General features: G+C 42.6%; 23 protein-coding genes and 1 long non-coding RNA gene across 47 annotated transcripts in view; 10 read left to right on the plus strand and 14 right to left on the minus strand.

Annotated features, from left to right (window-relative positions):
* Positions 1-2442: 2442 nt before the first annotated feature.
* NRL (neural retina leucine zipper) lies at positions 2443-4253 on the minus strand. The gene is made up of 2 exons (XM_051973786.1): positions 3873-4253; positions 2443-2814 (listed from the first exon to the last, which is right to left on the minus strand). The coding sequence occupies exons 1-2, from the start codon at positions 4251-4253 to the stop codon at positions 2443-2445; spliced, it is 753 nt and encodes a 250-aa protein (XP_051829746.1).
* Positions 4254-22140: 17887 nt separating this feature from the next.
* Positions 22141-24102, minus strand: LOC127551079 (uncharacterized). 2 transcript variants are annotated; one of them, XR_007951009.1, is made up of 3 exons: positions 24006-24102; positions 22694-22790; positions 22141-22464 (listed from the first exon to the last, which is right to left on the minus strand). It is a non-coding gene; the product is annotated as an uncharacterized LOC127551079 (long non-coding RNA). The 2 variants fall into 2 exon arrangements; XR_007951010.1 differs by lacking the exon at positions 24006-24102 and adding an exon at positions 23735-23999.
* Positions 24103-24579: 477 nt separating this feature from the next.
* PCK2 (phosphoenolpyruvate carboxykinase 2, mitochondrial) lies at positions 24580-37431 on the plus strand. The gene is made up of 10 exons (XM_051980508.1): positions 24580-24669; positions 29816-30061; positions 30656-30840; positions 30926-31129; positions 31366-31553; positions 31902-32064; positions 32581-32799; positions 34458-34595; positions 34876-34971; positions 35233-37431. The coding sequence occupies exons 1-10, from the start codon at positions 24641-24643 to the stop codon at positions 35685-35687; spliced, it is 1923 nt and encodes a 640-aa protein (XP_051836468.1). The 5' UTR covers positions 24580-24640; the 3' UTR covers positions 35688-37431.
* Positions 37432-41850: 4419 nt separating this feature from the next.
* On the plus strand, positions 41851-50234 carry DCAF11 (DDB1 and CUL4 associated factor 11). Of its 4 annotated transcripts, none has more exons than XM_051980509.1 (15): positions 41851-41999; positions 42431-42736; positions 43427-43566; positions 43818-43945; positions 44305-44369; positions 44712-44812; positions 45070-45216; positions 45707-45761; positions 46133-46201; positions 46536-46593; positions 46673-46858; positions 47323-47476; positions 48004-48156; positions 49117-49223; positions 49347-50234. In XM_051980509.1, the coding sequence occupies exons 2-15, from the start codon at positions 42627-42629 to the stop codon at positions 49476-49478; spliced, it is 1605 nt and encodes a 534-aa protein (XP_051836469.1). In that variant the 5' UTR covers positions 41851-41999; positions 42431-42626; the 3' UTR covers positions 49479-50234. The 4 variants fall into 4 exon arrangements, with proteins under 4 accessions (XP_051836469.1, XP_051836470.1, XP_051836471.1 ...); XM_051980510.1 differs by having other exon boundaries at positions 41852-41999; positions 43439-43566; XM_051980511.1 differs by having other exon boundaries at positions 41854-41999; positions 43510-43566.
* Positions 50235-51887: 1653 nt separating this feature from the next.
* On the plus strand, positions 51888-53257 carry FITM1 (fat storage inducing transmembrane protein 1). Its single transcript, XM_051980513.1, has 2 exons — positions 51888-52168; positions 52611-53257. The coding sequence occupies exons 1-2, from the start codon at positions 51903-51905 to the stop codon at positions 53230-53232; spliced, it is 888 nt and encodes a 295-aa protein (XP_051836473.1). The 5' UTR covers positions 51888-51902; the 3' UTR covers positions 53233-53257.
* A 93-nt stretch (positions 53258-53350) lies between these two features.
* On the plus strand, positions 53351-57241 carry PSME1 (proteasome activator subunit 1). Its single transcript, XM_051980514.1, has 11 exons — positions 53351-54060; positions 54890-54922; positions 55122-55184; positions 55317-55427; positions 55520-55565; positions 55683-55780; positions 56079-56147; positions 56250-56317; positions 56519-56573; positions 56707-56793; positions 57023-57241. Exons 1-11 carry the CDS (start codon positions 54022-54024, stop codon positions 57101-57103), a joined length of 750 nt encoding a protein of 249 aa, XP_051836474.1. The 5' UTR covers positions 53351-54021; the 3' UTR covers positions 57104-57241.
* Positions 57239-58955, minus strand: EMC9 (ER membrane protein complex subunit 9). The gene is made up of 5 exons (XM_051980515.1): positions 58570-58955; positions 58350-58426; positions 57891-57960; positions 57709-57803; positions 57239-57470 (listed from the first exon to the last, which is right to left on the minus strand). The coding sequence occupies exons 1-5, from the start codon at positions 58765-58767 to the stop codon at positions 57290-57292; spliced, it is 621 nt and encodes a 206-aa protein (XP_051836475.1). The 5' UTR covers positions 58768-58955; the 3' UTR covers positions 57239-57289.
* A 14376-nt stretch (positions 58956-73331) lies between these two features.
* Positions 73332-76593, minus strand: PSME2 (proteasome activator subunit 2). Its single transcript, XM_051980541.1, has 11 exons — positions 76314-76593; positions 75950-75982; positions 75450-75512; positions 75131-75217; positions 74997-75027; positions 74808-74905; positions 74463-74531; positions 74222-74289; positions 73984-74038; positions 73591-73677; positions 73332-73459 (listed from the first exon to the last, which is right to left on the minus strand). The coding sequence occupies exons 1-11, from the start codon at positions 76359-76361 to the stop codon at positions 73379-73381; spliced, it is 720 nt and encodes a 239-aa protein (XP_051836501.1). The 5' UTR covers positions 76362-76593; the 3' UTR covers positions 73332-73378.
* Positions 76594-76897: 304 nt separating this feature from the next.
* On the plus strand, positions 76898-84957 carry RNF31 (ring finger protein 31). Its single transcript, XM_051980518.1, has 22 exons — positions 76898-77044; positions 77503-77704; positions 77935-78081; positions 78379-78534; positions 78765-78824; positions 78939-79014; positions 79269-79446; positions 79597-79993; positions 80217-80489; positions 80671-80919; positions 81145-81327; positions 81445-81651; positions 81961-82134; positions 82233-82331; positions 82430-82519; positions 82651-82765; positions 82969-83087; positions 83374-83487; positions 83664-83721; positions 84288-84384; positions 84579-84747; positions 84859-84957. The coding sequence occupies exons 2-22, from the start codon at positions 77504-77506 to the stop codon at positions 84910-84912; spliced, it is 3216 nt and encodes a 1071-aa protein (XP_051836478.1). The 5' UTR covers positions 76898-77044; position 77503; the 3' UTR covers positions 84913-84957.
* A 433-nt stretch (positions 84958-85390) lies between these two features.
* IRF9 (interferon regulatory factor 9) lies at positions 85391-94055 on the plus strand. Of its 5 annotated transcripts, none has more exons than XM_051980528.1 (9): positions 85391-86244; positions 87108-87297; positions 87598-87835; positions 88077-88258; positions 88373-88460; positions 88779-88820; positions 92743-93102; positions 93526-93641; positions 93746-94055. In XM_051980528.1, the coding sequence occupies exons 2-9, from the start codon at positions 87118-87120 to the stop codon at positions 93791-93793; spliced, it is 1254 nt and encodes a 417-aa protein (XP_051836488.1). In that variant the 5' UTR covers positions 85391-86244; positions 87108-87117; the 3' UTR covers positions 93794-94055. The 5 variants fall into 5 exon arrangements, with proteins under 5 accessions (XP_051836488.1, XP_051836491.1, XP_051836492.1 ...); XM_051980531.1 differs by having other exon boundaries at positions 88101-88258; XM_051980532.1 differs by having other exon boundaries at positions 87598-87781.
* A 2983-nt stretch (positions 94056-97038) lies between these two features.
* REC8 (REC8 meiotic recombination protein) lies at positions 97039-103403 on the plus strand. Its single transcript, XM_051980519.1, has 19 exons — positions 97039-98008; positions 98477-98545; positions 98924-99066; positions 99257-99332; positions 99509-99629; positions 99909-99993; positions 100135-100214; positions 100459-100603; positions 100742-100817; positions 100908-100999; positions 101218-101300; positions 101429-101572; positions 101937-102000; positions 102149-102300; positions 102475-102523; positions 102600-102666; positions 102770-102895; positions 102984-103090; positions 103184-103403. Exons 1-19 carry the CDS (start codon positions 97953-97955, stop codon positions 103273-103275), a joined length of 1827 nt encoding a protein of 608 aa, XP_051836479.1. The 5' UTR covers positions 97039-97952; the 3' UTR covers positions 103276-103403.
* Positions 103372-119569, minus strand: IPO4 (importin 4). The gene is made up of 30 exons (XM_051980517.1): positions 119395-119569; positions 119216-119302; positions 118489-118568; positions 118347-118388; positions 117505-117634; positions 117198-117377; positions 116707-116772; positions 116500-116601; positions 116332-116415; positions 115611-115775; positions 115358-115411; positions 114880-114989; positions 114561-114669; positions 114217-114346; positions 113708-113821; positions 113446-113559; positions 113013-113133; positions 112674-112785; positions 112447-112568; positions 106689-106766; positions 106552-106609; positions 106347-106452; positions 106049-106242; positions 105876-105923; positions 105205-105330; positions 104845-105053; positions 104270-104402; positions 104039-104143; positions 103836-103905; positions 103372-103717 (listed from the first exon to the last, which is right to left on the minus strand). Exons 1-30 carry the CDS (start codon positions 119461-119463, stop codon positions 103587-103589), a joined length of 3249 nt encoding a protein of 1082 aa, XP_051836477.1. The 5' UTR covers positions 119464-119569; the 3' UTR covers positions 103372-103586.
* Positions 119570-119833: 264 nt separating this feature from the next.
* On the minus strand, positions 119834-125436 carry TM9SF1 (transmembrane 9 superfamily member 1). Of its 3 annotated transcripts, none has more exons than XM_051980521.1 (6): positions 125419-125436; positions 124322-124680; positions 122856-123477; positions 122305-122490; positions 120945-121218; positions 119834-120560 (listed from the first exon to the last, which is right to left on the minus strand). In XM_051980521.1, exons 2-6 carry the CDS (start codon positions 124661-124663, stop codon positions 120167-120169), a joined length of 1818 nt encoding a protein of 605 aa, XP_051836481.1. In that variant the 5' UTR covers positions 124664-124680; positions 125419-125436; the 3' UTR covers positions 119834-120166. The 3 variants fall into 3 exon arrangements, with proteins under 3 accessions (XP_051836481.1, XP_051836480.1, XP_051836482.1); XM_051980520.1 differs by lacking the exon at positions 125419-125436 and adding an exon at positions 125194-125302; XM_051980522.1 differs by lacking the exon at positions 125419-125436 and adding an exon at positions 125194-125285 and having other exon boundaries at positions 124322-124675.
* A 2442-nt stretch (positions 125437-127878) lies between these two features.
* Positions 127879-132507, plus strand: TSSK4 (testis specific serine kinase 4). Of its 3 annotated transcripts, none has more exons than XM_051980537.1 (4): positions 127879-128255; positions 130644-130858; positions 131223-131622; positions 132099-132507. In XM_051980537.1, exons 1-4 carry the CDS (start codon positions 128088-128090, stop codon positions 132282-132284), a joined length of 969 nt encoding a protein of 322 aa, XP_051836497.1. In that variant the 5' UTR covers positions 127879-128087; the 3' UTR covers positions 132285-132507. The 3 variants fall into 3 exon arrangements, with proteins under 3 accessions (XP_051836497.1, XP_051836498.1, XP_051836496.1); XM_051980538.1 differs by having other exon boundaries at positions 131259-131622; XM_051980536.1 differs by having other exon boundaries at positions 128006-128117.
* Positions 132508-133182: 675 nt separating this feature from the next.
* Positions 133183-136090, minus strand: CHMP4A (charged multivesicular body protein 4A). 2 transcript variants are annotated; one of them, XM_051980540.1, is made up of 6 exons: positions 135490-136090; positions 134830-134979; positions 134560-134737; positions 134043-134157; positions 133747-133882; positions 133183-133536 (listed from the first exon to the last, which is right to left on the minus strand). In XM_051980540.1, the coding sequence occupies exons 1-6, from the start codon at positions 135662-135664 to the stop codon at positions 133481-133483; spliced, it is 810 nt and encodes a 269-aa protein (XP_051836500.1). In that variant the 5' UTR covers positions 135665-136090; the 3' UTR covers positions 133183-133480. The 2 variants fall into 2 exon arrangements, with proteins under 2 accessions (XP_051836500.1, XP_051836499.1); XM_051980539.1 differs by having other exon boundaries at positions 134830-134982.
* Positions 136091-136184: 94 nt separating this feature from the next.
* MDP1 (magnesium dependent phosphatase 1) lies at positions 136185-139510 on the minus strand. Its single transcript, XM_051980542.1, has 6 exons — positions 138820-139510; positions 138562-138622; positions 138363-138473; positions 136876-136983; positions 136683-136768; positions 136185-136540 (listed from the first exon to the last, which is right to left on the minus strand). Exons 1-6 carry the CDS (start codon positions 138854-138856, stop codon positions 136461-136463), a joined length of 483 nt encoding a protein of 160 aa, XP_051836502.1. The 5' UTR covers positions 138857-139510; the 3' UTR covers positions 136185-136460.
* An 89-nt stretch (positions 139511-139599) lies between these two features.
* On the minus strand, positions 139600-146880 carry NEDD8 (NEDD8 ubiquitin like modifier). The gene is made up of 4 exons (XM_051980544.1): positions 146677-146880; positions 140390-140437; positions 140155-140237; positions 139600-139968 (listed from the first exon to the last, which is right to left on the minus strand). Exons 1-4 carry the CDS (start codon positions 146692-146694, stop codon positions 139872-139874), a joined length of 246 nt encoding a protein of 81 aa, XP_051836504.1. The 5' UTR covers positions 146695-146880; the 3' UTR covers positions 139600-139871.
* Positions 146881-147117: 237 nt separating this feature from the next.
* GMPR2 (guanosine monophosphate reductase 2) lies at positions 147118-154269 on the plus strand. 2 transcript variants are annotated; one of them, XM_051980534.1, is made up of 10 exons: positions 147118-147229; positions 147582-147693; positions 147944-148063; positions 150487-150570; positions 150961-151134; positions 152199-152280; positions 152383-152489; positions 152678-152720; positions 153408-153567; positions 153820-154269. In XM_051980534.1, exons 2-10 carry the CDS (start codon positions 147607-147609, stop codon positions 154007-154009), a joined length of 1047 nt encoding a protein of 348 aa, XP_051836494.1. In that variant the 5' UTR covers positions 147118-147229; positions 147582-147606; the 3' UTR covers positions 154010-154269. The 2 variants fall into 2 exon arrangements, with proteins under 2 accessions (XP_051836494.1, XP_051836495.1); XM_051980535.1 differs by lacking the exon at positions 147118-147229 and adding an exon at positions 147282-147379.
* On the minus strand, positions 148202-158258 carry TINF2 (TERF1 interacting nuclear factor 2). Of its 5 annotated transcripts, XM_051980526.1 has the most exons (10): positions 157628-158251; positions 157374-157478; positions 157117-157215; positions 156930-157037; positions 156726-156816; positions 156085-156556; positions 155910-155977; positions 155677-155768; positions 155182-155228; positions 154377-154765 (listed from the first exon to the last, which is right to left on the minus strand). In XM_051980526.1, the coding sequence occupies exons 1-9, from the start codon at positions 157829-157831 to the stop codon at positions 155211-155213; spliced, it is 1257 nt and encodes a 418-aa protein (XP_051836486.1). In that variant the 5' UTR covers positions 157832-158251; the 3' UTR covers positions 154377-154765; positions 155182-155210. The 5 variants fall into 5 exon arrangements, with proteins under 5 accessions (XP_051836485.1, XP_051836486.1, XP_051836484.1 ...); XM_051980525.1 differs by lacking the exons at positions 154377-154765; positions 155182-155228 and adding an exon at positions 148202-150267 and having other exon boundaries at positions 157628-158256; XM_051980524.1 differs by lacking the exon at positions 155182-155228 and having other exon boundaries at positions 157628-158253.
* Positions 158259-186656: 28398 nt separating this feature from the next.
* On the minus strand, positions 186657-204554 carry TGM1 (transglutaminase 1). The gene is made up of 14 exons (XM_051980545.1): positions 202695-204554; positions 201970-202158; positions 200948-201196; positions 200117-200235; positions 199663-199770; positions 199071-199245; positions 198635-198773; positions 198360-198463; positions 195857-195945; positions 193796-193949; positions 193038-193319; positions 192074-192234; positions 191281-191417; positions 186657-187068 (listed from the first exon to the last, which is right to left on the minus strand). Exons 1-14 carry the CDS (start codon positions 202990-202992, stop codon positions 186843-186845), a joined length of 2430 nt encoding a protein of 809 aa, XP_051836505.1. The 5' UTR covers positions 202993-204554; the 3' UTR covers positions 186657-186842.
* A 2326-nt stretch (positions 204555-206880) lies between these two features.
* Positions 206881-215105, minus strand: RABGGTA (Rab geranylgeranyltransferase subunit alpha). 3 transcript variants are annotated; one of them, XM_051980547.1, is made up of 17 exons: positions 214988-215105; positions 214542-214599; positions 214154-214264; positions 213921-214045; positions 213519-213706; positions 213137-213340; positions 212416-212499; positions 212224-212306; positions 212018-212119; positions 211790-211889; positions 211355-211406; positions 211081-211169; positions 210817-210905; positions 210566-210682; positions 207771-207884; positions 207475-207562; positions 206881-207116 (listed from the first exon to the last, which is right to left on the minus strand). In XM_051980547.1, exons 2-17 carry the CDS (start codon positions 214542-214544, stop codon positions 206968-206970), a joined length of 1698 nt encoding a protein of 565 aa, XP_051836507.1. In that variant the 5' UTR covers positions 214545-214599; positions 214988-215105; the 3' UTR covers positions 206881-206967. The 3 variants fall into 3 exon arrangements, with proteins under 3 accessions (XP_051836507.1, XP_051836506.1, XP_051836508.1); XM_051980546.1 differs by lacking the exons at positions 214542-214599; positions 214988-215105 and having other exon boundaries at positions 214154-214378; XM_051980548.1 differs by lacking the exons at positions 206881-207116; positions 207475-207562; positions 214542-214599; positions 214988-215105 and having other exon boundaries at positions 207798-207902; positions 214154-214408.
* A 35889-nt stretch (positions 215106-250994) lies between these two features.
* DHRS1 (dehydrogenase/reductase 1) lies at positions 250995-263305 on the minus strand. 4 transcript variants are annotated; one of them, XM_051980553.1, is made up of 9 exons: positions 263133-263305; positions 262442-262607; positions 256251-256394; positions 255928-256007; positions 254377-254509; positions 253820-253963; positions 252969-253038; positions 252545-252625; positions 250995-252143 (listed from the first exon to the last, which is right to left on the minus strand). In XM_051980553.1, exons 2-9 carry the CDS (start codon positions 262589-262591, stop codon positions 252007-252009), a joined length of 939 nt encoding a protein of 312 aa, XP_051836513.1. In that variant the 5' UTR covers positions 262592-262607; positions 263133-263305; the 3' UTR covers positions 250995-252006. The 4 variants fall into 4 exon arrangements, with proteins under 4 accessions (XP_051836513.1, XP_051836511.1, XP_051836510.1 ...); XM_051980551.1 differs by having other exon boundaries at positions 262841-263305; XM_051980550.1 differs by having other exon boundaries at positions 262817-263305.
* A 149-nt stretch (positions 263306-263454) lies between these two features.
* Positions 263455-273345, plus strand: NOP9 (NOP9 nucleolar protein). Its single transcript, XM_051980555.1, has 10 exons — positions 263455-263774; positions 264052-264496; positions 264740-264846; positions 265065-265206; positions 265310-265502; positions 265637-265777; positions 271939-272058; positions 272249-272485; positions 272674-272779; positions 273085-273345. Exons 1-10 carry the CDS (start codon positions 263549-263551, stop codon positions 273240-273242), a joined length of 1875 nt encoding a protein of 624 aa, XP_051836515.1. The 5' UTR covers positions 263455-263548; the 3' UTR covers positions 273243-273345.
* The window catches only part of CIDEB (cell death inducing DFFA like effector b), a 5000-nt gene continuing 2224 nt past the window's right edge, over positions 273320-276095 (minus strand). The window contains exons 3-5 of the mRNA XM_051980554.1: positions 274429-274578; positions 273947-274137; positions 273320-273840 (exon numbers count right to left, since the gene is read on the minus strand). Of these exons, the coding sequence (XP_051836514.1) occupies positions 273708-273840; positions 273947-274137; positions 274429-274578 (474 nt within the window). The 3' untranslated portion in view covers positions 273320-273707. The remainder of the gene's footprint in view (positions 273841-273946; positions 274138-274428; positions 274579-276095) is intronic.

Here is a 276095-nt window from a genome sequence, read left to right on the forward strand (position 1 = left end):
ATCCCCAGCCCCCTCACAGCTGTGGAGCAGGGTAGTAGGGAAAGAGAAAGGAGGAAGGGGCTTAGGGAAAGCTTACAAAGGAGAATTAAAGTGTCTTAGAATGAAAATAGCAGTGAAATGACATCCAAAGCCTAGTTTCTATACTGTGTCCAAGCTGAAGTAGATGTATCTCCAGATCAGTTTATTTTGAGTCATTAAATAGGGATATGTGCATGAATGAACTTGCCTTTGTATGGATGAGTTGCACAAGGAAGTCCTTTTGTGTCTATCCTTCCCAAAGGTATACTGGAAACAAGAGTTGTGTTTATATATGTAGCTCTTCTTGGAAAAAAAATTATAGATATCATTACCTAGGTATAGGTGTGTGTTCAGTGGTATGCTTCAGGCAGTGTTAAGAGAGACTAGGGTGGGAGTAGACCTTGGTTCTGTTCTCAACTCAAGACTATATGACCCCAGAGATAAGGTGACAAAACAAAAAAGCAGAAAGAAGGAAGAGACTGAAGCAGGAAGGGGTGGCAGAAATCTTTGCCCCTCAATATCAGAATATAGTTTCTATACTATGGCTGAAAGTAGAGCTGGAAGTAATTAGCCCTTCTGAATATACATTAGCTAGAAAAGATGGAGTGCAACAGATGTGGCTGAGAAAGCAGGGGAGAAAGCAATACAGATGAACTTGAAAGAGAAAAACATGGGGAGACAAAGATAGAGAAAGCCATAGAGAGAGAAATATAAGAGAGGAGAAACAAAGAGAGGAAGGGGTATGAGGAGGAAAGCACAGGGATAGAGAAAGGGACAGATGGAGAGGGGGAGAAAGGAAAAGAGACATATGTGAGCCTCTTCTTGCCTCTCCCTGTTCTGTCCCTAAAGCAAACACTGGTGAGGTAACAAGCTCTCTGGGGTATGCACTGATCCATTCTGTCCTCTCATATTCCTCATTTTTTCTGGATGTTACAGTAGTGATCCAGATTCCTGGGACACTTAAAAAAATATTCAAAATAAAGACAAATATAAGTAAGTCCCCACTCCATCCCAGTGCCCAAAACTATAGCCCAGCTTAGGGATGCTCAGACTCAGATGTGATTCAGATCATTGTCACATCTGGTGATCAGATTGGACTAAATGTCTCTCCTGCCCCTCAACAGACAAGGGTTGTTCCTAACCAGAAGCTGAGATCTACTATATGGACTTGAGAGTGGGGATCATCCTAGCAGTTACTCCAATTCCTCAGCACAAATAACACACACACACACACACACACACACCACATGAGCTATTCCCCAACATAGACAGAAGGTAGACTGGATGCAGGTGCAAAGAATAGAAATATCTTTCATTGTATTGACTTTTGATCAACAGTATTAAAATCCTCAATCCCAACGTTCATTTAAAATTTATTTCCCATTCCTCCCTAACCCCAGAGAAGACTCATCTAAAAAATGCTGGAGGATGAGAGCTGGGTAACCTGAGGATGTTTGAGTCACATGACAGATTGGGATTTAAAAGAGGGACTCTGGAAAGTACACTCTCAAAATTTCCAAGAGCCCCTCACTAATGTAAGCCCTCCCTTACTCACCTAAGTATATTTAAGGGTCAGATCTGCCCAACTTGCTTTCTGGGTTTTGAATCAGAATGCTAGAGGTGAGGGAACTGTCCTCTGTGAATTTCTCTTGGCCCATCTTTTGAGCTTAAAAATTGCCTGATCCCAACCTCTTGATCTCCTGAGCCTCTCTGGTGTGTGCCAGTTTCAAGAGGTGGGGAGGGAAGCATCTTCCATAAGGATTTTTGTTGAACTTTGTATGGGAGATTCCTGGGAGAGAAACCATTCAATCTAGTGTTCTAGTTGGGAAATTTTTTTAAGTGACAGCTGAGCTATAGTCCCTCAGATTTGATCTAAAAAAAATTCCAGAAATCAGAAGCAAAATGGAACCCCAGATAAATGAAATAGAGGAAAGAGAAGATCTCTAAATATCTCCCAAATGAAGGAGCATACTCTCTCTGTCACATGCTACATACAGCATTGATGCTTAGAAATCCTATCCTATGCTCTCCTCCAAGAAGTCCATCAGTTTTGCCTCTTGTCCATGCAGACCCAAGCAAGGATTCCATGTTCTAGGATCCCGTCTATATGTATGGTCTAGAAACCGGAGAGGGCGTAGGTAAGGGAGGAAGAATCTGGGGAACATTGACTCCCAGAGAATAGGGTGGAGACTCATCCTTGCAGTTCCCCCACTTCTCTTTTGGGAGAGATCAGGAATCCTAAATGGAAGACTTCTAAAGAAAACTTTCTGAATCAAACAAAAACGAGCGAAGCCTCCTCTTATGTGATGCATCTAGGGGTTCTCGTCTGGCCAGGGGAGGTACCAGATTGTTAGGGTAAGGAAACCACTCAGGCCATGGAGCCTCGTGCGCTTTTCCCGTGTGTGGTCCCGGAAGGGACCGACTTCAGAGAAAGAATTGACTGTGGTCCCCCGGGCGTGGGGATCGGTCCGGGCCAAGGCCAAGGCTGGAGCCAGAGGCGCCGACTGACAGCTTGTCACAGCGGGCTTTGTAGAGGTCACGCTCCCGGGATAGGCGCACTAACTCTGCCCGCAAGGCGTCCAGCTGGGCGGCCAGGCGAGCCCGCTCCGCCTCCAGCCCGCGCCTCTGCTGCAGCCGCTTGGAGCGGCAGGCCTGGGCGTAGCCGCGGTTCTTCAGGGTGCGGCGTCTCTGCTTGAGCCGCAGAGCCTCATCCCGCCCGCAGCCCCGCAGCTGCCGGTTTAGCTCACGCACCGACATGGACACCAATGCAGCATCCGAAAACCGCTCTGCCAGCCCCTGGAGCTGGAGAGGGAAAGAAGAGGAGTCAGGCTCCTGGGTCCGCCCCGCCTCTCCAAGGACAAGTTCTCTACTCTTCACTATAAGCCCGAGGGCTATACTATCATAAACCGCTCCCGAAGCTATGGAGCAGAAGCCACCAATCCAACCCAGCCCTCCCCCCGCCCCATATTGGACACGTCTTTAATCCCTCTCCACTCACAATAGGAGGACCTGTCCCCTAATTCCGTGCCAACCCTTCTTGCAGCGTATACTCCCAAATTCCATTCACCCCTGCCCCTCTTTCCCTCCCCATTCCTACTTAGGTAGTCTTCCCGAGAACTGAGTCCGTCCCATATTTCTTACCCTGAGCAACCGGGACAACACCCACCTACGCACCTCACACCCTCTCCAATCCCCATCCTCCCTTAAAGTCATAATCCTATGGAAATGAGGGAGAAAGACCAGATCAATTTAGATCCTCCATACTGTCCATGGAAAAAGAACTACCTTCTGATGACCCCTGAAGGATTTAGATTACATTTTAATCCCCTTGACACCCCCATTTGTGTCTATAACTAATAGGATGAGCCCCAATCCTTCTAGAGAAGATTGGGAAAGGTGTAGGGAGGAGGGAAGCAAAGTCTTAGGTCAACCTCGTGCCTCCTCCTCAAGCCATTACCTTTTAGCCTCCACACATGAATCTTTGTTTTTTCCCCATCTCTTGGATATATTTTTCTTTCCGGATTTTCCCTCTCCCTCCCTCCCCCCTTAATTCTATGCTCACCTTTGAGCCCCTTCTCATTCCTAATTCCTCAATCCTCTCTCTACACCCCACCCCACCCCCTTAATCTAGAATATTCATGTTTCTCCCTTTCTGTATACCTTGAGAGACAGAAAGCTCTCTTTCTTTTTTTAAAGTTTAGTTCCTTTTTCTTCCCTTCTCTCCCGTGCCTTTACTCAATCTTTCTCACCCTCTCCATTCAACCTCCACTTTCTTCTCTTTCTGCCCTACTCTCCTTTTTCTTACCTCAGCAATGACCCACCCACCCTGTCACCGACATCCTGTCCCATCTCACCTGGGGATTCAGGCCACCCATCTCTTCTGTACTTCCTGGGTAGTGGGAGAGAGGTCCCTCAGCAGGGACTGGTCCCTGTCCCTGCAGAAACTCCACAGCCTCATCAGGACTCAACCCCAGTCCCTCCCCAGTACCCAGTTGCTGTTGCAGTGCAGCCAGCCAGAATAGCTCTTCCAGACCCTGCCTGACCCCCTCAGTGGTTCCCACCACACCTGGATCACTGAAGGTGGGTGAAGGTGGCACTGAACTGTAGGGAGTGGAGCCCAGTGAGGCTGCGGGAGGCCCAGATCGGCCCTCGGGGGGCTCCCTTTTTACCTCAAACTTCATCAGATCAAAATCATTGACATACTCCATAGCCAAGGGACTAGGGGGCAATGCCATTGCTGGAGGCAGGTGAGAAGGATCCACCTGGAAAAGAGGAGATAAAGTGAGGTGAGGTGAGACAAGGAGGGTCAAGGAGGAGGCTTGAAGACTGTCGGCCTGAGGCTTATTAGCAGAATAGAAAGAAGCGTGACAGGCTGGATTCCAGTCCTATCGCTATCACCAATAAGCTTTTTGACAAATTGGGCAAGATCCTCAACTTTTCCAAGCCTTAGTTTCCTGAGAGTATTGACCTAAATAATCCCTAAAATTCTTTCTAGTTTTAAAACTCATTCTACAATAATATAAATGGAAAGAAAAGCCACACTTCAAAATATAATTTTTTTTAAAAAATTATAAAGGTCAAGCAGTACTTAGTATTAAGATATAGGAAAGAAACCTACCCATCTTTCACAGAAGTAAAAGATCCACAAGTGTTACACTGTACACGTTTTTGGATTTTTTTTCCAGTATATTGATCAGATTTTTTTTCTTCCCCTCTAAAAATACTATTTGTTATAGGGGGAGGGCTGTCTGGGAGAGGGAAAATAAGAGGGGAGTGATATTTGGAAGAACTCTTATGATGTAAGAAACAGAAGACATCAATGAAACTTTTTTTTTAAGTTGATGATTCTCAGCCCAATCTTTCAAGCAGCTTAGAGATTAGAATCCTGTGCAGATAAAAAAAAATAAAAAGAAAAAAGAAACATGCTGATGGAATACATATTCCAGCAGGGCCCAAAAAGAAGAGGACAAGGCTAGAATTTCAGCCCATAGCCAGCTCTCCTCCTGCTCCTGGGCTCTTAAATAACCTACTTTAGGAAGAAACAAATTTTTTCCTATGGCAGTAGTGCACAATCCTGAGTTTGTGACATGCTAGAGTTTTTAGTTATCCCAAGAATCCCATTCTGAAATTCTCAACCAATTCTCAAAGTCAAATAAAGCATAATTTGCTCTTAATATATATGTATGCATTTATGTGTACATAACACACTTAGGTTGGAGATGGTGGCTGTATGTATGTTTTACAATCAAGAAAATGTCTCAACTTTGAGTTGAGAAACTTTCTGAATGAAGACGTCATCCAAGAAGAAAACTGTTCCAGTTCTAGAGAAGATCATGGCTCATTATGGACCAGCCTTTCATTTCATTCAACCTTTTGGAGGGGATTCCACAACTTGCCCAGATTGTATGGATTGCCAAATGAATCCTTCCTCCAAAACATTTCATTCCCCGATTTCCTCATTTGCAAAATGAAGTCAAAAGAAATTCTAAAGATCTTTCCAGTCCTAAAGTGCTATGATTTTATGATGTTTGGGCTGAATTGTTTTAACTAGCCCTTTTTAAGGATATCCACTGTTCTCCCACATGCTCCAGAAAAGGCAGATGGCACAGAACCTCATATCTAGGGATTTATTAGAATCTAGTACTTAGTCTGGCTCTACCTTACTGCTCCAGGCTTAAGTAGCCCCTTTCTACAGCTCAGTCTCACCAAATACTAAAAACCTGAGTTGTTGGGAGAAATAAAAAAGGGAAGTAGGAGGAGAAAAGTAAGGTCTCTCACTCTCCTTGTCCTACAGGTGGATCACAGACCATTTCTTGAGCTCTTCAGACAATCTTCTCTGGGAGACACTGAGATAGATGCAAAGTAGACTTAAGGAATAGGCCCCAGAAATGAAATAAGAGGAAGAGAAGGAGATTCAGAGGCAAGAAGGAAGAAGAAAGAAAGAAAGGAAAGAAGAAAAGCCCAGAAAAAGGATCAAAGCAGGGAAAGGGGGAGAGAGAGTCATGTCTAAATCAGCCCCAGAAAACACTTACTTTGGGAATTGTTGGAGAATGTGCAGTCAAGGTTATAGATAGGCAGTCACCACTTTCCTAGAGACAAATGGCCCCATTGAACAAAAGTAGGGGACACAAGTCTTCAGCATAGATGGGGCTGTGGACACAGAACTTGTTGAGTGAGGGCTCTTAAAGAATCAGCCTAGTGAGGTCATCCCCTCCTTGCCTACTTCCAACCAATGATGCACCACAGTCATTTGCATATCCCCCTTGTCTGAGAGGATGAAGAGTGAATTGTCATCTAGAGAAGATTTTTAGGGAATATCATCCTCCCCCACGATAAAGTCCGTCACATCTAGCCAGCAAGTCCCTAGCTCTCTAACACTAGAATTTTCACCTTCCCTTGACTATCACCCAATTAATTCTGCAGGCACTGGGGGCTATTAGAATCCTTAAAACAAGAAAGTTTAGCCCAGCACTCTCTCTTCCTCATCTTTTTCTCTCTTTTTTCATGATTTTTTCCGGCTTTCTGGGTGCCGCCCTCTCATCTGACAAACCCACACCTGCTCTAACCTCAGTAACTTAGTTTAGGACAAATTTTGCCTGACCAGCACCCACCAAGCTCATTGGCTTTGCTTCCTGTTTTCAGGAATCCTCATCTTTCTTCTTTTTAATTGACTGATCCACCTATAGCTGAACAGTGAAGATAATTTTTACAACAAATCCTTAAAGCACATCAGAAAAGTAACCACTGCCTTCTATGAAGAAAAAGGGAGAATCTATTTCCTCCATGCTCAGTGCTCCCTCATGACCTGACTGCAGGTGAAAAAGCCTGTTTATTTTGAGGCAGTAAATAAAATAGAGAAGTCCTTTTAGTGAGCTAAGGGACCTAGAGATCTACTATCAATCAAGATGAAAAATTGGAACTTCTGTTTCCTTGTCACCTTCTCTTCTTTATCTATCTACCTATCTATTCCCCTCTCCTCATTCCCAGATGGTCACATTCCTCCTTTCCTATTCAGGGGCTAGATAGGATTGGAGGAAGGGGGGAGGTGACCTACATTCTTTGACTAATCCTATAACACCTCTTAGGGCTATCATCCCAAAGTAAAAGATTGGCAAGGGGGCACCAGGAATTAGCCAGGAAATTGTTTAAACTTGTCAGGCACCGTTTAAATGAATCTGTGCTAATTCGAAATACCAGGCTTAATGTTTTCTTACTACAACCAAATGACCCCTGGATACCTCTTCCCTGCCACCCCCAGTTCTACCCCATCCCCAGACTAAGGTATACTATTCTATTTCTAATCCCAGAGAAATGTCTGGGCTCCACATAGTGCGTGGGGTTCATCAGCCTACCTAAGGCATATTAAGCATTGGAAGCCTGTAGGCATAGGTACTTTGTATACCATCCAACACATGTTTTTGGTGAAGGTAAGAAAGAGGAGATTGTGTCCCTTCACTTTGATTTCTGCTGTATAGGGCTCAGTTTTGTGTTTGCCTATAATTTGTGTTGCTTTTCCTAATTCTTCTCTCTCTTTGAGCCTGTTTCCATCACTCTCTTTAACTGCTCCTCTCTATCTCTAATTCTAATGGTATCATTCAGAATATACAAGTGAATTCAAATTCAAATTCAACAAAGATTTAAATCTTTAAGACACCATGCTAGGCACACATGATCAATGAGGTTGCTGGGATTAAGAACATGAATGAGCCAATTAACTACAAATCATGGAGCCCAAGAACATGTCTCTATACACCATAGGTCATTGATTTAGACCTGGAAGGGATAGAGGTCATTTAGTTCACCCCCTTGTTTTACAGATGAGAAAATGAAGGCTCAGAGAGTAAGATGATTAATACAATCCCATAGGTTGTTATTGTTCATTTGTTTCAGTCATGTCTGCCTCTTCTTGACCTCATTTGGGGGATTTTTCACAAAGATACTAGAATGATTTGCCATTTCCTTCCAAGTCATTTTAGAGATGAGGAAACAGGCAAACAGGATTAAATGATTTGCCCAGAGTCATACAGCTAATAAGTGTCTGAGGCCAAATTTGAACTCAGGAAGATGAGTCTTCCTCTCTCCACGCCCTGTACTCTAACCACTCGTGCCATTTAGCTTCCCAAAATTATAGAGAGTAAAGGCCAAAATCAAGATTTTAATCCAGATCTTCTGATTCCAAATCCATTTCTCTTTTTACTCTGCTGTGAAGACTTTAAATGAACATTCTACATGAGGCATGGAACCAGGAAACAGAAAACATACTTGTGAATACCTCTTTATTGGGCATACTCAATAAAAAAAAAAAAGAAAAGAAAAGAAAGCTCTCTAATCAATCAAACCCATTTTCCTGGCCTAAGGAGACATTGCTCTAACACCAGCATCTGTCAGGTCGACCCTGATCCTGTTGTTTACTGTGGAGTATGAAAGGGGATGTAGAAGGTTGATGGGGGAAGTGATAAGCTGCTAATGGACTGAAAGAGCCATACTAAATAAGCTCAGAAGGATTGAGCAGCTCAGGGTCTCATACCAGTTACCTTTAACAAGGGAAAGGAGAGTACAGGGTAAGTATGAGGTGAACCAGGCGTGGGGAAAGGAAATGGAGCTGAAGATGCAGAAAGGAGACATGATTAGGGGAGCAGGAACATGATATAGGAAAGTTATAAAAGTGGTGTTCCAACAGCCGAATGTACAGTTGTCAGTAACTCACTGACTTTTTGATTGAGCCTTACTACTCTAAGAACTGGAAAGAGAAGTGGGAGAAAAGGATATTAAGGTCAAGTCTAGGGATAATGAGACAAAGAAAAAAAAAAAAGAAAAGATATAAAATGTTTAAGGAAGCTAAGTAGTGCTAAATCAGAATGGAGATGAATCTACTATGAACACAAAGGAATCTAAATTAAAAGAGACAGAGAAAGAGGAGATTGAATGAAAAGAAGACAAGAGTTAAGGTAATAGGAGAAGAAAGGAGAGTGAAATAGAGAGAGAGGGGCAGAGTTAAAAAAAAGAATGAGGTAGTTATCCAGGCTGGGCAGAAGAGCACAGGAATTATATTACCAGGATGGAAAATAAAGACTAGAAAGTGATAATAAACTAGACTTGAGGTCTAGTCCTGCTTCTGCCATTAACTAACTGTAGAATCTTGACCAAGTCATGGAAGCCCAGAATCAGAATTTTAGAACTAGAATTTCAGCAACTCTCAAAGGCATTCAAGGTCATAAGGCATCTCCACTATAATATACATAACAAGCCCCTCCTTGAAGACCACCAAGACAAAGATTGTCTCCCAAGGCAACTTCTTGCATTGAGGGGGGTGAAGGGGAGGTGGAGAGAGAGCTGTAATTGGGAGGAAGTTTTTCCTCTGGCATTGAAGCCTAAAGTGGTCCTCTAGTTATTCTAGTATTCTAGTAATTCTTGAGCATTGATATAGAGACATCTGAGGCTGTAAATTTTATTACAGGCTCTTTTCTTGAATGTTACCTCCTATTAACCTGTGGATAGCTACATAGCTCTTTTACTTCCTTTACTACTTTCTAGAAGAGGTGTTGAGGGAGAACTAGCAGCTCTAGTATGAGGGTTTGCAGAGCCTTTTTCAGGGCTCCGTTTTTGGTGCCTACCTGTCATCCAGCTCCCACCTGTGGCCATACCCTGGTAAAATCTTCTCAGCAGACAGGCTAAGCCAGAATGAGGGTAAGGGGTAGCCCTCAAACTCATCGGTGAGTCTAATCCAAGCATGTGAAGACTTTCCCCAGTTAGAATGGGCAGATGAGAACAAATTGGACCAATAGCCATGCAGCTGTTGAAACAGGCCCTGTAGAGCCTTTAGAGCTTGGTAGGGCATCCAAGACAAGGTTATCCACTGCAACCAGGGTCATCAATAGTTATCCTGACTTTCACTTGCCATTGAACTTGGATGACTCTGAGAGAGTGAGGTTGACAACTTTGAGCAACTCTGCCTCACTTAAGCCAATCCATGCACAAGTCAAGACATCACCCAAGACATCACTGGTCTTCTTTGAAAAGAAAGGATATACAACACAGCATATACATAAAATATGATTTTCTCCCTACTTTTTACTTTAAAGTATTTTTTGACTCAATTTGCAAGACGCTAAGAAAAATCATTTTTATCAGGAAATTCATTTTTACTATCCCTGGCCAGGAAACTATCATCCCTACATTTCGAGCCATGATCCCTTCCTCAGACATCATCTTTTTAGCCAACTATTCACTGCCCCAAATCAATTTTTTTCTTCTGCATCTCTTTTCTTAAATGGGCAATGGGTGCTTAAAAAAAAAAAACTTTGTCTTTGGTTTCTTGCCCAAGACTTCATAATCTTTAGCAATAATTTTTAATCCCTTCTGGTTATATAATTTGTGTTCATGTGAATCACTAGACTCAAGTCGTAATCATTTGTTTTGATAAGTCTTGGGAGAGTCTCTCTTGTGGCTTGGATACAATTTCATCCTTTGCTCTTCATTTTTTATCTTCCTTTTGAATGTTGCCATCTTCCATTAGATTGGAAGATTCTTAAGGACAGGGACTATCTCATTTTCATATTTGTATTCCCAAAATTTAGCCCAATGCCTAGCCCACAATAATCACTTAATAAATGTAGAGAAAATAGCATAGTGTCTTATGGTTGTTATTAGGTCAACAAACGACTGACTCTATACTACTGAACAAGGAGTCACCAATCACCACAGTTCCTCTCATCTTCCTCCAATGTTTATTGATAGCTCTTGTGACTCTATTTTATAATTCCTTAGAAGACAAATATCTAGCACTTTACTCTTCATAAAGAGTCTGAATTTTTTTACTTCCAAATGTACAATTGTTTTTTTTTTTCCTTTTCATTCTTCCTCTTCATTACGTCTTCCCACTCTCTTCTTCATTTCTCACCAGATTGCACTCCTAGGACTGGATTTTGCCATGCCCCTAAGAAACATTGTCATCTAGACACTCATCAACCTACAAGAATGTATTAATTTTAATACTCACACCCCATCAGTTCTCCCAGTACCATCTTATTGGAGGACTGTTGGACAGAAGGAAGAACTTCTCCCAAAGCCTCCATTTAAAGAGGCCAGCCATCTCTTCATTTCCCACCAATTTATACTCCTTAGATTAGACTCCCACCAAACTCTTCTTCCTCAGTGCTATCCTTTATCTTTCAATTTTCTTTGTCCTTTGCATGTTGTCCTCCCCCATTAGATTGTAAACTTATTAAGGACAGGGACGATCTCTTTCATTTGGCCTAGGTCCTAATGCACAGTAGGCATTTAATAAATATTTATCGCCTGAGTGGGGCAACTAGGTGGCAAAGTAGATAGAGCACCAGTTCTGAAGTCAGGAGGACATGTGTTCAAATCAGCTTTACACATGCTATGTGACCCTATTATTTAACCCTGACTTCATGGAAGGAAAAAAAGAAAGAAAACCTTGACTGACTTTCTAACCTTGTGACAAAGGACAAATGTCATTTCGATCAAACCAGATTCTTTTAATCCACTTCCTTTTTTTTAGGAACATGTTTCTCCTATCACAACTTCACATTCCATTCCCAGTAATCCTTCTTTTACATAGAGTGCTCCTGAAAGGGAAATCTAAATACTTCTCCCCACCCTCAGACCCCTCCCATCACATTCAGACTCTTCTTTTTGCCTTCTTCTTCACACAGCAACTTTTCTTTTTTGGAAGTACAATGAATCAAAATGTGCCCAATCAAAATTCTGCTATGGCCTCCAGGTCACTTCCCCTTCTTCCTCAAAGAAAGCTCACCATCTTCCTCTCCTCTCCAATTGCTACCTTTTTATTAGGGAACTTTTATATCTATGCAAGGGCTCTCTCAAGCTCTCTCATTTCTTAATTATCACAATCTACTCCTTTCAATCTAGGCTGCTAAGTGATGCAATAGATAGAATTCTGAATCTGAAGTCAAGAAAACTCATTTTCCTGAGTTCAAATCTGGTCTCAGATACTGACTAACTGTGGGACCCTGGGAAAATCACTTATCCCTGTTTGCCTCAATTTCTCATCTGTAAAATGAGCTGGAGAAGAAAATGATAAACTGTTCCACTACCTTTGCCAAGAAAACCTTAAATGGGGTTATGAGGAGTTGGAGATGACTGAACAACTTCTTTACTCTACTTTGGGCACACATACAGATAGACACACACTAGATTCATCATAATTTTCCCTTGTTAGAAACTTTCACACAAGCCTATTTGAACATAATTTTCTCCCCATGTTTCATCATCCTCCTATACCTGTTCTTGGCCTTCATATGCTCCATCTTAAGTATTTTCTCTGGTCCTTACCCTTGCCCTGAATTCACTTTCCTTCCTCTCCAGGTTCCACCCAATGATTAACCATTTGAACTTTATACTGGCCTCTGCCCTTGAATATCTTGTCCCTTTGCCTTATTGCTTATATTTTCTTGCCAAACCTCAGTCTTGCTAATTCCCACCATTCATCTGCTCAGTTCCTACTCACAAACCATTGAAAAAAAGTTGAATACGTTTCACAAGTGTGTTGACTGTGCACACAATAAAATTGTATCATAAAACCTCAAGTGGGTCCTCACTGCAGCAAAGCAGTCATTCTTGATTCCCTTTCTCAGAACTCATTGAAACTACTCTTACCAACTCTTAAGCAGTTTGTTAAGGTAGCTTTTTATTATCTCTTAATAACTTGACAACCATAATATTTCCTTTCCTTTGTCTCACCAACAACTTCATAGTCAAAGCCCACCTCCTTTCTCTTTTCAAATTTTTGGAGGAAAAAATTTTGGAGGAAAAAAAATTGATAAAGATATCAATAACCACATAAAAAGCCTCCTCTAAATTACTAATAATTAGAGAAATGTAAACTAAAACAGCCTTGAGGTACTATCTCATACACATCAGAGTAGCTAAAATGATACAAAAGGAAAATGACAAATACTGGAGAAGTTATGGGAAAACAGATGCATTAATGCACGTTTGGTAGAGCTGTGTGTATAGTTCAATCATTTTGCAATTTGGAACTATGCCCAAAAAGCTATTAAACAGTACTTACTCTTTGACCCAGAAATACTACAACTGCATCTATATCCCAAAGAGATCAAAAAATAGGAAAAAAAAATCCATATGCCACATTTGTGGCAGCTCTTTCGTGGTAGTGAAAAATTGGAAATTGAGGAGATGCACATCAACTGTAGAATGGCTGGATAAGCTATGATATATGACTGTGACAGAATACTATTGTGCTGTAACAAAGGATAAACAGGATGGTTTCAGAAAAACCTGTATGAACTGATGCAAAGTGAATTGAGCAGAACTATGAGAACAATCTACACAGTAATCACAATATTGTAAAAATAATCTTTGAAAGATTTAGTAACTCTGATCAACACACTGTTCCACCATAATTCCAAAGGACTCAAAATTAAACAAGTCAATTGGGTGGTATAGTGGATAAAGTGCTCAGGCCTGAAGTAAAAAAGACTATTCTTCCTGAGTTCAAATCCAGCCTCAAGCATTTACTCAGTGACATATCATTCTTTACTTCAGTTTCTTCATCCTCATCATGAGCTGAAGAAATAGCAAACTATTCCAATATCTTTACCAAGAAAACTACAAATGAGGTCATGAAGAATGAGATGAGAAGAGGATGGATTAGAACACAAGGTTTCACAAGGGTCAGTGGTGAAAATTATCCTTGCATATATTTTGAAAATAAACAGCTTCAGTAAAAAAATTTTTTTTAAATGAGACAAATGAAAAACAAATTAACAATATAATGAAACATGCTATTTACCTCCAGATAGAGAACAGATGGACTCAGAATGCATATTGAAGCATATTTTTTTTCTCTTTCTTGCTTTTTCCTCCTTGCTTCCTTACTGCTTTTCTGGCTAATGGGGAATTTTGTTTTGTATGACTAAATATTTTAATGGGTTGTGTTTTTCTTGCCTTCTTGATAAATGGGGAGACGGGGGAAAAAGGAAAGAATTTAGAACTGAAAAAAAAGAATTGAAAAAAATCTCTGTGCTTAAAAAAAAAAAGAATTAACCTATTCATTGTTTCACCAATTTATTTTATTTATCAATTTGTTTTACTTACCTTTTCTTATATACATTGTCAACTATCTTCTCCTCCTTTTGTCCTTCTCTTCAGGTGCTTACTCTCCTTAATTCTATTCCTTCTACAAATTTCTCTCACCAAAGCTACAAGTAGAGCTTCTTTAGGTGAGCTTTAAGGTCAATTGAGTATTGGCCCTGTAGTCAAGAGGACTTGAGTTCAAATTTTACCTCAGATATTTACTAGCTTTGTGACCCCAGGCAAGCCACTTAACTCCAATTGCCTTCCTCAACCCTCCAAAAGGAAGAGACCCTCATATTTTTCACCTGAAAAAAGAGGGAGTTAGACTCTAATCCTCTGAGATCCTTTCCAGCCCTAAAATTCTATGACCCTAGAAAAGTAGGTTAGACTTCTGGGCCAGAGATATAGGTAGCAGTGAGACAATTCAAAACAATCCAAAAAATGAAAAATTAGATGTCTTATGCAAGGCACCATGATAAGCACTAGGGATATAAAGATCGTTTTTTCCCTGCCTACAAGAGCTTATATTTTACTGTAGGTATAAAACATATTCACAGCAAAAGAAATACAGAGGAATGTAAGGAGGGAGCACACAAGAATAACTCAGGATATTAAGAAAAATTTCTAATAAATGGCACTTGAGAGAGACTTGAGGAGAAAGAGTATTCCAGGCCTGAGATCAAAGCGTGTGGGGAGATCAGGGAGTCAAGAGATTGGAAGTCATGTTTAGGAACTTAAAAAGTAAACCTATTTTTCTGGAATATATAGTACATGTATGCTGGGAACATAAAAAAAATCTCTGGAAAGGTAAATTGGAGGAAGATCATGGAAGATCTTAGATGTCAGATTGAGTTTATATTTTATCCTGGAGCTGCAAAAGTTTTGGGGGGCAGGGAAGACTTGTGACTCGTGCTTCAGAAAGATTATTTTAGCACCTGTGTGGAGAATGGGCTGGAGAAGGAAGAAACTGGAAAAAAGGAGATGAATTAGAAGGCTATTACAATAATCTCCCTGATAGATGATAAGGACATATATTAAAGTGAAGAACAGAGGCTGTGTGCATGGAGGGAAGAGGATGGAAATAAAAGATATCGTAAAAGTAGAATCTAAAAGACTTGTCAGCAAGTTGGTTATAGGCTGGGAGAGAAAACAGAGAATCAAGATTGTCCCTCTGAGTGACAAGAAGAATAGTCATGCTCTCAATAAGATGAGAGAAATTTAGAAAAGGAGCATGTTTGGAGGAAGGGGGTAATAATGAGTTATATATTAGGCATATTAAGTTTGAGATTCTAGTAAATAGTGGCTGGCATGTAGAATCCATGGAAGGAAGTAATATCATTATCAGAACATAAATATGAGGATAATTATCATTGTTGTTCAGTTATTTTTCCGTAGTGTCCAACTCTTTGTGATGCCATTGGAGGTTTTCTTGGCAAAGATATCGGAGTGGTTTGCCATTTCCTTTTACAGCTCATTTTACAGATGAGGAAAATGAGGCAGACAGAGTTCAATGACTTGCCCAGGGTCACACTTGTCTAAGGACAGGTTTGAACTCAGAAAGATGAGTCTTCCAGATTTCAATCCCAGTGCTCTATTCTCGTCCCCCTATAACAATACTTTGATTTATGAATAATAATTTGTAAGTAATAATACTTTGATTTATATAAAACATTAAAATTTTTAAAAAATGTTTTGCATTCCATTTAACATGAAATAAAGCTGAAAAGATAGGGAGACTAGGTTGTAGAGGGCCTTGAAATCTAAGTAATTACAGCTCTGTCTATGAAATTGGAAGGAAGTTCAGAGTCAGGATTTCAACATAGGAGTTCTCATTCTTGGCTCTTCAGTCCCAAGTTCCAGATTTTGAAGTCAAACTGAGCCCAAGACCAACCTCTGGCCATTCACCCTAGGTCAATAGTGAGACAGAGGCTCCCAAACTCCAAACTTCTTGCTAACTGGTCCTAATATCGTCCAGAGATCTAAGACGCTGAGATAAAGGATGAGGGCTCTTTAGCCCAATAGCATCCTGCCCTCTGGTGGCCATTTTCCTTCTGACTTATTTAATGTACTTTGAGTCCTGAGTAGCAGCTGATGAACAGAGCCAGGGGAAGAGGAGGAGTCTAAAAAACGAGGGAGTCCGTGTTTTGATTCCTTTTGTTTCTTTACTCAACATGTTTGTTATAAGGGAGTGTTCTGTTTTATGGTGAGGCTAGAGTGAAGGAGAAGGAAGAGATTGTGATGGGAAAAAATAATATTAAAATAAGATATTTTTTAAGGGGGGAGGAAGGAGAATAGTGGGAGGCAAAGCTCAGAGAAACCGGTAGAACTAGAAGGTAACTCCCCGTTCTGTCTGAACCTCACCCAGTGTACGCAGGGGACGTGACTGACGTTTATGGATAGTCAGAGTTGAGAGAAGTTAAGCCACATAAACTATACTTCAATGAATCTATGAGTTCACTCACAGAAATCTTGCTAATATCAAATTATCTATTACCTGTTATTTTTCTTAATAATCCTAGTAATGTCAGAATTCTAATAATGTTCTTGCATTCCTCCTCTTAAGACAGTTATTCTCAGGGGCAGCTAAGTGGCACGGGGATAGAGCATTGGCCCTGAATTCAAGACCTTAATACTTACTTACTGTGTGACCCTGATTGCTTCGCCAAAAAAAAAAGTGTGTGTGTGTGTGTGTGTGTGTGTGTGTGTGTGTGTGTGTGTGTGTATTAAAGTCAAGGAGGTAAAAATATTTACTCTCAATTAGACTAAGCTGAACCATAGCCTAAGCCCCTACCCTGAGATCTTATCTTTAATAGGAATCTAGCTAGAGCTGGATCTCAGACACTAATGTCCTCGTCTTTTTCCTTGAGATTTGTAGTTAATTAGATCACAAAGGGTAAATTAAGCAGACTAAGTGGGTTTCCCTTGCTCAGACTGTCCAGGGCAACCTACATTTCTGGACCAGGACTTGATTATCTAATGTGACCCCCTCCCTCCCACTTTTCTCTTAAAACTATCAAGACTATTATTTCCTGGGAGTCTCCTAGTGGAACATCCCCTATGTGCCTGATTTGCTACTCTGTTATCCTGATTAAAGACAATCCACTCATAAGTCATTTAATTTATTCACTTATGCAAATTTCAGCTCATCTCTACCTCCTTATTCTGTGTGATTCTTATTTATCTCCTTTTATAAATCCTGAAGAGAATATACCTATGTATTCAAAGGATTTCTGTATTGACATTCCATGTTTACTTCCCCTGTTGATAAAAGGTCAAAGGATATGAACAGGCAGTCTTCAAAGCAAGAAATCCAAACTATCAAAAACCTTATGAAAAATACAAATCACAATAATTAGAAAGATGCAAATAAAATGTGTCTGAGGTTCTACTTCAAACCCATTAAATTAGCAAAGTTGGCAAAAGGAGGAAATGACAAATGTTGGAGGAACTTGGGGAAAACAGTTTATTAATGTCCTATTGGTGGAGCAGTGATCTAGCCATTCTGAAAAACAAGTTGGAACTATGCCCCCAGTTACTAATTTATGCATACTGTGACCCAGAAACATTACTATTAAATTCATACCCCCAAAGATGAAAGAAAGAAGAAAAATATCTATATATGCAAAAATGTTTATAGAATCTCTTTTTGTGATGACAAACAACTATAAACTAAGGGAGTGACCTTCCACTGGAGAATAGCCAAATAAATTATAGGATATAAATATAATGGAAAACTACTATTAAAAAAAATACAAAAGGGGCAATTTCAAAGAAACATGGAAAGACCAGTATGAACTAATATAGAGTGAAACAAGTAAAATTAGAAGAACAATGTGTTTAATAACAAAAATATTATAAAACAACTTTAATTATTATGGTTTAATGACAAACCAAGATTCCAAAGGACTAATAATAAAACATGGTATCTACCTCCTGCTAACTAGAAATACATTTTAATTGTATTTAGAAATATAAGAAATGTTTTTTTTAATATAGCTTTTCAAAGGGGGAAATGGTAAAGACAATAAACAACAACATAATTAGAAAAATAATTGTTAAAAGAAAAATTCCTTTATTACCACACAGCACCTTCACTGTGGGTTTCTTAATTCATACCTTCCTTATAGGATCAATTTTTCTTCATTTCTGATCATATATTGTTGGAATCTTTACAAATTGTTGAGTCATTAGAGTTGAGATGTTTTGGGCCAGAACCTGAAACAAGGTACTAAGTAGAACTAATTGATACAATGCTTGTGTTTACACCTTTACTCATTGGAGTTCACAAGTATGGGAGATTCACAAAGTTAATTGTGTAACTTTGTGAATTCACACCTCCCTTGAAGCTCTTAGGGCCAGAGAGCACTCTGAGAGAAAACCCATAATCCTATTTTCTGATATATAAGAAGAAAGCAGAGGCCCAATTGGGGAGAGATTCATTCCATTTTCCACTTGGCTGGCTGGTAGCAGAAGAGAGTTCAGCTGAATTACATTGGAGAGGAGCACTCTGGGCCAGACACAGAGCACTCTGGGAGAGCCAGAAGCCCTCACTCGGAGGCAAGAAAGATTCATTACAACTTTTACCTTGGTGCTGGCTGGAGGCAGAGGCAAAAGCAAAGAACAAAGCTGCAAGAGCTCTTCAGAGGCAAGACAGATTCAACTTGGTGCTGGCTGGAGGCTGAAGGGAGCAGAGGCAAAGGACAAAGCTGCAAGAGCTCTTAGAACCAAGCAGAGAGATAGGCCTCTAAGCTTACCGGGCTATATTGGAGGCAATAAAAGAGCTGAACTTTTATCACTTGGCTGCATTTTGGGTCATTATTTACTCTTAACTGAAACTAAGGCTACCTCTAGAAAACCTCCCTGAGAAACCTGCTTTCTCCCAGAGAGAACCATCATCTTATATTATATTAAAGAAGAAAAACACCACAATACATCTTCTATCTATTTGAAATCATAAAGGGCATATCTTGTTATTAAGCCCTTAGTAACAAGTTATAGACTTCTTATTCTTATCATGCACCTCCTCATTATGCTTTGGATCACATAGAAGTTTGTTGCTTCAGATTTTGATTCTTCTTTGGATATAATAGAGAATACTATAATAATTATTTTTTGGAAATTACTGGAGAATCCTGGATATTAGTGTGATAATAATAATGTGACTTTTTTGCTGATTTAAGGTCTATAAATTATTTTATATACATGATTTAATCCTCACAACAACTTTATGAGTGAAAGAATATAGATATTACTATCCTAAATTTACAGAAAATGAAACTGAGGTCCAAAAAGTTCAAATGTCTTTTTCTAAAAAGCTAGTAAAGAGTCAGGATTCTAATCCAGCTTCTCCTAAAGCTAAGTCCAATGTTCTTTCCACTACAATTCAATTCAATAAGCATGTATTGAATGCTTACTAAGTGCCAGGCTTTGTGATACATTCAAAGGAACTTACATTCTATTGGGAAAAAACAAGATGTGTCTAGAGAAATGTGAATGTGTATATATAAATATATATAGGAACACTCATATATACCCCAAAATAAAAATGAAATAAGCACTGTCTTCAAGGTACTAACATTCTATCAGACAATACACACACACACATTTAACATGAAAAAGAAAATTTAAGAGAGGGAAAGTGCTAGCAGCAGCTAGAGAGATAAGAAAATGTCTCCTGTAGAAGGTGACTTTTGAGGTGAGTAGTATGAAACTAAGGATTCTAAGAGATAGAAGTGGGAAGGGAATGAATTACAGGCATAAGGACTAGCCAGTGCAAAAAACCTAGTTATTGTAAATGGATTAATGTGCATAAGAAACAACAAGGGCAGTAGTGTCTAATAAGGATAGAAAGATAGATTGGGGTCCGGTAGGAGAAATGTCAAAGTTTGTTTTTAATTCAAAAGATAATAGGGACTCACATTTATGGAGCAGGAAAGTGATGCTATCAGACTTCTGTTTAAGAAAATCACTTTGGCAGCTGTGTGAATTAGAATGGAGACTTGAAGCAGAGAAGTTAATTAGGGGGCTATAATCCAGGCAATAGATAGCTAGCTGGCATGGTAGTGCACAGAGTGCCAGACTTGGAGTCAGGAAGACTCATTTTTCTAAGTTCAAATCTGGCCTCAGACATTTCTTAGCTATGTGACCCTAGCCAATCCTTAACTATATTGCCCGGTTTCCTCATCTGTAAAATAAGCTGTAAAAGAAAATGGCAAATTGCTCTAGTACTTTCAAAAAGAAAATCTCAAATGGGGTCACAAAGAGTAGGACACACTTAAATGACTCAACAACCACCACCACCCAGGGAACAGACAATAAAGGTCTGAACCAGAGTAGGAGCTATGTGAGAAGGTAGCAGACAAAATGGAATAAATGTGAGAGATTTTATGAAGGAGGAAATGAAAAGATTTGCTAACAATTCTATATAACTGGTAAATACCTATGAGGATTCAAGAAAGACACTAAAGATGCAAATATAGGCAACTAGAAGTATAGTAGTATCCTTAAAATAACTAGGGAAATTTGAAGATTGAACTTTGGGAGAAAGATAATGAGTTCTAGTTGGAGAAACAAGATCCAGACTCTACCATCTAGACCAAGTTAGTTTAATTGCTGTCTATGATAAAGTACATTCCAGCCAGACTTCAAAGCCTGATCACAGGCCAAGATGTTCTACCACCACTAGTGGCCTTTTGAATCCCAGGCTTTTCCCAAGATCAGATTATGTTACTTCCTACAAAAGATACTTTCTAATCTCCCCAGTTCCAATGATCTTCCTGATTTTTCTAATTAATTTCCTATGTAGTTAATATGTTGGCATATTGTTTCCCCTCTAAATAGTAAGCTTCTTGAGGACAGTAAATATTTAATGTTTTAATCTTTAGATTTTCAACACTTAGCCTGGCATATATCATGTTCTCAATAAATGCTAATTGGTTGAAAAAAAAAGATAATGAGTTCTCTCTAAGACATGTTAAATTTGAGATGCCCATAGGATATCCAATTTGAAATGCTCAAGAGACAGTTAATGATGTGGGTTTAGAACTGAGGAGAGAGACAAAGGTTGAATGTATGGATGTGGGGTTCACTAGCATAAAAATAATAAAATCTAAGAAGATTGATATAGTCACCAAGTGTATGTAAAGAGAAAAATAAGAGGGGACCCAGGTCAAAGCTTTGGGGGATACCCACAATATGGGGCCATGATATGGGTGATGAATGATAAACAACAATAAAGGCAGAAAGGAGAAAGTCAAATAAAAATGAGAAAAATCAAGGAGAAAAGAATAAGATCCCAGGAAAGAGCATTTACCAAGTATTATCAAGAAGATAATTTGCAACTGAGGAGAGCAGAGAAATTCTCAAGAAGAGTTATCACTTAAGTAAAGTTTTAAAAGGCAGCTAGGGTCCTTAAAAATCCACGAGGGGAAAAGGCTATCCACACCTGTCCAAAGACAGAGACACAGGAGATAGAAGGAAGATTAGCAAATGGGTCATTTTTGCCTGGAATATAGAGCTGGGTAAAAAACTGTAATGTACAATAATCCTGTAAAGCTAGGTAATCAGATTGGGAAGGGAATGAAAGTGAGCACTAGCACCCTAAAAATCTTAGCAGTCAGATGCTCAAAGAATCAGGTCTCCTAAGGAAAAGAATGTGGTGATGAGATCCTGAGTAACTAGATGGGGATGGCAGAGAAAGATTGAAATATTGATAAAATTACCATCTGAGGCAAGTAGGGGAAAGTCATTGATGGGAATCAGTTCAACTTTATAGCCCCCCCTTTCTGTGGAAGTCGTGATTGATCCCACCTTGCTGTGTTCTGTTGGAAATCTATGTCAAACCCCTGAAGTTAAATTTCCTCTATAAATTGGCCTGTCTCTTAGTCATTGCTGTCGAGAAGATCCTTGCCAGAATCCTTTTTAGTAGGCTGATTTTACACCCAGAAAAAGGTCAGAACCAATGTGACTTCAGAAGGGGCCAAAGAAAATCCCTATGGTGTTTACTATCCAAACAACTCCAAGAAAAATTCCAACAGCATAGAGATTTGTATATAAGATTTATAAATTTGACCAAGGCCTTTGATACTCTCAGTCACAAAGGATTATGGAAAATTAAGTCAAAATTCAGTCGCCCAGAGAAGTTCATCAGTATAGGACATCAATTTCATGATGGCATGCAGGCCGGGTTCTGGACAATGGGCAATGCTCTTGAGTTTTCCCAGTCACTAATGGAGTGAAACGAGGCTGTGTGTTTGCTCCCATGCTTTTTAGCACGATGTTTTCAGCCATGTTGTCAAATGCCTTCAATGAGGACGAACATGGAATCAAAAAGGCAGCTGCCACACTGATGGTAAATTCTTCAACCTGAAAAAGCCAAAATTAAAGTAGAGTAAGTGTTACAGGTGAATGATTTTTTGTTTCCAGGCGATTGTGTACTCAATGCAGCCTCCAAAGCTGAGATACAACAAAGCATAAGTCAATTCTCTGCTGCTTATGCTAATTCTGGCCTGTTAAGAAAACACAGGTCTTCCATCAGCCAGCATTGTATCATCCATATGTGGTAACAGCAAATGCTGTGGGGAGGTTCACTTACTTGCCTTGGCAGTATACTTTCCAGGACTCCACGTTGAAATTGGGATTGCACATGCATAGCTAGAATTAACTCGGTGTTTGGAAGGCTCCGAAGGAAACTGTGGGAAAGGAGAGGTATTAGACTGACTGACTACCAAAGTCTACAGAGCCGTTGTGCTAACCTCATTGTTGTATGCCAGGAAACTGAATGACTTCCATTTATATTGTCTTAGGAAGACTCTGAAGATCACCTGACAAGACACTGAGGTCCTTTCTGGAACTAAACTGCCAAGCATTCCAACTCTACTGCAAAAAGCACAACTCCGTTGGGCTGGCCACATTATTCCAATGCCAAATGTACACTTACCAAAAAAATGATTTTATGAAGAACTCACACAGGGTAAGAGATCACATGGTGGTCAGAAAAAGCAATACAAGGACACTCTCAACTTTTCTCCTAAGAACTTTGGAATCAATTGTATGACAGGAGAGACACCTGACACAGGACTGACCTGCACGGCATGCGCTCAGGAAAGATGCTATGCTCTATGTGCAGAACAGAATTGAATTAGCCCAGAGGAAACTGGAGATGCACAAAAATTAAAGAAGCTAATCCCAAATGATCATAGGGACTTTTTGTTCTGAGCTGTGGTAGAGTATCCTAAACTCGTAGTGGTCTGATCAGCCACAGTCTGGCTCACGGTAACTCGACCTAACAGTGACGTCCTTTTGGTCCTTTTAGAGAACCAAGAACAGACAATCAATATGGCCCATGCCATCCTTGCTCAACCCCTTTGGTTAAGGCTCATGTGATATCTTTCTCATTCCCCTCCCCCATACCTCAGGGTGTCCTTCACCTTCTTATAGCTAACTAACTCTTTTAGGGTGCTAAGCATCCTCTATGGATCTTCCAGTAAAGGGTATAATCCCACCTCATAAAATATTATTCTTTTTTCTCCTGGTTGTGAGTTCCACTAAGGAACTTGACTTTTCCATTGTTAATTGTTAAAAAACCACTTCTCTTTGTAACCCTCTTGTTCTCCCAACACTATTTCATATTTACCATTCTTGGTGTCAAATGCATCTCTTCCTCTTGTCTGTAACCTCTTCTCATAAATAAGCCTATCTTTTGCCAAAAAGAAAGGCCATTGTGAATTCTTCACATGACCGAACCCCAACATTTGGTGCCTACATAAACCTTATTATTTGGTGCTATACCCCAACCACCTCAGCGTTGAAGAGCAGAGAACACTGAATCTGAAGTCAGAGGACCGAGGCCAGAACCCTGGCCAAGAACCAAATAAGGAAAACCTATATGATGGTGGGCCAGTTACCGAACTGCTCCGTGCCTCAGTTTCGTCGACGTAAAATAAAGGGAATTGGATAAAATCATCTTCAGAGTTGCTTTCAGCTCTGAATCTTTGAAGAGACGTTTTCTTTGAGCACCGGAAGTGTTCCTAGGGATCGCAACGCTCATTTTGGAAGACTTTTCCACCAATCTCATAGATCTTCTTCCGTAGCTGTCTCCCCGGAGCAAGAGGTCCTCCGAATTACATCATGCCGAGAGAGGCGGGGTTTGGAATCAGGGGGTGGGTCCAGGCAGAGGAACCGGAGCTGGAATCGACCATCCAATGGGAAAGATCCGAGACCGGGAGAGATGGGGACGCCCCGGCCAGAAGGGCGCTACTGGGGGTGGGGATGGGGTGGACCTAGGGGGATGAAACTGGGTGCCAGCCAGGTAACGGGGTATAATGGTTCCCGCTGTCCCTCCCAGGTTCCGTCCCCAGCTCCGCCTTCCCTGTCTCCTTCTTAAGCAGCTCCCGCCCTAGTCCCGGCTCCCGCCACCGCTGACAGCCGTCGGTCGCTTCCCCCGTGCCCCCCGCCCCCCTTCAACTTTGCTCCCGGGCTCGGGCCCCCCATCCCCCAGCAGCCCCGGCCTAGTGTTCTGCGCGAGCTCCGGTCAGGTCCCATGGCCTCTCTGTATCGCCCCTGTTTGCGGTGAGTGAAGCTTAACCAGGGGTCGCCACCTCCCTCTCCCCAGTTTACCTCTTCCCCACACACACACTCCCCGCGGCTGTACTGGGACTTGAGCCTCTCCCCTGCCACTCTCCCACCCCCATCTTGTCTCCCGGGCATCTCACTGCGCTTTCAGCTCCCCCATCCTTGACCCCGAACTATTTGTGCATCCGTGTCTCTGGGGTCTCCGAACCAACTTGTCTCTCCTCTTTCTTCCCTTTGGTCAGTCTATCTTCTTGCTGACTACCGCGTCCCATTCAATGAACTTCCTTTCCCCTCCTTGCCCTGCCTGACATGCTGGCTTTTTCTTCCCTCTCGGGGAGCGCGGACTGTTCTAACTTCCTTCCCTTTCTCTCCACGCTCTTCACGTGTTTGCCTTTGCTCTTCTCGCCTACTCGGGTTTAATTCTTTCATAAGCTTGGAAGAAAGAGTCTCTAGGCAGCAAGGGAGAAGGACCAATAGTGGGAGCTCTGGGGGGTGAAAGGGGAAAATAATAAGAAAAATTCCTTGTGGAGGTGAGGAGCAGAGCTCCTTTGAAGGAAGTAGGAGGTAAACATCTATTTCCCCGGATTCGCTGGGAACGGAGCCTGGCAAGGAGCCCGGCACAACGTAGGGACCTCTGGGAGTAGGGCACGGAAAGCAAGGGTGACGCGGGGGAGGGAAACAAAGACCGTTGCATTTCTAGGGCCTGCTTCCTCCCCTTAACCCAAGTAGATCTCTTGTGGTTCATCCACCCTGTCTCCCTCGTCCCAGATGCCAACACCCTACTCTCTACTAGCCTGTCCCTGATCCCTATCCCAGGAAGACCTATCCTGGTCCCTTCTCTCTTCACACACTGCTTCAGCCATCGCCTGTGAGCAAAGAGAAAAGAATCCTCTTAAGGAAGTTGGGGGGGAAGAGAGTGGGGGAGCTTCATCATAAACTTCCTAAGATAAAGCTACAATCCACAAGAAAGTTTTTAATTCAATTGATTTCAGCAGTATTTAGGCTACCTCTATCCAGACTTCTATCCAGAAAAAAAAAAAAAAAAAAAAAAAAGACGCCTTCCAAAGAAGGTAGCAGAAGCCTAGAGTCTCCTTATTTTATTACTATGTTTCTCTAGGTTTGATGCAGTTTTGGCGGCACTGGCCAACCTACCTCCTCACCCCAACCTGCTCTTACTTCTGAAACCCTTTTCAGAGAGGAGGGGGAGGGGAACCAGGAAGCCCGGTGCTTTCCTAGAATCTTTTTGTTAGCTGTCTCCACATGGTCACTCCAGGTGTCATTTGCAGAAGCCCTGTAAATGGGTCCCTCTTCCAGATAGATAAGGGGGAGGAAGTGGATTCATATAAGCCAGTTATGTGTGTTTGGAAGTTCTGCTAGGTGACTCCTTTCTAGGTCTGGGTCATAGCTCCATTCTCTCGGTCTTTGCTCTCTCTTAGTTGCCCCTCCCTGGGTTCAGGCCAATCAAAGCCACCCCCTCTTCCCTCCCCCCCCCAAATCCCTCAGAATCTGGAAGGACAGGGTCAGGTCAAAAGAGGTGGTGTCTGTCAACATAGGGCTGAGACACCCTCTCACCCCAGTCCTCCTTGTAAATAGTTCTTTCAGGTCTGCCAGATGGCAGAACTTCTTTCCTCTTTGTTAAAGCTAGTAGCAGTGACTGGAATGGCCAATGTCATCTTCCTGTTGTAAAAACAGCTTTCAGAAGCCCCCAGCTTGTCAGAAGCAGTTTATTGAGTTGCTGAGAGCCATTCTAGAAACACTATTCTACAGAAACTGAGAATTCTATCTCTACTAGCAGAAGTTACAGTTTAGCTTTGAAAGCAGAATAAAGGTACATGGAAAAATATATATAACATTTAGAAAGAAACAAATTCATTAATGTTAGGTAATTGCCAACATAAGGATAAATCTTAAGTATCATTCTGGCTAGTGACATAAAGTTGTCAAGCAGCTTGGCCTAGTGAGAAGCTGAAAAGCAGTTAGGTGGGGTAGTGGATAGGGTGCTGGATTTGGAATCAGGAAATATTGTTGCTATTTCAGGTGTACCCACTCATCCTGATCCCATTTAGGATTTTCTTGTCAAAAGTACTGAGTGGTTTGCCATTTCCTTCCCTGGATAATTTTTCTGGTGAGGAAACTGAGGCAAACAGGATTTAGTGATATACCCAGGGTCACACAGCTAGGAAGGTTGGATATGAATTCAGATTTTTCTGACTTCAGGCCTTGCACTTTTTCCACTGAATCATCTAAGTTTAAATTCAGCCTCAGATGGTAGCTGTGTGAGTCTAGGCAATTCACTTAACTTCTGTCTGATTCAGTTTCCTCATCTATAAAATGGGGATAATAAAAGTACCTATCTCCCAAACTATGAAGATAAAATGAGATATTTGTAAAGGACTCCAAATCTGACACTAAATAGTTATGTGACCTCCATCAATTTCTGTCTTCATTTTAAAGTATAAAAGATTAAGTGATCCTTAAACTTCCTTACAGTTTCTGATATTCTATGATTGTGCTAGTAATAATAGTAATAATAATAATAGTTTACATTTATATATCACAGGCCAGATATGACTCATTTTTTTAACAAATACATATTAAACACACATGATTACATTCAAGGCACTTTAATATGTACTATGAAATATACAGATAAAAGTTAGTCTCCTCCCTCAGTGTGCTGTAATGATAAGGAATAGATAAATATGAGGGGAAATATGAGGGAAAAGAAGATTAAGAAAAAGAAAAGAAAAATCGAGGAAGAAGAGATTCCTTTTCATCTGGGGACTTTGAGAAGGGAGAGAAGGACCCTAAAAGGTAGAGACAAATAAGCTGTATATTTCCAGCATGTAGGACTATTTGGGCAAATCAAGGGGACGTGTGGAAATGTCTGGAGATGGCCAGGCAATTGCAGATAACAGCTAGTAATCCACTGTGGCTTCAACATGGAGAATGATGTGAAATAAAGCTAGAATCATAGGTTGGAATCTTATGGGGAGGGTAATAATGCCAATTTAAAGAGTTTGTTTTTTTCTAATGTTGGCAGTGGTTCCAGCTTAAGTGCCAGGAAGACACTTAACCCTCTCATTGTCTCATCTCTGAGACTATATATAAATTTCAAAGAAGGTGCAGCCCTTCATGGGTAAAAAAAAAAATCTTTACAAGAATTCTCTGTGCCAGTGAAATTGGAAGTCCAGGCCCAGGTCCAGACCCAAGCAAAAGGGAAGTTCTAGAGGTTTCTGAATAGGGAGAGGAATGATATGGTCAGACCTATATCTTAGGAATGATATTTTGGCAGCTAGCTGTAATATGGACTGGAATCAAAAGGGAGAGAAACTGGAGTTAGAGAGACCTGTGAGAAAGCTCTTAGACAAGAAGTAATGAAGGTCTACTTAGTGATTGGAAAGAAGAGGACATGCTCTTAAATATTCTCATACAACCAACAACATTGTCCCCAACAGCAAATATACTCAGATAATCACATGACTATTTTCACATGATATTTGCACATGACTTCCTTATTATACAAATTGATTATCCCTATATGTTTCCAGTTCCATTAAAAATGCATTTGTTACATGTTGGAGATATGAAGATGAAACAATACACCAGTCCCCTCATCTCAGGGAGCACACAATATAGTAGTAAAAATAGATTTACATAGTATTTCAGATGTTTCACGATACTTTTATGAATCATATTATTTAATTTTTTTGGTGGGGAGGAAAGAACTTGTAATTTTACTGGGTTAAGGAACTTTTAAAACAATCTACTATTTTAAAATAAAGGTAGAGGCACACAGACTTAATAACTCATAATTTTTTACAAATCATTATCAAAAATGATAGCACTATGGAAAAAATTGAATTTAAAGTAAAAATTAACAAAACAGTAGAAAAAAAGGCCTTCTCTATCATTTCTTTTAAATTAGAAAATAAATTTTAAAACCCATCCAGCTTATTTCAACATTTTAAACTTATTACCTTAAAAGTCCTTTAGTAGTTTATATAGATTTAACATTTGGGGAGTGTTATAGGACTAAAGTTTACTGCTTTAAGGAATCATTCTTGATTATGCAAAAAAGAATATTCAACACCAATGGACCCCGGTCAATTTGGGATTTTTTTTCCATTTTTAATAGCATTTTATTTTTTCAAATATATGTAAAGATAATTTTCAACATTCATGTTTGTAAAACTTTGTAGGAACTTTTCTCAACCAGTGTGGATGGGCAGCTACTCTCTAACTTATAGTCTGAGAGAGTTACCTGGGAAAGAGAGATTAAAGACTTGCTCAAAGTCACATGACCAATGTTTCAAAGATCTTCCTGACTCCATTGGCTGTCCATTATGACAAATTGTCTCTCATCAAATTTGATTCTTACAACAATCTTATCGATAGGTAGTTCAAGTAGCATCTCCATTTTATAGCTAAAGGTTCAAAATCACATTATCACAAAGTCAGGAGCAGAATAAAAACTCAAACCTAGTCTTTTGCTTTATGATGGTGAAAATCCAGGGCTACTTTCATTACATGTAGCACACAGCTCCCATACAGCCTACCCTCATTCCAAATCATCCTCTGGGTGTCACAAATACATTATTGGCAGTCCAACGTGTATAGATATGCTACAATGCACTCTCATTTCTTTTTTCAGAACAACGCTCTTTTATTATTTCAAAACTTGTTTCACTTTTTAATTTTCTGTTCTATCTTCTGACTTTTTATTTTTTTTATTTTTTATTATAGCTTTTTATTGACAAAACATATGCATGGGTAGTTTTTCAACACTGACCCTTGCAAAAACCTCTGTTCCAACTTTTCCCCTCCTTCCCTCCACACCCTCCCCTAAATGGCAGGTAGTCCCATTCATGTTAAATATGTTAAAGTATATGTTAAATACAATATATGTATACATATTTATATAGTTGTCTTGCTACACAAGAAAAAACAGATTTAGAAAAAAGGTAAAAATAACCTGGGAAGAAAAACAAAAATGCAAGCAGAAAGAGTGTAAATGCTATGAGTGGTCCACGTTCATTTCCCAGTGTTCTTTCATACAATGCACTCTCATGTGCTTGTTTCCACCCCCCATCTCCCACCAAGTGTCCACCCTGGTCATCACTCTTCTTTCCTTCTCTCCTAGGCTGGGTTGGCATGGTTTGTGCCCCTGGGGCTACGCTCCAAGCCGTGGCAACCATGCATTGCGGATAACCAGTGGAGATTTGGGTCAGCTTCCAGCTAAGGTGAGGGACTTTGTGGAACGAAGTGCCCGCCTGTGTCAACCAGAAGGCATCCACATCTGTGATGGCAGTGAGACAGAGAATGATTCCATACTGGCCCTGCTGGAACGTGAAGGCCTTGTTCGAAAGCTTTCCAAGTATGACAACTGGTGAGTGCTGGTAACAGATAGGCCCAGAGGCTAAACTTCTGAGGTGCTGAGACAAGCCAAGGACTTACACAGGTCTGTCTTAGTGAACCAACCCAATGAGAATAACAGGTGAGGAATCCTGGAAGGAAAACTATCATGGGCTGGAAGAATATCTTCATTTTTATGTTGAAATGGAGAAGATGCAGATCAACACCTTTGAATTTTAGATTACCAAGCCTGCACACTTTTTGCTTAGGATAAAAGCAGTCACAGTCCTGGGAACATAGTCTAACCTTAATTTGGAGTCTGTAAATCTGATAGATTTCAGGGGCTTTGAGAACTTAGTTGAGAAGTTTCTTTTGTAATTCTGTATATTTTATACATTTAAAAAGATTAGATTGAGAATGGGTCCATAGGCTTCACCAGATTGCCAGAGGAGTCTAGCACACAGAAAAAAGGCTGAGGACCCCTGGTCTGAGTGATTAAAATCCTATGGGAAGAGGAAAAACAGGGTCTGTGACATACACTGTAGACCCTGAGTAAATGGGAGGAGGAGGAAAGGGATGCCTTCTCAGGTCTTAAGTGACCACTATTTTCCTGGTACCCCCTTCCCAGTTGGCTGGCTCGAACTGATCCCAAGGATGTGGCCCGAGTAGAAAGCAAGACGGTGATTGTGACGGAGTCTCAGAAGGACACAGTGCCCATCCCAGCTGATGGAGTCCATGGACAGTTGGGCAACTGGATGTCACCAGCCCAGTTTCAGAAAGCTCTAGATGAGAGGTTTCCTGGCTGCATGCGGGGTAACTCTGGGCAAGGGACATAGACATGAATTGGGAGATGGGAAAGGTTGAAGCGAGGATTTCTGACCTGGCTTTTCTTCCTCAGGCCGCACTATGTATGTGCTTCCATTCAGCATGGGCCCCGTGGGGTCCCCCCTATCTCGTGTGGGTATTCAACTGACTGATTCCCCCTATGTGGTAGCCAGCATGCGAATAATGACCCGACTTGGGAAGCCTGTGCTTCAGGCCCTAGGGGATAAGGACTTTGTCAAATGTCTGCACTCAGTGGGCCGACCTTTGCCCCTGGAAGGTGAGAATCAAGCCCTAGAAATCCACCCCAACTCCCATCCTGAAAGAAGAGCCTAAGACACTATCTACTGAAAGAGGAAACTGAAATTCTGTCCCCAAATGCCCACCCTCCTGAGAACCTCCCCCTTAAGCTTCCCTCCTCTGCCTAAGAGAGAATGCCCCTCAAGAAAGACCTCTCCCCAAACCCCTTGAAGTTGTATGTCCTTGCCAGAGGCCTCCATAAACAATTGTCCTCAGGGGAGCTGGTGAACCAGTGGCCGTGCAACCCTGAGAAAACCCTGATTGGCCATGTGCCTGACAAACGGGAGATCATCTCCTTCGGCAGTGGCTACGGAGGCAATTCCCTGCTGGGCAAGAAGTGCTTCGCCCTTCGCATCGCTTCCCGCCTGGCCAGAGATGAGGGCTGGCTGGCTGAGCACATGCTGGTGAGGGAGGGCCCAGGGATGAGGAGGACTGGCTGCTGAGGGTGGGAAAAAAAAGTACCCGTCCCGTCCCCACCAAAGCTACCCCAGCCCTCTTCCCATTGCTCACACTGCTTTGTTGGAGGATCCTTGGACTCTTGGCTGTCCCCAGACCAGGTTTCCCTGCCTGTCCAGAATTCAGGTGGCAGGGAAGGGCAGCTATTTAATCAACAGACCCTCTTCTTCCCTATTAACTCATAAGGGACCACTTCTAGTTCTACAGACGGCTATACACAGAGCCCTTTCTTGCTTCTGCAGAACTTCTATAACTTTAGCAGTGTGCATATGATTATTTCCCCTGTTCTCCTTCAGATCCTGGGTATCACCAACCCTGCTGGGAAGAAACGCTACATATCAGCTGCTTTCCCTAGCGCCTGTGGCAAGACTAATCTCGCTATGATGCGGCCCACTCTGCCTGGTTGGAAAGTGGAATGTGTAGGTGATGACATTGCCTGGATGAAGTTTGACAGTGATGGTGAGAAGCCTTACACACTCACACACACACACTCTCTCACACACACACTCTCAAACCCAGATATACACATACATACACGGATACACACACACACACACACACACACACACAAGCACTCACACAGATACACACATACTTTCACACAGATACACACTCATACACACATACTCACACACACACACAGATAGATACACACTCACACAATCTCACACCCAGATACACACATACATGCTTTCTTTCCCATTCATCCAGTTAGCCATTCCTTAGCTGTTGTGGAACTAGAACAGCCCTCCCTCCTGTCCCAGTAGGGATCACCCCTGCCCTACATACAGCACGGTGCCCAGCATTGCCCAGGAGCAATTGCTCCTTGTTCAGGAGCCCTTTCTCCTGCAGTTACCATTGGCTTTGGGCCAAGAAGGGCAGCAGGGTATAGAGTTATGAAGTTACTTGTCTTGCCTCATCTCCCACCTTTTCTCTCCCCACCCTCCTACCTACTCTCCTGACTTTCTTCCTCAGGCCGCCTTCGAGCTATCAACCCTGAAAATGGCTTTTTTGGTGTGGCACCTGGAACATCAGCAATGACAAATCCCAATGCTATGGCCACAATCCAAAGCAATACCCTCTTCACCAACGTGGCAGAGACTAGTGATGGTGGCGTGTACTGGGAAGGCATTGACCAGACCCTTCCCCCTGGGGTCACTGTCACTTCCTGGTTGGGCAAGACTTGGAAACCTGGTAAGTAAAGAGGACCCAGTTAAAGGGCAAAGGTTCAGAGTATGGTGAATAGAGGGAAATGTTTTCCCTACTTCAGACTCTACTTTGTTGTTCATTCTTTAATTGTTTTGGTCTTACTTGATTCTGTGATCCCATCTGGGGTTTTCTTGGCAAAGATCCTGAAGTGGGTGGCCATTTCTTACTACAACTCATTTTACAGATGAGGAAATAAGGCAAACAGGTTTAAGTGACTTGCCCAGGGTCACACAGATACTTTTTCCTGACTCCAGGCCTGGGCACTCTATCCACTGCACCACTTACCTGCCCCCACTAGATCCTTGGAATTCCAACCTCCTCCAAAACCACAGTATTACAAAAGCCTTTTCCTCTAAAACACCTACCCCAACAGTCCTTACAACCCAGCAAGAACTTTTTTCCCCCTTATTCCTTAAAGTCTCCTTGTGGAAGAAGGGAATATTCATCTTACTTAGTGCTCAGTTCCCCCTTTCTACAGCCTAACCCTGGCATCATCCTTCATTATATAAATACTGTTATTAAGCTTAGTCTACCTCCCCTCACCTTTTTCCTCAGGCTAAGTAATCTCAGTATTACCCCATAAACTAGTTTTTCAATCCTTTCATCATCTTTGGGTCCTTCTTCTGCCTCCTCCCTCAACTGTTTCTGTCTCTCTGAAGTTAATAAGTACGAACTCTTGTGGGGGTCAAAGGAGAGAGGAACATAATGGAAGAGAGGTCTCTTTGTGGTTTCTACAGACTGTATTCATACTTTAAGGGTCCATTATCACAGTCACCCTCCTCTATGTAATCACCCTTCATCTTCTTAAAGACCATCATTAAGTTCCATACTACACTCCCAATCCTTCCCATTCAGTAGAGGAAACCCAGAAAATTAAATCTTTCCCTGTAGGTCAGTTTCCCAAACCTTTCATCATATTTGGATCTAGCGATATAACTAAGAAGTCTTGTGGCTAATGCCAGTTGCCAAATACATACTCTATCACAGGGTACTGAGGTAGAAGAGGATGAGAGAGGGTAGAATGGCAGATCACCTGCTCCCTGAATGAGCAGTCAGAATCAGAGGAGATAATGTTAACCAGGTGTCTCCCAGCCCAGAAATCTGACCTGTAATTCGCAAGTTAAAAAGAACAGTGTTTCTACACTTAGGTGGTTTTCCATTGGAGCATCTCCCCACCTTTAGTCCCTACACATTTTTCTGAGGTGTGCCTAAGTGCTGCATATTGTCTGCATAATAATCTGCATATTATATATTCGACAAGTTAAGCTAAGCACTGACTTTTATACTCCAGTCAGATCTAAGAAGAGAAGATCAAAAGAATCTCCTAATGACACACCAGGGATAAACTTCTGCTTACTCTAAACCAAGTAGTTTGTTTATAAGGGGAACTGTCACATCACAAACCTCAAATCTTTGATGGATCCTAGGTACTCTCACATTTCCTTATCATGCAAACAATAAACCCAAGCACCAAAGGAGAAAGCTCAACACACTCTTTCTGGGGTATGGCACTAACTCCAGAGTTGGAGAAAGCATCCATCACCCTGTCCTGAGTTGCAGGAAGACTACCCAAAGAGTCATGGACAAACAGCCAGATACCTACAGGGTTGGATTCAAAGTAAAAGTGTCTGTCTCTGTGTCAGGTGACAAGGAGCCCTGTGCACATCCCAACTCACGATTCTGTGCCCCGGCTCGCCAGTGCCCCATCATAGACCCCGCATGGGAGGCCTCTGAAGGTGTACCCATAGATGCCATCATCTTTGGAGGACGACGACCCAAAGGTATGGTCTGTGCAGGCTCAGTGTTTGAATTATCTGCCTTCTGGGTCAGTGATCTAGTTCTACATAGGGAGCCTTTTCCCTCCTTCTATACAGGAGTTAAGCTTTCAACTGAAGGAAGGAGCCCTTCTTCAGAGTTCCCATCTCCCCTACTCCAGAGACTAAGAGGAAGATGGGGGTCCAAGTTGATCCATAGAGCACTGGAAGGAACATGATAGGCAGAGGGGATCAGTTGAAGGCTGGGAAAAGGGCTGTCTATAATTCTGCTTAATTGGCTTCCCAGGAGTACCCCTAGTATATGAAGCCTTCAATTGGCGCCATGGTGTCTTTGTGGGCAGTGCCATGCGCTCTGAGTCCACTGCTGCAGCTGAACACAAAGGTAAATCCCATTGCCCATCACTATTCACACACCCTCCCCTTCCTGGCTTTGCTTCTTTAGGCAGACCCCGATCACTAACCATTCCTTAAGCCTCTTCTTATTCCCTGACCCTATCCAACTTCACATCAAGCCAATGACCCTAAAGGAAAGCTGTCTCCATTCTGCTCCTTCATCATGCATTGAGGGAATCTATTACATAGCTCTCCCAACCCTTTCCCCTTCCAAGCAAAGACAGCCTATACCTCTATTCCACTTTCCCAGGGAAGATCATTATGCACGATCCATTTGCTATGCGGCCCTTCTTTGGCTACAACTTTGGGCGATATTTGGAGCACTGGCTGAGCATGGAGGGGAGGCCGGGAGTTCAGCTTCCCCGGATCTTCCATGTCAACTGGTTCCGGCGGGATGCAGCAGGTCGATTCTTATGGCCAGGCTTTGGGGAGAATTCTCGGGTGCTGGACTGGATCTGCCGTAGGCTGGAGGGCGAGGAGAGTGCTCAAACAACACCAGTGGGGCTGGTGCCAAAGGAAGGGGCACTGAATCTGAGTGGCTTGGGGTCTGTGGACTTCTCTGAGCTATTTTCATTGCCTAAAGAGTTCTGGCAACAGGAGGTCCGTGAAATACAAAGCTACCTGAGGGAACAGGTCAATCAAGACCTACCCCGGGAGGTATTGGCTGAGTTAGAGGCACTGGAGGGGAGAATACGAAAAATGTGATCTTTAAACAATCTGCAAAGATAGAGATGGGGGGCAAGATACATACACAGAATAAGAGAGAATGTACTAGCTACCTCCTTTTAACAGGGGAACTACAGACAGAAAGTTGCAAAAACTAAAAGCATCTTTGATTAGATTAACACCTTTTATAGAAGCCACAAAACAGGCCATAGGCCATTAAACCTATTTTCTAGGCTGTTGTTTCAACAATAATTACCATTTATTTTGCATAACATTTGTAGAACTTTCATTAACTATCAATATGCATAGGTAGTATTCACTATTTTCAACATTCCTGGACTAGTTCTATGCTCATCCTCCCCCCAACTCCTTAATCTATTCCCATTGAAATCTTTCCTAATCACACTTGCAAAAAGCTCCTATCTAGTTGCATGAATCACTTCTACTGCTACCAATATACTTGTAGTGTTCCATACTACTATTGAGGAGCCCAAGTAGGAAGGAGGTGAGGGGGAAATGTGCAATCTTCATTCTCCCAACATAGAGGGTATACAGCAAGAGAGCTGGATTTAGAATTTGAATCCTACTCTGCTGTGCTATCTGTGTGACCTTAAATAAGTTCCTTAACTTGTCTCTGGGTATCTCAGTAAAATGAGGGGTTCCCAAATCTCCAAGGTCTCTTCTAACTATAACTCTATGATCCTGAGTTGTAGAATCCACAGTCAGCCCAAACTTGGGGCTATGAACTTTAAATTTTTGGCTTCAACGACTAGCAACATAAAGTTGGGGCAGCTAGATGGCACAGTGGATAGAGCACCAGCGCTGAAGTCAGGAAGACCTGAGTTCAAATCCTGCCTCAGACACTTAATACTTCCTAGCTATATATATTCCTAGGATTTCTTCCTCTTTTATCAACCTTCTTACCCAATATCCTACCTTTCTCCAATTTACCAATCTCAAATTATTCTCTACCACAAGACAGAAAAAAGTGTTCAAAACCTCACACCCAACAAAGTCTTGGTTCTCCTTGCAATAAATCAATCCTCTTCCATGTGCTATGGAGAAATCCTAGAGTCAATGAAAAAAGTAAAAGATTTGGAGTCATAAGAGCTGAATTCAAATCACAGTTCCAACACTCCCCATATATGTCATAACCTCTCTGGGTTTCACTTTTCTTGACTATTTGAAGCAAGGGAGTTGGACAAGATAACCAACAAGGTACCTTCAAGCTCTAAATCTATGATTCAAGTGACCGCTTCTTGTTTATATGTCTGGTCTCTTCTCTCTTGCATAAATATCTCTAACATCTTCATCCATTAACTTCCTAGAAATAAGTTTAGTAAATTTACAAATGATGCTGAGGTGGGTGTCATTGGTGATTTCTACCCAGATAATATGACCAGATCTGATTAATAAAATGGAATTCGCAGAGAACCCTTCAGGGGAGAGTTTGGGAGGGAAAGGATGTGGTGAAAAGAATAATCCTGAATCAGATAAGAGATCACTGGCTGAATTAATAAAACAAAAAGCTCTATGAGTCATGCTGAAACCAAGTCCACAATACAATATATAGTTGTTTTTTAAAGTGAACACAATCCCACTCCCAATAATCCAATGGTTCTCTGATTTTATCAATGTCCAGTATTATAAATGAAGGTATATATGTTCTGGCCCATCCTTTGTAAATCTGTGGCCTTCTAATATAGGAGTCCACTCAATGTACAGAGAATTGTTTTTTGTTCTTTTGACATTGTAAAAATTCCAGTAAAACACAATAGCTGACCATCTGTTACTTTTGCATACTTAGAAAACTACCAAAAAGACCTCCTAATTAAATTAACATGTACTGAAAGTACATGAAAGTGCATGAGCATTGCACAATGGTAGAAAAAAATGTTAGAAAATGTTTCAAGAATAAGAAATGCAAAAAGTTTGTTGAATGTACAGAAGTCACATGTTTATATATATATGAATACTTCAAGAAGATTTGGGGGGTAATAGACATGTGAAAAAAGACAACAAAAATGAAATTAATTATATTTTAACATACAGGGAATACATCATTACTATGGGAGGAGATATTCCTGAATCAGCTGTCTGTATCACAGACCACTTACTTGAAAGAACAAAGTTCAAAATTAATAGAAAACCATCAAGAATAAAAACGAGGGAGTGGGGTGAGAAATATAGCATTCCAGTGCAAAAACTTCAACTACCATAGCTGTTTACTATTAAAAAATCACAAGGGACAACTAGGTGATGCTGGATAGAGCACCAGCCCTAAAGTCAGGAGAACTGAGTTTAAATCTGGCTTCAAACACTTAACACCTCCTAGCTTGTGTGATCCTGGGCAAGTCACTTAAACCCAATTGCCTCAGGGGGAAAAAAAAAAGAAAAAAATCACAAACATGTGGGCTTCATAAATAGTACATCTTAACTGCAGGTTACTCTCTTCCATCCTTGTCCCACTGCAGTCCTGTGTCCTGTTCTAGAATGCACAGTTAAAGATGGCATGATTAAAGATTTAGAAACACATTATCTGAGCAGAGAAAAGGAACAGGCATTTTCATACTTTGTAGCCATTCCGTGACAGAGCAGCACCTGAAAGATAAGATACTCCCTCACAGTTTATACAGTAACATGCGCAGTGAAGCCTCAGATAAATTAATGAAGACAGTGAGATCGGTCTAGAACACTTCAAGCCATAGATAATTAGAAGAAAATATATTTCTTCTTTGAGCCAGGACTGGGTCTGTATTAAGCCAGATAAACAGCTGCACTGGTGTTACTTTTACCATGGAAACTCCTCAGGTTGCTGCAAACCACAAAGATCTGCACTTGCTCAGTAAGTCAGTGCAATAGCTAGGCGGATAGCTGGTGGGGAGCCACCAATCTTTAAATGGAAGAAGAGCCGGTCCTGGCTTGCTCCCATCCGCCCTCTGGTGGAGATGCTAGTGAACACGCAGTCAACAACACTATTGAGAAGCTATTCAGTGGAGGGTGGGGAAAGCGCTGGGAAGAAGGTGGGGAGAAATAAAAGACAAAGGGCCCTTTCCCTTTTATATAGCTGAGTACAGATAGTTCGCAAGCACGTTAAAAGAACATTTCCCAGACCACAAAAGGCAAAGGATTATAGAGAGCCTCCCTGATTCAGTGAGAGAGAGGAGAAATGTAATTTAAAAATCTGAATTATAAAATGTTTTTCAAAAATACTGTTTTATTATTTTGAGTAATAACACCTTACTGTAACTATTTCTTTCCGGCTACTTCACAAAAGGACTTTCACATAAGTATCTTGCTGGCACTTTCCTACAATTCCATGAAGTAGGTAAGGAAAGTATTCAACTCATTTTACAGATAAGGGAACTAGGGCCTCAAAAGTAAAGGTGACTGGCCCAGGGTTATTCAGTTAAAAAATAGTAGGGTGCCAGGATTCCAGTCCAGTGATGTGAATGAAGGAAACATAACACATAAAAAAAAAGCAGAAGTGTCATGATATGCCCTCTGGTGAGGCTACTTTAGGAATACTTTTTTCATATCTGGGCATGGCATTTTAGGGAGGATACTGAAAGCCAGCATTGCCTTGAGTCAAGTAACAGGATGATGAGGTTATCTGAAGCTATTTCATACCAGAATCAGTAAGGATTTTAGCCTGGGGAAGACAAAATTTGGGAGAATGCATTGCAAAAGTGAATTGTTTTTTGGCCTCACAGAGCAAAACTGGGAGCAAACATGGGAAATGCAGAGAGTAAATTTCATTTAAGGGAAAGCTTCTTCCATGGGAACTGCCAACACAGTAAGTCTTCCAGTGAAAGCTACAGAAAAGTTCTTTCTCAGGAACATCATAACAGAATAGGTAGATTTCAATAAGGTTTAGGCCTCTGAAGTCCTTCCTTGTTCTGAGACTCTGTGATTATGTCTCCTTATTCCTACATCACATTGTTTTAGTTCATATTTAAGGGCAGCTAGGTAGGGAAATGGCTAGGGCACTGTACTTGGAGTCAGGAAGACCCAAGTTCAAATACAGCTTCAGTCACTTTCTAGCTGAGTAACCCTGAGCTGGTCCCTTAGCCTATTTGCCTCAGTTTCCCCAACAGTGAAATGGGGATAATTACAGCACCTAACTCTCAAAAGTTGTGAGGATCAAATAAGATATTTATAAAGAAAGCATGTAGCATAATGCCTGGCCCATAGTCCTATGTCAGATATGTTGTGTGCCTTCTATAGTATACAAAGGTTATATATTATATAATCTAAATAGCTAAATTAGGTTATAAATGGGTACAAAACAATACCAATTAAAAATTATAGGGGTCTGTGGTTTGAATAAAAGCTGCCTTTCCTACAGATCTGCACACACATATTGTATCTAAGATATACTTTAACATGTTTAACATGTATGAGACTGCCTGCCATCTAGGGGAGGGCATGGAGGGAGGAAAGGGAAAAGTTGGAACAGAAGTGAGTCCAAGGGACAATGTTGAAAAATTACCCATGCATATGTTCTGTCAATAAAAAGCTATAATTAAAAAAGAAAGAAAGAAAATTGGATGCAACTAAAAAAATGTAATGGGGAATATTTAACAAAGTAAATTAAAAGGCAATAAAACATGAAAAAAAAAAAGCTGCCTTTAAAGAATTTGGAAAGTTATCTTGTGGAAGAGGTAGATTATACTTTACTTTTAGCTCCAGAAGACAAAATTAGGAGCAACTGGTGGTAGTTTTATAAGGAGGCAAATAGAGACTTAATGTTCAGGAAGAACAAAAAACTCACGGAAAAAAATCAGAGCTGTTCAGCAATAAGCTGCATCAAGAAGTAGTGAGTTGTACTTGGAGGTCTTTGGACAGAGACTGCATTTGCCTAATAGACAATGATGGGGGATCCTGTTTGTTTACTCTCCTGTGACTCTGTGAAATATGCATCGCATCCTAACGTGTTAAACATGTGGCAGAGGAACAGAGATCACCCAAAAAGCAGACAGAGTCCCTGGTATATAGCCCCAGGCAGACAAGTAGGATGGAGAGTAGGGGGTGAGGGGCCTTAAAGCTGCTCTCTAGTGCAGAGGGAGGACTCTGCTACTTCAGCACATTAGAAGGACTTTGCCTCCACACACCTCCAGCTTGGAGGGGGCGCCCCAGTCATGGCAGTTCTCGGCCTTGGACCCAGCTCTAGTTACATATCAACCTGGAGGAACCGGTGGGAGCTGGGGTCCCTGGTCAGGAGGTGGGAGGAAGATGGGCGGCAAAGGGCACGACCTTGGACCCTGCATTCATCCCTGGGGGGAGGAGTTATGAGGGGGAGGGTGGGCACTGTTCAGAGATTTGCAAGTCCCAGGGCGGCGCAGAGAGAAGGTCCACAAACACCGGGGGAGAGGGAAGGAGAGCTTGTCCACAGCGAAAGGCCAAGGTCAAGTGCGTTCCAAAGAGCCCGGAGTGGTGGGGGGAGAAGCGGAGTGCACACCTTTAGGGATTGTGAGTCTGGGCGCCTCTCCTGGGAGTGAGGTAGGGGCAGTCGGACAAAGGGGGACGCGGGTTATCTGAGGAACAAGCCTAGCTAGACGTGTGTCCCTCACCCCAGAGTGGGCCTGGGGCAGTGGCTGGGCTTCAGCCCAAGCGGCAGTCTGGTTGGGTTCCAATTCCTCCCAGCTTACAGTTTCCCCACGAGCACAGGTCGCAAGCTGCTAAAGCCATAAAAGCTCTCGGGCGCCCAGCGAGGTCCGGGACTGCCAAGTGAAAGAAGAGAGACTCTGGGACTGTCTGAAAAGTGTGGATCCCGGGGAACTAGCAACTTTAGGGACTGACTTCAAATGATGCCGCTGTTCCCAAATGAAAGCCAACCCCAAGGCGCCTAACTGGCAAATCCACGACTAGTTATTAGCATATCCCTCCTCTCCCTTTCTCCCCCAATCAGCACCACCCCGGAAGACTCCGCGGCCGCGCCTACCCCCTGGGTTCCCTACCTATCCCTACCCTCAGAAACAAATGTCAACAACAATCTCCTTCTTCCCTTCCACTCTCGCCCCGCCCTTCCACTCGCGCTTCGAACACACTCGCACACGCGCTCCTCCCCCAATAACTGCTTTCCCTGCCTCCCTGCCTCCTCTCCTCCACAACACTCATTTGGTCCCTCCCACTTGTCAATCACTAGGACCCGCCATCCAGTGATCGGACTCAAGGTGGGCGGGGCCAGGTGGTCGCACGCGTGACGCAAGCGGGAGACGAGCCCGGGAATCGGAGAGGTGCGTGACGAAGCCGCGCGAAGCTGTTAGAGCCGTTGGGGGACACACTGTGGATAAATGTAGACCAGGCTTCACGTGCCGCCCCCTTGCCGTGTTTTATGTGCTGCCCTTGGTGAGTGGGGAGTTTGGGGCTGGGCATTAATCGCTCTCTTAGGTGGGAGGAATCCTAACATTCCTCTCCCCCCCCCTCCGCGTACACACCCCGGACATACCACGTGGCCGCGAGTCGGGGAGGTGGAGAGGAGGGCTGTTAAGCCGGATTCTAATTTCATTGGCTTTCGCCTCTGCCGGCTGTGGCAGCAGAGCCCTCTGATTGGTGGGCAGGATTCTTTCCTCCAGGAGAGTTCTGATTGGTGGTCTCCTGGGGATCTCTCCCTTCTCCCTTCCCTTCCCCCTAGAGCTCTATTAGGTGAGCTCGGAGGTGAAGCTAAGGAATCTCTCCACGGAGGGCTGCGATTGGTGGACGAGGGGGTCACCTGGCGGTACGAGATTGATCCTCGACCGTCCTTACCCCCTCCCTCCCGGCCTGTTTGGGCTTCTCAGGCTGCAGGTCTGTTGGTGTTCCTGGAGTCCTGGGAGCTGTCATTGGCAAAGGGGAAGAGACCCCTTTTCCTGAAGAGGAACAATTGCCTTTCTCCCATACATAACATTCCATCCGAGAGGCTCTGGGGTAGGACCCTGCCAGCCCCAGGACGGGGATAGGCTCCAGCACGGATCTGGAGGATGCTGTGACCAGAAGATGGACTCACCAGGCAACAGCAGTGCCTCTGAGGCCTCGCCGTACGGGAGATATGAGCCTCGGTACAGTGAGGAAGATGATGATGTGGACCTGGCCTATTTCCTTCCCAGGTAACTCACTTTATTGTGTGCCCCCCTCTCCCACTCAGCATAGGGAAACTGACTACACAAGATAAGGAACAGTATGTCAGCACCTGAGCTCCTATTCTCTAAGGAGAGAAGATAGGAAATAGTCCTGGTGTGAGAACTCCCCTCTCTCCAAGTTTGCTGGTCTCCGGTATCTGCTCAGTGGGGTGGCAGTACTATGCTTGGGAGAAGGTGGCACAGTGATAGTCTTAGCCTTTGCCATGCCCAGCTCCGTAGGTAAAGGAGCCATTTTTTAGTAACATTTACTTTGTTGCACAAATATGACTGAGTTCCCAAGTAAACAAAAGATAAAGGAAAAGGAAGCAGGCTTGAATGAAGTGGTAGTGGTCTTCAGTAGTTTGTATGTGATTGTGGAATTTAGGGTGATGAGATCTGGAAGTTCTTTTTAGAACTCTTCATGTAGCATAGAACTCTTCTGGTAGTCAGAAATCAGGCTTCCACAACTTTTGGCTCTAGAATCTAATCTAAACATTTCCAGAAGTTTCCTGAGATACCTTACTATTCCCTAGCCCTGCTCCCAAGAGTGGGTTTCAACAACCTGATAATGACCAAAGCATAGTCATCTGGGGGCCCCTAGTAAAAGAGATTGGTATGTGAGACTCTCTCTAGGAGTTTTAAGTTGTTTAGTATTGAAGGATCATCCCCTGCCATGAGGTCTCTCCACAGGGGCCAGGTGAGACTGGTACAGGGAGGTGGTGCAACCAGCCTGCAGCTCATCCATACGCTCTCTGACTCAGATGATGACAATGACAGCCCTTGGGAGGGTCGTCTTGGTGACAGATACAATCCACCTGGTAAGAGGAAAGGGTATTTGACCCAGAATTGTAGAGTATCAATCTGCAAAAATTTGTTTAGATTCAAAAGACTGGAGTCAAAAGGAGGTGGGGAGGAAGATGAATGAAGAGAATCTTTTGAACCTTGTTATCTCCTTTCATGATTGGGCCCCATCCTCCTTGACACTGGTCACCTTCTTAGCCATTCATCCATTGATACCTGACTTTTATGAGTTAAAGAACTGAGACAGAGCTGCTGCTGCTTCTTTTAGTGGACTCAAACCCTGACACTCGAGAGCTGGAATGCAATGAGATCAAGACCCAGGTGGAGTTGGCCACAGGACAATTGGGATCGAGTAGGATAGTGCAAGAGCACAGCTTTCCTCGGATGCTGCACCAGGTAAGCTCTCTTACCTGTCCTGAACCAGAGACTCTATGAGTAGAGCTCAATTACCTGGGCTGGAATCCTGTCTCAAAATTTGCTGTTTGACTCCGAGCAAATCATTTAATCTTTCTCATTCTCATGGAAAATGTGAGTAGCATCTGCCTCACGAATTTGTGAGACTTGATCAAGTCATACATGGAGTATACTGTAAATCTCAGTGCTGTGTAAAATGTTAGCTATTGTTGGGGGAAGGGGAGTTCAGAAGTTTTGCAAATTACTTCCCAAATGAGGTGAATTCTAGAGAAAAGCTTTTGAAGCTGTCAGTAACAGTATCTTGCTTATGGTGTTCTTGCTTTCTTGTTTCTTCCCTACAGAGAGAACGAGGCCTCTGCCATCATGGCAGCTTTTCTCCTGGAGAGCGATCCCGTGTAGTGTCTCAGTAAGTTTGGGATGAGGTATTATTGTTTTGAATTTAGATTTGAATTAGATTTGAGGAGGATCCAGGGGGACGATACATATTGTCCATAAAATTAGAAGTAGAGGTATTAATAGGGAAAGTTATTTATATTGGCATGATGGATGAGTTTTTCCTGTTGGAGGAAATGAGTTACAGCTGTTGAATAAGGAATGTAAATTAAAACAAAAAACCTTGGTGGCATGGATAAAGAAGAAAAGAATTTTGAGCAAAGGCGAGTGGGAACCTCATGTACTGGTCTGAATGGGGTGTTATTGACACTGATACCTTCTTACCTTGATGTTCTTTTACTGCTATTTTTCTCAGTTTCTTGCCCAACTACTTGAGCTTCACTGACTCCTATTTTCATAAGGCTTTCTGTGGTGTCTACAGCAAGGATGGTCAGATCTTCATGTCTGCTTGCCAAGGTACCTAGAGCCAATGAGTACTAAAGAGTCTTCTTGAATAGGGAACTGTGAACCCCTCCTCAGGATGGAAAACAATTTCTTGCCGGTACATAAATTGGAGAAGTTTCTGTTCCAGGCTGCATTGTAATTCTAAGGTTGGGAGATGTTAGCAGTATAATTCTGAATATTCTGCAGCAGAAGGAAGATCCCGTAGCTACACTAGGTAGCCAACATGGAAGGAGAAAGTTTGCTGACACTTACTTATTCCCAATTCCTAGACCAGACAATTCGCCTGTATGACTGCCGCTTTGGCTGCTTCCATAAATTCAAGAGCATCAAGGCCCGGGATGTAGGTTGGAGTGTTCTAGATGTAGCCTTTACTCCTGATGGCAACCACTTTCTCTATTCCAGCTGGTCCGATTATAGTGAGTATACTTACCAGCCTTATCATCTCTCCATTTTGGATCCTATAGCCTCCATTTTCAGTCCCTCTTCTCTGAGCTAGATTCTTAGGCTATATTACAGAAAGACCATGCTCTTAGAATCATGACACTCTGCTGTTTGCATAGTTTGGCTTTTTGTTTCTTTTTTCTCCCTTGTTCTTTTAAGTTCATGTATGAAATCTTAGAATTGAAAGAGACTAAATATCACACAGGCTTTTTCACCCTATGATGAAATCTACTTCATAATATCCCTAACAGACACATCTGTCTGAATGTGTCTAATGAGGAGAACTCATTATTCTTATGAAGAATTCTCTTTCATTTTTGGATCACCAGAATTTATTAGAAAGCCCTTTTTTATATTGAACTAAGATTACTTTTCTAAAATCTGTTGGGTCTTTTTCTGCCCTCTGAAGCTACAGAAGACCCTATTCCCAAACTTTGAGTGACTTTTGTCTCTCTTGCTTTTTAGTTCATATCTGCAACATCTACGGGGAGGGAGACACACACACTGCCCTGGATCTGAGGTACTGGCTTCCCTCTTCAGCTAGACTCACCAGAAATTTAGGGAAAGCCTTCTGCAGTGAATTTCTCTGAAACTTGAGGCACACACTGAGAGGGCAGAATGCAGGGACTATCTGCTTCTCTGAATGGAAGATCCCCTGGGTGGGAGCTACATATCACTTCTCATTGAGAGGAATAGAGTGTAATAGATGGATGCAGCAGAACTTCAGATTTCTCTCTGGGATAACCCTTCATTCTGACATATGTAAGAGGATCCTGTTCAGTTTCCCTCCAGAAGTGGGGTGCATGGCTTTCTTTGGATCTGAAGTGAATTAATTAATAAAGGCTAAAAGGGAAGTCTTCCTATCTTAACAAATTCTTCCTTTTCTTTTAGGCCAGATCAACATAGTTTCATTGTCTTCTCCATTGCAGTCTCTTCAGATGGACGAGAGGTGCTAGGAGGGTGAGTATTTCAGTATTTCTTCACAGTTAATCAGATTTGGTGGTTGAAGATGATTTTGAGGAGACCTATATCCTGATGGCCCTATTCAGTTGTTTAGGCTAATTCTTAGGTAGACTTTCCTCCCCTCTTTTCTAATTCCCTTCCAATATGGGATTTGAGGCCTTAAATTTCTTCTCAGAAACAACATTTCTGTGTGGTATAGGAGTTGAGTTCTATGGAATTAGGGACTTGACCCTAAATATGGAATCTTAACAGATTCTCCCCGGAACCTTCAAAGAAGCCATTTCTTGAATTCTGACTCCGTTGTTATCTAGCCCAAATGTTTTTCTTTCAGTGCCAATAATGGATGTCTCTACATCTTTGATCGAGAACAGAACCGCCGTGTATTGCAGGTACAATTGCTGGGAGCTACATATCATGCTTTCCATCTCCTTTTGGCTGCAATATTCAGATGTCTTCTTTCTGCTCTAGATGGAATCCCATGACAATGATGTAAATGCAGTGGCTTTTGCTGATACAAGCTCCCATATCCTGTTCTCCGGGGGAGATGATGCCATTTGCAAAGTTTGGGACCGGCGCACCATGCGTGAAGATGATCCCAAGCCTGTGGGCGCACTGGCTGGGCATCGAGATGGCATCACTTTCATTGACAGCAAGGTGAACAGAAGAGGGTGGATTACACAGCTGGAGATGCCCAGACTCTAGCCTCCAGGAGGGCCTGAAAACAAGGCTGGCCTAGGAAGGCATCTCTCAGACTGTAGCCAAGGTGGGCTACAAGGTTGTCATAAAAGAAAGAACTCGAGACCTACTTCTCACTAGTCCTCAAGGATTCAAGGATTAGGATTTCCTGCACTCAATCAGGTCCTAAGCCCACAATCAATTGGTTGAGAAAGTAGAAATATCTGACTAGTAGATCAGTAAGTAAACACTAGAAAATAAATTTGACTCAGTAAGAACAGGTAGCAGTCTCAGAGCTACATAGCTTTTATCAATCAACCAGAAAAAAAGGCAAGACCCAAGAATGATAGTGACAGGTTCACCTTTGAGAAATCAGATTTGTTGTCATTATGTATTCTGCTATCTTGAATATTGTGTTTCACTTTGTGGCCATGGGTTCACAGGGTGATGCCCGGTACCTCATCACCAACTCCAAAGACCAGACCATAAAACTCTGGGATATACGGCGCTTTTCAGGTCGAGAAGGCATGGAAGCTTCACGACAGGCAGCCATCCAAGAATACTGGGACTACCGTTGGCAGCAGGTGCCTAAGAAAGGTCAGAATCAAGAATCCTTGTATTAGTTTTTTAAAGGATATTACTGATGCTTTTTTACATTGCTTCCCAATAACATTCAACATCTTGCTCCTCAAGGCCAAACCTTACTCCCCACCCCCTTGTTTTGGTCAAGGTAAAAATTGTTTTTCTGACTATACTTATTTTTTATTAGTCCATATAAGTCTTCCTTATTTTCTCATATTCATAATTTCTTGTAGCACAGTAATTTTCCATTAGTTTCATATACCATATATTGTTCAAATATTCCATATTCACTAAGTACACATTTTGCTTCCAATTATTTGGTTTTGTAAAAAAGTACTCATGTTTTTGTATATGTGTGTCCTTTCGCTTTGTTATTGACCACTCAGCAATTTATGTCCAGTAGTGATATTACTGGATCAAAGAATATAGTGCTCCATTATTCTGTTCTATATCTTCTTCCAGAAATCATTCAAGAGCTTGGCTATACTACAGAAGAACTAATAGTGTCTGATATGTTTTCCCTACCCTTTGTCCTCATATAGCCTGGCAGAAACTGAAGCTCCCTGGGGACAGCTCTGTGATGACATATCGGGGTCATGGTGTGCTCCATACCCTCATTCGCTGCCGCTTCTCCCCTGCCCACAGTACTGGCCAACGTTATATCTACAGTGGTTGCTCTACTGGCAAGGTCGTCAGTAAGTATCATCCCAAGACAGAAGGTCACCACAGAGCAAGAGACCCTTTTTCTCAATGCAGATCAAGTTCCAAGAGAAAAAAAAAAATTGGATCACATAACAAGTAACTTTATGTAATTAGGTTGTTGGATTTGAGGGGACAGAAAGTGGGAGATGAAGAGAAAACATCTGAGTAGACAAGAAATTATGAAAACTGTTCTTCATTTGCACATTTTGGCTAGGTAAACAGTACAGACAGAAGTTGGAGGGAAAGGAGAAAAGGAAATGTGTCCTTTTCCCTGGTTTATAGAAAGAAAAGATATGGGCAGAAATAGAGTAAGTCAGAGGGTAAGACAGATCCATAACATAGTTACAGAGACACAGAAATGTCTCAAAGTGAAACACGCACTGAAACACTGAAAAGGGAAGATAAGGAACTGAATTAGATATGGACATACAAAGGGAAGTATGCTGGTATTCAAAACTTCTCCACCTTACAGCTTTTTAAGATATTGCCTCTAAAAGCATGTGAAATTTTCTGGATTATAGGCCAGGTGAAATTGACCTACGATTTAAACTTTCCCATCCTGTCACTAGGAACATCTTTTCAGAATAGGGTATATATAATCAAGGTAATAATAGGAAAGACATTTAAAAAGAACTCTAATATTAAAAGGTTTTGCTTCATAAGGAAAATAAGTCTAGAACAAGTGACTATAGAGGCTGAACTGGGGAGGGGTTCTCATAAAGCAGGGATTCTTAACCTAGATCTGTAAACTTGTTTGCTTGTTTGTTTTAATAACTTTTTCAGTATAATTGATTTCTTTGTAATTCTAATTGTAATTTATTTAATGCATTTAAAAACATTCTGGGATAGGGTCTACAAGTTTCACCAACTACCACAGAGGACTCATGATACTAAAGATGTTCACATGGATTGACTCTACTTTAGTGGTCTTTCTCATTCTTTTCTTTCTATAGTATATGACCTCCTCACTGGCCAAATTGTGAAGAAGCTGGCCAGCCACAAGGCCTGTGTACGGGACGTCAGTTGGCATCCCTTTGAGCAGAAGATTGTCAGCAGTTCGGTGAGATTGGCAGGGGCAGGGAAGGGAATAGAAACTAAAGAATTCTGTGAAGGTTTAAGTGATTGGTTTAGAATCGAGGCTTAAAAGGGTTCTCCTCTAACAATCTCTTCTTTGCCCTTGTAGTGGGATGGCAACTTGCGCCTGTGGCAATACCGTCCAATTGAATACTTCAGGGAAGACTTGCTGAATTCTGATGACTGTCCCACCACCACTCCACCATATGCCACCTTTGGAGCCTATTCTACTTCCCAGTAATTCTTGCCTGTCAGTATGGACTGATCTGTGCAGCCCCAAGGGGAATCACCTCCTCTTTCTTCTCTCTCCTCAGGGAGATCTGTGGAGGAGCCAAGAAGGTTAGAGGATGAAGAGCAGAAACCCTAGCTTTTCCACCCTGACTGCACTCTGGGCGAGGGCATCCTGTCCTTTTAGGCTGAGTTGTGTGGCCAGGCCTCCATCCCACCCCAGGGCAGGCAGGATGGACAACTCTAGAAAATTAAAGAGAGGTCATCCTCTGGTAGTTATTTAGGTATGGTTCTAGCCGGGCAAGGAATGCTTATTTTTTATAATCATGTTTGGATTCTGAGACGTGGTCAGTAGACTAGTGTTCCTGGGCTAGGTCTAAACGGGTTGGCCAATCAGAGTCTGATTACCCTTGCCTGGCCCAGTAGCGTGGACCTTCAAGTTGAAGGCCAGACTAGCCATTTCAGAAGGTGGCTTTGCCCACCACTGCTCTCCTTTTTTCATAATGACCAGAATGTCATTCCTTCTTAGGCAAGGAGTAAAGCTGTTCCCTCAGGCTGGGAATCTGCTCTCCCTCATTGTGTCTTTGAAGTAGGAGGTGCTACAGTGTAGGAAGTCTTAAGGCCCCCATCTTAATCCTAATGGAACTGACTCTCTTCAGTTTGTATCCCCTCAGGACTGTTGGGTAGGGGAACTAGGCAGGTTAAAGTGGGGGTTCTTCTGTCTTACACTTACTTTAGCTCCCTCAATAAAGTTTCCTCAGAAATTTGACTCAGGCTGTTTCCTTGTATACAAAAGTTTTACATAAACGTCTCTAAATTTGTGACTAGGGCTAAAATGCATACCACAATGTGAAGAGACATAATAGTTAGGACTTGTTTCTTTGGGTTGAAAATATCCTATTATTATTATTATTATTATACAGATACTTATATATTATTAGATGCCTTAAGGCAGTGGTCCTCAAACTATAGCCCTCAGGTTAGATGTAGCAGCTGAGGACATTTATCCCCCTCACCCAGGGCTATGAAGTTTATTTATTTAAAGGCCCATAAAACAAAGTTTTTGTTTTTACTATAGTCCAGCCCTCCAACAGTCTGAGGGACAGTGAACTGGCCCCCTATTTTAAAAGTTTGAGGACCCCTGCCTTAAGGTATCTGCTTTCTCTTTAAATCTTACAACCAAAAATTCCCCACTAAAAATTGGAAATTAGCTTTGAGTTGAGTTGCTTACCCACTCAGGAACCCAAAACATTTTCTCCAGAAAGTAAAGATAGAATTTGCAAGGGAGTAAACACAAGTCCCTTGTATAAAACAAATTTAGGCCCTTGATATAGTAGTATCAGGGTTCCCTTCCAAGGAAAAAGTTTACTATGATGACTACTCTACAGACCAACCACAATGCATCTTGGTTAAATGTGTAAAACCTGAAAGCTGGAAAGGATATTAGAGTACCAGCCAATCCAAAATCACTGAGAAAGCTTTTCTATCACATCCAGAAGAGATTAGTTGACTTATCTAAAGTCATACAATTGTTAATGGCATTAATGGCAAAAGGGTTTTTTGACTGCTATGCCACGCTATATAAGCTATATATGTATATAAGCTAAAATTATATAAGATACTTAGGCAGAGAGGGGAAAAGGACAAAAACTGTCCAAAAATGAATAAAATAACAAAACATAAAAAGACTATATTTCTGTCATTTCTTAAGACCAGTGTAATGAAGTAAGGGGGAGCATTGCCAAGGATTCCACTCCAATTTTTGTGATCTGTTCCAATCCAATTATTAGTACAGTATGCAAGTTTGAGGTTTAAATGTGATCTCCAGAACTATTCTGCTTCCCCATTCCAACTTCCAAGGATTCCAGCCTAGCTCTGACTCTGGACCAGGACAGGCCTACAACTTTGAAGCAAGGCAGACCCCCAAAAGCCACTCTCCCAGGTCCAAACCCAGAGTAGATGGGAATGGGTACTTGCCTTGTTCGATAGCTTTGGAAAATTCCTGTACCAAATTGGCAGAAGTTAAATGTGAAGGTGAAGATGGATATACTTCTTTAAACTCTCAAAAAACTGATGAGCTATTTCTTCTGATCACCCTTCTTCCTTTTAAAAGTGAATAGTGAAGTTATTTTGGCTGAAAAGCTAAGACAGTGAAGACAGTGACAACCATGTAGCAACAGTTTACAAATTGAAAGAAGGATATGGGTAAGGAAAACTGAGGACACAAGGACATGTTATGGAAGGACATACAGACCGCTAGTGCTGACGCAGGAGCGTCAGCCACAGCCCCCAGCTGCCCCCCGCCCCTCTCCTCCCCAGCTGCCAGTCTAGCTCTGCCCCGTATCTCCAGCACCTGTCACTGCCTGTCCTTGCCTAGGGGGCCCTACAAGCCCCTCCTCAGCTGCCCAGCAGAGCAAGCAGTCAGAGGGGAGGGAACATGGAGCGGGGGTTAGGGGTGGGGGCAGGGACAGGCCTGGGGGGCCGGCTCCGAGTGGTGCTGGGCTGGTTGCTGAGGGTACTGCTCTGGCTAGCATCAGCCCTCCTGTACTTTGGAAGTGAGCAGGCTGCCCGACTCCTGGGGAGCCCCTGCCTCCGGCGCCTTTACCATGCCTGGCTAGCTGCTGTGGTCATCTTCGGACCCCTGCTACAGTTCCACGTCAACCCCCGCACCATCTTCGCCAGCCATGGCAACTTCTTCAACATGTAAGTCTCTCTCGGCAGGCCCTTTAATGCTAGTTCCATCCACTCTGGGTTTTAAGCTCCCTCCTCTTTTGGGCTCTTGTCCTACTGCCAGTGTGAGCACTAAAAATAGGCTAAGAGGTGGAGGAGAAGGTCAAGGGTAGTGGGAACTATGGGGACGCATGGGGAGGATTTAGAAGGCCGGCCAGAGGATTAGGGGGTGAGGAGTTGGAGGGCTGGGGAGGTGAGAGAGAGGAACAAAAAACATGGGGAAACGGAGAGAGTGATTTGACCCAGGGTAGCATGAAAGGGGGCAGAAGGTAGAGGAAGATAGCAAAGATCCATGGGGAAGTGACAATGGGACTCCTGGAAGATGAGGCTGGGAAACCCAGAAGAATCTGGGATCTAAAGAGGCCTATTTCTCTACAAGCCTCTCCTCCCCTCTCCCCTCTTTCTAACCCCACAGCAAGTTTGTGAACTCTGCCTGGGGCTGGACCTGCACCTTCCTGGGAGGCTTCGTGCTGCTGGTGGTGTTCCTGGCCACTCGCAGAGTGGCGGTGACCGCTCGGCACTTGAGCCGGCTGGTGGTGGGGGCCGCCGTGTGGCGCGGGGCTGGCCGGGCTTTCCTGCTCATTGAGGATCTGACCGGCTCCTGTTTCGAGCCTCTGCCCCAGGGGCTGCTGCTCCATGAGCTGCCTGACCGTCGCAGCTGCTTGGCAGCTGGCCACCAGTGGAGGGGCTACACGGTCTCCTCTCACACCTTCCTGCTTACCTTCTGCTGTTTGCTCATGGCTGAGGAAACCGCCGTCTTTGCTCGGTACCTGGCCCACGGGCTGCCTGCCGGCACTCCTCTTCGACTGGTCTTCCTTCTTAACGTCCTCCTCCTGGGCCTCTGGAACTTCCTCCTGCTCTGCACCGTCATCTACTTCCACCAATATACCCACAAGGTGGTAGGCGCGGCTGTGGGCACCTTCGCCTGGTACCTCACCTATGGCAGCTGGTACCATCAACCCTGGTCCCCAGGGAGTCCCGGCCACGGGCTCTTTACCCACTCCCAACGCCCCCAGGCCAGACTTAAGCGTGATTGAGGGGAATAAAGGCAAATCAAATCCAGGTGCTGACTCTTCTCTTTATTTGGGTGCTAGGTCGTTTGAATTAAAGGTTAGAGCACTACAGAAAAGGAAGGACCCGCCAACATTGTTGCTACATTCCAGGTTGATCCCTAACACACCCTAGGGTGGGAGGTGGTGAATTGCTATCATTCCTTAAAAGGCATCTCCAAAACAAGCCTACCATCCCATGACCCCCCAGCCCTACTCACAGCCTTCCGCAGATCTCCTGCGATGTCTTTTACTTCCAGCATCTTCCATGAACAATTCCACCAAGGACAAAAACAGATATACACATGTGGACAAATGGAAACACTGGCTGCATACATGAAGTTTGTGAAAGCCTACATGTCTGTTGCCTTCACTCTGTGACTGAGACACTACAGAGAGGAAGACACAGGTTGAGTAGGGCTGGAAGAGAGAAGGGCAAGAGGAGGGAAGGATGGCCTGGGGGTGTTGGGAGGAAAAGGGGCGCATCCCTTTGGGTCAAGAGGTCCTTGGAGACAACGGCTGAGCAGATCACAAGGGGCAGGAACCAGACAAAACAGTTTGGATGAGAGCTTTCTGTCCCTGCTCTCTGGCACAGCACTTTGGTGCCCAGCCCTGTCTCCTCCTGGCCCCTCTCCTTTCCCCTCCCTCTTCTAACCTGACCCCGCCTCCGGCTCAGTTCCTCCCTCCCAGGGAAGTCCCTACTGGCAAAGCTGCTTTCACTTTCCCTTCCCCCTAGCTCCTGTCTCGCTGCTCGTTCTAGTCCTTAACCCCCCTGCAATGGCCAACCTCAGTGTTAAACCTGAAGCCCAAGCCAAGGTGAGTTACTATCAAGGGGAAAGGGTGAAGTCATGGGAATGGGGTGAAAGGGAGGAGTAGTGTTGGGGGACCGTCTATCCAGTTTTATCTCATTCTCCCTTTGCTTCCCCTTGCCCACTCCCCTCCCCCTATCCTGGGCCTCTCAATAAGAAGGGGCTGAAGAATACTTGAGACTCAGCAGTTGTCTGGAGAGCCAAAGTGCTCTCCCCCCACAAATCTTCAGCATGAAGTGAGGATCAGTAGACTTGTAGGGTCTAGAGCATCCCCAATGAATGTGAAAGGGTGCTGGGACCTGTAAAAGAACACTAGCAGGTGGTGCTGGGAGGGGGTGGTTAATGTTGGATTTCAGCCATAGGAAAAGGAGAGGTGAAATGGCTTTGGTTTGATGAGGTGAAATGAAGCAGGGAGAGGAGGAAAAGACGAGTGATGGTTCAGGGCACCTGGCCAGTACATGTGTGGAGCAAGGAAAGTCTGCATTCGTGTATCTCTTCTGAGCTCAGAATCTTGTTCCACTGGGATCTGTTCCCACCCTTTTCGAGTATCATTGAAAACTGTTCCCATACCTCCCACAGATGTAGCCCCACTGGAATCAGTTCCCATATCTCCACCAAAACCCAGTCCTACGGCAATTTTTGTTCCATACCTCCCCCACATCTAAGCTTCCTGGGACCTGTTCCCATGTTTTACCTGAACTCAGCTCCAGTGGGCCCTGTTCCATACCTTTAAATGCAATCTCATTGACATCTGGGTCCAAAATGCTAAGGAGATGTGTTTCTCCTTAGATCTCAACCTATTAGTCTTAAATGACAACTTTCTTCTATCTCTATAGGTGGATTTTTTCAGGACGGAGTTATGTACTCAGGTAAGACCTCCCTACTTCACACTACCCTCACTGTTCCTGGATCTTTCACCTTAGTTCTAACAAATCCTTACTCTATTCTCAATTGTTACAAACTTTGGCTTCCTTTTCTTTGGCTGAATATTTGTCCTAATCAGCTGTTGAATCAAATCAATCAATAAGCATGACATCCACTCCTCACTCACCCTTACCTCATATACAGGCAGAGATCCTACTTGCAACCTATTTCCCTGCGAAGATTTCAGAGCTGGATGAGTTCTTGAAGGTACTGGGGCTGGGAAGGAGGCAGAGGAAAGGCCAGGGAAAGGGAGACAATGATCATGGAATAGGAGGAAAATTTGAAAGGAATATTGAGAAAATAATTACTGCTACCTTTTTTCCCCCTGCCATGTTTTAGGACCCATCTCTGAATGAAGCTGATTTGAGTCTCCTAAAGGCTCCCTTGGACATCCCAGTCCCTGACCCAGCCAAAGAAAAAGAGAAGGAAGAACGTCGGAAACAAGAAGAGGTAAGGGTAAGGGTGGAAGGGGGTTAGAAACATCTGAGTGTCAGGGGGTTCAGCAACCTTGGACCTTGATTTCTGTGACTTTTCTTCTATAGAAGGATGATAAGGATGGAAAGAAAAAAGAGGAAGATGAAGATAAAGGTAATAGGGAATTGGTTGGGGGCCTGGTTTCCTAGTTAATGTATTAGCCCATGAGAGCCTCCTCAGAGAGAGCTGCCTTCACTCTCTCAAGTTTTAGGTTTATGGTATATTCCCTAGGTCCTCCTTGTGGGCCTGTAAACTGCAATGAGAAGATTGTGTCCCTTATATCTCGGTTGAAGCCTGAGATCAAAGATGTGAAAGAACAGCTCAACCTGGTAAGCCCCACCCCTCACCCCCACTCTCTGGCAGGACCTGGAGGAGGCCTGCCCTTTAGAGAAACAATTTATCCAGAGCAACTGCCCTTTGCCTTACCAGTTGGTTAGGTATCCTGTCAGTCAGAACACAGTGTCTTATCAGAGTAGAAAAAGGGAGCTAGGATTGTAGCAAATCATATAACGAGATATGGCTGAGGATTACATAGTAGGGGGTGGGGTGATAAGGGAGGCTGAAGATCTGGAAAAGGAAACAGTGTTGGGAAAGAGTTGAATGGTCTCTACCAATTGTTTTTCTCAGGTTTCCATGTGGCTGCAGCTACAAGTGCCCCGTATTGAGGATGGAAACAACTTTGGAGTAGCTGTCCAGGTGATGACCCTGCCTTACAATGCTCCACCCCAAATTCCTTACTTTGATCTTGCTTTGCAATCATGCTTTATTAAATCTTTTTCCTAACTTTCTCTTCTTTAGGAGAAGGTATTTGAGCTGATGACTACACTACGAACTAAGTTGGATGGCTTCCACACCCAGATTTCAAAGTAAGTGATCTAGTCTCACATGCCCACCTTGCCCATGTCTTTATGATTATTGACTTGAATTTCAGCTCTTGCCCTCAAATCCCACATTTGTTCTATTTTGGCTTCTTTCTCTTTTTTTTTTTTTTAAACTCTTCCTTGTTTACCCTTCACAAGGAGCATTACTTTCTCAAACACCCCATAATTTTTCTTATTTCTTTCTAGATACTTCTCTGAAAGGGGTGATGCAGTGGCTAAAGCAGCAAAGCAGCCACATGTGGTGAGTGAGGAAGCAGGTCCAGAGTGGGTATAGAGGTATTATTCAGGAGGAAGCCCCTAGGATTGACACTGGGAAGAGCAGGAGGGGCATTAGATAAAGCCAGTATGAAGAACTAACTTTGAAGTCTTCACAGGGTGACTACCGACAGCTGGTTCATGAACTGGATGAAGCACAGTATGGAGAGACAAGACTGATGGTCATGGAGATCCGAAATACTTATGTAAGGAACTAGACTCTGGAATTTGTTTGGTGGAAGAATAGAGACAAAATAGGGAAGATTGATGTGGAGGCAGACAACAGTAGTTTCAGGACAAATGTTTTATGAGGTGTACCCAGGAAGGCATGGGAGAGGAAATGAAAATAAACTCCTAGTTAGATTAGAAAGCCATTAAAAAGCCTCTGCTAAGGGTTCCAAATAACTCCCACCCTCTTCCTCCTTGGATATGCAGGCTGTATTATATGACATCATCCTGAAGAACTTTGAGAAGATCAAGAAGCCCAGGGGAGACACAAAAGGAATGATCTACTGAAAAACAGAGCCAGCCTGCCTGCCTTCTCCATTGCTCCTTAACTAGGATTATCTGTCTTGCCACAGACCAGTTTCCATTTAGAACTACCCTTCTTATCCATACCTTGCCTTCTGGGCACCAATAAATTTTGTCACATCACTCCCCAGTGTTTTTATTTAAGGTTCTAGCCCAGCCTTGTGGCCCAGTTCAGGCACTTCCATTGGCAGCAGCAACCCACTGGGAAATTTCAGTATTAAGCTGTTGATTGGTCCAGTCACGCCGGATGTCATCAAGGTGGGCATCAAAGTCAACGAGAAGTCGGTGGGCCCGGTCTTCCAGTAATGCTCGAAGGAGCTGCCTTGACTCTTCCCAATCCCGCCACATCACCCTGAAGTAATAGCAACCAAAGGAAACATTCAGTTCAGCAGAAGACCTGGGACAACAGCAGAGTTTAGATTTAGAACATCCCCAGGAGATAGGGTAGGTTCAGGAGCCTAAATTGAAATTATTTACTCTATTATCTTGGGACTCCAGGAAGAGGGGATTTGGAGGGAAGGAGTCCAGACTCAAAAGCAAAGAATATGGTGAGAAGTGCTGAGGCAAAGGAACAGAAGTTCTCTACTCACAGGTTCTTGTCTTTGGGGACCCAGCGTCGATCACGAGTCTCCAAGACAATGATAGGGGGCACTCGAGGCTGGGGTACCAGTTTCCGATTATCTAACTGAGAAGTTGAAGTAAGTATTGTTGAGGATTCCAGGATTTCTTTCTACCTCCTTTTCTCCCCAACTCCCTCAATCCTCAATCTTACCATGATGAGTACTGCACCAGGGAAAAATTCAGCAATTCGTCCAGCAATTTTCAGGGCAAGGGGACCAGGGCTAGGAAAAAGACAGGTACAGAGGATCTTGAGCAGCAGAACATTAGATTTGCATGTCATTTTAGGGCTAACAGGGTGTCGTTCAACCCCTGTAGAGGTAAGGTGAGACTAGCCCACTCAGGGGGAAATTATTGAATGGATTTAACCCTGACAAACGTTTACCTTAGAGCAGAGCTTCTTAACCTGGGGTCCATGCACCCCCCTGTGAACTTGGAAGGAAAAAAAAATCTTTATTTTCACTAACCTCTACCTGAAATTTAACATTTCCTTAAATTATGAAAGCAAAAAGCCATTATTCTGAGAAGGGGTCCCTGACATCAAGAAAAGTTCAGAACCTCCACTTTAGAGCAAAGCCCTGCCCCCTCTTCCACTGCCAGCTCCCTTGCTCACCTCTGGTCATTCAGCGACGCATTGGCATGGTAGTACCCTGCTACCACCAAACTGCCCTGGGCACCCCACACATCTACCTGCCATGAGAAAGAGCCCGTTAGTTCTTTACTGGCAGCGCTGCAATGAACAGCTGCAAAAGGGGACGGGGCCTGCCAGGCCAAGGCCTGGAGGCAGTGAGTGGGCAGCCCCAAGACGGGGAAAGGAGGGGGTGAACTCGTACCTGGTTAAGGGCAACCTCCAGCATAACGGAGAGGGCCAGGTGGCTGTGGAAGAGAGGCACACAGTCACTGAGGCACAGGCAGCCCCCGGCCTGGGGCGCCGGAGCCAGCAGCAGCCCGTTGACAGCTGCGTGCGGGTAGCGGGCAGCGTGGAGGCACATCTTCACGTAGGCCCGGGCCGAGATCTCCACCTCTCCCATTGTCCGCGGGCTAGGGCTGGGGTCGAAATGGGGTCTCGGGAAGCAGGAGTCAGCCCGGCCTCGGCCTGCCTGCCGGCCCCTTCCCTTCCTCCCTTGCCCCGCACGCACGCCGTCGGCCAGGGCCTCGGAGGCTCCCTCCTCCCTCAGCCACCCTTCACCCCACCGGTGTCCCGTTAGCGTCACCGCCCGCCCTCCCTACTGGGTCTTGGCCCGGCTCGGCCCGAATCTCCGCCAGGCCCCCTACTTCAGGTGGAGCTGTCACTCTGATTTCCTCCGTCCCGTCCCGCTCCGCCCCCTCAAGCAGTCCCCAATGACAGCTCCCGAAGCGTAAAACACACTCCTCCCGCCCCTAAGGGGCAGCAGCTACCGCCCACAGACTACAATCCAGCCCAAACTGAGCTCCAGCTCCTCCCGATTCTCCGACCCCGTGACCTGCTTCTCGGGTCCCGCCCAACACTGACACATGATTGGTCGAATGGACTTTGATTTGTCCTATCATCGGTCGCATCTTCCTGAACCAAGTTCTGATTGGAAAACTTTTGTCTTCGCTTTTCCATTGGTCGGCTAACTTACGGGAGCCGCTAGAACAACACGTTTCACTGGAGAGGCGTGATTGATTCTACCTTCTTGAGGTCGAATTAGGCGTTCTTTTCTGTCAAAGAGCCGAGGCTTCCCTCCAGCCCCAATCGGTGAGAACAATTGGAGATGGGAACCCGGAGCAACCCGGACTCAGCGAAGATAGATCTCGCTAACTCACTCTCTCCACGCCCCTTAAAACCACAGGGGCAGCATTGTGACTTAGAATAACCGTCCTAGAAAGCAATTTGAAATTATTCAAATAAAATGACCAAAATGCCAATAGCATTTGATCCGAAGATTCCACTGCTAAGCTTGTATCCAACGAGTTTATTTATCCTAAAATAAAATAACTACACCAGCACTTTTTTTGTGGCATAAAACAAACAAACAAAACCAAAGTGGATACCTGTCCAGGGCAGACACTAAATCATTTCCGATCTGGATCCACCTTGTCAGCTTCGTTTTATGTCTTACCTTTCTCCATTAGATTGTGGACTCCTTGAAGTCAAGGACTTCCTATCCTAAGTGGCTTAGCTCAGTGTCAGACAGAAAGGCACTTACTGTTATGGACTGACTAAGGAAAAGGATAAACAAATTGTGGTTCATGAATGTGATGAAATGTTATATTGTAAACGTGTTCCCGCGCGGACACACACACACAGAGGAATGATGAAATCTTAACTCCTGCCCCAGTCTCAATATCCTGACTCTCTCTTTAGAACAAAAGGATCTTTTCCTTGCATATCCTACCTGTAATCTATCTAATCAGAGGGATTTTTCCTCTTGCCCATCGTATCTGAGATTGTCCAAAACCTTTCTGAAATTGCCCAGCTCTATTCTTTCTTACTCTTCCTTCTCTATATAATTCCTTGCCTTACTCTGCTAGATTGCCTCTCTCCCTTAAGGAGAAGACCGAAATTAACTCCAATAAAAATAAATATTGACCCCAACAAATGCCTATGCTTGATTTGAGATGGTTTGAAACTGAATTCTTTCAGAATCACATCGTGATACAGGATCTAATACTCTAATATTGTTGGCATATTCCAATATTTCTGACACCCAACATAAGGCACAGTCTTCAACTCTGACCTTCTTTCTCCAACTCAAAGTAAATTCAGTCCCTTACAGTTGGCACCCCAGCAGCTGGCTGAAAGGTTAGGGAGTTCTTTCCAGGCCCTAGCCACTAAAAAGTTCTTTCTAGATGGGTCACAATCCATATGAGAACCTCTCCTTTCCTCCCCACACATAGTCTATGTGGAGGTGAATGATTTAAGGGAGAATATGATTTTCCTGGATTTTTGGCATAGTGGAATAGTTCCCTTCCATATCATGGTACTCACCAATAGACTGCCTTTTACAGAACTGGGAAATATTTGGTCTACAGGATCTAAAAAAACTGCATCTTAAATTTTTTTTTTGCCATATTTCATGGGCTCAGCAGGGTGAATACAGAGAGGACTGGCGAGACTTACATGAACTGATGCTGAGTGAAATGAGCAGAACCAGGAGATCATTATATACCTCAACAACGATACTGTTTGAGGACGTATTTTGATGGAAGTGGATCTCTTCGATAAAGAGAGCCTTAATTGATCAAAGAGGGACAGAAGCAGCTACATCCTAAGAAAGAACACTGGAAATGAATATAAACTGCTTGCATTTTTGTTTTTCTTCCCGGGTTATTTATACCTTCTGAATTCAATTCTCCCTGTGCAACAAGAGAACTGTTCGGTTCTGCACACGTATATTGTATCCAGGATATACTGTAACCCATTCAACATGTAAAGGACTCTTGCCATCTGGGGGAGGGGGTGGAGGGAGGGAGGGGAAAAATCGGAACAGAAGTGAATGCAAGGGATAATGCTGTAAAAAATTACCCTGGCATGCGTTCTATCAATAAAAAGTTATTTTAAAAATATATATATTTCATGGGCTCAAAATAACCTAAAGGACTGAGAAAAGCAGTCTGTTTTGGGATCCCTCAACTATAATACCTTTGTACAACTTGATCTCTTTTGCCCCTATGAAGGAAAATGAATTGTAAAGTCCCATATATTCAGGCTTTCGTAGCTCTTTTGAGGGGGGGGGGGACTGCATTCTTTGGCAGCAAAGCAGAATGCTTTTGACTGCATTTAAAGTAGGAAGGAGAAAAGTGAAAAAAACAGACCTCCTAGACTGTCTGGTCTGTAGCTCCAGAGGCTCCACCTCTTATCCCTAGGAGCAAGTTCTATCAGGAAATCTGTGGACTCCAGCAAACCTCACCCCTATGGAGAACCCCAACTCACTTCCTCTTTTCTTCCTCCCCACGATCCTCCAATTCTCAGCTCTTCAAATATGGACCCTTTTCCTTTCCTTCCATCCCACTTTACCCCAAAGGAATGACTGCTCTTTTGAAACATTGTCCATTGAGGGAGTTATCAATCGTCTAGGGGGAACTACAAGGGTTTATGTCTCTATATCCTATCTTTCTTAGGTCAAAGAAAAACTTGGCTGTTACTCTGAGGATCCCATCAAATTCACTGAGAACTTTTAAGCCATAGCTCTCCAATTTGAACTAAGAAGGGGGAGGATATTGTGATTGTAAAGGAAAAGAACAGAAAACAGCCTCAAATTTTAGCTGCCATGATATCCAATGACAAAGAGTCCTGCCCTCAGAACTGTGCCCTATGTATGGCCTAGAGGGACATTGGACCAGAGAAATCAAGCTGCCTCTCCCTAGTGCTTGTCCTAGGACTTGGCCAGGCTCTTGCCTTCTCCCTCCCTATGCACAAACTCCGGATAATTATGGACATGGAGGTAAGACAGGAGCCACCTGCTTTCCTAGCACTCCAGCCCCACCCATTGTATCCTACTCCAAATTTCCCAATCGTATCTCAGACTCCTGCCTATTCCCTGCAGTGCACATTCTTCTCTCACCTGACTTTGGGGGTGAAGTAGGAGCATCTCCACCCCTGGTTTGCCCTACTCCTACTGCCTTCCCGACATCTACCCGTCCCTACCCTTGCCCTACACGTCCTACTAGCCTTCCCGGCATAATACCCTCTGCCCCTCCCCTATTAGCTCTAGTACTGATAACAGTTGTTCCACTCTATAGAAACCCAGATCCTCATCTACCCCACCCCTTTGTTCCTCAGATACTTATATAATTGAATGTAATTGTTCCATACCTGATAGGTCAAAGTTATAAAAATGTCAAAGGTAGTAAGAGCAATAGTTTTTATATGCCATCATTTGAAAATGCAATTGGTGTCATCTGAAGTTTATTGTTGATGCTAATATTGTATTTCTAAATTATATTGTATTTCTAAATCGATACTATGAAATTTGAGAGACAATTGTTAAACAAAAGTTCTGGGTGATTTTTTTTAAATTAACATATTTATTTTTTCCCTCTCACCTATTTCTCTCAAAGAGATGAAGAAAGGAAGGAAGAAAGACAGGGGAGAGGGAAGGAAGAAAAAAAGAAAAGAAAAAAGTAAATAAGGAAGAAAAGAAAGAGAATTCTTAAAACAAATATGCATAATTAAGCAAAACAAATTCTCACATTGGTCAGGATGATAAACAAGACATATGTTTATCTATTACCTCTCTAGCAGAAGATGATTAATATGTTCCATCATGAATCTTCTCCAACTAAAGACACTGCATAAGTCAGATTTCTTATGTTTTTCAAGTTGCACATTTTTTTTGCAGTATTTAATTTCTATATAAATTCTTCTCCTGTTTGTGAAGTGATCCAACTATTAACAGAAAAACTTTAGTCAAAAATTCACTTTTAATTTGGATGTGTGAATTAGGTTTTTTAAAGTATGTAGAGATGCTTTGGGTTGCTTTTCAGGCATGTGAGGTTCCATCAACTCTAAGCTAATGTTAACAATGTTTTGTACATCCTAAACATTGGCAAGAGTATACAATATTGAACTACAACCTTTCCACTGCTAGAACAAAATTTCGAAGATGCAAAAGTTGCAAAATTGTGAAGGATTTTTTTAATTTAAATTTTATTTTATTTAATAATAACTTTGTATTGACAGAATCCATGCCAGGGTAATTTTTTACAACATTATCCCTTATATTTCACTCGCTTATGTTTCATTTTTTCCCCTCCCTCCCTCCAACCCCCCCCCAAGATGGCAAGCAGTCCTATATATGTTAAATATGTTGCAGTATATCCTAGATACAATGCATATTTGCAGAACCGAACAGTTCTCCTGTTGCACAGGGAGAATTGGATTCAGAAGGTATAAATAACTCGGGAAGAGAATCAAAAATGCAAATAGTAATTGTGAAGGATTTTTACATTGATCTTTTGCTAATGCAATTAGCAGTATGTTTTGCATGTATGATTCAATAGATCCTTGAACCAAGTTTAAAAAAAAAAGTATATAGAAAGATTGAGCCCAGATATTAGAGTAAAAGCAGAAACTCATACAAGCTCTCCCCCAAATTTTTCCAAATAACTTTAAATAATGAATCTAAACAAATTCTAGAGTGTGGAAATCCACCAAAAAATGGCATGAAATAATTTTACAACCCAGGACAACTTGGAAGGTTGCAGGAAAGTTCTGTCACACCAGGGTGAGAGCTGGGTAGTCCAATTCCAGGCCTAGTCAACATCAGCATTGGCCCCAGAAAACTAGGAGCAGGCCTCAAAAGCCCCCGAATCAGCAATAGCAGTGGTGGCTTCCCGAGCTCCCAGCCCACAGATGGCAAGTCACAAGGAAATACAGGGGGTCTCTTTGCCAGCACTGAGGCAGGACTCTGCTTGTCTATACTTAGATGTTGGTTGCAGTCGTGGATGGCAGCTCCAGGTTGAGGAGGAGCATTAGCATACCAGAACTTGCAGGTACAGTGGAGCAGGGACCCTCCTAGTTCCAAGATAGAAAAGAGTGTTAGAAATAAATCATAGCGGGCTGCTAGGTGGCGCAGTGGATAGAGTACCAGCCCTGAAATCAGGAGGACCTGAGTTCAAATTTGATCTCAGACACTTAACACTTCCTAGCTGTGTGATCTTGGGCAAGTCACTTAACCCCAATTGCCTCAGGAAAAAAAATTCACACACCAGAGTACAGGATAGGAGAGCAGTAAACATACTTCTCCTTAGATCATACAACTTCGGAAGAACTGAAAACTTCGAGGTCCCTAAAAGTATGTCTGAAAATGGCTGCAACAAAACCCCTGAAACTTGAGACAATGCACCCTCCATCTGGAAGCAGAGACCTACTTTAACAAAGAGTTAAAAGTCAAGTAATAGGCTAGGAAAATGAGCAAATAAAAAAATTTTGAGCATAAAAAGTTTCTATAGTGACAAGGAAGATCAAAATACATACTCAGAAGATAACAAAGTCCAAAGCTTCCAAGAAAATATGAATTGTTCTGTAGAGCAATTTGTAACTGTGCCCAAAGGGCTATAAAACTCAGCAGGGGTATTACTGGATCTGTATCTCAAGGAAATCATAAAGGAGGGAAAAGGACCCACGTGTGCTAAAATGTTTGTGGCAGCTCTTTTTGTGTTAACAAAAATTAATTGGAAAATGAGCAGATGCCCATCAATTTGGGAATGGGTGAATAAGTTAAAGCATATGTAAGTAATGGAATATTATTATTCTATAAAAAATGATGAGCAAGCTGATTTTAGAAAGGCCTAGAAAAGTTTATACAAACTGATGCTGAGCCAAACAAATAGAATCAGGAATACATTATACACAGTAACAGCAAGATTGTGTGATGATCAACTATGAAAGATTTAATTCTTCTCAGTAATTCAATGACCCAAGGCAATCCCAATAAACTTTGGATAAAAAACACCACTGGCATTCAGAAAGAGAACTCTGAAGATTAAATGTAAATCAACTCATGCTATGTTCATTTTTTTTCTTGTAGTTTTTCCCTTTTATTCTAAATTTTCACTTTTGACATTATTCATAAAGAAATGTATATTTTAAAAGTTAATATATGTGTATAACCAGAAAAAAATTAATTTAATTAAAAAAAGAAAAATATGAATTGGTTTTAAGCCATGGAAGAGTTCAAAAAGGACTTTAAAAATCAAGTGAGAGGTACAAGAAAAATTGGGAAGAGAAATGAGACTGATGAAAGAAAATCATGAAAAACAAGTCAACATCTTGGTAAAGGAAACACACAAAATAATACTAAAGAAAATAACAACTTAAAAAAAAACAGATCATGCCAAATGGCAAAAACAGTACAAAAAGCCAATGAGGAAAAAGCATGCCCTTAAAAGAATTGGTCAAAATGGGTTGAAGGGGGAAAAAAATCCATTGAAGAAAATCAATGCTTTAAAAATAGAATTTAATAAATGGAAAGGGAGATATAAAAGCTCACTAAAAAAAAGAATCCCTTAAAAATTAGAATTGAGCAAATGGAAGTTAATGACTTTTTGAGAAATCAAGAAACATTAAAACATTAAGCCAAACAATGAAATATGGACTTTTGAACATGTCCGATATGAGGGATTGTTTTGCCTTAAAACTATGTGCTTTTGCTACTAGGGTTTTTCTTTAGCTTTTCTCTGTTTTTCTTTGTAAAAATGAGAAGTTGGGAAAGGGAAAAATAAATTCCTCTTAATTAAAAAAATAAAATGTTAAATTAAAAAAAAATTAAGCCAAAAGAATGAAAAAATAGAAGACAATGTCAAATGTCTCATTGGAAAAACAATTGACCTAGAAAATAGATCCAGGAGAAATAATTTTAAAATTATTGGACTACTTGAAAGCCTTGACAACAACAAAAAGAGCCCAGGCATCTCTACATTAAAATGTAATGTAAAATGTAATCTCTACATTAAAAGGATCAAAGGACTTGGAATATGATATTCAGGAGGGTGAAAGAGCTAGATTTACAACTAAGTAAGAACCACCTGCCCACCAAAAACTGAGGGAAAATAAAGAATTCTTCATGAAAAGATCAGAGTTGAATAGAAAATAGAATAGACTTTCAAGAAATTATCAAGGAAAACTGCCTTTATATTTTAGAACCAGAATGTAAAATAAAAATGGAAAGAATCCACCAATCTCCTAAAAGAGATCCCAGGAATATTATAGCCAAGTGCCAGGACTCCCAGGTAAAAAGAAAATTTTGCAAGCAACCAAAAATAAATAATTCAAATGTCATGAAGCCCCAGACAAGATAAAACAAGATTTAGTAATCTCTACATTAAAAGGATCAAAGGACTTGGAATATGATATTCAGGAGGGTGAAAGAGCTAGGATTACAACTAAGTAAGAACCACCTACCCACCAAAACTGGGGGAAAATAAAGAATTCTTCATGAAAAGATCAGAGTTGAATAGAAAATTTGACTTTCAAATACAAGACTCAAAAGAAGCATAAAACAATAGGGAGAATGAATCAACCTTAACCTCATCAGACACTTCATTTGGGTAGGAAGGAGATGGAGGAGAGGAGTGATAAAAGGGAAAACAAATTGGGGGAGGGGGTACTCAATAGCAAAACACTTTTGAGAGTGAAAAGAGAGAAAATATACTAAACAAGGGGGAAATACAGTTGTAAGAATAATTGTGAAAAAAAATTTTGAAGCAAGTGTCTCAATTAAAGACATCTTTCACAAGCGAATAGAGAATGGAGTCAAACTTACAAAAAATAAGTCATTCCCCAATTGATAAAAAAATCAAAAGATAAGAACAGTTTTCAGATGATGTAAACATAGCTATCTATAGCCATATGATAAAAAATGTTCTCACTCATTTTGATTGGGAAAATGCAAATTAAAACAGTTCTAAAGTGTTATACCATTATCTGTTATATTGAGTGATGATACTCAGAAAATCCTAGCTGAAACATGGAAAAGGAAAAAACTTGATAAGTAATGGGTTCTTTCTAAGATTGTAGAACTCAGATTTGGCTTGTCATCTAGTAACTTGAATATTACCAAACAACTAAAAGAAGGTAGAAAATTTATTTAAAACCTGGTAATGTTATTTTATCAGCCCTACTGACTCTTAATCTGATATGAGATGGAATTGTTACTTAATGATTGCTTATCAATTGTTAACTCTTACCTAAAGTCAAACAGAATTAAGGAAGCTTTATCCTGCCATTATTGTGCCTTTTGGCTTAAGTCAGGTGGGATTGATGCTGTTATAATTATGTCCCTGTTTTGTTTTGTTTTGTAGAAAATGTCTATAATCAGAGCAAATGGTCAATAGAAGATAGTAGCACAAGTATGTAAGATCTTGCTATTTTCAATATGAAAATATATAGTCATTATATTTTAAACAATCAGGAAAATGAGTATTTGGCCTAGTCATCTGCCTATTACTAGATAGATAGATATAGCTATGTCTATTTGAAATAAGATGCTTAATATTTCCAAATGATGTAAGAATAATTGGGTATTGATACAACTGTCTGTGGGACCTAGCTTTTATTCTACTGATTATTGAAACTAAATCAAAAACATGTTTAGTGTGGTGTGGAGATGAAAATGAGTATTTTAGTGCAATCAGTTTTCTTAGAGGATGTGTCTCAAAGGTGACCACTTATCCTTCGGACACTGCTTCACTCCCATTTTTCGTGATTCCCCTTTGGAACTGTTCCTTCAATCACACTCCTTGCTTCAGTGCTGGCAAGGATTTTGTAAATCTTGCTACATATAATGCTATCGTGAAAACTGACCATATTTTTCTTATTATGAATGGAATGGTGTTTTGTTTTTGGTTTTTCTACCTAACTGTAATGCTATTATAATCTCAACTTTTAATTCCACTTATAAGCTGGATGTATGTACTTCTTATACATACATATATTGCCACAAACATTTTTGTACATGGGGGTCTTTTCCCCTCATTTATGATCTTTTGGGATACAGACCCAGTACTGACTGGCTACTTTCAAAAGGTTTGGGGGCAAACTTCTGGGGATTCTAGTTTCTTTTTCTTCTGTTCCTTGTACTGACACCTTTTCTAATTGTTATTCTGCTTTTGACATTTGGGCCATGTCTTTTAAATCTTTTAATAAGATTTGTGTTTTCCAGACTAGCTTCTATCAGATTTCAGATGGCCTTACAGGAGGGATATAGATCCATATCTCAGCTTCTGGGTTTCACCCCCTGGAGATTATTTGCTTGATATTCACATCCATCTCCACTCTCTCACCACTGGGCCTTTAGGCAGGGTTAGCCCCTTATCAACCTGAAGCAGTTATGGAAGATGAAACCTTCATCTAGCTCTAAAAAAATTTTGAGTTCCAGCTCATTGAAGGGCAAATGATGGAATCTTAACTGGTTCCTATTCTCACTCTGACTCACTCTTTCTCTGTCTCTCTGTCTGTGTCTCTGTCTCTCTTTCACAAAAGCACATTTACTTTTTTCCATGTATATCTCTCATGAACCTCATCAGAACAAAAGTATCTTTTCCATTTATATCCTAAGATACTTCTAATCTCATCGGAGGTTGTCTGAATGTATTTGAGATTGCCCAATTATCCTGTTTTGCTCAATTCTCCCATTCTTTCTTTCTTTTCCTTCTCTCTATAATTCCTTGCATAAATTTTTCCAGAAATCCCATCACAACACAAACCCCATTCCTCTTTTTTTTTTTTTGCTGAGGCAATTGAGGCTAAGTGACTTGTCCAGGATCACATAGCCAGGAAGTATTAAGTGTTTGAGGACAGATTTGAACTCAGGTCCTCCTAACTTCAGGGCTGGTGCTCTATTCACTGCCCCAAGCCCCATTCCTCTTAACATTTTTGATGAATCCAAACACACTCACCCTCACTTTCCTAAAAAACAAACATGTTATTATATACCTCAACAATGATACTGTTTGAGGATGTATTCTGATGGAAGTGGACCTCTTTGATAAAGAGAGCCTTAATTGATCAAAGATGGGCAGAAGCAGCTACACCCAGAGAAAGAACACTGGAAATGAATATAAACTGCTTGCATTTATGTTTTTCCTCCCGGGTTATTTATACCTTCTGAATTCAATTCTCCCTGTGCAACAAGAAAACTGTTTGGTTCTGCACACATATATTGTATCTAGGATATACTGCAACCCATTCAACATGTAAAGGACTCTTGCCATCTGGGGGAAGGGGTGGAGGGAGGGAGGGGAAAAATCGGAACAGAAATGAATGCAAGGGATAATGCTGTAAAAAATTACCCTGGCATGCGTTCTATCAATAAAAAATTATTTAAAAAAACATGTTAAAAACAGAAAAGCAAAGAAAGATTTATGTGAATTGATATAAGGTGAAATAAATAGTATCAGGAAAGCAACACACACAGCTATTGCAATGGGGTAAATGGAAGAGACTATAATTACAAAACAATAGAAAGTACACAAGGTTTTGCAAGGATGAATGTTGAAAATTATCTATGTATGTATTTTGAAAATAAAAAGCTTTATAGCTGTGTGATCCTGAGCAAGTCACTTAACCCCTATTGCCTCAGCAAAACAAATAAACAAATAAAAATAAAAAGCTTTAATAAAAAAATTCAAAAAAATAAAAATAAAATAAAACAATAGAAAGTGAATGTTGCAGAAAACTGGTTCTGCACACATATATTGTATCTAGGACATACTGTAACCTATTTAACATGTAAAGGACTGCTTGCCATCTGGGGGAGGGGTAGAGGGAAGGGAGGGGAAAAATAGGAACAGAAGTGAGTGTAAGGGATAATGCTGTAAAAAATTACCCTGGCATGGGTTCTGTCAATAAAGTTATTTAAAAAAAAAAAAGAAAGAAAGAAAGTGAATCTTGCAAAAGTACAAAGAATATGCTTGACCCCAAAGAAGCCATATGAAAAGTTATCTCCTTCCAAACTCTGCTGTAGAAGTAAGAGGGTGGGACTGGTCAAACATAATAATAGATTTTTTCAAGCCCATGGTAAATTTACAGATTTTTTTTCTTCCTCTTTAAAAAAAAATTCTTTGTTATAAAGAATAGTTTTTGGGAAGGAAAGAAGGAATACAGAGGGAAATTGAGGTGATATAAAAAAAAATTATATTCATTTTTTTAAAAGAGAAAGAAATGAGTCCCCTTCACCCAAAACCAAAAACCTATAAAAGACCCTCCAAAAAACACATTAGTAACATAAAAGAACACTATCAATAGCCCAGATTCTAAGGCATGATTTTCAGAAGTGACTTTTGGGAATGTAGCTTAAAAGAATTCATCTAGAAGTTATACTCCATTTGGACATGAACCTGGTAGGCCCGAGACTGTGTAGTAATTGGGCTAAGCTTCAAGCTGATTTTCCTGAAGAATGAAGGTACTGTAGGAGAGAATATTCCTCAGAGGTGCTGGGAAAAAATGTTATGTTTGTTGTTAATACATTTTTGAAGTATTCCTATGAAAATGGGATCCTATTGTTGAAAATGTTTCCTGTTGTTAAGTGGTTAAATGGAACTGAGGATGCTAATCATGGGTTGCTATTAATAAGAAAAAATAGTCTTGGGGTTCCAGCTAGCAGTAGAGAAAAAACTACCTCAATTCACTGAGATATAGCCAGTCTAAGACTGAAAGACTAAAGTATACATGTTTCTTTTTCACTCACTATTATAAGGAATGACCCTATGGGGAAAGAGAGAGATACTGAAAAATTTAAAGTGATATGAAGATGAAAGATATCAATATAGTCAAATACATACACATTAACTTATCCCCTGAGAGGAGACAAAAAAATCCAGTTTCTTTCTTTCATTAGCAAGGTAGGAGATAATGAATATATAATGTTGCAAATGCTCTTAGACTCTGCTGGTATAACCCTTGGTTTTACTGAACTGGTTTTTTTTTTTCTCCTAATTTTTGTTAGAAGAAAAGTGTCCTCATTGCATAGGAGAGTGGAGGAGAATATATTTGTAAATATATAAAAACAAAAAGCCATCAATGAAAGTAACACAATCTTTACTCCCTCATGTTAGAATTGTTCGCCCCAAGACTTGCCATAGCTAGTAGTAACCTGGAAGACTAACAAAAAAACCCAACCCAAACATGGTTTGGAATTAGAGCATGTATAAAGTCGAAAGAACCTTGGACTTGGAGTGTGAATTCTGGCCATGCTACTTAAGGACTTGTATGACTTTCAGCAAGTCACTTAATGTCGCTGAGTTTCAGTTCTTCATCTATAAAGGAGATGTTTGGAGCAGATGACCTTTACTCATCTCCTCTGTCATCTTGAAATTCTATGTTCTCATTTTTCTCCTCTCTAAAGCAATAGGTTTGGAGTACATCCTTTTCACTTATGTTTTTCTTCTAATTGCTACAGTCTGCTGACGGTTATACACTTGGGGGAGCAATAAAGAAAAGGCTGTTCAAAGAGATGCTTGAACATTATTCAAAAATAGCAACTTGCCCAGAAAATACTCTTTTGTGCTACCAAGGTAGCCATTTCTTTTTAGGAGACAGAGCAGCAGTAGAGAGGAGAGGCAAATGGAATTGACTTCCCCAAGGTCACACAGCTAAATTTGAACTCAAGTGCTCTTGACTTCAGACCCAGTCTTCTTTCCAGAAAGTCCATGAAATAAAGGGGCTGCCAAAAAGTTACCAAATTGTGCATACCCTTTGATCCAGCAGTGTTTCTATTGGGCTTATATCCCAAAGAGATACTAAAGAAGGGAAAGGGACCTGTATGCGCTAAAATGTTTGTGGCAGCCCTGTTTGTAGTGGCTAGAAACTGGAAATTGAATGGATGCCCATCAATTGGAGAATGGCTGGGTAAATTGTGGTATATGAATGCAATGGAATATTATTGTTCTGTAAGAAATGACCAGCAGGATGAATACAGAGAGGACTGGCGAGACTTACATGAACTGATGGTAAGTGAAATGAGCAGAACCAGGAGATCACTTTACACTTCGACACCGATATTGTATGAGGATGTATTCTGATGGAAGTGGATTTCTTTGACAAAGAGACCTGAGTTTCAATTGATAAATGATGGACAGAAGCAGCTACACCCAAAGAAAGAACACTGGGAAACGAATGTGAACTATTTGCATTTTTGTTTTTCTTTCCGAGTTGTTTTTTACCTTCTGAATCCAATTCTCCCTGTGCAACAAGAGAACTGCTCGGTTCTGCACACATATATTGTATCTAGGATATACTGCAACATATTTAACATCTATAGGACTGCTTGCCATCTAGGGGAGGGGGTGGAGGGAGGGAGGGGGAAAATCGGAACAGAAGCAAGTGCAAGGGATAATGTTGTAAAAAAAAAAAAAATTACCCTGGCATGGATTCTGTCACTATAAAGTTATTATAAAATAAAATAAAATATTTTTTTAAAAAAAGAAAGAAATAAAGGGGCTGCTCTAGAAATAATTATGCTATGGTTCATGCTATGATTTATTGTGATATTGTTATATTTTAGCTTTTGACCTGATGGTCCATGTTAAAAGTTATTGATTTAATAATAATTACAATGAAAGCTACAGGTAGTATATAAAAAAGCTTAAATAGAAGACAACCACCTATCTCAACACATGTTTTAAAAAATAGCAAGGAAAGACCCTGAAATACAAGACATGCTTCCTAACACTTAAAGCTATCCAAAATAGAATGGACTGCCTCAGAAAGTCTCACTGGAGAATTTAAGTACAGGCTGGAGAAATTTTTATATTTTTTGGATGACTTTTTAAGTATGTGGTGTAGAGAGTTCCTACTCAGCCATGGAAACATACAGCCTTTAAGATCTCTTCCAACCTGTACTCTAAGACACATAATCTCTAATATGTAGGATGTCTAGGATGTGGACATCCATGATCTTGGTAGAGACAGTTCACTCCTATGACTTTCATGCTGGACTTGGAGTTCTGAATATGGGATGTGGGTAAAGCACCCACTTGGGTTTCTCAGAACTGTCTGTGTTTCAAAGTAAAAAAAAATCCCTTGACAATACAGAAATGCACAGTCATATTGCCCTTGAGGCAGTATCTGATTCTTCTCCTCCCACAGTTCCCCAGAACAGATATAATAAGCACAAAGTAACCAGCACAGTTTGTTAGAAGAGTTAAGATTATTTATTTCCCTTATGGCCTTGGGGCTCAGTACATAGATGGCTTCTCTTCACCCTTTGGGTTGGTGATCTTCTCTAGGTTGTTGCTGATGATGTGATAGAGCTCAGCCTGAATAAATGAGTCAAAGTAGTAGCTAGAACTTCTTCCCTGGCCCTCTTTTCAACTCCCCCCTTCCTTGCCATCCTTTCCCTTCAAACCATCATCATTCTATATTTCTTCTAGTCTTCACCCTTACTCACGTAGAAAGAACGGAGATCCATCACTATGGTCCGAAGTTCTCTATAGACTGCCTCATCCCGTTCATGCACCAAGGTCCGATAATCCATCTGGGAGAGGGAAAGGTAAAGTTGGGTCATGTCTCTGGAAGAGCATGGGATGTGCCTGGTTTGCTCATAGAAGGGAATGAACAAACTGAAGGCATGCCATCTGTCTCAGCCACAGGAAACAGAATTCCATAGGATCAGGTAGACTGGCTAGGATCCAGGAATCCTTCCTCTAGGGAATCTAGGGGTTCTTTTTGTTTTGGTCTTCCCCAGCACTTCTTTTTTATCCATTCCCAGTATCATATGTCTCAACCAAGAGCTGGAGGGACTTTCCATGATGTTCTGAGATGGGTAGGAATGCCAACTCACCACATGAGTCTCCTTGGAGGCCTTGGCCACGGCATCTCCGCGTTCAGAGAAGTACCTTACAGGAAGAGAGAGAGTTGACTATAGGTATGGGAGCTCTTCAGGAAACACACTCCTCTAGGGTATTTCCCCAAAGCCTCATCTCTTCGTGGGAAATGCCCAGTGCAGGAGAGATAGACCAGCCTCTGAATTCTAAAGTAATTTCTCCCACTTCCCATGCCTATTCTCAAGCCTAGTTTACTTGGAAATGGTTGTCTGAAAGCTTTCCACTTTGGTTTTCACTGCTGCCACTCGTTCTAGAACCTTTTCCTGTGAAGATAAACAGAGTGAGAAGACTGAGAACAACATAACCTCCTCCTCATTCCATCCCATGTTCCTGACATTTCTCTTTCCCTTTTATTCTTGTTCCAGCCATACCCTTTTACCTCCCAAACATTTCTGTACTCTAATAGTTTTTGCTTCTTCACTTTTCCTTTCCTTACCTGGATGGCCACCCCAAAGTCATTGCCATCTTCAATCTTGGGGATCAGGTGTTGGATCCAGGTGATCACCTATGTCAGAGAAGTTTCTATGATTGATTGCCTAGTGCTTTCATGAAAAAGACATTACATTCTATACTATTACACACAGAAAGAATAAGGAACAGTTCCTGTCCTCAAAGAGCTTAACTTATCATCAGCAGGACTACAGCCCATAAAAGCAACCCATTTAATGAGAAGGAAAGGGACTTAGAGAAGACAAATCTTAAAAGAAAAAAAGGTTTACAGGAGAGCCCCAAGTCTTAGAAACAGGTATCTGAGGAAAAAAAGAGAAGTCCTCTGTCTTACCAGAATACATTTTTCTTTGAGAGTTCGAATCTCTGGCTTAACTTGATCAATTAGTGCCAAGATTTTCTCATTCCCAGGGAGGAAGCCACACTTGGGAACTAAGGGAGAAATGAAGTATCAGTCACAGAATTCAAACATCTTCTTATATCCTTCAATCAAGTGCTTTCTTCCTAAGGTTTCTTTCCTTACCTTCTTTCTTTTCTTGTTTGTCTGTCTCCATCTGAAGAAAAAAAATCATTGGAATTGAGAAATTTGAGGGAGACTGAGGAGGAAATATTGTTGTGGAGTTTGCAGTTTCAATTTGTCAGCTCCTGGGGCCTCACCTCATCATCCTTGGGTGGAGGATCTGGAATAGGAATGTCCAGTGGTGCCCGAAGAGAGGTTAGGTCAATCACATTGAAAGATTCCTCCTGCCCAAAAGTAACTGTTAGGTTCTTGTCCGGCTTTTTCTCTCTTAAGCCAGCCTAAAGCCCCAATTCCATACATCTTCTTCTCCCTCAATTAATCTTTCCAAAATTCAGATTACACCACTTCCTTTGACCCATGTAAGCAATTGCCACAGTCGCATAGGGAAAGTCTTGGATGTAAGTTAAGAGTACAAGATCGGTAAAGGTAGGAACAGGAAGGGCCGCCACTGCTTACCTTCAAAAGCTGATGCAGTTGAATGATTTTCCGAGGTAGGAAGACTGAGAGGAACTCCTCAGCCTGCAGCAAAGAAAGAATATGATCCCAAAAGGAAGTGGGGGTGCAGGAAGGGCTCGAAGAATAGAAACCAAAGGGCTTCGTCAGAAAATTGTAGAGTGAGAAGTTTTAGGGAGTGGGAAGGACCTTGGAGATCATCTGATATAATGTTTTCCAAGATGAAGAAATGAAAACCCAGTGAATTAGGAGCTTGTTCGAGGCCACCCAGATCTGGTTCCCAGACCAGTGCTTTTTCTGCTACGCTGTGCTGGAGGCAGAGTGAAGGAGGCACAAGAGTATGCAATCAGATTGGAGGGGAGAGGTTAAGACTGAGGACCCAACTTGAGTCTTGGGCCTGAACTCGGGTCAGAGTCAAGGCCAGAGTCCCGAGGGAAGGTGGTTAATTCGTTCTCAGGTCAGAGTTTAAGAAGCAAGTTTACACTGAATCCAAATCGACTCACCTCCTGGAAGAGATTTTGCCGGAACACATCCACCTGTGGAGATTTGGTGGGTCATAGGGGGAAAAGGCGGGGGGTGTAAAATGGGGGTAAAGGCTCTGGGGCTTTCCTCCCACCCACCCCCGACCTAGCTAGCTACTAGCTCCCCCTTGGCTCGGCCCTTTCCCACCTCCATGAAGTTGCCCCTTGCCTAAGCCCGGATCTGGGGCTGACCCTGGACTGCATGCCCAAAGCAGAAGCGAAAGCACTGAAGAGACTGACTAGAAAGGCTCCCCAGCCCCCAGCCCAACGCTCCGGTCCTGGCACAGGTGCAGCCGCATCCCGCCGCACGACAACCAGCCCGCAGGGCAACCCCCAGCCGCCTTACTTGTTTGCGGGCCACCCCGCTCAGCCTCAGCTCACACGCCTTGGCCATGCTGTCGAGGGGCCGAAGAAGATCAGAGGTCTCCCAGCTCCTCACCCGGAGCTCCGGCTTTCGCTTTCACTCCCCTTTGGCAGCTCCGCCCCCGCCTGGGCCGGGCCCCGCTTTATCTCCCGGGAGCCCCCTGCTGGTCCTCCGGAGGTGCAGCGTCCCAGGAGGAGGGAATCCCTCGCCAGAAAGGAGGCCGGGCCCCAGGCATCCCCGGCTAGAGGGAGAGGCGGGAGAGAAGGACCGTGCCTTTTTCCCAGCCCACAGGTTACTAGTCCCGAGCACTGTACTCGCTTCGACCACGCCCCTCTAAGGCCCCGCCTCCTCGAAGACCAGCCTCGCCTTCTTTATAATCGCTCCTCTTTCGTTAGCCTGACCCCACCCCGGTCCGTGGCGTCCTTTTGCCACCCCCATTTCCTAGCCGAGTCCCGCCTCCCTCAGGGCCACGCCCCCCAGCCACTCAGCCGCTTTCCCTCTCCGGGGGCCTCCTTCCCACCTCCTCCTATTTAGCCTCGCCCGCTTCCGTCGGAGCAGTCGAGGTCCCTCCCTTTTCCCGAGAACTTCCTGTTCCTTGCCCGGAGAGAGGGAGGCCCGGGAAGCAGCCTCCGGTTGAGAACTGAGCCGGCCAGGGTGTTGTGCGGCCGTCCCGCTGCTGCAGCGTGAGCCGGGGAGCCGGAGGAGGCTAGCCGGTGGGCGCGGGAAGGAAGGCATCGCCTCCCGGAGGGTGGGGGGTGGGGACAAGCTGGGCGGATGATCCTCTAGCGGCTCGGGGATTGAGGGACGGAGGGAGGTCAGGGCATGCTAGGTGTCCGGTCACAGGTCATCCCAGACTCAGCAGTTTTGAATCTCTCCGTCTCCTTCCTCGGGAGCTGCCCGGGGCCGCAGCCCCGATCGGGCACACAGGCAGAAAGCCCAGGGCAAGACAAGGGGAAGAGGGTCCCCACCTGTCTGCGTTGGCTGAGGAGGAAGGACCGGCCGACGGGCTGGGCCGGGCCGGGCCAGGACTGCGCGCCCGGAGCCCCCACAGAGCCGCCAGAGGCCGGTGGTTCCGAGATGGGCAGGCTAACTCTGTGAAGTTTGGCGACTCAGGGGAGCGCCCCCGTCTAATTGACCCAGCCCCCTTGTGCCTTCCCCTTCCCTCCCTCAGGATGTCAGGGGAGGGGCTGCAGGAAGAGGAGCGGGTCTTCCTGGCTGCCCGTGAAGAGCTGGTGGAAGCCCTGACCAAGGATCCCGGACAGACGTTTTCCCCAGAGAAGTTGCTTGGACTGCTGGACAACTCCCTGCCCCTTTCCACCCGCTACCCGCGGCTGGATGCCTCCCGTCTGGTCTGTAGCAATGCCCAAGGAGAGGTGAGTGAGCATAAAGACCAGCGATGTGTTTAGAGGAGAGAACTGGAGGGGGACTGACTGATGGAGAGAGTTTTTGGAAGATGGACAGAAACACGTGCAAGACCAGAAGAAGGAAAGGAAAGAATTAAGGGTTGGAGTAGGGAACTAGTCTACAGGGATGGAGACTTGGGAACTGTAACATGTGACATTCGTATTTTGCCAAATCAAGTCCTTTCACTATGCTTTTGCAGCCCAGTCAGTACTTGCGCAGGCTGTCCACTGCATTGAACATCCTAGAGAAATATGGCCGAAATCTGCTTAGTCCACAAAGACCACGCTATTGGCGTGGGGTCAAGTTCAATAACCCGGTCTTCAGAAGCACTGTGGATGCCGTGCAGGTGAGATTCTAATGTTGAGACCAGGGAGGGTGCGACTGGGAAATTAAGTGCCAAGGTTACCCGGAATTGGGCTGGAAGTTTTGGGCGGCCCAGAAGCGACACCTGTGCTAGGGATAGCCTGTTCTGTGAAAAGTGTGATAGTTTAAAAAAAGGGTTTTCATGGGATCGGAATGAGATTGTCCAGTTACGATGGGATCTCTAAACAGTAATGAGGTACAACATGCGGGTCTGTGTCAGAGGAAAGAGATGCAAGAGTGGGCAATTCACAGACAGGCAATGACTGGGGGTTCATGACAGGGGGGCCGGGAAGTTCTTCGCCTATATGGGTACACAGAACAGCAGCCAGATGGCTTAAGCTTCCCTGAGGGGCAACAGGAGCCGGATGGTCATCGTGTGGCTACAGTTACTGTGGACGTCTTATTACTTCGAACTGAGCTCACCCTTCTCCTGGAGGTAAGATATTTTCCTCATAAATAGGGATTTAGCCTAATCTTAAGCCACTTTATAGATACCAACTCAGCTGAATCCCAAGCATGGAGCACTTCCTTCCCCCTCCTTCCTCAAACCATACAGAGAGATCATCTGCTCTATTCGTTCCCTTTCCCTGTGAATGGATAGAGACCAGGTTCCTAGGGATAGTATGGCTGGAGGTTCTGATCGTGCTCCATTTATTCTGCCCACAGAAATCTCACCCACGGCCAAAGGCACTAGAACAACTGCTAAAAGAGGGATCTGGCGGTGAGGTAAGGAGGAAGGGGTTCCTTGGTATCATGGGGAGATTGATGAGAAAAGGAAGCTAGGGAAATGAGGACTGTGAGTTTCACTGAACCCTCTAAACATTACCCTTCCTTCCTCAGATGCTGCTCTTGTCTGAATTAGTTTCTCCACTAAGAGAGACCACTTCAAATTCTCTTCCTGCTCCCCAAACTCAAGGTACTGCTACATTTTTGGAGGAGGGAGACAGTCAAATATAGTATCAAGATGATGAAGATTTGTGAAATTTCACTATATGCAAATATAATTCTTTCAGTCCTTGTTTCTTTTTCATTAAAGAGATGAAACTGACTCCTTGAATCTAGTCATATTAAGGAACGTATACTAGTTCATAGCTTATGTAAATTATATACACATAATCCAGAGGAAATGGTGTTCTTAAGGTAATTTGTAATTATTCTTCTCTTGTCCAGGTACCATACCAGGTTCTTGCTTTCTGTGTGGCTCTGTCCCAGGCACACTGCATTGCCCAACCTGTGGTCATGCTCTTTGCCCAGCCTGTGACTGCCTTTTCCATCGACACCCATCCCGTGCCCATCATATTCGACAGCCCCTGCTTGGGAATCGCCCAGCCTCCAACCTTAGCTCTAGGTAAGAGCTCCCTCCCTTCTTGATTGATTTTTCTTGATTGATCCTCTGAGGGAAGGATGAGTGGGAAGACAAGCTAAGAAAATTAAAAATGCTCAGCAGTACAGAATTTAACTATCTGTTATTTAAGATAGCTCTATGTTTTTGTTACAGTTTGTCAAACCTAGCCCCACCTCGGGCCCTGCTCACATCTCCACCCACCTTTGGGGACTGCTCTCTTCCTTCTTGGTCAAGTCCAGCCCCAGAGCCACCTAGCACTCGCCCGCCTTGGCACTGTGCTGCCTGCGCCATGCTGAATGAAGCTCGAGCGGTGTTGTGTGTAGCCTGTGACCGGCCCCGAGGGTGCAAGGGGGTAGGGCAAGGGACGGAGAGCCCTCGGCCCGGAGGATTGGGGGGTGGACCCCAGCGGGGCCGCTGGGCCTGTCAGAGCTGCACCTATGAGAACGAGGCTGCTACGGTGCTCTGTGCCATCTGTGAGCGACCTCGGCTTGCCCAGCCCCCCAGCCTCGGGGACGTCCGAGACACTGGGGCCCGCCTGCCTGCGATGGAGGTAATGTGAATCCTAGCCTCCCCTCAAGTGAGACTGCCCGGAGCTCTCTCAGAGCTTTGCTTTCCTCGATGCTCTCTCCAACCCCCTTTTTCTGCCTGCACCCTCTTGTGTTCCCAGGATTTTTTCTTCTCTGTCCGCCCAGCTTTAGGTCTTTTTTCTTGGGAAGTAGCTCCAAAGGGTGAACCTTTCAGGGGTAATGACTATCCCAGTCTACTTCCTCTAGGCTGGTGACTGGCACTGTGTTCACTGTACCTTCCGAAACTCTGGCCCAGGCTGGGTGTGTTCCATGTGTAACCGGACCAGTAGCCCCACGCCACCACTCCCCTCCTGGCTCCCTGCTAGCTCGCTGGGAGAGGGAGCCCGAGCCAGTGCCTGCCTCAAGCCAGTGTCCGCACACCGCCTGGGCACCCCTCTGCCCACCCTCCGGGGAGAGCCTGAGCAGCATCGCCAGGACAAGATGCGGGAGGACGGGCTGCGATTGGTGGCCATGATCCGAGTAAGTCTGAGGAGGGGACCACCTCTTAGGGAAGAGGAGCAGAGCGTGGAGTGGGGAATGGGTCGGGTTCTAGAATTCCCTACAGTCAGAACTCTTTTCTGGGGGGAGGGTGAAGAATGCCTTTCCTTACCTTTGTCTTAAAGAAGCCCCCCCACCACTGGGGGGCGGGGGGTGTCCCCAGGCAGGAGAAGCCGAAGGTGCGTGCCCAGAGGAGATCTTCTCAGCGCTACAATACTCGGGCACAGAGGTGCCTCTGCAGTGGCTGCGCTCAGAGCTGCCCTATGTGCTGGAGATGGTGGCAGAGATGGCAGGGCGGCAGGACCCCAGTCTGGGTGCATTCTCCTGCCAAGAAGCCAAGCGGGCCTGGCTAGATCGTCATGGCAACCTGGATGAGGCTGTGGAGGAGTGTGTTCGAGCCAGGCGCAGGAAGGTGGGGCAGGGTTGGAGGGTGAGGAACTGGGGCCAGGGGGGTAACTTGGTACCAGGAAATATTAATAAATGAATGGGGGTGGGATTGGAGTGGAGGGTGGGGTTAGGATGTCAGAACAAGTATTTGACTGAACTGGATATGCAAAATAAGATGAAATATCAAGGTGGCCCTTAGAATTTAGAGCTTTGGTTTTTTGGTTTTCTTCTTTATTACTGTAAATACTAGGTTCGGGAGTTAGAAGTCCTAGGCTTTGGGCGAGAGGAGGGAGCCTTGCAAGCGCTCTATCAACACGGTGGAGATGTGGGACGAGCCCTCACGGAGCTGCAGCGGCAGCGCCTAGAGCCCTTCCACCAGCGCCTGTGGGAGGCCCCCGAGTCTAACCCTTCCTGGGATGGGCCCGATAAGCAGGTACTCGATGAGACAATCCATGACAAAGCAGAAAAAGCAATAAAGTTGTAATCCTGGAAAAGGCCTGGCCAGGAGGGAGTATCCTGACAGATATTCTACTGTGCCTTCACATCCCAGAGTCTGATACGGCGGCTCTTGGCAGTCTACTCTTTACCAAGCTGGGGCCGGGCAGAGCTGGCCCTTTCCCTGCTTCAGGAGACCCCTAGGAACTATGAGCTGCTGGACGTGGTGGAGGCAGTTCGACATAGTCCTGACCGGGCCTTCCTGCGCCGACTGCTCGCCCAAGAATGTGCTGTCTGTGGCTGGGCCCTTCCGCGAAACCGGGTAACTTCCTTTCCTCAGTCTTGGCTGAGGGATGGCCCCTCGCTGCCAGCTGGTATACCTTTTCCCATGAAATGAGACCCTCAAACTCCCTCCAGCCCAGCTCATGACTCCTAAAAGACCATCAAGTGGACTTTTTGTATTTGTTGGTTCAGGGGAGCCTTTGCTGTGCCCTCCCGTTCCCTCAGATGCAGTGAGCGGGTGTCTTCCTAGCCAGGGTACAGAGGCTAGTCTTCACCCGATCCTAGCAGCCTCGCTCTCTCTCCTGTGGCTTATTTTCTCCTGACACGACTCCCCCTCCTCATGGCCCAGATGCAGGCGCTGACCTCCTGTGAATGCACCATCTGCCCAGACTGCTTCCGGCAGCACTTCACCATTGCCCTGAAGGAGAAGCACATCACAGATATGGTGTGTCCGGCCTGTGGACGTCCTGACCTGACTGATGAGACCCAGCTGGTCAGCTACTTCTCTACCCTGGACATCCAGGTACCAAGCGACCCCAAAGTGAAGCCCATGCAGCGCAGGGGGTCCGGGGTTCCCGCTGGTTGGGGACCCCTTCCACCTGCCTCTTTGTGTTCTCCTAGTTGCGAGAGAGCCTGGATCCTGATGCTTATGCGCTGTTCCACAAGAAACTGACGGAGCGTGTGCTCATGCGTGACCCCAAATTCTTGTGGTGCACTCAGGTGAGATGGTGAGGAAATGGCCAAAGAGCACAGGGAAACCAGGAAAAGACTGGTTGACAGGATGGAAAAGGGCTAATGATGCCTTCTGTCCCAACCAGTGTTCCTTTGGCTTCATCTACGAACGAGAGCAGCTGGAAGCCACATGTCCCCAGTGTCACCAGACTTTCTGTGTTCGTTGCAAGCGTCAGGTAAAGGGAAACAAGTCAAAGAGGGGCTGAAACAGTGGGGGGGATTTGAAAGATTGGGGAGCAAGAACTGGATCATAGTTTTATTTGGGATTGCAAGTCTCTAGCTAAAGTGGTTGGTTTTCCTCCTATAGTGGGAAGAACAGCATCGGGGCCGGAGCTGTGAAGATTTTCAGAGCTGGAAACGTGCCAATGACCCTGAGTACCAGGCCCAGGGCTTGGCCATGTACCTGCAGGAGAATGGCATCGGTAAGGCCTCCTCTGTCCCTCCTCTCCAAGATACAGGCCTCTTCCTTCCTCAAACCACTCACCATTCTCTGCCATCATTTACCCACAAGCCTTTCATCTACCTTTGCCATTCTTACCCTTGTCAAAAAAGGTCAAAATGGAGAAATTCCTTGCTGTGAGCCAGCTTTGCTAGCTTGCATTCCTGATGCTGTTTGTTCCCATAGATTGTCCCAAGTGTAAGTTCTCCTATGCTCTGGCCCGGGGTGGATGTATGCACTTCCACTGCACCCAGTGCCGCCATCAGTTCTGCAGTGGCTGCTACAGTGCCTTCTACGCCAAGAACGTACGTGTGAGGTGGGAGGGGGAGGAGGATGGGGAATGGGATCAGACCACACTTGGGTTTGAGGGATATGTCATTAGGAGGAAGTGATGGAGGATATGGAGAGAGTGGGGTTGGAGGGGTAGAGGAGTTATTATGCTGTTGAACTTCTCTCCCCATTGCCCCCACTCCTGACTTTAGGTCCTCTGGTTTCCCATCACCACCCTACCCCTCATGAAGGGAGTTACTGACTGCCAGAACCCAATACCTTCTCCAGTTTACTTTCTTTTCCTCCTTGGGTTCCTATCAGAAATGTCCAGATCCTAATTGCCGGGTTAAGAAATCACTGCATGGCCATCATCCTCGAGACTGTCTCTTCTACCTTCGAGACTGGGATGCTCTTCGTCTCCAGAAGTTGTTACAGGTCAGAAGCTTCTAAGACTAGGAGGAGAGGACCTCATCAGGAAAAATTTCAGGGTGTCGGGTGTCGGGGTTCCATTGTCTCAAAAATTCCCTTCATGAATCACTTTGAAGGCTAGGGGAGATAGTTTAAAGAAAGAAATGGAAGCTAGCTCAACTCACTTGTCTTTCCCTTCCCAGGACAATGGCATTACTTTCAATACAGAACCTCCAGCCGGAACCCGGGCAGTCCCTGGAGGTGAGTGAGGTTGTCATCTTGGAACTCCTGCCAATCTCCAGTTGTAGTTGCTCACTGAGAGGGGAAAGCCTTCTCTGTGGTGAAGGAACAGAGATAGGGGTTATTCTACTATGCTTATAGGGTGAGGGTAGGGAGGGAAATGGCTCCATAAACCCCTTAACTTTCTTGTTCATTAGTTCATTCTTTGATATTAGTTCTCTATTATTTAAAAGGCATTGTCCTAGGCACTGTGGTCACTACAAAGAAGTATTCAAACAAAACCCCTGTCCTTTGGGAGTTTTTATTTTAAAAGAATAAAACATGCACGATTTGAAATTTAATTAACAGTCAAGATCTCACAAAACAACATGCAATTAAATGCAAAATTAATGGCACAAAGTTTACTCTAAAGGTTGAAGATTTGAGATGTTAATGGGGCTCCTTCTGTGACAGAGTTGATAATTCTGGATATTAATGCATTCCCATCACCCATGTTGGGAGCTACTCTTCCTCTGGATTTGGGTGAATAATATACCCATTATGCTTTGAGGGCAACCACCTTCCTGACAGACCTTCTGTCCCCTCAGGTGGCTGCCGTGTGATGGAACAGAAGGAGGTTCCTGGTGGGCTCAAAGATGAAGCCTGTGGAAAAGAGACCCCAACTGGGTATGCTGGACTCTGCCAGTAAGTACCAGGCTGGGAAGAAGCTCCTTTTAGGAAGGTACTGAGACTTGTGCACCGATTCCTTAAAGAATGGGAGCTGAAATGTGCTTACTGGGGACAGAGTCTGGGCAGAACACATAAGGTCTGATGATTTCTGGATGGTGAGGAGTTCCAGAAGTAGGCCCAATACCTTTCCTGCTTCTCCCACCCCTCAGGGCACACTATAAGGAGTACCTAGTGAGCCTCATCAATGCCCACTCACTGGACCCAGCAATGCTGTACGAGGTGGAGGAGCTGGAGACAGCCACTGAGCGCTATCTGCATGTCCGGCCTCAGCCGGCAGCAGGGGAGGAAGCCTCCAGCTACCAGGCTCGATTGCTACAGGTGAAGAGATGGTGGAGGGCTCTCAGCTATTTTGACTTCCAAAGATCCTCTTGGCCAGCCTAGAATCCCTTAATATCTGGTTTTAACCCACTTTCCCATTTCTTCTTGCAGAAGCTGCTAGAAGAGGTGCCACTGGGCCAGAACATCCCTCGCAGGAAGAAGTAGCTGAGGCTGGGGCCCTCAGGAAAGTCCCTGTACCCCCTTCTCCAGGGGCTGGGGCCCTCAGGAAAGTCCCTGTACCCCCCTCTCCAGGGGCTGGGGCTCTCAGGAAGGCCTCTGTCTCTCTCTCCAGGGGCTGGGGCCCTCAGGAAGGCCTCTGTGTCCCTCCTCCAGGGGCTGGGGCCCTCAGGAAAGCCTCTGTGTCTCTCTCCAGGGGCTGGGGCCCTCAGGAAGGCCTCTGTATCCCTCTCCAGGGGCTGGGGCCCTCAGGAAAGCCTCTGTCTCCCTCCTTCAGGGGCTGGGGCCCTCAGGAAGGCCTCTGTCTCCCACCTCCAGGGGCTGGGGCCCTCAGGAAGGCCTCTGTCTCCCACCTCCAGGGGCTGGGGCCCTCAGGAAGGCCTCTGTCTCCCACCTCTTGGGGCTGGGGCCCTCAGGAAGGCCTCTGTGTCTCTCTCCAGGGGCTGGGGCCCTCAGGAAGGCCTCTGTATCCCATCTCTTGGGGCTGGGGCCCTCAGGAAGGCCTCTGTATCCCTCCTTCAGGGGCTGGGGCCCTCAGGAAGGCCTCTGTATCCCATCTCCAGGGGCTGGGGCCCTCAGGAAGGCCCCTATGTACCCCACCAGTTCCCATGTCCTGCAGACTCCCACCGAAACTCCAGCACCAATAAAGGTGTCTCCTCTCCCAGCCTCCTTGGTGGTCCTTCTTATTAGTCTCCTCCAGCCAAGGGCATCTGGGGACCGAGGGTTAGAGGAAGGGTGGGCCAGAGAACCTGGAGGAGCTTTGCTGTGACCTCTCTCCGGACCCCCCACTGACGCTCAGGGCTTAGAACGTTCGAAGATGCCTGATGGCCCCCCCCTTCCCCACCACCTGCTTTCCCAAACCCCGAGGGTTTGCTGCGTGCCTGGCACTGTGCTAGATCCCCAGGTGGGAGGGAAGGACACAGGAAAAGCCGAAGACACATCCTCCCGTCTCATTCAGAACAATTCAGGCTCCTGTGGGAGCAAACTGCCCAGATCTCCGTGGAAGCGCCCGCGCCTGGCAGTGCCTGGCAGCTGGGCTCTGCTCTGCCCACGAACTCCCGCCCACGCCCAGAGCCTGTCCCTGCGCCGCTCGGCCTCCACCAGCCTTAGACACTTTTCCCAGGTCGTTGCCCCCCCCTGCTGGCGGCCGGGTGCCCTGCAGCTTCAGCCCATGTGATTTCAAGGAAAAGGAGGTGCCCAAAGGAAACGAAACTGGGGGACAGTAGGAAGGGGAGGAGAGAGAGAGCGACACCGTCGGGCAGCCGAGCTGTGCCTGTTTTCCTTGCTGTACCCAAACAAGGCATCTAGCTGCCAGCACAGGTAAGGCCGGACTCCCGGCTCTCCCTAGGACACCCGGGCTCTGCAGGAGAGGTCCGGTCAGTGGGCAGATAACTTTGATTCTGGAGGAAGGGAGGCCAGAGAAAATCCCGGTGGGAAGAGTGGGCCTGGCAGATGGGCCCGGAGAGAGGCAAAGCCGGACTCTGTCTGAGGGAGGTCCCTCCAGGGAGGGCCATCCCAGTGGGTAGCTCGCCCTCAGACTAGAGGACACCCTCAGCCTTTGTTTTTCTTGCCTCTAATGGTCCCCAGTCCTAGTGTAACCCCGCCTCCTTTCTCCTCTTCCTCTTTTCACTCTCCCTTATCCCTCCCCACCCTTCCCTGCCCTAGTCTCTGAGGGACTGCCAGGCCCTGGTTTGAACTAAGGGGAGAGAATGAGGGGCCCGAGTGTGATTTGAGAATGAGAAACAGGCTATGTGAAGGCAGAGGTCCAACCCAGGAAATGCTCTCATGAAAAACGCAAGAAGGGACCTCAGAAGCCGGCTCCTCCGTTTTACAAATGGAGAAACTGAGGCCTCCGGGGAATAAGACCTTGCCCACAGCCTCGGAGCCAGGCTTCTCTACACTGTGCCAAGTTAGTCCTTCTGGCTTACAAATGGTGATTCAAGAAAAGGAAAATTATTTGATTCTTCCCTATGAATAGTGAAAAGACCCTGATTCTAAATACAGATATGAATTTTGTCCCAAATAGAATTGCCTAGTTTGGGACAACAGATTAAAAACCATTTCCCATAATTTCTATTGATGAAATACAAACGATTAAACTTTGAATAGTTCAGAGGCTTTTGTCCCAGAGTCTTCTGTGTGCCCTGTGTGCTCGTCTTATTTCTACTGATGTTTCCACTTAGTCCCTCCAGGATGGCATCTGGCCGGGCTAGATATACGCGAAAACTTCGGAACTGGATCGTGGAGCAGGTGGAAAGTGGGAAGTTCTCAGGAGTCTGCTGGGAAGATGCAGACAAGACCATGTTCCGCATCCCCTGGAAGCACGCAGGCAAGCAGGATTTCAGAGAAGAACAGGATGCTGCCCTCTTCAAGGTACAAGACCCCTTTCCAAGCCCCACACAACTGAGGGTCCTGACCTGGGCACGGAGACCTTCCTTTCCAAAGACCTGAAAGACTTAGACATTCTCTTTTCTGAAGAATCTGGAAACAGGCTTTTCTGAGTGTTAGGGACACCTGGAAATTGCCTTTTTTGACAATTGGGTGGTGGGAAGCCTGAGTATTTTCCATATTGATTATGTTCTACTTAAGGGGGTGGATCTGTTAAATGGTTAAATGTTATCAAGTTGATGGGGACCGCGGTGATCATACCCATTCCCTCCCTCCCTTCTAAAGGCATGGGCAATATTCAAAGGGAAATATCGAGAAGGAGACCAAGCAGACCCTGCAGCTTGGAAGACCCGCCTTCGATGTGCCCTCAACAAGAGCCCTGAGTTCGAGGAGGTCCCAGAGCAAGGCCACATGGAGGGGTCTGAGCCCTACAAGGTGTACCGGCTCCTGCCTCCTGGCACTCTTCCTGGTGACTACTGCCCTCCATGCTCCCTAGCTCCCATTCTTGGAAGCAGTATAAGAGGTGGGTGGGTGGGAAGCATCTGGGGAGGGTTCCTTTTTCCCAGCACAGAGCTTTCAGGAAATTATGAGAGTTACATTTTTTATAGCAGTTAGGTTTACAAAGTACTTTACTCCCTGTGAGGTGAGTAATGTAAATAGCCTTTGTTCATCTTATAGGGGAGGAAACCGAATCTCAGAAAGGTGGAAGGGGCCTGCAGAGCCACTCCCAGACCTCCCATCTTGGTATTTTTTGCTCTTTGCAGATCCATCCTTAACCCTCTCTCCAGGTCCTGACTCCTTCGGGGCTTCCACAGCCCCACAAAGGACCCAGAAACTTCAGCGAAAGCGAAACCACAGTTTATTGTCCTCAGAGGAAGATAATGTAGAGAATAAACAGAGTTGTATTCTTATCGAGCCCTCTCTGAAGAACTCCCCTGGGATCATGGTGAGTCCTAAGGGGTGGCTATAAGGGAGGGCATGAGCTTGGCAGCCCAGGTTTGAATCATAGGTTTTGGGGGAAGGAATATTCGTTACTGATTGAGCCATTCTTTGACCTTAGGTACCAAGTGAGGGACCCAGCAGCAGCTTTCAGCACATGGACGATTCTGGTATTGGGAGCAACAGCAACAGTCCTGAATCCTGTGAAGGTAGTTTCCCTGCCCCTTTCCTCCTTCCAACCAAGACAGACCTTCTAGGGCCATACCACCCTGAACTCACCTGATCTCCTCTGATACACTTTGTCCTGACAGCCTGAGAGATCTTTGGAAAGTCATTAATCTCTATGATCTGTAAAATGAGAGTCCTAGGTTATGTGACCTCTGAATGTCCTTCTAGCCCTAAATCTTGATCCCATCACCTTAATGAAATTTCCACTTGGCCCTTAGGTTGATTTTTCCTGCCTTCTTACTGGAACTTTCTCTCCTTTTCTTATATATTTGCTGATTCTACTGATGTCACTTTATAAGATGATCCAGAAATTCTCCAGTTTCTTCCCCTTTCAGATGCAGGTAAGTAGACTCTAGATCCATGGCCTTTCTTTTCTATGATCCATCCCTACTCTCCTTGTTTTGATCTGTTGTGTTTTTTTTTTTTAGAGCTCTTTTGTGTTCTACCTTCTAACCTTTCCTTTGGGACATCTCTGAAGCCAGAAGCAAGTGATTCCCTGAGTGATTTTGATTGAGGTTTCTGAGAAGGTCTTTCTGCTTTATTGAACAATTTCTGAGTGATAAACAATGCCCAGGGAAGGAGTGTTGAGAAAAAGAAGGAAAATTTCTTGAGAAACATTAAGGGATCTGAAAGAGATAATCAACAAAGAAGACTAGCTAGTATTTATTAAGGACCTTCTGTGTTCAGATACTGTGCTAAAACATTCCCTGCTCTCAAGGAATTCACAATTTTCTGTGGGAGATAATATGCAAAGAACTATGTGCAAACAAGATATATTCAGGATATGTTGGGGGTGGTTTCATGAAAGGTGCTAAGAGTAAGGAAAATGGGGAAAGATGTCACTCAGAAGTTGGAACATAAACTAAGACTTGAAAAAAGCCAGGCAAGCCACAAGGTAGAGAAAGGAGAGAAGAATGTTCCTGCCATGGAGAACAAGCAGTGAAAATACTTGGAGTTTGGATATGGAGTACCTTCTGCATGGAATAGTAAAGTGGCTAGTCATACTAGATAGAGAGTAGTTGGAGGAGAATAACATATAAGGAGACCAGAGAGATAAGAAGGATTTCCAAAGCCAAACAAGTTTAAATTTGGTATTCAACCAATAGACAACTATGAAAGTTGAATAGGAGGATCACATGGGCAAATCTTTCCTTCAAGAAGATCAATTTGACAATTGAGTGGGAGATTGATTGGATTGGAGAGAGAGTTGAGACAAGAAGACCAACTAGCAGGTACTGAAATAGTCCAGGAACGAGATAATGAGAGGCTGGACTAGCATAGGGGTGGTGCCAGAGGAAAGAAAGGGTATATGGGATATGACAAATGTTATGAAAGTCAAATTGACAGGGCCTGGCAACTGATGAGATATGGGATGTAAAAGGGTGAAATGTTAAGGATGTCACATAGGTTGTAAGTCTGGTGACTGGGAGGATGGTGGTACCCCTACCCTACTTCCTAATAAGTTAGGAAGACAGGAGGGTTTTGGAGAAAAGATAACAAGTTCAGTTTTAACTATGTTGTCTACATATCTACAGCATGTCCAGTTTGAGTTGTTGAAGGTTAGAAATGTTGAGCATAGGAGACTGGAGGTTGTGAGAGAGGTTAATTCTAGACATGTAAATCTGAGAGTTATCTGCAGAGAAATAATTGAATACTTGGAGTAACACCCAGTTAAGGAAACAGGAATGGTCAGATGGTGGAAGAACCAGATAAGAGTGATGTATCGAGTAGGAGAGAGTGCCTTCTCCTACCAAGACTGCCAAGACTTCCAAGAAGGAAGAGGACAGAAAAAAGACCATTGGATTTGGCAGCTAAGAGGTCATTAGTAGCTTTGGAGAGAGCAGTTTTGGGTGGAATGATAAGGTCATAAGCCAGAGTGGAAAATTAAGAAGAATCATAAAAAAAGAAGTGGCGACACCTCTTGTAGACATCCTTCTCAATAAGTTTAGCCATAAAAGGGAAGAGGAAATATTGCACAATAACTAATGAAAATGGATGGATCAGGTGAGGGTTTTTTGAGAATGAGGGAGATGTGGGAATGTTTGTAGGCAGTAAGGAAGCAGATAGGAAGAGACTGAAGGCAAATGAGAGTAGGCATGAAAAAGGGGGGCACATATTACAGAAGATGGGAACAATAAGATCATTTGTACAAGTTTGCTTTCATAAGGAGAAGTCCCATTTCTTTAGATGAGATAGGAATGAAAGAGTAGCAGAAGACATCTATGTGATGCAAGAAAAGGAATTGGGAGAAGAGAAAGCTTTCTGTAAATAGCCTCAATATTTTACTGATATGTAAGGCAAGGTTGTCAGCTGAACTGAGAGAACTGGTGGAGGGGCTTCCATAGGAGGTAGGTCTCTTAAGAGAAGACTAGGTAAAAGGAGGTAAGTGTTCTGGTTGCTCCTTGGAATTGGACATTTTAGAAATGAAAGGGAACATTACTCCCTAATTTGATAGAGCAGAAAAGCAAAGATAAGAAAAGTGAGTTGATTTGTCCTAGGTCATATAGCTATCAGGGTTAGGACTGGAAACACAGATTACCTAACTTCCATTTGGTTCACTTTCATTACTCCCTTATCCCAGGAGCCACCTGCTAGTGACTGCTGAGATCTAATTCTGACTAGCAGAATAGATCATATCATGTGAGAGGATGATGATACAAGGAGACTGAGAAGCAGTTGCAGTGAAGGTCTCTTGACCTCTTACCTCTGATTTATATCTTTTCTAAGCACAGCAAGGTTATTGTTGTTTAAAGAAAAGCATATATTCTTTCTCAAGCAATATCTGCATCAGTAAATTTGTTTTATGACCTTCAGACAGATATTTCTGACTCTGGGTTATGTTGGTCATTCCTTGGGCTTGTTAGCTTTACTTCAAAGAGTAAGATAAATATATGTATTAACAAAACATTCCTTTAGTCTCTCCAGTGTGCTGTGTTTCCCAGCTGTGGGGGCTGGAGAACTGCCCCGCTCCAATGGTGCAGTCCCCTTTGACATATTTACAGGCTTTGTGGGTTCCACACTTAAGTGTAGTCCTCAACTCATCCTTGTCTTCAGCTAAGCTCTCAGTGCAGATAATACAGCCATCTGTTTTGGCCCATTCACTTTCCTGAATTCCAGTTTCCAGATCCTTCTGCCTGTTGGACTTCTCCCCCTTAATATCCCACTGGTGTTTTAAATTCCACACTCAGCATGTCTAAAACTAAAGTTTTCTTTATTCTGCACACACTCATTTTCTATCTCAACTACTCTATTTTGGTATCACTTTATTGGGATTATTTTTTACTTTCCTCTCCCTCTCAGCTTCTATATCTAATCATTTGCCAAGTGCTGTTGACTCCACTTTGACGGCCTCTCTCACATCTGTTATCTTCTTATTCCAACTGCTACTATTCCTCATTACCATCCATATGAACATATGCAATAGGCTTCTGATAAGTTTCCCTGACTCTGCCTCCTTCTTCCAACCCTTTTCTTCATATCTTGACCAGAACAGGCATTCTTGAGATCTTCAATCGTTCTTTGCTGAACTAAGTAAAGTTTACATTTCAGGGCTGGGTATTCATCTCACTCCTTCCACAGTCTGACACACCCCACTTCCAGACTTACTAAACATCTCTCTCTCTTCCTTGTAGTCTATTCTCTGGCCAACAGGGAATATTCTGCCTCATGCTCTACCAACTTGGTTCTTTGTTTGTGGTATTTCCTCCTAAGTCCCACTATCTCTTAGCCCCTGTGCTAAGAGTTCCTGCCTATCTATTAAAACCCAATTCAGATGCCATATCTTCAAGGAAATCCTTCTTCCTTCCCCAGTAGGTAAAGTTTTTCCCCTTCTGACCACTTAGCATTTTGCATCTTTCTAATGCACTTATAACCCAGAACTATATATTATACTTTTATATATTTGTGTCTCATCTCCCCAAAGACTATGAGAGCAAAGAACATGTCCTAGCTAAGCTTTTTCCACCCAAAGTTTCTAATGCACTATTCTGCACAAGGTATGTGTTTGAGGATAGCTGAGTACTTATCCAACTCCAAAATGCTGTAGAATTTGAAGTTATTATTGGTATTTTATCCAAAATGCTGTAGAATTTGAAGTTATTATTGGCATTTTATAAGTTTCTTGAATGAACAAATGGTCAAATTACTGAACCTCTTCAGCCTTCCTTACTATAAAATGAGGAGGTTAGACTAGGTAATCTTTTTCAATTTTAGTGCCCTAGTGTGTTGTTTAGTGTGATGTATCTTTTTTTCCCCTCTCTCTAGATTACTCCCTTTTGCTCACCTTTCACTACGGTGGACATTTGGTCGGAAAGACTGAGGTGAATAGTCCTGACTTCCGACTTGTAGCCAAATCTTCAGGATCCCAGAGTACCATGGAGCAAGTGGTGCTCCCTTCTGCCAGTGTACTTTCTGATTCAACCCTCCAGGTGTCCACAGAGCACCTCCTGAACCTCTTTGATCGTGGAATCTTAGTAGCTAGCAATGCCCGTGGTCTCTTCGTGCAGCGCCTCTGTACCATCCCCATTTCCTGGACTGGGCCCTGCACTCCATCTGGGCCTGGACCCCATCTGCTACAGGACAAAATATGCGTAGAAGTGTTTAATCCTGCCAAATTCTTCCAAGGTGAGGACTGTTCCACTCCAACCCAGCCTTACCTCAAGGACCCTAACCACTACCTCCTCATCTTGGGAGTGTCCCAATTTTTAGAATCCTGCTCTTTCCCTGTTATCAATGCTGCGGTTGTCCTGAGCCCCTGGGTCTGTGACTCCTGCCATCCTGAGTTCCTTCGTTCCCCTGCTTCTTCCCCAGTCTAGACATCATTCCTGTGAGACTCTGGGTGAATAGGGGGTCATGTTGCCTCTTGTTCTGTGTATTTTCCTTCCTCTGATTCCTGCCCATCATCTCCTCTCTTTTCCTTCCTTATTTTCTTTCCTTTTGTCTTTATCTCCTTTTTCTCCTTGCATGATTTTACTCTTCTCCCACACCTTCTCACCCTCTTGTTCTCCACTGCTTCCTCTCCCAAATTTCTTTCTCTCTCTCCTTTAGACTTATCTCGATACCACAAGGGCCTGGCCCCACCCCCTGAGTTCCAGGTGACCCTGAATTTTTTGGATGAGCACTCTGGTTCTGGATATACTCATAAGAATCTCATCACAGTCCAGGTAGAATCATTATCTGGGATTGGCTGGAGTCTCTGGGATGAGGGGGGGATTCTTCCAGAATGAATGAAGAATTGACTCACTGATGTCTGCTCTTCCTGGCACAGATGGAGCAGGCCTTTGTCCGAAACCTACAGAAAATTGGACTTGTATAAGGGGAAGTGTTCTGTCCCCTTGGCATCTGTTACACTGGTCTTCGTCTTCCTTTCCTTTAACTTTTGAGGGGCATGCTGTTCATTGTATGTCCTTCTAGTTCATGTTGGTGCCTTCTGTGAGTTGTATCACTATGCTTGGGTCAAAGAGGGAAAGTGCCTGAAAAATCCTAACAGCTTAAATTCAGAGCACCCTTCAATTCTAAGCCCTAAAAATAACTTTAGATTCACTAAATTTTTGAATAAAGTTTTGTTGAAAATGAAATTATCTGAATTATTGGGAGACTGATATATCAGTATGGTCATTGCAGAGTCATTAAAGAAAGCATCTTATCACTTAAACCAGGGGTTTTTAACCTGGATCCCAAGGAGGAGAGATATCAGATGTTTAATTAACTTGAAACTTTTAAAATATTTTGATCATTGTATTTTAATAGAAGTGGGTTCCTTTGTAGTTCTATTTTATTTTTGTGCATTTAAAAACATTAGGAAAAAAAAATTAGAGAAGGGCCTATAGGCTTCAGTGGACACCAAAAGAGACACATACAAAAGGGTTAGGAACCCTTGATCTTGTTTTGGGGGTATTAGAAAACATGGATTCTCTTCCTGGTCACACCTTCCCCTCACCCCAATCACTTCTCATGTTTCTATTCCCAGAAGCCCTTGACCTGTACAGTCCAATAAAGACCAAGGTGGGAAGGTCTACTTAGATGAGCAAGATAAGTTTTAGAAGCAAAGATGGGTATGCAGGTCTTCTGTAAGAGGCAATTAGTCAATAAAGTTTCTGTTCTGTGTAAATTGCTAGGGGTTTTTTAAAAAGGCAAGAGACAGTTCTTGTTCTAAAGGAGCTCACAACCAAATAGGGGAGTCAGTATGCAAACAGCTGTGAATTAAGAAGCTACATATGGGATAAATTAAATATAATCAGAATAAGGAAGGATTAGAGTGAAGGAGAATCAAGAAAGGCTTCTTGTTGAAGGGATTTTAGCCCGACATGAGGGAAGCCAGAAAGCAGAGATGGAGGAAGGTAATTGCAGGAATGGGCAGACAGCCGGTGAAAATGTCTAAGTTAGGAAATAAAACATCTTGTGCAAGAAATAAGAACAAGGAGGTCAGTATCACTGGCTCACAGAGTATATAGAAAAATGTAATGTACAAGAGAACTGGAAAGGTAGAAAGGGCTTTCAATATCAAATGGAATTTTATATTTGCTCCTCGAGGTGATAGGGAGCCCACTGGAGTGTACTAATGGGTGGGGAGGAGTGACGCGGCCAGGATCGCTTTTTAGGAAGGCAGCCGGGTGGAGAGGGGATGGGAACGGTGGAAGACTTGGGGCCAGGAGGAGCATCAGCAGGCTATGGCTATGGTCCGTGTCTTACCCCAGCAAGGTGCCCAGGACCGGCACCAGGGGATGGCAGGGTCTGAGATGGGAAGAGATGGCAGAATCAACAGGTCTTGGGTAAGGGCGAGGAGACAAGGAGGACACCTACACTTTGAGCCTGTGTGACTGGGAGGATAGTGGGTAGAAGTTAGGAAGAACAGGGAGTTTGGAGGAAAAGATAATAATTTAGGAAGCTGAATGTAAGATGTCTCCGGAGCATCAAGGCAAGCTATCCGACAGGCGGTGGGAGATGCAAGACTGGAGGTCCCGAGGGAGCTGGGGCTGGGGATGAAATCACAAAGATGGGCCGCCCGTGAAGGGCGAGGAAGGGCGGGCTGTGTGCCGGAGCTGGTTGTCACGGGTTGGTAATGCTGAATAGCTTTTTGCTCGTTCTGTTACAGAACTCATTCTGTGGAGGTGGGAGGAATGTTTGGAAATGAAAGTGATGTAGCCATAAAAGATCGATTAAAACTTAAGAGGGGAGGAGAAAAAGGTGGAGCGTCTCGCGTGGAGAGAGAGAGAAAGGCATCGATGATGCGACAGCTCACGCGCTATCTTCTCTAAGTCTCGAGAATACGAGACCTAGTGCAGAATTATTCCCGCCCCGGCGCAGGGAGTCATTCCGCACGCCTATTGGCCAGGCAGGACTCTTCCCAAAAGACTGTCTCTAGGCGTTGGGAGCGGAGGGGAAAGGGGGAAAGGAGGAATGCCGGGGCAGAAGCTGATTGGTTAGCCCACATAATTCGGTCCTCTCGAGGTCCTCTCCAGGGCTACCGAACGCAGGCGACACAAATTTTGTGCAGAGATTGCAGGCGAAGATAGGGTTTAATATATATCACTGGAGAGAACACCCACGAGGATGAAGTCACAGATAAATTGGAAGATGAGAGTACAGATAGATTTTTTTAAGGCAATTGGGATTAAGTGAGTTGCCCAGGGTGACACAGCTAGTAAGCCTTAAGTGTTTGAGGTTTGAATTCAGATCCTCCTGTACTCCAGCGCCAGTACTCTATACATTACACTATCTAGTTATCCCTCAGATAGATGTTACATAAATTGGCATACCTATTTTCACACGGCAGGAATGAGGTGAAATTCTGTGTGAGTTTCTCTCTCTTTTCTGACCCATCCCATTGACCTTGCAATCATCCTCATGTCAGTCACATTCTTTACTCCTATTAGCATATTCATTTGGCTCTTTATTATTACTTTGTTTCATTTCTACCTCAATTTAAGAAAGTTATCAACCACTTGACAGCACAAAAGGATTATTCAAAGGTCAAGATTTATTGTGACTAGGATGAGTAGAACACCCACCGTGGTGGGTTACATTATGCTAGATTCTACAGAGTCTCTACTGGAGAAGCTTTTCGGGGCCTGATCTCTTAATTTTTAAAATCCCGAGTAGATACCGGCATTGTCCATTTATATAGATAGGACTTTGTGGTCATGTTTGCAGAAAATATGCTTTTCTGCCCCCAACTAGATTGTAAGTTTCTTGAGGACAGGCCAAGGTATTGTATCTCTGGAACCTAATAAATTTAGCTCTTTATAAATGCTTTTTTTGATGGGTGAATGGACGACTATTCTCAGTGCCCCACATGGATTACTGAACACTGCGCGGGATTCTCAGTAATTATTTTAAAAATTTCTGGCGTGAGGGAATGGAAGGGCACAAAGGTGAGTCTCAGGGGCCAACCAAGGATGTCATCCAATAGTCGTTCGTTTCTCTATTGGCTGAGGTCATTGCGCACGCTTATTGGTCAGTTGTGCCCCCCCCCCCAAGACTGGAACGTACTGTCACTAGGCGTTGGGAATGAGACGGGGGCGGGGGCCAAGAGAGGGGAGGGGGGCGAAGGAAGGGAGGATGAATGCAAAAACAAAAGATGATTGGTCAACCCACTTAATTCCGTCGTCCCGAGAAGCATTTCTGATTTGTCACCACGCTGCACCCAGGGCAGCCGACCCCGGACAGCTGCCGGGAGGCTGAGGTTCAGATCTAGAAGCTCCAGGAGAAGCGAACGCTGCCTCTTGGCATCTGTACCTGATTGGCCGTTCCCAGGAGGGCCATCATCCAATCAGAAAGGGTCGAAGAAGGAGCGAGCTCCCCGCTGCAGTCGGCATCTATCTATAGGGGACAAGCGGTCCAAGGGACTCTCGCTGCGAAAGTCTCCCTACGCCGTGCCCTCGCCCCCGCCCCCGGACACCCAAACCCCACAGCTCGGAGACCCGGAGAAGAGTTGGTGATTAGGGGTAGGGGATCAGCCTTCCTCTTGAGCCTGGGTAGCAACAGGTGGCACACAGGACTTTCCGATTCCCATCTTGGGGCTGTCCTGCCCCACGCAGAATCCCCCCACGGGGCAGCATTTCCCAGCCAAAGTCCCCTTGGGGGTCCGGAGTGACCGGCCGGAAGCTGGGTTGGGGCACTGCCACTCCTGACTTCCTCTCCCAGGGGTGTGGGGAGCCACCTCCCGGACCTCTGGAAGACAGCCGCTTCTCAGTAAATTATCCATCTCACCTTTCTCCCTACAGTTATGTCTATGGGTCTGTAGACAGATTATCCATCTATTCGCAGTTCTGTTTCTCTAGTTAAATCTGTCTCTTGATAAATCTCTCTCTGTTCACATACCCATTTGTCTACTTGTAAGCCCAAACCTTTACTGACTTAGTGGAGAGAGCCTCCCTTACGACTCATCGCTACTGAGGATCCAGCGAACAGCCCCTTAAAGGGTTTAGATTACAGGTTCAGAAAGGTGGGGCACGGAAGACTGGAAAGTGAAGATGTTCTACTACCCGAACGTGCTTCAGCGCCACACTGGCTGCTTTGCCACTATCTGGTGAGGGGTTTGTGGGGGAGGAGGCTGGGAGAGGGGTGGAGGTGGGAAAGAAAGCGGGGACAGACAAGGGAGCAAGACTCTGCCGGCTCTGCCTCTAACCCGCTGCGGCACCCAGGAAGGTCACTAGTTCTTGAGACCAGTTTCTTCATGTGTTAAGGGAGGCAGCTAGGTGGCGCGGTGGGTAGAGCCCCAGCCCCGAAGTCAGGAGGACTTGAGTTCAAATCTGCCCTCAGACACTTAACACTTACTGGGACCCTGGGGAAGTCACAACCCCAATCCCCTCAGGGGGAAAAAGAGAAGGGAGCTAGACTAAATCCCTTAAGAGGCCTCTCCATCTTGGATACTTTCTGAGCCCTCTCTTCTCCAACCTCCCCACTAGGTTAGTTCATCTGCTTATGCTCTTGGAGTGACATGTTAGGAGTTAGTAAAGGTGACTGATCTTTCTCTTGTAATCCTGCCAACTCCTAGGCTGGCCGCAACAGGCGGCATGAGGCTAGTGAAACGGGAGTACCTGAAGGTGGACGTGGTGGAGACATGGTAAGAGCCCCTGAAGTTTAGGAGGTTGGGGGCAGGGGAGAACAGTAGATTAGAGATAAGAACTGTCACTACTTGGGGACCAACCGACATTTACCCGAGAACATATACTAATGGCACTGCATCTTCTACCCCTTATCATTATCTCCATTAGTCCCAAATTTATCCTCGGACCAACATACTGCAAATATAGTTTAATCAAAACATTAGATTGTGAATCTAAATATAGGAGTTCAAACCCCCTTATATGCCCGAGAAAGTTACAAGAACTGAAAGGTGGGGGAGGAAAAATAAGGTTTCTTGTTTGGGAACAGAGCGTTAAGGGCTGCAGGCAGGGACACGGCCATTTGGAGATTAACCTGGGAAGATTTGCCCCCACAGTGAGAAGATCCTGCAGTATATTCTGGTGCAAGTGCAGTCGTCTTTGCCAGGTGTCCCCAGGCCCCGCTTCTCCCTTTACCTCTCTGCCCAGCTGCAGTTCGGTGTTATTCGTGTCTATTTCCGCCAATGCCAGTATCTTGTGGGTAAGGTGGTGACGGAGGATGGGCACTGATAGTGGACTCAGATCACCGCAGAGGGTTTGGGGCCGGCTGGGTGGGCTGAGAAAGCTGAAAGGCAAAGGTGCCATGGGAGGAGGACACAGGTGGCCCGGGGAAGGCGAAGTACAGCTTGTCCAATTCCTTCTCACTTTCTCTGACCCTGACAATTCCACAGAGGATATCCAACATATCCTGGAGCGCCTACACCGAGCCCAGCAGCAGATCCGTATTGACATGGTGGATCCCGAGGTGTGAGTACCTGATCCCCATTAAATATTATCACTCCAGGGCTGGATATGTGGAACTCCTCCCATCCCAACTCTTAGCCCTGATTCCTTTCATCTCTCTGCCATCCTCACCTCCGCTAACCACCGTTTTGGTCTTACCCTGGTCCATCCTTTCCCTCCTTATCAACTACTTCTCACAGACCCGCTCTCCTACTGCCCGACCCCCTGACCACAATGGAGACCTTGGAAGATGCTCCTGACCCCTTCTTTGGAGTGATGGCCATTGACCCTAACCTTCCTAGTCCCCTGGATATTCCCCAGGTGTGTACAAGACGCCTAGCGCCCCCCAACTAACCTCCTCAATGTCGGTGCTATAGGGTCCTCCTGGTCCTCCTTGGTATAGCCTCTATCCTGGATTGCCTCACCTAGCGACTAGTTTTCTATGTGGAACAGATAAGAATCGGTTATTTGGTAGCACACGAAGGTTTGGGATTGGGAGAAAAGGCGCATAGGTCAGGGGGCTTTAGTACTTTGTTAAGTACCATGTGGAAAACAGAGCAGGAAGCCCATGACTAACCCGGGTTTGGGCTTTGTCTCAAGGTTCGACAACTCTTGGAAGCCCCAACTCCTGAGAGGGTTTCTAAAGAGACCCCTCCTCAGATCTACCGCCAACCTAGGAAGTCAGGTGAGCAGTTCCCTGGTTCCCATGGAGCCAGTTAGGTGGCAGAGAATCACCTTTCTGGGAAGGGACATAAGGAAGGCACAGAGGGCTGGGAGACTTATGTTTAGAACCATGAACTCAAGCGACATGGTCTCCTTCTCTCAGACAAATCCCCTGTCACTGTCCTGCTTCCTGAAACCATCACCCTTCAGGAGGCAGAGCCGATCCGTGTGCTGCACATTGAGGTGAGCAGGATTCTGGAACTGGGGACTAGAAATGGAGGGCAGGCATCTCCCTTCCCTGGACTTGAGCGGATAGGCACAGGCTCCTGAATTCCAGGCACTCTTCCTCCCCGTTCTCCTTTTCCCCACATCTTCCCACCCAGGAATGGGCCGTTTGTAGTTCTAACTTGGACCTAGTCCCGCTTGTCTGCTTGGCTCTCCTTTTCCTGCAAATGAGAAAGCGGGCATTCATTCTCTATCTCCACAGGGTGAACAGGACCTACCAGAAATCTCCCATCATGACCTGGATCTGCTGATGGCTGCAGAGGACGAAGCTATTTTGTCTGAGGAAAAGGCCAAGATCTACCCTCCTCAGGAGCAGCTTGAGACGCGAATATCTCATGTCCCAGATGGTCAGCCCTCCGGCAGGGATAGGCTTGGAGCAGGACAGTCTTAATTGACTTTAGGAGGGAGGAAACAGCACTTAGGAATCCTTCCTTAGCTGATGCAAAGGAAATCATCCCCTCCCCTCCCCTTCTTGTCTCTCTCAGCTGGAGAGTCGATGGAAGTTTCCCGGGTCCCCGAGCAGGAAATCACTCCTAGGGTATCACCCCCACCTCAGTCAAGGTAAGCAGACCAGCCACTTCAAGAGCTGAGTGAAGGTGGGGATGGGTGGAGTTCAGAGCTGCAGGGTCCACTTCTAAGCCTTGCCTCCAGGATCCAGGAGGTGGCAGAGCCCCTCTTAGAGAAGGAACTAATCCCTGAAGAATCTGAGTCACTGATTCCAGAAGCTGGTCCTCCACACTTGGGTGAGGAACCCTCCCTGTCTTTTCACTACCTCTCAGTTCCCCCCCAAATTTAATATTTTACTGCCTTACCTCTTTGGGGAAGTCCATTTTTCCAGATGCTTAGAACACTTAATAGTTCCAGCTCTATCTACATATCAGGGAGTTGGGATGGAGCTTAGTATTCTAGGAGTGGGCAAGGTTTGGGGGCAAAACCACAACTCCTATGTTGCTCTTGGCAGAAGAGATCCCAACTACAGAACTACTTCTGCCTGGGATGCCCAGCCCTTTGAGACCTCCAGTTCATGTCCCCAGCAGCCCTGAAGTAAGTATTACCTATGCCCCTCTCTTTCCCCACTGGTTCAGCCTCCTTTAACTTTTCGAGCTTTTAAGTCTTGGATGAATCTGGATCAGGCTAGTAGGTAAACTACAAGGCCCCGTTTTCTGAAACAGCTGATTCTCCCTGAGCTGTCCCCACCTCAGCCTCCACCCTCCCGCCGCCCTCACCGGTTGCAGCTGTATGATGAGGAGACCCAGATTACTCGAGAGGAATTCCAAAAACAAGTCCTACAAACCCAGGCCCACACCAGAGCTTGTGTGAGTACAGGGAAAAACTACTGTTGGACTATAAGAGTGGGCAGTCATGGGACTGCAGGGCTTTAATGTGACAAAAGAAGGGGGCAATAATTTATGATCCAAGAGAGGAGACAACACAGAGCTACTTCCAGTTCCTAGCCAAATGATACAGTGCAGCTGGCAACACGAAGACTCTCTCTGTGATAAACCTAAACACCCAAAGACAGTGTGGGCAGACAAGATTTGAACCAGAGAATGGGGGTACAGATGACATCTCTGGCACTTAACAACCAGTCTGGGCTTAAATTTTCAATAAGGAGATTAGATCAGATGATGCAGGCCCTTTCAGCTTTAAAGCTATGACCTTCCTTTCTCTTCAATGTAGCCAATGGTCCAGCCTTCCAGTCAGATGAAGAGTCCATCAGAGCTGCTAAGAACTCCAGTTTACCGTAAGAGGGGTGGAATAGGGTTGGGGGATGCTAGAAGTAGCGAATGAATGTAGAGTTCTAACTCCACCTTACACATATGTGCAACCTAGACCTTAATCCTTTTGCTCCCAGGATGCAATTTTCTACCCAACCTCTCCTTTGTCCCCAGCTGGATGGCTACACCCAGAACTACTTAGTCTCTGGACTCGCTGTGCCCGGGTCCCCCCAAAGGAGCTCCGATATCGGCGACCCCAAGAACCAGAGTCTGTAATTGAGCAATTAGAGGAAAGGCGAAAGGCTGAGACTATCAGTGAAATCGAGGTGCCTGGTCAATTCCACTCAATGAATCGATCCCTCCAAATCCTAGTTTACCTTAATTCAAATCTTTGGGGTTTGAATTACAGCAAAGGCCCAGCGCACTACACCAAAGTAGAGACTCCAACTTAGCAAACCTCTTGGAAATATTCATCACTGCCCCTTCTCCCTCTCCCTTAGATTCTTCGAGATATACAAGAGCCCAGCGGTCCCCTATTACAGTCTTCAGGTAAATCTTGGGAGAATATGAGTAGAAATGATAACATGAAGGGTTAGACCCTCTCAGACCATTTTCTCCACAACAGAACTCTCCTTGGAGACTACTGAGGAAGAGCGATCCCGTCTCAGTTTCATTCCTCCTGAAGAGAGGTGGTAAGGGACAAAGATATTAAGGGAAGAAAGCTTGGTGAGAGGGAAGTGTTTTTCTGTTGCCACTATGACCACCACCTCACGGGTGACATCTGTGTCCTCCAAGGGGCTTAGGTGAGGTTGAAGTGGAGGTGCCTGTGCTGCCTGTGGTCCCTGAACTACCAGAAGTGCCTGAACTCCCCTTGCAGCTGGTCCCAGATGAGCAACTTCTCTCCCCAGAGGCCTTGCAAAGGTATTGATGGGAACAGGGAGAAGAGAGGACGATGGGGTCTAGAGGTAGCCCAAAGTACACTGAACTTGGCATTTCTTGGCCTGGGCAGGGCTATCACAGTGGAGTTACAGGCTTCCGGACAAATAGACTTCAACAACCTCATTCCTCCCTTTGCCCCTCGTTTGGCGGCTGCTCGGGCCTTCTACTTGCTTCTTGGTAAGCCAAGGATAGTGGATGGGTGGGCAGACGGAGCACAGTGCTTGGCCCAGACTTCCCTTACCACAGTCTATCCACTCTATCCCCTTTCAGTGCTGTCTACACAGCAGGTTGTGTATGTGGAGCAAGAAGAACCCTATGGCAGTCTCCTCATCCGGCCAGGGCCTGGGAACCACCGCCATTAGAGACCCTTCTCTTTGAATGTGGCAGAAGACAACATATTTACCTGCTGTATGATAAATCCTATGTTTCCCTGTTACCCACCCACAAGCTACAGTTCATCCAAAATAAATGGACTTTATTCAAATCAGAAGTTAAACCCTTGTCCGTAAAGTCCAATACAGTAACAGAACCAGCCCCAGGGATGGCTCCCACAAGGCCACTGTCCTGGGGATGGGGATCTTTGGCAGGCACCCAGATGGAGCCAAGGCAGTAAACAGTTCCCCCTGGGAAGGACAGCTTTCCCTTTTTGATCCAGGAGGTCACTTTCCAGGCCCTAGGTAGGGCTGAGCGCAGCCTGAAGTTCCTGGGCTTTGTCAGGGGACAGAGAGCACAGTGCTTCCTGGAATTTGTCTCTGTGCTGCTGGGCCAAATGAGTCAGGAGCAGCAGCAAGGCAGCCTTGGTTTCTGGGAGTGGACAAGGAGAGTGCAGGTCACTAAGAAGGACAATAGGCATGATTCACCATAATCATTTTCCCACCTAACCAACCTACAGTCCCCCCTCCTCCAAGTTAACTCTACTCACCCTGTGGGACTTTGCTGGCACTTAGAGTAATACTGCATAGTTTAAGGATCTCAGGAGCAACTTCAACCACCTGAAAGGAAATTGGGGGAGGAATTAGGTTACAGTAACTCCTATAACTCCTGCCTCCCTGCCCTTCCCCCCAGTATACAAAGAGACCAAGAATGGGGTGAGAGAACCAGAACTAAGGTTCCAAGGCTGGGTACCTGCTCAGGGAAGGTCTGATAAAGGAAATTGAAAAATTTCCCCATAGTAACCCATTCTTCCAAGTCCTCCTTCAGTGGTAATGCATGGAACAGGGTGGTCAGCACCTAAACAAAGAGTCAGTTGAGTGGAGAACCCTTCTTCTCTGCTTGAAGCCCCCCTTGCATTCTCTTCTCCTGGATCCCTTTCCTTTCTACTTTGTATACTTAGCATTCCCTCCTTTCTCCTCTTACCTGTTTCTGGGGCTTTCCTGTGGGGTTAGCCATCATTAAGCGTGCAAAGGCCCCACAAATATTGTCACGAACACGGTTCTGGCATTCCCGGGTAATGAGTGATGACAGAAACTCCAGAATCTTATGGCATTGCCTAGGCTGTAGTCAAGGAACAGGGCCTACAGGCAGGCCTCTCTCCACAGATCCTGGCCCAATACCCCAAACCCCCACCCACAATGGTGGGATGTAGCACAAAGAGCACCGGACTAGGAATCAGAAGGTTTGGGCTATAGTCCAGCTCTGCCACTAGATCATGAGCAAATGACTTCACTTTTCTGAGTTTCGGTTTCCTCATCTGTAAAATGAGGGGGTTGAGCATTGGTTCCAGAGGAGTGATGATAAAACAGACCTCCCCCCTCAGGAGAGAGGTGGGGGCTATGGCCATGGAATGCCGGCCACCCTCTCTGGTTTTGCTTTATATGTAGAGGGAGATATATTAGAAAAAACACATCAGCAAATGTCCAAGGGAATGGACAAGACACTATTCTCTTAGGCCCCTCCCATGGCCCCACCAGCTGCCCCAGCAATGAGGATACTCGAGGGCAGGGCGGCCCCCATGCTCCATCAGCACGCCCAGCCCAAAGACTGCATTGCTCCGAACCTCAGCATCTGAGTCTCGGCCAGCACCCAGCAGTACCGGTAGCAGCCGTGACACAAACTGGGCTGAAGAGGGCCCCAGGCCTTGCATGGCCTCTGCCAGGGTTCCCACTGCAAACGACTTCTCAGCCACGGAGCAGCTTGGCTTCTGTTGAGGGTAGAAGGAAACAGTCAGGCCAGGGGAAGTATGGGGTGCACAAGTGGGGTCAGAGCTGGGAACTGGAATTCGGACATGTGGAGAGGGAAAACAGGGAAGCCAGGTTGCAGGGGTCAGCAGTTAAAGGAGGGGAATCACTCACTGCCTTCCGGAGCAGCAGAGGTAAGAAACCAGCAAAGAAGGGGGCGAAGGTCTCTCCTCCCGAGGCGCTTGCCAAAGTTGGAATGATTTCCCCTGCATGCTCCAGCAGCATGGCGTCGTACTCCGCCTGTGGGGCCGATCTAGTCAGGGTAGCACCTGGAACACCAGGATCCCATCCATCCCAGACAACCCTCCCAACTCCTGAGAGGAATTAAGGTACAGGGATCTCATGAAGGATCTCCCCATTTCTGAAACCTTTCTCTCCAACCATTTTACTCATCAAACCTTTTTGCCCCCATTCTTTCAAACACGCCCACTCCAATAGAACCACACTTTGAATAACAACCTCCTCCTAATCTCCCTCCAACCTGTGAATCTTTCTCTAACCATCCAAGCCCTCAGTGATCTCTCTGCTTTCTCTTCTATCACTCTCCATCACCATCACACATTTTACAATTAATTTTCTCATATATTTTGGTTTGCTCTATAATTAGTTGTTAAAACTACAGCTATACAATCCATATAAATCATGTCTTTTTAATCTCTCTTTTAAGGCTTAGCTTAGTGCTGGACAAATAACAGACACTCAGTAATACTGATTAACCAACCATGGCTTCCAGACTGTCCCCACTTCCATATACACACATGGTTTTCTCAGCCCCTGTCTCTTACCTGTTCTATCTCATCTTCTTCTTCCTCTTCCGGGTCCTGACAGGCTATCTGGAAAATCAGGTAAATTGGTCAGTAAGGTCAGAGGTGGATGTTAAGGGCCGTACAGCAAGACCAGGCTCAAGACTTCCAGTGTGGGGCATTCCAGCCCTGCTGCCTGACGGGAGCTTTCTCACCTTCTTCTGCAGCACAGCTTTGATGACAGTACAGATCTCTGACAATCGGCTGGGAGGCTGGAGCACAGATGATCCACAGTTCCGGAGAACGTTGTTCAGAGCCTCCAGCACGGCCATGACCACCAGTCGCTCACGTTCCATGTTCACCGCCTGCAGATAAGCCGGGATCATCCGGCCCAGGGCTGTCTGTAGTACTGGAAAAGCAAAGTTGCCCTGACACACCTGGTCCCACTCAGGACCCTGCTGCGGCTCTGCCCTTGGTGCCAGACCCCTTGTGGAGCTGGGCCTGCCTCCTTACCAAAGCTGTTCTGCTCTGAGGGGATGAGCTGGGAAACCTTGTACAGAGAATGGCAAAACCGGCCCAAGTTTTCATAAGCTGACTTCCGGACGTTTATGTGGGGACACTGGTGAGGAGGAAAGGGAGAGACCAAGCACAGCTTAAAACCTGCCTGCTGTATGGCAAAGCTGGCTGTCTTCCCAGATCCCCCGGCCAAGACCCTCACCTCCAAGAGTTTGAACACTTCCTCAAAGGCAGTTTCCATGTATGGAAGGAAGGCTATGCTAAGAACAAAAATACCAGTGTCAGGGAAGGGCTTCATCAGAGAAGGAGATGAGATCAGGAGGACAGTGCAGGGATTACCTGGCATTTACAGAAATCTCTCCCAGGGCAGCGCAGGTGTCTTCCTTCTCATCGAAGAAAGCATTCTCTACATTATACCTTGAAAAAAAGAGAGAAATTCAAAAATTGAATAAACATATACTAAGTGGAACAATAGAAAGCATGGAGTGGAGAAGAGAGGAGGATCGGGCACATGACTGCCCATACCTGGTCCTGATCAGGACATGAGTAGGGAAGTCTCTCTCTCCTCAACAGGAATCTCTCAACCCCATCTACCTGTCATCTCAGGGCTTACTGTTACTATACCCTGGCTCCCTACAAGAAGGCATTGCGTGGAGGCAACAGAGGGCTCCCTTAATGAATCCCAATACCTACTTCCTACTCTGGAACCTCGAAATGGACCCTAGAATATTTCTGTTTGAAGACAGTACTTACAAGCTATACTGACTAGTTGCCATAAAGTCACAGCCCTTTATTTATCACTAAAGTCCAGCTTCGTGACTTCTTGTTTCTTTATCAATGGTTCTAGGAGAATGAAGCTAGAATCCATTATTATGGGGGTTAGGGAGTTTGAAGGACTCCTTGATCCACTACTGGATGGAAATGACCATCTGTTATGTCCAGTATAACCACCAAAACATCAAAAAGTCCTTCCTAACAATGAGAAACTAAGTAGACTGCCCAGTTCCCTCATATTTACTCTAGTAAAAAACAACAACAACCAAAACAACCTTGATATTCACAACAGGCTGAATAAAGATAAAAAAATTCAATGAGAAACCACAGTAAATGACTTCTGTCCTACAACTGCACAAAACATCAGCCAGAAGCCCATAAGCAATAGGAATTGGGGCTACTTGTGATCCTAGTGTCAACGCAGGCAAATATTTTAGTCAAATGTTTCCTAGCTGGACCACTGATAGGCCAGAGAAATATGGAACCTGCAATGATCTGTGTCTGGAGGCAAATGAATAAAAAAGAAAGCCAGGAGAAAAACAGACCCGGGCAACTGCAGAGTAACAGCCTTGGTACAAAGCCCAAATATAGGAATTACAAAGTTGGAGAGGTGAATAAACCAAAGCTGTAATGTTCTTTGATTCAGTTTTCTTGGAGTCTCTGGGAGCAGCCTTCTTTTCAGTTTAGTAATCACCATAAGAGTAGCCAGGTGTTAGAAAGTCCAGATCCTTTATTTTCTCCTTCCTAGGGGTGGGGCAGCTTTCTAGAGAGTCTTTCAGAGTCTTGGTTTCAGTGAAGAAAATGCAGGAGGAGAGGAAGCTGACCAAAGATCAAATGAATCTTTCTCCTTGGTCCTAAGAGCTTGAGCTCCACCCCCAGTCCTTTGTCTTCTCTGATCTCTCCATGAATGACTCTAGCTGAGGCTCCTAGCTTATATGCTCTACACTGAGTATAAACCAATCATTATATCACTAAGAAACCATTATTTGTTGTAAGATTAAATCAATCATACTGAACTTGGAGGACTATTAAGTACCATGCTAAACTAGATAACCATTGTCTCATCAATTCTACTTAGTACCTTGTAAGGATTCTTTGTTTCAAGTTCAGAGTTCTGGCCTATAACACAAAGTCACTAACCAGTACAAAAAAATTACTTAGAGATGACTCCAAATCCAGGAAATACTAACTATAAGAGAAGCGATTCAAAGGGAAAAATGGACTATATAAATTCCTAGAAGAAATTATGCAAGATAAAAAATGAGATAAAAGCTCTAAAGGAAAGATGAGTAAGGAAAATATCGTTTGGAAAAGAGAGTGATAAATTTTACCCTTTCTGAAAACGAGACCAAACCTATATCAGTGATCTTGAGATAAGAAACATCAGCACAAAACCAAGAATGGGGGGGGGGGGGGGGAGGAACCAACAGAACATTAAGACATCAAATAACACTTCACCTGGAAAATAGGTCAGGGACAGTCCCTGAAAACTGTGATTTTTAAAAATCTGAGTACTTTATTACTTATTTCAAGAAATTAGATCCAAAGGATAATGTGAAGAGTAGACAAATCCATTGATTATTTCCTGAAAGGAATCCAAAAAGGAAAAATCCCAGGAAGGTCAGGGCCAAAATCCAGAGCTTCCACACTGAAGGACTCAAGAATTCCAAGAAACCAGAATCAGGATCACATAATATCTGGCAGCTCATATTACAGCTTGGAAGACAAGATTCCAAAAGACAAGTTTTACAATTGAGAATAATGAACCCTGCAAAACTGAATATTATTCCACAGCAAGGAGATGGGGAGGAGGAATGGACCTTTAAAAGAACAAGAGAACTTTCAAGCATTTCCAATGAAAATAGTAGAGATGAACAGGAACTTCAAAAAACGAATACAAGAATCAAGAAACTTATAAAGGTAAATTTAAGCAACTGAAAGGTATGGCATGATGACAGAGTGCTAATGATAAACAGTGTCTTCAAATCTTCAAAGACTAATGAGAGAATTAAATGGGAAAAAGAGGAACTGTGGTAAAGAGGGTTAAATTGATTTTGTTCTGATGGGATTTATAATTGCAGAGAAAAAAGAAGGTAAAAGGAATATAACATACTAATGTAGAAAGGAGGAAAATGGGGATAGAATTGGGGTTCCTAAGATTATGAAAACATGAAGAAAGAGGGAGGAGAATACTAGCACCAGATGAACATTACTCAATAAAAAGTTGAACCTATACATAGTTTGACATAGAAATATAGCAAATTCAACAGAAAAACAGGAGATAAGAAGAGGAAGTTTAAAAAGGAGAGGATAGTCATGAGCAAAACAAACTTTCTGATCCTAATGGGGAGATAAAAAGGAGGGAAAGAGAATCAGAATCTAAGAGTATAGTCTTAATTTACCTCTTAAGTTTTAGCTAGGAACAGATGTCTATGAATGTAATAGAATATTATTGCAAGATAAAGTAAGCACAACCAAGAGAATGATTTACAGAACGGCAGCAATACTGTAGAAAAATAAGTGAAAGATACAAGAACTCTCAATCAATGTAGAATTTGCTTTGATTTGATTGATTGAATCAACGAACAATCCTATTTTCAAAGGACCTATGATAAAGTATGATACTTACCTCCTGAGTGTAGTTATGGACTCATGGGTCATAAAGAAGTCCATGTTTCCAGACCCGGCCACTACAATCATTTTGTTTGGCTATACTTATTTGTTACAATGTGCTGGGTTTTTTCTTGTCTTTAAGGGGAAAGGGGAAGAGTTGGGGGAAGGGAAGGAATTAATGATAATGATGGCAAAAAGAGAGACCATTAAAATGTTTTTTGAAAAATGTAGATGACAATGCAAGAAACTTCAGAAGGAAGCAGAGAAAAATAAGACAACTTTAAAATTAACATGTGGAATTTATAATATATATATATAAAGCAAGTGGTATTAAATGGACATTCAGTTTCATATGCAATCTTTTTATGTTCTGTATGTTTATGGAAAAATTAATTTTCTGGTGTTCAAAAACATTTAGTTCAAAAAAAAAAAAGGCTTACTATTTAGATTAAAAAAAAAACAAACCAAACACTTGTTTTAAAACAGGAAGACAAGCACAATATTAGAACAAAACAGCACATACGTTGTTAGACAAAGTGTCTGTATTTACTGTTTTTGCTTATTGTTTTTGTCACAGGAAAGGGTTTGATCTGGGGTGGAAAATGTCTGTGATATAAAACCAAGACATCAATAATATGTATTTAAAATACCACTACCACCACCACCACCACCTAACAACAAAAGCACAGTTATGAACTGGATTTGAAAGTCTAATATCATCACATATAGGTAGTGATCTACTTTATCCTGTTTCATTGAAATCATATGAGAAAAGCAACAATGCTTCAGTTTTCCATGATTACTGAGTATTTAATACCAAAACTTAGGCTTTAGGACACCATGTCCAACTAGGAACCAAAGCCATGATACAAATGCAGAATAATACTTAACTATGCACCATCCCTCTCTACTTTGAGATCAGGCAAAGAAATAAGTATTGTATATGACTTCAGTGAAACCCCTGTGAATACAAATCATCTAGGTGATTTACCTAATCACCTGTCTTCCCACTGCCCTCCATCATCATAGGACTTTTGGGAGTGTAACCTCTAGTCATAGGACTCTCCCCAACCCCAACAATTCCCACTCTAGTAACAAGTAAGCAGTCTTTGTTACAAGGGTAACTTTCTGAGTGCTGAGTAGGAATATATCCAGAAATGAAGGAAGTGTAAAAACAAAACATCATTCTATTTACCATGTCTGAAATAAGTACTCACTCTCAGGATCATGAGACCTTTCCATCTGATTATAGCTGAAATTTCACAAGTGTGAAATCTCTACCATCAAAATGTGAACAAGACTAAAAGCACTGTCTCTGTCTCTATTCTTCTATTTAAATCCCTAGCACTTAACACAGGACTTTGCATGTAACAAACAAGACAAATATCTATCCATTCATTCATCTTGGACCTACAATCCCATCCATGAAAATGACTCCCCAGTTTACTTCTCTAGTCCCTAATTCCTCTTCTGAGCTTCAATCCCATATTACCAGCCACCTGTGATTATCTGCACTTGAAAGTTTCATTGACAATTCAAACTCAACACATGCTAAAAAGAACTGGCTTTCTCTAAATCTTTTCTTCCTACTGAGATCACCAATATCCTAGTCTATGCAGGTTCACAACTTTGATGTCATTCTTGACTCTTTCCTCTCCTTCCCATAGCCAGACAAAACAATTAAGTGTCTATTCCACTTCTATTCTAGTTCTTGTCTCCCCCTTTTCTCCATTCCAGTCATTCACCATCCTGGTTTCCCTGGGACAACATCAGCACCTTTGTAGTTGCTTTCCCTATTTCCAAGCTTACCCTCTAATCCATCCTCCTACACAGCTGATAAAATAATCCTTCTACAGCAGAAATCTGACCACATCACCTCCCCAGTTCAGAAATTCAGTAGCTCCCTATCATCTTCAGAGTTAAAATGCAAACTCATCAGTTAAGTACTTTTAGCCCTTCATAATCCAGTTCCAACACCAGCATTCTTTTTCTAGGCTCAGGTCAAGTCTCTCCTTCAAGAATTCTAAGATCACATCAAATTTACATACCTGCTATTCCTCATAGTTAACATTCCCTCTCCCCCAAATCAATATCTTGGTGTAGATTATCCTTCATGGCTAGAAAGCAGACACCTCTAAGTATTCTAAGTTTTCTTAATGACTCAGATTAAGGACTCCATTCTATAGAAGACTTTTTTGATTCCAATAGAAGTTAAGGCTTTCAACTTCCTTATTTCCTGATATTTCTCTCAATAGAATATAAGCTCCTTGAGGGCAGGGACAACTCCTCTTCCCTCCCCCTCTTTGTCCTCCCTTTTATCTCCAGTGCCTAACATAGCATCTGACCTGTGGTAAATCAATAAGCAATAAATGCTGATTGAATTGTTAAACTGAGGTGGCTAAATACGTTCCAAGTACTGGTGTTACAGAAACACAAATAGGCTCTGTTTCCAAGAAACTTAATTTCAACCAAAGATAATACAGTATGTACAGAGGTAAATATAACACAAGGCAAATTTAGGAGACAAAGAACATTAGTAACTGGATAAAATCAACCTCAGCTTCAGAGAGGAAAGAGGTGGCAGCTGTGGAGGCCAGCCACAGCTTCCGATTAATGAGGCATCTCTATGACTTCCACTTCGATCCCAGAACATGGCTGACACTCCCTGCTCCACCAGCCATCTTTGCCTCCCCCACATTTGGTTTCATACCCTGAAATATCAGAGTCCTCCTCTTCTTCCTCAGTATCTTCATCCATCAGCTCTTCCTCATCTTCCTCTTCTTCCTCAGACTCATCAAAAAGCAGGAAGGGAGTGCTTGTGTCATAGAGAGGCTGCAAGAGGAGTTGTCAGGGTTAACAGGATCTTGTTCCAGCTTCCTACCCGTGAGATACTGGCCAGCTCATCTTCTTCTCCACTGTTCCCAGTCCCATCCTTACCACAATGCCCTCAGTTGAGCGCAGTGATGACATCATAAGTGTGGTGATTTTTGGTAAATGGGGAGCCAGTCCCTCACCAATCAGTCCTGACAATGCTGCAAACAGACTATACCTTTTAAGGGAAGCAGATCAAGAGAAAGAGGTAAAGTACAGCCCTATCAGAAAAGGGACGAGCAGAACAGGAAATCAGACCAAAGGTAGGGGAGAAAGGGGAGATAACAAGGAACAGCAACAAATTAAGGATACGGACAAGAGATCCTGAATTAGTCAGATATGAGAATTTGGGCGAGTGAGATAGTTGGTTTCCCTAACCCCCATTCCTTATTTCAGATTGCTCACGTGCATCGACGCATGTCAGGATCATCCACTTGGTCACAGAGGCGCAGTCCCAGGTTGAAACACTCCTCAGCCAATGGCTTCATGGGTTCCCCCACTGCTCGAGCCAGAGTTCCGAGAGTTTCTAAGAAAAGTCAAGAAGAATAGGGAGAAAGTACAGCATTCAAAACTGGATAGGCTAACATAGATAAAATGGGCTAAATGAGGGGAAGCATATGAGATCAGTCAGGAATCAAGATGCCAAAAACGAGGTGAATAAACTCATCAGAATTTAAGACCACAAGAACTTGAGGGGGCCAAAACAAAGCTTCCAATATAGTCTCTAAGCATTTCTTATCTAATCAGCAGAAATCTGTTAGGTGAAATAGGGAATAATAAAGTGGAGAGACATGTGGAAAGGGTGTTTTGTGAGAGGGTGAAAGGAAGAAGTGCTCACCAAGACTCTGGATTTGCACAGATCGAAGGTCCTCACGCCCAGTCAACAGGTATTCCCGGAGGTGTTCCATGATAGTGGGGAAGTAAGGTATCAGGGAGCTTTGGGCCGCACTGGCTGTAGGAATGGTGAAGTTAGCAGTACTAGAAGATGGGAAAGACCCTCACAAATATATTCTTTGGGGAAGCCTGCATAATACATTTTCCAGGCAGTCAAAATATAGCCCTTTCACCCCAACCTGGGCAGCCCTATCACCCCACCTCACCGATGGCCCCTATCGCGCTCACAGCCAACTCCTTGGCTCGGGGGCTGGCAGGTTCTCTAAGGGGCTGTAGCATCCGCTCCATTAGCTCTTGGAGGTATGGTTCCACATCTTGTCCTATGGATAACAGAATTACAGAGCTAGAAGGGAAACCACACAGTTCAAATCTCATTTTGTAGGTGAGGAAACCATGGCCTAAGTCACACAGGTATTAAACCTCAAAGGCAAGATAAAAAAATCTAGTCTTATGTTTATATCAAATAGCTGTACCATGCTGAATGATCAGTCCAAAGTCCCTTGATTCATCACCCAGCTCTAGACCCAGCCTTAAATTCACTTTCTATCAAGTGAGGAATAACCAAATGAACCTGCCCCAGGATGAGGCACTATCTAAGAGAACAATGCAAATGCAGCTGCAAACATATTTCCATGCCATCCATCTTAAAGTAATGGCTACACCACTCTATAGTCACTGCCAAGTACCCCCCTCCACCTCTCTCCCTCCCTCATACCCAAATTCTCCACAAAATTCTCGAGGGCGTAACAGGCCTTGGCGAGATGTCGAGTATTTCCAGGTGGCACAGACTGGAGGTATGACAGAAGCAGGGGCATCACATCACAAGAGTAGTTGCTGATATTAGGCTAGAAAGAGGGACAAGAAGAGATCAGTCCAGGTGATGAAGAAGTTTGAATGAAGAGGTAGATGCAGTGTTGGCCATGAAATAGAGGCCTGTGGTAGGAGTTAAGGACCCAAGGTCCCCAAGAAAAAAAAGGAAGGACATGGCAGAGTGAGAGCTATTCTCTCTTACGTGGGAAGAACTTGGGGGGAGGAGGTGCCAGTTTCTACATTACCAACCTGTAGGTTCTCTGAGAACTGGCCCATAGCAAATAGAGCAGCACTGCGCACCACCTGGGAAGGATCAGCCAAACCCTTGCAAACAATCTGCAGCAGTGGGGTTAGCAATCTGGAAAGATGGCAGCAGATACAAGAAGAGAGGGTTTATGATAAAAGGAACACAGCAAAAAAAGGAAGCAGTTACTAGGAAAATCCTTTCTCTTCCCTCCTACTGGGAGCTTCATGTCTTTTCCTTTGTTCAAATATCTTCAGACCCTCATGCCCCATGACCTCATTTACTTTAGACCCAGGTCCTATTCTTCCTCCTTCCAGGGCATACCTCTGTCTGATATAATCACAAGCACCATCAGACAACACAGCCAACACCAAAAGTCCAGCTTTTCGTTGATATGGGTTTTCTCCATGAAGGCTTTCATCCAGCAATGGCATCTAATAAAGGAGACAGATTCAGGCCTAAATCTCTTACCATTCTTTCACTCTGCTCTCCACCTTTCCAAGCCCAGTCAGGATCATCAGCTCCTTCCGCTAAAAAGGGTAGAGTCAGAGAATTTGGACCCCCCCCCCCATCCCAGCTCTGCAGCTGATTCATTCTGTGATTGTGAGCAAGGCACTTGACCTTTGCAGGCCCCCCATTTCCTCATCTGTAAAGTAAGTACGAACTAGATGGTCTCTAATGTTTTGGATCTGCATGCCTAGTGCTGCCACAGAAATATCAGTGTCCAATTCATTACTACCAAAAAAATAGATTAGGTCAGGATGAAGAAAGAACAGAGGTCAAGCTTCTCAATAACACTCACCAACTGTGAAAACAGTTTCTCTGGAGCCAGATGGAGAGCGAGTATGTCTATCACCTGAAAAAAAGAAGCTTTCAATTTCAATTCTGTTCTTTCCACTATCCTCCCACTCCCACCTTTCTACTTCTCTAGAACCTAAGCTGAGGCTTTCTTCCTTTACATAAACCCTGTCTGTGACCATCTTTCCTCTCACTTACACTATACCTTCTATATAATTTCCTTTGGCCCACTAAGACCTTCCTGTTGTTCTTCCTACCTGCACAGCAAACTGCTTGGGTGTTTCCACCTCCAGCCCTCCTTCTAGCTCTTCCTCTTCAATATCTTGGTCTTCAGGATCCAGTTGCCCTGGATGGGGCTCAGCAGTCATGATGGGGAAGAGAGTCCGCAATATTGTGCTCAAGAGTCGGTGCTTCAATACAGCCTATGAGCATTTGAGGTAAGGTGACAGATATTAGCAGGGGTCCTCAAACTTTTTAAATAGGGGGACAGCTTATTGTCCCTCAGACTGTTGGAGGGTCAGACTATAGTAAAAAGAAAGCTTTGTTTTGTGGGCCTTTAAATAAACTTCATAGCCTTGGGTGAGGGGGATAAACATCCTCAGCTGCCGCATCTAGCCCTTGGCTCATAGTTTGAGGACCCCTGTATTAGAGGATTCTATTACATAACTGTCTTTTCATTCCTATTGTTCCTTCCTTTCAGCCCTATAATCCCAAGTTGACAAGTTTAGAAGAAAACTAGGGAACTTTGTGATCTGGGGAAAACAACCCTGGCTTGTAAGAATAAGAACACCTAAGCAGCTTGGCAATTGGGACTGACCTCTCCACTAGGCTACTTGCTATATACATAATCTCTTGCATTTAAGACCCAAAAAGTAGGCAAGAAAGCCCAATAGAAAGGAATGCCCAATAGAAAGATAGGGATGGCCCAGAAAATGTATGGGGCAATGTAGATTAACAGGTGGAATAGCAGTTACCCACCCTGCTCTTAAGTTTGACCAGGAAAGAGACACAGCAGAGAACCCGTACTCGAACTGCATCCCCAAGTGTGACAGTTTTAGCCACCTATATGGAAAACAAATGTGATTCAGAGATGGAGAAATGTCTTGCCAGGAAACCCAACATGGAGACTCTGCAAATTTTCCTTACCTCCAGACAGAAAGTGAGAACTTCAGAGAGGTAAGGGGTGATGATTGGTAACTCAGATTCTAGCAACTCGTCAAGAGCTTCCAGTGCCTCACAGGCCTTTGTCTAACAAAAAAAGACAAACAGATAAGCCTTTGTGTAGATAGTTCAGGGGTCTGAACTACACGTTCCTCTTCCTTTCCCAGCAGGGATATTAGCAGGGATTCTTACCTCATCTACTTGGATTAATGCTTGAAGAGCCAGAATGACCTTGGGCACCAGAGTTCTGGCATGAGGCTACAAGAGGAAAGAAAAGAGAATAAGTAGAAACAAAGTCTTATAGTATAGAAACATGGTAGCTAACATGTTTGAGCTCCACAGACACAGAGTGTTCCCTTGGATGTGCCTAGACTCTCTCCCATTGAGCTCCTTGAGGACAAGAACTGTTTTTCCCCTCCTTTTGGTATCCCCAGCATTTAGCATAGTGGCTCAGTAGAAGGTTTGATAAATGTTTATTGACTAACATGTCTAAGGATAGAGAAACAGGGCATAGAAACAGAATGAAAAGAAAATGGAATTTGAATATTCAAAGTCCTGCAAGAATAAAGGTGAAAGAAGATGATCTCACTTCCTTAATTTCACCAAAAAAAGTAGATTCTAGAAAACTTAATGAGTAAGATGTATTTACATCTTTTCACATGAAGGGCAAAGAGGTTTCTTACCAAAGCACTGGGGCCCAGGTAGGGTGCTAAGGTGGTCAGAGTACGCAGGGAGTAATAGAGCAGTCCAGGTGAGGCTGATTCCCCCAGAGTCTCATTCAGAAGACTAAGGAGCTCTCGATGGTGTGGACGGAATGCTTCAGGCCGTGAGGTTACAACTACACTCAGGAGAAGTAGTCCCATCTGCCCAGAGGGAAGGAAGGTAGAAGAAAAATTACTTTATACACTTAGCCCTTTCCCAAATTTCCCAAATCTTGACTGGTCCCAATCCTCTGACACCCTCAGCCCTCCCTGGCTCTACAAACCATACCTCCCTTTCAGGGATGTGGGAGCTTCGAGTGCTTTGCTGCAGCAGCTGCATTAACTGAGGCCAGGCATCCAGGCCTTCGTTCCTCAGAATGGTTGCTGACAACTGGGCCAGGCTAAGGCTCACACTGTGTCTATGGGTTAAAGAGAAACCATGTGTGTCACTCTCATTCCCCCCTGCCCCCCTCCCAAAAAAAAAAAAAAAGCTCAGTAGCTTGGAAGAAAATAAATATTTAAAAGGCCACTGGTACAGATGCATTATAGGAGATGTTTAGCATTTTATAACACTATCTCATTCACTTTTTCTAAGCAAACCTCATGACCAAGCTACTTTGTTTTTTTCTACTAAATATAACATTTACCTGAATGCGAACCACTATATAGCATTTCCTATCCCTGTTTTTGTCCACCTGCATTTTTGATTTCCCTCACAGGTTAATGTTACACTACTTCAAAGTTCAATTCTTCTTGTACAGCAAAATAACAGTATGGACACGTATACATATTTTGTATTTAACATATACTTTAACATATTTAACATGTATTGGTCTACCTGCCATCTGGGGGAGGGGGTGGGGGGAAAGAGGAGAAAAGTTGGAACAAAAGGTTTTGCAACTGTCAATGCTGAAAAATTACCCATGCGTATATCTTATAAAAAAGCTATAATAAAGCATATATACATAAACATTTACTATCTTTCCTTTTAGGGGATTCGGCATGTCTCCTGCCCCAAGGAATCAAGAACCTGAGCCGAGAGAAGAAGCTTAAGATCTTGGAAATAAGAAACTCCATAGTTATCAGACAAAGGACGCTCAAGCAGTATCTGAGAAACAGATCCATACTCACTCTGTCTCATTCTGCAGAGCGCTCAGCACCAGGGATTTCAGACTAAAGGACAAGAGGGTAAAAAGCATTTAGGATGCCCCAGGGCAGGCTGCCCACTGGTGCCCCTCCCTACCGCTCCTCGGTCCCCAGCCAGAGTCCTCACCTCTCCCGATGCGTTGCTACCAGCCGCCTCCACCGTGTGTTAAGCCGCCTCCGGATCAGCAGCGCTGAAAACTGCCTGATCTGGGGTGTCAAAGGAGGGGGTAAGGGTGAGAGCAAGGAAAGATGACCGGCACGTGGAGCAGGAGGGGCCCCCAGATGCCATTCAAGGGGGGTTACTATTTTAGGGGTTAGGACTGAAGCGAGGGTTACCCTCCGGGACAAATAGTAGGGGACCCAAGAGCGGGGATCAAGGCAGCTTAAGAACTGGAGCTAAGCAGCCTCCAGCATCACCCACTACGGACTCTGCGGGTGGGAGAAGCTGCTGTCTTCACGATAAGTGACCAAGCGCCCCAAAGGTCGGCAAGAGGCAGAAGGTATGAGAATTTACCGGAGCCCTCAGGAGTTGTGGGGGGAAATCACTGAATAAAAGGGAGAGTGAGATATCCAAGTGAGGAGTTAAGTGAAAGCTAAGAAATGAGGAGTGAAGAGAATCTAAGAGATCAAAGAAAACCAAGGTATGGGATCAAGAAACCCCCGATTTGAAGGTGTAAGACAGAGGAAACAGCGAGCCTCGAAGGTCAGAGGTCAAAGGGGACTCGGAGGGAGGTCTGGATCAGAGATCGGGCGGTATGGGGGAAGGGGAATGCTTTTAACAAATTCAGGGAGTTTCGGCACCGATCGGGGAGTGTGGGGGGGGGGCGGGGAGGAGGGAGGGGAGGGCTTCTCACCTGCGGATCGGGAGCGTGGGCCATCAGCTCGCACAAGGCGGGCACCGCGCCGGGGTTTTGGAGAGCGGCCCGGAGCTGTTCCGTGGCCTGGGGAGAAGCGGGAGGACACGGCGGGTCTCAGGCCCCGGGAGTCCCTTTTCCCTCGGGTCCCGCCCTGCCCTGGGGGCCCCATCCCGTACCCGGCGGATTCGCTCCGTGTCCGGCAGAAGCAATTCCCGCAGGATCCGATCCAGCTCCCCGGGATCCATGGCAGCAGAGGTAGCGGCTGCTTGCGGGGACCAGAGGAAGGGGGAGGGGCTGCACGTGGAGACACTGACACCCGCTTCCAGCGGAAGCGGCGCACGCACTCCCTGCCCCGGCGTTGTCAGAGACTACCCACCCTACTTCCGGCAAAAGGATCGAGCTGTTCGCCCCCCAGCGAGCGGCGGGAGCACTGCGCACTGCTTTGGAAAACAGCGAGCAAGGGCGGCTGAGGGAGGACGACAGTGGTCGAGGACCAGACCAATTTAAGGCCACGGATCTCTCTCCGCAGCACCCCCACTGGCTCAGAGCCTGCAGCCACTTCCTTGGTCTCCTCCCTCCACCCTGTCCTGCCCCGCTCCGCCTTCTGAGGCAGCGTTGTGGTTTCTTAACAAACTTTATTGTGACAGTTGTAAAAAGAAAATCATTGGAACCAAAACGAAAAGCAAATTAAAAATTCTAATATATAAGTCCTTCTATATATAGATATTTATAGATATTTATAGACTTGAAGGGCCTCTCCCCGGGGGGAGGAGGCCGGCTCAAAGAGCACATTGCAGTGGGAGGAGGGCTGGAGCCAAGCCACTTGGCACGACCCCCCCTCACTCCTCCACTTGCTGTCCCTTCCTTCTTCCCCGGGGGCTGGCTCCGGGAAAGGGCAGCAAGCTGTCCCAGCAGCAGAGGGGCCCGGGTCTGGGCTTCGCTTGGAACTCAGTCCATCTTGAGGTTGACATAGATGTAGCGGATGAACTTGAGGGAAGAGAAGAAGGAGATGGTGCCCAGCATGAGGAAGAAGACGTAGGCAGTAAGGAAGGAGTAGCCAAAGAACTCCACGGTCTGCACGGGACCCGACATGTTGGAGCGCCGCGCATAGTAGAAGACGGAGTAGAAGAAGATGAAGAGACCCGTGGAGCCCACGCTGAGTACGGAGCGCCACCACCAGCGATAGTCCTCCCCTGAGAGCTGGAAGTAGGTGAGTGCGATGGAGATGCAGGCGCCCACGCTCAATAGGATGGCGAAGACGAAGAAGAGGATGCCGTAGAGCGTGTATTGCTCCCGGCCCCACACAGTGGCGAAGATGTAGTAGAGCTCCACCGAGATGGCACTGCCAGGAGAAGCCGAGGGTCAGAGCATGCAGCTGCCCGAGGGCTTCTCCCACTCCCAACCCGGGTCATTTCAGGAGGCCAATCTAGACTGCCCCCTTTTTGATACCCCATGAAACACCTCCTCATGGGCCTATTGGTCCCCCCTTTGATCTATAAATTATGATAGACTTTAGTAACTACAGGAGAAAATAAAAAAAGAAATTATTAGTTCCTTATGATGACAGAAGTAATGTAACAGATGCACAATAAATTTCTAGAAAACTTTTTTAAAAATTGGAAATATTTTCTGTAGGATAGGACCAGACCAGCAATTTTATGATTATCTCTGAGGCTGAGCTAAGTTGTAGGGAATCAGGGGTCTAGAGGGTGGGAAGTGTAAATACCTGAAGGGCAAGAAGCCACCAATGGTCATGTGGACAACAGTAGACTTGTACCAGGGCTGGGCCGGGATCTCCCGGGCTATATTCTTGGTCCGGCAAGGGGCATCAAAAGGAGTGGCATTGTTCTTACCAAAGATGCCACCTATGACAGTGAGAGGGAAGCCCACCAGAAGCCAGACTGTTAGCAGCAGCAGGATGGTAGTGGCTGGAAGCGCTTGTGTCGATCCATTGGCCCAATGCACAGAATTCACCACACTCCAAGTCAGGAAGAAAGGCACTGCAGGGATGGGGCCCCCAGGAGGGTAGAGTCAGCATTGGAAGTCACATTCTTGGGGAGACCCACTTAGACTGGACCTGAAGGGGGAAGAGGGGGAACTAACCTGCCATTCTAGCCCTAGATTTCTATATAAATCTAGTCCTACCCCCACCCACTCAATTTTCCAATTATCCTTACTCTTGGTCTTGTGTCCAACTCAATAGGAGTCTCAATAATAGGGCTAAGTCTATCTATATGGGATGATTTAAGAGATGTGAGTAGAACTCATTGTTCCTGAATTCTTCTCACTTTCCACAAAGTCTGCTATCATATCCATAATTGAAAGTATTTGAATTAAGGCATTGTTCAAAACAAATAGTAACTAAGAGAGATGGTTACCCTCTATCACCTGTTATTAAAAATAATGAGCTGGTATCTATATAATGCTTTGAGGTTTGCAAAATCTTTTATGTTATCTAGTTTGATCTTTACAACTTGGTGAAAAAGATGCTATTATCATCTCCATTTTATAGATGAGGAATTGAAACTGAGGGATGTTAAGTAATTTGTTCAGATCACAGGGCTAGTGGGACAAGATTTGAGATCACTCAGATTTTCCTGACTCCAAGTCTAAGACTATCCAGTATAACATCACAATTATACTATCAAAAATGAGGCCTTACCTAAGAAATGGGATATGGCACTAATACATTTTGATTATTAGACTCTTAGATATACAAAATCATTAAGAATTCTGAGGGCAGGGACCTTTTGTTTTACCACTGTATAGCTCCAAATCTATGCTCCTATAATCATCTCAATGCTGAGGAGATCACTAAGAAAATTAAGTTTGCAATGCATTTTTGTTGAACTAGAGACTAGAAAAGTTCAGAATTAGACTACTCCCCTGGAAGGGCAGGCCTGGCTGGGGTATTGTAGTGAAGGTCCAGTAGCTATCATATAACAGATATGTAAGCATTCTCCTACAGGGGAGAACACTGTAAAAACAAACAAACAAACCAAAAAACCCTTTTATACAAATTTGCCTCAGGCCAACCCTCCTCTAAAGCCCATTTTGGCCCAACCCAGGGTGAGTGAAGTTCTCACCAGAGAAGAGGCTGGTGGTGAGAATGATGTTCCAGACCCAGCGCTCGCCTCCAATCTGCCGGTAGAAGTGGCTGGACACATAGCCAGAAATGCAACAGGTCAGGGCGTACAGCAAGATGGCTGCTGAGTTGATGGCGCCATGCCGGTGCACATTGAACATGCCCAGCAGGGCCATGACGATGATGCCTACAGAGTAATAGTGTGAAGCCTGTATTAGATTTTCCCTATCCAAATCAGCCTTTCCCCTCATTCAAACAGGAACTCCAAAGGAAGAATTTGTTCCCTCTTATCCCCTCTAAATGAAACTACCAATTTTTGTATTAAATCTGTAAATCCAGGGGTGGAACATGCTTTGTAGCTCTCCTATTTTTCAGGGATACTTTCCAACAAGAGAGTACCATAATTTGAGTTGCCGAGGCCAAGCCACCTCCCCCTTCACCTTATGAATAGAGCCAAGAGCCCTAGATTGCCTCACTTTCTAGGTCTTTCTTAGCTGGATCAATAGTCCCATTCCCTAGGGAGATATCTTTAGTTGGTCCTGTTCCCCTCACCAGTGCCAAGGGCCAGGAACTGGGCACCCACACCAAGCACAGCACAGAGCAGACCACGACATGGGGGAAAGCGGAAAACATCAGTATGGATAATCTTCCAGCCATTGTCACCCTGGTCAAAGTCATCGGTGGAACTACCAGAGTTTGGCTCCTCATCCAAATTGTAGCGGGCTAAGTCATTGCGAAGGACCCGCATGAGGATGACGGCTACAAATCCCACCAGTAGAAACACCAGCACCATAGAGTTGATAATAGACAGCCAATGGATCTCCAGTGTTCGAGGGAAGAATCCACCATCATCCCCATGGTGCCTATCTCCCCGACGTTCTGCTGAAGTCTCAGACCAGTGCACACTGTAAGTGTGAGTGAGGTCCAGAGGCTCTTCAGGCCGTACCACATCCAAGCTATGAGGCTTGACATCACGAACTGAGACATTGGCAAAAACAATTCGATCCCCATGGAATTCAAGGTGAAAATCCAAGTGAGTCCAGAGTCCTATCTTGTGACTATGTGGAAGGAAACCACTCTCTTCCATGTAGCCCACAAAGCCACGAATTGGCAGGTCATCCACTACAAATTCAAAGTAGTATAATTCCTCAATGGCCTGGCGCAGCCGTTCAACCTATGAAAGATAGATAGGATTGGACAAGATCCTCTCAGGACCAGGGTGGCAGAGGAAGAACTTCATTATATGATAATCAGTCCATTCTCCTGAGGATCCTCCAGAAGGGTGAAAATGACATTATGGTACTATATAAAAAAAAGGTGAGACCATGTTTCCTTATGGTCTGAATTCTGCCTTAAAACAGGATTTGCTAGAGGAAATATGGAAGAGGGTAGATATGAAGAAAAGGAACTGACAGCAGGGCAGCACAATGGATAAAATGATAAATCTGGAGTCAGAAGGAACTGAATCCAAATCTAGTTCAAATCACACTTACTAGCTGTGAGACCCTAGACAAATCCACAAGACTCCTGTTAGCTTCAGTTTTCCTTGATGCAAGGATAAAATGAGATAATTATAAAGCTCTTTGTGCTTCTGTAAGTGGTATGTACATGCTAGCTATTACTATTGCAAGAAATTTGTTGGATAAAACAATCTATTTGAGAATGAAAGATAAAATATTGCAAAAATAAAAAATAAAACTAGAATAAAAATTCCTACCCTCACTACTTTACAGCAAAGCTTCTAAACTGGGTTGCAATTCCACATGGGGTCACTTAACTGAATACATTATCATCAATATGTTGTCATCAGTAAATATTTGATTTGTATACCTATTTTACATATATACCTGAGGTTGTATAAAAATCTCTGTGGAAAAGGGGGTTGCAAGTGGAAAAAAGTTTAAAAAGCCCTGCCATATAGGATGATTATGAGGAAAAACACTTTTAAAATAAGAACATGCTATGAAAGTGTAAGGTATGATTTTAATAGGGGAAGAGGTAACCATAGACATGCTGACCTGGGCAAAAGTTAATCGCATCTGGCAGAGAGTCCGTTTCTCAACATTCTCTCTGAAGCGGATCTGATACATGGACTCGGCCATTCGGTCACCATCCAACACTTCGCCCAGGCTGAGGCTCTTGTGTCGGATCTTTTCAGGGGAGCAAACAGGCAGCTGGTAGTAGTGGTAGGTCTCCTGCGGATTGTGGTAAGGCCCCACCTTGTTGACATATAACATGACTGGGTCTCCAGGCTGATAGTGGGTCTCACTGGTCACCCCAGGAACGTGGCCAGAGCCCAAGACCAGCAGCACTGGCAGCCACAAGCAGGGCCCGCCTTGAGAGGCCTCCAGAGCTGTCATCCTGAAGGCAGCCTGACCTGGCAGAAAAGTCAGTGTCACACAAATCCAGCCCGACCCTCTCTCCCCGCCATACCTCAGAGCTCAGGCTGTGTCTTGGGCATATAAAGTGAGGATGGACGAGGCTCCTGTCCAAAGCCTCCAGCTTTAAGCTCCAGAGCCATCATTCACTACGTAGGTGAGCTTGGGCACATTACTGCCCCCTCCCCAGCCTCAGTTTCCTCATTTGTAAATTGAGGATGGGCTAGATGACCTATGTCTCCTTCCAGCTCCAGTTTAGGGTTCTAAGTAGTCAGACCTCTCTGTCCTGCCCTGAAAGGCCCCGAGCCCAGCTTGTGAGAACGCCCTCCTTCCTCCCCATTCATAAGCAGGCCCAGCTCGAGGCCAGAGCAGCCGAGTGTACTACCCCGGACCCTCCCCCGACCGCCCAGGGGCAGCCTCCGCGCCCAGCGCCCCCGCCCCGCCCCCGCTCCGTTTCTATGGAAACTTGACAGGCTCTAAATCCTTCCTCCTCCCGAGCCCTGGGTCCTCACTTAAGGCAGGAGGGGTGACCGAGGCGGCGCCGGCGGCGGCCTCTGTGGGCCCCTTTACTGCCCACGGGCTCTTGGTTGGGGTCTTTCCCAGAGCAGCGGCGGCGGCGCTGGAGAGGTCCTGACGTCCAATGGACCGCCCGAGTTAGGGCTGGCCCAGTACTTGCCTGTTTCTAGCAGCTACCCTGGCTGCAGCTTTAAACCCGATCCATCATCCTTCTCTCCTACCTTGGTCCCTTCCGCGGCAACGCCTTTCAGCGGGACTGTCTCGTGGCCAAGCCGGCCTGTTTCTGACTGCGGAGCGGGGGTCGGGAGGGGTAAGAGAGGGGGAGTTCTTTCGGCAAGCTGCCTGGGCAGCCCAGGACACGTCAAGATTCCAGGCTTCCGCCCACAGAGGGCGGGGACTTCACACGCCGCCACAGCCGCTCGGAGCTTCTGGAGCCCAGGAGAAGTCACACCCCCTAGCTGGACTTAAAAGACCGGCGCCCTTGCCTGCGCTAGGATTTGTGGAAGGGACTCTAAACGCCCCCCAGACCAACCCCTCTAATCCTGGCATTTCTGGAGTGCTTGTCGCGGGGTTCTGGTCCGAAGCATGGATGATAATGGTCGGGCAGGGGAAGGTGTGAAAGAGGGGACCCAGGAGAGAGATGTTCCATCTTCATTTGTAGACTAGGGAGCCGAGCCCCAGAGAGACTGAGGGACTAGTAGCAGAGGTTGCATTTGAACCCTGTATTCTTTACTCCAAATCCAGACCGGTCAGTGACCCTCCCTTGACGAGAAGCCTCCCTGGAGCATTCAGAGAAAAATCTTTAGAACCTACTTGGGCTCCCCCCTCCCCCGTGTGATGCAGTGATTGCGATAAAGAAGTTGAGACGCGTATCTAAATGCACTGCAATACAGAATATAAGGGAACAGAAGGAACGGGAAGTAGAAAGTCGGAGCGACAAAGAGAACTCTAAGTGATTTGTAGAGGTGGGCGTTGGGAAAGGGGAATGGTAGCAAACCGCCTGCAAAGCCTAAGCCAAATTGCCTCTCCTCTTGTCATTTTGATCAGAACTCTTCTCTCTCAGAGGTCCCCAGGGCCTGCTTCCTTCAGCCCTTCCACTGATTTCTAATTTCCAAGAACAAAAAACATGGTACCTGCTCAAAAGGATTATTTAGAGTTTTCGTGGTTCATGGGTGGATTGAACTGATTCTCCAAAGAGGAAAGATTACACCACCACCACTGTCACCTCCAATTCAAACACCATCAAAATAGGTGGGGGGCATTGCGCACCACCATTTCATGCCTTGAATTCAAGCAACAAAAAGACCGGAGAAATTCATCCCGAGTAGGTAAAAAGAGAATTGGGGTTTGGGAGACTGGAAAAACCTTTTGACTTTGATTCAAGTCAAATGCTGAAACATCTTTGTTCAGAGAGACCCACCTAGTGGTTCTACCACCTCCAGACATTGGGTATTTGCTCAGAGAAATTGAGACTTTTCTATAAAACTCAGATCACGCACAGAACTTCCTCTCCTCCTATTCCTGGAGATAAATAGATGGTTGGAGTACAACTCTCCATTAGACTACTGTTGGAGATGGGGCTAAAAATCACCACCCAATTCCAATTTGCCAGTGTACATTCACCCTTTTCCAGCCTTAATCCAAGTGCCTGCAGGCTTCAGCTCTCCATATGCACTGCTCCAGAAGGCTTGCTAAACAAATGATAGCTATTACAAAGTCAGCCAAGGATTGGAGATAGAATCATCCTGATCTCCCTTCTGTACACATGGAGGAAATGAGACTGCCGTCTGAGATGAGTGAGGCTTCTTCACTTACAGATATCTTAATATTCCACTGTGGGATTATTTCTGCACAGGATTATTTCCTTTCTAGCAATTTTCTCCTCAAGCATAAGATTAGAGAAGACCTAGTGATTAGTTATCCTCATTCAAATGATTCTTAGGCAACCACCCACTTTCTGGAATTGGGAATGTGACCAACATAAGAACTTAGGGCTCTAGGCCCAGCAGGGATAACTATTTTAGTAGAGAATTTAGAATTTTACCTGATGACTTACACAATAATGTGTATGTGTGATTTTCCAGCAGAGGACGAAATAGAAGAGGCCTACTGCTCTTAGAAAAAGTTATGGTTAAGGGTAGGAAGGGACCTAAGACATCATGTCATCTAACCCACTCATTTTATAGCTGAATAAATTGCAACCTTGAGAGGGACGAATAAATAGCCCAGCTACTCTATTCTGCTGAGTCCTAAATCTACTGTTCCATTGCATCTCCTTGAGCTGCCTTGCTGAGGAAGACTTTCTGTCCTATCTCTCTCCAGCATACCTCTGCAACTGCCTTTATTCCCTCCCAAATCCCTTTGAGATGAGTGACAATGACCATCTGGGTCATTATAGATTATCATGAACTTGACAGAAGAGTAAAGAAGTATCAGTGCAGGTACCTCACCTGGAGCTTGCCAAGGGCCCTGCAGGTTCCCAAGCCATGCTTCCTCCTTGAGCTATGTGGCCAGTAAGTGGGTGGAGAACAGATTGTGATGTGTGCGGAACATGGGAACTGAGGGAATTCCGTAACCAGGAGGAGGAAGAAGGAACAACAGCTACTGGAGACAAAAAGAGCAGTCCATCCCTCCTCCTTCCTCTCCCCCTCCAAGTTCCTATTAGACAACAAAGCCCTGTGCCCCATCCGGGGTATATATACAGGCAAGCATTTGGGGGCCAGCTTCATTTCGGCGCCGCAGCCCCCAGCGGCCAAGGGCGTCAGCCTCCCTGGACGAGAAAGTCAGGCTAGGTGAACATTCCCCTCAGCCCGCCAATGTTACTGTTACTAAGGGGCGAGGGGATGTCACCCAGGCACCAAAACAACCAACAACAGCCCATCGCTCTGTCATGGAAGAGTATGGCTATGAAGTAGGCAAGGTGATTGGTAATGGCTCTTACGGCACGGTCTATGAGGCCTACTACACTAAGCAAAAAGTCCATGTTGCTGTCAAGATCATCTCAAAAAAGAAAGCCTCTGAGGACTATCTTAACAAGTTCCTGCCCCGTGAGATCCAGGTGGGGATGGGAGAGGGAGGCAAGAGTTTGGAGGGTCAGGCTATTGGGGCCTTCATCAAGATGGGGCTAGGTATACCAGAGCCTCCCCCAAACAGGGCTGTAACTTATCCATGATCCATTCATTCAACATGGTCATTAACCTAACCTAGATTTCCTAATTCCAAGATCAGCATTCTCTTCAAGATAACCATGTTGCTTCCTTCAAATATCATCTTCTTCAGGAAGCCTTCCCAAATTCTCCCCATTCAGCAATGAGCTTGCCATGTATACCTCCCATAGGATTTTGTTTCACTTGTTTCACACCACACTAATGTACTTATCATAGATGAGATAGTGCTCTTTTTCTTGGAGTTACCTATTACAGGGATAAGATATAAACAATCATAGCAATAGCTAACATTTATGTGGCACCTACTATGTGCTAGCAACTGTGCTAAATGCTTTACAAATATTTTATTTGATCTTCACAACAACCCTGCTAGGTAAGTGCTCTTTTTTCTCATTTTTACAGCTGAGGAAATTGAGGCAAACAAGGTTAAGCAATTTGCTCGGAGTCACCTAGCCAATAAGTATCTAAGATCAGATGTCAATGCAGGCTTCTGGCCTCTAGGCCCAGTGCCATATGCACTGTGGTATCTAAGTAAACTTCCCCCTATCACATATTATACCAATAAATCACACAATTTATGCACAATAAATGTATCATTATATTGGATTCCAAACTGAGTTCTGAATTCCAATCTTGCCATTGATACTTATTAGCTGTGTGACCTTGTGTGGACTACTTAATCTTTCTGACTTTAGGTTTATTTATAAAATGGGGATGACCCAATCCATAGTATTATCACCTCAGAGGGTTGTTACTCAGATCAAGTGGGATGATAATGTAAATTGCTTTGACAACTTTAAAATTCATTTACTAATTGATGTTAGTGGTTACATTATTGAAGTGATTTATAAAGGATGGGTAGGAATTCAATTAGACAAGATGGGAGAGGTAATGGGTTAAGGGGTAAAAGGCATATCACTGAGAGGAGGCAGGTGACAAAGTCATCTGATTAAAATTTAGAATGAAAGATAAAAATCTGAGATAAGATGAAAGAGCTAAGGTGATATCTTGAATGCCAAAAGAGCTAGAATTTTGCTCAGGAAGCAAAAGAGTTATTTAGGATTTGTAAGCAAACTACTAAATCTATGAATATAGATTGTTATTCTGACAATAATATGAAGGATAGTTGTGGAGAGGGAAGAAGTGGATGCAGAAAGGCCTACTAGGCGGCTGTCTTAGGAGTCTGATAGGGTGATAATGTATCCCCTTGTACTAGGAAAATGGCAATAGTAATAGAGAGGAGGGAATGGATCCAACAGTGTTGCAAATATGAAATCAAAATAATTTAGTAACTAATTGGATGTGAAAGGTGGGTGAGAGAGGAGCAGGAAAGATAACACCAAAGCTGTGAACATGAAAGGCAGGATGAAGGCTAAAACAGTAAAGTCAGAAGGAAGAATGGGGTTTAGAGAGAAAGATAATAAGCTTATCTTTAGATGTATTGAACATAATGAGGCATTCTGGTGAGTTGCACTTGAGAAGTCCTTTGCAGAGAGACTATGTTTGAAGCCTTGGGAGAGAATGAGTTTGGCAAGAAGAGCAGAAGGCCAACAAGAAACTTTAGAGAAAGATGCAGATGAAGGGGTTAGGGAGAGGAGATACTGACAAAATAAGAGAAGTGATTAGGGTGGATAGAAGGAAAAGCAAGAGATGATCTGTGAATCCATAGCAAAAGAGAGTGTGCAGTAAGAGGGCACAATCAGTTGGGCCAAAAGCAGCGGTGAGCTGCTTTCCAGAGACTGGAAAGTAGCCATGGGATTTGGTGATATGTAGGTGATTTGAAATAGAAGGAAGCCTGATTGCGAGGGGTTTAGGAGAGTGATGAAGCAGAGGTATTTGGTACAAACTCCACTGATTCCAGGCAGTGTCTGATCCTCTCTCCATTCCAATACAACCCTCTCTCCTTTGCCAAAAGGAAAGGAGCCTAAAATACCGACATGGGCCAATTAGCTCACCTCTGCAAAGCATTTACCTCTGCTTCATGAAGTTTGATGGCCTCATTTGTCTTTACCACCTGCTTATTGGCTGTTTAACTCTCTTCTCTGACCCTGTTTCCTCATCTGTAAAATGATATCCCTCTCTCCCTGGTTAATAAGGTTATTCTGAGATTCAGATAAGATCAAGGTAAGTAAAAGAGCTTGGTTAAGCTATATAGTCTTATATAAATACAAGAAATCACTACTGTTAATAACTTAGTTATGAAAGGGAAGGAAAGTATTAAGAGTCAAGCCATGAGCTCTCCCCTGCCAGGTCTGATGAACTCCCTTCCTTGGGACCAGGTAATGAAAGTTTCGCGGCACAAGTACCTAATCAACTTCTACCAGGCCATTGAGACCACATCTCGTGTGTATATGATCCTAGAGCTGGCTCAGGGGGGCGATATTCTCGAGTGGATCCAGCGCTATGGGGCTTGCTCTGAGTCCCTTGCCGGCAAGTGGTTCTCCCAGCTCACCCTAGGCATCGCTTACCTGCATAGCAAGGGCATCGTGCACCGGTGAGGGCACTGCCATCTGGGACTTTTTGGCTCCCAGAGGGGGGTGGTCTCACTGCAGCTTACCTAGCCTCCTCTTTATTAACCTATTCCCCACCAAAATACATGCCTATCTCCTACCTTAACTCCCTTCTCACCATTCTCCCACAACTAGGCTAGTCTCTCCCTCTCCATTTCAATGATCTGTTTTAGACATTTAGAACCCTTTCTGTGCATAACAGTGTATACAGAGTAGCCTGACAACCCCCAAGTCTCTTGTCCTCAGCCATATACCTATATAACCCCAAACCCCAGCTCATTTTCCCCACCTCTTTCCTCTGACCCCTGACCCTCTAGCTCCCAGCCTAATACTGACCCCTCTCCCCAGCCCCTGCCTGACCCCCAGGCCTTCTGCTGCTGGTAGGGACCTAAAGCTGGAGAACCTGTTGCTGGATAAGCGGGAAAATGTGAAGATCTCTGACTTCGGCTTTGCCAAGATGGTGCCAACTACCGTCCAGATCCAGCCGAAATCTTCCCAACACCTCATGGGCTGCTTTTCCCACCTCAGCCAGACCTACTGTGGTAGTTTTGCCTATGCCTGCCCAGAGATCTTGCTGGGTTTGCCCTACAACCCTTTCCTCTCTGACATCTGGAGCATGGGTGTCATTCTCTACACCCTGGTTGCTGCCCATCTACCTTTCGATGATACCAACCTAAAAAAGCTGCTTCGAGAGACCCAGAAGGAGGTCAACTTCCCAGCTAACCACCCCATCTCTCAGGAGTGCAAGGTGCTGGCCTCCCTGGGAGGGCTGGGCCCTTGGGCTGACCCTTAGAAAGTGGGGTACAAATCCAAAAGGGACCACAAGAGGGTTGGGGGGAAAGCTCAATTAATTAGGCTCTATCCCAGGAACCTCACTTATTCCCACTGGCCCCATGACCAAAGCACTAGAGAAGGCCGATGGAGATAATTAACCACTTTCCTCTGGATCAGAAATTAGTTGAGTACAAGAAAACTTAAGCTTCCATTGCTACAGGACAGAGGAGGAAACTGACAGTTGCTCTTCCAAAGATCTTGATAACACCCTGCACTCATCCCCTATCTAAGTATTAACCCTGGGCATGTCTAAGGGAATCCTAGTCTAATCCTCTCCCTAGAGTAGTACTGTGGGCACTCCTGCTCCTATCTCAGGTCCAGATGCTGCCAGTGCCTAGGCAGCATAATTCAGGACAAGCTCAGCGATGGCCTCTCTCTCCCCTGCCCCAGAACCTGATTCATATGATGCTGCGCCAGGCTGCCAAGCGTGCTACCATCCTGGACATCCTCAAGGACCCCTGGGTGCTCAAGTTCCAGCCAGAGCGGCCCAACCATGAAATTCAGATCCTAGAGGTCCTGTGCGTACCACAAAGCTCCAACACTACCACCTCACGCCCTGCCGAGGTTGCAAGTTGAGTAGGACTGGGGAAGGAGTCAAGGAGAGGGAATTAATGTGGGCATGGGGAGCAGGACTCCTCCATCCTTCTTTTTTTTATACAAGAAATCATAATTCCCATTTAGTTTTATCAGCAGGGGGAAAAGAAATGATTTCCCCAGGGAAAGCTTGGAAAGAGTCACTTCTAGACTGTTATAGAGGTTGGCCTCCATCTGTAGTCTGCAAAGGTATTTTAAACTTAAATACTGGACTGTGATTTCTTTAAAGATATGTGCCTAAAGGGTTGGGGGGGAGATGGGGAAGAAAAGTGTCTTGGTTCTGCTTCTCTCCTCCTTCAAACTTAAAAAGGTGTTGACATGATTGCATTCTGTAAGTATTTCTCATAGTGACCTCTCACAAACACTGCAGTAGCAGGGTTCCAAGCAGAGATTTTACAGTACCTGGGACAGGGAGAGATGTCAACTTCCTACATATACCCTTAGCATCATTATGGTCTTTTGTTTTACCATAAATAGACAAAGGGAGCCAAACTGTGGGTTGTTTTAGGATCATAGAATCATGTTTAGACCTGGAAGTTATCTAACCATTGGTTATCTAGTCTGGCACCCTCATTTTATAGATGAAGAAAGTGACAGACCAGAGAGGTTGTTACTTTCCCCACAATCACAGAGGAAGCAGAATAGGGCCTCTTGACTCAATATCTAACTGCCTTGGTAAAGGAATAATTGTACTGCCAAAATTCTGTGGCAATATACTTGAAGAGTTTGATCAACTATGGTGCCGTCTAGTTAGATTTTACAGCTCAACACAGATTGCTCACATGATATAAACAATAAGGAGGAGAAATGATACTACAAGTCCCACCATCCCTTCTCTGGAAATAAAGAGAATGAAACAGAGACCTGAAGTAGGCACCTACAGGCTGGTAAGAGATGGCAGACAATGGGGGTCCATCTGCCCAATTTTATTGAGAGTAAGGACTTTTGTAACAGCTTCCAATGAGAACTCTCCTCCCCACCCCACACCTTCCAAAATCTCCAAAACAAAAAATAACCCCATTCCAGAGGTGTGCCAGGTGAGACATCAAATCCCTCAGGAAGGTCAGATTACGACCTCACCAGGGCCTCATGAGGTTTAAACCCTTCAGCTCAGTATGTTGGCACTTGGGGGAAAAGGAAGGGAATTAGATGAAGTTTCAAGAACATCAAAGCATTCTTCAGGATACCCAATCAACTAATTGTTTCAGTTCTTCTTCCTCATCAGCCTTGGAAGCTAAGGGGAAAGGAAACAAAAGAAGGGTTAAATTCCTTAGAATTCTCCAAGCAGCACCCCTATGATTACTGATGGCACCATGAGCCAATTTTCCCAACATGAATTTCAACCTGAGGCCACTCAAGACAAGAGGGATTAATATTACCCTTCCCACAGGCAATGTAGTGCTCAAGACTCTTCCTCTGGCTAAGCAAGGAGAATTCTTAATACCTGGACTGGTGGGTAAATGAGTACAGGGGACATCAGGCAGCTTGTCTAATGCTGCCTCTTCATCCTCTCCCATATTCAGTAGCTCTTGGTTCAATTTCTCCTGTTCTAGTTCCTCTAATTCCTCCAATAGCTCATCCTGGAAATGGAAAGTCCAAAATTTAATCAGAACACCTTGTACTGCCAAGAAATCACTCCAAAGACCCAAAGCTTTAAAGTCTACTTCCCAAGGGCCTCACAAATCCACTACTATACCTGGATTCCTTTTACTATCCTCAATACTACCCTCATCCTGTTACCTCATCCACATCATCCCCAAAGCCCATAGGCTGAGATATGGCATCAGAGATTTGCTGGGCTATTTCCTGCTGCTCTGTGATATCAGACATCAGTTCATCCACCTTGTTGATGTCCCTGTGGGTAGAGATATAGGTAGAAAATCATGCCTTTCATCCTGTGTTGGAAAAAAAAAAAAAACTCATTCCCATTCCCCTTGAAGTCTCATGACTTGATGGATCTAACACTCCCTGGAAGAAGGAACCAAGAGAAGTCTGCAGATGGGTGGGAACATGTTGCAGAGAAAGGGAATATAGAATCTTTGGGGAAATATTTGGGTTTTTGTTTTTTAAAAACCAGGTATTTTGGCCTGCTCCCTTCCCCTATGTTCTAACTAGGGGAAGGGAATGTTTTGAAGTGGGGAATTTGATAATTTGTAGAAGATTCTTTGCTTCTAAAAAGAAAGGAACACGAGGTCCTGTGGCCAGACCATTCTTTCCCCAGTGTTTGTGCCCATGTCCTCCTTTCCCCCGTACCCACATGTCCTGGTGGGCCTTGCTCATGGCACGGGCAGCCAGCCCCATGGTTCGAAGCACTTCAGCATTGGTGGTAGCATTCTCAATGGCTTCACGCTGTAATTCCAGGGTAGATAGAGTCCCATCTGTCTGTGCTAACTGTTGTTCCAGTCTCTTCTTTCTGCGTAGTGCCTGCAAGGCAGCTGATCCAGCCCACAGCCCACCCATCAGTGCTAGAAGCCCTTAGACTCTTTCCCCTCCAATGGCTTTGTCCTCTATACCTTTCCCCTAATACCTCTCTTGTTCTTGGTCCCATGCTTCTTAGCCGTTTGAAGTTCCTGCTGAATCTTTTGTTCTAAAAACTCCTGCTTCTTGATCAGTATCTTCTCTGTGTCTCGCAATTTCTGAATTGCCTTTTCAGGGCTTGGGGCCTCCTCCTTCTTCCCTGCTGGGTCCAATGGAGCAGGGGCAGTGTTGAGTAGAGGAAACCAGTCCAGCCCCTAGTACAGTTTCCATTGATCATGACTGGAGAAGAGACCTTAAGGCTTCTCTTCAAGACAGGACGTGTGTCCGGGGTTGCAGGAGGCAGGGGGGGGGGGGGGGGGAGAGGGGGTAAGGAGGGGAGAGGGAAGGAAGAGAGGGAAGGGATAGCAAAACTTGCAAAGAGACCCTAGCACATTAGTACTGACTCAGATCTCAGCCAAGAAAGGGTCCTATATGGCCTATACTCCTGCCCTCAAAATCCTGAACGCTTTCCTCAAGAATCAGAGGACAAAATAGGGGAAAGGATGTTTCTAGGAGGACCCAAACCTGCTGGTGCGGGAGTTGGGGTGTTCCCCTAATATTTCGGATTTGGTGATTTTTCTACCCTCTCCAGCCCCTTATAAAGGCAGGCCTCCAAAGATGGGCAGCCACACCTCCATTTACAGGGAGGCAAGGTTCTGCCAGGGCTCACCCCTGCCAAAGAGCCTGCCCAGGCCGCTCATGCTGATTCCCGGAACCCTGATGGGCCGCGACCCCCACACTTGGCCTTGGCCTCCCGAAGCTTTACCCACTTCCGCCTTTCCCAGAGGGGCCGGCCCCTCCTGCCAGCACCCGGCCAATCGCAACTCAAGGTTCAGGCTCATCATAGGGCGTCTCCAGCCTGGAGACCTGGGAAAGTATATCCCGAACAGCGTGTTCGTCACGTGATGACAGTCACCTGACTAATCCCCCCCTACACATACACACATTTTAAAGGGCCCGAGTTTCCCGAGTTAACCACGGACCAGTAAGAGTTGTTAGTCATTGGCAGCGGAGCTGGAGGACATTGGTTAGGTCTGACGGGACTTTATCTAGTCTGATGAAACTGAGGACCACGGGGGAAGTAGAAAAAGCCCTGACCTGGCCAGTCTGAGTCATGGCTCTGCGCCTGTCCTTCCTGAGACCCTGCCCTGGGAACTCCTGCTCGGGCACCCAGGTGTGACCGCCCTCTCGCCCTCCCCAGATCTCCACAGCCACTGAGATAAAGCCGTTTGCCCCAGAGTAACCTAATGGGCTCTGGAGCCAGTCTCTCCAGAGGGCCAAGGGTCTGTGCCGGGTTGCCTGGTCCCTCTCCTCCAGTGGGAGCTCGGTGCGCTTTGGTAGGGACAGGCAGAGGAAGTGCAGAAGTATGTCACAGGAAGTTTTATTTGCTGAGCTATATTGTGATAACACACCAAGAAACAGCACTGGGGAGCAGAGTCTGGCAAAGGGCCTGGCATCGGTGCTGACCCACATACATAAGGACAAAGAGGGCTTATGGCGAGGGAAGGTTTTGTAGGCTCACGCACAAATGTTTTTTACAATTTACAGATGGCCTGAAAATGCATTCCTCAATCTTGTTCTCTTCCTGCTGGTGTCCATGGCCAGGGCTTCCATCTGCAGGACTGAACTTGGGAGTTCATTTCAAGACTCTGCAAATGTTTCCAGGCCCTTAGTCAGAGTGTGCAAATTCATTTCACTCTGAACGTGAATACAGGTGACACCTAGGAAAGAATGACTGCATGAGAACAGTCTTACCTCTACCATTTTGGGGCCCTTAGCATGCAAACTAGCCATCCCCAATCTTCCTCCCACCCCATATATAATATCTAAGGCCCCTTTGCCGCCCCCACCACCATTCAGTACCCAGTTTGCTGACATCTATAATGTTCCGCTTCTCATCATCAAAGAAGATCATTTTGGAATAGGGGATACCACTCTTCTGCTGCAATCTGAGTGGAACAGGGCTTTGTGAGGATGGGGAGTTAGTTTCCCACTCCCACCATGACTGTCAGGCAGATCCAGTCATATTTTTCTTTTCCTTCTTTGCCCTGAATACCTCTCAAAATGTGTGATCTTGCAACCTGGATAGATTTCCTTGTGTGCAAAATATTTATCGAGGTCAAAAAGCTCCAAGAGCTGATTGGCTCCATGAATCTCACTGGTCCTAAGGTGAAGAGACAGGAAATGGTTATAGGATGGAATTAAGTCAAAAATACAAGAGACTTGGAAAAAGCAACAGATGAGGAAACTCATCTAAATGAAAGTTAAAATGCAAAGTTGTACAAATTAATATCTAGTTATTAGCCCCTTAAAATTTTACTCTCACTTAAAAGTTAACTCTCACTATTCTTTAAAAAGGAAATAGAGATTTCTTAGCTTTTTATTTCCAGCCATAGGCTTTCCCTGCCCTGTAGAACCTAGGTCCTTTTCTAATTGCCCCTTTCCAGTACTTTATTTCTTCCATCATGGTATATACTCCTATCATGTCATGTCACTAGCCATTTCTCAAACTCTGCACTTCCTCACTTCAATGTTACTTGGCAGTTAGACTCAGAATATAAATAATTTTGGAAAATTAAAAGTAACAGAACAATGATGAGATACATGATAGGGTATGAGCAGACTGCTGCATATAAACCATACACATGTTACATATGAGGAATCGAAGCAACAGAGTATAAAATACATCAAATAGATGTGTACAAAATATGGGATGGTCACATGACAGGAACAAAGTGACAGGTGGACAGCCAGAGTGATCTACTGGTACCCCTTTGATATCAGAAGAATGCCAGAAAATTTTGAGTTCAAGCACTACCTCAAGACACATACTGGCTGTGTGACCCTGGGCAAGTCGCTAAAATTTCAATAATCTAGGTAATTATGACTATTTTCTAAAATTATAATTTTAAAATTTGCAACTTCTCCCTCCTAACCCACCCCTCCTTTAATAAAGCAAGGAAAATAAAACTTGTTATAAACTGTACAGTCTAGCAAAACAAATTTCTTAATTGGCCATGGCTAACGCTCCCCCTCCCCTCCCCCCCGAAAAAATCTTAATCTGTACTTTGAATCCATTGTTAATGTATCAGAAAGTAGGCAAGCATAACTTCTGGAATTCTAGGTGGCCATTGTATTCATCTTGACTTTCTAGCCTCCCAAAGACTTAGATGATAAATTGTTTAAAAAAAAAAAAGATTGTAAATCTGAAATCTGTCCCTGTTCTGGAATGTTCTACATTTTCAAGAGTCTTTTTCTATCTTTGAGACTCAGATTACCACCTCCTCCACAAAGGCCTTTCCTAACAGATCCAGGTGAAACATTCCCCTCATACTGAATAACTGTTCTGCCTCCTTGGCCCTCATCATGCTCTACCTCGCATATTTATCGCTATGCTAGTTATAGGCCTCTCAAGCCCAAGGAGGTGATGAATTTTTCTTGAAGGGAGGGTCTGTGTGCATTTTTGCTTCTTTGTATTTCCTAACCTTTGGCAAAGAGTAAGTGCTCCATAAAAAAGTGCTGTATGGAACAGGCGGTCCTTACCGGGACGCAGCCGCGATGGTCACCCCCTGGCCATGCAGACGTTCCAGCACATCCGGCACTTCTGGGTAAAGTGTAATGATCTGGTTATTGCTGTCCCGAATACTCCCGTCCCTAGAACAGGCAGAGAGGAAGAACTCAGCTCAAGCCCCACCTTCCCACCCAATACATGGGCCTTAGCCCTGCCTTCATCTCATCTCACCTGTTCCTATGAAATGGGGGTTCCACATGAGTGTCAACCCAGAAAGGCCAGAGTGTGTAATCTGCAAGGGAAAGGTAGTGGGTTTTAGCGGGCTCCCGTCTAGAGCTGAGGGGGCGGAGTCCAGGGAAACTCGTGTTCCAAAGAGGAGGGGCTTAGCGAGGAGAGGGCGAGGAGTAGGGGCCGACTCGAGTCCGAGATGTGAGGAACAGGGCACCTCTCTAGTTATGCACACCCTCTCCCATTCCGCGGTGCACACACCCAAGTCGAAGACTGCGAGCTGCGGCAGGCGGGCCATGACTGACAGGCGCTGGACTGCTGCGGAGGTAGCACGGGCTTGCCGCCTTCAGCAAGCCACCATATTTGATCATGGAGAGAAGCCAGCTAGAGCGCCGGTTCTTGGAGTCTGTCCCGTCCCTAAGCCAGTGGAGCCACCCAGAGTTGAAGCTGAGGCACGGCAGAAGACATCTAGGTACTGCGGCTAGTACTGTTAACACTCTTGAAAACTTCTCACTGGCCGGGATCTGAGCTGTCCACAGGACTTATTTTACCCTTATATAAGTCATCTTTCAATCAGACCCAGATGCAGAATGTAGATACTTTTAACTCCAAATCAGTTCCTTCTTCCTTCAAATTCCCCAAAGCCCCTTCCACTACTCTCCATTACTCCAGACCACCTTTCTTATCCTGATATTCTCAGGCACAGCATCACCCCTCCTCACCTTGTCTTTTTCACAGTAACTAACCACTAAGCCATAACAAGGAAGCAGGTAGATTAGAGCCCTAGATAAAAGCTCCCTCTGTAGAATAGTGATCATAAAAATCATATGGTGCCTGAACCCATTTCCCAGGACCAGCAATGTTAAAATTTTAACTCTCTTGTATTCCACCATCAATTTTACACAACCAAATTTACTCCAAGGTTCTGGATCCTAACGGCTCCATTCTTATCTTTAACATACCTTTTGGGCCTGATAGAGTTCTGTCAGGATTATGATCCATCTTAGGTTACATTTGAGCACGGTTAAGGAAACATTCCAAGAGGCTGGGAAACGTCTTTATTAACAACCAGGACACAGCCATTAGGGAAGGGGCAGGCGAGACCACAAACTAAAAACCAACAGCTAGCAAAGGGCTCCACAGGCCCAGAGAAATGGACCCTGGGGTCCTCACAGATCTCCCAGCAATAGACAGAAACACCTGGGCATCTGTCCTGGGGAGGAGGTGGTGGTTCTGTTGTTCCAGGAAGTGGAAGGGTATATGGCGCATCATTATGAGTGATGGGGTAAGGGGACAAAGTAGAGGGAGGTCCATCACCGCCCAAGACTACCTCCCCCACGAAGAGCCAACACCAAATGGAGTACTGAGCCCCCTTGAATCTTGTAATCAGCAGCTGTCTTCTCGTCGTTCCTAGCAAAAGAGAAAAAAAGACTAGGTGGCTGACAATTTCATCCGACTTAGAACTATCCTACAGGAAACCTGCCTCAAGAAAGAATGAATAGTCCCTGCCTCCCTGCCCTCCCTTCATTTCCTGATTTCTTATTTGTTCCCTTATCTGTAGGACTGACATGACCTTTACTCCCCCTTTAAACTCACATCTGTTTGCCACTGTAGATGAGTCGCTGCTGCTGTGGAGGAATTCCTTCTTTCTCTTCCACTCGCTCTTTGATCCGTTCCACCTAAAAGGGGATGAAATGGAAAAGATTGCTGGGAGATGGGGCCAGGAAAATAGAGAGTAGTCCTGGGGAAAACATTGAGATATATATATATAAAAAGGGGAGAGAGAGGAATACCAAGAAATCATAATAACTGAGGGGAGGAAATATATTACCTTGTCTGTGGGTTCAATGTCGATCTCAATTTCCTTTCCTGTCAGCGTCTGAAATAGACAAGGGCTTTGTTAGTTCCCATAGCCCAATTCACCTATATATAATTACTTTCCTATTAGGTCCTAGCACCCATGGAACTACTACCATTATTAGCTAGATGAACCTTATCAAGAAACTTGGATTGGAAAATCAAACAAATTGTTTCCCCTGAAATCTTGAATTTTAACATCAATGATCATTACATGTTTTGTCTGGTTTGCTTTGGACTATCTATTCCAGTCACCTCATGACAAAATTCCTCACCAAAATTAAAGAGAACATTGGTTCTGTTTGTGATGAGATGTCCAATGAGAGATGTCCTTAGAAAACTAATTAATGCCAGAAACACAGAGATGTTGCTTTATAAAAATCTGATGAATAGACAACCATAAATATCCTCACAAACTACCAGGGATCATCTTTTGACTATACTTCAAGAACTATTAATCATTCTTTTTCAAAATCTTTCTCAATTTAATCACTTTCATTAAAATTTTAAATCCAGACTCTTGAATGTCATGGCCCTTAGCTAACTCCATCATATGCTACTATCCTTTTCCCAACACAACTCCAGAACTGTACTTTCAAGTTTAATTTAAAATAAAAATAACTTATAGCATTTATACATCACAGAGCTTTGTAAAACAATTTATAAATATTATTTAATTTTATCCTTAAAATCCTAAGAAGTATGGTTATCCTCATTTTACACACAAGGAAACTGAAGCATCAAAAGTTAAATTATTTGCTCAAGATCACACAGCTATTAATATCACGTCCAGACCTGAATTCAAGTCTTCCTGATTCTAGGTCTAGAATGCTCTATCCATTATGCCACCTTTGTATAATTGTACAAATACAGACCTAGATTGTCTGCATAGAAGCTAGATTTCTGACTTGGCCCTCTACACTGTCGGAGGTTTTTCCAGGCTAACCAAACATTAAGTATCAATTTGACATCTTTGTAACCAGTATTCCCCCTTTTCCTCCAGCACTGAAAAGTGAGCATGTGCATTTATACATTTAATTCTATTTTCTCTCATCAAGGATACATACTACATCTTTGAACAATAGCTTTATAGTGTTTATTCTCTATTGTGTGAGCACATTGGAAATGTGTTCATTTCCAATGAAATTCCTTTTTAAATTTTCCAACATGTCCAACCTATTTCTTTTAATTAGATATACTCTCATAGCGGGCAAAAGATAATGGGACAAATGTTGCAGTGACACCCTTACTGGTGTAATAATTTTTATTTTCTGCTCATATATTTGTATTTATTATACATTTGTAAGTCTAATCCCCTCAACTGGAATGTAAACATTGAAAGGACAACAAAAATAATGTTCAACCTATGCTTTATTTCCATCCAACCTGCCTAACCAAGCTACAGCACCTACTAAGCACTCACATATGAGTTAGGAAGATAATGGATATAGTTCTCAGATTTACATCACACAATGAGAGATATATGGTTAAAGAAAAGGAAGACGCTCTTGATCATGGGAAAGTCATAGGGTTAACAATCTAGAGTTGAGACTTTAGACTCCATCTAATACAACCCCAAAGGCAAAGAATTTAATTTTTATCTTTGTATACCCCGTGCCTAGTGTAGATAAAGATACAATTAATCGACATAAGATGAGGAAACTGACATCCAGAGCAGGAACTTGCTCTGGTCTAGAGGAATTAAGTACTAAATAGACATATAAGGGCAACTGCTGTGTTACTCTTTTTCACCTAAGAGCCAAGAGGACCAGAATACAGGATTAAGTACTAAATAGACTTATAAAGGCAACTACTGTGTTATTCTTTTTCATATTAAGAACCAAGAGCAGCAGGAATACAGGAAATCCTTCTCCTCTCTTGCCCCAGATCTCTGGGAAGTCTGTTCTCCAGTCTTCCCTTTCCTTCCCTGGTTCCAGAGGAGACAGAATAATACACATTCCAGGAAGCCCCTTTCTTTCAATCCTTCTGTCAACATCCTCATTATTCCCATTCCCTTTACTTCCTCCTGAATGAAGACCCCCATCTCTACCCCTGCTCTACTCTAGCCTTATATTTAACCAATCAAATCAATGTGTCAGTAAGCTGTCCCACAACTTGCCATTCCTGTGATTTCCCTGATCACTACTCTCCTGGACGCATTATCTTCCACAATTAGAATATTAAGTTCCTTAGAAGCAGAAAACATCATGCTTTTGGTATCTCTTTGTCAACAACCTGACACCTTGCACATAATAAATGCTGAATAAATTCATTTTAATTCATTCACCATCCAACTTTTGCCTGATGGATGAATTCAATCCTATTTAGCTGAGTTACTGTTTAACTCTGTAGTGGACACAAAGCACAAGACACAGTTCTTGCCCTCACTGGACAGATGGGATTTAGAAACATGAAACTATAGAAACACAAAACCAAGAAGGAAGAAATAAAAAAGTATGCAGTGAAGTGCTACATCGAGTAAAATAAAACATAATAATAATAATAATTTTGTGGAGCTTTAACATGTGCAAAAAATTATACATATATTATTGAAATTATTCTGGCAATAAACCTATGAACTATTATTCTTATCCCCATTTTACAGTGGAGCAAACTGAAGCACCAACAGCTTACAAACATGATTTGTCCAGGATCACACAGTTTGCAAATATCTAATGCAGGATTCAAATTTGGGTTTTCCAGACTTCAATATGTAAGTTAAAATAATATTATGGATGGTGAGGACAAAGAGAGACTGGAGTTATTGGGAAACACTTTATAAGATATATACTAATTAAGTGACCCAAGTTGATTCCCATTGAATGTTCTATACTTTTCCAAAAGTTTCTAGGAAACACTGTCAAATCTTTTTTTTAGCCTTTAATTTATTTTATTTAATCTTTACTAAATGTTGTATCTTTCTAATTGAATCTAACTTCCTTGAGAACAGGGACTGTTTTGTCTCTATAGTTTCAGCATCTGGCATAGTGCCTTCCCTGAACACAGTAGGTATAACTGGTACTAATTTGAAACATGGGCTTAAATGAGACTTTTCTAAGGTGAAAGACAATGAAGAATCATTTGCAGACATTTGGGAATATCTATAGTTTCCTAAATTACTTGTTTTTCTTCTTCTTCTTCCAATTGCATTGATTTTTCTACTTCACTATGTTTTAGAAAGATTAATTTGATGTTGTGTAGAAATAGAAGGAAAAAAATGAAGCTAGAAAGTCATTACAATAATCCAGATGTAAGACAATAAAAGGCTGGACTAGACTATGGCAGTGAGAATGGAGAGAATGGGATAATCGCAGGAATGAGTTCAAAGGAGGATTCAATAGGCCTTGGTAAAAAATTAGATATACAGGATGAATACTTGACCTTAGGAGAACAGGCAATTAATGTGATGAAGGAAATTTGGAAAGAGACTGGTTTAAGAAAATGAATTCAGTTTTTGGTGTAGCTAGAAGATACAAAAGAATACCTAAGTGGAAACATCCAACAGGCTACAGGGGACTAGAAGCTGGGTGAAAGCTAAATATATTAGTTCAAAAACAAAACCAGTACAAAGAGAATGCACTAACTGATCCTTGAGGGATAATCAATTTATGAAACAAAAGGAATCAATGAAGAAGGCAACAAGGGATCAATCAGTAGGTCAAGAAGAGAACTAAGGTGGTAAATCATTATAAAAGCAAAAGATGGAAAGAATTTTATGAGAAAATTGCTCAACTTTATCAAATATTCTAGAGGAGACATAAGGGCCACTGAAATTTGGGGAGAGGATCATAAGTAAATATAAGTTTTGGCAGCATGATAAGTATAGAAATCAAAGTTTCAGAGGATTGGGAGAGAAAAATGGAAGACGACACTAAAAGGTTACTCATTCAAGAAATTTAGCACTAAAAAAAAAAAAATGGAAGTAGTAGTAAGATTTATTGTTTTATTTAATCCTGTATAGAAGACAAAGGAATAAGGAAAGCAGTTAGTTGAGGAGTTAAGATTGAAGACACTTGACAAAAATTAGTAAGGGGTGAAGAAAAGTAAACCAATAGTCAAATATAGATTTAAGGAAGGAAGAAAGACTTTTTTTTCTTCTGAGACTAGAGAAAAAGATGAGAGGACAGATGAAAAGACATATGTTGAGGGAATATGAGGGAGCTCATATTGGATAGCTTCAATCTCCTCACTAAAGAAGGAGGTAAGCAGAATTGGTCAATGAGAAGTACAGAACAACTTATTGCGGGAATATGCTAAGAAGTCAACAAGAAGTAATTATTGCTAAGCAGAATTGAGGGTTAGGATCATAAAATCTAGTACTGGAGCATAATTTTGACCCTGTTTGACCCTGTTATTTTATAAATGAGGCAAATAAGGCTAAGAAAAATTAAGTGGCTTGCTCAAAATCACAAAGGTAACCAGTGACAGAAGTAGGATATGAAATAGGCCCACTTATTTCACATCTAGCAGTTTTCCTACTGTATGGGCTGGTTGTACTCCATGAACTCAGCAGTTTTGGAAAAGAAAGTTTGGCAGAAATTAGGTTTAAGCCACATCCTGAATCACATACCTATTATAATAAGCTCCAATGAATGTATGATAAAAATATAAAAGGTCACAATATTAAAAAAAGAGAGAGAAAAATGGAAATACTTAGCAAATCTATAGGTTAGAATTCTTTAACAAGACATGGAGTAATAATAAAATATAAAATAAACAGCTTTGATTACACAAAATTGGAAAAGACTTACAGAAACCACATCAACACTAAAAAAAAAAAAAAAAAAAAAAAAAAGGAATAGGCAGTAATAGGAAAAAAGTAGAACAGCTGTCCCTAAAGTGTAATATAGCTAGGAGGAACCAGTGTGTGGGGCTGATGGTGGGGAAAGGATATAAACAGATGACTAGACTACAAGAATGGCATTCCCGTTATGCCTTAGCAAATGACCCTTTATAGTCCTTACAGTATGGTATTTCCATAAAAGATGACCTATAAACATGAAAATGTCTACAGAACTAGGAGAATCATTGACTGATGCTCTTCTTCCCCTTTCCCAAGCTTCTATTCCTTAAATTTATCCAAATTTATGGTATTGATTAATCAGCTACATAGAAGAAAAAAAAAAGTTACAAGAAAGGGTAGAAAAAACACATTTAAAAATAACTGTGAATAATTTGGTAAACCATAATTCAGAAAAGGATAGGTTTTGTTTTTTTTTTTTTTTTTTTTTAGTAAAGTAGAACTGTAAGAAGTAAGGAGAAAATAAAATAACTTCATATATGATGAAGAGGCAGTTTTAGAGGAAAGTTAGTGTTAGTCCTAAATACTGGGCACTAAGAAATAGCTTAGCGTAAGAAGATGAAGCTGACAGTGGGAGAACCTCATCAGTGTCCCACTCAGAAAGTCAGATGCTCAAGGAAAATACTCCAAACTTGAGTCTTGAGAGGAGCTTGGGATGCCACTAATGATGTCAATATGACTTTCAAAGATTTGAAGGCGGAAGTTACAAGTTCAAATCCAGTTCTAGCACTAGCTGTGTGATCTTAAGCATACTCTGAAATCTTTCTGGACCTATGTTACCTCATGTATAAAATGAAAGGATTGAGCTAGATAATATATAAAGTCGCTTGCAGCCCTAAAAATGATCCTTAATATGCCAGGGTCAATGTCATGAATATGCATTATTGAGAAACCAGTTAAAGGGGCTAGAAGGAAAAAGGGTAAAAGGGAAGTGTTCGTTTGCTGGTCGAAGGACAAGTCTAAGGAGGAGATATGACAGAACAGTGAATCTGGAGGCAGAGGGACCAAGCTCAAATTCTACTTCTGATTCTGGGGGCATATATGACCGTGGGCAAAATAAGGCCGTACCGGACGGTCTCTTTAAGCCTCATCTCTAAAATTATGACCCTAAATTTCAGATGTGCGCATGAGAAGAGGGGAAAGCTCTCCAGGCCCCCAGAGACAAGTACACAAACCCAGCCGGGGGCTAGCCGGGGAATCTACGAAAGGGACGAGAATAGAGGTTGGAGGCGCGGCCTTGCAGCCCCTGACCTGGCACGGACCCCAAAGTCTGTCCTTCCGAAACCCCCAAGCTAGACTCTGCCCCAGTTTCCCATCAACGCTCGCGCCCAGCCTCGGGGTTGTCAGTGTCCTACATCCCTACGGGGAGGCCAGCCTCACTCTTTTGTTGCTCTGCCTCTCTGGGATGGAACAATCAAACCCCGTCCCCGTATTTGTCAGCAAGGCTTAGAGGATCCCACCTTCACTTTGATCAGCATCTTTCCCCTGCACACAAGGATCTTGTGGATGAATCGCTGCTGCTGCCGCCGCTGCCTCCGCTCTCTAGCACTCTGCCAGCAGGGGACTTCCGCTTCCGGATCACCGTTTGTATTCCAGGCCCCTGTAATCTTCCGATCTGATTTCCTAACATTAAATATTCAGGGATTCAGCCCCTTCGTCTTAGTGACTAGGTTAACAAAAAAGGTGACCGGCTACTTATGCCGGACCCGTCGCCTTCGAGGATCTGGAAGTCTCCACAGCCCGAATTCTTCCGGCCAACGAACAAGATTCATTTCCCGTCATACCCCGCGACAATCCGGCCAGTCCCGCTCATCCTCTGGGGGTTGTAGTTTTTCCTTCCTTAGGTCTAACGTCTGCCCGACTTGGTGGACTCTGTTTCCCAGAAGTCCACGCGAGACTCCCTTAAGGCCTGTTTCTAGTTTCCTCCCTGGCTGAAACTGAGACATTGGAGCTGCGCGTGGCTTGTTGCTAAGCTATAAATTGGATCAACCGCTGTGGATTTTACACCCGGAAGTAATCCTCCTTCTGTATCGTATCTTTCTCACCTCAAAATATTCCTACCTCGTTTTAAGGGTGGCAGGGGAAAGAGGAAGGCTATTATGGGGAGGGTGGGGTTGTACTTGGCCGGCATCAGCCATGCTTCTCCGGTCAACTCCTTCCCCGGTAAATACTTTCATATGTAGGTCCCTAAAGTAACAAACGCTAAGGTCAGAGTTTACTTGAAGGCGAAGAATGTGGAGTGACTTTTCGGGGACTTTGATGAGAGCCGTAAAGTCGCTGCCCGAGCAGAACCGTGGGACTGTGGGATTGAGGGTGCCCTCTACTCCATCACACATTCAGTCGCCGCCTTTCTTTTGACTTTCAGGTATCTGTTTACACTCAATCCCACCATGCCTCACATAGACAATGATGTGAAGCTCGACTTCAAGGATGTCCTGCTGAGGCCCAAGCGAAGTACTCTTAAGTCCCGCAGTGAGGTGAGGCTGGGGCTATTTTTCTTTATTCTACCTTAGAAAATCAGTGTGAAGTGTTGATTATGGAATTTGGAAAGAGCAAAGTTCATCTGACGTTTTTCTCATAGGTGTGTATACGTGTGCATATATATTTATGTACACACATATATACCTAGCAGGGTTTAATGCTGCACATTTTAAAGCACTATTATTTTAAAGCTGCTATTACTACTAATCCTCCTCCTGTGTCTCATCCCATATCCCCGCTGTGTAGGTGGATCTCACAAGGTCCTTCGAATTCAGGAATTCAAAGCAGACGTACACAGGAATCCCCATCATTGCTGCCAACATGGATACTGTTGGCACCTTTGAGATGGCCAAGGTGCTCTGTAAGGTAGGGTGCTACTTCGTCCCTTCTTTAGGCGATATTCAAAACCCTAACTGTCTGCAGAATTTCCTTCTCCAAATTCAGTTTTGTACTCATGGGCAGTCATACCTGCCTTTGGACAAGAGTGGACAGATGCATGTTGGACATCTTTGAAGAGTTTTTAATTATCTTAGTTTTAGAAACAACCTTATAATCTCTTAAGCCACTCATAAAATGTGCAATCCCCCCCCCCCTTTCTCCATCCCCAACATATATAAAGGCATGTCACAAATAGAATTGCCCTAATTAGCCATAATTAGCACTGTGAATAACATTAAGACCAAATCCTGGCCTAAAGTCACAAAACATTTGTATTATGATTCTTCCCATCATTTGTTTATAAAATCACTCTTATAGAACCTTTGTTTTCATTGGGAACAATTAGTAACTTTAGTGTATCCCTCTGTGAATAAAAGCACATCCTCTACCTATACCATTCCCCAAGCATATTTTCTCCCTTCTTTTATGTCATAATTATGGCAGAACCATAACTTAAAGACACTAAATACAGTGAGACTGATGCTAATTTTTGTATTACATAAAATATGATATATTTTTTTATGTACACAGTATCTTATTGAACATCCTATTTGAAGATATTGCTGCTGACAATTTTACAACCAAATGTAGCCGGGAAGATAGATGAGTGAACTTTTCTACCCTGGGCCTATGCCATATTCCATTGGTTAGTGGCTGTATGTCCATCAATGGATTTGTCTGTTGGCATGTCTTTTTTTTTTTTTTTAAATTGCTGTAATCCTCTCTGGCCTGACTACTATCACTTCTTGAAAAAACATAGTTTTGCTGTGTTATTTTATGCTCAATATGTCCTCTAGGAGAGTGGTCTCTGAGTCAAGAGTCTGAAAGATATGGGTTTATGATAGCTTAGTAACTCTTGGCAAATCTCTGAATACAATTTGTTTCTTCTTATCTACCCCACCCCAAGTAGTGGGTATCTGCCTATCTGCATTGGTGGAAGGAGTTTGCTCATTAGTAGTTCTTCCTTGCCTCTGGTCTCTAAACTTTAGCTTGCCATTCATTTCATGTGTGAAAATTGTGCTATTGTCCATTTTCCAGATATGCTTTTCTAGCATAGCTCATTTGTGATAAGCATGATTTCATTACTAATGATCTGTATTGTCAGAGTTTGTCTATAAGGAGTAGATAAGCAGATAAAGAGTGTGCTACTTATAAATCTCATAATTGTAACATAACAAGGATTGGACGGACATGTTTTAACAGCTGTGTGTAAATAAACTCTTTGTGTTTAGTCTGATGCAGCATTCTGTCAAGATTTCCTAAAGGGAATCTTCATTTCCTGAACCTTGGTTTCTTGGTCTGTCAGCATATTGTTTGGGTTATGTTGCTGAAAAAGTAAAATACATTGCTAGCTTTTAGCCCTTATCTTGTCTAAAGATGTTTAGCTAAATAAAGGGTTTTGCTGATGCAAGCTAGTGCCTGATTTCTTCAAATATGCCTTATTATGTTAACTTTGCCAACTTAATTTTCTTACATGTTATAAATACAGTCATGGGCCACAACTATTGGAAGCCTTTTTTTCAAGAATTTGTGATATTTCAAGGTTTTGAACTAAGGAACAAGGGATTTGGCTTGAAGACTCATTGTTGTCCTTGAACATGAGTGTAGATACATATTTAATAAAATAGTTACGATCACACACAAAAAGTCTGCCCCTCTTCATTTCAGTGGTTATGGAGAAGGAATCAATTACTTGCTAGCTCTAGTACCATTGACCATATTGTCAGATAGTACCTTAAGGACATAAGGCAACTTCCTTGGGCAGCCAGTTACTAAAATGCTACCATTCACTAGATACAAAGAATATAGGGAAATATGCTAATTTAGCACTACTGGCCTTATAAAATAGCAAGGCATCTAGACTCTCATATCAAGCACCTTACCTCAACCATTCTAGTTGATGCCTGCAAATTCAAAAGCCCAGCATCTTCACTGTTCGTCTTTTGGGGCCCTGTGACAGGATAAACTCATATGGTATTCCTGGAGTCCCTGCCAGTCTCAAAGGACGAAGGACAGTCTCTTGGTCCTGCCTGCATATCCGCTGCCTGTCACATTGCACCAATTGCTCATTACCATATTAACTCCCTATCAGCATTGAAGCAGGATCAGAGTAGATGCCAGCAGATGGGATCCTAAACAGGCAAATAGGAAGTTACAAAAAAAAAAAAAAAAGAAAACTTGTGATTATAATCCTTGGAGTGAGAGTCTGTGGTAAACACAGGATTGGATTAGCTACAACTAAAAGCTCATCTACTGTCTATTCAGTTACTTCTTTACACTAACTGAAAAAGAATTGTGTAAGGACACAAATCTTATAAGGTTAAAATCATTCTATTTTTGCTTCTCTTCAGTTCTCTCTGTTCACAGCCATCCACAAACACTATAGCCTTGAGCAATGGAAGGAATTTGCTACCCAGAATCCTGACTGTCTAGAGGTAATGTGGGACCCTATCTTGTTCTACTCCCAGAACGCAGCCATCTATAGGATCTTTTCTTCACAGATTTAACCCCATCTCTTCCAACTCTTGCCTTCTTTCCCTTAGCTATATCTCTAATCCTTTCAGCCTAGTTAATTATCCATAATATTCTCATCTGTCAGATCAGAGATTTAACTTTTTCTTTTGCCTGTCTTTTTGATAATCTGCTATGTACCCTCTTCTCAAAATAAAGTTTGTTGCTTACAGTTATAAAAAAGGGAAATGTTATTTTAGTTACACATTTGTGAAAATGATTTTTTTCCCACAAGGTCACAGAACCCCCAAGGCCCCTTGAGGGATTCACCTATGAATCCCCGTTTTAAGGTATTGATATGGTTTTTTCTTCAGCATCTGGCTGCCAGCTCAGGAACAGGCCCTTCAGACTTTGAACAACTAGAACAAATACTTGAAGCAATTCCCCAGGTGAAATACATCTGCCTGGATGTGGCCAATGGCTACTCGGAGCATTTTGTTGAATTCCTGAAGGATGTTAGAAAACGCTTTCCCCAGCACACTATCATGGTATGTCCTTACTTTGTTTGCTTCACATCTTGGCATATTCCTGGCTTGTCTTCACCTCATCCTATCTGTTCCTTTCACAAAATTATAGAATTTAGAATCAGGCACAAAGATTATCTAGTCAAATCTCTCCATTTCACAAATGGATAGAGATTCAAAGCTAAACTTGCCACAGCTCCTCATTAAGAGAATTTCTTCCCTCCAACCTCACCTATCCCATCTCATTTTATACTACTGTAACTCTTAACTCTGTGCTCCATATATAGGGTGGCCCAGAAGGCTTTTAAAGCTGCATTCCAATTTTGGAACCACCCTGTATTTCTTGCTTGATGAAGCATGCCTGACACAGCTCTTGAGAAGTTTCTGACCAAATATCCAAAACAGAATCTTTATGTGATACAGAATGGTCTGCTCACTGAGGCTCAGATGTGCCTTGGACACGTATAAGGAAGTACATGGGACAGTTGATAGCCGATTCTTGCACATTGCAGTTAATTTCCTTTTGACAAACGATGTTTTAAAACTATACAGAATAATGAAATAAGGCCATTATTCACCTTGCAGAATTCTCTTTTATAAAGGCCTGGCAGGTTTCAGGAGTCAGGTGAGAGGTAGAGTTATGTCCACTATTAAGGTAGTCACACACTCAAAATATCCAAGAGCTGGCCCCAGATGGGCACTGCAACTTCTTGGATCAATCCATTTTCCTCTTCACTGAATTGTCCTCCATGTCCTGCCACATCCTGGCATTGAGGCCAATGGGAAGGTGCTTTACTACAACAGATTCTAATGCAATGGTGCCACACCAATTATGGAGACTAGTTAATGCATGAGTCAGAATTTGTTTAACACAACTGAAATAGATACTGGTATTAATATAAACAAAGAGGATATTGGGAAATGCCTGCCTGGCAAAGGAAGTTGAAATGTATCCTTAGACCTTTTATTGCTAAAACTGCTGCAATGTTGCCTTTAGCACAAAGATACATTTTTAGTTTTTTCCTCAAACACCCTGGTTCATTTACCCTTTCAAACCCCAAAACCTTTCCTTGTTATTTGCTCCACAGGCTGGGAATGTGGTGACAGGGGAAATGGTGGAGGAGCTGATCCTTTCTGGAGCTGACATTATCAAAGTAGGAATTGGACCAGGTAAGCTAGTTCACTCTGTCAACAAAACCCTGCCCAACCTATCTTCCTGTGGTTTTAGGCAACTGTGAGACACCGGGATCTTCTCTCTGTCCCTGTCTATAGGCTCTGTATGCACCACACGTAAGAAGACTGGAGTGGGCTACCCACAGCTCAGTGCTGTGATGGAGTGTGCTGATGCTGCCCATGGCCTCAAGGGCCACATCATTTCTGTAAGTTATTGAAGGGCTAAAACACGATTTCTTATATCTGGGAATAAACCCAAAGAACTTAGGGAGTTGTGAGCTAAAACTTCTCCCCATATGGAAATTTAATTGTATGGGAAAAAAGGCATGGGGAAAGAAGATCAGGGCCTATCCTGAGCTACTATCACCATCTCACTAAAGTTTCTTCCCCACAGGATGGCGGCTGCAGCTGTCCTGGAGATGTGGCTAAGGCTTTTGGTAAGTAGTTTGTTTGAGGCAAGAGATGAGTCTAATGCTATGTCCTTACTGAGACACTCCAAGACTCCCCACAGGCAGAGAGAGACTTTGGGAAGCAGTTGAATTTAACATATTCTACTTCATTCCTGTTGAGTAAGCCTAAGCTAAGAACCTAGCTTTTCCCACCCCCTTACTAATGCCTCTGTGATTAGCAATGCTAAATTGGAGAGAGAGCAAGAGAGAGTTGGAACTTTTTGCAACTAAGATTCATCAACTGTTATAAATCTTTTTTCCTTTTCTATAAAAGGAAGAAATTGGACCTGATTACGGTTAAGGTTCTTTCCAACTCTAAAATCCCAATCCCAACATCCCTGAAATGAGGGAGCTGTTAACTGGAATCTGAGAAGAAAACTGCCCAGATGGGTGGACAACAGCAAGAGAGGGGATTTGGGGCTTCTAAGTCAGACTGGGAGCCATTGTGTCACCTCCAAACCCTGGGGAAAAAAAAGTAGAGGTCTAATAATCGAGGGACCATACATAGTAGAGAGTAGCCTCTCTTTGCCTTTAAGGGATTCTGGCTTCTGTCAAGATAAGGATCCCAATTATATTCAGGCCTGAATGAAATTTGGGTCTTTATTGGGAATCACTTCTGTAAGGAATAAATGCCTGAACTCAAACTTTTTTTTGTCTGTTCCCCAATGCTGACAGGAGCAGGTGCTGACTTTGTGATGTTGGGTGGGATGCTGGCTGGTCACACTGAGTCAGGTGGTGAACTAATCAAGAAGAATGGCAAGCAATACAAACTTTTCTATGGCATGAGTTCTGAGGTAGCCATGAAGAAATATGCTGGAGGTGTTGCTGAGTACAGGTATAATAGCAGATAAGGCATATAGATGAATTCAAGAATAGGCACTAAGATGCTGTTAAATGGCTCTTAGGGATACAATTGAGAGGGAAAGAAAAATCAGTTTTTAAAAAGAATCCATACCTAACAGGAACAGATGGTGCATGAATGGGAAGTGCGTGGGGAAAGAAGGGAAAGGATCTATAGCTGAGTGATTAGCAAGAAAAATTGCTGGGATCAGAGGAGTAGAAATTATAACAAACTCATCTGTTTCAGGGCCTCAGAAGGAAAAACAGTAGAAGTGCCCTTCAAAGGTAAAGTAGAACATACCATCCGGGATATCCTGGGAGGGATCCGTTCCACATGCACTTACGTTGGGGCAGCCAAGCTAAAGGAGCTCAGCCGACGTACTACTTTCATTCGGGTCACCCAGCAAGTGAACCCCATCTTCAGTGATGAGAGCTAGGGGAATGAGCAACACTGCCTGGCAACGGTACCAGCATCCAAAGCAGAAGTGATGTGGAGAACCCTCGTGCATTCCAGCCACAATGGATTATCTGGATCAGTGCTTTTTTTTGGTAGTTTTTTGGTCCCCCAGAGAGCCTTTTGTGGCCTTCATGCTTCACTATTTTCACAAAAAGCTCAGGCCAGTCAATTTGGCTCTTACTGGGAAGGAGGCAGGAAGAAGAGGGTTATCAAATAAATATTGCTGGAGTCACTTATAAACACACTGCTGAGATTTCCTATTTGCAAAGCAACATCAGGTAAGAACTCAAAGCCTGATCTAACTCACAGAAATAGCATTTTGTTTATAAGTATCTACCTGAAAAAACTCAATTTGAATCTCATTGTTTATTTACCATATTGCATCAAAGTCTGGCTTTTCTCTCCCAAAAAGCAGTATGTGCAAACGATGTGCAGAACTACTCTTAGGAACATTGGAGCACTGGGCCCCTTTTGAAAGGCAAAGGTTCAGCCAGAGTCAAAGAGGCATACAAATGTATTGCTAAAGACAAGAAAGTTAGATTGCTTCAGAGGATATTGGAACATTTAGTTGATTAGCTGGGCTACACATTTTCAGCATGGTCGGAAGCCTTGTAGAGTGAACATGTGCATTTGATTTGGAGTTACAGATGGGACCAGAGTTTCAAGGCTAAGTCTGCTCTTTCCTGCTGTGACTTTGGGCAAATCATTTAACCTTCCTGGGCTTCAGTTTCCTCATCTGAAAAACCAAGGGAATTAGACCAAAATTATCTTTTAAGTGGTGTCTATTGTGCCATGCATTTCATAGCATCTGGCTCCATTTCATTCTTATTTATGACAAGAGTGACATTACCACCAATATTACATTAGATTATCCAAGGTGGCCTGAACATTTTATAAAAATACATATTTGGTATTTTGATATTCAAATGAAAGTCACATGTATAGTTGGATCCAAGATTCAGAGTTAACATCTCTGAAATTGCCTCCTCTAGGCTTCTCAACTACTTTGGGCCCAGAGCCAGTCAAATCAATTTCTAAGGAAAGGCAAGAATCGGTGCATTCATCCTATTCCTGGACCAGTTCAGTTGAAAGGAACTTGAGTTTATTTGGGACACTATATAGACACCACAGGGCACCCTTAGCCTGCCTTACCTCATAGCCAAGACAACATTTCAGAAGATTCAAAATTTAATCACTGGCTGTTACAAAAAAAAAAAAAAAAAGTGATAAAGTAATGTGATAAGGTAAGACCAATCCTGTATCCCAAAATAAAGGGATCTGGCTCCCAAGGCAAGCCAAATCTACTCAGTCCATTTTCCAGTTCTCTATCAACTATAGAGTGGTGCATAGCCATATCAAAGAGACCTAAGCCACTGGGTTTTAATAGGGTCAGTTTGGCCACAGGAAGGGGCCTGGGCAAGTACAGAACTTTGCTCAACAGGGGAGAGGTATTCGCAGAAGGTAGGGATCAGAGTGCCAAACTTCGTCTTCTGATAGCTTTCAAGAAACTTCTGCAGAGAGGGGATTATGGAGGTCGGGTCATCCTCAATCATTTACTAAGCATCATACAGATATTATTAGCATGCTATCACTCTGTGGTTGGACCTATCCCCATCCCTCCCAAGCTCCCTGCCCCTTCCCACTCACCTTCCCTCCCCTCTGGCCATTCCCTTCATCATCAGAGTCCAGAACCAAGTCCCCTATGGTAACCACAGGGCTGCACAGAGATGGGGATGACACTGTAGGAGGGAAACCAAAATCAAACCTGTTCCTTACTGAAGTAAATAGATAGGACTCTGGCATCCCCAAAGATTTCAAGTTGCTCTCAGAATAGAGGCATTCCCTTTCCCAACCCCCAACTCAAAGCAGTGTATACCTACCTGGCTCCCTGGCCCCAACAGCAGGTAATGGCAACTTCAAGGGCTCCAGGGAATGATCCAGGCAGTTCCTGGAGTAAAGGGACATGAAGGAAATAAGGGTGAGTTGGAGGAGTGGTCGGAAAGGGAGAGAAAAAGGGCAATCTAGCATGGGAAGAGACAACACTTTTTAACTCACTCCTTTTGCTCTGAGGAGGGCTCATCAGAAGTCCAGTTCTGTTCCTGAACCCTCCCTCGGAGAGAACGAGCTGAATTTCTGTGCTTCCCATGATGGACTGATCTTGTGCCCATAGTGCCTGCTGGATCTGTCACAGGCTGCCCACGTTCTTTATTGTTCCCATGCTTTATTACATCTTGGACTGGAAGGCACATACTCCGGAATGGGAAGAGCATGACAGTGGGCCGGTTCTTATGACCTCCCCTGGCAGATGCATAATTTGCCTGGATTTGCCGGCGGCCCAGAGGTGCCAGGTTGAAGTCCCGACCAGTGAGAATTTCTGGGGCTTTCCTTAAATCCTGTCCTTCGGGAGAGGGAATGCTGGGTTTGATTGTGGGAACAGTATCCTGGAAAACTTGCTCCAGTTGGGGAGAAGGTAGAGGACTCTGCTCCTGGGGTTCTGCCTCCCTCACTGCAGTAAAAAGCGGGGACTCTGGAAGAGAAAATTTTTTATGAAGGGCCTTATACAAAAGGGCATCATATATTTCTGTATTCTCAAGCCAACCAGGGCCATCTTAATTCAATAAGACTAATGAACTTTTCCCAAAGATCCCACCACAAGCACCATCTTGCTGGATTACTGCCCCAGCTGGCATCAGTACCTTGAAGTAGCCACCCCATGTCCATGCAATACTGAGTAAGGGGAAGGGGAACCAAGGTTTCAGATTGCATCCCTCCTAATACTTCCTTAAGCTGTAAGGAAAGAATAGGGATAGGAGCATTAAGATAACACTGTAAAGTCAAGAACTGTACACTTTCTGCTCTCCTTTTGCCAATTTGCCCTCCCATCCCCAAAACAAAATTACCTCTTGCAACTGTAACTCAGGTAGCATCTTTTCTAACTGGCAAAGGTATTCAAATAATAACTTCTCCAGGGCAACTAAGAAGGGTTCCCCATATTCTTGTTCTAGTTCCTAAGATAAGGAATAAGTCAGATAAAAATTGAAAAGAGGAGTTTGCCCAATTAATTTCCAACAAAGTTCATTTCCTCACCTGCAGCTGAATGGCAAAATCTTCAGGGTCCTCTGCCAGCTGTTTTACTCGTTGGCAAAAGGCCTCGTGTGCCTCCACAATCTTCGGATCCCTTACAGTCTGCGAGTTTGGGGAGTATAAAGATCAACCAGGTTAGAGGCACCAGACAGAGTTTGGTTTGATGGTTAGAGGAAACCCATTTAGGATTGAGCCAGTGGGACAAAACGAACTTCCACATTGTCTGGTGACTTAATAACTAGACCAAAAGATCCACTCACCGCCTTGGAACCGTACTCGCGTGGGCCAGCCTCTGGAAAATGATAGTTTAGGGCATCCAGGACCAGGGACCAGGAATGGCCTTCCAAGATCATCTCCACGATCACCTACGAGGGATACAGTATCCTATGCCAAGATCCCCAAATTCCATTCTCTTTCCTCTCCTCCCACTGGCACCTCCTTCCTTGCCTAGACCTGTGGCTGTCAATGTTTGCATCCCAAAGTCCAGGTTGCCCCAGGATCCCTTCCCCGGTACCTTGGCCCGTAGCCCCAAGCAGAGCCTCGCGTGATGACGGGAGCGGACCAGCCCGGGTGCAGCGATCTTCAGGGCTCCCAGCAGCTCCAGAACTCGGGGATAGTGGACCGAGAGACGCCTCCGCACCACCCACCAAGAAGCAGCCGCAGCCAATCGTAGTGAGGCAGCGGCAGCGGCAGCGCCGGCTTCCGAGGGGGCGGACATTACCCTCTTAGCCCGGCCGGGGAGCTTCTTCCCTTAGGCAGAGGGGTCGCGGACCCGGCCCATAGAGAGGCGGGGGCTCCTGGTACTCCCCACACTCCCCTCCCCCCCCCCCCCCGCAAGGATGTGGAGGAGTTCGCTGGTGCCTCGCGGTGGGGGGTAAGGGAGAAGAAGAGAGGAGAGACACTCAATTCCGGCCGCCTGTGTGTGTCCAGTTTCTTCCAGGGGATCGTTTCCACAGTGTAGGCCGAGATTCCGAAAGGGATGGAGAGTAGGATCTGAACAAGGGGAGGAGCCCAAGCGCCAAAACAACTCCCAACGTCTAGCCACCTAGGTACGCGAGACTACTGAAACTTCTACCGGCCGACTTCAACACGTCACTTCCGACTCTACCTCTAGTTCCGCCTTAGCGATGTAAAGACGTCAAGAAAAAACGAGCCAATCGGCTGCGAAGGAGTGCGGAGACGTCAGACTCGCTACTGGCATCACCCAATGGCAGCTGAGGGACACAGCTCCACGGTTCTTCTGTGGTACGAATTCCAGAGCACTGAAATAACTTTTGTGCGCATGCTCACTGAGCGTGGTTCGCCGCTTTTTATCTGCTTTCTTGTTCCTCTCACACCTCCTGGTGTGGCTGGTTATCTTTTGGGCGACCAGTGACTGTCTTCAGGCTAGGGTTTCGTTATTTTATTTTTTTGTCACGCACCCCTTTAACAGCCCAATTATAATTCTGTAACTATAAAAGCTAGTTATAATCTTTGAAATCTATAAACCTCTTCTTAAAATAATGTTTTTAAATAATGGAAAAAATGATGAATTAGCCAATTACTGGCTAGTGAAAATAAGGACATTTTCTCCCCATTCAAAATCTCAGATACATTTCCCATACAGTCTAAATTATTCCAGATTAACAATCCCTCATTTAGGTTTGTGTATTCGTAGAATACATAGAATAGATGCTTTATTCTGATAGTGAGGTAACCAAAGAATTTTAATGTGTATAGCTGGAGCCTTGGCAAGGTTCTACAAAACTAGAAAGGTGAGGTTAGAGTTTGTTTTAACCTACATTCAGAAGATTGGTGAGCAGATGAACTTTTGGGGGATGGATTGGGGAGTGGAGGGAAGGGAACCAAGGAGAAAGACATAAGAAATAGTTCAGAATCTCTACGAGCAGAACGGTTGTGATCTGTATCAGGGTTGAAGGAATGCCCAACCTGAAGAAATCACAGCTTTTCTGAAGTATTGCAATGCTTCTCTATATTCTCTGGGACCAAAAGTGATTGTAGCAGCATTTGGGACCCCAGAATGACCCAGTAGTCTACTGAAACCCAAGGTTCAACCAAAACTTTGTGAGTTCTGTGAAATAGTTTACATCTGAACTCAACAGATTTGCTTTGGATTGAGATGTCAGTCCCAAGGTAAGGGGACTAGATATTTCAATACATAAACTAATTCAAGGATAGTATGTTGTCTTAGAACACTGGATCCTAACTTTAGGTCAGGAATTCGTTTGGTGACACTAAGAGTCTACAAATTGATTTGGAAGGATTCTTCAAAAGACTAAAAAAATTGACTGCATCTGGTTGGAATGTATCTTAGACTAGAATTTGTCCTTTTCCTTTCCCTTCCAGTAGAAAACAATTGAAATATGAACTAGAGTAAGGCCAGTGGTGTTGAGAAATCAGAGTAGAAAGGGGATATTAGAAACTAGAGTTCAATCAAATGCCTGAGCTAAGTACTCTACAACATTTTCAAGTAGGAGTCATCTAGCTTCCAATGAAGGAAAACTCATTCCTCATCTCTTGAGACAGATTTTTGGGAGGACAACTCAAGTTGTTAATTTTTTTTCTAAGCCTAAACTTCTGCTCTGCAATTGTCTTCCTTCCACTGCACCCACTTATGCCCTCTGAGAATCAACAGAACAAATCTACTTATTCTGTTACATGGCAGCCTTTAAAATAATTAGACATTTATGTCCCCAAAGTCTTTTGTAAACTAGATACCATTTCTCTAAACTGAGCCTTGTCAGGTTATGTTTAGGATTGTCATCAACTTGGTCACTCACTTCTGTACACACTCTGTCTTATCAATGTTCTTCCTAAAATGTGGTATTTAGAACCTTTCTTTGAATGGTCTCACTCTTAGAAATTGTCATTTTTATGTAAATCACAACATAGTATTTTCACCTTTTGTTGTTGTTTGCTTGCTTGTTTTCTCTCATTTTTCCCCCCTTTGATCTGATTGTGTGTGTGTGTGTGTGTGTGTGTGCGCGCGCGCGCGTGTGCAATATGATAAAAATGGAAATGATGTTTGGAAGAATTGCACATGTTATAATATATTTATTACTTGCTGTCTAGGGAAGGGGGGAGTAGGGTTAAGGATGGAGAACTTTTTTTTTGCAAAAGTTAATGTTTAAAACTATTTTACATGTATTTTGAATAATAAAATGCTATTTAAATTTTTTTTTAAATTCTGGAAATAAAAAGGTCATCTTTACTGAACTCTTTATTGCTGTTTTTGGTTCTATCATATGTTACCTCTTTTCCAATTTCAAAGTCATACCAATAGAGTTTCCAATTATCATGAAAATGTGTTACTAGTTATCACTTGGGACTCTTAGATTTTTTTCCCCTGAGGCAATTGGGGTTAAGTGACTTGCCCAGGATCACACAGCTAAGAAGTGTTGTGTCTGAGGTCAAATTTGAACTCAGGTTCTCCTGACTTCAAGTCTGGTGCTCTATCCACTGCGCTACCTAGCACATTAATCTGCATTCTTGGATATCTTCCTTAGACCTACAAAGAGATAATTTGTGCTGTTGTTTAGTTGGTTGGTTATTGTCCTTCATTCTTGAAGAGGACCAAAATGACCACTATATTAGAGTCAAGTTAATGTGTCTGACTGTAACTGATCAAACCAACATGAACTCAGAATGCTCTGACATAACTTGGACACAAATGGATCCTATGAACATCTGGTGTAGATTCTTTCAATCTTGTTATGTACATAGCATGGAGGGGCCAGAGGGCCAGGATATGCGCATTAAGTGAAGACAGAAAAGGAGCTCTAAGAATGTGTTTACCCAGAAATTGATGATTAACTCTGGGTGGCTTGTAACTTATCAAGGCAATCAAGGTGGGGAATAACGCAGATGGGGTCTATCTAAGTAATTGTAACTGCGCCAGAGGAGAGGTATATAAAGGAGAGGGATCTTGCAGTAAACGCTGGTTGGCTGTACGTAACAATCTGGTGTGACTGGTGTTCTGTGAGGAAGAACGCAGCAGGGTGGTAGGTGCGCTGGAGGCATCTGAAGACCTGGTATGGTAAGGAACCAAGTTGTAAGCCCTCTGGGTGGGTAGAGGGGAAACAACACAATCTCACGTTTGTTCTGAGCTAATTCAATTCTGCTTTACTAATAGAATACAGCACTTTCTCTTTCTCTTATCAGGGCACACCATACGAGGTGGTCCTGTACCAATGTCTCCCAGCCATAAATCAATTCCTAAAGCTCTTAAGAGTTTTTAGTTAATTAGTTTAATTAGTTGGTATCTGAAATGCCCAGAAGATGGTGCTCTATTTTAAGCTTTTGTTCAGGCTTTATTAGGTAATCTGGTACATGCCTGATAACTGATCCTTTTCCTAAGAGGCTACAATTCTTGGCTTGTACCTAAACAGCACAGTACAATGTTTCAGGCTAATAATGCCTAGGCTGTCCCTCCCACAAGCATGCCTACACCATAGCTGCCTGGATGCTAAACACTCTGATTAATACCTTAATCAATGGCAGGTTCATCTCTAAAAAGCTAGCATTCAATTCCATCAAAAGTAAAGTACAATTGAAACTTAGATGCAGCATTCCTGGTTGAGTAAAAAGGCACATGAAATTCAGTTTTATGCTGGTAGTAACAATCCAAAGCTCTTTTATGATTCATTGAAGGCTACTTATGGGCCAAAAATCTATGGTGCTTCTCAACTACTCAATGTTGATGGAGCCACGTTGATCAGTGGTGAAGATATGATCCTAGAGAAATGGGCTAAACATTTCCATACTGTTCTCAACAGACCATCATCATTCAATGCTGACGCCACTGACCATTTACCTCAGATTGAAATCAGTCACTCCCCAGCTGAAGTTCCAACTGAAGAAAAGGTTTTGAATGCCATTTGATATTCATGTGGTACATACCTGATGCTGATTCTATTTCAGCTGAGATTTTTAAGGTGAGGGGTCCACTGCACATACAAAAGGTGAATGAAAATTTTCAGATTATGTGGCAAGAGGAATGCCCCAGGATGTCCAGCTCTCTAAAAATAAAGGGAATAGATTGTCCTGTGACACAGTGGAATCTTTCTCTTTATTATTGCTGGTAAGATTCATGCCAGAGTCCTCCTTAATAGGCTGGTCCTACACCTGGAAGAAGATCATCTACCTAAAGCCAGTGTGGCTTCCTTCAGATGAGGTTAAGTAAAAGTCAATATGGTGTTTGATGCCCATCAACTCCAGGAGAAATGTCAGGAGCAGAATACAGGTCTGTATACAATATTTATAGATCTGACCAAACCTTTGATACTGTCAGTCACAAGGACTTATGGAAAGTTTTGTGAAAATTTTGTTGCTCAAAAAAGTTCATCAGTGTAGTATGTCTGTTTCATGATGGCATGGTTGCCTGGATTCTGGAAGATGGAAAATGCTCTCAAGCTTTCCTATTCACCAGTGGAGTGAAACAAGACTATGTGCTTGCTCCCATGCTTTTAAACATGATGTTTTAAATGCCTTAAATGAAGACAAACATGAAATCAAATTCAATTACCGCAGTGATGTAAATTCTTCAATTTGAAAAGGTTACAAGTCAAAACTAAAGTGGAGGGAGTATTGAGTCATGATTTTTTTGTTTTTTATTTGTTTGTAGATTATTGAGCGTTCACTGAAGCCTCTGAAGTTGAGATGCAACAAAATATGGATCAATTTTCTGCTGCTTGTGCTAATTTTGACCTAACAACGCCAAAAAAACACAGGTTCTCCATCAGCCAGCATCACACCATCTATATGTGGAATTGTCCCTTACAACAAATGGAGAAGTTTGAAGGAAAGTGTAGGAGAGGAGTGATATTAGACTTGCTGCCAATCTGAAGGTCTATGGAGCCATTATGCTGATCTTATTGTCAGTATTGTATGTCTATGAAACTTGGACAGTCTATCAGCACCATGCCAAGAAATTGTCTTATTGAAATGCCAAGTAAATACTTACCAAAAAGACTATTTTATGGAGAACTCACACACGTGCTCACAAGATAATCAGAAAAAGTGATACAAGGACACTCTCAAAGTCTCTCAAGAACTTTAGAATTGATTGTATGACATGGGAGACACTGGCACAGGACCACCCAGCATGGTTTGCCCTCATCGGAGAAGATGCTGTGCTTTATGAGCAAAGCAGAATTGAATTAGCTCAGAAGAAAAACATGTGCAAAGTTAGAGAATCTACCCCATCTGTTTATAAGAACTATTTGTGTCCAACCTGAGGCAAAGCATTCCGAACTTGTATTGATCTAATCAGCCACAGACACACTAACTTGATTCTTCATAATGACGTTATTTTTGTCCTCTTCAAGAATAAAGGACAAGAAGAATCCCCACAGCAATGCTTTTTGAATACTATATTTACATGGTGACAAATTTAAGATATAAAATTGAACATTGCTTAAACTAATAAAATATGAAATATGCTGCTTATAACTAGGTTACATTAGGTTACAGTCTCATTCTACTTTTCTTTGTATTCATACATATGAACAGATATTTAAGCATGCTGTAATCACAAGAATTTATTTTACAAAGGGAAAAAATGAAATGAAAATGAGATTAAACAATTTGTTTAGAAGACTTTGGTTACCAACCATCTTTTAGTTCTTGTTTTATTGCTTTCCTAGGACTTTGGGTGTAACCAGGAGAAGTACCAATCACATATAAAGCATGGAAAAGTAATAGGGGATTGATTTTTTCCCCCCCATCATGTACTTAAAAAAACTTTAAAAAAAACTCATCTTTTTCTTTAAAAACTGTTTTTAAGTACTGAATGATTTATTTAAATATTACTCTTGCTGTGATACTTGTTTAACCTTCTTGTACTTCTATTGCTTTTGCTGGGGATGGGGGATTGTGCTCCAATTAAATATTTTGTTCAGGCACTCAGGATGGTTATTCCCCCCTTAAAAAAATGCCTCAGAAGTCTCTTTTGTTGAATATCAATCTTTTTTCCTTAATGATTTAGTTTAGGTAGGTATGTCCTGTGCTTTTCATTACATATTATTCCATTTGTTTCTGTAGTCTCTTCTACGCAAAGAGTTCTCTTGTATTATTTGAATTTCTTTTTCTTAAATATTTGAAGATCTTTCTTTCAAAGGCTTACAGAATTAGGAGTTAGATCCTTTGTATAGATTGCCTGAGGCTGGTGGTTGTCTAGGTTCAGGTGATATTTTTTTTTTTTCTAAGAGGAATATGATAAAAGTCACAATAGGTCCACTTCTCATTATAATATTCATTTCTATTATGAGTTATTAATCAATTAAAGCTCATTTCCATCATCAGGAACACCCATTCTTCCAAGCATATATAAGTGATGAATGGGTTCTATTGGCATTTGAGAGTGCTACTGATCCCTTTTATTAATTATCCTCTAGCATAATTAATACAATTATAAATTAACCAGAAACAATATCTTGGAACTTTTTTGTCACACATGATTTACTCCAAAGTAGAATAGACAAATAAATTAAGTTATTAAAATAAAATTCCTAACATTAAGTCTAAGCCTTCTTTTCACTCTAAACCCCCTACTGGGAATCAACAGAACAAATCTACATGCCAGCCTTTCAAATAATTGAAGACAGTTATCATGCCCCCAAAATCTTTCTTCTCCAAACTAAACATCATATTCCTAAATTAATCTTTATCTCATTCTTTAAAATTCCCACTATCCTGGTCACCTACCACTATTCACATTCTAGCTCATCAATGTTCTTCCTAAAATGTGGCATGGAGAACCTTTCTTAATGGGTTGGAGTTGTTAAATTTAACCAATTTAATCACTGAGGCATAGGTTCCTTTTTTTTTTCTGGAGGTTATCTATGGATTTTTAAAAATTGATTTGTATTCTTGTATTCAATTAGTAAATAAAACTTTTTTTTTTTGAGAGTTAATAGACATCACATGTCTGAGATCAGGTCTTCTTCTCTATTAGGGTATCCTAATGTTCAATTTCCAATTTCTTTAGAGAAACTAAAGATCCTTGTGTGTGGGGGGGGGGGGGAAAGACAGGCAACGATTAGGATTAAGTGACTTGATTGGGGTCACACAACTAGAAAGTGTAAGTGTCTGAGATCATATTTGAACTCAGGTCCTCTTGACTCCCAGGTACTTTATCCCCTGGGCCATCTAGCTGCTACTAATGATTCTTTTTTTTTTTTTTTTTTTTTTTTAAATTTTTATTTAATGATTACTTTATATTGACAACATTATCCCTTGCACTCGTTTCTTTTCCGATTTTTTTTTCCCCTCCCTCCCTCCACCCCCTCCCCTAGATGGCAAGCAGTCCTTTATATGTTGGATATGTTGCAGTATATCCTAGATACAATATATGTTTGCAGAACCGAACAGTTCTCTTGTTGCATGGGGAGAATTGGATTCAGAAGGTATAAATAACCCGGGAAGAAAAACAAAAATGCAGATAGTTCACATTCGTTTCCCAGTGTTCGTTCTTTGGGTGTAGCTGCTTTTGTCCGTCATTTATCAATTGAAACTTAGTTAGGTCTCTTTGTCAAAGAGATCCACTTCCATCAAAATATGTCCTCATACAATATCGTTGTCGAAGTGTATAATGATCTCCTGGTTCTGCTCATTTCACTTACCATCAGTTCATGTAAGTCTCGACAGTCCTCTCTGTATTCATCCTGCTGGTCATTTCTTACAGAACAATAATATTCCATAACATTCATATACCACAATTTACCCAGCCATTCTCCAATTGATGGGCATCCATTCATTTTCCAGTTTCTAGCCACTACAAACAGGGTTGCTACAAACATTTTGGCACATACAGGTCCCTTTCCCTTCTTTAGTATTTCTTTGGGATATAAGCCCAATAGAAACACTGCTGGATCAAAGGGTATGCACAATTTGATAACTTTTTGGGCATAATTCCAGATTGTTCTCCAGAATGGTTGGATTTGTTCACAACTCCACCAACAATGCATTAGTGTCCCAGTTTTCCCGCATCCCCTCCAACATTCATCATTATTTTTTCCTGTCATCTTAGCCAATCTGACAGGTGTATAGTGGTATCTCAGAGTTGTCTTAATTTGCATTTCTCTGATCAATAATGATTTGGAACACTCTTTCATATGAGTGGTAATAGTTTCAATTTCATCCTCTGAAAATTGTCTGTTCATATCCTTTGACCATTTATCAATTGGAGAATGGCTTGATTTCTTATAAATTTGAGTCAGTTCTCTATATATTTTAGAAATGAGGCCTTTATCAGAACCTTTAACTGTGAAGATGTTTTCCCAGTTTGTTGCTTCCCTTCTAATCTTGTTTGCATTAGTTTTGTTTGTACAAAGGCTTTTTAATTTGATGTAATCAAAATTTTCTATTTTGTGATCAGTAATGGTCTCTAGTTCATCTTTGGTCACAAATTTCTTTCTCCTCCACAAGTCTGAGAGATAAACTATTCTATGTTCCTCTAATGCTACTAATGATTCTTAAGTTGAACATACTACTATCCTGTCTTCAAAATTAATGATTTTGGCTTCTTTAAATTTACGTTTTTTCACTGCTATTACCTTTTGTCTTATGTCTCTAGATTTTCTTCTAATTAAGTATTGCTGTATTTTAAAACTATTATCACTCACTTCGTTGAAGATTTTTGGTACTGGGATTTTTTTTTTAAATCTTCAATCATTTCTGCTTTGAAAGCTTTAAATTCTGACATCTATTTCATTGTAACTTCTTTGCATACAGACTTCATTTCTCTTTGGAACCAATCTGGAATTTCTTGTTGTTCTTCTGGATTTCTATAGGATTCTGTGTTTCATGAAGCATTTGTTTACTTTCTTTTACCTTGCAAGATTTGTTAAGAGCTTTGTACTTTCTTTGAATATATCTTCCCTTCTAGTTTTAGTATCTTCTCTATTGATTAATGTGCTTATGCATGATGTTTCAATTTTCATTTTCTTCCTCTTGAATTTAGAATTTAGAATTTCAGTTTTTTCCCTTCTCTACATTTAGCTGATGCTCACTTTCTGACTCCTCCCCCTTTGATAGTATGTTCATGACACAATTTGAACTGCTAAGTTGCCTCAGTCTATTTCCATGTTGGGAGATAGATATTTATCAATATAAATCTACTTAGACCCTATCCCAACTTTCTAGAAGGACAGTACTAATCCTTTGGTACCCTTTGACTCAGTTCCTTTCTTGGATTTCATTCTTTCCTTCCCTAGCTGGACTGAATCAGTGTCTGCCAGTTCCCTATAGGATATGAGGAAGAATTCCAGAATATTAGCAGACTAAGGGGACCCTAATCTACAGACTGCTCCTGTAATTAATTAAGATAGTCCAGTTCTCTTCCTCCCCACCTCACTGACTGAGAACAAAAAAAAAAAAAAAATGCCTCTGTACATACCAAAATATTTGTAAAAGCACTTTTTGTGTTAACAAAATTATAAACAAAGTAGATGCTTATTAGTTGCTAAATAAATTGTGGTGCATGAATGTAATGGAATATTACTATGCTATAAGAAATGATATAGAATGAATATAGAAAATCAGAAAGATTTATATGAATTGATGCAAAGTAAATTAAACAGAACCAGAAAATAACATACATAAAAACCACAACAATATAAATAGAAAAAAAAAACAAAAATCTTAACTGATTACTGCAAAATTATATTAATCTTGGCCCCAAAGAAGACTTATGAAATGACACATCATGCTTCTTTATCCCCTCTTTTACAGAAGTGGGAGACCAAGGCTACAGAATACTACAAATAGGTCAGACTTTTCTGATACTTCATTTTGTAAAACTTTTTTTTAATATTTTATTATAAAAGACGATTCTATGATAGGTTGAATGGTTAGGAATACAGTGGGAAATATAGATAATATGAAAAGAAAAGATTAATAAAAATTTTTGAACATAATGGGAGAGAAGGATTTGTCTTTTATCTCAGTCACAGATTTTAAAAAAGAGAAAGAAAGGAAAACATTTAGGAGTTTAGATTCTTACACATTCATGGACTAAAATGGAAATCACATGCCCCAGAAGTATAAAACACTGGCATATGCAACACTTCCAAATGCATTCATAATTAGATTAAAATGTAATTTTAGAATTAATTTTAATTATATTTAATAAAATAATTAAAACATAATAAAACAAAAAAAATTTAATAGCTTTTTATTTACAAATTATATGCATGGGTAATTTTACAGCATTGACAATTGCCAAACCTTTTGTTCCAATTTTTCCCCTCCTTCTCCCAACCCCCTCCCCGGATGGCATGTTAAATATGTTAAAGTATAAATTAAATACAAAATAAGTATACATATCCAAAGTGTTATTTTGCTGTACAAAAAGAATCGGACTCTGAAATAGTGTACAATTAGCCTGTGAAGGAAATCAAAAATGCAGGCGGACAAAAATATAGGGACTGGGAATTCAATGTAATGGTTCTTAGTCATCTCCCAGAGTTCTTTTGCTGTGTGTAGCTGGTTCAGTTCATTACTGCTCCATTGGAACTGATTTGGTTCATCTCATTGTTGAAGATGGCCAGGTCCATCAGAATTGATTATCATATAGTATTGCTGTTGAAGTATATAATGATCTCCTGGTCCTTCTCGTTTCACTCAGCATCAGTTCATGTAAGTCTCTCCAAGCCTCTCTGAAATCATCCTGCTGGTCATTTCTTACTGAACAATAATATTCCATATTAGGAAGAAAATGAAAATGGTATTCATACCACAATTTATTCAGCCATTCTCTAACTGATGGGCATCCACTCAGTTTCCAGTTTCTGGCCACTACAAACAGGGCTGCCACAAACATTCTTGCACATACAGGTCCCTTTCCCTTCTTTAAGATTTCTTTGGGATATAAGCCCAGTAGAAACACTGCTGGGTCAAAGGATATGCACAGTTTGATAACTTAAAACAAAAATTTTTATTAATAGTTTTCTATTTTGCTCTAAATCACTATTCATCAGAGAAATGCAAATTAAGACAACTCTTAGGTACCACTACACACCTCTCTACACACCCCTCAGATTGGCTAAGATGACAGGAAAAGATAAGATGAATGTTGGAGGGGATATGGGGAAAAGTGGGAAACCAATACATTGTTGGTGGAGTTGTGAACTGATCTAATCATTCTGGAGAGCACTATGGAACTATGCTCAGAGGGCTATCAAACTGTGTATACCTTTGGTCCAGCAGTGTCTACTGGGCCTGTAACCCAAAGAGATCATAAAAAAGGTCCCACATGTGCAAAAATGTTTGAAGCAACTCTTTTTGTAGTTGCAAGAAATTAGAAACTGAGTAGATGCCTATCAATTGGATAATGGTAGAATAAGTTATGATATATGAATGTTATTGAATATTATTCTTCTATTAGAAATGATCAACAGAATTATTTCAGAAAAGTCTGGAGAGACTTACATGAACTGATGCTAACTGAAGTGAGTAGAATCAAGAGAACATTGTATAAAGCAAGAAGATTATAGGATGATTAATTAATAAAAGACATACTTCTTTTCAACAGCAAGGTGCTTCAGGTCAATTCCAATGGTCTTGTGATAGAGAAAGCCATCTGCACCCAGAGAGAGGACCATGGATACTGATATATATAACACAACATAATATTTTCACTTTTTTTGTTATTTGCTTGCATTTTGTTTTCTTTCTATTTTTTCCTTTTTTAATTCGATTTTTCTTATGCAGCATAATTGTGGAAATATGTGTAGAAAAATTGCACATGTTTAACAAATATTGGTTTAGTTGCTATTCAGGGGAGGAGGGAGAGGAAGGGAAGGAGAAAAAAAATTGGAACACAATGTTTTTGCAAGAGTGAATGTTGAAAACTATGCATCTATGCATATGTTTTGAAAATAAAAAGCTTTCTAAAAATAGTATTTTATTTTTCCAAATACATATAAAGATAGCTTTCAACATTCATTTTTGGAAATTTTGTGTTCCAATTTTTTTTTCTCTCTTTCACTTATCTCCTCCTGCCTCAAGACAGCAAGCAATCTGTAATAGGTTATATATGTACAATCCTCTTGAACATATTTCTGTATTTGTCATGATGTGGAAGAAAAATCAGATCAAAAGAGAAAAAAATACATGAAATAAAAAGTTTTGAAAAAAAAAGAAAACACAAACAAAGCAAAATTACTATGCTTTGATCCACATTCAGTCTTTAGAGTTCTCTCTCAGACTTGGGATGGAAAATGCCATCCACATCCAATTGGAATTGTCTTGGATTACTGCACTGCTCAGAAGAGCTAAGTCCACTGTAGTTCATCATCATATAATGTTGTTATTGTATACAATATCTTCCTGGTTCTGCTCATTTTACTTGGCATCAGTTCATGAAAGTCTTTTTAGGCTTTTTGAAATCAGCATGCTCATCATTTCTTATAGAATAATAATATTCCATTATATTCACATACCAGAACTTATTCAATTATTCCTCAATTGATGGCTATCCACTCAATTTTCAGTTCCTTGCCATTATAAAAATAACTACAAACTACTAAACTACTAAAAAAAAGTTTACTACTACATTTTTGCTCATGTGGGTCCTTTCCCCTCTTTTAAGACCTCTTTGGGATATAGACTCAATAGTGACACTGCTGGATCAAAGGGTATGAATAAAACATAGATAATATTACATTTCAGAACTAATTCCATATGTGACCAATAAGGATCCTTGTGTGTAGATTAGTGGCTTTCTTTCTTTTTCTTTCTTTTTTGGGGGGTAGCAATTTAATTATTTTACTAACAAGTCAATAGGTTATTTAAAAGAATAGTGATTTGGCCAGCTCTTTTAGACCAGAAACTCTCCTTTCTTTTTGAGTTACATGAACAAAAAGATTCTCAACAGCTACAAGTCTCAGCAAGTCTGGATCTTTCCTCCTCTCAGCTGTACCATCTTCCGCTATGGTTACTGTTATTGTCCCAAGCTCAGAAGCTCCCTTCATGGGGCCTCAGTTTCTAGTGGCACTGATCATGCCTTCCATGGTCTTTTTATTAGCAAATATTCCTACCAGTGATCTTTTTACTGGCAGGTATTCTTGTCAGTCTCTGGAGGTTCAAGTGACAAAGTTAAAAGAAAGAAAAAGGCAGGGAAAAGAAGATTCTCCCTCCCCAATATATGTAGCTTTTTTTTTTTTTTTTTTTTTGATAATGCAATTGGAGTTAAGCGACTTACCCAGGGTGACAGAATTAATAAATATCAAGATTCTAAGGTCACATTTGAATTCAGGTCCTCCTGACTCCAGACACTGTTCATTGTGCTATCTAGATGTCCCACAACAAATATACCTTATTAAATGACATGTCCTAGTACAAAGAAATGTTCACTGAGAACTCAAGGACTCGGGTAGGAAGGAGGAAGGGGTAACTGTCCTCTGTGTCAGGATCATCAGAAACTGTTTTGCCAGGATCTAGTTTTGTGAATCATTTCTGGGAGCTCAGGAAAAATAATTCCAACAGGAACACATTATAGTAATAAAAATGCAAATCTACTTTATAAATTTATATTAGAACATAGGCTTTAGAGGATGAAATAGCTAGAGTTAGACGGCGGAATGGATGGAGTGCTGGGCCTGAAGTCAAGAAGATTCATCTTCTTGAGTTCAAGTAAGTCACTCAACCCATTTGCCTCAGTTTCCTCATCTGTAAAATGGGGTCATGAGCAATCAGGTAAAATTGAAAAATATCTGAACAAAAACAACAAATAGCTAGACCAGGGATTCTTAAAGACATGGCATATATTAGATCCATCTTTGGATTTCAGCAGGTCTATGAATTTGATGGAAAAATTACATATTTGTTTTCACCCTATAACTGAAATTTAGCATTTCCTTTAATTATTAAAAATATTCTGAGGAATTCATAGGTTTCATCAGATTGTCAAAGGGTCCATGATACAAAAAAAGGGAAAGATGTTCTGATCTAGAGCACTTTTATCATTTTGCAGACAAGGAAACTCAGACCCAAAGAAGTAGAATAACTTCTTCAAAGTTATATGAGGTTAAGTACCATAGTCATAATTAAAATCCAGATTCTCTGATGACAACCTCAGAATTCTGTCCACTAGACCACACTGCCTCTCATATGTAGAAGAAACTAGAGTATAGTTTTGGAATTTCAGTTAAAATGATGCAAAAACCACTATATTTCTTTTTTTATCATTAATATTGTCACTTTTTTTAATATTTTATTTTATTTTATTTAATAATAATTTTATATTGACAGAATCCATGCCAGGGTAATTTTTTTTTACAACATTATCCCTTGCACTCATTTCTGTTCCGATTTTTCCCCTCCCTCCCTCCACCCTCTCCCCTAGATGGCAAGCAGTCCTATATATGTTAGATATGTTGCAGTATATCCTAGATACAATATATGTTTGCAGAACTGAACAATTCTCTTGTTGCACAGGGAGAATTGGATTCAGAAGGTATAAATAACCCGGGAAGAAAAACAAAAATGCAGATAGTTCAAATTTGTTTCCCAGTGTTCTTTCTTTAGGTGTAGCTGCTTCTGTCCATCATTTATCAATTGAAACTCAGTTAGGTCTCTTTGTCAAAGAAATCCATTTCCATCAGAATATCCTCATACAATATCGTTGTCGAAGTATATAATGATCTCCTGGTTCTGCTCATTTCACTTACCATCAGTTCATGTAAGTCTCGCCAGTCCTCTCTGTATTCATCCTGCTGGTCATTTCTTACAGAACAAAGTATTCCATAACATTCATATACCACAATTTACCCAACCATTCTCCAATTGATGGGCATCCATTCATTTTCCAGTTTCTAGCCACTACAAACAGGGCTGCCACAAACATTTTGGCACATACAGGTCCCTTTCCCTTCTTTAGTATTTCTTTGGGATATAAGCCCAGTAGAAACACTGCTGGATCAAAGGATATACACAGTTTGATAACTTTTTTGGGCATAATTCCAGATTGCTCTCCAGAATGGTTGGATTCATTCACAACTCCACCAACAATGCATCAGTGTCCCAGTTTTCCTGCATCCCCTCCAACATTCATCATTATTTTTTCCTGTCATCTTAGCCAATCTGACAGGTGTGTAGAAAACCACTATATTTCTAAATGAAATTGCTAAGCATCAAGGTAATCCAGGATTCAAAGAAGCATAAATTTAAGAGCTGAAAGGAACCTTTGAGAATACTTTGTCCTGTGCCTATAGATTAGGAAGATGAGGCTAGGAGAGATTAAGTGATTGTCCAAAGTCGCACAAAAGTAGTAAATGGCAGAGTCAGGATTTAAATTCAAGTGAACTGGTTCTAAATCCCATGTTCTTTCCACCCTACCATGCTGCTCCAATTTTATGAGCCCTGGTTTATATTTAGCATTTCACAATGGAAAAAAGCTGGACTTGAAGTCATAATATCTGAGTTCAAATCTAGATTTTGACAAGTTGTTATTGCTTAGTCATTTTTCAATTATGGCCAATTTTTGTGACCCCATTTGGATTTTCTTGCAAAGATATTGGAGTAGGTTGCCATTTTCTTCTCTAATTCACTTTATAGATCAGGAAAGTGAGGCAAACAGGGTTAAGTAACTTGTCCAGGATCACACAGCTAGTAAGTGTTTGAGGTCAGACCTGAACTCAAGAAAAAAGTCTTCCTGATTCCAAACACATTACTCCATATACTGCATCATCTCAGTGCCCCTTTTGACAATTTGTTTTGGTTATAAAGTCATTTTTCAATCGTGTCCAACTATCCATGACCCCATTTGGGATTTTTTTGCCAGAGATACTGGAATCGTTTGCCATTTCCTTTTCTAGCTCATTTTGTAGATGAAGAACTACTACCCAGCTGCCCTTTGGCAAGGCTACAATCAGCCAATAACAACAAAATAAATCACAGTTATAAAAGTACAAAAAGTACAAAAAAGTATAAAAGTACTGTCTTGGTAGCATCCTTGTGAAGTGAGTATACATTTTATTAGTTCTATTTTTTAGAAAGCCTATTAGTCATATAGTAGTTGTCAGATGTGTTGGTTTGAAGTATATATGTGGCATCCAGTTTGAAATATTGAATAGGCAAGTGGGGTGTTAATATGAGGTTTATTGATGCTACCCTGAAACTGAGAATTAAATTTACTTTCCATTACTGCTACTAATACATAGTGATATTTTGGAGTAGTGGGGCTGAAGTCAGGAAGACAGATTTTCCTGAATTCAAATTTAGTCTCCCACACTGACTAGTTATGTGATCCTGAGTTAATCCTGTTTGTCTCAGTTTCTGTAAATGAGCTAGAGAAGGAAATGGCAAATCATTCCAGTATCTTTGTCAAGAAAACCCTAAATGGGGTCACAAAGAGTTGGACAAAATTAAAAAATGACACAACAATAAACCTTTCTTAATTGACGCAAGCAGAGATGTGCCCACCTTACTCCTGACTTAAGAAAGGGGTAGGCCAAGGACACTGAGATGGGGTCTAAGGGAAGGGCATAGTTGGGAAGGGCAAAGGAAAAGTAATCAAAAGCAGGGCCATTAATTGAAAAAAATTGAATTCACTCATTGACTTAAAGGAGAAAGACTCTATGGTCTAGTTCTGTCAAGCAATACAGAAGACACTAATAACAATAGATGAAGACCTTCTTGTCTAGGCTTAGGGTAACAGAATCCAATCTATCCTATTGGATATATTCTTGCTATTTGGGGGCTTTAATATAATTATCAATAGAATAAAAATGTTAAAAATTATACAGGTGATCCTCATTGAGGAAAGGCTTTTTTAATGTAAATGTTGCTTAAGTGATTTACAGAGCACTTTTGTAGTTGATCTTCACAAAATTCTATAAATCAGGTAATGCAAATATTATTTCTATTAGAATGTATTCTCCTTAAGGACAAAAACTCTTTTGGGGAGCTTTATCTTTGTATCCCTAATCCTTAGCACAATGACTTGCTTATAAAAAGCATTTAATAATTTTTCAGATCAGAAATGGTTTTGACCCAAAAAGGCCATTATATAATGATAGGAAATTAAATTTAATTCTCAATTTCAAGACAGCACCAGTAAATCCCCATATCAACATTACCACCTGCCTAATTGATATTTCCAACTGGGTATTACACATACATAGCAAGCTCAAAATGTTCAAGGCAGAATTTATTCTATTTCTTTCCAAATTTACTCCTTCTGACCTTTTTCATTCTGACAAGGTCGCCATCATCTTTATTACATATATAATTTTGGACTCAGTCACCCAGATTAGCAACCTTTACATCTACTCAATTACTCACTCACTAGTTCACTGCAGATAGCTAGTCAATTGCCAACTCTTGGCAATTTTACCTCCACAACATTTCTCACACCCAACTCCTTTCTTCTGCTCAAAAAGCCACCACCCCAGTTCAGACTCTCCTCACTTCTTTCCTGGAGTTTTGAAATAATCTCCTAATTGGTCTCATTGCCCCAAGTCTTTCTCTTCTCCAGTACTAAACCTGAATTCCAAAATCCCTTGTCTGGTCGCGATACTCACTTTGCATTGACTGCCCAATCTGCTTACGTCCTGGAATAGCCTTCCTTTTTACATCTTCTACATAGAATTCCTATCTTTCTTCAAAGCTCAGCTTAAGTGCCACCTCCCTCATGAGGCTTTTCCTTATTCCTCTCCTCTTCCATTCCCCATAAAAATTACCATGTATTTACATTGTATATAATTTGTCTTTCTACATATATAATTTGTTTCTCTCAGTTGAATATAATCTCTGTGAGGGCATGAACATTTCATTACTATTTTTCTAACTACAGAGGCTGAGATCCGTATCTATCTTGTACCTAATCTGTCCCTAGACATAGTTTGGATTGACTTCAGTTCTGGGAACCAATGCTTCTGCTCCCTTGTGACCTCCCCTCCACCTTGGAGCTGTGATCCAGAACTGAGTATAAGCAATAGTTATCAATTAGTATCATCTGTATTCAGTACCAGCAAAGATTACCCGGTTCTCTTTCTGAAAAGTTGTCTGACCCTCTTACCATCTTTGGGCTGAGAACTCCTGAGACTGATGTGAAAACTGTTGGACTACAGACAGGTTTCCACTCCAGTGTCATAGACCTTTCCTCTTAAGTTTTCTTAGGCTGGAAAAATGTCTCACTCTGACTTCTTGTTGGTTCTGATGCTCCAAAATTTGATTTGAGATGTTATTTTAAAGTTCTTTAGAGGAGAAGGTTGGGAGAATTCAGCTGGGTGACTGCTCCTAATCTTCCACCTTGTCTCTGCCAAGGAGCCACTTAGCAATGAGTCACATATGGCTGAAAGTAGGCCCTCTACAAAGCTTCCATGTGGTCAACTCAACAGGAATGATGACTGAGATACTTAATGGTGGGGTGAGCACTACCACATTTTATATCTCCATCATACAGCATAGTATCTGGCATATAGTGCATTTAATAAATTCTTGTTAATTGATTGAGTCATTTAAATTTTCTGGGTTCCAATATCCTCATTTAATATGAGGGAATTGGACTAGATGCTATTAGAGGTCTCTTCCATCTCTAAATCTATGATTCTACGAGACCTCACGTCATGTCCCAACTCTGTAACGTTCAGCAAGTCATTCAAGTCTCATTGAGCTCAGTTTCCTCACTTGTAAAATGAAGATAATAACACTTGCACTGCCTCACAAGGTTGTAATGAAGAAAGCACACTATAAATTGTAAAACATTATATAAATGTAAGCTATCATTATTTTAGAGTGTAGTTAGAAGAGTAAAAATCATTAGCTTCCTTAACTCCCATGACCTACATCTTCGATCTACTTTAGCAAGCCACAGAAGTGCTTACACCCCATAACCTGTCATCCAAAATGGTACCACCTTCATGACCTTTAACTCTTGATCTCTTGACATTTTTTCTATCTTTCCCTTTTCTTCACCAGTTGTAAGACAAATTTTTTGTTTCCTCTTCTCTATATAACATTCAGGATCACTGAATTCTTTCTCCACTCTTTTTCTGGTTTCCTCCTACTTATCTGATTGCTTTCTCAGTCTACTTTGCTTTATTATCAGTCATCCCTCATATTCAAAAACATACTTTCTGTCTACAAATTTTGTTCTGAGTTGCTTTTCTTCTTTCTATATATTCTTTTTCTTGATGATCCTGTCTATTTTTGTGAATTCAATTGTTATTATATTTGATTATTATGTGTATGATTCAAAAATCTGTATATCTCACCCTAGTTTTTCTCCAGAATGTCTGTTTCAAGTTGTCAAGTGCTTGTTGGATCCTTTGTCTTTTAATTATCTCAGTCAACATTTCAAAATCAGAATTCATCATCTTTCCTCCTAAATTTGCTCTTCTTCCAATTTTCCCTGTTTCTATTGAGGGCAACATACTCCTAAATTTGCAAATCTGAATAATCCTCACTACTTTCCTACCCCCATTCAATCAGTTGATGAGCCTACCTCAATAATAACTCTTATACTTCTAGTCTTCTTTTATTCATATAGCCACCACTTTTGTTCCAGTCTTCATCATGCCTTTACTGGTGTTCTGTTTCTATTCTCTTCCTCTTCCTAATCGGTCCTCCATAGAACTGCTAAGGTTGATCATTCCCGCACTTTAAAAAATCAGCATCTTCCTAATCTCTTCTAGGATAAAATGCTGTAACAGTTGGCATAGATTAGGAATGTATTTGGTGGTGCTCCAGAAACTAACAATTCATGCCTGACTACTCCTTTGTTTTTTTTTTTTTTGTTTTGTTTTGTTTTGTTTTTTGCAACGTTTGAAAAAACTGGCTGACAAATATGTTACTAGCAAGGGAGTGTAATATATAATTTTGCCACTAAGTGGCAATAACCTCAGGCTATTAGCCAATTACTTCATTAGAGATTATTTATTACACATAAACTTGTTTTCCCAAAGTCTTCAGTATCCCCTGGTTCATTAAAGGATACTCAGCCTAGAAATTCTTTGAGTATTCTCATTACCTGGAGTTCCCACTGCTTGTGTTACATGAATTCAATAAACTATATAATCATGATATGGAATATATTCTAAGACAACTAAAATAAAAATACATAAGTGAGAAGCAGAGATACCCAGCTCAACAAATTAATATTTGAGAAACCCAGAACATAAACTATTGGGGAAGAACTCCCTATTTGATTAAAACGATTGGAAAAACTGAAAACAACCTGGCAAAAATAAATAGTTTAAACCAGCATTCTATGCCATATTCCACAAGTTGATATTCAACTTAATATAAAATTTGGTCAAAATATTAAAAAAAAAAGTTGGAAAAAATATATAAGGGAATTTTTCACAATTATGACTAAGCAGAGAAATCTTAAAAATAAAGGATAAAGTAGATCACAAAAGTGAAAATAATTTCAGTTAAGTGAAATTGAAAAGCTTTTGCACAGTCAAAAATCAATGCAGTTAAGATAAGACACTTATTGATTAGGAAAACATGTATATCAAATACCTTATTTGAGATCTGATACATAAGAAATACAAGAAATTTAACACAAATACCTTGACAACTAGGCAGTTTAGTGGATAGTATGCCATTCCTGGAGTCAGAAAGATCTGAGTTCAGACCACTTACTAAAAGCATGACCTTGGACAAGTTAGTTAACTTCTGTTTGCCATAATCCACTGGAGGAAAAAAAAAGGGAAACCACTATAGTATCGCCATTATTTTTGCCAAGAAAATCATATGAACAGTATGGTCCATGGGGGTCACAAAAAAATCAGACATAACTAAAAATTGGAACAACACAAACATGTAAAACTAAGAATCTTTTCCCAGCAGATAAGTGGTCAGAAGATATGAATAAAGATTTTGGGGGCATTTAGATGATGCAGTGGATCAAATACCAGCTCTGAAGTCAGGAGGACCTAAGTTCAAATCTGATCTCAGACACTTAACACTTCCTAGTTGTGTAATCTTGGTCAAGTCATTTAACCCCAATTGCCTCAGCCAAAAAAAAAAAAAAAAAAAAAAAAGCCTTCTCAAAAGAATCACTCTTAGCAACCATATGAAAGATTGCCTCAAATTACTCACACTAAGAGAGATGGCAATCAAAATAATTGTAGTTTCACATCACACTTAGGAAATATGCAAACTATATATAATACATATTCACATATATGGGAAAATAAGCTCATCAATAAACCACTAGAAAAACTATAAATTGTACCAATTATTTGGGGAAAAACATTTTAAATTATGCCCCCAAAGTGATAAAACATCCATACCTTTTCACACCCCCCAAATCCTACTGCTAGGCATATATCTCCAGAAGGTAAAAGAGAAAAAAGAAGGTCTCATAAAAACCAAAATATTCCTATTAATACTTTTTGTGGTAGCAAAAAATGAAAACAAAAAAACTATAAACAAAGTACCCAAGGATTAAGAAATAGCTAAGTAAACTAGGAAACATGGGAAAACTTATATGAATTGATACAGAGCAAGGCAAGCAGAACCAGGAAAACAATTTACACAATGACTACAACAATGTAAATGGAGGGAATAATAAAGCAAAACTGAACATTTCATAATGACCAAGTTTGATTCTGGAAAAAAAGAGGAGAAAAGTGCACCTCTATCTTCATTGTAAAGTTGAAGATTGTGGATGTGAAATACTGTACATGTTATCAAAGTAGTGCTGGTTGGTTTTTGTCAAACTGACTCTTCCCCCATTTCTTTTCATTTTTATGGCAAGAACTGGGTAGGAGAGAAGGAAAGAACATAACTAGGAATGAATTTGATGTAAAAAACAAAAGTTGGCACATTAAAAAAACAACTACTAAATAGATAATAAATATCTCCTTAGTGTAAAGGAACATTGCCTAACACATAATAATAAATGATTGTTAACTGACTAACCTTAAAGCAGTGTTCTCAAATATGGGATCTATACTGCTTAATGGGGAAATATTTAACAAAACAAAAATAAAATAGAATCTAGATAACATAGATTTTTTTTTAAATCCATGTTACCTAGTCCAAATGGGGTAAATGGACCCCATTTCTATTTGAATTTGATATATAATTTTAGAACTTCCACCCTAAATTTAGGAAACCTTCACTCAATCTGATCACCTGCCTAAAATTGATCTTACTTCACAAGCAATCCATATGGTAACAACATATGTTTTTATTGAACAAAGAAAATGAATAAGGTTTGCGTTAAAAGCTATTCTTCATTCTGAGTGTCTGTGACGCATCTTCCCAACCATTTCCCAAAATGAGAAAATATTTCCATTTTGCCTTTTCCTGTTTTCCTCTGTGACAAAAGGTTCAGAGACAAGATACACACACACCACATAACTGGTGTGCATTTTCAGGAAACTGTTAAGTAGCAAAGAAACATTGTAGGAAAGATTTGTGCCCTTTCTATATCACTGATTGATCATGGTTTTCAAAAGTGAGTAGACTAGAATTCTTGCACTCCCCCAGCAATGTCGTCTCCTTGGAGTTTTCATAGGCAGATTACATCTCTGCTCTGGGTCTGAGTCTCAGCTTATTATATTAAGTAGAGAAATGCTAGGTCCATTGCTACAATGGCAGCTACATCCCAAAATGTTGCTCTGGGTGTCTGGTCACAATTTGTGAATATCCTAAAGACATCTTAAACTCGATATTTCCCAAATTGCACTCATCTTTCCCTTAACCCTTCCTTCTCCTTCCTAGTTCCCCTATTACTGTAAGGGGGACCACCATCCTTCTAGTCACTCAGGCTCATAACCTAATTGTCATCCTAGAGTTCTCACTTTCTCTCACTTTCCTATATGTTATATTGCCAAGTCCTTTAACTTCTATCCTTGTAACATTTTGATACAAACCCCCTTCCTCCGATACTCACTACTTCAAACCTAGACTACTGCCTAATTGGTTCCTCTTCAAGTCTCTCCCCACTCCAGTTCATCTTCCACTTAGCTGTCAAAGTGATCTTTCTAAAACAGATCTGGCAGTGTTATCTTTTGATTCTATAAACTCCGTATTACTGCTATGATCTAATTTAAAAAAAAAAAAACTCTATTGATGAGGTTTAGGTTTTGGGGTTCCCTTCTGTCAGGAAACCAAATGATAAGGTCTAGATTTAGGGAACCAAAATGAGATTAGGGTTCCTAGTGGTCAGGGAGTTAAATGATAAGGTCTAGTGGCATGTTCAGGGAACCAAATGGAGAGGTTTGGCTCCCCTGCACCCCCTTGGGATTTGACACATGGGTAGGGAGCTTGGGGGAACCCCCTTCTGGCAGTACAAAGATTCTTTGTAAATGAATTTACATTACATGAAAACCTAGATTGATAAAAGAGGTTTATTATTGGCATTGGGAAGTCAGCCTTTGCTATGCAAGAATAGAAAGGCTGAATCCCTTAGTGGCAAAGTCTGACAGAGAAGTAAAGTTTAGAGAAATCCCGACAGGGAGGCATAAAGCCTTGGTAGGAAAATAGATAGTTCTGGAAGAGAATATTATTCCAGCTGGCAGAGATTTCCTTGGCATGGTATCACATAGCATGGCATGGCATGGCATGTCAGGTCCTCTGCAAAGAAATGAGTTTAAAATTGCCGTTTTAAAAAGGAAGTCTTTGACTACAAGCCAAGGCCTGCTTCCCCTCCTGATGAGGCTAGTGGGTGGAGTTGGAATTGAATAGAAAATCTTCAGTTGAATAGGATGTTTCTCCAATTCAATGGAATTGGTATCTCCAACTTCCTCTGGACCCAGACAACAGAATGAAGCTGCTTGTCCTCCCGTGGGGTCCCCACAGTGGCAGGGTTCAAAGAGAATTTGTCCTTCAAGTTTTAGAGTTTCGGGGTCCCTTCATTTCCTCCTCAAGCAGTTGCACCCAAATTCATTTGGGATAAAAGAGAGGAGAGGTCTCTTCTTCAGTAACTGCTTCGAGCTGTCAAGGGGGTTCATGCCAGGAGGTGAGGTGTGAGGTCTGAAGTCTGAAAACAGCAGCAGGGCATCTAAGGGATGTTTGTCCCAGTCAGTTATCCCAAGTTCTCCAGGCTGAAGGGCAGTTGAAAATCCAAAGCTAGAAGCCTAGGGAAAACATCTCAGGAGCAGATTAAAAGTGGGGCATCCTCCAGGGTTGAGATGGTGACTTTTGGGAACGAGGCCTTTTGCAGGAAATGGATCAGGTCCCATCTGTGGGCTGCCTTTAAGAATGCTGAGAGCCCATCTAACAATACTGAATGCCCCCACGGGCCACAGTTCCCCAGCTGAAGGTAGTTAAGGAGCTAATTGCTGGCAGGGGTATAGAATGCCAAAGAAAAGTAGAAGAGAAAATGGTAGTTGCAAAAAGTTCTCATCTATAGTAAAAGTATTAAGTAGCCTAGAGTCTAGGGTGTAAACCACCCTTTCACTCCGATTTCCAGGAAAGCTAATTTCTCTTGGGATGGGGTCAGAGTGGCAGGGAGTGAGAGTGTGACAAACTCAAGGAGTCAGGCCAGGTAGGAGGCTTGATATCTATTAGGTTTACTAAGCCACTGATGTCCACTGGCTTTTTAAAAAAAATGCTCTGAACCCCGAGGGTTAATAGCTATCCCAGGGTTAATTAAGACCTCTTCAGTTAAGAGGGCCTATTCAATTAAGAAGCTTTTTCAATTAAAAGCAGCCACTGCTCTTTGTTGTGAGGCAGGGTCTAGACGCAGGGGTCCTCAAACTATGTCCTTCGGGCCAGATGCAGCAACTGAGGGTGATTATCCCCCTCACTCAGGGCTATGAAGTTTCTTTACTTAAAGGCCCACAGAATAAAGTTTTTGTTTTTACTATAGTCCGGCCCTCCAACAGTCTGAGGGACAGTGAACTGGCCCCCTCTTTAAAAAGTTTGAGGCCCCCTGGGGATAGGAGTGACCCTGCTTGGCCAGGGCTGCAAATCAAGAATGTTATCCCCACTATTTGTGGGGGAGGGGTGGGAGAGAACAGAGGGCCAGAGGGGGAGCGAAATAAAAGCCCCATCCATCTTACCGGCCAGGTGTTCAGGCTTCGTGGCAGAGCAAGGGAGAACTGGACCAAACCCAAATTTCTGCCAGAAAGCAGGACTTTGCGGGGAGGGTGGCTCAACCCCTGTACCATCTACCAGGTGTTGACTGTTGTGCTGGAAAGGCAGTCACTCCAGTGCTCCTCCTGCTTGAACTCAGGATAGGGACTGGGGAGTCTCCTCAGACAGTTTCCATGACACCTATAGCACGAACTTCTGGGGTTCCCAGTCTAAGTCTGGGAGGGATTTGCATTAAAAAGGCACCTCTCTTCTGAGTGTCTGCCAAGAGACAGAAGTTGCCCTGAAGAGAAGAAAAAAACTGGGAGTCTCAGGTTTTAGTTCAGGTGAGAGAGAGTTAAAAAAACCAACAACTGTTTGTAACAGCAGAATGGGAGAAACATTGAGGGCTCAAAATTGGCTCCTCTGAAAAAGTTTTCTAGTAGCCAGATTTCTCCTTAGGCTGGGAGGGGTTTTGGCTTCCGAGGAGACACTTCCACTGGGAGTCTTGGCCAGCAACTTGGGCTAAGAGCAGAAATCAGAATCAGTCCCAGGATTTGAAAGAAAAAAAGAAGCATTTTAGGAGTACATTGAGATGCAGTTGGGTGGAGGGAGACTGATTCCCTTTAAGCTGATAAGCTTTCAAGTTTTGAGTTTTCTCAAGCAAATGTCTCTGATTTTTTAAAGAGACAGCCTAAAGATGAGTCTTTAGGGATAGAGGAACAGGCCCCAAACCCCAAGCTTTCCCAATTCTATAGCTTTTTCGTTCTCTATAGGCATCCCTAAGAGAGAGAGAGAGATGACAAAAACTTTATTTTTTGTCAATGCGCAGGAGTTTTGTGCCATGAGCGTCCTCAGGCAAAAACTCTGCTTGGGCATGGTGCCCCGGACAACTTGATTATTCCCTGGGAAATCGAGCTGTCCCCCCACTATAGAAAGGGTGGGGTGGTGGCTTACCTGAGCTAGAAAACACCTTGTGAACGGTCACCCAATAGTCTTCACTAGAAAGACTGAATTCCTTGATTTCTAGGGAAAAAAAGCTTTAGTGTTCTTGTTTTAATAGCTCCTCACCTGACCCTAGACAGTGTCCCTGATTCTACAGCTCCTTGTCCTTCTCTAGAGAAGGAGAGAGACAAAAATGCTCCCCGAGCAAGGGAGAATTGTTAGACTGACGACTCAAAGTTTGAGTGTCCCAGCTATAGAATAGCCAACAAGTCCAGAGAGAGAGAGAGAGAGAGAGAGAGAATCCCCACAAAGGGATTCTGCAAGCTAGAGAAAAGGCAACAACAAGGAAGGCTTTTTTTTACCTTGTCTAGATTTCTGGGGTTCCATTTGGTCACCAAATGATGTCCAGATTTTTGGGGTTCCCTTCTGTCAGGGAATCAAATGATGAGGTCTAGACTTAGGGAACCAAAATGAGATTAGGATTCCTGGTAGTCAGGGAGTTAAATGATGAGGTCTAGTGGCAGGTTCAGGGTTTAGGAAACCAAATGGAGAGGTTTGGCTCCCCTACACCTCCTTGGGATTCAACGCATGGGTAGGGAGTTTTGGGGAACCCCCCTTCTGGCGGTGCAGAGTTTCTTCATAAAGGAATTTATGAACCTGAAAACGTAGATTGATAAAAAGAGGTTTATTATTGGCATTGGGAAGTCAGCCTTTGCTATGCAAGAATAGAAAGGCTGAATTCCTTAGTGGCAAAGTCCAGACGGGGAAGTAAAGTTTAGAGAAATCCTGACAGGCATAAAGTCTTGTTAGGGAAATAGGTAGTGCTGGAAGAGAATATTATTCCAGCTGTCAGAGGTTCCCTTGGCATAGCATGGCATGGCATGTCAGATCCTCTGTAAAAAAATGAATTTAAAACTGCAGTTTTTATAAGGAAGTCTTTGGCTACAAGCCAAGGTCTGCTTCCCCTCCCAATGAGGCTGGTGGCTGGAGGTGGAATTGAATAGGAAATCTTCAGTTGAATAGGATGTTTCTCCAATTCAATGGAATTGGTATCTCCAACTCCTCTTGACAACAGAATGAAGCTGCTTGTCCTGGGGTGGGGTCCCCACAGTGGCAGAGTTCAAGGAGAATTTGTCCTTCAAGGAGTTTTAGAGTTTTGGGGTCCCATTCATAAAAATCCCTTGGTTTTTAAATCTCTTTACAACTGGTCTTTTCTATCTTTCCAGTCTGCTTACACCTTATTCCTCTTCATGTATTGTGATTCAGAGACATTGCAGTCCTTGTCAATCCCATTTTTCTCACAAGACTTCATTTTCTAAATCCATGCATTTCTTGATTGTCCCCCTTGCCTGAAGTTCTCTCCCTCCTTATCTCTGTCTCTTCATTTCTTTCAAGTGTCAACTAAAATCCCACCTTCTCTAAGAAGCCTTTCCCAATCCCCCTTAATGCTAATGCTTCCCCTCTGTTATCTCCAGTTTCTATTGTATGTATCTTGTTGTACCTAGTTATTTGCATGGTGTCTCCTTCATTAGATTTTGAGCTCCTTGAAGATTGGCACTATTTTTGCCTTTCTTTGAACTCCCCATGCTTAGCACAATGCCTGGTATGAAGCATTGGGCAGGAAAAATGCTTGTTAGCTTGATTTGATTCCTAGGATCATACTTTTCTATCACATCTCAGAGGATACATCAGCTTGCCTCTAAACCTCTTGCTTCTTCAGAAGTTGTATCACATAGGGGATAAGAAACTGAATTTAGAATCAGGATAAATTGTGTTCTAATCCTATCTCAGGATATAATACTCTCTAACTGCGAGATCCTAATCAGTTCATTTAACCTGCCTCATTTTCTTCATCTGTAAAACAAAGGGGTTATACTTAGAGACTTCTAGGGTTCCTTTCAACTATCAATTTATTATCCTATGATCTTACTTCATGCCATCCTAGATCATTCTCTTTTAAAACTATCTAGAATTAGACTGGGCACATAGCCAATGTTTCTATTAACACTGTTCAGTTGGTGATTGTTACAGGGAGAAAACACTTTGATGACAAGATCAAGGCAGTGAATCAAATCAAATAGCTAGTCCTGTCACCAGGTCCCCAAGACTTGTCCAATCCCAACAGATACTCCTAGATTTAGATTTGTACTGGAATTAAGCACACAGGTGATTTTCTCATTAAAATCTCATTGGAGTGAAAGGGTATGAAAAAGATTTGAGAAATCTTAGACCTATGGAACCTTAGAGACCAGATTGGTTCAGTCTAGGAAGCCCACAATAGAATGTGGTGGCAAAGGTTCCTGGCTTGGAGTCAGAAGATCTAGAATTGAGCCCTGGTTCTTCCATTCACTATATAATCTTAGGAAAAATCCTAAATCTCCCTAAACTTCAGTACCTTCATTTGTTAAATCATAGAGTTGAACTAGATGATCTCTAAAGACTCTTCCAGTTCTAATATTCTCTGATTTGACCAAATAATGACTAGAACATCTGGGATCTCAGAACCAGGGATACAAAATCTTTAGGTATACAAATGTGGTATAGAAATCAAAAGGCTTATGAAGCCATTTTCCTTAGGTTTGCATGGGCAAACAGATGGACAAAGCCAAAAGCTTCACTAAAAAACAAAACAAAAACAATCTTTATTACCTGTTCAGTGCCATGCAATGTGTATGAAAGTTGGATCCCACCCCAGGCCTCCTGGGCCTTCCTTCCTAGGCCTCAAGGTGTCCTTTTTGTGCCAGCCCTTTGCTTCAGTGAAGTGTCCATACTTCTATCGCTTCTGTCCCATACTTATATTAAGTTTAGGCTTCTCCTCGGAGTGCCATAGGGACGTTCTCTCCTGAGCGACTGCTACCTCGGTCACCGGAGAAAAAGTTCCCACCAGAAGCCGGGGCCACGTCTACCTCGATGACTCCATGCACCTGGGAGAGCTGAGGGCTGTCCAAGCTGGCAATGAGCTGCCGTCGACCTGGCCGCACAGGCACGAATGTTTGACGCAGTGTCACTGTTTCATTGCCTCCAATGTCTCTGTAGGGAAAGATTAGTACCAAGAGATGAGGTTTGGAAGAGATACACCAGAGAAGGGTAAAGACTGGAGTAGAGACACTGCCTAGAGAAAGGCAGGAAGCCAAGCATAAGGTCTCAGGCACAATTTGAGGTAGACCTTAACCAGCAATTTTTCCAGCTAAGTCTGGACACCTGGACGCACGAGGAAATGGCAGATGCCCTATGCCAATGAAAGGCTTTCTGGATCATATCCTGGTCAAAGAAGAGCTAGAACTTGTGGCCTTCCAAGGATGGATGGTCTTATCCTATAAAAAGCGTTTCTTTTTTCTGGTTTAGGTTCCTTTCCTTTGCAGTCTTTCTCTTCTTATCTCTCAGCTCCTGATGCTTTTCTATCTTCTCTACCTACCAATGCCTTCTCCCTAATGATCTTTCTATTAAGCATATCCTATTTTCTTTTCTTGATCAAACTTCCACTTTAAACCAGATCCTTCCTGGTGCTGGGTGTATTATCTCATCTCTATCGAAAGCTAGAGCCTTCTTGGAGAAATATAAGCTTAATAGAGTTCATTTCCAAAGAGGCAAATATCATCTTAAGGAAAAATAGGTTGATTCCAAAGCTCCTGGAGAATATTTTCTCTTTCTAAAACTATTCTCTGCTGTAACTTTGGGAAATAGCATTTGACTTGGACATTTATATAACAAGAATTCCCTGAACATCTTCTTGAGCGTTAGTTTCCTGATTTATAAAAATAAAGGGGCTGAATTAGACAATCTTTGAGATTCCTTCTAGTGCTAAGATTTTTTGATGGAAGATTTCAAGGGACTATTGAGGTGTTCTATGCATTTAGAAATTGTGATGCAAGACTCAGACTAAGAATACTATTTAAAAAGTTTGTACTTTCCCATAGAAACAATGTTTTGAGGGCTAATAAGATGCCCAGACTAGTCCTTAAATGCTTTCCTAACTAATAACAACTCATATAAAGCTTTAAAGTTTTTACTATTGCTTAATTATATTGCTAGCATGATACTATTATCTAAGGGCCTTAGAAATAGATCACTGAATCCAATCCCCTCTCATTTTAGAGATAACTAATGTACAGAAAGAGGTTAAGGTGATTTTTCTCAAAGTCACAGGGATAGGAACTAGCAGAGGTAAGATTTGAACTCAGAGCCTCTCATTTCCATGTTTTTCCCATTGTACCGAAGTACCTCCATTGAAAACACGATTTCTATGGGACTTCCTTTGGGTTCAGCTGTGATTTCTCATAGTAGCTGTAGCAGGGCTTTAAGAGGAAATAGGTGTGTACATACTGATTATAATTTGTAATTCAGGTATTTCTAAATAGGGATCTGCCTTAGATTACATGATGTGGCTAAAATGATTTTGATTACATTATATCATTACTCAATAAACACATCAGAACTTGTCCATTCAAAAGAATATTGTCCCCTTTAAAATAGCCCCTGGAAGACCACCCACTTATTCCATTCATACTGCCATTACTACAGATCTTTAGGGGCATACCTCACCACTAGAGCTAGTTGAACTCACACAAGAAAATCTGTCTCAAAACCCTGTCAGTCATACCTCCTTGTTGACCCAGAATGATATTGCTCAACTTAATCAACTGCCTTATATGCTAGATATGGCTCCAAATGACTATTGGCTATTTACCAAAGTCAAGTACACCCTCAAAGGTTAATGAATTGCTACCATATGAGACATTTATAAGTAGTTCCAAAAGTGGCATCGAAAAAAAATGTTTTGAGCAATGGCGAATCATTGCAATAAGTTTGCACTATCCTAAAATTAAAAGGGACAGTACTCGTTTGGATGCTGCCATTAAAAAACTTAATCAGTTGTTACTTCTTCAAACGTTTACAATATAATACAAGTATTTTTATATGCAATTGAGAGTTAGAGTAGGGTGTAGATTGGATTCTAATTTTTCTGAGTCAGTAGCTGAGGGGCTTTTTCTTCTAGGCTCTATACTTTGGACTACATTGGATACATAATCAGACATGGAAATTCCCAAGGGAGGAAGTGAATACAGGGATGGGCTATAGGCTAAACCCATTCAGGAGTAGAGGGGTTGGGGGCAGAAAGGAAAGAGAAAGAGGTGGAAGAAAGGAGAGTTGAAGAAATTGAGGTTATTAGAGATTTAGGAATAAAAGACATTCCTCCTCCCCAACTATTATGAGTAAGAGAAGGGACTGCCAAGAAATGGGGATGAGTAAGATGACTAAGGGAGGGGTGAGCCCAAGAGTCCCTTTGAGAATGTAACTTGCCTCCCTGTGAGCTAAGTCATTCTCATTATAGTCCAGGCAGAGAGCAGTCTTTAGAGTTAAACCTCAGTAGTTCTAAGGCTAGAAATAGGGTCCAGGATCAGGGTTGAGATTACATTTATACCTTGGGGATAGGAAAGATCTCTAACAACACAGAGAGCAGGGAGCCAAATCCTAGTGCCATCAGGCTCACAAAGCTCTCTACTTATGTGAACTCATTGGAGCCTCACAACAACCCTGTGAGATAGGTGCTGTTATTATCTTGATTTTACAGGAAGAAATTGAGGTAGAGAAAGGTAAGTGACCTAAGTAGAATCACATAGCTAAGTGTTGATCAGGTCTTCCTGAATAAAGTGCAATACTTTATTCACCACACCAGCTAGTTTTTGCCACATAGATGCGACGATGATGATGGGACAGTATCCAGCTCAAGCCCAGCCTCCTCCTCCAAATCACCATCATTATCATTATGACTGATATCATCTTCCATGATTCTCATTACAACCTTTGAAGGAAGTGCTATTTATCATTTCATTTTACATAGGTGAAAACCAACTCTTAGGGAGCTCACCAATCTGAAGAGGCTTTATTCAAACTCAGGTGCTTCTGACTTTAAGACCAACAGGCTAGCCTTATATCATTGAGAAAAGTAACCAAAGTCTTTATATCTTTTGACCCCGTAATGTCAATACTACTGTGAGAAAACCAAAGTCTATAATTTATACCAAAATATCCATAATAATATTTTCTGAGAGATGATAAAGAAGGAGCAGCTAGGTGGCTTAGTGGATAGAGCCCTGGGAAGTCAGAAAGACCTGAATTCCAATCTGCCCTCAAATACGAGCCCTGTGAGCCTGAAAAGTCATTTAATCTGTTTGCCTCAGTTCACTGAAGAAGGAACAGGCAAACCACTTCAATATTTTTGCCAAAAAACAAAAACAAAAACACCTCATAGAGAGTATGGAAATGAAGAGTTAGACTGAACTGGAAACAAAACGGGTCCATCACATGGAGAATATTAGAACAAGTATGGCATATTAATACAGGCAGTATGATATGATGGAATGGTGGGCAATGGATTTGGAGTCAGAAGAATTGAGTTCCAATTCTCCTTTGCAACTTACTATCCTATATTTGGCAATATATGCTTTGGCAAATCATTAAATTTCTCTGGACTTCATTTCCTTATCTGGGAAATAAAGAAGTTGGACTAGTACATCCTCCAAGTGTTGTGAGTCAAGATACTGGGATTTGGGGAAATAAGACAATATTCCCTTCCTCATAATACAGCCAGGTCATAATACAGCCTTGCAAGCAAGGAAGTTGTATGGCAGATCAAGGAAGAGTTTGTGTTAACTTTGCCATGGGGTGCACTGATCTGGGAACTAACTGTGGGCCCTGTGATAAGAAAGATGGCTGTCAGGATGCTAGTGGAGAACTTGGGACCAAGGACTTCTTTGCTTAGCATTTTTAACTCTTTGCCAATAGCTTTTCCTTCCTTTTATTTTCCTCTGCTTGGAATCTGCTTCTGCCTGGGTACACTGGAATATTTTTAGTAAAAGGTTTGAACCATCAGATGCTCTGTGACAGATGAGGAACCTTGAGGTGCCTTCCAGTTCTCAACCTAAGCCTCTACATGAGCTCCATAAGCCTTTCTAGTCTACACTGGCTCCCTTCTCTAAGCTCCTGTAATGTTAAATGAGCCACTAAGCTGCAGCCTGTCTTGTATTTTTCTCTAATGGCTTAATGTTTATGTCTGATCTCCCTATGAAGGTCTCAAGGAAGAGCATGTTACATATAGACTTCTCTGCACGCATTTGGCCTCAGTAAACATGAATTGAATGGTGAGGATGCCGAGTTCCTTCCTGGGTTGTTTAAATGTCTCCCTAGTTAACAAACCTGGAGTGACGGAAAGGAGAGTCAGAGCAAAGGGGTGAGACTCACCCAACATTGAGAACCTTGGGCCTCTGGAGCCCAGAGCCCTCCAGTCGGAAGACCACTTTGGTGAGAGTGACAGGCAGCGGGTTCCTGAAGATAATCTGTACTTCTGTCTCCTGGCCGACCACAGCTGCCCCCAGCACCTGAGACAAAGCAAAAATGAGGACTTTCTGATTGCATGTAATGACTTCTTTACCAACATCTAAGATAACTTTGCTGAGTTAGAGACCCTCAGCAACGATCCTGCCTTTCATAAAGATCTCATCACCCAAGACTTTCCAATCAGCAGAAACAGAAGGATGCTACCAAGCTGCCCCCCAACCCTGGCCATTCAGATAGGGTCTCTTTCAGCTCTAACCTAATGACTTTCAAAACCAACCCTTCTTTCTTGGATTTCTTGTTAGAATTCAGGCTAACCCTTTGAGGTCCCTGTTCCTCCTGTGTTGCCCCTATGTGATGGGAACAACCTGCCAGTGGCTGCTGGGGAACTAATTCTGGCCAGCAGAATAGGTCCCTTCGTGTGAGAGGATGATGATGATACAAGGAGGCTGAGAGACAGGTGCATTCTCTGACCTCTCTCCTCCTGCCTCTTGCCTCTGATTTATTGCATTCCCAGTTCACAAGCAGCATCTGAGTCAGGAAAGGCTGGTTTGCAGTTCCTTCAGGGGTGTTGTGATTCACAGCTGTGGCGGCTCTTGGAAAACTGACCTGCCCCTTCACACTTAGGCTTGGTCCTTAACACCCCTCAGCCTGTCTCTGACCAGCCCCCCTTTCACCCCACATAAGGTTAGTTTCTTACCGTGAGGGAGAGGTCAGGGGTTCGAAGGCGGAAGGTGTGTTGCTTGGCGATCACCTGCCCATTCTCTTTGACGTGACCTGACACGTTCAGCAGCATAGCTCCCTGATCCACCAGATGTGGCCGGTACTCTGAGTAGGCCACAGGCAGAGCCACACGCTCAGCTGGAGTGGGAGAAAAAGAGGTATCAGACAGAGCATGTGCATCTTTAACCACGTCCCTCCCCTTGCTTCTGCTGGTCCAGTTCTAAGCTTTCTCCTGGCTGGCCAAAAAGGGGTATGTTGCAATAATCAAGCACTCAAACATTCACTAAGCAATGTGCCAGGTACTGGAGATGCAGAGACAAAAATGAAATAATTCCTGCCCTCTAGGAACCTATAGTTTGTTGGGGAAAACATGTACATGTATAAAAATATACTAAATACATACAGCATAAATACAAGGTCATTTTTATAGTGGAAATACTTGCAGCTAGAGGTAGGTGGAAATCAGAAAAGGTCTCCTGTAGAAGGTGATCTTTGACCTGAATTTTGCCAGAAACCAGAGAGATGGGAAAAAAAAAACATGTGTCGGAAACATGGGGACAGCTTGTGCAAAGACACACAGATTGGAAATAGAGAAGTCCAGTTTGGCTGGAAACTATAGTACATGAAGATGAGTAATGTATATTTAAGATGGAGAGGTTACCTGAATCAGGTTATAAAAGGCTTTAAGTTTCAAACAGAGAACTATGTATTTGATCCTAGAGGGAATAGAGAGCCACTGAGTTTTATTGAGCAGGGCAGTGACACGGTCAGACCTGTGCTTTAGGAAAATCATTTGGTATCTGTGTGGAGAAAGGAAAGACTTGAGATAGGCAGATGGTTCAGTCAGTAGGGGACAAGGGCCTAACCAGGAGTGGGAGCATGAATAAAGAGACTATACCCAAATGGCCAGGAGTAGCAAAAGCTAGAGAAGAAGATCTTACAGCTTCCAGGGGACAGTGCCACCTCCTTCTTGCTGTCTTTGAAGACGGGGCCGGTGACCCCGGTGTAGAAGGTGACGGAGAGGTAGAGGTGTAATTTTACGGTACGCCGACTGCTTCCACGGTTGGTCAACACCACGTTGACTACTAGGTCTTGTCCCATCACTGCATCCTGGGCTTCCACCTGAACCGACACATCTTCGGCTGAATCCCGGTTTGAGTATATGTTGGGTTTGCTGCCGTGGGCTGCTGCCGTCTCTACTGCCTTCCTCTCTGCATCAGACCCTGGTGACCAGCAGGAGAGGGTACAAATGGGAAAAGATGGTGCCAGAGGCCATGCTTACAAGAGAAGGCCAGGAAAAGAGTCCTCCATCCCAATGATGCTTACTGAAAAATCTCTTTTTAAAGATCCGATCCGAGAGCTGCCATCCCACTAAGCCTTCCCTGAGTGTTCCAAGTTGGAAGAGACCTCTTCCTCATCTGAATTTCCAAGGCACTTTGCACCCCAAATGTACTTATCATATCTGGTTTTATAGTTGAGCACAAGTTTTGATCTCTTCCACTAGATTATACATTCTGGGCAGCCAAAGATCATGGGGCTTTGCACGTGATAGACGCCTGACAAATGTAAGCTGAGTAGTGCAAGTTTGGGAAACCATGCAGCGGGACCTCAGAGATAAAGCATGGAGCCACAGAGTCAGGGAGGTGCTCAAATGGATAGTCCCGAAGAGAAAGCATTTCCCAGGACCCAGAGCAGGTACCTTCAGGGTGTTTATAGATATGAGTAATATCCTCCCTCATGTTAGAGCCAACGGCTTTGGTGCAGATGAGGGTCCCAATGGCCTTCTCCTCCACATAGACAATCTTGAAGCTGCCATCATCCTGCCGTTGCCAGTAGACCTTGTCACTGTTGACCTGGGAATGGTAAAGGAGGTAAGGAGTTAGTGAGTAGTGAGTAAGACCTTCTATGATATTGTGGAGAACAGACCTACGCAACACAACTTGCTTCCAACCTACCTTTCCATTTCATTTCATTAGCTACTCCTTTTAAGGCATTTATGTTCAACCACATTGAACTACTAATAAATTATTTCATCAATCTTTTCTTGCATATATTTCTATAACACAGGCTGTCCTCCAATCCATCCAGTCTGGGATGTACTTCTTCTACAATTAAAATTCTCCCCTTCCTTAAAAAACCTATCAGAATTATGAGGACAGCTTTGGGGTACAATAGAGAGAATGCAGGATCTGGAGTCAGGAAGACTCATCTTCTGAGTTCAAATCCTACCTCAGACGCTTACTAGCTGTGTGACTCTGGGCAAGTCATTTAACCTTATTTGCCTCAGTTCCTTATCTGTAAATGGAAATGGAAATAGAAAATGAAATGACAAACTACTCTAGTATCTTTGCCAAGAAAGCCCCAAATGGGGTCTTTAAAAATTGGACTTGATTAAAACAACTAACCAACAACAGCTTTCTCTTAAGCCTTTCCTGACACCTCAATCTGAGTGATTTTTATTCCTATTTCTTATATCTCCTTATCCCTAAATACTATATCTTATATCCCTTATAATCAAGACTATTCCTTTTCCCTTCCCCTTACAGTCTTTTTTGTATGATACTTATTTATGTAATTAACTTTTTTTTTTGGTTTGGAACTATGATTTCATTGATGTAGGAAGTTCCAATGAGAAAATTTCCCCCATCAATGAGATTGGTAATGGCCTTATATTATAGCTTATAGTCTTTTGGGGTAAGTGACTTCTTCAGGCAGTATGAGTCAGAGCCCAGACTTAAATCCAGACCTTACTCATTCTGGGTCAGCTCTATATTCACTTTTCCACACTGTCCCTAAGTACATGTCTTAACTCTGCTATTAAATTGTAAACCTGAGGACATAATCTATGGCTTTTTTTTTTAATCTTTGTATTCCCAGAACCTAGTAGTTGCATAATTTGTTGTTTGTTGAATTTGGGCCTGTGACAAAGAAGAGCCCCCTGCATCATGTGCTTTGGCACTGTGGGATGATGGGATGAGGATTTGGTCTCTTGCTAAAGGATATGCACATTTAACCTATATCAGATTGCTTGATATCTTGGGAAGGGGAGAGGGAGAAAAATATGGAACACAAGACTTTGTAAGAGTGAATGTAGAAAACAATCTTTACATGTATTTAGAAAAATAAAATACTATTAAAAAATAAAAATAAAAGTTATGCACAACCACAGCCCTTTTCTCCATGACTTATGGTAAAGTCTGGCCAATGAGCAGCAAGCACCCTCTGTAGACTTTAGAGAAATGATTTCTATCTCAGGATCACTTTTTGGTCAGTTCTGCTGGGTGAAAGACTTCTGATATCCAGTCTGCCTGAACACGTTCTCCAGTTGCTGTATGTGAGCAATGACCACCCCTACCTGGGAGAAGGAAGCCACTACCATACTTTCATAGAAAGTCCAAAAGTCCAAAGATTTATAAAAGAGGAAGAAGAATGCAAGAACAGAAGTTGTTTCTCCCTTTATCATCTCCTTAGTGGGCAGCTCTTTCCCTCTGATGCCATGCCCCATCACAGGGCTGGGAGGAGGCACAGAGGATCCAACCAAAAGCTTCTAGTTGTTCTTTTCTTTAGCAGAGACTGAACCCTGTGTCTCATCCCCCATACACCCATAATTCATGCTCCAATGGGATCACTGCCATTACACAGGATTGGGCCAGAGAATGCAATAAGAGGTGGTCTACATTTCAATACAATTTCATAATAAAGGGAATGGATTAGGGCATGAAATATAAAAAAATGCATCTATTCCATGAAGTTCTTTTACCTCAGCAAAGATGAAGGGTGTATCATACTTCATATAGACCAGGCCATTCTTAATGGACTCCACTGAGCAGGGACCACAACAGAAGATGCCTAGAGAATCAGGGAATACTGGTCAGGTGTTTTGTTGCCTGGGATGCAGGGAGCAGAGAGGATAGGGAAGGAGGATCTTAGAGGGCAGGATCAGGAATTATAGGTAGACATTGTAAAGAGACAAATTTGAGCATAGAATGTGCTTGTAAATGTTTAATGACTGGCTCTCTGAGAGAAAAAAATACACAACACACTTTAAAGCTTACTCTATATTATTAACATTTTCTCTCTCACTTTCTTAAGTCTAAACAACTAATAAAACAAGAAATCAAGCCATGGTTTGTAGCATTTGCTTGATTATGTATGCTAAAAATTTAACAACCAGCTCTCATGCCAGTACAAGCTGGCTCCAGCATATCCCTGGATGAACAGTAATCTTTCTGGTTCTTCTCTGGAGTAGGCTGTGAGTATGGCTCAGCCACAATCACTGAAGAAACTCAGAAATCTCAGGGTAGCAAATAATAATAATGATAAAAATTATTTATGCTTGTTGAATGTTTCACAGTTTACAAAAATACTTTCCTCACCATAAGCCTTATTATAAATGGCATTATTAGGGGCATTATAATACCCTTTTATTGATGAAGAAATTGATTGATTTGTCCACAGATGGAAAAATAGACATCCACAGTCACATGTTATATTGAGATTATAGTGTAAGAGCTAAACTGACAACCTGTCACATATTTATTCAGCCATTCTCCCCTTCTTCCCCAGCCCCAAGTATAAGGATAGAGGAAATTTGTGCCTGTCTTCTACTAAAAAATTCAGGGTCCCATCAGACATGGGGTCCCATCCAAAAGAAACACTTGGGGAAAAAAGCCAGAAAGGCATACTGAAGTTGATTCTGTATGTTTTTGAGAGAACTCATGGATTTTCCTATTGTTTCCACTCTTCTGATTTTGGGTTTAGGATGAGTCTCCTACTGGGAAGGACAGATGATATCTAGGTCATTTGTGTATTCTAATTTGATTGGCTGAAATTGTGCTTCTACTTTATAAGGGTCAGATGCTCTCTTGACCACTAGAACCATGATGTTATTTTTCCAAACAAAATAACCAATCAGGGCGAGACTTACATGAACTGATGCTGAGTGAAATGAGCAGAACCAGGAGATCATTATATACCTCAACAACGATACTGTTTGAGGATGTATTCTGATGGAAGTGGATCTCTTCAACAAAGAGAACTAATTCGGTTTCAATTGATCAAGGATGGACAGAAGCAGCTACACCCAAAGAAAGAACACTGGGAAATGAATATAAACTGCTTGGATTTTTGTTTTTCTTCCCGGGTTATTTATACCTTCTGAATTCAATTCTCCCTGTGCAACAAGAGAACTGTTCGGTTCTGCACACATATATTGTATCTAGGATATACTGTAACCTATTTAACATGTAAAGGACTGCTTGCCATCTGGGGGAAGGGGTGGAGGGAGGGAGGGGAAAAATTGGAACAGAAGTGAGTGCAAGGGATAATGTAAAAAATTATGCTGGCATGGGTCTTGTCAATAAAAAGTTATTTTAAAAAAATAACCAATCAGGTTTTTGGCAGGAAAGGTCACAAAAAGCTTCTACAACAGAGGTAAAAGATTGGCTGTACCTCCACAAAATCAAAGAAAGGTTGGGGGGCCAAAGGGACCCTGGAGATGATTTGATCTGCATCCCCTCTTTTTGTGCATGAGGAAATAGAAACTCTGAGAGGAGAAGAACTTCAAGCTAAGTCTCTTGGTTCTTATTCTTCTGAAATTCAGATTACTTGAAGGAACTGGGGTGAAGATAGGAGTTGATAAATAAGCACCCAGAAATGGGATTGTTAAAAGATACAGGATGGTGGAGTAGGAAATCAAATGGAACACTGAAAGGAAGTTTGTCTAGAGACAGAGAGAAATAATCCACATACTGGAGAGAATAATAGGGGGAAAGAGCACGGGGAAGGAGGAAACTTAGAGAGCAGAATTAGGAATTATAGGTAGACGTTGCAAAGAGACAAATTTAAGAAGCTTTTTTGACGTTAAGCCTAATAATTAAAAATACTAAAAAGTTGAATGGGTTGCTTTGAGAAGGTAGTTGTTTCCCCTTCCCTGGAGATCTTTAAGCAAAGGCTAGGTTTAACCTCATACACACCCACATGTATATATATTATGTATATATATTATATTTTGGTTTAATTTTAGTAAAGATTCTTTTTCAGAACAGTTTGGACCAGATGGTTAGATTAGATATATGGAGTCCTCTCTGAAATTCAAGATGGGAAAAGGAAGGAGATCCCAAGATCTGAAAGACATAGGATCAGTAGCAAAAAAAGGACTGGAAGGGAATAGAGCTGAGAGGCAAGCAGGAGGAGTATCCTCTTGGCAAGAGGTGGGCACAGATGGTCCGGGGAGAAGAAATGTGGAGTTGGGGCTCCCTTACCACTGCTGGTTTCTTGCGGGGTGGCATCCACCACCTGCCAGCCGTCAAAACCCGACTGCAGATCTGACCGCCTCATCCAACAGTCGTTCCAGACGTGGAAGTTCCTGGGGCAGACAGAATATTCCCCTTCACTGATTCTACCCCTCCTTTCACCCACCAACTCCCCGCTTCTGGCAGGGCGGGTCAGAAAAGGAGCGGCCGGGCTTTCCCACCGCACCCTCCGTCGCCCATACAGAAGCCCGCGACCTGCCCCTCTCCGCTCCCTCCTTCCTCACCACACAGAATCACGATTCAGGTGCTCCAGCGGCTTCATGTTCTCATCAAAATAAATGTCCATGGTGAGTGAGGTATCCGTGTCGTGGGCCGAGTTATAGTTGGTGACGGTCCTGGTGGCAATCCCGAGGCACCGGAGCACTGCGGAGGGGAGAGCCAGTGCATGGGGGTGGGGGGCACCGGGGGTCAGGCCGCCTGCCTGCCTCGGCTCCCTGCCCTTCCCTTCTTCCTACCCCCACTTCCCTTGTTAAGGCTAATTACGAATAATTAATGCCAGCTTGCCAGGCCACCCCCGCCTAATCCCTGCCCTGGTCCCACAGGTGTTATGGAGTCGTGGGGTTAAAGGGAATCTAGGGCGGGGATACCGGGGATCCCTGGATCTGAGAACTTAGAGGTCACGGCCTCCCGTGGGGTCAGAGTTGGACTGTCCTCCCTTACCTGTGGTGGTGACACCAGCAAAAACCCAGCACTGGCCATAGGGAACCGAGTAGCCCGTTCGCAGGTAGCTCAGGAGGATCTCCACGCTGCCCACCCAAGCTGAGGGGTTCGTGCCTCTGGAGTAATCTCCCGACCAGTTTCCGATCAGAACCCCATTGTCATCTAGAGAGTTCACCTGCGGGGAGCGGGGAGGCTGAGGGCTGTCCCCTCAGCCCCTTCCTGTCCCCGAGTGCCCCCCCCCACGTGTGTCTCTCTGCTGGCTCTTCCTCCCCACCAAGGCTCAGCTGCCCCTCCACCCTTTACCACCCAAGTTTTGACATAGGAATGTAATTCCTGGGTGTGCCAAGTTTTGGGTTTGGCCACACATTCCAGAAGAGTTGGAACAGGAGCCAGGATGGGTGTGTATGGGGGTACACCAGAAGCTGGGAGGGGGCAGAGAGGTTTCTTTGGTATGGTTTCTTTACCCAAAGAAGGTGTGGAGGGAGAGTAGGAAAGGGGCGGGGGATGAGAAGTGAAGGCAGCTTGAGGAGTCAGACGTGGTGGGAAGCAGGAGAAGCCCCTTGGCTCGTGATGGGGTGTGTGGGGAACATACCATAGCAGAGATGACTCGGGAGACACTGACAGGGTCCCCCCGCCCTGCATATGGCATTCCCCGCCGGTCCAAGATGTAGAGACAGGCATCCAGGACACCGTGGTCAAACTGGGAGGGGAGAGAACACACTCATGATTACCTTAGAGATCTCTCCCCGTCAGACACTCCAGGCTTCCCTTCCTTCCCAGTATCCCTTGACTCAAACTCTCTCCTCTCATTCTATTTGTAATACCATTCATCTCTTCTGATTTCTCCCCTCTATTTTTCTTTCCCTTATATCTTTCCCTGCCTTAAATCTTCCTTCTCATTCATCTCCCCCTCCTGCAACCCTCCCCTCTCACTCATCTCCCTCTGCCCCTGCCTTCCCGACTCATTCATGTCCCCTCTCAGCTCCTCTCTCCTGCCCCAGTTCTCCCTTCATATTCTCGTCCTGTTCTTTTTCCTTGCCCCATACTTGGCCATAGTTCCAGGTCCTCTCTCCGATCTGTGCCTCTGTGCCATAGTAAATTCGACCAGACTCATTGAGCACATATTCTTGACGCCAGCTTTCATGTTCCACATACACAGGATCATCTGTCAGCCCCCAGGATAAACATATAGGCCTGTCAAGGGCATAGCCCGGGTCTCCCAATCCTGATGTTCTCTACCCTTCCCTGAACACTCCGCTTTCTATTGGAGGCTGTGGAGTTTATAGTTGAGCTGTAGGGTCGGGGTAAAAGTAGTGGGGCAAATCTTCCTCTGGGGCGTCGGTATGAGAAGCTTAAAAAAGCCATGTGGTGGACAGCACAACCCAATCTCAATATAAATATCAAGACTCGGAAAGGGGTGTGGATGTTAGCAACCAGAAAGCCGTTCCCATTGAGCCATCACAGGTCAGGTCAGGTCTCCATTAGGTGGTCCAACATTTCCCTCGACCTTTGGTTTGAAGCAGAGGGAAGCGGGGGGTGAAGGACATGGGGAAATGGAACAGACAAAGAGACTAGTGAAATGGAAAGACAAGTAGATTTGGGGCCTGAAAACAAGTACAAATTCTGAATTTTTTTTTTTTAGCTAAGTGACTTCTCTGAGTTTGAGTTTCCTCATATGTAAAAGAAAGGAGTTGGATGAGGGGCCCTATGAAGTGTTTCACAATTTAGACCTCACGAAATCCTAACATCTGTAAGACCTTTGCCTAGTGGCATGGGATCACGGGAATCTACTCAATTTGACTTGTGGTGATCATTCTGTTCCCTTATCTCTCAGCCTTCGTGCCCTGCCATCCAACCCTTACCAACCACAGGCTCACCAGAACACCAAGGGTTGAAGAGGATGTAGATTTCATTTCGGGGATCAAAAGGCAGCTGGAACTCCCCTGCGTCAGTTCGTGTTCGGACAGTAAAACGGAACTTGCCCACGATGGCGTTGGCGGAGACGTGGACTTTTAGGTCCACGTGCTGCCCGTTCGACTTGATCACCTGGGCCTTCCAGCCCCCACTCCCTCCCTTGCCCACAGGGATGATCACATGGGTCCCCTTGCCTATTTCAGGGTTGGCACCTAAGGGGAGCAGATGAAGAAAGGAGTTAAAGAGGCGAGATCTGGGTGGCAAAGATCCAAACTGGGTGGCATCCCTGGGCATGGGTAGTCCCTTTTCAGTTTTGTTCTGGTAACATTAATCAATGACTATCAGCTCCCATCTCAACTGGCTCTAGAGGTTCTGTCCCCCTGCCACCAAGCAGAATGAGGCAAGGAGAGGCCCTAAGGTCATTGCTTGCCGAGGAGGGAGGATCAGCCCTGACCCCAAGCCCTCACCTCATCAGCTCCCCAGGCTTCCAGCAGAATCCAGGACACCCAGGAGAGGGCCCAGGAAATTAGAGGCCGAGGTGGGCAAGTGAGGCTCTAATCAGAGGCTACAAGGAGTCTTCCGCCCCCAGTAGCTGCATAATCACTGGCCTTCGCAGCCAAAGAACAACGCACCCAGCCCCAGGCAGAAGGGACAGAGACACTGAGACATGCAGAGTCACAGGGAGAGTCAGAGACACCCACACGCTCGGGGAAAAAAGTCCAGAAAGAGAAACACGGAAAGACACACCCATCATCCACCTGTTGACATGGGACAGACACTCAGCACTCAGGAGAGAGCATCCCGAGAAAGGAACAGGACTGGAGAGCAGCTCAGGTAGAAATGTGCACAAACACCTCAGACCTCAGTGAGAGGACACAGGAAAGATGGAGAGGATGCTATCGTTGGTCCTAACACTGCAGGGAAGCACAACTGGGAGACTGAGGAGGGCTTCCCCTTCTCTCGGTTCCTGTTCCTCGGCACTGACCGATAAGCAGCTCCAGGGCCATGCGGTCTGAAGATGAGTAGGGCCGAGACAGGCTGACCGTGACGAGGAAAGGTTGTCCTCGGCGAATGATGAGGTCATCATATTCATAGTCCTCTGTGTGGTGCTCCCGCCGGTTCTGATCAGAGCGCCCGCTCATCAGATCCACTCCAGTCACTACCAGCATGCCATCTGGAAGGACCACAGCTGGTTCAGACCCCCACTCTGGCTCCGGCCAAAGAGCCAGCTGGGTGATCCGGGGAAAGTGTTGACCCTGGAGTCAGCTGACCCAGTGCCAGATATTTACTTAGCTGTGTGGTCAGCTTGGACCTTAACCTCTATTTCTCTCTGCTTCAGTTTTTCCCAATTGTAAAATGGGGATAATAAACAACAGGACCTGCTTTGCAGGGTGGTTGTAAGGATCAAGTGAGATAATAATCCTAAAGTGCTTAGCCCCGAGACTGGCATACAGTTGGACCTTAATAAATGCTTATTTTTTTCCCCTTCCCAGCTCAAAGGACCCCAGAATCCTAAATCTAGCCCTTTGGTGGACCTCAGGAATCTTAGAACGGCAGCTGCATCTTAATGGGACCTGAATGGCTAATGGCAAAGGGCAAACCCATTCTTCCCCCCTCTACATATTAACCATGGCCCAAGAACCCTTTTACTTAGGGTCAAGAGGTTCCTGAGAATTCCCCTTCTGGAATGAGACATGTTTGAAAGCTCACCTCGGACAACACCGTCGCCTGCTGCATTGACCCCACTGCCTCTGGAGCCAGGACGACCGGAACCCCGAGATCCTGAACCTCGGGATCCGGGGCGACCCGAACCTCGGGGGCCTGCAGGTTCTGGGCCCCAGTCATCATCAGCTCCTCGGCAGGAACAACAGCTGCAGCATCGGGCCCAGAAAGAGCGACCTGACCCCCGGGAGCGAGTATCTGGTTCTGGCTCAGGAGAAGGTGTGACGCTGGGCTGCCAGGAGCTCCCACCCCATCGCCCCACATCCGATCGGGACCCGTCAGTCATAGTGGCTGCCAAGAAGCAGTGACAAATTATGGTAAAAACAGGCTCAAGTATCTCCAATCTGACCTTCCCAAGAACCGCAACTCCGACGAGATTGAGCCCCAGCCTCCACCTCCACTCCAACCTGAGCTACCTAGGAATTGCTTCCTTATAGCTAAACCTCTTCAGAGAGCCTACTTTAGATCAGACCCACTTGGGATCCTGGAACTTCCCTCTCACCAGATACATCCAGGGACCCTAATGTTCACTAATGTCCATAATTTCCTCCCGGTCCAAAAGACACTCCACTCCACGTGGACCCCTAAAGGACAGATCCATTCTGAGAAGCTGCCTTTCTTAATGTCTGCCTAGTCCTCTTCTCTTGTGAGGCGCCCAGGTAATATATTAAAGATTTGCCTTGTTTCTAAAATAATTCTTAAGAGACCTCCCCACCCACTCTCCCCCTTTCCCAAGGAGGCAAGGCGGGCTGTGGTCGGCGGGGAGCAGGGTTGTTTCTTTCCTACCCATTTTCACACAAGTTGTCTGAAATGCCTGGAAGGTGTAGTGCGGTGAATTTCAGGGAGGCAAAAGGGGAGGGAGCTGGAACTGGGATGCCGCAGGGGAGAACAGGGGGGTAAAGGGCCGGAGAAGAAAGTACGGTTTGGGTTCTGAGGCAAAGCGCAGCCTCCGGAGATTATGGAGAAAGCCCTGGACCTCAATCGAGGAGGGGGCAAAAACTCCCTCCCGTCCCGATGCCTGAGTCCGCGCAGGGTTCCATCCCTCCCTCTCACCTGGCGGTGGCGGTGGCGGCGGCGGCAGCAGCAGCAGCGCTAGCGCTGAGTCCCGGACACGGGACCAGACCGGGACCTACGGACGGATGGGACTGACAGCTCGTTTAAAGCTTGGGGCGGGGTGGCCGGCGCTGGAGAGGGGCGGGGCTTCTGGGAAGAGGAACCCTGCATTACTCAAGGTGCCTAAGAGGGGAAGGAAGAAGGGGCACGGGCCCCCTTACCCCTGGCTCTACCTTTTCTGGGAAATACAAACCCTAAGGAGTAGGATCTGGATAGGGAATGTGGAGGGTGTGGGCAAGTTAAAAAAGGGGAGTCAGGGTCCAGCGAAGTCCATGATGTTCTCGGGGGCCGGAGGGTCTGTCCCTTTTTGGCATCTGGGCAAGGGATCCTAAGACCTAGGGCCACCCCCCCAACAAGTCAGTACCAGCAATCTTTTAGTTTGGATCTTGAACCATAATCCTCGACTCTAAAGGATTTCTCAGTCCTTTAGCAGTTTTTATTGATTTGTTCGCCTCTCCCTAGTGCTCTCCTGATCCCTTACACTCATAGCTCACCTGAAACCCATATTAAGATATTATGGCAGAAACCAAGGTAAATGTGAGGATCACTAGCAGCAGTGGCCTTCAACTCTTTGGGGATGCATAAGGGCTTCGATTTGGGACATGGTGGGTAGGATATGTGAAGTCCTAAGGCCTTAAAGTAAGGGCGTGGAATTTGAGTCCAGAGCCCCTCACACTTGTAATCAATTAAGTTGATATCTTTCATTTTCCTGAGCAATTATTTGCAACTCTGGTGGGCCACTCCTCCATTTCCCCCAATATTCTGAGACATCTCTCTATCTATATTTCCCTCTATCCTAAGAACTTATTACTAATAAGAAAAATGAGGGACTAAGGCAGGAAAAGATGATGATGTTTCACTGAAAAGGTTCAATTTGGCAGGTCCAGGGTGGAGTTTGCATTGCCACATCTCAGGAGTCCCAAGTGTGCGGGCTAGGTGACATCATAGACCTAACACTCAGACTGGCTACACCGGCTATCCTTCTTCCTTGCCCTGTTCCACCGGCTCAGCTGTCTTCCACCCGGCCTGCTGGGCCCCAAAACTGTTCTACTCACACCAGCCACACCTGTTTCACCCTCTTGGTCGGTGAGGTCTTTGCCCTTTCTTCCACAGGTCTAGTCATGGAATGGGAAGCAGCATTTCTATAGTGTCTCCAGACCAAGAAAGGGTGTGTGGATTTTTTCCTGAGCGACTGTCTTGAGTAACAGCTAGTTCTTCCTCAACAGGTTACATTATATACCCTGCTCTTCCCCCATGGCAAAAGTGGTTAAACACTGGATTCAATTCTGGTAAAATATATTAATAGGGACAGTTATCTATGCACAGACACCCACAATTGTTAAAACCTGAAAGAGGTTACAGGATTATTGATGTTGATTCCTTTTAGCTTTTACTCCAAAATTAAAAGGTTCTTTGATTTTTTTAAAAAAAGATAAGATTTGAAAGATTGGCTGAGGGCTGTTCCTTTCCTAGACTTTGGAATTCTTCCAGGGAATGCTGACCAACCAGCTCCAGACACCTGCCTATATATGCACCCAATTCTCCCTCCCCAAGACCTGAAGGCAGAGGAAGCAAGAGACAGAAAGCAAGGCTAGATATTTCCTGTGAGACTCAGAGATGCTCTACATAATTATGTAGATACTTTTGGTGAAAGTTCCTCATTTTCTTGGCTAATTGCCTCACTCCTCCACTTCATATGGGATGAAGCCCTAAGGTCAATGACTAAGAACCCAGAAAGGCAGGGGGCAACGGATCCTGGCAGCAAGCAGAAAAAATCCAAAAAGAATGGGGATGTGTTGTCATGTTTTTGTGCACCAGCCAGAGATCATCTGTCCAACCAGTTCCCAAGTATTCCCCTTTCTGCTGAGTTTTATGCTGGGACCCTAAGAGGTGAGACAGCTCGGACCACAAGCAGATAATTGCTGGTCTCTATACTCTTAACTGCTGGGCATAGACTGGGGCTGGGAGAAGATATGGTACTGGAAAGATAAGCAAGGGTCAGAAGCACTAGACCTGCATTGAGCATGGCAAGGGTGGGTGTTTGTACAATGCCATGGAGACAGGAAGAGGCTGGGCAGTGTCAGTGAGCATCAGGGCGTGTATGCAGGTGAGCTCAGGGACATTTCCCAGGTTAGCAGGCTTTATTAGTCTTTCAGCCTTCCCACCCATTTCAATGAATTTTTTTTTTTTTTTTTTTGTCACTCTATGACAAGTTTGGACTTAGAGCTCTGGCCCACGTTCCTCCTCTCTCTCCTTCTGAAGTCATTCTGGATTAAATCATAAAATTTTAGAAGTGAACCAGATATTAGAGATCATGTCATTCCACCCTGAAGAGGTTGTGGATAAAGGGACATGACAGTCACAAGTAGAAAGTAGGTAAATTGTTTGCTGTCTTGAGGAAGGGGAAGAGAGAGGGGAGAAAGAAAAAAATTGGAACTCACAATCTTTACAAGTATGAATGTTGAAAACTATTTACACGTAATTGAAGAAATAAAATACTATTAAGGAAAAAAAAAGTATGTCCAGAGAGAAGATAAAGAGAAAAGAAGGATATGTGTGTAGAGAGGAACAGAAACAGAGAAATACCCAGCCCCAGTTGGGACCTCTGTACCACAGTGAAGCTGGGGTAGAGATGAGCTATCTTCAAATGTAGTTCCTGTGACTGGGGTTCACTTCCACCAACAATTAGGGATATTATGTAGCACTTTAAAAGTTTTCCAAGAGTTCCAAATAGTTACTTATTTCATCCTCACAACAACTCTGGGAGATGGATGGAAGTATTATCAACACTTTATAGATGAGGAAACTTGCATTGCTTCTAGTATAAGCAAAGAAAAGCCAAACGAGAAATGAAGGTGGGTGAGGTAGGAGCACTGACACAAATAGAGGGAGGCTGGTTTCAAGGGACAAGGAGACAGACATGTGTCATCACCCTTTCCCCCCATTTTCACTTCTTCTTTAGCCAGTTAACATTCTAGGCCAATCCCTCCCCTCTTTTTTGCATTCCTCCAGAACCTGAAGGATGGCGGCAGTGGTGGCAGACACATCTCATCAGCCCAAATGGAGGCTTTTCTGTTCTTTATTCAGTTCAAATAAATTAAAGGTCAAGGGTGGAAAGGGTACGCAGGGTATGTACCAGGAGAGTCCCCTAAGTCAGGATTCTGTCTACATCAGGCAACAGGGCCCTCAGCTCTTCTGGAGCTGCCTCTAGCTGGCAGAGGGGGTTGCGCTCCAGGCTGAGGAGGGACAGCTTTGAACAAGAGGCCAGAGTCTGAAGGGCTGAGGGATGTTGAAGACCTAAAGTGGGAAAGTCAAGGAAAACGGAGATGGCTGGACACTTGCATGTGATCAGAATCAATTGTGTGACACAGATTTCAGAGACAAAGGGAGGGATGTCACAGAGATTACTCCGGTGACCTCTTTCACACCCTTTCCTTTGTCTCTTGTCTCTGGTGGGAGAACTGGGCTTAATATAACTACTTCACATGAAGAGACGACCTGACCAAATCAATGAAAATGACCCATTTAACTCCTGCTTTGTTCTTCAGGAATATTCCTAGAAAGTCACAACATATTCTATTTAATCCATTGTGAATCCCTTCTCTGTGTCAACCCTCTTCCACTTTCTGACTTCAGTACCATGGGGTTAGGATACAATTATCACACAGGAAAAGCTCCCGTAGTCTGGGCAAATTCACAATACCCTCCACAGACTCTATGGCATTTCCATCTGCCTGCAAGACCTAGAAAGAGAGGAAGTGGATATAAGCAAACACAGCTTTATTGTGGCATTTGTGAGGGCCATAACAAAGGAGTTCCTGTTGACCAGAAAGCAAGCTTTAGTTGGGGCATTAGAGATGGGGGACCACTGGGATCAGCAGGGGAGGCCAAAGAGCTAGAGGAGATTCCTCAGAAGAAGCAAAGGAGAAAAATGAGCAGAAAATCTCTTACCTCAAGGCAGCGCAACATAGCCAAGGCAGGAGGCAAACTTCTGAGCAGATTGTGGGAGAGGTTAAGATGAGTGACCAACAGCAGCTGGTCCAGGTGGCATAGCACAGTCAAATCCTAAGGAGAGAAGTGAAGCTAGAGGACAGATAGGAAGTATCACCCAGGAAGGCCTTAGGGGAGAACATTCCAAAATGGGAAGGCCTGATTTCTGGGTCATTCTTTCAGAATTTTATCAATGTACTAGATACACAGTACTATACGAAAGACTGAAAGTGATATGAAGCCAAGTAGAGGGAGGCTGTCAGAAGGCCACATGCACACTCATTTAAACAATACAAGGCAGTGCATGTTCAATGCTCAGACAGTGATACAGTTCAAGTGATACAAGAAATTCAGGGGTAGGAAGGTTGGATTAGCTGGAGGAGCTGGGATTTAGACAGACGGAGAAGAGAGGAAGAAGGAATTGTAAGCAGGGGAAACATCAAAAACAAAATTGTGCAGTAGCTGTAACAGGCCCAGTATGGGTTTGAAGAATGGTGAGAAGACTGGTTTGGTTGGAGCAAAAGGTTCATATTGGGAAGCAATTGCAGATAAAAGTTGGAACTGTAGGCTGGGCAAATCTTGAATGCCAAGAAAAGCAACACAAACTTCACTTTATAAGGAATGGGGAAACGTTGAAATTACATATGGCATGTAGATTTCACCAACTGGACATTCAAAAAAAGAAGTCATCATCTTCCCTCCATCCAAAAAAATCGCCACTCCACTCGGATATTTGTTTATTTCTGTCAAAAGTACCAACACTCTTCCCTGTCTCTAAGTTTCATAACTCTGGTGTTATTCTCAACTACACACTTCTTCCTCCTCTTCCTCAATCAAAACAGCTGCAAAGGATGCCACTTCTTCCTCCACATTTCTTGAATCCCATCCCTTTTCTCTAACCACACACCCTCCCAGACTAGTTCAGACCTTCATCCCCCTCCCCCTAAGCTTGCTCCCGGCCTCCCTGCCTCAAGGTTTTCCACCGCTAGTCCATCCTCCGCAGGGATGCCCAAGAGATTTTCCTGAAGTACACATCTGACCACAACACTTTCTAACTCCAGTGGCTCTTACTGCCTCTGCAATAAAACACTTCCTCCTCTCTTTAGCTTGCAAGTCTTTCACAAACATGAAATGCCTCTTTCCAAGCTTCTATGCTCTGTAATCAGTCAAGCTGGCTTTGTCTCTTCCTGTCTCACCACTGTCTCTGTATGTTCCTCATACCTGGAATGTGCTCCCTCCTCCTCTTCCTTCAAGACGCAGCTCAGGCACTGCAATCCCCTGAAACCTTTCCTGGGGCCCTCCCACCTCTCAAACCACCTTCAATGGAACTACTCTGCATTTATTCTCTTTATATCAATTCTATATATACCTATATGTTCATTCTTGTTATCTCCTCACTAAAACAGAAGCTCCTTAAAAAAGAGATTGTTTCATTCATGGTGCTTATATCTCCAGCATCCCACATTTAATTAGTAACTTGCTAAATAACACTTATGAAATAACAGGTTTGAATAACCACAAAGTGACATGATTAAAACAGCATTTTCAGGAGGTTAATGTAGAGCAGTGGAATCAAACTCAGATTCTGCTAGGCCTATGATAATCACAAATTAACCTTATCTATACTATACTGAATTTGTACACATTTTGTTAGATATCTTCAGATAACATTTTAATCTGATTTAAGCATACAGAGCAGTTTTGCTGCCTTTCCGCTGTGAATATGACACTTCTGATGGGGAGGACCGTAAGAGAGCAGTTAAGAGGTTATTACCATAGTCCAGGCAAAAAGGTCTGAATGAGGGTTTTAATGATACAAATAAAGGGGAAGGGAGCAGTTAAGTAGTTCAGTAGATAGAGTACTTTTTTATTTCTGAATTCTCTTATATACATGATGGCATCATGAGGATAAGGGCCTATTTTTACTTTTTCTTTGTATCCTCAAAGAACAGCAATTTCCCTAGCATAAATTAAGTACTTAATGCTTGTGTGATGGTGATTGAGCTCTAATTGTGAATCTGTAACTACTGATTAGACATTTTCATTTATCATCTTTCTACTCAAGTCATTTCCCCTCCAAACTTCCTGTTTCTGTCAATGGTCATTCTTCTGCCCAGTTTTAAGATTTTAACATCATTTTAACTCCTCTCTCTCTTATAGTCTCTCTTTACAAAGTCCTCTCAATCATCCAATGATTGTGTCAGGTCTTACTCTGAATTATCTTACATCTGTCCCTTCCCCGATATTTTTTTTTTGGGGGGAGGAAGGCAATCAGGGTTAAGTGGCTGGCCCAGGGCTAAGCTAGTAAGTGTCAAGTATTGGAGATCATATTTGAACTCTGGTTCTTCTGATTCCAGGGAGTCAAGTGAGGTTAGAAGAAAAGCAAAGAGCTTTGTACAAAAATATTTAAAGCAGTACTTTTTGTTGTAGCAAAGAACAAGAAACAAAGTAGGTGCCCATCAACTGGGATGTAGCTGAAAAAACTGTATTATACAAATAATGGAATATTACTACATCATAAGAAATAACAAAACGAAGTATTCAGGGAATCTTGAGAAAACCTGAACTTATGAAGAGTGAAATGTGAAGAACCAGGAAAACAATTTCCACAATGACCATATTAACTTAAGGGAAAACAACTCTGAAATACTTCATAACTTTGAAGATCCAGTAAAACTAATCTTGACTTCAGATGCCTGAGAATAATGCATGCTTCCCCTCCTCCCCACTGTTGGGGATGAGACAGTTAACTGTACCTTGTAAGATAGGTCCAACACTCGTACTTCAGCATACTCCATCTTGAGGATGTGGTTCTCCATCAAGAATTTGCTCCGAAGATCATCCAAGTATGAAGCTCGCATTGGGTCCGCTACCTTGCCAGAGAGGTGGAGGGATGGGGATCAATTGACTACCCCTATTCCTCACCCTTCCACATCCTATCTTAGGGACCTAAATGAGCCCTAACCCTTAAATCCCAGGCTTTCTTTTCTTGTATTATTACACTTACCTTGAGGGTCTGAAAATATTTCAGAGTATCCTTCTCATACACCAGTGGATCCAGTGCCCGCATCAGCAGGATGATGGTCAACAGACACCCTGAGAGTGAGGATGGCGGTGGTGGGGGAGGGAATAGGGCAGATAGTCTATCCCTAGTTCCTCCTCCGGTCTAACTCTTCCCACTGCCCAAGATCCATCGATCAGGAGAGGCAAGGTCTCCAGGAGAGGGAGCTCCCTGAAGGGACAGGCTCTTGGGGGTAGAAAGGGACCTCACATTTGTTGTCTGGTTCCAGGTCCTGCAGCTCCTTACAGGACTCCAGCTCCGACTGTAACACAGTTGACTTCTCCACTGATAGCTCCGTTCTGATAGGCAGGCAGAGTAGTGAGGGATGAGGACCATAAACCTGCTTTTTCTTACCCTCTTGTACCCCAGAGCCTCAAATATCCTAGAGGATGTCAGCCCCAAAGTTTTTAGGCCTTTATTCGAGCTTTATCTCCCAGAACCACAAATTCCCCCAGACATGACCCTTTTTAATCTCTCCCATCACCTGAACAGTTGTTCATCTGTGGCAGAGTCTCGACACCAACTTTCTTTTCGACCTGGGGTATAGATTGGGACAAGAGAAAGGAATCTGTGAGGAAGGGGTTGAAAAAATGAAAGAATTTGGTAGGGGTGCAGTACACGTGGCTACACATTTATTAAAAATTCATCATATGCAAGTCATTTTCCTAGAAGCTAGAAATAAGGAAATGAAATGAAAAAGAGCACAGTCTCAAGGAATTTACAATATAATAGGAAGAGAGTAAAGAATTAAGATGTATACAAAAGAGGGAGAGTATAATATGGGCAAATGAGAATCAAACAAAATGCTCCAGGAAAATCTGTAGAGGGAAAGAATATTTTCAGGTAGAATACTCCTAAAAGTTTTGGAGAAATGATGGGGGAAGAGAAGGGAGAGTGGGACTAAGAAGATCTACATCACCTTTGTAAAGCACACATTCCTTCTGTACATCACCCCACATCAGGAAAAATGAATGTTGAGAGTCCTGGTCATTAAGGGAGTCAGCTGGCAAGTCACACAGCTAGAATGAGCTAGGTCAAGGAAATGCTGTACAATTCAACAATTTTTCAGCCCCCCAACCCAATTCCAGACCCTCATGCATGTGTTTGTGTATGTTGCAGCTGGGGGGGAGGGGGAGAAGGGGGATACCCAGACATGGTTAGGCCGCTTTTTGCCATCAGGTGTCCTCCACTCCACAGGTAGGGGAGACTCATCAACTAAGAGCATCACAGTCTCTATGCCAGGGCCCACCTATGTGAGAAAACACAAGATGGGCTCCATCTCTCCCCCTTTGACACACACACTTTTTACTTTTCTGTCTTCCCTCTTTTCTCATATATATACTGAGGACTCACAATTATGGGCCGAGAGAAACAGATAGTCAAACAAGCCTCGTTCCGGCTCACATGGAGGCAGCGAATGGCATCCTGAGGGTCAGCTGTGGGTAGGGGGTAAAAGGGCAGGAGGGTAAAGAAGCGGCACTTAGTTCCAACTCACGTCCCTTGATGTCCAAATAGTTCTTAACTTTCTCTGCACCATACCCTCACCTCGACCCAGGAGCCATCTGTGATAGAACCAGGCACTCTGGTCATTGGGATCCGTGAAGAAGGCATTCTGTACCAGCTCCAGCTCTCCAGGGGACAAAAGAAAAGGAAACTTCAGTTAAAACCCAGGGGCATCACTAAATCCACCTAATAGAACTACTTCCTCTCTTCTCCCCAACTCCCCTCATCTAGCTCATTGGGAGAATTGAGGTAATGACCTCCCTCTTCCTTTAACTACTATTAGGATCTGTATCACACCATTCAGCACTTAAGATATATGTTGTTTGGGATCATTCAACATTATTTCATGTAGGTCTTCTCTCTCAAGTGTTTTTAACTGTTCCGAAGCTTTTGCAAGGATCAATGTTGAAAAATTACCCATGAATATATTTTGTAAATAAGAAGCTATTTAAAAAAAAGTTTTTCTGTTCCTACATGTTATCAACCTCCAATACTTAGCCCATTGCTAAATCTTCTAACAGGTTATCAATAACTATTGACTGTCTGACCTACCTCAGAATTCCATTCTTCCCTGCCCTGATTCTGCATTGCTGAAGCACTGGACTCCAGGTTTCTGTCTATCCTTCTCTGTTCCCCGTAACTTCTCTTAAACATAAACCAAAGGATGCTGAAGTAGGGATTGTATCTTAGGACCTACCACTCTTTATTCCGCCTTTCCTTCCATCCGATTCTTAGTCCCCTGCCCCCCACGAGCCCTGCTCACCCCGCAGTAGAATATCTTCAGGAAGGCGTCCTGGGGGCTGAGAATCCGGCAGTGGCTGCAGCTTGGGCAGGAGGCAAGATCGGTAGTGCCAGGAAGAGTAGTTGGAGAAATTTCGAGTAATGAGGCTGTCGGTAAAGGCTAGTTCCTCTGCAGGTGGGACAGCTGCTCTTTGGGCCACAAACCGCCGGTAATCCCAGCAATGAACTGTGAATGGCACCGTAGGTCAGAGCCGGGCTCTGGGACGGGCACCCCCACTCCTCGAGAACCACCCCTGTGGGGCGCTTGCTCTTATGGGAGGGGGAATCTTTTCCCCACCAGCTTGAGAGTGTTTGAACCAGGGGGAAGGGAGCCTAAGAAATCAGTGGATTTGTGGGGAACGTACAATTCCGCTCATCGGCTTCCAGAAACTTGGCGCAGAGCTCCAGCTCCCGGGCCCAGTTGGGCTCAGGCAGGCGGCCCAGTAGCCAGCAGCGATGGTGCCAGGTTCCGTAGGACTTGGGGTTCACCCGTAAGCAACTCTCCAAAAACCCTAGTTCAGCTGCCACAAGGGCTGCAAACTCCTCGGGGGACCTATGCCAAAAAGGGTGACAATCAGGGAACCCCGAGTTTTCCCCCTGAATCTCCCATTCTCTAAACCTAACCCCTCTCCGTGGCGCCACTGCCTCCCCTTGCCTTGTTCCCCCTCTGCCTGCCGCACGGGCAGCCCCGAGGGCCGGCCTCTCCAGCACAGCGTCCCATCAGCCCCCTTGTCCTGCCGTTTTGGGCCCCCCACGAAGGAACGCACTTCTGAGTCTCCAGCTGCATCAGGACTTCCCGTCGGCAATTCCACAGGGTGGCAAAGTCGGGGTTCGCCCCCAGGATTTGGCTGGTCAGCTCCAAGACCGATTCGTCCAAGTGGCCCTCCTGTCGCTGCAACCAAGGGGACCCCTAGTTCAGCGGTCCTGTCTCGGTCCCTGGGCCCCCCCAGCACTCCCAGCCACACTCTCGGATGTGCCCCCACCCCGGGGGCGCTTCCACCTTCTGGAAGATGGCCTCGGTGGCCTCTCGGTACAGCTTCAGCTTCTGCTCCCGCTCCACCCGCTTGGCCTCAGCTTGTTCCTCCGTAGTCTTCACTTTCAGGCGGCCGTGCTGGAAATAAATGAAGGGGGGGGATAGCACAGCCCTGATCTTGAAGCCCCCCGGGTCCCCCGTGCCATCCATGGTCCCAAATGGCCGGGGCTGGACCCAGGGACTTCAGGCTTCCCTCCCGAGCTTCAGCCGTTCAGTAGAAACCCGAGGGGTTTAGGTCAGGGGTCAGAGAAGAAAGTTGGTTTAAAGGTCAGAGGTCAGGGGGAAGGTCAGAGAGGGGAGGTCCATTGGAGAGGGAGGGGAAAGAAGGGGAAAATGGGGAGGGGGTAAGTCTCACCATGATGCTGAGGCTCAGGGATCTGGGAGGGGCGCAGGGTCAGGTGACCAAGTAAAACCTGAGTGCAAAAGAAGACAACTATCTGGAGGTGCAGTCCCATCGTGCAGGCACGCCCCTGGACTAGGTTTTCCCCTCCCCGCCCCCTCCGGTCTTCCTCCCGGAAGTGGCTCGGGCCTGGAGGCAGGAACAAGACCGAGAGCGAAGGAAAAGGGTTGGCTGGGTCAGACCTCAGCACAGTGCCAGGGGGTGGGGGGAAGAGGGCGATGGCGCTGCCGCCCCGGTTTCCCACCCGAACTCGGCCCATCCCCGCTCCCCCTGCCAGGGCCGGGTCACATGGACTAGCCCAGCAGCTAGCGTGCTCCGCCGGGCGAAGCCACAACCAGCCCCAGGGGAGGGAGGCTCGGGGTCCTCGGATGCAGGTGCATGGGCGAGACCAATGGACCCACCTGTGGGGTGTCCGGAGGGAGGCGCAGGAAACGCCCGGCAGCAGGGGGCGGCGGCGGCGGCGGCGGCGGCGGCGGCGGCGGAACGAGCCTGGGAGGAGCTCGCCAGCGAGAAGGGGAGGAGCGCTGGGAGGACGGCGCCCCTCCCTTTTGGAGCGGGTGGGAGCCTCTCTTAAAGGGGTAGGGCTGGACGGCTGGCCTTTTGGCTGAGGAGTTAGATGCTGAGACTGCATTTTGTGCTTCCCTCCACACTCGCGGAGGGCTTGCAGACGTACTGGTGCTGTGTGCCCGCCCACACTGTGAGAAGGTTCGGGTCATGGCGAGCATCCGAGTCTGGATTCGAACCGAGTTCCCCAGGTTGGCTCCATCCACCTCCATCCTCCCTTTTCCCGCGCTGTGGGACCACTTTGGGCTGGAACGGCCCCTACCTCCACCCCCGCCCCGCCCCCTCCATCCTTGGCGCGGCAGGCGTGGGGATTGTGGATGAGCGTCAAGTCCGAGAGTATTGGAGCTGTCCCTCGCTCTGCGGTGTTGGGCAAACCCCTTCCCTCCCCGCCCCCGCCTCAGGTTCCCTATCATTAAAACGAGGGGAGTTGACTAATAGCAGCTCCCATTTACATAGGGATTTCTGAGTGGTAAGCGTTTTACAGTGATTAAATTTGACCTTGGGAGATAGGTGCTGTTATTACCCCCATTTAACAGAATAGGAAACTATGGGATTAAGTGAGTTTCTCAGGGTCATACAACGAGTAAGTGTTTGAAGTGGAATTTGAACTCAGATCTTTCTGTGCTCTTCCCATTTATCCGCCCATTCTAATTCTTAATCTTATGAGCTGTTGTTGGGTGACACAGTTAGTAAAGCACCCAACCTAGAGTCAGAAAGACTAACACAATATGTTCAAGTCCCACCTCAAATATGATCCTTATTATTAGGTAGAACCCCAGTAAGGCCCTTAATCTAGCTTCACTTTCTTTTACCTGCAAAAGTACCTTATAATAATATTATTCATTAATATAATAATGCATTAACTTTAACTATTGAGGTTGTTATCAGCATAAAATAAGGTGACATGTTTTGCCAAGGCGAGTCCCAAATCTTGCTATTCCATTCAAAAGCTATTTCATCTCTCGCCTCCAAATGATTTTAGTCTGCTCCGAATACCTGAAATGCCCTCACTTCTCATCTCTTATCTACTAGCTTCCTATTTAAGTGTCAACTAAAATCTCATCTTCCATGGGAAGCTTTTCCTAACCCTTCTTATTCTGGTACCTTCCTTCTGCTAATTATTTCCGGGTTCTCCTATATAGCTTGTTTGTATCTGTGTTTGTTTCCTCCTTTTGTGAGTCCCCCTTGGGGGGACTCTTTGTATTGCCAGTGCTTAGCAAAGTTTTTGGCACATAATAGCAAAGACTTCCTTAAGGACCTTGTCTTGAACCCAAACCACTTTGATTCTCATTGATTGGCTACCCGGAGGTCCAAGCCCAACCCATTGGTCTTTGTTTGGGTTCTGATTGACTCAGATTGAATATTCTGCTTTGGCCAGAAGCCCTGAGGGGCTTCCCTTCCCAGATTGATTGACTGATTAAAAAAAATTTTTTTTTAAACTAGGTGAAAGAGGAGATTCTTTTCCTCAAATGATACCTAGCCTTCTTCACTGAATGGGCCCAGCCTCAGTCAAACTGAGTCAGCCTGTTGAAGACCTTAGCTTAAAAAAGCTAAGGTCTCCTACTGCATCCGGGGCCATTTCTAGTTGGCTCGATCTTTATCTGGCCGCTGGACCCAGATGTCTTTGGAAGGGAAAATGAGGCAGGTGACCTTGCACAGTCCTCCCTCACTTAAATCCACTTCACTTACATGTCATGGCATTATCTCTCTGATGACACGGAGGGACGTGACATCATGTCCCTCTCCATATATGAGGACATGGTCCTCTCCAAGTATAAAGGACAATAGCCTTTTGGCATATAGTAAGCATTTAATAAATGTTTTTTGGTTGATTGATTTCCACGGTTCCCCATACACATATACTTGTGTATATACATTCTTTTGTGGTGAGTGACTATGGTTCACCAAGTTTATGTTGTATGACTGTTGGTGGGTATGTATTCACTATCTTCATGTTTATTACCAATGCTTGCTTATTTTCTCTACTTCAGTGTATAAATTCCCTGAGATACCAGGGTGTGGCTGATCTACACTCATAGATTCTTCTCATACATTCATTTTAATCAAAAATTTTTGCTCAGAGTAGACTGCCTTTCAAATACGATTAAATATATAACAAAGACATATATAATGTATACGTAAGTTTATATGCATATACATATAATATGTATCTGTATATATATACTGAAAATGTATCCCAAAATCCTAGTACTACTATTCAATCTATTCCTTTGAATCCACCCACCAGATCGCATAACCTTGTTCTAGATACCTTGAGGAGTCCAATAATAATTACACATATATTGAACTCTGAAATTGTCCCCATTGATCTGCCAAAGAAAGGAGATTTGGGAAAAGTCTGGGAAAGTATATGTTCCCACACAAGTTAAGTGGCTTCATTCAATTGGAGATACCCTCCATTGATCTTTTGGGGGTAGCCTGATCCTCTTCAGGAAATTCCAGGTTCTGAGGGAAAAGGAAGCCTTCAAAATGATTTTATTCAGTTGGAGATCTGTGTCTATTGAGTGGCTGGAAACTCCAAGATAAGTATCTAGACCTGGGGGCCATTGACAACATTGAAGGAATCTCATTCAATGGAAATTCTAGCCTCAGACTGCTATAAAGGACAATTCTGAACCCCAAATCTCTGCAGGAGTTCGAAGCAGGATTGTGCTTTGCCAAGGGACCTCTCTTCTTCTGCCAGGACTCCTGCCCGCTGTGAAGACATTCTCTTCTCAGTGATAACCATTATTTCACTGACAGGACTTTGCCACTGAGGAGTCTGTCTTCCTAGCAAAGCTGGTTTCTCAGTGCCAATAAGAATCCCTCTTCCCATTCATACTTTTTGGGTTCGTGAATTCTTTCATATTGGACCTGTTTCTCTCTGACCAGAGGGGATTCTCTCATCAATTCTCTACCACTAGACCCATGTCAGCTTTTACAGTTTACAAAGCATTTTATGTACATAATGTCATTTGATCTCCACAGCAGCCCTATGATACAGTTGTTGGAAGTACCCACTTCCAACAGATAGGGAAAAGATAGGGAGACTGAGACTCAGGAAAGTTAATTAACTTGCCCAGAGTCATATAACAAGTAAATAGTAAAACAGGAACTTTCAAACCTGGGTCCTCTAACTCAAAATCCAGTAGGTTGGCTGCTCTGCTTCTTATACTCCAGCCATTTTCTTGATAGTTTGTCAACTATCTTGACATCCTGTAAAATCAACTAATACAAACTCCTGCATCTTTCAGATTATAATTTCAGGAAAGGCCGAACCATTATATTTTTCTTTACTCTTTATTCTGTGGCCATCTATCTCCTCTAAGTTTCTATAACTGCTTTGCTCTATACCTTCCCTTCCCTCTCCCAACCAAATTTTCAGTTCTAGAACCATGAACCATTAATTAAATCAACTCTGTTATTGTCCCTGAATGAAGAGTGTCAGTCTACTCCCGTATGAGTCTCACCATCCCTGTAACTTTCTAAATCAAAGTGCTTTTACCTCTGTGTGTCGTTTTCCCCATTACAATGTAAATGTCTTGAAGGTAGGAACTGTCTGTTTTTGTATTTGTTTCCTCAGTCCTTGGTATAGTGCTTGGGCTATCACAAGCACTTAAATACTTTTTCATTCATTCATTCATTTAGTATACTACTCCTATCTGAAGATGCTGCTGCTTGCCCACAATAGAAAAAGATAAATAAATATATATTTACACAGATGCCCATGACTATACTTCTGAAGAGCCACACACTTAGAGTAATGAAGGATGGTGAAAGAGAAAAGGATGTCAAATATGAATGGGATTGATTTTTTGGAATAATCAGCATTATTGTAACTGGAAAGGTTTAGTCAGAGAAGGCTCCGGAAATAATGTGAATGTTGGAGAGGAGGTAGAGTTTGTTTTATAGTGTGGAAAGGATCAGTAGGAAGGGAATTCAAAGCATGTTATGATTTGAAAGTGGGCGAGAGAAGGCAAAAATAAGTTTTAACTGCTTATCACTGAATCAGGTGTCCTGGGAGGCCAGAGGAGTGGAATTCATGACAGATCATTTGCTTAAAGGCAAAAGGAGTTAACAGGAATAATATTGTCCTGCATGAGCCAATTTGGATCTAATGCTGACTTCTCAAGAATAGGGTGATTAAAATAATGCATAAGGCTGATAATAAGTACTATTGTATATTGGAAGAAGAGGAGGAAGAAAGATAAAGGTTGCTGTAAGGTCCTTTAGGAAACCTGAGGAAATCCTATGGAGAAGGGCTATGTTTCATTTATTGCCAGTGTGATCACACTTGTGTGTTAAAAGGAAAGAGAACTAATTCCGAAGCTGTAGGACTATGATTAGGATCTAGGACTTGAAGCTGGAAAGGATCTTAGAGCCATCTCTTCAGTTGCAGGATCAACATGTTAGTGAGTTGTGCAGTCGGGATCCATCCAAACTGAGGTCCTCTAACCCCCAAGCCCAGAGCTCTTTCCACTCCAGTACTTTAAAGACCCAGTAGTAGTTTTATCGGCTTCAGCTCCTGCCTTCTCTGACAACCCCTCTCTGACTTCAGAGAAATTATCATGAGTTCTTGTCACTGAAAAACTCACTACTTTGCTGTCAGTTTGGTGATGAATCCCTTAAACCAAGGACCTGGAATCCATCTCTCTAGGCCAATCCCACTAAGCCTTTCCCATTCAGTATTATTCCTGGCCTAGCATTTGAGAGCCCATATTCCATACCATTGGTATAAGGTATTGGAGGAGAACATTAATATACCATGATTAAATTGCTTATTGAGATTTTTGTCTTCTCAAGTTTTCAGTTGCTCAGTTATAAAACATTTTTGGCTATTGTGATAGTGAGATATGTGGGAGACTGGGGGAGGGCTGGTTTAAAAGGAATAGAGAGAGGATGGTGAAGGAACAGAGAGCCAGGGAAGCTAAACTGGATCAAGAATAATGAATGATCATTGAATTGATTATGGGGTGGAAGAAAGAACATAGAAATAATAATCCTCATAATTGCTTACATATATTTGATATTTTATGATCACTTGACAACTTTTATCTTGCTGGTATATGCCCAGCATGGTTTTGAGTTGAGATGTAAGGTGGAAGATTAGACAGAAGTTCTGTTCATAAAATGGAGGGAAAAGGATTAATCTGAGAAATATTATAGAAGAGAAATCACAGAACAGACAGATATGGGAGCAAAGGAAAGGAAATCTTTCAGAGGTGAGGGGAAAAAAGGTGGTCCTGATAGGGACTTTCAAAAGCAGCAAGCATTTGTGGGGGGAAAAAGAATGGGCCAGTTTGGGCATATTTCCTTTTAAGGGAAGATAACCTAGAGATGGTAAGAAATCCAGATCTAGAGAAAAGAGTGAGAGGTCAGGGCTGGAAATATATCTGTGAGATAGAGAGTATAGTATTGAACCATAGGGATTTTTCACTGAATAAAAGAAAGAGATGTCAAGAAAAATAAACAGAGGATGTAGAGAGTAAGTGAGAATTACAGTAGTGTGAGTATTACATAAATCCTTTGAAGCAGGCACCAAAGCTTCATAAAGAAAAGGATGGTCATCAGTATTAAAGGCAGCAAAGACAGGGAATCTTAGAGCTGAAGCCACAGTTGTTGACAGCTAGCTGGAGTTAGAAATGGACCCACAATTAATTGGAGCCCACATCCTATCCCATTATAGGATTTACCCTGTAAAAGGACTTCCTCTCTAATGGATCTAGTACCTGTGCAGCATTAGGCAGCCCTTTGTGCTTTTGACAGCTCTCAGTTTTAGAGCTGTCCTTCTCTTGAACTATTTATTGGCTGTCCTGTAACTTGGAATCCCAAAGATCTCAGGCTGTGAAATGACTATTGGGTCATAGGTATCGAGATGAAAATGACTTCAGAGGGCACCTAGCCTGGTCATCTCATTTACAGGAAATAGATTTTCAGAGGTGAAATAGCTTTCTCACATTCATACAGGTAAGAAGTAGCAGAGCCAGGATTCACACTAGGGTTCTAGGATTCCAACTCAGCCATCTTTCAATCTGGTACATGAATGCTTTCCATACATCCCTGGTTAAGTACTTACCTAGCCTTTGTCTAAAGATCTCCACAGGTGGAACTGCCTCCCTCCTACCTGAGGCATCCCATCTCCCTTTGGTGCAGTTCTGATTGTTAAGAAGTTCTTTGCTTACCTGAAATCTCTCCCTTCCTTAATAGTTTCCAACTCTTGATCCTGGTTCTGGCCTCTGGAGCCAAGTAAAACATGTTTTATCCTTAATCCAGGTGATAATAGTTATTATTATAGTATATAACTATTATTACATATTATAGTATTATATATTATATTATAAATAGTATATACTTAGTATATTATATAGTATATAACTATAATGTTATAGTTATAAATAATATAATATATATCATATATGTATCATAATATTAACTGTATAACAACTTAAGATGTGCAGATTTTATTTACAGATTTTATGAGATTATATATTTACAAATATTATCTCATTAGGTCCTTTGGGAGATAGATGCTATTATAATCCCCATTTAACAAATGAGAAAGGTTAAATGACTTGCAGATTGTTATGTCTAGGTAAATGTCTGAAGTGGAGCTTGGGCTAGTAATAATTAGGGCATTAGCAGTTAACACAGTGCCTGGCACATAGTAGGCACTTAATAAATGTTTATTAATTATTAATTGCTTTTAAATTTGTAAAGTATTTTACATACATTATTTCATTCAGTCCTCACAGTGGTATTGAGAGGCAGATACTATAAATAGTATAATTCCCATTTTACATATAAGAAAATTCAGACTAAGGAAAATTAGATCAACTTGTCCATGGTCACATAGTAAAGGGGATTTGAACTTAGCTATGTTCTATCCCCTAATCCAATCTCTATCATTTCTGCCAGCAAATTCAGAGCAAGAGATTATAAGCTGGAGTCCCTGAACTTGTCTTTTTAATATTTTGTTAATTATTTCAATATAATGTATTTCCATCCCAATCCTATGTGATTTGTTTTATGCATTTTAAGACATTATTCAAAGAAAGGGGGTCAAAATTCAATACTTCAATAGACTGGTAGAGGGATCCATGACCCTAATAGATAAACTACCCCTACATTAGAAGGAAACCAGAGTCATGGCCATAGGAACAATGGAGTCAAATGATGCTTTCTTCAGAATTGGATATATTTACCGACAGGAGAGAGAAAGAAAGAAAGAGAGAGAGAGAGAGAGAGAGAGAGAGAGAGAGAGAGAGAGAGAGAGAGAAGAGTTGGTGATGCCAGAGAAGCTAAAAGTAAGATGATGTTTTATAAACTAGGACTTTAAAAAGTATAGAGCTATGGGATAAAGGAGTAGGGAGATAAAGCTAAAAGGAGACCTTTCTGAGATTTCTAGGAAACAGGATGAGGCAGAAAGAAGGCTTATGTCTAAATGGAAAAAGAACCAAATTGGGGAGCTCAACCTGATGGTCTTGATCTCCCAGAGGAAGATCATGTCATAGGTTTTTAAGGGAGAAGAGAGAGCCCTGAGGGATTTAGGAGAAAGTTTAATTCTTGACAATCAGCAAACTGGTGGAGGATGTCAAAAGAGTAATGAGAAAGTTACAGTGGTTGAGAAAGAAGAGAAGGGCATAGAGTGGTGGCTTTGTGAGTGGACAGAAGGGAACATGAATTGAGCAAGAAGACCCATTCTCTTCCATCCAAGTCCTCTTTTCCACAAAGGGCTGTTTATCTTATAACACACGGTCAAATATTTGAACCTCTTCATTTTCTGCTTTCTGAGGATTGAATTGGTAAGCCAAGGCCATAAATATTAAGCTCCAACTATGTGTATCTGGAGAATAACAGATAAAGGTAAAAAGACATTTGTTGCTATCAAGAGTTCATGGTCACCCAGAGAAGGAACTGATTGTGTCTGAATATAGATTGAACTATTCCTCATTTCTCTATCTCTCTAGATAATTTTTTGAGGGTTTTTATTTTCATTAAGATGGGAGATTTATGTTTTCTTTTACAACTTGATTTTTATGGAAATGTTTTGAATATTTCACATGTAGTTTCTTAATTGTGGTTGGGGATAAGGGAGAAAACCTAGAACTCAAAAATCTTAAAAACAAATGTAAAAAAAGTTTTGAATGTAATTGGGGAAAATATTAAATACATAATTAAAAAAAGAAACTGAGAAAGTTTGGCTCAATGAAGAAAGATTCTGGTGGCATTCAAGAGCTGTCTTCAACTATTTCCATATTATTGCATGGAAAAGAGACTAGATTCATTCTTTTTGGCTCCTGGTGACAAAACAGGGACTAATCAGCTCTTTACCATCTCCAATTTATGATTTATTTATTTTCTAATATGCTTTCAAAACTTTTTTTTTGAGTTTCAAATTCTCTCCCTTCTAGTCCCTCTTCCACCTACTAGATACACAGATAAGATAATATGTCATGTATGTGAAATCATGCAAAACATTTTCATATTAATCATATTGTAAAAAAAGAAGGATAAAGTGAGAAAATTATACTTCAATTTACATTCAGAATTCATCAATTCTTTCACTTGAGGTAGATAGCATTTTTCATCATGAGTGGACAACCATGTATAGAGGGATTCTTATTTAGGTTTAACTATTGAGGTTCTTTTAATTCTTAGAAATTCTTTCAAGAAATACTGTTATTAATGTAATCTTTTGACTCCTTGTAATAATGTATATTGAAGTGTTAATGACTGATGTTTTCTTGTTTATGCTACTTTATCTCCTTTCTCCCTTCCCTTTCCCTATCTTGAGCTATTATCATTTTAACCTGAGAGTTGTGGAGATTGAAGATATTCAAATAAAAACTGGATGACTACTTAAGGAAAAAAAAAGTTCTCATGGTGTCTAATGGGGAAGACAACATGCAAACAACTATATACAAATAAAATAATCTGAATAAATTAGACAAATCATCAGAAAAAGTCACTAGGATTAAGGTGGTTAAGGCTTCTGGTAAAAGGTAGGACTTTTTTAGCTGGAATTTGAAGCAAGCCAGGAATTGTTTGAGGTAGAGATAAAGAGAGAGGGAATTCCAGGCACCTTGGAGAGCCAGGGAAAATGCTTGGGACTTGGGAAAAGACTTGGTTTTTTTCGAGGAACAGGAGAGATCAAGGTCACTGGATCCAGATTTAAGAAGATTGGAAAGGGAGGAAGAGGCTAAGATCTGAAGAACTTTAAAAGTCAAACAGAGGATTTTATATTTCATCCTGGAGGCAATGGGAGTCACTTAGTTGACTTGAACCAGAGACTTGTACTTTAGGAAGATTAATTTGACAGCTCAGTGAAGAATGAATTGGAATGGAGGGAGATGTGATTCAGGGATACCAACCAGAAGTCTATTGTAATGGTCCAAGATGTGATGTGATGAAGGCCTGCACTAAGGTAGTAGCATTCTCAGAATCGAAAAGGGGTTATGTGGGAGAATTTTTGGGAAAGTAAAATCTATAGGACTTTGAAATAATTTGGATATGATTTGACAGAGTGAGGATTCAAGGATGACTCCAGAGGATGGTGGTACAAGAGTAATAGGGATGTTCAGAAAGGGGAAAAAGACTTTGATGTGAAAAATAATGAGTTTATAGGCCTTGACCCACATCTAACACTATATACCAACATAAGGTCAAAATGGGTTCATGATTTAAAGATGTGATATTATAAGTAAATTAGAAAAATATAGTTTACCATTCAGATCTGTGGAGAAGAGGAAGGAATTTGTGATCAAAGAACTGGAATTCATAATTGAACACCAGATAGATAATTTTGATTATATTAAGCTAAAAGGTTTTTATACAAATAAAACTAATACAGACAAGATTAGAAGGGAAGCAATATATTGGGAAAACATTTTTATATTTAAGGGTTCTGATAAAGGCCTCATTTCTAAAATATATAGAGAATTGAACCAAATATATAAGAATTCAAGCCATTCTCCAATTGATAAATAGTCAAAGGATATGAAAAGGATATTTTCAGATAAAGAAATTAAAACCATTTCTAATCATATGAAAAGGTGCTCTAAATCACTATTGATCAGAAAAATGCAAATTAAGACAACTCTGAGATACCACTACACACTTGTCAGATTGGCTAAGATGATAGAAAAGATAATGTGGAATGTTGGAGGGGATGTGGGAAAACTGGGATATTGATACATTGTTAGTAGAATTGTGAATGGATCCAGCCATTCTGGAGAGCAATTTGGAACTATACTCAAAAAGTCACCAAACTGTGCATACTCTTTGACCCAGCAGTGTTTCTACTGGGTTTATATCCCAAAGAGATCTTAAAGGAGGGAAAGGATCCCACATGTGCAAAAATGTTTGTGGCAGCCCTGTTTGTAGTGGCAAGAAACTGGAAACTGAGTGGATGCCCATCATTTGGAAAATGGCTGAATAAATAATATTATATGAATGTTATGGATGTTATTGTTCTGTAGGAAATGATCAGCAGGCTGATTTGAGGGAGGCCTGGAGAAAGTTACAGGAACTGATACTAAGTGAAATGAGCAGAATCAGGAGATCATTGTACACAGCAACAACAATATTAATCAACAATCAATTCTGATGGACATGATTCTTTTCAACAATGAGACGATTCAGACCAGTTCCAGTGATCTTGTAATGTAGAGAGCCATTAATACTCAGAGAGAGGACTGTGGGAACTGAGTATGAATCATAACATAATATTCTCACTCTTTTTGTTGCTGTTCATTTGCATTTTGTTTCTTATTCATTTTCTTTCTTTTTTGATCTGATCTTTCTTGTGCAGCAAGATAATTGTACAAATAAGTTTACATATATTGGATTTAACGTATTTTAATATGTATGACATATATTGCATTACCCCATCTAGGGGAGGGGGTGGGAGGAAGGAGTAGAAAATTTGGAACACAAGAATCAAGGTTGAAAAATTATCTGTGCATATATTTTGAAAATAAAAGGCTTAATTAAAAAAAGAAAAATAATGAGTTTAGTTTTTTGACATTTTGAGTTTAAGATGTTTTCAGAGACACTCATTAAGGGAAAGAAGTTAGGGCTGGAAAGTAGATCTGAGAATCCTCAGCATTGAAATGATAATTGAATCCATGATACTGATGAAATGATCAAATTATATAATAATAGATGAGAAAAGAGAGGACCCATAGAGCCCTGGAAGACATCTACCTTTAATAACTCTGATCTGGATGAAGATCTAGCAAAGGAGCCTGAAAAAGAGTGATCAAATATCTAGAAGAACCAGGATAGAATAATAAATATAATAAAAACCTAGAGAAAGAGACACTGAGGAGAAGAGGATGATCAAAAGTGTCAAGGCTACCAAGAAGTCAAGAATGATGAGGTATGACAAAAGACCATTCCATTCAATTTAGGAAATTGCTGGAAACTTTGGAAAGACAAGCTTTAGATGGATGATGAGATCAGGAGCTGGCCTGTAGAGAGTGAAAGAAAAGCAAATGGAGACACTCCCTGCAGACAGCCTTTGCAAGGATTTTAGCCACAAAAGAGAGGAAAAACACAGGAAAACACTTAGCGAGGATAGGGAGACATGGGTGTATCTGTAGGTAGTAAGGAGAGAATGAAGATAAGTGAAAGACTGAAAGCTCTGAAGAAGACAGGATGGAATGGGATCACTGTGAAGATAGGAGTTTGCTTTAGGGCCACTTCATGTGAGGCAGAGGTGAAGGACAAGATAATGGCAAAAACCATCTGAGTGATGTGAGAGTAGGAGGATGGAAAAAGAAGCAGCTCTCAGTGAATGACCTCAATTTTTCAAAAGTGAAATATGAGGCACTTTAATAGCTGAGAAGGTGAAGGAAGGGAAGCCATGAAAAGCTTGAGGAAGAAGAAAAACATTTGGAAAAATCATTACAGTGAGTGCGAGTCACTTAGGGAAGTGTAAAAGGATTGCCTTGCTGCAGTGAGGGCCCAGTTAGAATCATGTAAAATAAATTTGTAGTAGATCATATCCGCATGGTTTCTCCACCTTCATTCAGTAGCCCATTAATAGAAGTGAAAGCATCAAATGGTGTGAATAATCCAAGGCTGAGACTTGGTAAAACAAGATCTTCAGTAGATTAAGGAGTCAAGGAATTGATAAAACAATGTAAAATTGAACTGATTTATAAAGGGTCACTATAAAACGAGGAGACTATAGCCAGTGTAGGGAAAATGGTCTGGGGAAGAATTGAAGGGAATTAAGTGGCACAATGAGGATGAACAACAAGATTTGGGATTGCAAAATAAGTGGAGAAGTGGAACAACCATAAATTATCAGACAAGACAATTTCAGAGTTCATGAATGTAGAAATGGTGCATTTTGGAGTGATGGCAGAGTCAAAGACATGACCATCTCTCTCTGAGATCAGGTGGAGAAATAAATTATGTGAAATGAGTAAGTTGAGGGACTGGGAGGCTACGATGTTTGAAGGTATGTAAGTGATTTGCCTAAGGTTCTAGAGCTGAGTGGTGGTCAAGCAAGGACTAGAACCTAAGTTTTCTGATTCCCAGACTAGTGTTCTTGATTCTTTATCACACTATCTTTTATGTCACCTCCAAGCTTGTTCTAAATAAACCACTCCCATCCAGTCCCCAGTTCATCCCTGGTCCTGAAGAATTCATGAGGACTAAGTTCTTTCCATTTTTGTCATGATGCAGGATTGACTGGGATCCTCTATGGTGACTCTAGGCCTAACCATTTTTCTATCTCTTTGGTAGTCTGATGAAGTCACATACCCCTCAGAATAATTTTTTTAAATGCATAGGATTATGAAGTTATATTGAAATATAACCAAAAAACCCATAGGACTCCATGTTTAGTTCTGTCTTCCGAGAATTCTTGTGGTTTTCCTGTACATTAATGTTACCTCCTTGACTTTCTTCTCCCCTCTTTTTGCCTCCCCAATCTCCTGTTCTCTGGTATATATCTTCTCCCCACCATTTGTTACAGTTCAAATTATGGTTGAATGGAAAAACTCCCTCAAAACCAAGCTGGGCTCTGCCTTGGTACGCCTGGACATGATTGTTGCCTTCCCGCTGGCAAGCCTGGGCCACTTTGAATGAATGATCTGGGAGGAAGCTGAGGCAGAACTTCAGAGAAATGAGGAAGACCTACAGGGGAAGTAGCTCATTCAGAGTCCTGGAGGAAAAGTAAGGAGACTGAGACATAGGGATCTGGCAAAGTGAAATGGAACTGAAGAACCAGAAAAACTCCCTCAATCAGATCACGGAGCTGACAGAAGGTGCTTGACAGCTTCTTTGATGATGTTACCCAGAAACCAGAAATTTCAATTGCCCTCTAGCCCATAATAGAAACTTTTTGCTCCCAATGAGGGATAGAGTCCTAGAGGAAGTGGAAGAGGACATCTCAGAGCAGAGAATGTTCAGGGTGGGAGAAAAGGAGGATTAAGGAGCAGCCTCCAGAGAAAGTTCTTTGCCTTGGGCTTGGGGGATGAGTTCTGGAGACAGGGTCCTACAGAGGGGACTTGGACAAATAATCCCATTTTAGAAGGGGGCGATGAAATCCTGGGGTAAACTCTTGAGTTCTACAACTATTCTCTTGTCCTCCCTCTAACCCAATACCACTGGCAGCTGGGCATGGCAGGCCACACCCAAGGGGGAGATTAGAGGGAGGAGCAGCAGGAAATTGCTTTTAATCTCACTAGGGTGAGTGATTGGGAGAGGTCAGATAGACTGGACACTGGAAGAAAGACTCTATCTTAAAGGTGTGGTAGGGGAAGGGAAAGGAGAGGAAGAGACACATATCCTGGCACAGAGTGTTAGGATGCTGAGAAGCTTTATTAATTGGATTAATAGCTGGAGAATTGCATTTGTGGCAGGGTCCTTGGGGCACAGTGACTCAGGATGGGGCCCTGAACTACCTAGAGAAGTGGGGGGAGGGGATTATCTGGATGGATGGGTGGGGATTGATCTAGACCAGTGGTTCTCAAACTTTTGTTCTCAGTATCTTCATGTTGTTAAAAAACTATCGAGGATCTGTTCAAAGAGTTTTTGTTCTCATGGGTTATATTTATAGCTATTTACTATATTAGAAATAAAAAATGATTTTGAATTTGTAGACCCTCTGAAAAGGTTTCAGAGACCCCAACAATTCTTTGGATTACACTTTTGAGGACCACTGATCTAGACAAATGACTAAAGAATATGTGGGAGAAATAATTTTCATTAGGCAGTGGAGCATGGATCAAAGAAGATTTTCTGGGAATGTTGGCACCTGAAGTTGAAGAGAGGATTTTGTCTGAGAAAGAGAACAGTGTCCATTCTAGGCATGAGAGACAACCTATACAAATTAATGCTGAGAAATGGGAAAAAGTAGGTTGGGACTAAGGAGTAGCTTGTATATTACTAGTACTAACTGGAATACAAAATGCATTAAAAGGATTAATGTGAATAAAGTTTGTGAAAGTCTTATGTAAAAAGCAGTTTGCAGGGAGACAGCTGGGTGGTGTAGTGGATAGAGCACCAACCCTGAAGTCAGGAGGACCTGAGTTCAAATCTGTCCTCAGACACTTAACACAGCCTAGATGTGTGAGACCTGGGCAAGTCACTTGACCCCAATTGCCTCAGGAAAAAAAAAGCAGGTTGCAACTAGACTAAAGGGGATCTTCAAATCCCCTATGGGTGCTATGGTGAGGAAATTATATTTGATACTGAAGACAATAGGGAGCCTCCAAAGGTTTTTGAGAGACAAGGATGTGCTTAGACTTGAACATTTAGAAAATCACTTTGGCAGCATTTTCTAGGATGGATTAGAGGGGAAAGATTGGAGATAAGGGACAATAATAATGCATTTAGGAGACTATAATAATGTAATGAAGGTCTGAACTAAGCTGATATGATATGACTCCAGGGATGGAAACCAGTGAGCCAGATGTGGGGGAGAAAGAATTCCCGGAACTTAAGGACAAACAAGAAAGAAAGGTCAAAGTTTACTTCAAGGTTTTGAGTCAGTGTCTTTATCAGAAATCTGTTCTCAGTATTCCCAATTATGAACTATTTCCTGCCCCAGATAGAGATGTCATCTAGCAGATTCAGCCCAAGATTGTGTCAGTATGAAGCTAAAACCTGATTCACTTTTGTTCCTCTTGATCCTTGATTCTTCAGCTCTCAGGGGCCACTCACTCTTTTGTAATCTTTCTGACTCTATGAATGACATCATCATTCCTCACCTGCTCACTTTCTACCAACAGAAGCTCACTTGTTTCATTTCCTCCCTAACCACTTCCTTTAGCCTCCGTCATGGCACTCTTCCATTTCTCAGACTTCCCTGACAGTTCTAGATAGAGCACCTGGAATTTACACTTGCTCCTCCCTGGCAACACAAGACACAAATAACCCCTGTAAGAGAATGGACCAAAAGTGATTCACAGCATAGCATGGGAGAGGGTGGCAGGCAGAGAGGGAAGGACCCTGGCCCTTCTAATTCCTGACCTCGCTCAGATTAGGCAGGTACAAGTCTAACGTGGGGTCAGAGCTGCTTGCCAGGATACTTCTCACCACATAATGTGAGTGTTGGAACCACATGACTCCCAGATGCCCCTCCAACTCTGAAGATTCTGAGATTCCTTATAAAATTCATTGTTTGGTCCTACTGAGTCAGCCATAACAGATGTAGTAGTACTGGTTCCTTTGGAAAACCCGATAAGTAGGTTTGGTTAGCTTTGGGGAAGGGGAAAAAGAGATTCCATAGAATAAAGTTGCACAGACAGCATACTTTTTGCCAGATTTGTCAGATGACAAATTTGTCGCTCTTCCCTATCTCCTCTGTTCCCTTTACTAGGTCTTACTCTAAGACCTGTTCTTCCCTCTACCAATGTATGGGTCCAGTTCAGGTCAGACAAACATTCAATTATTTTTAGTAGGTATATGCAGGAAAGTGATGTAGACATTGGATGACTCCCGAGATATATGTATGTATGGATGCATGCTTGTGCAGGGAGCAGAGGAGGACAAGTGGAGAAGTGGGGAAAGGAAATAGAACATAGGGAGATATGTTGGATACTCCAATTATACTACCTAGATGAGTTGGACTATATCTTCACCTTATCTTAGCTGGAATGAAGGAATAAGACTGGGCAAAGAAAAGCAAGACTTCTCTTGATGTGGGGCAGTTGCAATAATTTGTTGTTTTGGCAAAAAATTGGAGAGGGGAAAGTAGAGAAAAAGAGAACAGTCTGCTTCTATCAGATTCTTATTACATTTATAAAACTAAAAGCTTATCTTCTCTAGGTAATCTCTTAATTCTAGGGCCTCCCCATAATTATTTTCCTTTTATCCCATATATAGCTTGCTTTGTTTATATCTGTGTACAAGTTGTTTCCCCAATAGATTATGAGCTCCTTGAGGGCAGGGATGGCATTTTGCCTCTTTTAATATCCCCGGTCCTTAGTACAGTGCCTGGCACATCATAGATACTTAATAAATGGTTACGGACTGATCAACTGTGAACTATTAAATTCTATAAAGACAGTCTAGTGTAATGTAGTGGATGGGGACTAGCCTTAAAGTTAGGAGAACAAGAGTTCAACTACCCTTTGTCATGATATTGCAGCTTTAAAACTCTAGGCAAGTCACTTATCCTTTCATTGAGCCAGAAATCTCTATAAGACTAACATACAGAGAAGATGACAACCTGCAATTGATAAAGGGAGTTTTTTTTACCAAGGAATTCTCTATATGTGAATGACATTAAAATAACATGCCTAATCCTATCCCATTGGAATCTATTCCACACCAATTTGTGCTTGATTTATCTAATGTTTTATAACATTTTCCTGCAATTCTATGTGTATTGATCTTGTTAACCATTGTTAATTGATTCTAAACTTCTTGAGAGCAGGAACTGTCTTCTAGATCATAATAAATGTAATTCAAGTCACAAAATGTTTCTTGTGTGAAAGATCAGTTTTTCTGCTCAGCCCTTAAAGTCATACAGCTAGAATCAATCAGTTGAAGAAAGGAAGGGGAATGTATTGTCCTCAAAAGACCACTGATTGAGGAGTCAGACAAGATGGATTTGAATTTTAATTCACTTGTCTGGACCTTAATTTCTTCATCTGTAAAGTGAATTCATTGGGCAAGGTTTATAAGACCTTTCTAGCTCCAAATCATGTGATACTCTGTCTGCTAAGTGTACTAGGTCAGGCATTGTACAAACTTTAAGAGAAAGTTCCTATTTCTATAACAAATGTGAACTGCCATGGCCTAGTATTAAATTCTTGTTGACCAATGAAAAACAAGAGAGTAACATCAGATTGACAATGATTAAAAAATGGAAATGGTGTCAAAAAGGTCATGGAAAAGTAGTATGCTATTTGTGTGATTGTGAATTGCTCCAAACATTCTGGGAAGCAATTTGTAACTATGCCTCCAAAGTGACTGCCATGTCCCTATCTTGATGCAAGGATCCCATTATGTTACCCAAGTAGGCCAAAGACAGAAAAAGTTTCCATGTCTACCAAAATATCCATCAGATAATCATCTTTCTGGCCATAGAATAGCTGATGGGAGAATTGCTCCTGTGCTTAGGACTTGGTAACCTGGCTCCTAGTTCAGTTGATTGCTAGGCTGGGTCAAGAAGATCAGTTCTCAGAGCTGACTCCTCACCGGGCTTGGTAAACAGGACAATCTACTTCAGAATCCAGGTTCTGGACCTCTGGTGACTCTTATGACCTTTGAAAACTCACAAGATTGTCACCTATTCTATTCTTTTTCTGACTCTCATTCCACCTAACATAGGAAAAGGAAACACAACAGACAGAAGAAAGAGCAGCACCACAGTTTATAGCCATAACTGGATAAAAGGGATTCCCTCACCTCCCTCCAACCCAGAGATTTACAATGCTGCTTCTTTCTTCCTCAAAATACATCAGGGAGAAAAAAAGGAAATTTTCTTTGTTTGTGCTTTTTGCATATTGACTCAGGAGCCAGTTAAAAGGTTTTTCATCATCGTGCAGTAAATGTATAGGAAACAGGCCTAAATCAGGCAAGAGGCCCTTCTTTTGTCAATCATCATGGATTTCTGGAAGCAGGCTCATTAGTTCTTATTGTGTATGCTCCAAGGGCTGGCTCCTCATTGGCCAGTCCCTTAATACCAGTGTGGTTTTAAACTTTAACAGCTCTTGGGAAAAATCCCAAATCCCAAAACAAAAACCTAAAACTGCACTAAGACTTTTTGGATGCTGTACAATAATAGAATCTTTGATTTGTAAGGAATTCAGAGACTATCTAGCCCAGTAAGAATCCTATCTGCAACATTTTTATGATAGGAAGGAAAGTATTTATTAAGTACTTACTATATGTAGGGCATTAAACTAAACACTTTACAAATATTTTCTCATTTGATACTCACAACAACCTTGCATGGAAGGTACTATTATTATTCCTATTTTTGGTTCAAGAAACTAGTCTGGCAGAGATTAAGTGATTTATTCAGGGTCACATAGTTCCATGTCTGAGGCTGGATGTCAGCTCAGGTCTTTCTGACTGCAAGTCCAGCTCTGTTCAGTGCTTCATAGCTGCCTGGTATATGATAAGAGGAGCAATAAATACCAGAATTTTCCCCCTCCCTACTCTTAACAGAGGTTCATTTTCCCTAAAAGGAGATAAAGCTGTTCCTGGAATCTAATTAGTCCCATCTTCCTTGAGCACAAAGCATTCTAGCTGCAGGGAGTCAGTGTCCCTCAGACTGAGTGGACCTTGAAGACCTCATGAGTCACTATACCTGTTAAACAAACATATTTCTATACTGAGGTGGGAAAGTGGTCAAGGACGATTGTATCCTTGTTGCATATCCCTTTAAGTTGGGACTAAATAAATATATTTCCTTTTTAATTGTTCATTGACTTTTAAATGTCTCCTTTCCTTCCAAAAGTGAACCTGAATTATTACAGGGTGCTGGGATTGGCCTTCCCACACTTCCCAACAGCTAGTCATCTAGCTTTTGTTTAAAAATGATAAGAGCCAACATTATATAATACCTTAAAGTTTGCAAAGGATTTTAAATATCTTATTTCATTTGATCCTACTACCCTCAGGAAGCTCACTCAATTTGGATAATTTAAATTGGCAAAACATCCTTGTATCAAGTAGAAATCTTATTCCCCTCCTGCTTAGAATAATAGTAACATTGAATTTATCACTACTGTTGAAAGAATCTTAGAAGCCATCTTTCCTTCTTTCCTCAGTTTACAGATGGTCAAATCAAACCCCAGAGATTAAATGATGTTCCAAATCTTATGTTGATCTGTAAATAGCAAAGCTGAGAACTGAACCTAGGCCAACTCCAAATCCAGTACTTTTCCTCCAGTTTTTCTTTCTTTATCCATTGCTCCTTATTCTATTTTGTGGGACCAAAAAATAATAATCTTTTAAGTGTCTGATGGTAGCTAGAATATCCCACCCCAGTCCCTACAAGTCTTCTTATCTTTAAGAAAATGCGCCCATTTTCTTCAACCAATCTTAATAAGGCAAAATGATTTCTAGTTTCTCACTATATTGGGCATATTTCTCTAGATCAAAGCTTCTAAAATTGTGTCAAATAATTGAATGTGAGGACTGTGAAAAATTTGACAACAGTAAAGGATATCAAATATTCCACCAAGATTTAATTCTGTAAGTAAAAATAAACAAGTACATCTATCTTATTAGTATGCAAATTTCCTTTCAGCTTTAATAAATGGTAAAATTATATGTGTATCAAAAATTGTTTTGAAATTTTTTATTATCAGTAAATGTTTGATTTGTAAATCTATTTTATATTTCTTTATACCTAGGGTCGTATAAAAATTTCTTAGATGAGAAGTTTAAGAAGTCATGCTCTAGATGATTATTTTCATTCCTGAAATCTAGTATCCAAAACAGTATACAATACTCTTGATGTGTCTGAACAGATGGATAATCATCTCTCTTGTGTGTATAATATAAGTTTATTAATACAACCCAAGATCAAATTAGCTTTTTTTGTTTGTCAAGGCATCATTTTAGTTTTCTAAAGTACTCATTTCTCTTTCATGTAAGCTGTTGTCTGGTCAAGATTTCCTATTATCTCAATTTTTATTTATGTATAGTTGGTGGAAGGACTTTTGAACCTGTGTCATGTTTTACATTCAGTCAGTCAGTCAACAAGCATTTTTTGGGAGGGACAGGGAAGCAATTGGGGTTAACTTGCCCAGGGTCACATAACTAATGAGTATCTGACGTCACATTTGAACTCAGGTCTTCCCAACTCTAAGGCCAGTGCTCTATCTTCTGAGCCACCCAGCTGCTCCTACAACAAAGAGCCTAATATGTTCTAGTTAAATGTATTAAGCTTTGGGGATACAAAGAAAGGCAGAAGACAATTTCTGCTCTCAATCTGAGTCTAAGTGAGGGGAAGGAGAAGACATGCCTACAACTATGTACAGACAAGATGTATATAGGACAAAATGGAGATAAACAGTAGAGGGGAAGTCCCCACATTAAGGGGAACTGGGAAAAGCTTCTTGGAAAATGTGGAACTTCAGCTGAGATTTGAAGGAAGCCAGGAGGTAGAACTGAAGAAGAGAGTTCCAGGAATGGGTCATAGCAAGTGACATTTCTTGAAAGTGGGAATTTGGGTTTCTACAGTGAGGAATAGCAATGAGTCCAGTGCCACTCAATCTCTGAATATATAGATCTGAGAGTGTCTCAATGTAAGATGGACTGGAAAGATAGTGGAAAAAATAGGCAAATGAAAGTTTGAGGAGAGAAGAAAAAATATACCCCCAAAGAATTTTGGATAATAATTCATGGGACGAAAGAAGAGATATCCTGAACTGGAAGAAAGGATTGAGGTCAGAGCTCAGTTTCCTATCATTCAATGTGTCGTGCTGTAGAGAGGTCCAACCAATCCCTTTTGTTCCAGCTCTTTAGCCTCTCCCATTTATAATCTGCTTTTTTTCCTTCCCTAATGATGGGATATGGTAGTTCAGAAGCACTAAACTCCCAGAAATATATTGGGGTTTCAGGACTCCCTCAAATATTAGGGAATCAGACCCCAAAAATATTGGGGGTTGAGGCCAGTGTCCAAGGTATTCAGAAGGATTTGTGGGTAAATCAAGAGGCAAAGATTTCATTACACTATTGACAACAGACTAATTTCCATATGGGATTTTTTAATGATTAACAAGAGGAAAGACTCCATTACAGGGTGGAAAAAGATGCTATAAGGCAGGCAAAGCTTCTAGAGAATTTGTTGCTATAAGGCATAGTTCCTAATGAACCCACAGAGAAGTGGGATACAAGTAAATTCTTTTATCGCAGGAAAACAACCAAGGGGGTTGAAATCATAACTGTGAGATCATGTCAATTCAAGGAATTGGACAAGGAATTCAACCAGGACCTACTGCAATAAAGGTCTACTTAAGGTGGCCTATTTGACAACAAAAGGCCCTCTTAAGGAGAGATAATCCTGTCAGTCCTTCCTTCTTGGAAAATAAAAATTCCATCCTGTTTGCCCTTCCCTATGGCCTACCAAGGACCTAAGGTCTTTTTGTTGGGGTGTTATTCACCCCATCACTACGCATGCCTCTCTTCATTTAACAAGGGTTTTCTTCCCTCTTAGATATTTCAGAGACTTTCATAATAAGATGGCATTTCTGTATGTTGTGGCAATTGCCTTAAATTGTCATTGAATCCATCTTTGTAATAGTAAGTGTTAAAGGACCATAAATTTAAACTGGAAGAGATCTTAGAGGTTATTTAAAATCCATTGTAGTATTCCTAAGGCCAGGGGACTTTAGCTAAGATCACTGAAAATAGATTGTTAGAACAATCACACTCCTACAGTTTGGGGGGCCTCAGAGTTACTGTTGTATTTCTCTTAGAAGCTGCACCCCCATCATTCCCCTCTCAAGCAGTTGAAGCCCAAATTTATTTGGGACAAAGGGATGAAGGTCACATCTTCTGGAGTTGCTTCAGGCTAATAAGGGATGTAGAGCTGGCCCTCCCAGACATAGGAGAGTCAAGACTGACTTGAAGGTGGTGGCAGGGTGTGCTGAGTATCAGAATCAGGGACCAACTGATATTCAGGTTGACCAAGTAATTGGAAATTCATGGCTTGGAGTCTGGAAGAAACTATTCTTATAAGTAGATTAAAAATGCAGGGGCCACATATGAGCCAAAAAAAAGAGAAAAATTAAAAGTGGAGTTGGTAAGGGGATTACTAGGCACAGTAACCTGGAACCCCATCCAGAGGAATACTTGGCGGGGCATAGATGTCTCACATCTAGACAGCTTTTCGTAGGATAAATACCAAAGAACATTTCTCCCAAATCCCTGCTTTTGTTTCCTCAAAGGAATAGGGGCAATGGGTGGAACAGTGGTGTTATACACGGTGAAAGGAATGCTCAGGTGGCCTAGGGTGCAAGCAACATAACGTTTAAAAGTGTTAAGCATTGGGTAGAGAGGATGACAGGCAGAGTGGAGATGATCTTTTTCAGTCTTTCAGGGGAAGATTTTTATTAGTAAATCATCAGCTAGTAAGTTTGTCAACAAAAATCTAAAAGCAGTTTGAATCCCCTGCAATGCAAGGAGGCATGTGTGTAAAATCTATCAGCCAGTCCTCTCCTAAGCATGTACCCCTCCTCTGGACAGGTCTATAGAAGGGGGAGGTGACCAGTCCATTCGGGATTTACTTTGGCAGAAACGGGGCAGGCCCAGCAGACTTGTTTACTTGTTTCTCTTAGCTTGTGACCGGTGAAGGTCACAATTCACAAGGGATTGGAGAACATTTTTCCCAAGTGAGTAGCTTGGTGTTGGTCAAAGAGTTTTCACTGGCTCGTTTGGATTAGAAGTAGGCCTGAAGGTGTTTGAAACTCCCAGAAGGAGAAAGGATATGTATGCTCCCTTGTTCCTGGGAGCTCTGAGGGATTTCAGAAGTTGGAGAATTAAAGGTGTTAAGGGACAGGTCAATTCCCCTGACAGCTTCCACAGCTGTGGATCATAGCATCAGAAGGAGTTGCAGGGCAGCCTTTGCTGACACAGGTGTTGCGGACTGGGAATGAGATAATTTGGAGGCAGAGGGAAGAGGAGAGAGGTCAGACAAGGCAATGGCCTCTCAGATCTCCTTTTATCATCCCTTCACAGGAGGAGATCCATTCTGCAGGTCTGGGTTGGATCTCCAAGCAGCCACTGGCAGGTGTATTCCAGTAAAAGGCACCATGGTCAGAGGCAAAGAGGGAGCAGCAGGGGTGGCTGAATCTGCAAACCTAATTTTTCCTTGGCCTGAAGTGAATTCCGCTTCTAGTGTACTTTACAAAACATAACAGAAACCTCTCTAGATCCAAAGAAAGTTTGCATTAATTGTAGAATTTCCTCTGCATACTTAATGGGGATTTTTTTTTTTTTTTGTAGTCAAAAGTCCCTTTTCTTTCTATCTAGCCCCATGAGCATGCAAAACATGAAAGGCATATTTGGAGAGTATAAATGTTCACTCTCATTCCCCAATTCTAAAACTCTGTGAGGGCAAAAATGCTCCGAACCTGGTGGGGAATTAGAACCTCCAATGGTTGGGAGGTTGGATCTCCAAGATCCTCCATTAGAAGAGCTGTGGCAGCCATTGCTCTAAGGCAGGAGGGTCACCCCAAAGACACCAAGCTGCTTTGAGAAGTAAGCGAGGGGTCTGGAATCGGATCCCAGAGATTGAGTCAGGACCTCGAGGACCTGGCCCCGCCTTCAACAATCATAGCGTGAAAGGCTTTAGGGCTAAGGCTGGGCAGAGAAGTTTAGCTTTCAGGTCTTAAAAGCTTTAGCCTGATCAGGGCCCATTCAAGGAGAATTGTGTCAGGGCCTAGCATATAATCAGAGGGGTTTTGCAATAACCAAAGTTAGGTCCGGAGTCTACTTAATCCGGCAATGCCCAGGAAGGTACGCAGCTGTTTGTTAGAGGCAGGCTCAGGGAGTGATAAAATTGTCTGCTTTCTGCCGGGAGCAAATTCGAGGTAGGAGTTAATACATGGCCCCAATACTTAGCAGATTGACCGACGCTGTAGGCTTTAGATAAAGAACTTTATAGCCCCTGTAGGCCAGGAAGTTAAGGGTTTTTATAGCAGCAGCCAGAGAAGCCTCTGGTGTTGGGCTGCATATCAAGATATCATCCACATACTGGTTAAAGCTACTATCAGGCAGCTCCAAATCTCTTAAATCTGAAGCCAGTGTTTGTCCAAATGTGTGAGGGCTGTATCAAACTGTTGTAGCTTTGAAAGTTCTCAGGGAGGACAGAACAGAATCTATAGCTAAATGAATAGGAGTCTCATATAATTTACAGTTAAATCTCCAATTTTAACATACACATCACTTTAGAAGTTATTAACAACTTTAGTTTATAAGATTTCCTAAATTTTAATTAAATGTCTCAGACAAACTGAATTGCCATTCAGTTATTTTCCAATTCATACAAACTATTTCTTTTTTGTGAGCCAGGAGAGGATTACAATGCCAGTTTTTTACTGACAGGGCCCCTCACAGATCTGACTTTTGATAACTCAAAAGCAGGCTATTTGTTGCCAGAGTTTTAAAGTAATAGCAAACTGCCTTTCTGTTTTCCTAACATTCCCAAACTCTTAAATCTTCTGTTAACACTGTCAGTGCAAATATATTACAATTTACACATCCCTTTAGTGGGCTTTGATTAGAACTTCTTTAAAACTGCTTTTATTATCGTATTTCAAATAACAGATTTCACTGAACTGAGTATATTTTCTTTCTCTCCCTCTTTTCTCTTTGTTCATGTATCCCTGCTGCAGTCAGGGAAAGAGGGAAGGAGGAAGAAAGAGAAAAAGACTCCCTTTCCTCTATGCACTGTCTTCCTAGTCCTGGGGAGGCTTTAATTTAGTTGAATTTGCTTCTAAATTACTTTACACACACATACATCATTTATCTCAACATTGGCATAGTATGTTGGTCACATCTAAAAATCCATAAAGTTATCAAATATGCAGGAATTATATCCAATAAAGCAGTTAATATTCATATAGCATTTATTTTATGCTAAGCACTTTTGCAATCATGTGATCTTCACAACATCTATTATTATTTCTCTTTACAAATCAGAAAACTGGGCAGAGATAAGATAATTTACCATAAATTACATAGCTAAAACATATCTATAACTGAAACAGATGATGATGGGCTTACCAAATGCAGAGGCTGACTGGCTTTCTCACCTCACCCTGCCATACTTGGTGCTTCCAGGGGCACCTGGATTTTTCCTAGGCAGTTGCTAGACAGAACCTGCTGAAGGTTGGGGTGACTGGTGCCAGGATCTCCCTTTTAGTTTAAAGTGCCAGGGCTCAGGGAATGCTGACCATGGAGTCTGATTCCCACTCTATCCTTACTCCCCCAACCTGAGTGTTGCTGCTTCCCCCATTCTACAGATGGAGCAGAATATGATTTCCCTATAGTTCTTTAGCAATCTCTTCAGAATGGGGTAAATTCCTGGAATTACCTCAATATCTTAGGAATTTTTTTCCTTGCCATCTTAAAATGAGTAATTGCCAAACTCCTTAATCATTGCTCTCAAAACCTTGAGAGTCTGTTAAGATGTTATTTTAGCAGTTCTATAATTTTAATTAGCTAACTTTATTTCTGCACCCCCAGCTTGGTCAGAGCTGGGGTCCACAGGAAAATGTCTCAGTGTGAGTCAAGGATGTTAAGAAAAATTTCCTAGACTTCTAACTAAAGCATAGAAGTTTTTTCTTGCTAGCTGCATTTTAAATTTTTTGAGGTAATAAAATCTAGCTAACAGAACAAACATGACATAGACAATTCTGCACAGAGATGTAGATACAGACAAAAATGACTGAAAGAGGACTGTCCCATCTCTTCTAAAAGCCATACAATTTCTCTTCTGGTATGAAAAAGGTGGCAAAGGTTAGTTGTTTACCAAAAGTCATCCTACAGTATATTGTTTCCTTCTCTGGCATCCCAGAGAAAGCAAAAAAGTTGCAAAGATTAGTTTGCTGGGCATTGCAAGAATTTCCAAGTCTTGAGTATCCCCAGTCAAGGGAAATCTGCTGAGTGTGGAGCTCAAGATGGCCCAGATAAACTTGCTTGGGATGTCCCAGCTATAGTATTGAGGGAGAGAAAATGGGGGACTTACCTTGACAAGAAAGGGATGAAGCCAGGGGAGCCCAGACTCTCCCCAGATGGGCCACCAAATGTTGAGGTTCAAAAGGGAGATCCCAAAAGTTTGTTATCTGGCTGTCAGCAAAGTTTCTAGGACTATGCTATAGTATTCTTAAAGCCAGGAGACTTTAGGATCATTGACAGATTATTAGCACAATAGCACTCATAGGCTATTGGGGCCTCAGGATTATGGCTATAGTTCTTCTAGAAGCTGCACTCCATCATTCCTCTCTCAAGTAGTTGAAACCCAAATTCTTTTGGGACAAAAGGACGAAGGTCACATTTTGCTTCAGACATTCACTAGCTGTGGCTCTGGGGGACTGTTTTCCTCAGTTAACTCATTTGTAAAATGCGGGCTTATGAGGATCTAATGAGAAGTAGGTAAGATATTTTGTAAATCCTGATGGATTATATAAATGATATCTTTCATTAGATTATTATATTAGTTTCACAATTACTCTCCCTGTTTCAGTCTCTCCTCACACTTGTCTATCTTATAAATTGTAGCCAAAGTAGTTTTCCTTAAGTGTTTCCTCTGGCTTCTAATGGGAAATATCACCTCCTCTGTTTAGTTTTTAAAGCTCTACAAAATCTGGTCTTAACCTACTTTTGTGTCCTCTTTGAACATTATTATACTTTGCCATATACTGTGATCTAGCCACACTGGCCTTCTCTCTGTTCTGCATTCAGGATACTCCATCTTCCGTCTTTATTACTTTAAATTGACTATCACCTGTACCTGGGAGACCTTCTTACCTCTCCTTCATAGAGTTCCTCTCTTCCATTATCCAAAAGAAAACTTCCTAATTCCTCCCCCTGCTAGTGTCCTCCCTTTCAGAATGTTTCACCTTTAATTACTTTGTGTGTATGTAAATTTTATGCAGTATATGTTTTTACATGTACCTCTTATCTCCCCCATTAGTATATAAAGTTAAAGTGGTTGTTATCCAGTCATTTCAGTCACATCCAATTCTTTGTGACCCTATTTGAGATTTTCTTGGCAAAGCTACTGGAGTGATTTGCCATTTCCTTCAGCTCATTTTACAGATGAGGTAGCTGAGGCAAACAGCCTTATGTGACTTTTTCAGGATCATATAACTAGTAAGAGCCTGAAGTTGGATTTGAACTTGGGTCTTCCTGACTCCAGGTCTAGCTCTCTATGCACTGCATCACCTCGATGCCCTGTTGTTGATTGTTAGTGTTTTTTGGTCCTTCATTCTCAAAGATGACCATGATGTCAGGGAGATGATACCATGACATGGATCTAGGTGAGAAAGGGCTGTGCCAGGTCACCTGCCTCACTTTCCCCTTCAGAGCCATCTGGGTCCAGTGGCCGGATACAGATCAGGAGGACTGCAGGGTCTTGGATGCAGTGGGAGCCCTTAGCCTTCTTAAGATCGTCTGTCTCAGTTCCACAGTGATTAATAATGCAGCTGATGTAGCAAATAATGGTAGGTTTGATGACGTGCTTTAGGAGAGCACCAAATGTTGGGGTTTGGTCATGTGAAGAACTCACAATGGCCATTCTCTTTGGCAAAAGGTAGGTTTATTTAGGAGAAGAGGTTACAGACAAAATGAAAGGATTCAAATAGATACCAGGAATGGTAAATAAGAAATACGGGAGAGCATAGAAGAAAGGGGTTTTAACAATTAATGATGAAAAGGACAAATTTCCTAGTGGAATTTGCAATTAGCCAGGAGAAAGGAACATACCCTCCATGAGGTTGGAGTGCTAAATCCTAAAAGACTTTTATTACCCTAAAAGAGTTAGCTTTAAGGAGGAGAAGTGGGATCCGAGAGGAGAGATAACATAAGGTACAGTGGGGTTAGGAGATGACATCATGGGGTAAGGGGGAGGGGTAAAGGGAAAGACACTAGGAGACAGAATGTCCTGGAGGACTGACCCAAAAGAATGCAGTAAAGATAGCTTGGGCCATAAACAGATTTATAGGAGAAATGTAATCTCAGGGACAGAACTGGGTTTCTGACAGAACATAGCAAGGTGAGGCTGCCCACTACCATCACAAAGGGTAGGCCTCAGGAGCTTGATATAATTTGTATTTCTTGGCTGGACACAGCAAGGTGGGAGCCACTAAGCTAAACTGATCTCTATTAGAGCCCTTTTCTTGTCTGCCCCAAGGAGTAATTCCATCAATGCTTCAGTCCTTCTCTGCCAATCCCCAGCTATCCCGGACCTCATCAGTTAAGACTAGATAAGAAAGAAATGAGGCAAAGAATGGTCTTTTTTCCTTAGTCAAAAAACCAGAAAAACACTAAACTCCAAACTAGGAAGGGTTTTCTGGCCAAAACAGAAACACTATATTCACTCTGAGGCTGTGAAGACCCAAATAAAGTAGGACCTTTTGAATAAAACTCAGAATGATTTGGATTTAAGGCATTGTCCTTAAAGAAATCTAGCCATTGAACCTCAAGATGTCTTATGATATTTCCATTATCAATATTTACATCTTTTGGGCTAAGCACCCATTGAAAAGGAAAAGAAAGCAGAAAAGAGAAAGAAAGCTGCCCACTCATTAAGGTAGAAATAGCATTAAAAAATACTGAAAAAATGGTGGATTAGATCACATATATGAACAGCAGATTGTAATCTTGTAAAGGTAATGAGAGATAATTCAGTTATTTGAAAAAGGGGAAGATGTCAAAAGTACGGAAACAATCTTGGAATTTATTAATTTCTACTGACTATCTTTTAATTAATTTTAATTTTGATGAGATTCATTTATGCCTTCATTAATGGTAAAAAATGTTTTTAAAATCTCTGCAGATCTTTTCTACTTTTCTTCTGTTGTAATAAGAGCTAATTCAGGCTTTACAATCATTATCTCAGTTGATCCTTAAAACAAGCTTCGTAGATTCTATTATAATTCCCATTTTATAGATGAGGAAACTGAGGCAAATTAAGTGATTTGCCCAGGGGCACGTGGCTAATATGTGTCTTGAGACCAGATTTGAAGTCAGGTCTTCCAGATTCCAAGTATGGCATTCTATCCATTGAACCAAACAAATAAAATAAATACCAAGATTCCACTTGAACAACAGTCAAAGTATACAGACAGTTTATAGGTGAAGAAAGTGACAATAAATCATTACAAATCATTACATAAAAATACATACCTTTATTAGCAGCACAACTTTAACCACTAGATGGCATTACTGCCACTAACTTGATCGTTAGCTTGAAAATTAAGCATCAGGCAATGCTAAATCAGCTAAGGGATCCTCTCTCTCTTCTGTTGCATTTTCCTTCCCCATGTCATTAGAAAGCAAAGTGCTTCCCAACAATTCTACGCCTTGGTCCTATCTAAGAAAGAATCATCCAGTGATCATCTCAGAGGAAAGGAGATCTGCCCATTAAGGAAGACCTGAACTCTCTCCTAGATATATAGAACCTTCTGAGGGGGGCAGAATGTTGAGTAATTCCTTATAGGGGACCAAGTAAGGAAAGGCTGGAGGGGGTAGCCTTGGGACTATTTTTAAAAGTAATCCATTCTTATCAGGTACGTCTCAAGGAAGGATCCTAAAAACGGCTGAGCTGGAGAGTCTATCCCCTTCCCAGGGTAGTTCCGAGTCATCATAGACACAGGCCCTGGGAAGGGAGACATCCAACTCCAGCAATCAGGAATAGGCACAGAATTCGTGGTTCAAAAATCCATTCTAGCACTCAGCAAGACCAGTTGCTTTATGATTTAAGAGTCAAGCTCAGACATTCAGAAAATCTAGCAATAATAAAACAAGGGGGGAGGGGGAGAGTGATGGGAGTATAACAAAAAATGACACGTTCTCCAAGAGCTCTGATGTTGACTGCTGACACTGCAATACCATATCCTGCTTTTTCCCATTCCAATCCTGCAGCCCATAGCTTGGCCTAGTGGGAGAACTTTCCAGGAACCTCATCCATCAGAATATCCTGTTATTAGATTAATGGCCATCGAAGTGCAATTATGTATGTCTGTCTCTTAGCAGGCAGTCATCAACTGATATGGCAATAGCATTCTTTAAGAACTAAGTCTTCAAAAATAGGATCCTTTTGGGCTAGCAGATAAGAAGCACTGGGACTTGTCCTGAAGATGTGAAGGGCAGGCACACATCATGAATATTCCATTTTTATTGAACAAGTGAAGCCTTCTGGAGATCTTGTTACAGGACCACCATGCATAGCAGAGCTCTTTTTTTTTTTTTTTAATTTTTTATTTAATAATTACATTATATTGACACTCATTTCTGTTCCGATTTTTTTTTCCCCTCCCACCCTCCACCCCCTCCCCTAGATGGCAAGCAGTCCTTTATATGTTGGATATGTTGCAGTATATCCTAGATACAATATATGTTTGCAGAACCGAACAGTTCTCTTGTTGCGTAGGGAGAATTGGATTCAGAAGGTATAAATAATCCGGGAAGAAAAACAAAAATGCAGATAGTTCACATTCGTTTCCCAGTGTTCTTTCTTTGGGTGTAGCTGCTTTTGTCCGTCATTTATCAATTGAAACTCAGGTCTCTTTGTCAAAGAAATCCACTTCCATCAAAATATGTCCTCATACAATATCGTTGTCGAAGTGTATAATGATCTCCTGGTTCTGCTCATTTCACTTAGCATCAGTTCATGTAGGTCTCTCCAAGCCTCTCTGTATTCATCCTGCTGGTCATTTCTTACAGAACAATAATATTCCATAACATTCATATACCACAATTTACCCAGCCATTCTCCAATTGATGGGCATCCATTCATTTTCCAGTTTCTCGCCACTACAAACAGGGCTGCTACAAACATTTTGGCACATACAGGTCCCTTTCCCTTCTTTAGTATTTCTTTGGGATATAAGCCCAATAGAAACACTGCTGGATCAAAGGATATGCACATTTCATAGCAGAGCTCTTAATGGGAAATTCTGGATGAAGGTGACAGTATTACTTTGTATCATCCATTCAGTGGCAACTAGGACATAATAACAAGTAAGCATCTGCTTTTTAAAAGTAGATACAATGAAGAGCCTTTTCAAGGAGATTATGGCTGTAGAAACTTAACACTTATTTAGTTTATCCACTTCTTTGTGCCCATCAAAGGCTCCTCTTGGCCTGATCATTACAGACAGAGCATTCTAAAAACAGAAGTTCTATAGGATCCTAAAGACCTAAGAAGAAAGCCTGCTAGTCCATCTCCTTAACCCTTTCTGGACTAGAGTCTGTTCTGGGAGCCTCTTGAAAGAGGTAGACTAACAAGTGATTCAGTGAAAGGGAATCTAAAAACCCATTTAGGGCAAGAGTTGTTAAGAACCTAATAAAATTACTGTGCTTCCTTTTTAGTTTGTTGAGGGAGTATTAGTATCTTATTATGGACTACATTTTAGAATCATCTAGGTTCTTTCCAATTCTCCACAATTCAGTGGAGTAGGATCTCCCATTCTTTTCCTCTCAGATGAGTGACCATCTTATCTGCTGCCCTGGCTTTCTTCAGTCCAGTCAGCATTACATCACTAATTTATAGTGGGCATCAATGGCCTCAGGAGCTTCTTTCAAGTCCCTGTCCACTAAACTATAGTATTATAAAGAGTTCAAGTTACGGTATACCTTATTCCTCAGGTAAAAGCAAACCCACTTCTGATTAATTTTAGAAAAGAGAATAAGGAAAAGACATTGGCAAGGTGAATAGCTCTATGCCATTATTCTGAGATTCAGGCAACTTTGTTTAATGTATCGATAAAGTCAGAAATATGTATAGTAATTGGTATAATATCTTTAGCTTTCTGTAATTCACTGAAAGGTACCAATTACCATTAGTCAGTCACATAAGGTTATTATAAAGAAAGTTTGGTAAAATATTTCAGCCAGTCTCAAACACACGTGCACACACATACATACAAACACACACATACACACATACCTACAAATACCTGATATTTCCATATTAACTATACAGGATGGTTCAGATAATTTCAAAACTTTCCACTTGACTCTACCTACAATAACTAGTATAGAAGTTGCCATAAATACCTATACAAGTATCGAATCCCAAGAACTCAGAAAAGTAGTGACTTTTCATCTCCTGGTATAGTAGTTGCCTGGGTATCTAGCAGCCCCTAATATATTTGTATTCTGCCCTTTGTAAGGTACCAAGACTTGGGTATATAAGGTACTTTGGTCTGGTCCTGAAGTTAGAACCTTAGTCCCTGCCCTAGGGAGACAGCTCCAAAATGCTCAAATCTATATACAAATATTGAGGTAATTCAGAATAATCAAATGATGCTGGAAGCTTTCACGGTTGTGCTAAATTTGGACAGATAGTAGGACCCTTACTGCCTCCCCATAATAATTCTCTTCAAAACCTCATGTTTCAAAAGTCACATCCAAAACTGTTTATGGGAAAAGGTCACCCTCCAATACTTAATCTAGGAACAGGAACGTTATCTTTTCTCATCATTTTTAGTATGCTTGTATATGTGGCACATTTGCCTAGATAGTTATTAAGTCTGTCCCAATCTCCTTAAACTTGAGTTGGTCTGCCCAGACCTATATAGTGTGGTATGGCAGTGGAAGTTCAGTTAAAGGCTGATGTCACCCAGCTGGGGCTCAGTCCCAAAGACAAAATCTAATTAGCCCTGTTAGACACATGTTGGTCATAGGGATAGTAGGGTGGCATAAATCTAGTCAGGCAATCCCTTCTTTTCTAAGAATTTCACTATATCCCTTGCTGACAGCCCCTGGGGAGCTGGTCATGGAAGGGATTCATTCAAATTTTTAAAAATGTTATTATTTTTAACATTCATTTTTAAAATATTGAATTCTGAATTTTATCCCTTTCTCCCACACCTCACCTACCCATCAGAAATGTGGTATCAATTATACATGTGAAATACTGCAAAACCTATTTACATAGTAGCCGTTTTGCAAAAAAAGCAAGAAAAAGAAAGTGAAAAATAATGCTATAATTTGCCTTCAGACTCCATCAGATCTTACTCTGGAAGTGGACAGTATTTTATTTTATTTTATTTTTTTTTACCATTAGTCCTTTGGAATTGTCTTGGATCACTGTATTGGTCAGAATAGCTATATCATTCATAATCTTCCCAGGTTTTTCTGAAACCATCTTGCTCCTTATTTCTTATAGTACAATAATATTCCATCATGACCATATGCCACATGTTCAGCCATTTCCCAACTAATGGGCATCTCTTCAATTTTGAATTCTTTGCCACCAGAAAAAAAAAGCTGCTATAAGTATTTTTGTACATATAGGTCCCTTTCCTTTGATCTCTTTGGGAGATAGACCTAATAGTGGTATTGCTGGGTCAAAGTGTATGGCACAGTATTATAACCCTTTAGAGCATAGTTCCAAACTGCTCCCCAGAATGGTTGTATCAGTTCATTGTTCTTCCAATGGTATATTATTTTTTCACAATCTTTCTGACACTTCTTTTCCTTTTTATCACATTAGCCAACCTGGTAAGTGTGAGGTAGTTTCTCAGAGTTGCATTAATTTTCATTTCTAATCAGTAGTGATTTCGAATATCTTTTCACATGCCTATAGATATCTTTGATCGAGAGAATCCATTTTTATAATTCTGGATATGAAGAAGTTCTCATCATGGATACTTAAAAAAGTACAAAAGACAGTTTCCATCCAGGGATACTTACCTGATTTAACAGGTTTTGCAAAAGTAAATCTATTTTGAGGTTCCTCACATTAATAACCATAGCTAGATGCTTTGAACTGACATTGTTAGACTATACTCTCATTAACCACTGTTCTAATGACTCATAAGACTGTTGTAACCTTCTCTAACAGCCTCCCAAGTTCCTTGGTGGTAAAAGCCTATCTACTCTTAACTCTGAGGAAGTAACCTCTGGGAATAACAACAGTAATGACCTTAGGCTTTCCAACCATCTCTGGCATTCCTAGTTCTCGTTCTTAACTTCCACTCCCCTTCTCTTCTCCAACTCTAATCTTAACAGACTTCAACATATTTTCTGTAGTGAGAAATCATGCTTTTCACTGGTAGCTTACTGGTCCCTACTTCCATCTCTAATATAGTTGAATGTGCAATTTTATAAACAATCCATTTTCATTTTTCTCATGCTGGCTGTCACAGGCATAACACGTGCTTAATTTCCCTTAAATGGTACTGTAACTACTTCAGGACTTAATTGGTCCAAGAAACTAGGTTAAAATCAGTAAGGCAAATTTTCTTGTGGTGTAAGCACAAAAGCCACCAGGGACTACTCCTGCAGATTTGACAAGTCTCTTCACTGGCAGGGAAGTGGAACCCCACTGAATCAATGTATAAGCTTGATGAATTACCTAACAATAAAGTAAACTTCCTCTCATTAACTATTGTCTTCTTTCATTTCAACCTCTAAACATAAGCCATCAGACTGCCTTGAGTCAAATCTGGCCTATTAACACTGATGCTTTTGTAAAATCATTTGCAAAATCCAGGTAATACTAGTTCTTGTGATACTTTTATTTTACCTGTTATTCTCCTTAAACTTCCATTGGACTAATCCTAGGGGATTAGTAGGGCTTCCCCCTTATCCTAGTCAAGAATTCCTTGTATGCAGCTAAAAGAGCAAGAATCATAGGATATTAGATTCTTAAAACTCCTCCTAAATGGGACTTATGATTTCATCAGGTCTTAATGAAGAACTTAGTCTTTCAATGGAGGTCAAAACTTTGCAATTTGAAGTCTTGATGTTGCCTCAATACACTTAGATTTTTAGAATCTGTCAGTATCTGGGAGGACAGGTATCCACTGAAACAATCATCTTTCCTCACTCAGAGAAACTAACTTTGTCAGGTTATACTTCTGCTGCAATCAGAGGCAATAAACTAGATGGGTAAATTCCTTAATCTGGAAGGAAAGCCACTGCATGAAGTAAATTAACTTTACACAGGAAGTATATTGGAATTGGCTGAGGGAACTCAATAATTCTGTGGACCATGGAATCTGGGCATCTGAGTATCTGGCCTGCCCAGAAGAGAGAACAGTCTAACCAAATCCCTCAACGAGAACTGTTTGGTAAAGATCTGTGCCCTTTCAAAAAAAGGACCTTGTGATCTTTCCAAAAATCTGAAGATTTTGGACATCTTAGCAGTGTCTTCAAAAAGAGCCAAGGATAAATGAAATTTCCTGAGAAAAAGCAGCCTGAGGACTCTACAAAGAGCTTGGCATAAAACTGTTATCATGCCATGCTTTTACAAGGACCACAAAGGAGACAAAAGGATCTCCAGCAAAGATTTCCAGGAGCTGCACGTAATCAATATTGCCACAGGTGGTTGTAGGCTTGGGCTCTATTTGTCAAAGTTGCCTGCTTAGTTTGGGGGGATACTTTTTGTTTTTCAAGATTGATTTTATTTTACATTCTTTCAAGAACGGGTATCTAAGAACTGTTCAGTTCTGCAAACATATATTGTATCTAGGATATACTGCAACATATCTAACATATATAGGACTGCTTGCCATCTAGGGGAGGGGATAGAGGGAGAGAGGGGAAAAATCGGAACAGAGACGAGTGCAAAGGATAATGTTGTAAAAAAATTACCCTGGCACGGATTCTGTCAATATAAAGTTATTATTAAATAAAATAAAATAAAATATTAAAAAAAATGGGTTCAGCTAGTAAACACACTTTTGACTCTGCAAAGGTAGCATTTTATTTCCTATTCTGAAACATGTCCATCCCAATTCCCCATTAACTGGATATTACAGAAGTTACAGAATGTGAATCTTGGAAGGATACTTTTTATCTAGAGAATTTGTCATACCATTTCAGTAAATACCCTTTCCTACATGTTTAGGACAATTGATTAATTTATATCAACTGATAATCACTGGGGGAAGCACAAGAAGTCCCAATCCCCTTCTCTGAGGACCCTGAGGGGAAAAAAAGCACTAAAGATTCTCTGGGTAATCAATTTGCCAGTGCAGGGGAAGTTGGGGGAATGAGCCTTAGAACATGTGCTATAGGTAGCACTTGAATCCACATCTTTCTTAACTCCAAGACTCTCTATCCATTATACCATGCTGCCTCTCTGTACATCTGTATCTTCTAAATTAGATTATAAGTTTCTTGAATCAAGTTATTTATTACCCTAGAGGCCTTTTCCATTAAAAGATAAAACAAGATATACAACAAGGAAAAGAAATAAAAGCAAAAGCACTAGTAGTATTAGATTATAAGTTTCTTGAGAGTACAGACCAGCTGGATCTAAAAATATTTATTAAAGTAATAATTGAATCAAGTTATTTATTACCCTAGAGGCCTTTTCCATTAAAAGATAAAACAAGATATACAACAAGGAAAAGAAATAAAAGCAAAAGCACTAGTAGTATAACAAGAGTTAGTCAACGTTCCAGATGAGACTAGAATTTGTGTCATATCCCAAGTGCTTGTCACCAGGAATCCTTCTGGCTACATGTGGGAGGAAACAAGTGATATAGTGAAGAACCCAGCTGAAGTCTTCATTTGAAGTCAGGGGTTGCTCAACCATCCAAATATGTGAGGAAACAGTAATTTTTCTTATCCAAACATCAAATCACTCCCTGACCCATGGCTGATGAATGTAGCAGAGTAGAAAGCAACTGTGCTAAGTTTGAGAAGACAGGAAGTCTTGCCCCTTCATTTTGGTTGGCTGGTAAGATCAGAATTTACTGGAATAGAGGACCATAATCCACTTGGGTATACGAAGGAAGCTGGGCACATAGGAGGCCAGCCAGGCCAGTCTGGGAACCTCAGAAAGCACTGATTGCAGGGATAGATAGTCAAAGACAGGACGGCCTGAAACAACAGGAAACCAGGGTTGGAGTTTAAACATTCACTCCCCAACCATAAGCAATCCTGAACCTTGGAATGGAAGGAGGGGGAGATAAAGAAGGAAGGGAGGGATTAAAAAAAATGGTGGGAAAGGAAAATAGGAAGAAAAAAAGCAGAAAATGAAGAAGGAAAGTTTGAGAATATAAGGGCATCTGTTTCTTCTCTCTCCCCCTCCTCCTTGACCTAGACACAATGAAATATGTATGCTGTTAATGAAGCAAAACCAATTGTTTTATAAGGGTTAATAAAACTTTGATTAAAGTAAACACAATATCTTTGTAAATGAAAAAAAATTAAGAAAAAAAGAATATAAGGGCATTTCTCCCTCCACTCCCTTTCTCCCTCACCCCACTCAAGTTTCTCACCATCCACATCTTTAAATCCATATTTTTTAGCTAGATCACAGGATGGAAGAACCCGACCACTCAATTGCAGGATGTTAGGATCTGAGAATAGAAAGCAATCAATTATAGAATGAAGGAGGCAGCCCAATAAGAAAGTATCTTAGAAATTTCAAAAGAATGACTTTTTAGCTCCAGGGCTATCAATGTCTTTATATCCATTCCTTTTAGGGGAGATATACTCTAGTATATGATATTGTGCGATCTGAAAACATTGAATGTACTGTTAATCAAATTAAGTTTATCTACCTAATATAATTCCCAAGGTCTCTAACAAACATCATCAGCCTCCCTCTTGCTTCCAAAGGCAGGAGCAAAATTCTAGCTCTGGCTCAAATTAGTTATACAGATTCCCACCTCCACCCTGACCCCTAATCCCACCAATTACCTGTTGCCAGGGCCACCACACATTTGCCACTCAGTTCTGGGGTTTCCCCACTTGGAAGACGTTCTTTCAGCTTCATGATTGCATGGTCAAAAAATATGAACTATTAATCTAGCAGCAGCATCCCAAGTCGATTTATTAGTGTCATTCTTTTCCACTTCAAGGCCAAATTAAGAGTGAAGAAGAATGTATTCTTCCTTCAGAAATGCTCTTTCTTGCCTTTCCCTCATTCAATGAAATAAGAGTCCCATTATGCTAGTTTCTAAGAGCTATACTGCCTTTCTTCTAGATCAAAGCTTCTTAAACTTTTTCCACTTGTAAGCCTTTTTCACCCAAGATATTTTTACATGACTTCAGGTATATAGGAATATAAACATAGATATACAAATCAAACATTTGCTGACAATAATTATAATTTCGCAACCCTCCCATTCAGTTATGCTGTTGTACTCCACAGTTTGGGAAGTTCTGTTCTAGATCACAGATTTATAACTGAAAAGGATCTTAGTAGTCTTATCTTCCTAACCCTTTTGTGAAGGATAAACTGAGGCTCAGATAGGTAAAACTACTAGCTGAAGGCTACAGTAGTAAGTGTTCTCTGACTTTAAATTCAGCTCTCTTTAAGAATTCATGTGAGATTATAAATCTATGAGAGCAGAGACTATACCTTCTCTAAATTTTGTACCCTTCTATAGCCTTACCACAGTGCTCTGTACACACAAGCTTTAATAAATGCATGTTTGAATGGAAGTTGAATTGGTCTATCTTGAAGCTGAATCTAGCAGTGCCCCATGGGTTCTGCGCCTATGTATTAGGTGGAAAGATGACCACCCTCATGCCCTTTTCTTGCTGACCTTACGGGCTATGGGGTCCGGGTCCTCTTCTTTGTTCAGATGTTCCATCACTAGCTCTGTCTTCACCATACCAGGCCAGAGAGACACATAGGCAATACCGTGGCGTCTTAGTTCCTGGGCACAATCCGTGGCCAACCTATCACACTATGAAGGAAAGAGGATATAAATGAAAGTCATGATCCCCTATCTTCATTTCACTACTGTTTTTCCAGCTTTATCTCTAAGTGATCCTGTCCCCAACTTCAGAGCCTTCCCTCTCAATAAAAATGCCTCTCCTACCCAGATACCCCCAAATGATATCCTTTTCCTAAGGAAATTCCTATTTCTTAAGCATAGCATAGCACTAGCTTAACTGCAGGAAAGAAAAAAAACTGGGGCATGGGGTTTTTTGTTTCCTGAAAAGTCCAAAAGGGAAGGTTAGTATATGAGAGGATAGAGCTATTCTTTCCAACATAATCTGGAAAAAGATGAAGATAATGAACCATAGTGGCCTAAGCATCCTTTCCCCAAATTCTATTAAGCTTTATTCTCCACCTTCCCAGTCATCAGGACCTCACCGCTGCTTTGCCCACACCGTAGGCTACATTGAAGATATACTGCAGCCCACCGAGCGAGGAGATGACCACGATGAGCCCTCGTCCTGCAGGCACCATTAGGCGGGCTCCATAGACTGAGCACAAATAGTGGCCTCTGAAGGGGAGAGGAAGTGAAGTACAGATGGTGACAGCACCTAATTACATGCTACACAGAGCAGACAGACAAGTGCCTAACCTTGGGGGAATCAAGCACTTCTTATCATTTCTCACTTTTTTTGGTGGGGCCTTCTAGAGGATATTTTATTAATCTCATCTTCAAATAAGCTTGCCTAGACCCAGGACTTCTTAAAACTTTTTCTGCTTGTGATCCTGAGAAATTTTTACATGACTGAGTTATATAAGTATATAAAATAGATATTGGAAAAAAAAATCAAACATTTACAGATACTCATAATTTCACAACCCTCACATTTAGTTATAAGATCCCTTATGGGGTTACAACCCACAATTTAATAAACTGGGCCCTAGAGGGTACTTTATTAACCTCATCTTCAAAGAAGTTTGCCTAGAGAACTTAGACTTCTGTTCTCAAAGACCTCCAGAAAAAGAAGCCAAATTGCTGCCCTTGGTCTCTGATCTTATCAGACCTCGTTTCTTACTCTCAGGATATTCTTACTTATATGGAACCTGTATCTCTTTTTATTATACTTCTAATTCATTTTTTTGGTTCTAATTAGACACAAGAAATATTACTGTTAAGTATAGTAATAATAATTCATAGGTAAAAATACCTATGATTTAAAAAATACTTTAAATATATTCTTATTTAAACCTTAAGATAAGTGAGATAAGTGTTTTAAGCCTTATAATTCCCATTTCACTCAAAAAGGTAACTGAAAATTCAGAAAGGTGACAAGGTACTAAGACAAAAGCATTATGACTTGAATTCATGTCTTCCTTTCTGCAAGTCCCATAGTCAATCCACAATATCATAATGTCTTTCAGTAAAGTGGAAAATAGACATAATTTGTCCATTTAATATATCCAGAATAAGCTTGAAATGCTATGGTGTTCACCTCAAATTTCTGATGTGCACTTTCCTCAATCCAAATTCTGTATGCTACTAAAACTGAACAGAGTATGTTTAAATGATGGAGGGAAAGACATAACTTCAGTGTAATTCTCAAATGAGAGATGTGATAAATTTCTATAATATTGTACTCTCTACAAGTAAAAAAGCAAACCTCAAAACCATAGCTAGCAAGTAGACTGGAGGGGAGATAGGTATTTTCTTGACCTTACTGACTTGGGTGAGCTTTCTAGAAGGGTGTTAATAAAGGCAAGTGGAGAAAAGGCTGAAGGCTCTCTCAGAAGGATAAAAGGCACATTGAAGAACAGGTGAGGTTATCTGGTGGGCTTTTCAGTGGTGAGGGCAATGAGAACTGAAGGGAGAAGACAAAGATAAGGGAACGTAAGCAGAAGAGGAGGAAATAACAGAATGGGTAAAATTCTAAATTACCAGACTTACTGAAAAGGTCCTTTATTGGTTGAATTAGGAAGGGTCATACTCACCGGAGTCCCACATTATTGATGTCATCCCATATAGAGGCTGGGCACTCCCAGAATGGTTTCTTCATATGGGAAATGAGGGCCTGAAAAGAATGAAGAATGAAATGAGAAGTGGGAAAGGTAGGTGATGGGGGAGGTGGTGGTACATATATGAGAGGTCAAACTTGAAAAGTGGAAGAGTTTATAAGAGTATATAAGATAGGGGCTGATAGAGTTTAAGAGTCAATTAGAAGAGTCGAGCATGGAGTTAGAATTTTTTTTTTAAAGGAGTGGAACAAACAGTAGGACAAGGAATCAAAAGAACAGGGGTGAAGATAAGATGCTACCTTGACCCCAGCATAAGCATTGTTGACCAATACATCCAATCTTCCATTTTGTTCTCTATCCACCCTTTCAAACAGGCTCCGAACTTCATCTTCCTGACTTGAGTCACAAACCACAGGTAGGCATCGACCCCCTCGGGATTGTGCCTGGGGTAAAATGGATACAAGAATCCCACATATCAGAAACCTCTTTGCCCCAGCATGATATTTAGGTACAAATGACACCAGGTCCCTCCTTCTTCCTTACTCAACTGACTTGGGAGTCTAGCAGATCTGGGTGAATGGAGTAAGGTTACCCCCAGGTGTTCATACAAGAAATTGCAGGTACAAAGAAAGAATTCCTGAGAATTCTTAGGTTTCTTGAAGGGTAGGTACAATGAATTAATTGTATGGCTTACAGCTACAACTGCAATTATAGTTGCAATCTCATAGACACAGGGAATCTGACTTTACATTTGTACACTTTGATTCCCCATGACAAAGCAGTAGCAAAAAATCTTTGAGAACCACTGCTCAAGGATCAACTAGAAACTCATTTGTTATTTTTTTTAATTTAAATTTTATTTTATTTAATAATAACTTTGTATTGACAGAATCCATGCCAGGGTAATTTTTTTTACAACATTATCCCTTGCACTCGCTTATGTTTCGTTTTTTCCCCTCCCTACCTCCACATCCCCCCCCCCAAGATGGCAAGCAGTCCTATATATGTTAAGTATGTTGCAGTATATCCTAGATATAATACATATTTGCAGAACCAAACAGTTCTCCTATTGCACAGGGAGAATTGGATTCAGAAGGTAAAAATAACTCGGGAAGAAAATCAAAAATGCAAATAGTTCACATTCGTTTCCCATTGTTCCTTCTCTGGGTGTAGCTGTCTCTGTCCATCATTTATCCATTGAAACTCAGTTAGGTCTCTTTGTCATAGAAATCCACTTCCATCAGAATACTCCTCATACAATATCGTTGTCGAAGTGTATAATGATCTCCTGGTTCTGCTCATCTCACTTAGCATCAGTCCATGTAGGTCTCTCCAAGCCTCTCTGTATTCATCATGCTGGTCATTCCTTACAGAGCAATAATATTCCATAACATTCATATACCACAATTTACCCAGCCATTCTCCAATTGATGGGCATCCATTCATTTTCCAGTTTCTAGCCACTACAAACAGGGCTGCTACAAACATTTTGGCACATACAGGTCCCTTTCCCTTCTTTAGCCCCTCTTTGGGATATAAGCCCAATAGAAACACTGCTGGCTCAAAGGGTATGCACAGTTTGATAACTTTTTGGGCATAATTCCAGATTGCTCTCCAGAATGGTTGGATTCGTTCACAACTCCACCAACAATGCATCAGTGTCCCAGTTTTCCCGCATCCCCTCCAACATTCATCATTATTTTTTCCTGTCATCTTAGTCAATTTGACAGGTGTGTAGTGATATCTCAGAGTTGTCTTAATTTGCATTTCTCTGATCAATAGTGATTTGGAACACTCTTTCATGTGAGTGGTAATAGTTTCAATTTCATCATCTGAAAATTGTCTGTTCATATCCTTTGACCATTTATCAATTGGAGAATGGCTTGATTTTTTTATAAATTTGAGTCAGTTCTCTATATATTTTGGAAATGATGCCTTTATCAGAACCTTTAATTGTAAAGACGTTTTCCCAGTTTGTTGCTTCCCTACTAATCTTGTTTGCATTCGTTCTGTTTGTACAAAGGCTTTTTAATTTGATATAATCAAAATTTTCAATTTTGTGATCAGTAATGGTCTCTAGTTCATCTTTGGTTACAAATTTCTTTCTCCTCCACAAGTCTGAGAGATAAACTATCCTATGTTCCTCTAATTTATTTATAATCTCGTTCTTTATGCCTAGGTCATGGACCTATTTTGATCTTATCTTGGTATATGGTGTTAAGTGTGGGTCCTTGCCTAATTTCTGCCATACTAATTTCCAGTTATCCCAGGGAAACTCATTTGTTATTTAAATCTCTTTACAACCTGGTATCCTCTTATCTTTCCAATTTTATGACCTATCACCTTCCATGCATTTTGCAGTCCCAACCAAACTGAATTTGCTATTCCTAACATGATATATCACTGTTTTCTGGCTGTAACAATTCTTTTGCAGTTTTCATTGATTTCTTGAGTTGAATTTGTCTAGCCCTCCCCCCTCCATCATAGTTTTCAGGGACAACACCCCCATCATGTTTCTTAAATTACATTTCCCTGATCTATTTTGCAAATCAGTTATTTTTTACATTAGATAAATGATATTTTTCTATTCCTTGCTATCTTGGATGAAATCGCTCGTTTCTGTTTAATCTAATTTTCAAGGAGCTTATTACTTGGATGATTTACCACTCTCCTAAACTATTTGTTTTCTATACAATTTTTTCAAGAGCTTTAAATTTTTAAACTTCTTGTTTAATGTTTTATAGGCATTTATATGTAATTCTTATAGAAAATCCATTTTGTCTTAGTTTCGCTCTTCTTTTTGAAGATCTCTAAATTTGTGATAAATTATATTTTTATTATGTTTTAAGATTATATCTGTAAATATATAATATTTAAATTATATTTTCTTTGATTTACTCAAGAAACTCAGTTTTAGTTCCTGGATGAGCTTTTTGCCAAAGCCAGGTCCTGAACCCAGCTGCACATTAGAGTGATATGGCTGGCCTGGAGTTATATATGGTCCTGTGCTGGTTTCCATCTCCTGAGTCAGGACTCTCTGAATCCTGAAGGTTCCAAGCACTTGAGCTTCTAGATTCTAAGGACAGAGTATGTGAGAAATTTCAAGCTGTAAGGGGAAGGTTGAAGTCTGAGGACTGCCACAGTACATGGGTGATTGCTCACTGAATTTCAGTTCCTTGGGGCTTTGTGGATCACTCTGAATTCTTGATTGTTAGAATCCTTACAAGATGTTAAGTCACTAGAATTGATAGAAACAATGCTTATGTTTACATCTTTGAGAGTTTACACATTAGCTCACACATTAGTTCACAAGTTTGGGAGATTCACAAGTCAGGATTCAGTAAGAGATTCACAAATTTATACCTCTCACAATCCCACTTTCAGAGGAGGAGTCAACCTTTGAGTTTACATCTCTAAAAGAGCATAAAAGGAGCTGAGTCAGTGGAGTCAGGGAGTTGAGGAGATTGAGAAGCTAGAGATTGAAGTCTGGCAGAACTGGGGATTCGAAAGAGGAGAGGCTAAAGCTGGCAGAGGCAGAGGAAAAAGCAAAGGACTAGCAAGAAGAGCTAATCTTGGAACCAAGGAAACTAACCCGGCTATTTTGGAAGAGACAATAAAGGACTGTACTTAAATCCCTGGCTGCATTTGGGGTGGTTATTGATCTGAACTGAAACTAAGGCTGCCTCCAGAAAACCTCCCCAAGAAACCTACTCCCAGAGAGAACCATTATAATTTAGAAAAGAAGAGAATACTACACTTGATGAAACCTTCTATTCTTGCCGTCTATGGAGACAGAGCTTTGCAAGTCTATATTTGATCTATCTATGGTCCCACTGGGAAGCTCATAGCAGGACCTTTTATGCTTTGGGGCTTCAAACTGATTTCCTGTACAACTTCAGGATTTTGCTGGAATAAGTAAGTGGGACTGGGCAGTCTGCTTCCAATGCCAGCAGTCATCTTGGCTTGAAGAATGAGATACTATCTCATTTGGGGAACCCATCAGCTCTCATGGGTTGATTATCTTTATAAAAATGTTTCTCAAGATCTATTTAATTTAGCCTGAATCTCCTGACCACCAGTTTGACACCACAGAAGTCATTATCTATTTCTTCAAATCTTCCTCTCTTCCACACTTTTCTATTTTCTATCCACACAATTCTATGATTGTTCCTAAACAATCAACTATTCTCTGTTGAGGATACTATTAACCTCCTACTTATCCAGACTTGTGACCTTGATGTTATCTGAGATGTCTCACTCACTTCCTTTTATATCTAACCTGTTACCAAGTATTCTTATTGACCTTCACAATATTTTTCACTATGTTCCCTTCTCTACAACCAACCACCAACTTAGTGCAGATCCTTATCACATAAAGCCAGCATTATTTTAATAGCTTACTGGTTAGTATCTCTGCCTCGGTTTTCTTTCCACTTTAGTTCACCATTCACTCAGCTGCCAGTCATCTTCCTAAAGTAGAGGTCTGACTATGTCGTCTTTTTTTTTTTTGACTGAGACAATTGGGGTTAAGTGACTTGCCCACTCACACAGCTAGGAAGTGTTAAGTGTCTGAGGCCAAATTTGAACTCAGGTCCTCCTGACTTCAGGCTGGTGCTCTATCCACTGCACTACCGAGCTGTCCCCTAACTATGTCTTTCTAATTCAATAAACTCCAGTGATTCCCATTATCTCATGACCAAATATAAAATCCTCTATGAGTTTTAAAGCTCCTAATAAACTGTACTGTTTCTACCTTTTTAGTCTTCTTATGCTTTATTTCACTCCACAATCCAATGACATAATACGAATGCTATGGAATACTATTGTTCTGTAAGAAACAACCAGCAGGATGATTTCAGAGAGGCCTGGAGAGACTTAGATGAACTGATGCTGAGTGAAGTGAGCAGAACTAGATCATTATACATGGCAACAAGACTATAAGACGATCAATTCTGATGGACATGGCTCTCTTCAACAATTAAATGATTCAAACCAGTTCCACTTATGCAGTGAAGAGAGCCATTTACACTCAGAGAGAGAACTGTGGGAACTGCGTGGAACACAACATAGCATTCTCACTCTTTCTGTTGTTATTTGTTTACATTTTGTTTTTTTTTCCTTCTTGATCTGATTTTTCTTGTGCAACAAGATAACTATAAATATGTACACATATATTGGCTCTAACATGTATTTCAACATATTTAACATGTATTGGACTACCTGCCAGCTGGGGAGGAGGTGGGGGGAAGGAGAGGAAAATTGGGACAAAAGATTTTGCAAGGGTCAATGTTGGAAAAATTACCCATGCATATGCTTTGTAAATAAAAAGCTTTAATAAAGAAAAATAAAGAAAAGAAAAAAAACCACAATCCAATGACATAGACTTTTTTGTTGCTTTTCACATATGGTATTTAATCTCTGACTGCTTTTTCAGTTAGCTTTTTTTATCTTGCAATGCTCTCTCCTCCTCTACTGAAATCCCACCTTCTGCAAGAAACCTCTCCTGGTCTCCCATATTGCTGATGCCTTTGCTTTGAGATTAATCCCCATTTACATTGTGTATATCTTGTATAGGCATGTATTTTGTGCATTGTCTTCCCCCCATTAGCAGGTGGACTCCTTGAGGCTAGGGACTGTTTCTGCCTTTCTTTGTATCTATAGCACTTAGCATGATTCCTAGCACAGAATAAATGTCTGTTGACTCCAATCTATCCTCAATTCAGCACCAGTAGATTTTCCTAAAGAGAATGTCTAGCAGTGTCATCCTCTCCTGCCCACTAAGTATACTCCATTAGCTCCCTGTTATATTTAGGATCAAAAATAAAGCATTCTAGTATTATCTAGGATCATAGTGGCTTGGGCCTGCCCAAATCAAGATTCATTATGCTTTAAAGGAAACTAGAGTATTTCAGGAATGGAAGAAAAGAACTTTCAACAACCAAGAGCTATGAATTACCTCTTTAACCACAGGTACTCTAAAATCTGAGCACACTTTGCCATAGACACTATTATATGTTTTTGTGGGAAAATGTCACAGACATGGGGGAAAAGGGGATTTGTAAGTTTTTGTATCAAGTGTTGTTATTGGGACACTTTATTAAAGTTCTAGAAGCTATTTAAGGCTACTTGAATCCCCATTCTCAGCTGATAATTGAGGACGGGAAGAAATAGGGAAGCATGTCAATAGCATTAGACTCTCCACCCCATACACACTCCTAGTAATAGATACTCCCCGAACCCTAAGAGGAAGATGTACCCTTGCTGTGGGATCCAAGACTTATCTGTGAGAGTGATAGTTGGGATAAAGATCCTAAGGATTTATATGGCTTCCGTGCCTGCTGTTGCCCCCTAAGAATGCAAAGTACTTGAGGGCCGGCTCCATTTTGCTTTTTCACTTTAATTCTCCTTTGCCAAGTATCTGCTTGTTTGATTGAACGGCATTTTAGAAAGTGAGTTTAAGCTTTCGATGCAAAAGGTGGTAAGCGCTCACCTCCTGAGCAGCAGCCTGCAGGGTGTCCTGATTTCGGCCGGTGATGTAGACAGTGGCTCCTGCCTCGCAGAGCTGCAAGGCAATGCCCCGGCCGATGCCCCTGGAGGCTCCAGTGACCACGCACACTTGACCCTGCAAGGGGCCTAACATGGTAATGGAGGTTTACCTGCGGAAGTAAAGCAATGGAATGCACCGACAGCTGCAGACGCGACAGGGAAAATAAACCGGGAAGGGCACTAGGGTAAAGGCAAGGCTGGGAGGCCACGGGGGTGGACAGAGGGACCTGAGGTCGAAAGGTTGAGCACACTTTCTCCCAGGGCCCAAGGCTCACGCACAGGGGGTACCAGACTCGCTCTCCGCGGCCGGGCTACTCACAGCTCCGAGCTACCCGGAACCCACCATCCAACGGAGGCGATGCGGCCAAAGACTGCCTCAGGCCAAAGCCCCTGGGAGGGAAGAGCTGGCCGCCCCGGCCAGAACCGCCGCCGGAGCCGAAGGCTGAGGCCCAGAGGAGGAGGGGGGAGGGGTCCTCGTGCCCAGATGGAAGGGCGCGGGCCTCGGATGGACCGCGTTGCAGAACACCGAAGCCCCGGACTGCGAAGGCGGGGCTCAGCCGTGGAAACTGCCTGTCTGTAATCAAAGCACGCAGCCTCAGCACCCCAAGGTGTGTGGGAGGTAAAGAGTGGGGTACCTCAAGCCCAAACAGACGAAGAGCCTAGGCGTCTTTAGCTGGGCTGCCCAACACTGAATCCAGTCCGAGAAAGTAGCATGCGGGGGCGAGGCTCATCCGAGACTATATCAGCACGCCTCCTGCTGCGCGCGCAGCCACTGTCCCGTGCGTACCCACTCGAGCGCCTGCGGAGGAATCTTTAGTCTTATTTCAAAACACCTTGGACCCTGGCCCGCGGAGGGCGTGTATGGCGGGCGGGGCCCAGCCGAGGAAGACGATTCTTTCCTGCTGGGAGGCGACCGGCGCGGAGCAATGACGGAAGCACCGCGGCGCCGGACAGCAGCAGTGAGGAAACGAGTCCAGGAGTCTCCGAACTGGGACCACGACGTTCGAGGGACCGTGGCCGGGGTCCTAGGGCCACCTCTGCGCGTGCGCCCATGGGGGTGCGCCCACATTTTCCCCAGAAGACAGGGCGTCGGCGACCTGGCGGAGATGGCGGAGGTCGCGGAGGTCGCGGAGGTCGGACGCGGTCCGAGCAGGGCCGTGATCCTCATCCCCGGCCGACTCCCGACCTACATCCTCGGCCGGCCCCCGAAACTCTGACTTACTTTCGCCGGGCCTTGGAGGCGCTAAAGGAGGCGCCGGAGACTGGGGAGGAGCGCGGTACGGGGCGATTTGGGGTCGTAGCGGGGTACTCTGTATTTAACCGGGAACAGGCGTGGGGTCAACGAGCCTGCAGGGGGTGTGTAAGGGGCTCGGCCTGGGGGCGGGGTTCCTGTGTTCCCCGGAATGAGACTAATCTGGGGAAGACTGGTGAGGAAAGGAGTCCAGTACGGGCCCTGACCGGGAACAAAGGTGTTTGTGTGTCTGTAGTGCCATACTTATCTTGTCTCCCACGAAACAAGAGGAAAAAATAGTTTTTGTTTTTGTTTTTATCTAGAGCTTTTGATACATAATGTGCTGAAGGAATTAGAGCCGCAGGCGCAGGCTTTGGCCACGGATAGGGTGGGCAGCGGGATGCTGCAGGAGCTCCTGTCATGCAGCCCCCCGGGTCCTCTGAGCCGGTTGCTGGCCGCTCTCTTACCTCACTTGCGTTCAGTGGCTTGTCACCGAAGCGGGGCCCACGTGTTGCAAAGTGTGCTGCTGCGGTTGCCCCGATTTCCAGCGGCTCTTGCCAAGAAGGAGGAGGGAGATGTAAAGGATGGAGACGCAGGGACTCTGGAGGAACTGGTGCTAAAGCTGGCATCAGAGGTTCGTGACGCCTTAGTCCTCTACAGCGGAGACACTCATGGCAGCTTCGTGGTCAGGACTCTGCTACAGGTGTTAGGGGGGACAATCTTGGAGTCTGAGATGGCCAGACCTCGGGGTCCCCAGTCACTTGGTGAGTTCTCCAAGGGAGGAAGGTGGTGGTGGAGACAGAATGGGACTTCCCGTGGTTATTTATATAGGGAGGGAAAGGGGTTTCTTATTCTAGTTTGAAGGCACCTAGAATGGAGGGGGAAAAACAATCTCCTAAATCTGTATTATTTTCTTTAAGTATAACTTGTGTTTGTTCATTTGTGGAAATTCACAGACTTTTGAGAAGCAGTTTCCTATTTTCTGAAAGCATATTTTCTTTACTTCAGAAGGGCAGCGGCCCCAGTTCGGGAATGGAAACCAGCCAATTTTGAGGTTCCTGAAACTTTCTTGAGCTGCTTACAAGAACTGAGTTCCTGTTTTCTGAAGGATATTTCTGGTGAGGGGGCTGAGAGAGGGACAGAACAAGAGAACATGTTTGGGGGAGGGGTGAGCATGAATGTAGAAGGGAGGTACTGCCCCATTTCCTTGATGGGATTTATCCAGGTAGCAGCTATGACTCTCCCTGAATTCCTCTTTTTCATTTCTTATTCTGCTTCTTTTTGAGGAATGAGTCAGTGTCAGAGAAATTATGTATATTACTGTTCTTTCTCACAGTGTTCATTACTGACAAAGTTTCCAGTTTCTGCCTCCAAGTAGCACTGCAGGTACTACATCGGAAGCTTCCCAAGGCTTGTGCTCGTCTTTGTGATTCTGTAATCAAATACTTGAGTACTCGAAACTCTGCAGCTGATGGCAGGTTAGAGGAAAGCTTCCAGTCTTCACAAGTTGGTAAGAATGAATTGTGCTACACAGGATGCACAGAATTAATTTGGATTTATTGTGATTTCCCTGATCTTTAGTCCCTTGCTGCTATTTCTGCGGGACCAGACCAGCTCCAGACTACTAGAGCAGGTATTGCTGGTGTCAGAACCTCCGTGGCTACAGAACCTCTTTGAGAATCACTTTCAGGGGCAGCTGCAAGCTCTGGCATCACATCCAATTGCCAACTTCCCCTTGCAACGTTTACTTGATGCCATTACCACCCCCCAGTTGGTAAGTGTAGTGGGATAGAGAACAGGATAGAGAGAACCTGGAGAGGTTAAGGAGAAGAAGTTGGGGAAAAAAACAAGTTGAATTATAATTGAGGAGTGGTTAGTGATTCATTCCATGTTATTTTTCACCCTCAGCTGTCCCAAGTGTTTGAGGAGTTGAGTCCTGCCCTCGAAGCTATACTGGCACAAGGCCATACCGGTGTAATTATTGCCTTGGTGGGTGCCTGTCGTAGAGTGGGGACTCATCAGGCTCAGATTCTGCAATTGCTTCTGGAGGTGAGTGAGCTATAGCTTAGATCTCTGACATTTTCTTGTTTCAGATCACCATCTCTGGTGTCTTACCCCATATTTACTTTTTCCTCTTTTGTCCCTAAGGGACCTCATGGTCCAATAGCTAACAAATCTCTTCATGAGATTCCTTAAGCAAAAATAATTTTTTCTGCAACTTCTCTCCCTTTCCCCACTTTTCTGTGAGACAATGTCTAGTTTTTTGACATACTTAAGATACTTGAAAGTAGTGTGACTCTCTCCTAAGTTTTTTCTGCTAAATAGTGACTCCTTAGATAGTATATTCTTTGTTTCTTTTTACATATTGTTCACCCTCTAGATAAAGAAGATGGTTTAAAACTGGAGTTTATAAACTTGTTTTTAAAAAAAATTATAACTTTCAACATAATTGATTTTTTTTTTTTACAATTCTATGTATTCTGTATTATGCATTTAAAAACATTTTTCTGAGAAGAGATCTGTTTAACAAGCATGCAGTTTATACCTTCATCCAAATCACAGATAATGTTGACCAATGCCAAGCCAAGGATAGAACCTTTGGATGCTTTAGGAGGATAAATGTGCTTCAAATCCTTTGTCAAATTGTGTGTAGTAGCAGTTCTCAAAAATTTTGGTCTTAGGACACCTTGACACTACTAAAAATTGAAGACACACCCACAAAGCTTATGTGAATTATATTGATATTTCCTACATTAGAAATTAAAACATCTCAATATTATTATGAAAATAATTTTGTCTTGAAGACACCATGAAAGACTCTCAGAGCCCCTCAGGTATTCCTGGACCATTCTTTGAAAGCCAGTGGTCTATATCATTCTCCTGATAAATGATTCTATTTCTCCTATTTAAAAATGAAATAACATAATGAAATAACATCATCTATTCTTGATTTAGCCATCCTGGCATTTAGTGATTTACCATTTCTCTTCCTATACCAAGAAATACCAATATTTCTTTGGTAAATATTGACCCTTCTCTGGATATTTATCATACATTCTCATTCCCATAAGCTTTGAAGTGTCACATCTGCTGGTTCTGTCATTAGTCTTAGATATGGTTCATCCTAGTTTGGTCATTTGAATTTATTAATAAGAGTTGGCTATTTGCTTCCTTTACCTTCCATTCTCTATTCTCCATGAATCATTATTGTCCTGTTCTCTTCAGTCCAAAGATCTTTCTTTTTTGGAAGGTAAAACAGAAATAAAGTAAAAGTTAAGTAGTTTCTGTCCTTTTTTGCCCATTCCTTATCACACCACTCACGCTAGGCATTGGTCTTCTTCCTTGTTTTATCTTCCTCCTGCCCTCCACCATAGCTAAAAACAAAGCTTTATTTTGTTGCTCTCAGCATTCCTCTGCAGCCACTTCAGTTTTTATTATGGACTTTAATGCTTCTGATAGTCTTCTTTACCTACTCTTGTTCAACTGCCTGTTCATGAAGCAGTGTCTGACACATAGGTACTTAATAAAAGCTTAATGATTTATTCTTTAAAAAAATTTTTTTATATAATAGCTTTTTATTTTTCAAAATACATGCAAAATGTAAAGATAGTTTTCAACATTCACCCATGCAAAACCTTGGGTTCCAGATTTTTTTTCTCCTTCCCCTAGATAACAAATAATCCAATATATGTTAAATATGTGCAATTCTTCTAAACATATTTCCACATTTATCATGCTGCACAAGAAAAATCAGCTCAAAAGGGGAAAAAATGAGAAAAAAAAAAAACACCTGCAAGCAAACAACAGCAGCAAAAGGTGAAAATACTATGTTGTGATTCACATTCAGTCCCCATTCTTCTCTCTGGATGCAGATGGTTCTCTCTATTGTATTGGCCTGAATCACCTCATTGTTGAAAAGAGCCCCATCCATCACAGTTGATCATCACATAATCTTGTTGCTGTGTACAGTGTTTTCTTGGTTCTGCTCATTTCACTTAGTGTCAGTTCATATAAGTCTCTCAAGACCTTTCTGAAATCATTTTGCTGGTCATTTCTTGTAGAACAATAATATTCCATTACATTCATTAACCATAACTTATTCAGCCATTCTCCAGCTTATGGGCATCCATTCAGTTTCTAGTGCCTTGCTACTACAAAAAAGGCTGCTACATTTTTGCACATGTGGGTCTTTTTTTCTTTTTTATGGAATCTGAGTTACTCATTAGAGATACTGCTGGATCAAAGAGAATGAGGATTGATTCTTTAAAAAAAAAAACTAAGTTGTTTGGTGAGTGTTCCTTTGAAATCACAGTATTTTTAGACAGTTTCCTTTTTTTTTTTTTTTAAGAATAATTTCTTTTTTTCTTTAGAATTTTATTTGTAATAACTTCCCCACCCTTCTCTGACTTTTTCTACAGAATTTTTGTGTTAATTTCTGCCTATTCTTTTTTTTTGGTAAATATTTGTTTTATTTAATAGAACTCAAAACTATTTACTTTTACTAAAAAGAATATTTTAGTCAGAGTCATGATTGATAGTTTCATTTTTTTAAATCGTGATTTAGCAATTTGCAGTATAATTATTCAGTAGTCTGGTTCTCAGTGTGGAGCATTTTGATACTTTTACAAAGTTTATTTAGTATTTTATTTTTTTCCAGTTACATGTAAAAACAAAACTTGACATTTGTTTTTAAAATTTTTGAGTTTCAAATTCTCTCCTTTCCCCCTTCTGACTCCTAATTTTTTTCTGAGTCTTTTAAAATATGATTACCTCAAATCAAGGGTATGTCAGATTGTTTAATTTTTCTTTCTTATTTTATAATGAGTTCTAAAATTGATTGCTTCTCATCATATCTACTTCCATTTTAAGTTTGTTTTTGTCAGAACTCTGTCCAGGATAGTAGTTTCCCATTAATTTTTTAAGTTACATTTCTAAGTGTGACATCATTTTGACAAATCAAGATCTTACTAGCTGCTTTCCTTTTTTTTTTTTTTTAATTTTCCCTTTTCCCAGTGAGAGCTTCAACATAGATTCAGCTAGCTGAATTTTCCCATCATTACCAGATCCAGATCATGCTTCTGCCAAGTTTGTGATGTTTCTCACACTTCTAGCCTATTACTCTCTAGATGGTCTACAGTATATTCCTAGGATAATATTGCTTTTATTTCTCTATTCTTAATCCTCATCCAAGTTCTTTCATTACCATACTTTTCTCTACAAATTTTTTAATTTTTTCGTATGAAATAACTTATTAATATAAAATACTACACTACTTCCTCTTTTATAAATTTTATTCTTTTTGCATAAAGGTCATTGTTCCATATCTATATTTCAGTTACAACATATTCTGGTCCTGCCAAGTCTGCTAATATTGCTTTTCTCTATTAATATCTCTGGTCCACCTTCTTTATTACTTATCCTCTGTGTATTAGCATAAAGACAATTCAAACTATGGAGACTTTTTAAAGTAAATTTTTATTGATGTTTTCTTTTTTATATCACCATAGCATCAGTATCATTCCCCTTCTCAGGATGACATCTCATATAATAATACATATTATTATATGTTATTATTAATGTTATATAACATAATAATAGAATAAAAGAGGAAAAAATTAATCTATGCATTGAAAAAAATCTAAAAATATGTGCTATGCTAATTAACACTTTGGGACCTCCCACTTTTGCAAGCTGGTGGGTTTGGTGGAGGTATCTTCTAATATCTTTTTTTTAAGCATACTTGTTTTTTATAGTTTTGCAGTATACACGTTAATTTTTAATGTGTTTGGTTCTTTCTATTTACACTGTTGTAATCGTGTACAATTTTTTTCTTGACTCTGTATTTCACTCTGCATATATTGTATTTATTCATATTCCTTTTTTCTTACAGTACAGTAATATTCCATTATGCTCATGTATCACAATTTGTTTAGCAGTTCCTCAATTAGTGAACTTCTATTTGTTTCTGATTCTTTGCTTTCACAAAAAGCACTACCATAAACATTTTGTTGTATATAGTTTAATTTCTTCTTATCAATCAAATCTTATCAAGGACCTTCTTGGAATGTAGCCCAGTAATGGACTTATTGGGTCTAAAGGAATGATATGTTAAAATAACTTTATTTGCATATTTTTGCTTTTTAAAATAGTTGTGCTGATTTTAATTTACAACAGTGTACCAATGTGCTTATTTTCCTATGTCTCCAACATTGACTACTGCTCTGTTTTGTCATCTTTACCAATATGCTCAGTATAAGATGAAATTTTACTATTTTGATCTGCATTTCTCTTGTTATTAATGATTTGGAATATTCTAGTGATTATCAAGATTTTGAAATTCTTTTTCTCAGAATTATTTGTTCATATCCTTCACCACTTAGCTTGTGAGAATTAATCTTGACATTCTTTGATATTTTCTTGGGAGTTCTCTTTTCTGCCATCCTTTCCATGTGATTAAGTGCTTTGGCTTTGATACTTGATTTGGCAGATATCGGAGAAGTTTAAAGCCCTCTTGATCAGATTTGAAAGACTTTCAAGTAAATACACTTAAGCTCTCATAAGCTCTTAAGAGAATACATTCCATCCCTAGTCAGACCCCATCAGTGTTATACTTTATATTAATCTTTTTCTTCATTATTATAGTTTAAACCATGATTTAGAAATCCATCTATATGGATTCTCATTCTCTTAGTCAGTTGTTCACTTCCTAGAGCTTATGTATTTACAGTCCACACTAGTGATGAAAACTCCTTACACCCCTAAGGTCTTCAGTGTCTTGCTCAGAATTTCATAATTATCAGTGCTTTCTAGTTTGCTTTTGGCACAATTATTTTATTCTCACATGAGGCACTCTGAGTAGGAAAGGTCATAAATTTGACAAATGCTGGAAGTTTCTCAATTGTCCAGGGTCCATGCCCTAGAGATCTAACAGATTTCTTCACTGGCTTCTTCTGGCTATTACTACATGATCTCTTTCCTAATGGCATCTGTGGTTCCACGTCATCTCTTAAAGGAACACAAGAAGCTCCTCCTTTTTGGAAATGTCCAACTTTTCCTTCTGCTTCAGGAATAGCATTGTATTTGTTACTTAGTCCCAGATGTTCCAATGATCATTCTTCCCTCCCTTCTCCTGTGTCACTTATTTTGAACTTCCAGCCTTTTGATCGGTTAAGATTTTACTCTACTTCCCTCTATTTCTTGAGGCTTTTTTTTTTTTGTTTGTTTGTTTTTAAAGAAGACTAATTCCATAATAAACTAAAGGTCAAGATTTGTTCCTTTAGCTTTTTATCTCCATTAAAACAGAAACCAATTTGTACCTGAGTTCCTTGGTCGTGGTAGTAAGGTTTTTGCACAGGCTGTTGTCCACATGTGAAAAGCATTGCATCCTTGACTCTCTTTCTTAGGACTTATAAAGGGATAAGGACTGCACCTGTGATTTTATTGTTACAGGGAACTTTCCAAAGAGGAAACTCACCACCAGTACCATTGGGTGTCTCCTTAGTCCAGGAGTCCTGAATGTTAAATTAATATCTATCAGAGGTGAGACTTGAACCTGGAACCTTTCTGGTTTAGAAGCTAGTTTTCTATCCATTAGGGATTGTTGGTTGGTTTTGCTATTTTTGCTGGCTGCTTTAAGCCAAGGCTTATTTGATTGGCAATTAGCATATTCCTGCCAGGTTTTAATATAGAGAGAACCAACTCTCAGATTCCCCAAGGAATTTTATTATTATTGATGCTGTATCTAAATTTTAGTTACCTTCCCCTATTTCTTCTCCATGTCTAGTTCTTCTGATACTTAGATACATCTGTGTGCTTCTCTGGCAGTTCTGCTTTCTAAATTCCCTTTGCAGGGATTCTTTTTTTTTTTAAATTTAATTTTATTTTATAATAACTTTTTATTGACAGAACCCATGCCAGGGTAATTTTTTTTACAACATTATTCCTTGTACTCGCTTCTGTTCCAGTTTTTCCCCTCCCTCTCTCCACTCCCTCCCCTAGATGGCAAACAGTCCTATATATGTTAAATATGTTCCTTTGCAGGGATTCTTAATTCTTTTTATACCATAGGCCCCTTTGGCATTCTGGTGAAGTCTATAGACCTCTTCTCATAATATTTTAAATGCATAAAAAAGTTCTTGAAACTTAGGTTAAGAAATCCTGCTTGAAAGTGTGTAGAGAAAGTTCAGATCCCTCCTTCTTCATACCTACAGGCATTCCATTGTGCTGAACCCCCTTCCCGGCAGGTGGCATGTGTACCTCTCTTTGGCTCCCTGACAGCCTATGAGGTGTACTATGAACTAGAGGAAGAGGATGTACCATCTGAACACAAGGTGAGATGAGAATTCTGAATGGCTAATTAAGAAGTAGATTCTTTGATTCTTAGGAAGAAACTTGTATTTTGAACTCTTGACTATAGAGGGTTGTAAAGTTCCCGAATTTGCTGAGTTAGAAATAACTGGAACTAGGCATATACCCTTACTTGCCATTTCTGACCCTAGATTTATTATTTTTTCTTACCAGGTAGAGGTAGCTGTAGCTCGTCCCCTGGGGGAAATGACTGTTCCTGGGTCACTGTTGCTTCAGCACCTGCTGCACTTCTCAACTCCAGGCCCTGTGCTTCGAAGTCTGACTTCTATGGAAGGAGCACAGCTTCTGGCCCTAGCCCAAAGTCCTGCTGGTTCCCATGTCCTGGATGCTGTGCTGACTAGCTCTACTCTGACAAGAAAACAGCGTCGCAAAGTCCTCCGGCCTCTCAAGGTCAGGCTTTCTGCATCCTTCCTTCATTACTCTCCTGGTCTAGATTTCCAGTTTTAGCACACCAATTACTTGGCTTTTTGATTGACTTTCTGGCCACTTTGTGGACCACTGTTTCTCTCCAGTGTCCTCTTTACCTTCCTTACCTGAGCTGTCCTGAGACCTGATTCTCTTTGTTTTTCCCTCCCCAGGGACACTATGTGGCTCTGGCCTGCAGCCGTCATGGCAGTCGAGTGCTGGATGCCATCTGGAATGAAGCAACTTTGGGAAACCGTAAGGAGATTGCTGCTGAGTTAGGTAAATACTTGAGCTTCTCCTTGACCTTCCTTTTTGTCATCCAACGCATCTGGACACCTGTGGGAATGGGGTTAAACTGTGGGTAACAAGGATGGTTTAGATCTGAGGTCTCCAAACTTTCTATTTGCAGCCCAAATTTCTTTCTCACCTGGGTTTCAGGGGTAGTGAAATGTCAGCTTCATTCTAGGACCTGTTTCAAAGTGAAAAGGAAAGAAAAGAAGCCTTACCCATGGCAAGGTCTTTACTTCAGGTATGGGAGCCTAGCTGTCTGATGATTTTGATGTTGGAAGTGATTCTTTTTATAGGGGAACAGAATCAGGAACTGATGAGAGATCCCTTTGGCCATCATGTGGCCCGAAATGTAGCACTGAGCTCTTTCTTGAAGCGACCACGAGACTGGGAACAGCAGCAAGAGGCAGTGGCTAAGCGGAGAAAAGCCCTGAGTGCCATACTTGGGGACTGAGGCCTTTGGACCTAGGGGTGAAGCAGTGATGGGAAGTGGGAATTGGCTTAATTTGACTCCAAAATTCTAACAATAAATATTTTTCTATTTTTATTGGAAACAATGTTTGTGTCAGATTTTTTTTTCCTCTCCCCTTCTGGGAGGAGGTGCCATTAAAGGGAAAGCAGGAATGGGGTCGTTTGGTGATGTAATAGGGAGAACTCATCATCAGGTCTGGGATGCTCATAGATAAGATTTGATAGGGATTTAAAATATAGTCCCTTGGTCAGTGGTGGCAACAAAGTGAGGATGGGGGATGAGGGGGTGTGGGAGCCTTCTTAGGAACCAGGGCTAAATAGAGAATATCAGATATGGATGTTAGTGGAAAGTATGTCCAGTTTTAACAGTAGGTGCAGATAAGGAAATCATAATTTCTCTCTGTTCCATGTTAAATCCATCTTCTAGACTGAGGATGGGGCAGAGTACTTAGTAGGTATGGAGCCGGCGTTGGCGCTGCCACTGCTCAGCACCTTCTACTACGTGTCGAAGGGTAGATGCAACACCCAGAAGCATGTTTCCCAGGCCCTGCAGGAGCTTGGACGTCCACCGCAAAAGCTCTCTAAATAAAGAAGTTAAAGAAAGGAAGTCAGAGGGGTGGGGGACAGGAGAGATGATGCCCCTGGCCACTCTTAGGGTAAGGAGAGTCCAGGGTATTGTTTACTGACCTGAGCACCTTCTTGGGACCAAGTCCTTGAAAATCGCAGCTCATGGAATAGAGTCCATAGAACGTGGCCTTGACATTAAGGCTGCCAAAGAGGTCCCGGGGGTTCTGCTTATACACGTCAAATGTGATGCTGGCAATGTCCTTGCTGTGCTTTGGCTTCTCCCGGCCCAAACCATAGGAAAGCACTCCGCTCTAGAGGAGGACCATTGTGATTAATAAAGCCTTCTGATCAACAGCTCTGGTCTGGAACTGTTGTCTTTTGTATTTCCCTACAGGGGGCCCTTTCAGATAAGCTAGTTCTTCACCAACCTTTCCCTCACCTTCCCCCATCCACATATTGCCTAAATTCCTTATCTACCTCTCTATGTTTAGGCCATCCCCCTGGGATTCCTTTTAGATTAAAGTAGCAGACAGTAGACTGTCCCATTAGGGACTAGACTGACAAGATGGTGGGAATGTAGGATCCTTGTGTGCAGTACTCACTCTGATGGGGCTCCAGGTCTGTCCTGCCGCCAGCACCATCAGACTTGTATCATCCTCCAGCATCTGGAAGAACTCTTCACTCTCCACGCACGTCCCATCCTCCTCTAGCACCAGTGTCAGCACACCGCTCAGTAGCAAGGTTTCAAGTGCCTACCCAGTAAAATTGATATGAAAGCAGATGCCATCAGGCACTCTATTCTCTTCAACATAAAACCTATTGGTTTCTTTGTCTCTTCTTTGCTGAATCCCATCCAGCCTGCTACTACTTTTTCCTCTCCCTACTTAGTCCTTTTTCCGTGCTACTCTTTTCTTTGGCTTCTGTTTCTAGCCATCCTGAGGACAGGCTCTTTCCCCTCCTGGAGCTCCCTCCTTTATCTCTTCCATCTACTCTTCTATGGTTCTTTCTACCTCTCTCCTGCAAAGGCCCACCCAAGAAGTACTCTAGAATCAATAGTATTCTCTTACCAGCAAGAACATGGACATCTTCCTGGCTTCCCTGCTTTTAATTATCACAACCACTGACATTTACTCTCCTACCACACCTACACTGTTATCTTGCAGTCTGATCAGTTCCTTTATAACACAGAAATCAAATATGAAGTCTGCTGGCTATGGTACTGCCGAAGGCTGCCCAAACCAGATTAAAATGTCATTGGGAAATAGCTAACAAAACAATAATGCAATAGAACATAATGTTAATATAGGATTTCTAAGTCTGTAGGTGAACAGCATGAATCCTCATTACTCGGGACTGATTTAGTGACCCCTACTTTTATTTGAGTTTGATACCATGGCTCTAGAGGTTTCCTTGTCTGTTTTCCTGTAGCTGAGTATGACAGGGATAGCTAGGTAGCATGAAAGACAGAGTCAGGAAGACTTGAATTCAAATCCTGTCCTCAGTTTTCCATCTATAAAATGCGTTGGAGGAAATGACAAACCACCATAATATCTTTTCCAAGAAAACCCCAACTGGAGTCATAAAGACTTGGAAATGACTGAACAACAACAGGCATGATAGTTCCTAATTCAGTTTGGAGAGGCAACATAACACAGAGGAAAAGATGTTGGTTGAGAAATTGAGATTCAAATTTAAACTGTCCCTTAATATCTACATAACTTTGGACAAGTAACAACCGTTCTAATTTCTGTTTCTTTACCTATAAAGTAAGGATGATCTCTGATACCTTTTTCAGCTCTAAATCTATTTATGGTATTTGTACCTCTTAATTTAAGCTTCCCTTTGCAACCTGGCTTCCAACCTTGTTACTCAACTGAAATCTCTCCAAAGTTGCCTAAGTTCCCTGTTTTGCTAAATCAGGTAGCCTATTCTCAGGTCCCATTTATCTTGAATCTCTTTGCAACATTTGGTACTGTTAAGCATCTTTTCCTCTTGGATACTATTGCTGGGTTTTAGTGACTCCTCATTCCTGGTTCTCTTTTGCTGGCTCATCACTGATCCCCTAATTCTGGGGAAACTAAAGGTTTTGTGCTGCTTTAATGTCTCTCTCTATTTCTGTCTCTGTCTATCTCTCTGTCTTTACCAATCTCTTGCTCTGTCTCTCCTGTTGCTCTCACTTTTGCTCTCTTACCTTTTCTTCTCTTCCTGATCTCATCAGCTTCCATGTGTTTAATTATCTTATCTATACGACTGATTCACAGGTCATCCA

The sequence above is a fragment of the Antechinus flavipes genome, chromosome 2 (genome assembly GCF_016432865.1).
Source record: "Antechinus flavipes isolate AdamAnt ecotype Samford, QLD, Australia chromosome 2, AdamAnt_v2, whole genome shotgun sequence".
Taxonomy (NCBI): Eukaryota; Metazoa; Chordata; class Mammalia; order Dasyuromorphia; family Dasyuridae; genus Antechinus; species Antechinus flavipes.

Bases quoted from the DNA above. Each gene is read 5' to 3' on its own strand.
- NRL (XM_051973786.1), bottom strand. From the start codon at position 4,253: ATGGCATTGCCCCCTAGTCCCTTGGCTATGGAGTATGTCAATGATTTT. The intron at 2,815-3,872 runs GTGAGATGGGAC...CTCCAGCTCCAG, and splicing joins TGGGTGGCCTGAATCCCCAG to GGGCTGGCAGAGCGGTTTTC.
- PCK2 (XM_051980508.1), top strand. From the start codon at position 24,641: ATGGCCTCTCTGTATCGCCCCTGTTTGCG. The intron at 31,130-31,365 runs GTGAGAATCAAG...AATTGTCCTCAG, and splicing joins CCGACCTTTGCCCCTGGAAG to GGGAGCTGGTGAACCAGTGG. The intron at 32,800-34,457 runs GTAAGTAAAGAG...TCTCTGTGTCAG, and splicing joins GGGCAAGACTTGGAAACCTG to GTGACAAGGAGCCCTGTGCA.
- DCAF11 (XM_051980509.1), top strand. From the start codon at position 42,627: ATGGACTCACCAGGCAACAGCAGTGCCTCTGAGGCCTCGCCGTACGGG. The intron at 45,217-45,706 runs GTGAGTATACTT...CTTGCTTTTTAG, and splicing joins TTCCAGCTGGTCCGATTATA to TTCATATCTGCAACATCTAC. The intron at 46,594-46,672 runs GTACAATTGCTG...TTTCTGCTCTAG, and splicing joins AGAACCGCCGTGTATTGCAG to ATGGAATCCCATGACAATGA.
- FITM1 (XM_051980513.1), top strand. From the start codon at position 51,903: ATGGAGCGGGGGTTAGGGGTGGGGGCAGGGACAGGCCTGGGGGGCCGG. The intron at 52,169-52,610 runs GTAAGTCTCTCT...CTAACCCCACAG, and splicing joins CATGGCAACTTCTTCAACAT to CAAGTTTGTGAACTCTGCCT.
- PSME1 (XM_051980514.1), top strand. From the start codon at position 54,022: ATGGCCAACCTCAGTGTTAAACCTGAAGCCCAAGCCAAG. The intron at 56,574-56,706 runs GTGAGTGAGGAA...AAGTCTTCACAG, and splicing joins CAGCAAAGCAGCCACATGTG to GGTGACTACCGACAGCTGGT. The intron at 56,794-57,022 runs GTAAGGAACTAG...TTGGATATGCAG, and splicing joins TGGAGATCCGAAATACTTAT to GCTGTATTATATGACATCAT.
- EMC9 (XM_051980515.1), bottom strand. From the start codon at position 58,767: ATGGGAGAGGTGGAGATCTCGGCCCGGGCCTACGTGAAGATGTGCCTC. The intron at 58,427-58,569 runs GTACGAGTTCAC...TTCTCATGGCAG, and splicing joins TGGAGGTTGCCCTTAACCAG to GTAGATGTGTGGGGTGCCCA. The intron at 57,471-57,708 runs GTGAGTAGAGAA...CTATTACTTCAG, and splicing joins GTCCCCAAAGACAAGAACCT to GGTGATGTGGCGGGATTGGG.
- PSME2 (XM_051980541.1), bottom strand. From the start codon at position 76,361: ATGGCCAAGGCGTGTGAGCTGAGGCTGAGCGGGGTGGCCCGCAAACAA. The intron at 75,513-75,949 runs GTGAGTCGATTT...TCTTTGCTGCAG, and splicing joins GGCAAAATCTCTTCCAGGAG to GCTGAGGAGTTCCTCTCAGT. The intron at 74,290-74,462 runs GTAAGGAAAGGA...TTATCTTCACAG, and splicing joins ACTTTGGGGTGGCCATCCAG to GAAAAGGTTCTAGAACGAGT.
- RNF31 (XM_051980518.1), top strand. From the start codon at position 77,504: ATGTCAGGGGAGGGGCTGCAGGAAGAGGAGCGGGTCTTCCTGGCTGCC. The intron at 79,994-80,216 runs GTAATGTGAATC...TACTTCCTCTAG, and splicing joins CCCGCCTGCCTGCGATGGAG to GCTGGTGACTGGCACTGTGT. The intron at 83,488-83,663 runs GTCAGAAGCTTC...TTCCCTTCCCAG, and splicing joins GTCTCCAGAAGTTGTTACAG to GACAATGGCATTACTTTCAA.
- IRF9 (XM_051980528.1), top strand. From the start codon at position 87,118: ATGGCATCTGGCCGGGCTAGATATACGCGAAAACTTCGGAACTGGATC. The intron at 88,821-92,742 runs GTAAGTAGACTC...CCCTCTCTCTAG, and splicing joins TCTTCCCCTTTCAGATGCAG to ATTACTCCCTTTTGCTCACC. The intron at 93,642-93,745 runs GTAGAATCATTA...TTCCTGGCACAG, and splicing joins AGAATCTCATCACAGTCCAG to ATGGAGCAGGCCTTTGTCCG.
- REC8 (XM_051980519.1), top strand. From the start codon at position 97,953: ATGTTCTACTACCCGAACGTGCTTCAGCGCCACACTGGCTGCTTTGCC. The intron at 99,994-100,134 runs GTGAGCAGTTCC...TCCTTCTCTCAG, and splicing joins CCGCCAACCTAGGAAGTCAG to ACAAATCCCCTGTCACTGTC. The intron at 100,818-100,907 runs GTAAGCAGACCA...CCTTGCCTCCAG, and splicing joins TCACCCCCACCTCAGTCAAG to GATCCAGGAGGTGGCAGAGC.
- IPO4 (XM_051980517.1), bottom strand. From the start codon at position 119,463: ATGGATCCCGGGGAGCTGGATCGGATCCTGCGGGAATTGCTTCTGCCG. The intron at 113,822-114,216 runs GTATGAGGGAGG...TGTTATCCATAG, and splicing joins GAATTTTGTGGAGAATTTGG to GACAAGATGTGGAACCATAC. The intron at 106,453-106,551 runs GTGAGGGTCTTG...CCTCCTCACCAG, and splicing joins AAGTGTTCAAACTCTTGGAG to TGTCCCCACATAAACGTCCG.
- TM9SF1 (XM_051980521.1), bottom strand. From the start codon at position 124,663: ATGACAGCTCTGGAGGCCTCTCAAGGCGGGCCCTGCTTGTGGCTGCCA. The intron at 122,491-122,855 runs GTGAGGGGAACA...ATTACTCTGTAG, and splicing joins GTTCCTGGCCCTTGGCACTG to GCATCATCGTCATGGCCCTG. The intron at 121,219-122,304 runs GTGAGAACTTCA...CCATCCCTGCAG, and splicing joins CACCACCAGCCTCTTCTCTG to TGCCTTTCTTCCTGACTTGG.
- TSSK4 (XM_051980537.1), top strand. From the start codon at position 128,088: ATGGAAGAGTATGGCTATGAAGTAGGCAAGGTGATTGGTAATGGCTCT. The intron at 128,256-130,643 runs GTGGGGATGGGA...CCTTGGGACCAG, and splicing joins TCCTGCCCCGTGAGATCCAG to GTAATGAAAGTTTCGCGGCA. The intron at 130,859-131,222 runs GTGAGGGCACTG...CCCTCTCCCCAG, and splicing joins AGCAAGGGCATCGTGCACCG to CCCCTGCCTGACCCCCAGGC.
- CHMP4A (XM_051980539.1), bottom strand. From the start codon at position 135,664: ATGATGAGCCTGAACCTTGAGTTGCGATTGGCCGGGTGCTGGCAGGAG. The intron at 134,738-134,829 runs GTATTAGGGGAA...GGGCTGGATCAG, and splicing joins TGGGACCAAGAACAAGAGAG to CTGCCTTGCAGGCACTACGC. The intron at 134,158-134,559 runs GTGGGTACGGGG...CTCTACCCACAG, and splicing joins AGCAAGGCCCACCAGGACAT to GGACATCAACAAGGTGGATG.
- MDP1 (XM_051980542.1), bottom strand. From the start codon at position 138,856: ATGGCCCGCCTGCCGCAGCTCGCAGTCTTCGACTTGG. The intron at 138,623-138,819 runs GTGTGTGCACCG...TTTCCCTTGCAG, and splicing joins GCTCGCAGTCTTCGACTTGG to ATTACACACTCTGGCCTTTC. The intron at 136,541-136,682 runs GTACTGAATGGT...ATTCTTTCCTAG, and splicing joins TATAGATGTCAGCAAACTGG to GTGTCACCTGTATTCACGTT.
- NEDD8 (XM_051980544.1), bottom strand. The intron at 140,238-140,389 runs GTAATATATTTC...ATCCCCTTTTAG, and splicing joins ACATTGAACCCACAGACAAG to GTGGAACGGATCAAAGAGCG. The intron at 139,969-140,154 runs GTGAGTTTAAAG...CTCTTTTGCTAG, and splicing joins ATCTACAGTGGCAAACAGAT to GAACGACGAGAAGACAGCTG.
- GMPR2 (XM_051980534.1), top strand. From the start codon at position 147,607: ATGCCTCACATAGACAATGATGTGAAGCTCGACTTCAAGGATGTCCTG. The intron at 151,135-152,198 runs GTATGTCCTTAC...TTTGCTCCACAG, and splicing joins TTCCCCAGCACACTATCATG to GCTGGGAATGTGGTGACAGG. The intron at 152,721-153,407 runs GTAAGTAGTTTG...CAATGCTGACAG, and splicing joins AGATGTGGCTAAGGCTTTTG to GAGCAGGTGCTGACTTTGTG.
- TINF2 (XM_051980523.1), bottom strand. From the start codon at position 157,831: ATGTCCGCCCCCTCGGAAGCCGGCGCTGCCGCTGCCGCTGCCTCACTA. The intron at 157,479-157,627 runs GTACCGGGGAAG...TATCCCTCGTAG, and splicing joins GCTTGGGGCTACGGGCCAAG to GTGATCGTGGAGATGATCTT. The intron at 156,817-156,929 runs GTAATTTTGTTT...CTTTCCTTACAG, and splicing joins CTGAGTTACAGTTGCAAGAG to CTTAAGGAAGTATTAGGAGG.
- TGM1 (XM_051980545.1), bottom strand. From the start codon at position 202,992: ATGACTGACGGGTCCCGATCGGATGTGGGGCGATGGGGTGGGAGCTCC. The intron at 202,159-202,694 runs GTGAGCTTTCAA...TGGTCCTTCCAG, and splicing joins AGGCGACGGTGTTGTCCGAG to ATGGCATGCTGGTAGTGACT. The intron at 192,235-193,037 runs GTAAGATCTTCT...CTCCCACTCCAG, and splicing joins GGCACTGTCCCCTGGAAGCT to CTGAGCGTGTGGCTCTGCCT.
- RABGGTA (XM_051980546.1), bottom strand. From the start codon at position 214,336: ATGGATGGCACGGGGGACCCGGGGGGCTTCAAGATCAGGGCTGTGCTA. The intron at 214,046-214,153 runs GTGGAAGCGCCC...CCTTGGTTGCAG, and splicing joins CCGAGGCCATCTTCCAGAAG to CGACAGGAGGGCCACTTGGA. The intron at 213,707-213,920 runs GTGCGTTCCTTC...TTTTTGGCATAG, and splicing joins ATGCAGCTGGAGACTCAGAA to GTCCCCCGAGGAGTTTGCAG.
- DHRS1 (XM_051980553.1), bottom strand. From the start codon at position 262,591: ATGTTAGGCCCCTTGCAGGGTCAAGTGTGCGTGGTCACTGGAGCCTCC. The intron at 252,626-252,968 runs GTAATTGGTGGG...TTCTATTCTCAG, and splicing joins TGTGGTGGCCCTGGCAACAG to ATCCTAACATCCTGCAATTG. The intron at 252,144-252,544 runs GTGAGAAACTTG...CTGTTGTTTCAG, and splicing joins TGGATTTAAAGATGTGGATG to GCCGTCCTGTCTTTGACTAT.
- NOP9 (XM_051980555.1), top strand. From the start codon at position 263,549: ATGGGGGTGCGCCCACATTTTCCCCAGAAGACAGGGCGTCGGCGACCT. The intron at 264,847-265,064 runs GTGAGGGGGCTG...TCTTTCTCACAG, and splicing joins TTTTCTGAAGGATATTTCTG to TGTTCATTACTGACAAAGTT. The intron at 272,059-272,248 runs GTGAGATGAGAA...TTTTCTTACCAG, and splicing joins ATGTACCATCTGAACACAAG to GTAGAGGTAGCTGTAGCTCG.